This window comes from Sturnus vulgaris, chromosome Z (genome assembly GCF_052056855.1).
Source record: "Sturnus vulgaris isolate bStuVul1 chromosome Z, bStuVul1.hap1, whole genome shotgun sequence".
Taxonomy (NCBI): domain Eukaryota; kingdom Metazoa; phylum Chordata; class Aves; order Passeriformes; family Sturnidae; genus Sturnus; species Sturnus vulgaris.
Window position 1 is genome coordinate 18139326 of NC_142283.1, and position 277749 is coordinate 18417074.

Consider the following 277749-nt stretch of genomic DNA (forward strand, 5'->3'; position numbering starts at 1 on the left):
AGGACGCTTCAGTTTCTCTCAGCCAGTGACAGATTATGACACCACAAGAAAGTCACTTCAAATCTTCCCATTTTATGGATCAGATGACCCCTTCCTTCTCCTTCAAGGTGCTGCAGATTTAAAATTACAGATGAGATTTAAGCATGATTGTCATCATTACTAATGATAGCCCTTCTGCAGATGTCATGTCATCTGCACACCTAATTGATAGCTCAGTGGATTAGCACTAACCTTAGTCTTTTCAGTCCAGTATCTTTGCTGAATGTAAATCATCCTCCTTCAAATTTTCATTTGCAACCAACATCTGCTGAAGAGATTGTCCTGAAAATTCAAGTTCTCTCTCTGTATCCAGAAACTTTGAAGCTATGACAACGTCATCAAGCCCAGACCAGCACCAGTTCTGTTTGGACCCAAAGCCTGCCTGCATGGCAAAGGCCAGAAAAGGAGCCTGCTGGGCAGGGACAGGCTGCCACTGTGATACTGCTGGCCTGCACCACAGAGCAGGCCAAGAGCATAGTGAGGACCCTGGATCTCCTCTCAGTGCTCTTCTCTCCTTGATGACATTTTTACCATGCTTTATCCCAGCAGCCTCAGGAAATCATTCTCACGTTATGCAACAAGGTGGCAAAGAACAATCACAGCAGTCACCACTCCCAGCTCATCTATACCCTGCAAACAAATAAATCCAGGGCTTTCCTGGCTGCCTCTTAGTCATGCCTTCCTTTCCTATCCCATCCTAGCTGTGTCTTTAGTACAGTCCATTTATTTCACTTTGTTTTCAGTAGTTTGGTTTTAGTACTTCCTTCTCAGTTGGGAGTGGCATGATTTTTTCCAGCTAACTCTGAAGTCACCAGGATTCATTGGATATGAAGCCGGCAGCCTCACTGGCTGGAAGGGAGGCACAGTGTGAAGAGTGATGAAGCTCTGCAATTCCAGTGCAGACAGGCCTGGCAGCCTCTGCAACACACAGTGGCAGCCCTGCAGAGCTGAGCACTCCTTCAGCTGCTGCTGCCTCGCCTTGCCTTGCCATCCCTTCTTCTTGCAGTCCTTGGCCATGCTTTTCATTTTACAGATACAGGTTATGCTTGCACGTGCTGAGGGCAGATCTGCATTTTCCAGGCAAACACCAAAGACACAGAGCAAAGGCTCTGATTCAGATCAGCTTGCAATAGCTAGGGAGAAGATGCTGTTGCCTTCTCTCACTGCACTGCAGCAGTCTAGGGTCGCCCTTTTCCCTGATATCTGCTCCACTGTTGTGGCTCACAACTGATTTCTGCATCCAGCTTTGTGCAGCTCTGTCCAGGAAACTGCAGTGTCATAGGTGAGGTCATGAGCAAGGTCCTAGACTGGTGCAAAGGACACAATATGCAATCCAGCAATATGCAGAGACCCCATCTACTTCATGTGTACATACCTCATGAGATATCATCCCAAATATTGTTCAGTGCCAAGGTATTTATTAAGGGTATTACTGCTCTTGGCTGCTTCTGGAGGGTGCAAGATAAACCGACAGCCTCAAAGCCACACATAGCACCAAAACCAGGCTGCATGCTCATCCCTGGCTCAGCTGGGGAGACAGACAATTCCTCAAGGAAAAGGTAGGTTTACAACACCCTCTGCAAAAACCAAAAACCTTGGAGATGGACCTTGTCCTGGATCAGGTGCTGCCTGTTCACCCTGGAACAGGGTGGAGCCAGGCAGAAACACCAGGAAACAGACATGGGAGCCCAGGAAGGACCATAGTCCATCCCTGGCAAGTGGGATGTGGGCAGAAATGCCTGCAGTGGTTACTGGTGGTGCTGAACAAGGACTGTCTTACAGCTCTGCCCAGGGAGAACCTGGGCACAGCTACCCATCTCACCTAGCATGGCGCATTTGGGGAATTCCTACAGGTGAGGGGAGGTTTTTACACACTGGAAAAGAAGGGGTGGGTGGCAAACTGGGAGGCTGTGTGGTATGACAAGAACGGAAACCTCAAAAGAGCAGCAGTTTAGAAAGCACTTAAGTATATGGTCATGTCATACAACCATTAAGGGAATTTAATTGCACCTATGCAGTTAAAAATATGTTTAAGCATTCTTCTGGGCTGCAGCCTTAGTCATTACAAGATTATAACAAATATGAAAAACTGTGTCTGCCCTGCAGACACTGGTGAGATGGCTGCTAAGTGCCTGGCACTGAATATTTGCCATCAGCTGAATGCACAAAGTTGATAGAAGAGGTGGCTGCCCAGTCAGGTATTGCTGTGCCAGATATCTGGTTTGATGTTATTAAATAACTTGGTTAACAATGTAGGGTAAGGGATAAACAGTTCATTAATTAATCTTGTTTATTGCATGGAAGTGCTATAAGCGCCTGTAAGAATAAAATATGTTAAGGAAGAGTAATAATATTAAAGGGAAATTACATTAAATTAAAGTTAGAAATGACAAGCCAGTGCTTCCTGAGGGGAAAGAAATAATAAAAAAACAAAAAAACACCAACCAACCTAAAAAAAAATTGAAAAAGAATGCACGCCTAGGGAGGAACTGTGAAGGCAGACTGGTGACCTGACTATTCCCACCCCCACTTGCTTTGGGTTTTATGCTTGGGAACAAGCAACACCGGCAGAGTCCTAGGTGGATGAGGCTAGAGCAAAACCAAGACCAGCCCACAGCATTGGGGAGATGCAGCAACGGAGTATGAATTGTATGAATTTTGTTTCATCTTAGTTTCAATTACTTTTCTCTGGCCAGCACCAGTGAGAAAAAGTTGCTGCCATTCCTATATGTGCTGGCATATGAAGGTGGCAGCTGGTGTCACCATGGGAGAAGTAGGAGTGTCACAAAATCTTGAGTCAGGATGCTCTAAAGTGGCAGGTAAATAAGAAAGATAAAGAGGGGCAAGGGACAAGCAAGGCCTGCTCATGCTACCAAGGATCACACTGCCCAGCACCTGTTCAGGGTGATTTCGCAACCTAAATGTTCCAGAAGCATGGGGTTCTTCTGATTTTATCTCTGGTAAGATTACATAAACCAGATATGAGTGGCTGCCATGTGTAAATACCACGTTTGAGGACACTTCAGAGAGGAGTCCCTGATGGTAACTATGGGGTTCAATAAAACAAAGGATTGAATGTAGGTGGAGCAGATACCCCACTGCACCAAAAGGCATATGAGTTTTCTGGGTTACCTGTGGGTTGGGCTCCCTCTAAGGAAAGACTGGACATCATGAGTTGAGTTAGTGTAAAACAAGGCATGATCCAGCATAACAAGCACAATCTACATACAGAGAGCTCATTCCAGTGGGTTTCTTATGTTTCTGCTTTCAAGAAGCTACTGGGGATTTTTTGAGACTTTCAGGTAATTCATGAAATGATGGAAAAGTAGTATAGAATTCAGTCTGGCTGGGGATAAATGACTCAGTACACAGACACCAGCACTCCAAAAACCATCAAGCACTTAAGGACCAAGAATTAGAATAGGGAGGCCTGCCCATCCACTTACATTTCCCAAAAGATTTGTAGTTGAGCCTTCGGGCAATAGAGGTAAAAGCTGTGCAGCAGAAGTGAACCACAGAATCATAGAATTGTTAAGGTTGGAAAATAGCTTTAATAACATCGAGTTCAACTTCTAACTTCACACTACTTAAGACCACCACTAAACCAAGTGCCACATTTACATGTCTTTTAAATACCTCCAAGGAGGGTGACTTCTGGGCAGCCATTTTTAATGCTTGGTAACCCTTTCAGTGAAAAAAAATTACTAATATCCAATCTAAACCTCCCTAGTGCAACTTTAGGCTGTTTCCACTTATCCTGTCGCTTGTTATCTGGGGCCAGAGAATGACCCTTACCTGGCTACAACCTCCTTTCAGGTAGTTTCCTTTTGTCCAGGCTAAACATCCCACCTCCCTCAGTCACTCCTCATGAGACTTATGCTCCAGAACCTTCCCCAGCTCCATTGCCCTTTTCTGGACATGCTCCAGCACATCAATATCTTTCTTATGTCAGGTGTACAATGCCAGGTGTACAAATTTGGGCACAGCATTCAAGCTGGGGCCTCACCAGTGCCCAGTACAAGGGGGACAGTCACTGCACCATGGTCCTGGTCCAAAACTATTGCTGATACAGGCTAGGATTTCATTGTCCTTCTTGGCCACCTGAGCTCCCTGCTGGCTCATGTTCAGACAGATGTTGACCAGCAGCCCACAGTCCTTTTCTGCTGGGCAGCTTTCCAGACACTCCTCCCTTCATCCTGTGAAGTTATTGTGACCCAAGTTCAGCATCTGGCACTTCTCCTTGTTGAACCTCATACAATTGGCCTCAGCCCACCATTCCAGACTGTCCAGATCCCTCTGCAAAGCCTTCCAGCAGACCATCTCCCACCCAGCTTCGTGTCATTTGCAAACTAACTGCAGGTGCAGTCAGTCCCTTCATCCAGATCATCGATAAAGATTTTAAACAGAACTGACCCCAACACTGAACCCTGGGGTACACCAGGAGAGACCATTTCCCTTTGAATTACAGGGGCCTCATTCTCCTCCATATTCCTTCTTTTCAGCCCAATGACCCTGAGGGTAATCAATCTTAGTATTAAAGACAGAGACAAAGAATACTGAAGTAGGCTTGCATAAGGACTTGCCTTCACTGGTGCCAAGTTCCCTGTCAGACCAAAAAGGCTCAGGACCCTGTCACATTTGACATGGGGGCATGGTCTCTCTCAGTCTTGTCCTTATCACCAGTGGGTGCCTTGAACGCAAAAGTAGCTGCAGATATCCCCAGCAATCTGTATTTATAGTTGTGCAAAGGCTCGTCTGGGTAGTTTAATAAAATTCAAATCAAGTCAAGGATCAGGATCTATATGAGGCATCAGTGGGCTAACGCAGGAAATAACAGCCAGGGTGACTACCTGTAAAAGGACAACAGGACCACAACTGGATCTTCCACATAGTCCAACACACCAAAAAATTCCATTGGGAAATGAAGTGACACGACTTAATCCAATCTCTGCTATCAGGAAACATTTGTTGCCAATATTCCCCAACAGATGAGTCATTTCTATATCTCCCTCCTGCACACACACATGCACAGGGGAGCCACTGTCTGCCACTTGTGGGGAAGTAGTGCTAACTCTTGTGCCAGCTCCACATCTCCCTAGGCATGGATGGAGAGTGGGCTGCAAAGGACAAACCAGATCAGCTGCCCATGGTTAAAGTAATACGGTTAAAGTAATAATGTCCCTAATTTTAAAACGTCAAAAGCTTGTTGGTGGGAGATTTAGTTGTGCCCTGCCTATGCAGGCACAGTGAGGCAGGCAGGCAGGCATCTTCAGGACTACAAAGCAGTGAGCCAGATGCACAGCAGCCAGTGCCCTGCAGCCTGGCACAGTCAGACCCCTTTCAGGGCAGCACTGCTCCACACAGCAGCCACGTGGAGAAGCAGTGCCCAGCGTGTTGTCTCAGCTGCTTCGGAGGAACTGTATGCAGGCTGTAAACTGTATGTTTATCTCCACAGTGCTTGGGTGCAATCAGCCTGCAGCAGGATGTTTGAAGGCCACGAGTGAGTGCCACATCTCCTGCAGGAAGCAGGGGTGCTTTCACCCAGCAGGGAGCAGGACAAATGGGACCTGAGCAGACAGCCTCTGGGGGGTCTTGTGAGGGAAAATCAGTCTCCAGGGCAGCAAAGCTGTTGTCCCTCTGCAGGCTGACAGGAACCTGCACTGGCCCCTATATCTCAAACTAGAACACAGCTGTCATGTCAAAACCCAGGCTTGGCCTCCAAGGGGAATGTTAAGTTCTGTGTAACAGGGCTACAGAACTCCTTGGTCCCCTGCACTCAAAGGCAGAGATGGCTGCAAGGGCAGCAGCCCAGGCTTTTACATAAGGGTGCCAGAAGCTCAGGCTCCTCTGCCACCCCTGCCTAGGTATGGTGAGTTGGTGGGATGGATGCTGCTTCCACCCTCAGTTTCTGCCTGCGCCCATGTATTGCTGCAGCTGGGTTTGTTTGCCACTCTTCCTCTGACAAGATGAGGTGTGGATGTCACTTGGTGCGATGCCAGGCTGGTGTCCTGAGTGTCACAGGGCAGATCCTCTGCACATGGGTGTGAGCTTGGCCAGTTTACAGACCACAGCCACATGTAATTAATTTCCTTAGCAAGACTTGCAGGTATTGATGTCATCTACAAAGATGGGGAAACTAAAGCACAGGCATCAGGTAATCTGCCCAGCCGTGCACTGGAGATGGAGAGATACAGTCTGGGCTGGGAGACTTTCCAGTTCCTCCCCCGGGCTGTACTGCTCCCAGCCCGTGCCTCCAAAGCAGAGCCTGTAATCAGTGGCTGCTGGGGCTCTCGGAGATGTGGTGGGGTGTCTGAGGATGCAGGAGGAAAAGTGCCACGTGTCACCACTATCAGGGTACCTTCTGCCCCAAAGGCAGGAGTATTCAAGAAATCTTGGGAGAGCCACATGTCCAATCACATAGCAAATGATCAAGACCATAAAAGCTGCAAATAACTGGAAGCACTGAGAAATAAAAAATATCTGAGTGGGCAAAAAGCTGAGTCTTAAGATGCAATGGATTTGGGCATTCAGGCCTACCATTACCTTTTTGCAAGAGTGTGCAAAGCCTTGCCTGCTGTAGCTCTACAGGGCTCTGGGCTGCTTGATCCTCACAAAGTTTCTCTAGAAAGTGGCAGGATTTCAGTTTCCCTCTAGCTCTAGCCACTGCATCAGCAGCACTGCCCACCAGATCAGTTTGCAAGACTGATGCAACCAGCTGTGAAGTGCTGCACCTGCATATCCTCTGCTGAAGGTGCCTGTTAGAATAGAAGAACAAAAAAAGAGAGGAACTCCAAGAAAGCCAGGCATGTTGTTTCATGGTGTTCAGTCTTGTCTGGAAAGATCCAGGTCGGACCTGATGTATTCCTCCTTGCTGGGAGAAAGCACTGGGCAGCAGTCACTCCCACCCGCAGATGCCCACCCAGGACAGACAGAAACAGTGGAAGGCCTGAGAACAGCTTTTAGCCCTGCTGGTACTTCCCATAGTCACACAACCCCAAATCTGTCTACCTGGGGTCCCAGCAGCCTGTATTTTGCCTGCAGACAAAGCTCCTGACTCAGACCAGCCTGGCAAACCCACAAGAGAAGGTCCCCATGCTGGGATTTTTGTTGGGGGATTGGATCCTTCATCCCCACTGAGCAATGCACAGCTTTCACACCAATGTAGAAAAGAGGTCTACATTGCACCACAATGAGAAGCTCCTCTGCCTTCTCCCTGAAAATGTTGCTTGCACCCAGCTACCTGAAAATCTTTGCTACTATGGGTAAAAACAGTCCTTGAGGATCCTTTTCTGAAGGAATTTTGCTTCACTCTTGGTGAAAACCGATATTTAGCTGCTGTCTTTTTCCTAAAACAAGCTGTTTTCATTGGTCTTCCTCCAAAGCATCTTTAAGAGGAAGTACTGCTTTTGCCATATGAGCAAAGCAAGTACATACTGCTCCAGTTTGGCCGAAAAAAAAAAGGTCAGATGAAGATGACTGTTTCCCTGCCAACCTTGTGATGTTTCAGCCAGGATTTGATGCAGTCTGATTGATATGTCCAAATAAAATTCTCCTATGAGCTGGCCACATTCCTGAACTCTACTTTAAATCTCACAATAGGACAGTGATTCTCCTGGAAGTCCAAAACTGCTGCCTGTGCCCTGCCACTCTGTAGAAACCCTTTGGCCCCATACCTTCCCACACCTGTCTCTCCATGCCAGAGTTGAACTGGCAGCCACAGAGGGATTGCCCAAGACACAGTTTGGCTTTCTCTGTGGTGTGTGTAACTGCAGCTGTATCTTTCTCCCATCTCTGTAACAGCTCATACAGCTTTTTAGTCTTTTTTTTTTCCCTACCTTTATCCTGTTTGTGTTTATCTTTCCCATAGAGATGCAGCAACCATGCCCAGGCAGAGCCTTTTGCCTTTATACATGTGGTATCAGCAGTTCTGCATCCCCAGTAAGTGCTTCAGCAACCTCTGTTCAAGGCAGTGATGTATCCCAGTGAGCTGGACCAGGGCTCCTGCCAGCCCTGCTGTGGGCTCATGGTGTGCTCCTGAACAAACTACTCATCCTCCACCAGTTGCCTTGCAGACCTTGGACACCAGCTGCCTTTGCTGGACAGTCATAGACAAGTCCACATCCAAGTGCACATTTCACATGGACTTGCACTGAGGGAAAAGCCTTTTCCAGCCCCGGGTATAGGCTGAAGTCTAACTTACAGTCCCAATCTGCAGCTCCATCCATCCCATCACCCCAGCAAGTTGACTGCAGTGCTGGTGTGTCTCCACAGGTGCCATACCCAGAGCCCAGTAGCCCTGGTTTGGACATAGAGCCTGTTTTTAAAGGTGTCTCTAAGCATACTTTTCCACTTTCTACTGCTTTTGTTTAGGGATTTTCCTCTGCAGCACCCAAGAGGCTAGTACTTAAAAGCCTCAAGCTCCTGCAGAGCACAATGGGAAGTATTGTACGTGAGGGTATCCCTGGTCCCATATTCCCCTCCAGTACACTGGTCTCTGTGAAAAGGAGGATGGCAGAAAACCCATGCCTTCCAAAGTAATCCACATTTGCTACATCCTTTATCACATCTGTTCATGGTCCCCCAGGGTGTTTTGGTTCCTGTTTGTCCTAATTTTATTTGTACAGAAACAAGGTGCAAGAAAGGAGGAGGGAGAGGTAAGGAGACAGGGAGAACAGAATAATCTCTGCTCTTTCCCTCCACAGTGCTTGCCTCCAAGTCCAAGCATCTCCAAGGCTATCTCTCCAGAGAGAGACGGCCTCGGGGCCACCCAGCACCCAAAGGCTCAATATCCAAAGGTGTTCTTGTGTCTACCCTTTTCATGGATAAGGACTCCCAACAGGCACCTCAGCCACCTTCCCTGCCTCAGCCACCTCCCAGACATCTCTGGTCAGCACGCATGAGCAGTATGAGATAACATCTTTCATGTCTTGTTCTGATGATATAGGGGTTTATATTCCTCTTTTTCCATTTGTGTGTCCAGGAGCAGCTTGCCAGCTATCAGAAGGGGAAGAAGTTTCCCAGACATACTGCAGGGATGCTAACGAGTTGTTTGCACAAACAAGTTTTGCACCTGTCTTTTTTCAGAGTAATTCCTTTTATTAACCAAAGCTCCTTTCCAGTTCGCCAAAATCATTATCATTATTGCTGTGCTTCAGGGCAGTACATCTCATTTCATCATTATCTACAGATGTCAGAAGTCACAGTCACAGTCCAGCATTCAGGTCAACAATAAAAACACTTATTGAGACCAGACTGAGGAAAAAAATAATAATAATAAATCAAGAACTTCTGAAGTTTGCTTGAAATACCTCGTCAGTGTGGCCAGAAGTCATTGTCATCAGATGCAATCATCCAACAAAATCTGCACCCACCTTCTAGTAATCTCATTTAAGCTATGCTCCTGAAAGCCTCACAAGAGAAGGTATAAAAAGCCAAGAGATGTGCCAGGTGTCCTGTTCCTGCATGTCAGCATCACCTCTTACCTCCTTTCAGGAGGTACAATCTGCTGTGCAGGTTTCATGATGCACTTTTTGAGTCTTCTGTTACATTTCCTGCCTTCATCAAATTTTCGGTGGTAATTAGAAATAGTTCTGGGTCTGACTCAGCCAACTCTTGCATTGTTTGAAGATTAATTTTGTCAGGTCATGACAACCTGTCAATGTCTCACAGCTGTGGGTTCTTCTCCTCCCCTTGGCTGAAATCTCATTGGTTGCTATTACAGTTTAACAACTAGCACAAAATGCAGCCTGCACTTCAAAATTAAGACTGATACAAATACAGAATTAACCATTTTAGCCCTTCCAGTGCCAAACGTTGCTGCTTGGTTTTCCACTTTGAGTCTCACATGCAGCTACCACTATATGTATTTACTGGGACTAGCAGTATATATGTTTGTGCTGCCACATTGAAACCTTGCTTTGGGAAAAAGGCAAAAAATAAACAGAAATATCTTCCATTCTTTTCTTAAAAATTCACTTTCTCTACTAAAATATACTTGTAATGATCAACAACAAACTGGTTTTTTTCTTGGCATACCCACGAACCATAAGTAGCACTGAAAGCACAAATTTAAGTTTTGGATCTACTTGAAGCATCCCACAATGAAACAGCCTCAAAGAAGTGCAACCCACCTGATCATATTCTCTGCACATATACTTCACTTCCAAACTCTGCATGCATGAAGATGCAGGTTGTAAATGCCAGATACGTTTCAGCTGTCACTATCTCTCCATTTCCATTCATCTGGCTCCTGCTTGATTCAAACAGCCCACTGCAGCCCACTGTTCCTGAACTTTGCAGGAAGTTCAGCTGTGTGACTTTGCTTGTAAGAATGAGGGTGCTGGACCTCATGCCCTACACAGGCAATACAACAAGGACAGGGTGCTATGAAAAACCAATTTTGGTCTTTACCAAAAAGGTCTGTTTAGGAGGAGACATTCATTTACAATGCTCACCCAATGCATGAATGTCCTACTGGTATTTTTTCCTTCAGACAAGCTGCAAGCATGAGCTTCACTAATTAGCTTTCCCTCATTGGTGCTCACAAAGCTAGCAACACAATCAGGCCAAGAGCATAATCACTGCACTGCTGTCCTTCTGGCAGGGAAGGCACTGTGTGCAATGTGCATTTAATGGAGCAGGTCAGGATGTGAACACCAGGCTCAATGGATAGTTTTGGGATTTGCCAGACAGGCAGAAGCATTTCAAATGCATCATACCACCAAAGTACTCAAGTGGGATGGGCACCTTTTTTTGGCAGGTCATCACCACCATTATACTCAGCAGACTTCTCCTCAGACAGTGGACAGAAAGCCCCTCTGTCTTCTGGCCAGTTGTATTGGGTTTGCATGGCAAAACACTGGCAGCAAGGTGTGACTTCTGTGAGGAAATGCCAGAAGTTTCTCCTGTGTCTGATGGAGCCAATGCCAGACAGTTCCACAGGCCCAGCCTGAGCCCATTACCAAGGGTTAGTGCCTCTGGGATAACAAATTACAGAAGTGGGGGAAACTGCTGCACAACAGCAGCTGAAGAGAGGAGTGAGAATATGTGAGAAGGACAGTTTTGCAGACACCACAGTCAGCACAGAAGAGGAAGGAGATGCTCCAGAACCAGAGCAGAGATTCTCCTGCAGCCCATGGTAAAGACTGTGGTGAGGCAGGATTTTCCTGGCAGCCCATGGAGGTCCACAGTGGAGCACATATCCACCTGCAGCCTGGGGGGCTGGAGGACCCCATGCCAGAGCTTGTGGTTGCCCAAAGGAGGCTGTGACCCTGTGGAAATCTTTCCCTATGTTTTACTTTCCCTTACAAAGAGCAGCATAACATTAGCATGGAAAGATTGTGGGACCCTAAATGCCCATTATGCAAAAGCCTTTCAGAGGATGCTTTTTCTCCAGACTCCTCACCACCACAAGCAGCAAGGTCCATCCTCAAAGCTCAGTCTGCAGGGTTGGAATGCATCTTGATGAACCTGGCACCTTCCCATTTCAAGGTGCTTTGGTGCAATTCCTCTCATTTTTGAAGTTTGTCAGTGCTTCTTTGAAAAAGGATCAGTATGTTAAAGCAACAGAAAAGCTTTTGGCTTTAAAATAGCTCCGTGTTTTGTCTGAAAAATCTGTTCCTGAAGCTGTTAACTGATCTTCTGGACCTGTTGTTAGTAACAAAGCAGTAGAGGTGATGCATTTAAAACATTAATGCTGTGTCTCATCTACAAAGTTTTTATCCAATGAAACTGCATTCTTTTGAGCCACTCATCTTTCAAATGAAGTGGTTTTAAAACACAGAGTAAATTCACTTTCTGCACTGTCTGGGGCCCCACTCGAAGCCAGATGTTTGGGCTGACTGGGACCCTTGGGCACTGCTAAAGGCTACCTAAAACTGCTCCCTGCATTTGGAGAGATGCTGTACAATCAAGGCCATCCACCTGAGAAAGCAGCAGCTTTGTTTCTTTTAGAACATTCAGAGCACTGTCTCCAGACTATCCAGTCACTTTCCTCCTGCTGAAGTAGTGAGTGGCTTCTAAAAAGGCAGGACTCTCTCCCAACCCCCCAACCAGGGTGCACCTCATGTTCTTCTAGAAAATCAGCCAGAAATCACTTCCTACCATCCAGATCAACTATACAGTCTTGTTTAACTGCAGCAACGAGGATTTAACCGAAGATTTAACCTACACAATGCATGTGGATGTTGTCTTAACTGACCCTTTTCCTAAAAAGTTCTCCCTAGGACTTACAATTTTGTAAACAACTCTTAAAGCAAAATGGTTTGCTCAGGAGCATGCACAGCAGAAACATATGTCCAAAATCGTTTCATCTGTAAAATAATAGAGATTATCAGAACTTGGTTTTACTTATACAAGGCACTACTTTGTTACCTCACAACTGTACAAGTAGGATAAGAAGTTTTACAAGGAATTTGTCATTGAAGGATAAAGACGTGTTGTTACACTGGGCAGACATATTCAGACAACTACATGAAAATATAGGGATGGTGCAACCACGGGTGATGTTGGCAACCATCTTTTGCATCATTAGCATGAAGTGGGGCTTGTAAAAGAGAAGAGGAAAGGATTTGCCTTCCTTAAAAATTTTTGGTAACAAAAATAATACAAATATAGGTGAATATGGATCACAGAAGAGAGGTGAGAAATGTTAGCCACCTTGACTTTAACTTGGGGAGTTTCTACTGAGTAAAAGGGGATGAAGATGAAAAGCATCCCAAACAGTGAGTTTCACCTATTCTTTCAAGTTGCATACTTTGTTTATCCAATGTTCTGTTTTGTACACTGGACAGGTTTTGTGGTTCTATCATGAAAAACATTATTTTGATTGCCAGTTTTCATCAGCACCTTTCCTTCTCATTCAAGTGGGCTAGCCCTGCCCCCTTAAACATAAAATGCCAAGAAGGATATTTAATTTCTACCTAAAGCAAAGGTGCTGGCTACCTCCAGCCAGACCCCACCAACACACCCAACACTACAGGGAACTCCAGCATCTCTCCAGCACTCATCCTTGGTGGGCCACTGCTCCACCGACAAAAGTGGACGGGATCATCTGCAAGGACCAATCCTGGCACTATTCTCCTTCCCTGATGCATAAGGCCATTAGGACTCAGCAGCTGGCCTGAAGGCAACAAAAGCATTGTCTTTATTGGCATCATCTGCCTTTGGCAGGTGCAAAAATGTTCAGCATAGTTTAAAAAAAGAGAAAGAAGTTGGCTTCAGGTGTTATCAGCTGCTGAGATGCCACTCCCAGGTAAGGGGGTTCTCACACATCACAACATCTTGCACAAAAGTTCCTACAGAAGACAGAGCTCCTCTCCATGTGGCAGGGCAGCTATTTCTTTCCTGAAAAGAAGCCGTGATCTGAGCTGCACCTTTGGGTTGACTGATTTTGCCCTAACCCAGGCAGTGGGAGAACCAATGGGAAGACAGCTGTGTGCAGCCACCTTCAGCAGCACAAAGCTTAGGGCCTTTACTTTTGCAACCAAAGTCAGAGGGGCTCAGCTTCTCCACCAGTCAGACAGATTCCTTCTCTGTTGTTAATTTCTTTTGTTTTATTGAGGGGTTTTGTTTGTTTTGGTTTTTACCTCTCTGCTATAGGGTTTTCAGATCTCCACAGTGAATTTCAGCTGGGTGGTCAACAGCAGGTTTTCCTCCTGCAGACCCAGGCAGACCATCCTGTATCACACCCCACATCTGCTGGATCATGAGGGCTTGGAGTTATAAATTAGCTTTCATCTAAAACCTCTGGTGTTGCAGCTGTGTGGTGAGAGGAAAGCTGGACAGGTGAATGGCTGCTGCAGCAAACTCATCTCATGCTGCACTTGGAAGACTTAACTTAGACTGATTTTTCATCTGCATCTGCACCTCAGTGGCAGGGAGAGGTCCCTGGATGTGATCCATACTGCAGCTGGCTAAGCAGCACCAGGAATCCAGCCTTTTCCTGGGTGACAGCTGAAGCACCAATGGCTAAGCCAGGTAGTAATGAAAAAATTATTTCCACAGCTGCCTCCCCATTGCAACAGCAGCCCCAAGGTTCTACAGAAACCCACAGAAATATGTATAATTGCAAAGGTACACCTGCCCCCTACTCCTGGCTCCAGTACCAGAAGTCCCGCCCTGACCTGCTGAGGCATCATTGCATAGGCCCTGTCTGCAGCCATCCCTGGGCAACACTGGCAATATTAAGACTTTGAGGTAGCTGGACCTCTGGTCTGGCTCAGCATGGTCCTTCCTGTGCTCCTATCTCAGGTAAAGGATTGCTGCAGACTCCTATGGCTCCCTTTGAAACCTCCCCATTTTTCAGAACTCCTGGGGATGAAGAAGCCACACACAGTTTTCTAGTGAAAATAATATGCCTGTTCCCTGTTTGCATTTAGTATTCCCCTATTTAATACCCTTAGTGCATGGAAAATACCTGTTTCCTGCTGAAGAAGACAAGACTTAAGTAAAATAAAAAATATTAACTGATCACCTCCATCTTCTGAAGTTAGAGTTAGGAATTTTCCATCCTTGAGCTCTTTCCCACTCACATCATGTGATTCTGCATTTAAGGAGCCTTTCTCATTGTTATATGCTACTTGCCAGAGATTATGATCACACTTTCAAGAGCCTTAATCAAAGAGCAAGCCTGCCTAACTTGAGCTCTACACTGCTTCTAGCGAAACCAGCTTTTCATTTGACTTGTACTGGATTCAGTTTGTGAATGCCATTTTCCTTCTGTTTCTCAACCAACTTGGATTTCCAGGTGAGGAAGCCCTTCATGGCCTCTCTCCAGCCAGCACCATTCTTAGTTTTACATTTCCCTTCATATAAAGTTGGTTACACATATGCACCCACACACACTCTCATAGGCCTGATCAGATGAGGAGGTGGACAGATCCCCAGCTGAGGAGCCCCAGTTCTCCTAAGCCTGAAATTTGGCAGGAAGGCATCACAGACCTGGAGGCATCACAGCTCCATGTCCCAAGCCTGGTGGGGATTATCCAAAGAACCTGGTGGGGTTTATCCAAAGAACCTGGTGGGGTTTATCCAAAGAACCTGGTGGGGTTTATTGTGTGTACATCTTGCTGTGGTGCAAATGAGAGCACATGACCCAGAAAGAGTGGTACCAAAACCCCAGAGGCTGCCTGGGGATGTCCCTCTTGTGCTTCCAAGGACTCTAGGGATAAATGTCCATCCAACAGACCCAGAGTTTTGTCTACCAAACCCCAGGTGCACCCAGCTCCCAGCAGACGGAGCAGGTTGCTGCCCAGTCTGAGACCTGTCTCCAGAACCAGAGTGACTGAAGGATGCCCTGGTGGACACGTGTGTCAGCAATATGAACATTTTGCCCTAAAGCCCTCAGAAAAAGACTTCTTTAACACCTGAGCTAACTTCACAGGCTGTCATTCACAAAATATTTCAGTGGTGTTAGAGCAACCAAAATGAGAGTAAGGGGAAGAAAGACCAACCTTACTTCCCTTCAGGTCTGTGCTTTCCTGTGATTGATGCAAAATTCTCTGGTACCTCTTCATATTTTATTTCATTGATGATGACTTCCATGTCAGGTAGGGCACAATGTAAAAAGGATCTGAATAATTTATTACTGACCTGACAGGGGAAGAAGCAAATAATGAACAAATTGTTATCAAGGAGCTTTTAAAGGAAAAATAAATATTTCACTGCAGATTATAAATTCTTTCTGCTGATAAATGACAGCCAGCTGTGACCACTGAAAAAAGCTTCGTTCAGTCCAATATCCCAGCTCTGGGATTTTCCTACAGTGCTGGTACAGTGGTACTTGTGGCACACACCACCACACACACAGACAGGCACACATGGAGGTACATCTATGTACATGTGCTGCTGGGCCAATGAGGCTCCATGGCCAAAAACTCTGTGTCAGGTCTTGTCAAACTGGGACTCATTTTTGATGTCAACACCTGGCCGAAGTGCTTTGCCTGCAGCAGGAGCTTTCCTGACTATGACCATCAGGATGTGCAGAATGGAGTCCACATTAAAGAAAACATACCTAGGAAGTTTGCTAAATAAGAAAAAAAATGTTGAACTGGACCTGTTTGCTGAGTCAGGATGATGTAAAGGTGCTTGAGAAGAATAAACACTCCCACTTCTGAGTCATCTGATAAAATCACGTTCTTTGACTATCTCAGCTCTGCTGATATGAATGACTTATACGGAAAATACTCAGTAGTTTGAAGATTGCCAGGTTCAAGGAAACTCTTGGGAATACACAGACTGCTTGGTAGATGGGTGTGTGCTGCACACTGTTTCTGTGGATTTACACAAGCTGTCCTTCTGATCTCACTCATTGACAAAGGAGGAGTGCCATGGCGCTGAGAACAAAGCTGAGCTAGTGTAGAAATGGTGTATGAACAAAGCCAGACACCTCAGATTTTGGTCAACAGATTGCAGATTTTGCAAAATCCAGATAGCAAAAAAGATTTTCTACTGGGGCACCTTTTTCAGATTTGAGGCATTTCCCTAGGAATCTGCTACTTCTTGTAAGAGCAAACTCAGCCTACAAATACAGCAGGTTCCCTAAGAGCCAAGGTATATGCTAGCAAAACTCTTGGGTTGGTGGAGTGGGAGCAGGCAGAGGCTGGGGAGCCATCCTGCATGCTCTCAGCCAGTGCCCAGGAGGCTCCTTTTCCCCTCAAAGGTACACGGGTGACATTGTCACCTTGATAGCAATCACAGGCAAAGCACTGGCTGTGGCAACTGCACTGCTCTGGTAGGGGATGTGGATTTGTGTATTGTAGAAAGGGAGACAGATGAAGGACGATGTCTGTGCCACTAACTGTGTTCTATTCACTTTGTCCCAGACTAATCTTTTGTTCATCTAGTGTGAATTTGATAGCCATTTTTAGCTGAAAAGCTGCACTGGCTTTTAGCATCCTTTTTTGTTCCACAGGGAGTGCTCATTACCCAGCGAACAAAAAGGTTTCTGGGTCAGAATGACCTGCTGGCTTGTGCTTTAGGATCAGGCATCTTAATTGCAGTGGGGAGGCACCCAGCAGAGCACCTCCTTGGGCTCTGAGAGAGCAGAGACCCTTGACTCCTCATTCTCAGGGCATTAGCCAGACACTGCTCTTGCTGCTTAGGATGAAAGTGAATCAGAATCCCAGCTCTTGGGACTTTATAACCAATATAATAAAGACAGCTAATGCTACAAAATAGTAAAACAACCATCAGTTAGGCTGAGAATGTCACTAATGGATATTTTCCAGCCCTGCTTCCAAGCATAGCACTGGACTTTCAGCAGAGCAATTAGAACAATGCCTAGAGTGGAAATATCTCATATGAACCAAGTCCTTCTGGGTGGTTTGGCTGCAAATTTTGCTCATGCTTAAGGTTCAAAGAATGTGAAAAGGGTTCAAAAATTTGAGGAAGGGGGATGATGCACATTTTCAAAACATAACCTCTGGCTCCTCTTAAGAGGGACAACCCAGGAAACACAGTGCTATGACATACCAGAGAGGTCACCTTACCTAAAATTGGTTGTCCAGAGGAAACAGACTAAACTGCTTCATCTTTGTCTCTCAGTCCCTGAGTATTGCTGTGCTGTTATTGCTACATCCCCATGAAGAAGAAGGTTGCTCTTCAAGCACCCCAATAGCTAAGGGAAGTTTGAGGCCTGCTCACCTTGCTGGAGGTGGAGGGCACCAACTGGACAACCCAGACCCCTGGGAGCACATTGTGGTGCTGGGGTGCTGTGCTGCACTGTGTCCTGGTGCTACCTCAGATTCAGGCAGAGACCTGCTACTACACAGTAAACAACAGACAAAAGGTGGGACCAGGCGGAGGGAGTGACATTTTCTGTTCTGGAGGACAAAGAGAGAAAGCACTATTCTGCAATGTTAATCCCAGCAGCAGGGGGACCCTAAAATAGTGTCCTTGATTCTGGCAGAGGCAACCAGGGTTATTGCTCATGGTGCCAGCTGAGCAAGCCTCCCAGTGCAGGTCAGCCCTCAGCACCCTGTGGGTCCCACTCACAGGCAGCCACCCTGATCCTGAAACAAACCCCAAACCCTTGAGCACTCAGCTCAAGTCATGCCATCTCTGGAGCTACAAGATCAGATAAACAGAAGTGCAGGGTGAATGCAGCATCTGGATTTAGGAGCAAATTCTGAAGTTCCCCAAAGCTTGGGAAGATTTGGTACAAGATAGTTTGCTTGGCATTCTTCTCTTCTTCACCAGTAATCCTTCTCCCACCCAAAAGCAGGCCAAGCATTTGTATTGACTCAGGTGTAACATTCACAAAAAACTCCTTACGGGCAGTGCCATAGACCTGCAAGGATCCTCTGCCTTTAGCAAGTACAGTGGAAATCTAAAGAAGCTTCCTCACTTTGCCTCAGTATCTTGCTTTAGCAATAAACTGCTGCAATCATATCTCTTGTCCAGAGGAAATAAGGTTCATCTCTCTGCTTCGAGGAATTCAAGCAAATGCACTTCAAAGGAGTGGCTGGTTTGTAAGTGCTGTGGTATAATTGCAGAAGAGCAGCCTGTCCAAATGTATCCACATTCAAGGACATTCTGCAGCTCTTCTCTGCCCATGAGTCTATGTACTGAAGACAGCATAATCAGGTAAAATAGTAAAGTTTCTGTGCTGCAAACAGAGTGCTGAAAAATGCTGGGCTTGTTACTTGTCAAGATGGCAAGTTCATTTATTCTACCTACTCCAAAAGGAATAAGCAACACAATTTTTTCTAAGTTTGAAGTCAGTCTGGCAATGGTTAAGGGCTGTAAAACAAAGACTGAGTCACCTCTATTTATACAGTCCCATTGTCCACACTATGTCTTGAGCACAAAATCCAAACCAATAAGACCCCCTGCCAAGACTGCAAGAATTTAAAACACCACCAGCTCAACCAAGTAAAGCAGTCTCATTGACTGCAAGAGGCTGCCCTTTCAAGGGTCAGACGAGTACTTAAACTAATAGTTGCATGTAATATTTGGCAGCTTGGGTACAAAGAAGATGTAAGGCATGAAGAAATAGGCACTTCCTCTTCCTAAAGTTTCTTATCTGTACTCCAGCAACTAAGCTTTGCTATAAAATGAGAAAGGAATCAAACTGCTCCTGGATTTGATTCTTGCACAACCAAAGCCTCAGGTACATTGGAATATGAATCCATATTTGCCAATTAGCCAACTTAAAAATGCTTAAGTAACTTCAATGTATTAAGCTTAAATGCAATATGTCTGTCCAACACAACCCCAAAAACATCCAAAAATACCCACGGATTCAGGTTTGTTGGAAATATATACTGGGCATCTAATGCAGTTCTAGTTTCACATGATGGAAGGAAGTCACATCAGATTAGGTCCTACTCACTTGAGATCTTTTCCGGTAGAGATATGCATAAGAAAGAGAGTTCCTATGTATATTTCTAATATTTTTGCCAATCTTTGCCCATCTTTTGTTTAGTGCTAACAGAGTATAGAGAAATTAAAGAGGTGATATTAACATGCCAAATACAAAATATACCTTTTCCTTTGGTTTCTGGTAAGGATTCTTAGTTCCTGGAAAAAGTCCTCTTCAACTCAAGATACCAGATCCACGCCAGCTGATAAAGAGGGATGAGCAAATCCAAATCAAATACAGACAAATAAAACATCATGTTTTATTGCGAAAAATAGGAGAGGGTTTCTGGCCATCTGCCAGGAAAATAATGAAGGATTAGCTGGACATTTCTTATTTCAATACCCTGATCTTTTATTACTGTTCAAATTTCCACCTTGGTATACAATTTGAAGAGGTGGATGCTTCTCATCATGAGCAAATCTCTTAATTGTGACAAATACTTAGAAAAAAAATGAGAAAGAAGAAAGCAGGAAAAAGCATATCTCCTCCTGAGAAGGAGGAAGCGATTCTGTATGACAAAAAGCAAACACATCTTCAACTGCAGGAAGATGGTGTGTTTTCTCCAAAATATGCTTCAGAGCAACCTTTCATGGTCTCTGTATTTAGTGGCCACTTATTTCTATCTGTGTCAATAAATAACTGGAGCCTCAACTTCTTCAGGTTTAACCTGGCTCTCTTGGGAGAAAACTGCCGGCAACTCAAACATTGCTCTTTTGCTTCTATTTCAGTCCTGAGGGCCAAACATAGATAGGCCATGGGGACAAAGGGCATGTGCATTTTGAGTGAAATGGGAACTAGAAACTCAAAGTTTACACTGTCATGAGTGAATGGTTTAGGTCATTTAACAAATCACCATCAGCAAAAGCAGGTTTAATATAAATTTGTAAAAGCACAGCGAAGTTCAACAGCAGGTCCACTCTAGTACTCACTGCCTAGATAAAGCACACAAAGGAAAATTGTATTAGAATCACTTTAGAATTATTTATACAGAGGCTGGGGGCACAAAAGGGTAAAAGGGAGACCCTCTCGTTGAGTAACAAGGTTCAGAAGAAGAACCCCTCTCTTTCTAAACTCTTGATGAAGCCTAGGCGTGACTGTGCCCAAACTTAACCCAGAACAGTTTACAACTTAAGGATTTAACATCCCTTAATAATTTAATACTTTAAAAAATATTCAATAGGGTGTATTGTAACCATAGCAGTAGAACTGAGATGGAAACATTCAGGCTACACTTGCTATAAGCTGTAAGGTGTCTAAATCAATTCACATATGCACACACATAGAAGTATGTGCAAAGTTATAGGTTTCTGTTTAAAAATCCGCCTCAAGTTCAGTGAAATATGTCAAATGCCCTTGCATTTCTCAACGGGCAAAGGACTGATCCTCAAGGAGGCAGGGATATCAGCCCAGTCCCATGGGCAACTTTTAGCCACAGTTCCCAGAGTCTCACATGTGAGAGCTGGTAAGCTCCAAGAGGCATCCCACTCAGAGACTGTGGTGAGCTGACCTTGGCTGGACACCAGGTGCCCACCAAAGCCACTCCATCACTCCCCTCCTCAACTGAACAGGGGAGAAAGCTTCATCAGTCAAGAAAAGGACAGGAAGAGATTACTCATCAGTTACCACCACAGGCGAAACAGATTTGACTTAGGGAAATTATCTGAATATATTACTAATAAAAATCAGAGTAGGAGAATCAGAAGTAAAAAAAATCTTATAAACAGCTTGCCCACACCCCTCCCTCCTTCTCAGACTTAACTTTATTCCTGAGTCTCTACGTCCTTCCCCACATTGTTGTGGGGAGACAGGGAATGGTCAGTTGATCACTTACTGTTCTGCCACAGCTTCCTCCTCAGGGAGAGGAGCCCTTCCCCTGCTGCACAGTGGCATGCCTCCCATGTGAGACAGTGCTCCGTTAGTTTCTCTAGTGTAAGACCTTCCCATAGGCTGCAGATCTTCATGGACTGCTTCACCAGTGGCTCCCTCACGGATTTGCAAGTCCTGCCAGCAAACCTCCTCCACCATTGGCTCCTCTCTCCAAGGGTCTGCAGGTCCCTGCCAGGAACCTTCTTCAGTGTGGGCTTCCCACCACACGCCTGTGGTGTTTTTTCAGCATCCACCTTTTCCAGCATGGGGCTCTCCATGGGCTGCAAGGGAACATCCTGCCTCACCATGATCTGCGCCATAGGATGAAGGGGAACCTCAGTTCTGGTTCCTGGAGCACCTCCTGCCTCTCCTTCTCCACCTATCTTGGTGTCTGCAGAGTTGTTCCTCTTACATATTCTCACTCTACTCTTCTTTGGATACAATTGTTCCTATGCAATAACTTTTTTTTCTTTTTAAATATCATATTATAGAGGCACTACCATGTCACTGAAGGGCTTGGCCTTGGCCAGTGGCAGGTCCATCTTGGAGTCAGCTGACATTGCTTGTGTTGGACATGGGGGAAGCTTACATCAGATTGTCAGAGAAGTCAAGCCCATAGCCCTCCTGCCACCAGAACCTTGCCACACAAACCCAATGCAGATAGAGATGTTGCTTACAGCCCTCTGTGGTCCAGGAGACCTCAAAGTGCTTCACTCAAGAACCACTGTTCATACAGTTGTTAGATGATTTGCTTTAGTCATTCTGGTCACAATCAGGGAATTTTAACTCAGATTTTCCTCAGAAAAAGTCCAATAACAAAAATATTGATACACTGGGGCTGGTGTTTAGACATAAATAAGGTTTTAAGGCTATTCATTAGAAAATTGCAGTTCATTAGACAACAGAGGTACTTGGGAACAGAAGATTCATTTGATTAACTCAAGGGTAAATAAAGTGCCCATTAATCACAGCCAAGGCTAACAAGAATTCCTTGATCATAGAGTAGTCAAGGCAGGGATGTAAGTGGGGGATGTGCACTACCACATACACCCAGTTTCATGCACAGTCTTGGGATGTACTGCTCCAAGGCTGGTTAGTGTTTAATTTCAGGACCAAATAGACAAAGGCATCAGATTAGGCATTTTCTTAGGCACCTTTCAATGAGAGTGCATCCCAACAAATACCATTTGCCTACTGAAGGCTTGATCTATCGTCTTAAGGCATTACTAGTGTTTTAAGTTTAATCTATGTTACAAAGGGATTTAATCTGTGCTAAAAAATAATTTAAAAAAAATAATAAGGGCTGGGTTGTTTTTACAGGCTCCTGAATGGCTGTATAGTATATGGAGGCTGCAGAAATTAGAGCCTTGAGAAAGTGTTAGAGAGATGCCCAGTGCTTCTCAAGAGAGATGTCCAAGCTAATGTATATTAGCTATATGGGTGTGTTAGCTTGGCACAGCCTGGTTTTTGGTAGCAGATGGTGCCACAGAAGTGGCTTCTGTGAGAAGCTGCTGGAAGCTTCCACCATGTCTGACAGAGCCAATCTCTGATGGCTCTGAAGATGGACATGTGCTGGCCCATTTAGAGAGGATGGAAATGCCTCTGTGATGACATATTTAAGGAAATCAAAACAGCACAGGTGCAGTTTTTTTCCAGAGGTAGTGAAGCGCTGCCAGCAGGGGCCATGGCCAGCATGGCACGTGGTGATGTGCCACCATGGCCACCACCATCCCAGAGTGGCCCACACGAGCCTTTCCAGCTTGGCTGCCCCTGGCCAACCGTGCTGCAGGCGAAGAGGGCAGGGACAGGGGCAGTGGCTGCCCCTTCCCAACACCCCACATAAAGAGAGGCACTAAATTGGGCCAGCACCGCGGTGCCACCACTGCCCACGTGCCACGGGGCCACCTGGCCAGCAACAGAAACACAATGAGCAATTCCTCCATGTGGAACAGAGATGAAATCAACCTCTCAGCACCCTGGGATCCTGCAAGAATCTTGAATTAGTGGAACTTGTTGGCAATGGTACCTACAAACAGCAGTTTTTCTGCTAGTCAGAGAGGAGGAGGAAGGGAGGACATGTGAGGGAAAACAACATGGGGACACCAAGGTCAGTGGGAAAGGAAGAGGGGAGGAGGTGCTCCAAGCATTGGAGCCGAGATTCCTCTGCAGGCCTCTGTGGTGAGGACTATGACAAAATAAGCAGTCACCCTGTAATGCATGAAGTCCATGGGAGGTGCAGAGATCCACGGCATGCCGAGGGCAAAGTGCTCTCGCTGGAGCAGGTGGATGCCAGAGAAAGGTGTGGTCTAATGGGAGGGAGACCTGAATAGAGAAAGAGTGCCCCTGCTCCCTCCCAGAGACAGAGAGAGCCCTGGCTTCCAAACTAGAGCAGCCTGTCCTTAACACACTGCACCCTGTGGACCAGTGACCCACGCCACAACAGTTTTGGGAAGACTGTTTGACTGTGGGAGGGACCCCACAGCATAGCAGAGAAAAGGTTCCTGTCCCTGAGCAAACAGAAAATGATCTCGAGTGACAAACTGACCAAAACCCCTGTGCCCTGTCTTCCTGCACTGTTGCTGGGAAGGAGGGAGAGGCTGGGGGGAAACAAGGTCTTTTAAAGGCTTATATTTACTTCTCATTATCCTCCTCTGACTTTGTTAATAATAAATTTACTTTATACCCTTAAATTTGAGCCTGTTTTGCCCTTAGAGTGTTTTTTCTCCCAATCCTTATCTCAATTCATGAGCCCTTCGTTAATCTTTTTCCCTCTCCTCTGCCAAACTGCAGCAAGAGAGGGTGAGTGAATAACTCTCATGGGTACCTGGCATCTGGCCAGTGTCAAACCATGACAATGGGAGACAAAAGCAGTGTGAGCCAGCTACAATAAAGGAGATACACATAAAAAAGGCAGCCTACATGCAGTTCAGAAGCCTTTCCTTCTGTTCTGACCAAAACCACCCAAAAAGCCAGTGACCAGACAATGTAAATTAAGACAGAGGTCCACTTGGAAACACAATCTTTGTTTGGAGTCAAGAAACAATGGGTGATTGGTGTCAACCGCCATTGAGTGGGTGGGTGTGGTCCCAAGACAAAGGCTGGAGATAACTCCCAGGCATTGCAGCTGTCAGTCACTGCCCAGCCCTGAGTGCCCTCACTGTCTGGTCCTCTGCATTTCACCTGCCCTAACAAACTTCCTTTGACTTCCCTCAACCAGCCAGCCGCTGGCCTCGCTCTTAAGAGAAGCAAGCCTAGGCTGGGCCCAGACCAAAACCCAGCAGCCAAACTCTGGCTTTCTGTTTGCAGTGACTCAGCAGTTTCAAGTGTTTGCTGAATTGCAACCTAAAACCAGTGTACCAAAGCTCATGATGCAAGCTGGCTCCCAGAGAGCTACAAGGCTGTAGAATCCTGGTTCCTCTCTCTTGTATGACTTTATTTTCAGCAGATCAAGAGCAAAGCTTTCAAGTAACAGCACCCGGGAATGGGTCCAGGCTTCTCACTGGACCAGTTTCTTTTTGCATACAACCCTCCCCCAAAACCAAACCAGTATGTTGCAATGACAGCATGCTTTCTGTATGAGTCTGTTGACAAAATCTGGGCCTTTATTCCAATGCTGAAAGGAGAAATGAGTCAAGGGAGCCCTTAATCTTGTTAAGGGCTCAGAGGACTCTGAAACATTAATTGGCCTGTCTAGACCAGCTCTGCGTCTGGACACTGTTATTGTAGCTTCTATTGCAACTATTGAAATTAAAGCTTGGGACCACACACACGCTCAAAATTTAATTTATTTCTTTACACTGCATACGCTATTTCCTGCTTGCAGCCTCTTTTCTTTTAGTTCTTAACAAAAATGAACTCCATATTAATTGTTTTTTGTCTGTAAGTTGCTAAGTTTCCAATTGCTAAGCTTCTGTGCTTTGTAGCTGCCGGGAAAAAAAGCTAGGGCTGTGATTGCTTTAGAAGGAAAATACGTAAATATGATGCTAAAGAGTAAACTAAGAACTGAAAGGGCTTATCTGGCACAGACGTAGCTGTGCAACACAACCTCAAGGGAAGGGCCCTGCTGAGCTCCACATCATGGTTCAAGTTTACATCTCAAATTTGGGTAAAATCTCAAGAAAATCTCCAAATTTTAAAAAAACTTCTGATTGAGACAGGATTTTCCCCAGACCACAGTCAGGGGATTCCATCTGGAGGAGAGGATGCCTCATCTATCCCCACCCACTGGTGCTTGCCTGGTGCAGTGCTACAACACTGGTAGGAAAAGCCAGGGTTTATCAGAAAGCAGATGGCCAAGAAGAAGCCCACCAGCCCATGTGGACTATCCAGGTGCCCCCCTGCAGAAACCCCCACCTCTCCAACACCATGCACAGACCCCAAACAAGGGGTAGTCAGGGAAGAAATTGATGTCTATGTTGCAGCAGGGCACCTGCACCCAGGGACAGCACCCAGCCCACTTGTCTCTGGTGGCAGGCAGCAGTAGTGCACTATGCAGAAGCATCTCTCATGAGGCCAGGGGTGCCCAAAGGCTGTTAATGAGTATCACACTTCTCAGAAATGTCTCGTAACTCATTCTGGAGTTGCCATGAGAGGAAATTGCATGGCAATAAAGCAGAATTATTTGGTTCCTGTTAATTAACCAGAAAGGTGGTAAACATTAACTATCTTTGAAAATCATGTGATGCATACAGATGTGCAAGTTTGCCTCTCAGCTCTCCAAAACACTGTTTTGGTTTTTTTCCTTTGGAGGTTTCTGGAAGTGGGCTGTCTCAAGGATCCTGTAGAACATGACAGTGCTCTGAGGAGGAATTAAATGTCCAGCACAGGAAGGAAAAGCAGCAGCTATGCCATCCTGCATCATTAATCACTGTCATATCCTTTGCCCTGCAGCAGTTCAGGGAGTTGGTATGACAGCACTGGCTGCAGCAGCATTCACCTTTCCAGCAGAGCAGAAAATGAAAGGAAGATCCACACATTCCGCTGCCTCTCACTAGGCATATGACCACAGCTTCACTGGGAGGGCCATGGTCTGAGTGTGGCATAGCCAAGTAACTTGAAAACCTCTTCTGGTTGGAGGCTAAGGTTCAGCCTGGCTGTAGAGAGGGTGGAATGGGATCCATTGTTCCTCTGTAGCACACAGAAAAGCCAAGGCCAGGTCTTCTCCTCATGCCTGCTGTTGGGTGGAAAAGGTTCCCTTGTACTCCTCGGCTCCAATAGCCAACACTGGTGCTGACAGATGCCTGAAATGCATCACTGGCACTCGTGTGACCTGTAGCCAGTCTTATACTTGGGTACCATCTATCAGTGGTTATCCTGATCATATGGACAGACCCACAAACCACACATATATGTTGGCCAAACAGCTGTGAAATCCTTATGAAACAGGTGACACCTGCCACCAGCATGGATGTGGCATGCATTTACAGCATCTCTTCTGCCCGGATGTAACAGTGGCTTGAGATGTCTGATGAGTAAGTCTGAGACTAGAAGGGAGGCTTCTCTGTCCTCGGGCTCTGGCTGTGTGCTTCCTCAAGCCTTGCTGTCATTGCATGAATCACAGCTACCTCCAAGCTTGTGGAAGGGACAAGAGCACATGTCTCACGAGACAGCCAGGTAGTTTTGTGTCTTCCTGTCTGCTCTAGGTCATCTCAGCTCTGTTTTTCAAATGCTTTATTACAGATGTCTTCAAGGATCCTAAGCTTTTCCAGGATGTGGTGACCATCTTCCTACTCATCCTTGCTTATTGCACATCCAAAAATATAATTGCTTTGAAAAATGCCAGGTGGACAACTTCTGCAGTGCAAATATGGGCACTTCAGCATTATTTGTTTAGGCACAGAAACGCGATTGTATGTGCAATGGAAACTGAAAACTTGGGCACACCTCTCTAGTGAGCATCATGGCTCTGTTAAACAAGCATCTATGAAATCACAGATTACATGTTTTTTAAGCTTGACTCCATACCCACACAGAACCATCCCCTGGCCTGAGCCAGCAACAAGAGATGAAGCACTGTTGGTTTTGGGGAAGAAAATGAGATAGAGATGGTTCATGGATGCACTGCGTTTGCAAGACACAAGGGAAGGGGGTAGTCTACAGGGGTGGCTTCTACGAAAAGCTTCTAGAAGCTTCCCCCATGTCCAAGTCCAATGGAGACAATGCCATGCAGCTACAAAATAGAACCACCATTGGTCAAGGCCAAGCCCATCAGCAGTGGAGGTAGCTCCTCTGGAGTAACAGAAGGAGAAGAAGTTACTGTGTAGGAAAGGAGAGCCAGGGAGAGGAGTGACAATATGTGAGAATATATGAGAGAGGCTACTTTGCAGACACCAAAGCTGGTGACGAAGGATAAGGAAGAGATATTCCAGGGACCTGGGGTGAGACCATGGAGAAGGTATTCTCCTGTAGCCCACAAAAGTCCACAGCAAAGCAGAGATCTACTTGCAGCCCTTGGAGAAATCCAGTCCAGAGAAGGGGAAGAGTGTGAGGAGTCCTCCCCCTGGAGAGGAAGGAGCAACAGAGACAATGTGTGATGAACTGATTGCAGTCTTCTCCAACTCCCTGCATTTCTGGGAGATGAGACAGAGAAATTGGCCAGGAACAAGGGAGAGATGGGGTGGAAGGTGATTCTTTAGTATTTAGTTTTATTTCTTATTACCCTACCCTGATTTGGTTGGTAATAAATTCAATTGATTTCTCCTCCAAGCCAAGTTTTGCCCATGATGGTAATCAGTGAGTGATCTTTTCCTGTACTTATCTCAATCCACAAGAATTCCCTCCTCTGCCCAGCTGAAAAGCAGAATGACAGAGCAGCTTTGAGGAGCACCTGGTGTCCAGCCAGGGCCGACCCACCACAAGAGGCAGCCATACAGCTGTATTTTAAGAGACTTGTCAATCCCCCAACCTAGGGACAGCCATGGGTGCAAGGACAGAAAACACTGCTGAGGCAGTGCTCTAGTGTTCTGAGGTCCATCTTGTGGCAGGGATGTGATGCTGTCCCACGGATATGACATGAAGGCCTTGAGAGACCTTGGGATGCAGGCTCAAAGCTAGTTTGCCTTTCTCTTTCGGCCGTTCTTCCTTCATGCTGCTAACAGCTTCTTTATTGCACTGCTACAAGGTCTCCAGACATCAGATCACCTACTTCACATTTGCAAGTGGAGCATGAAAGTAAGAGCTGTGTGGAATCCTGAGAGGAGTAACACTTGTTCTTCTGAAGCCAGTGAAGATGACCCAATGCCCCACATCCACTCTAGTTTTTGGAGCAAAGAGGACCATAGAGGCACTAACTTTGGGACCCTGGTGCCAAATTTGTATCTACAGTGGTCCAGGGAGTGTACAAAACAGGACAGAGGGGGCATATGAGCCCCACACCTTCCCAATAAGGCCATGAACAATTCTCAGTGTAAAACCACATCATGGTTTTTAAATCAAACCTGACAAATGCATCTGTGCTGAAGGTCAAAGTCTGTGTGACTTACGCATCTGAGTCCCTCAGCCTGCAGGTAGTGCAGGAATGCGGAGTTTTGTGAGACAGATTCAGAACTACACAGAAATGTAGTATTTTGCCTCCAGAAGTAAAGATGCAGAGCATGGTGTGAAGAAAAAGAAACTAGGAGAGGTCAAGATTTAAGAAAAGAACAAGACAGGGAAGAGAGTAAAGCTTAAAGAGAAAGAGAAATAAAGCAGAAGTGCTTTGGGCAGCAGATAGTCAAAAAAATGTTTGTCATTGGCACTGGTTTGTAATTGGAATGTAATGCAAAGAAAAATGAAGAGCTGTACCTTATTCCCACACCCCTTCTCACACACTGCTTCTTGCAGGCAGCACAGTGTGGTCTGCCACAGCCAGCGCCAAAAGGCACTGGACTCCTACATATTCGATTGGGAGATCAGAGCCAGGCTTGATACAAGGACACGTGGATGGTGGCAGTCAGAATAAACACTTCAGGACCACAGGAGCCTACCTCAGGTGCCTAGGGACATTTGTCGGTCTGTGAACAAGATTTGAGAAGGTAGCTAAAGACAATTACAGCTCGCAACTTCTCTACATTACATAACAAAGCACCCTTGTGTGATGTCAATACTTTTAATGCAAATGTGAGTGTTAGTTCAGTGGTAACAGACCAACTCAGTGTATTTCATTCAGAAACTTGCATTTAAGATGAAGAAAACCAAGATCAGCTGGCAAATTGTGCTAGTGGAAACTGGCTGAGCCCTGCTGATTTCCTGGAAAACTCTGAAGAAAAGGGTCCTGCCCACACAACAATGAGCAGACTCATCTCTGGTGAAATATATACATTAGTCATTTCCAGGAACAATTGTATTTCAGATAAATTCTAAATGAAAAGTACTGGACCAAATCCTTGATGAATGGGAATTATGTGTGAAAGTTTTAGTAACCGCAGGCCTGCATGGGTGGCTTCTTTGAGAAACTGCTAGAGGCTGCCCCCCTGTCCAATGGAGCCAATGCCAACCACCTCCAAGGTAGACATACACTGGCCAAATTAGCAAAGGTGCTAGCATGTCTGGGGTAGGAGATTTAAGAAGACACTGAGGTCAGTGAAGGAGAAGGGAAAGGAGGTGATCCAGGCATCAGAGCAGAGATTCCTCTGCGGTCTTTGGTGAAGACCACAATGTGGCAGTCCTTGCTGCTGCAGCCCATGAGAGTTCACAGTAAAGCAGGACCTACGGGACCTGCGGTCTGTGGAGGATTTCATGCCCAGAGCAAGGGGATGTCCCACGGAGGCTGAGACCCCATGAGAAGCTTATTCTGGAACAGGCTTCTGGTAGAACCTGTGGACCCATGGAGAAAGCAGACTGTACTGGCACAGGTTTGCTGGCAGGACTTCTGATCCCCCAGGGGACCCTGGCTGGAGCAGTCTGTGCCTGGTGGATGGCACCCCAGGCAAGGGACCAACACTGGAGAAGTTCATGAAGAGTTGCTGCCCTTGGGAAGAACCCATAATGAAGAAACTCCTGGAGGACTGTCTCCATGGGAGGCATTCCACTGTGAGGAAGGAGTGCCAGAGATAATGTGTGAGGAACTGACTGCAGCCCCCATCCCCCATCCTTCAGTGCCACTAGGGGCTAGGAGGTAAAGAAAATCAGCAGTGAAGTTGTGCCAGAAAGGAGGGAGTGGTGGGGAAAGGTGTCTTAAGGTTTGTTCCTATTTCTCATTATCTTATTTGTGATTTTAACTGGCAATACACTTATTTTTCCAAGCTGAGGCTATTTTGCCTATGACAGTAACAGCAGTCTGTCCTTAAACCACAAGACTTTTGTTATAATTTCTCTCCCCTGTGCAGTTCAGAAGGGGGAGTGATAGAGTGGCTTTGGTGGCCAGCCAAGGTCAACCTGCCACACCTGGAAGCAAAACACACACTAACCATTTTGTCCTCTACATAGACACTACATACATGTTTACTCTGCATGACCTGCTTCCTCAAAGACACCTCCACATGTGCATCTCCACATATCCTGAAACACCAGTGTTTGCCTATGATCAGGCCTAATCAGCAGATACTGTCCCCCAAACAAAAAATTGTGAAAATGCACATGTCCCAAAAAAGCAAAAATATATCCTCTCCAGGAGTCTCTTGGTCTCCCATACCTTGGTCTCTCTGCAGATACCCAGCACAAGCATAGCAATCACAAAGTGCTAAATTTCAGCTTCATGCTTTGGTACAGCCTTGAAATTCTCTTTTCCTCTTTGTCCACTGTTGTCGTGAAGGTCAAGAGCCTTGTAATACTGTCCTGATCCCCAGAGTGTTGCTCCTGAGTAGCAGCAGGGGATGTTTTGCACAGACAGATGCAGCAGCATTCCCTAGGAAAACGAAGGTATCCCTAAAAAAAGATGCAGCTCTCTACAAAAAAATAGACACAACGTGTCTCATGGGAAAAATGCAGGTCTGCTTGCTCCAGCCTGCTCTGCTACCCCAGGAAGAGCAGAGGCGGTGATCATGGAGGAGGTGACTGAGTTTGAGAAACTTAAGGCAAATACACAACATGGGTTTGTCTTGACATGAGCTTGAAGCACCTCAATACCAGAGAGTACAGACGAGCATTCCCATGTTTGTTGACCTCATGTGAGTGTACCTTCCTTTCTGGACACCTTTATGGAACATGCCATAAACCCAGGTGAGCTCACAGAAGCTTTCTTTTAAAAAGAAAAACTGGTTCCTTCTAATTCAAGTCCCAAAAGCATCTTCATCTGCTTTGAAATTCTTTTCTCCAAAGAACTTACTAACACTAAAGCAAAAATTAGTGTGAGGGAAGTAAAATGGATGGTTTTTTGATTCCCACAAGTGTTTTGTTGACCAACATCCCTCCATGGTAAGGAAGCATGAACTCTGGCCAAGATCTTTATTCCCCTTTTTTTTCCCCCCACCTCATATTTTACTCTATTTCTCCCTTCATTTTTAACCAGACATGCTACATCAAGCATTCAAAAGACTCTGGGCAATTACATCTGTAGTACATCAGCCTGGGAGAGAGAAAGAAGCATGTTTCCTCTGTGACTTATGGTGGCACAACACCAAGCACACCTATCCAATTATTAAACATTTATTGCACCTTTAATAGGTCAGTTACAAAAGCAAAATCTTCCAGAAGGGCAGGCTGGAAGGAAAGGGAAAGTACAATTACAGGTTGCTGCTCTGTTGCAGTGTCAGGGCCAGGTGTTACACTCTTAATTTCCATTGTAAGACACCAGCAAATAACCTGTCTTCCTATGGTGAAATCTGATACTGCTATGGCTGGAGTTTCTGCCTCTAGAAGCTTCCTCATTTCTGCAATTGGATGCACCATTTCTTAATGTTGGACATGACTGACCATCTGTGCCATGGCTGTAGTAATGTTATCCTTGTAGCTGTGCCTTTCACTAAATGACACATTTGAGTGGTCAGGAGACCTAACAGTGGTTTTAGGAGAGAGAAGTTTGTCTTAGATATGCTCATGGGAGCTTGGAGAGCTTGAAAGAAGTTAGCACAAGCTGCTGGATCTGGTTTCCTGCTCCTTTTTTCCTTTTCCATTTCCTTTGTTCTTCCTCTTCTTTTTCCCCTCTTATTTTCATGTTTTCTCACTCTCCATGCATGCCTACGAGGAAACGGAACATGAGTGACTATTGTGTGTTGCAGCCCAAAGCCTGCCAAGAGCTTTTTTTTTTTTTTTTGGTTAATGCTGTGTAACACCACATTCAGGATGTCCAGCTGCAGACCTCCAGCCTACCTTGGGCGACTCCATGGCACTTCCTCCATCCACCAACATGCGCTATCACACAAAGAAGAAAAGACAAAGCAAGCCCTAGAAAGCAGATTCATGGCTCCAAAGCCTTTAAACTACAGACAGGTAAACAAATCTGGAAAGCCACATGGAGCTGGGGGGCATCACACCAGGACCATGTGTCACAGCTCTGGTTCATTCATTCAGATGGACACCATGATTCACAACCTGCCTCACTGTTCATTCTGTCAGGGATTACTGCTGCCCATCTTTCCTACCCTGCTTCCCACCTCTCCCAGCAGCTCAGAAAGAATTGAAACTGTAATTTGCTCAGTCTCCCATACTGCAGCTCTGACCCTGAGCACATCCTGAGTTCAACTCCAGCTCTGGGTGAAGCTCTTCCCTACTGCTGGCACATGTTGCTGTCACCTAACAGATGATGGAAATCAGCACAAATAAAGTCCAAAAAATAATAATAAAATAATGCCTTCCAAGCCAAACTGAATTCCCACCTGGATGTTTGTGAGGATCATGGCATAGCATGAACTCTCCAAAGATACAGTCCTTTTTACTGGCCTACACCTAAGTGGTACTGATTAATTCTCTTGAGGGCAACTAAATTTAGACCTGCTGACTTCCTCTCCCACTCTTTCCACACATCCAAGGAGTGTGGCCAATATATACTTACTTATAGTGCACGGGCGGCTCAGGCATTTGTCTGTGTCTCCAGACCTTTTGCAAAAGAAACTATCTAGGGACTGATTTTTGAAGCCTACATTGCCTTTCCACTCTGTCCTTCCTCAGGCCACATTTTCTGACTTTCAGAAGCAAGCAAACACATCTTTCTGAGTGTCTTTAAGTGCTTCCTGGTCCAGTGCCACTCCACATTTGCCAAGAGCCATCTCTTGCCCACCATCCTATCCAGTGGCTCCTAGGTATGACACATCATATAGCAGTCTGATGAAGCATGAAATTCACATGATTTTCAACTTCTCCACAGTCAACTTGAATATTTTTAACATCCACTCTCCGGCAGCCTGGGGGAGAGAAGTATGTTGCATTTGTGGTTGTGAAGAAGGTGGGTGGGAGTGAGGGCACCTGAGAAGCTGAGGCCTATGGTTGAATGACTGTGTGCATGGGACAGCTACAGAATTGTTAAGGTAAACAACGAGACATCCCACAGCTAAATTAAAAAAAAAAAAAGAAAGAAAAAGAAATAAAACAGGGTGTGTTTTCTGGGTGTGTAGATTTTCTTCCCCATTTAGAGGACACACATTCTTCTGTATCATTTTTATTATGTGCTGTCAAGATAGTAATTACTACAGCCTACAGAATCAAACACAGATCACATAAAATATATTGCAGTCCAGTTATTTTAGGCATCCATACAACAATCCTATAGCAATATTTTGGACTTCAAACTGCAGTATGCCTAAGCCCATACTTGACAGTAGGAGGCAAGTGGCCACATATGGCACCTGAGGAGGGACACACCTGTCCCTCCTTCTAGTTTAGCAGGGATTTTCCCACCCACACTTGCCTATAGGAAGCTGTTGGTTTCTAAGAATTTATTATCTGGGTGGGCAGCTTCCTGCCTTTGCTTGCACAGGCTTCTGCAAGAGTCACATTATGCTTGGCTGAGGTGGGGCATTCAGGAGTTGGACTCTGAAGGTCGTCTGGGATTCTTATTTTATCCTGCCAGGCAGCAGGCTGTAAAGCAAGGTGCCTTGGCTGATGAGGAATTCCCGCTTTCTCTTGAGCCAGTAGCAGCAGCTGCACCTCCCCAAAGCAGCACAGGGCAGACGTACCAGCTGTGTCTGTCAGGGCACACAGACACAAAGGCAGCAGGGACCAGCTGGAGGAAACTGGAAGAAAATATGAAAGCCAACAGAAACCACCAAGCCTTCACAGTGCTGCTTCTCACCCACAGGCATCCTGGCTCCTCTAGTGATGCTACCAAAGGAAAAAAAGGGGATGCTTATAGCATTTAACAGACAGGGGAAGAAGCAGGGAGAGTAGCATCCGAAGTGTTTCAAGCAGACAAAACCTATCAGGTCTGGAAAGAGCTAGACAGAAGGTGGCCTGCTGTGGTGCAACTAAAGTTGAGCAAAGGGGATGCAACCACAGGGCCAGAAGAGAGCTTACTCGTTCTGCTGCTGTAGTATGCCACACAATTAATAAACTTCCAAAATAAAAAATTACTTACTCAGTTTTCACCACAAGCAAAACAACATATGAGGGCACATCCTGTTGGGATGGGTTGGTACCTGTATCCAAGCCAAACTGTTTTTTGTTTTCTTTTTCTTTTTAAGGAAGAAGTGTATTTTTTATCCGGGACCTGCATTAAGTCTTCCCATCCTCTGCTCAGCTGTGTCCCAGAGCAAACCTTTCACATGCTGGTAACCCAGCTGCTAAAACCTGCAGAAAGAGCCCATTCGTGGTACACCTGGTACCAATATCCCAAAACCTAAACTTTCCTGTGTCCCATGCACTGGGAGCTGAAAGTCAGCAACCTTCAGAGCCCAACATTAAATCCCACCAGCCCGCAGGAGGAGAGGAGGGCTGTGGCAGACCTGTTTTGCACTGTGGGGTGGGCAGTGGTGCAGCATGTGGTGAAACAAAGGATGTCTCCAAAACACACAGAAATAAACAAGACAGATTGGAACTCAAGGTTCCACCACAGAGTCCCCTCGGACGGGAAGGCTGAGTTGTTCCCGTGAGGAGTCTTTCTGGCTGAGTCCCTCCATGAGGGGAGCTAGGTCAGTGTTCGGCCTGGGCAGGAACCGCTAGCGTCGCTGAGCCTTCTGGGCTGCAGAAAGGCCCGCATCCCACAGAGAAACGGCGCCACGCCGTGCTTTTGGTGTTGAGAAGGAAAACAACAAGGGAAAAAAAGGAAAAAAACATTCCCGTGATTTATTCCCGCCTTTCAGCTTTGCAGCAGCCTCGCATTACGGGCAACACCGGCTCCCTTTCTCGTAAGACGAGCAAACCGCCGCATCAGACAGAGCCGCTCCGCGGGGACACGCGGGGGGGGGAGGCCGAGCACTTCCTGCTCATCGTTACACAGCACTTTTCAAGCCTGCCTGGGCTTTCCTTTCTTCCGCGGCTGCTGCTGCCGGTTCCCCCGGCAGCCAGCAGGGACGCAGTCTCCCCTCCCGGCCGCGGCTGCGCGGCTCGGCGCTCGCCCCTCGCCGCCGCCCCTCAGCAATGCCCCCCGGCGCCCCCCGGGCCCGGCGGCGCCGTGGGCGGGGGCGCGGGGGGCAGGAGGCGGGGCGGGCCCTGCCCTGCGCATGCGCGGCGCGGCGCGGCGCTGGGGATAAAAGGGCAGCTGGGGCGGCGCGGGAGAGGCGCTGGGGCGGCGAGAGGCAAGGGAGGGGACGAAGTCCTTGGTTTCTTGTCTTTACGCCACCTACCCTCCTTTTCCGGCCGTCGCCACCATGGTGAAGACCGTGGGCAGCCTGGTGAGTTGCATGGGCGAGGCTGCCGTGTCCTTTCGCCGTGAGAGGAGCGAGCGGCCGCAGGAGCATCACTCCCCGGCGGGCGGGCTAACGGGGAGGGAGCGCTGCCGAGGGCGGCTTGGCCGGCGGGGGACCCTGCTCGGGCTGCCCTGGGCTCCCGAGAGGCCTTGGCCCGCCGGTGATGGCGGGTGAGAGCCCGTGTGCTGCCCGGGCAGGCGGAGCCTGCTTCAGCCATGCGGCGGGAACGGGGGAAGCCGCGCGGAGGGCTCGGTGAGACCAGAGGGAGGGAACAAATAACTGCGAGACCTGGGGGCTTCGGGGAGCCGGAATGAGATGCGGGGTGATGCAATTTCACGTTATGGCACGTTGTTGCTTATCGCAATTTAAAGTCTTAAGGAAAAGGTCGAAAAGGTTTCTCAAGCGGATAGCAGGGTGCTACAGCGACAGGAGGAGAGGACACAGTTTTAAGCTTCGTCAGGGGGGATTTAGGTGGGACATTAGGAGGAATTTCTTAGAAGACAGGGTAATTAGGCGTTGGAATGGGCTTCGCAGGGAGGTGGTTGAGTCACCGTCCCCTCAGATGTTTAAAGAGGAGCTGGACGTGGCACTGAGTGCCATGGTGTGGCTGACAGCGTGGTGTTGGGTCACAGGTTGGACTCGATGATCTCGCAGGTCTTTTCCAACCGAACTGATTTTGTGATACAGTACCATAATTTAGCAGTTCCGATTTGCCTTACGTACTGCTGATGTGTAGGGGACCAGGTGACTTTTTTAGAGTATGGTCTAAATTCTGTTGCATTTCTGGGCAGGACATAATGGAAAAGTTCAGCCATTCCTGACTTGAAAGGAACTGCTAGAGCCCGTTCCCCATACTTAATCATCAGGAGTTGCTGGTATCAGAAGTATTTCCCTTGTTATGGTGCTGTCTGACATATTCACAGCCCTAATACACCACATCACTGTGTGCATGAGTCTGTGAAGACGAACACATCTGTGGCTCTAAGATATAGAATAGTAATACAGCCTAGACCAACACATGGAGAATACCCTGCTGGTGATGAAATAGCATGTGGTCTTGTGCACAGTAGCTGATGTGGTTGATAGATAACAGAGTTTTTGTTAGCTGTAACTTAGGAGCTCAAGTCTCAAAAAATATTCTCCATGCAATCTTAGCAAGCTCGCCATTTCAGGAAAAATCCTGTTGGGCTAGTCTCACCTTTCGAACTTGAAATTTGGTGCAAATGTCAGTTTGATCTCCTTTTGGGGCATCTGCAAGTAATGCTGTGTGGGCATCCTGTAAGGCCCCAAAAAGTTGCTCAACAAGATCTTTAACAGGGTTTACAGCTGTTCTTTTGCTCTGAGTTAGACATAAGGGAGAAATGCCAACAAGATGTTCTCAAGAGGTCAAAACAACAAAAAAGACTACTGGCAACTTTAGAAAATCAGAGAACTTTAGCAAAAGGTTTAGTGCAACACTCAGTCAACATAAAACGCTTCTCAAAGCCTTAACTCAGCCTATTCAACTTAGCAAACTCTTAAGTCTGTTGGTATCAAGTTACTCCAAAATTCTGAGAAGAAGGAATTAGAAGAATTCCAAGAACAGACAGAAAATACATAAAAAAAGGGTACATATAGCTACTAACTGCTGGGTCCCAGCGGTATTCAGCTGATACAAATTCCAAGAGGAGGTAGGGTCAAGCCATATGCTAGCAGCCTGTTTGGCCTTAAATACCCCTTGCCTCCAGGGTGCCCAAGATTGGTGGACACTGTGTCTGGGATACAGGCTCCAGGGGTGGGCGGTGTGCAGAAGTGCGCTGCATCACCAGAGTAAGGCCTGACCTGCTCCTTGCGCCACATATTTACGCCCCAAAATGTTTCGAGACTTCAGTCTTTCCAGTCTCTCACACATCCAAGTTTGTTTTCCAGCCTGTGCACTTCTACAGTCAGTTCACTTTATAAATGAAAGGCAGGTCAGACGTCTCCCGCTGGACCGCAAAAGTGTTGACATCTGATACATAAATATACAAACTAACACTTGTGACCACAGGTCAAAAACCGGTGAATGCAGGAAGAAGAATGAAATGCTTTATCATTCTGGTCCTAGAGAGACAATGGTGTGTCAATGCAACCTGGAATTGTTATTCTGCTTTTTTACCCCTTCTCTGTTTATGGTGGCACAGGAGGGGCAAACTTTTGGTGTAAGGTTCGAGGTTTATTTTACGCACAGGAGCAGATTAAGCGCAGCAAGTCAAACCTGGCACTGGAGGAAGAGCCTGTTCTAAGTTAGCTAGGCTTCCACTATCCTCTTAGCTATGAGCATTCATTAATAGTCTGCTGTATTTAAATTGTAGTTAAAGCAAATTTTTGTTATTCATGGAGAGTGTGGACTCAACAGTCATGCTGACAACAGCATTTTAACGTCAGTGACATCCAGAGAATCAAGCACAGTGCAGCTGGGATTTCTGGATTAACTCTGGTTTTCAGTAAAGCAGGTTTGTATTCTTCTCTGATACAAAGGGAAAAACCCATTCTTGCCCTGTCTGCAAGAGCTTCTATGAGTAAGAGCTAGCTAGATGAGGCCCTTCTCCCATCACACCTCTTCAGAAACAGACTACCTTCTGAAGAATGGCTGCTTTCAGGGTTCTTGACTGATCTCTGTAGTACCTGCTATAGAACAGAAGGAGCAGTATTTTGGTCGTTTGTGGCCTCGAGATCAGTGACTAGTGTAACTTGTAAGGGGGTTTCACTATGAGACATACAGCCTTTTATAGCCAAAGCTAATGGGGTGTATAAACTAGTGCTGCCAAAGCTTTCCTCTTCCTTCTAGCTCTCTCTTGTTATCTGAGTTAAAGAAAATGCTGAAAAATTGCATCTTTTGCTAGAAGTGATAATTTTAGAGGGGGTGCGTGCTAGGGAGTTCAGGCAGTTGAACCTTCGGTCTGTTTATGCTAGCTTCTGTATTTAGAAAACCCCACTAAATTACATAGTAACAATTAGCAGTCAGCTAATGACCGGGCAAGTTCAAGGGTGACTTGATATGCGTTGAAAATAATGTTTACAACCAAGCTTTAATCAAATCTGCCAGACAGTGTGGACCTATATCATCTATTGCTGAGAGCAGCAGACTCCTTTCAGCACCATTTGTGGCCACCAGCCTCTGTTTTGAAACACTACCTGGTGCTGGGAACACTGTCAGTAGAGACTTTCATTGTTAGAGCTTCTTGCTTGGCTCTTGAGGACAGATGCCTGCGACCAATGTGTTTGTTGAAGGTAGCATGCCCTTTTCTCTTGGACAGCAATACAAGTAAAATGAGGTCTTATGTGTGTTCAGGGAGGTTGTAGTTAAATAGTTAAGAAAAGAAAAAAAAACAACAACAAAAAACCACCACCACAAAGAGCAAACCAATATTGACCATCATGCTAGCTGAAGTTTCCCCAGTGAGCTGCTACCTGGAGAAAATGCCGTTTAATCAAGCTGTAAGATCCTCTCAAAGCGTGATAGAATAGTCTTGTGATGAGAGGTTCCCCTTCTGGTAAGAGAGATTAAGTTTTTTATAAAAAAGCTTGTCACTTTACAGTTAACATGAAAGACAACTAGTGAAGTCAGACAGGTCAAGCAGCTTGTTTTTTTGTTTTGTTCCTGCTACTGTATTCTTCCAGGGAAATTAAGCTTACTAGAAAAACTTTCAGAACTTCTCACTAGTTCAGTATTTTTTTAACTTGCAGGGGTAACACCTTTGGACCCAGCATCTCTTTTCACTGCAGGAATTTTGGCTGATAGTGGAGATGATTTGCAGGATAACACTAGATTTATAGTCAGGACCAGGTCACCAGTTGTGAATGGTATATGTGACCAGCTGTAATTATGATGCAGTCCCACTTTCTCTTTGTTCTGTGCAATAGCAAACCTGAGGTGTGTGGCCATATGATGAACGAAATCCAGGGCTGGGCTTCCTTTTGCAGAATAACATAATTATGTAGCTGGAAAGGAAGCTTACACGGGTTAAAAGAGGATGGTCTAACTGGCAGCTGTGGGAAGTGGAATCAATAGAGTGGTGATGTTAGAGTGCAGAGGTCTGAGAAGCTATACCAAAAATCAGCAGTAGGATTTCAAGGCCGAAAGGAGTGAGGCTTGACTGAGGAATTTATGGTATAAGTACTGGGAGGGAGCAGCAAGCGTGGATTGCTGTGTACAGGGACATTCAGCATTGTTGGTGGGAACAGGTGCAGGAATGCATACTACGTTAGTACAGGAGTAGGCGAATGTAGAGAGATGGGAAAACTTAACTGTTCCTGTCTCTTTCAGAATGAGAGTAGGTGGTGTGGAGTGTTACTACTGGTCTTGTAGCAGAGTAGACTGTGACTGTCCATGATGCAAGGATGGAAAAACCAACGTGGATGCTGTGTCTCTGAAGAGAGCTATATGGGGAGGGAAAACATCTGTTAACAGGGAGATTTAATGCTGAATTTATTTGAAGTTACAGGAAGCTGAGAAGACTTTCACATAGGATTATATGTACATAAGAATGCTCATGCAGGATCTCTGCTTGTTTGTTAAATATATTCATGTCCAGTTTAACTTTTGGCTCCACACCTGCATGACATTTAGGTCACTAGAGTTTAATCGCAATTTACTGTGGCTGACTGCAGAAGCAGGTATGAATTAGTTCAGTCCTGTACTAAAAAAACTCATCCTGTGTACGTCTGGCAGTAACCATACTGTTTTCAGTCAGCTGCTGCTGACAGGACTCCAGTGCTTTGCTCCATTAAGCTATGGGGGACTAAAGCAGCTATCTTTTGAAGTTTATGCTAACAGCTCTCCTGAAGCTTGATTGCCAAGACAACAAAGTTCAAAATTATTGAAGTGGCTCATACTTCCTCTGACAAAGATATTGTCAGGAAGTTGGTGATCAGCACTTTCTCCTTCTGCCTGAGATACATATCTGCCTTTTGCTAGAATGCAAGTATTTTTTGCTTTTAATGTCTTTCAGTTCTATTAAAGCATTCACTTTTTGACAAGCAAAGATGAGTAATGGCATGTAAGGATGCTTAGTTCCAAGAAATATTGTCCAGTGATGATTCATGTGACTAAGTGCAACACACAGACTCGAAGACTTGAATAAGCATTGGGTGTTTAATTGTGTAGTCTGTATGTGTAGCATTGCTTTGGCTAATGATGTCAAATGTGGGTTCACTTGGCAAAATAACTATCCTATGAGGTTACTTTCAAAAACATGTGTGTCTACAGTAAAACACACAAAATCATTTTAATGTTAGCCATTGATTGGAAAAGTCTCCAGATTGGAGGCCCATACAAAGGTTTGTGTCTGTCTTTTTCAAATTCTGCAAAGGAAAGTCTGTCCCAGAGGAAAACAGAAGTCTTACTGCTAGGACAGAAATGAGAATGTGGATTATAAAAAACTCTAAGGATCATATTTTGAGGATAACACAGAGTGGTCAGAATTAAGCTAGAGACTTTCTAGCTTGTTTCCACAATTCAGTGTGTTTGACTGAGCACTGAGGTTGTTTTCTAATTGATGAGTCATAAGACACTGACAGCTGCTAGCACCAATGAAAACAATTCATACTGAAGCACTTACATGATGGTACAAATAACCCAGTTAAGTGTTAAAGACTTGCCATAATGATTAGAGTGTTAGGTCTGAGAGCAACCCAGCATTGGGATTTGTCTTATATAATTTAGAAAAAGAGGGGGAAAGTCATTAATGTATTCAATTTTTTTTTTTTGTAGGTTGAATTTGAGGCAGAACTGAAATCTGCTGGTGAGAAGCTTATAGTAGTTGATTTCTCTGCCACATGGTGTGGACCATGCAAAATGATCAAACCCTTTTTCCATGTAAGTAGTTTTTCTGGGTTTATTTCTGCATTAAATTGTATATAAATGTTTGTGTTGCTTCACAATAACATGGAGTAAAGTTCCTTTGGCCTTATGTGATTGCTGGCATTTTCTGGAAAAGTGAGAAGTTGCAGAAGTATCTATTTTTAAGACTACCAAGTGAAATAGACTGACCATTGATATAGCTGGGAACTAATATGGAGTTTAGCTTTTGCCCTGCATTTGTCATGTTACATGCATTTCAATTGCATTCTATCAAGTGGTGGTATACAGAGAGGAAACAATGCTTATCCTTCTGTAAACAGTTTACATTAACTCCTCCAGCTGTGTTTAGGTGGCTATGTTATCTCCTGATAAAGGATGAGAAGCTGTAGCACCTTTTGGTGATCAGCTGAAGGCTGCAAGAGAAGGCCTTCCACCTATGTCTTAGGATATTTGAGTCTTTCTCGGAAGAACACATTTCCACAGATTTCTCCAGAAACTATCGACAGCAGAACAGAAAATTTTTGCTCTGGTAGTAAAATAGCTGCTTTAAGATAACAGAGCATGTTTCACTAGCAATTTAAGCAGCACCAGCCTTTCAGTTTATATGAATGCATCTTTTCAGGCAGCTTTCTTGGAACACTGTAACTGCATAGTTCTTTTTATTTCTTTCTAGAGTTTGTGTGAGAAGTACGGTGATGTGGTGTTCATAGAAATTGATGTGGATGATGCCCAGGTAAGGTCTGGGGTGGTGCTGAGGGAGAACAGCTAAGGACTTCCACACAAGTGACAGACAAGAATTCAAAATGTCTTCACACATACTGAAGCAAAACAAGAGTTTACTTCAACTTAAAATTGAAACACAGGGATTTAGCTGGAAAGATTTTTTTTCTTTTTTTCAGGGAACACTTGACCATAACAAAATGCCTTGGTTATCAGCACACTCGAAGTCCTATGGCATGATATGGTCAGATAACTTGGAAACACTGACCCTTTACTTTAGGAGGGAGCATTAGTCTAAGGTCTTAAGCCACTTTGATGCAGTCTTCCTTAAACCTAATAGTTCATAACCTACTGATCTATCTGGTCCCTCCACTGGTCTTGGCATTGTTTCCTCTTTCATTAAAAATGAAATTAGGTCTTGAATTAAGTGCAATAAAATGTCTGCTGTGTTGCAGTTTCAGAGTTGTCAAATTGATACTTGAAAAATATCACATGGAAGCCAAGAGTTGCCATAGGGCTCTTCAGTCTTACAAGCATACATCTGTTTTGATGCAGAGGTCTGTTTGTTTTTTTCCAAACACAGAGTAAGGTTAAGATTTTTACTATTGCATTAATTAAATGTTGAAAAAGGGATCTTTAAGGCTTACTTCAGGGAGATGTTAACATGGCACTGGTTTTGCTAGAGATGGACTAGCAGAAGTGCTTTTGCTTTATCTTGAGCAATAATGGCTTTATCCTGTCACCTCAAAAGAAATCAGCTGGAGTGGATTCTAGATTTAACATCCTTAAGAATGTGCCCAGTTGAAGATGGTTTTTTGTTTCTTCCAGGATGTTGCTTCACACTGTGATGTGAAGTGCATGCCAACGTTCCAGTTCTACAAGAATGGAAAGAAGGTAGGCTCTGACTTTTTGGGACTGGAGCAGGCAAACTACAGACTTGAAAGTAGATTGAGAGTGTTGGACTATTTAGTCTGCTTTCTCTTGATTATGTCTCCATGGTACCACTAGCATTAGGGCACTCCTGAGAGCAAGCAAGTTCATCTTAGTACTGCAGCAAATGTAACCAGCAGTTAACTGGTGGTGCAAACTGTGTTGTTCACAGGTAGTGAACTGAGTTACAGGTCCATCTTACAAATAGTTTCATGAGAGATAGTGGAGTGAGATGTCTGTGTTAAGACTGCTGGTCTATCTGCCTGGCACCCTGCTTTTTACTTGGTCAGTGTTTGTTATCTGGATGCAGCTTGTGTTCAAGCAGAGACATGACTATAGGTGCCTATGGAATCCCACCCAAACGGAAGTCTCTAACCTGGCTGAGTTTTTGAACAACAAACAACTGTTTAGTTTCTTTCACAGAGAGGCTGTATAACCTTTGAAGTGAAGGTCCTGTCCTTGTTAGAGGACTGAACAAACCTCTTGTGTCTGCTCTGCCACGAGATGGATGTGATGGGATGCAGATTGTGCTCTGACAGCACAGTGGGCTGCCTATGCAGGGTAGTTTGAGCAGTTCTCTGCCTGAACTTGCTGAGCTGAATGTGTTGTCTTTAGGTTTTTGGCTTGATAAGCAAGCTGAAGGTAGGCTTTTCTAAAGGAAAACAATGCTTGGGTATAAATTTCATGGCTGAAGGAGATGGAATTGCATCGTGGATAGTTGAGTGTCACATCTAGGGTGACTTTGAGTTCACTATGGTGTCAGTATGAAACTTTGACAGGTATGTTAGGGTGAATTTCTGCAACTTCATGATGTTATTGGAAGAATTGTGATTACAGTGTGACAGTCAGTGTGTGGCTTTTTGTATCAAGCAAGCAGTCCCATGGCCTGCAGTGCAGTCTGCTCTGTACCTTGCACTTCTGTAGATACAAGAGGACAGAGCTGTTTTTGACACAGCATATGAGTGCTGCCTCTGTCTTTCTGCCCTGTAAGTTGCAAGAACAGTTCTCATGGGAGGCCAGGCACAGGGGTAGGTTATTTGGAACAGTCCTTCCAGAATGTGATTGGTAGGGTTCTGACCAACTCAAGATGACTTTGAGCTGCCTCTTGAGTCTCTTCAAGACTCTTTTTGAGTTTTACACAGTATTGATTCAGGATCAATGGTAGTCTGGAAGTGAATTTCGATAGTCTTTTGTCTCAACTTTTGCATGAGTTGAATTGAGTGGGGAAATAAATAATGAACATCTACAAAATACTCCCTGTTTTGAGGGTGGGAGAAGTTACAGATTTTTAGCAGAGTTGAACAGGTGTGTATGTGACTGGATGCTATGCAACTAATGTTAAGAAGCATTGAATGCAAAAGTTCTAAAAAATCAATCTCTCTTTACAGGTGCAGGAGTTCTCCGGGGCCAATAAAGAGAAGCTGGAAGAGACCATTAAAAGTCTAGTCTAATCTCCAGCCATGAAGACATTGAAGCATGAGTGCTTTGGCTAAATTACAGCCTGCAACTTTTCTACTTTAAAAAAAAAACTAAACAAGCTAGCTAGATTAAATGGTGCAAACTATCTTCTTGGTCCATGTATATGAGTACAATAAAGTATAAACTCTTCACTTTTGGATATGCTGTGTGTTTAACAAAAATATTAAGAATTTAATGATGTCAGGGGAGTGTCAGGTTTTTCTGTGTTAAAGGAGTACTGTCTATATACAGACAAAGGCAACCTCATCTACTGTTGGCTTGGGATCCATGATAGTTGCTTTAGGAGGAGTCTGCTGCCACCCTACTCAGATGGTAGTCACCAGGTTATAATCTGGTTTACAAATACAGAAAGAGTCTCTGAGAAATGAGGGTAGTCACTGGGTGGAATAGTTCTTTATTTTGTTACATCTTTTTAGTTAAAATACTTTAAAGGGTTTCAAGCTGCATTTTAGACTTCAAAGCTAAGACTTGTCCTTCCCGAGCATATCAGTCCTACCATGGAAGTGCAAGGTAGAACTTGACTTGCTGTCTTTTTGCCTTTTCAATTTGCCTTGCCATTGATATGTTTACTTTCTGGTTCTATTAGTAAAAAAGTGCTTAGTCACAGTTGGGCTGCTTTGTTCCTAGGCAATAATCTGGAACAAGTGACCGAGGAAGTAAAACTTGTAGTGTCTTAAAGGTCGAGAATTTTAGATTTATATACTCTTGTAATTTTCATTTGATTGCCCTGTTGCACTCTTAGAACACATTTGACATGGTGTTGGACAGTAAAGTGGACTCTGTGGGCCTCCAATCCTGAATCGAGCTGTCCTAGATGAATGCTGACCTGCCAGCCTTTTTATACCTGCTGTTCACCTACTCTTGGCCCTGTAGCTAAGGGGAATGGTGTTTTTTTTTTCCACTGTATCAGAATGGCTTCCTTGCTGGTTTGGATGTGGTCCTTTAGAAGAACTCACTAAAGAAGGGAGCAGGGCTGTAGGCTAGCAGTGGGTACAGCTTAGTGAGCTGTGCTGCTGGACTTCCTGCTGCATATGCAGACAATGTGGGATGAGTGAGCCTCTTGTCTTTGTGGTAGGGAACTCACCTGTGACTTACGCTCACTTCACAAGCATGCATTAATTTCTTGATGGCTCTAGAGGACTGGGGGCCTTGAACAGCTTAATGTATGCGTTCCCAATTTGAAACAAGATTTTTCTAGTCCAAGAAGTGGCCGCACCCTTTACTTGAGGATGAGCCATCAAGGCTCTTCTTGGATATAAGTTCTAAGTTGTGATTATACAATGAGAAGAACATGGGAAATATTTTCCATGTAGCTCTGGCTATTTCACTAAGAGAAGTGCAGCTGCATGTTTGAACTGTTTAAAGGTAAATGGGAAGCCACTAAACCAAGTAGTGGCATGGACAGACTGATGAGGAGAGAATAAAATGAAGCTGTAGCAAGTATGCACTATGGACACTACACCATCTGCAAACAAGCATTGCTTCTGAAAGCAGCTTCTGTGTGGCCTACTTCTTACTTTTGGGCAGGAACTGTGAGCAAGAAAGGTTTAAAAAAATTCCTGCTGAAAATTCCAGATATTCAGTAAGAGGTCCTAGCATCCCCCTTCATCTTTAAGAAATAATACTGAAGTGTGCTGCAACATACAATATTTCTGCTGAGGCAAGACTAGACCAGGTTGTTGCAGGGGAAAGGTGCAGTCAGTGGTGCATTGCTGCTGCTGTGCTGAATTTAACACTTCATTTACTTTTTTAGTAAGATGCTACTCTGTAGTAGCCTTGGACAATCCAGGTGACAGTGACTGGAAATTCAAGTAATGATTGGGAATACCAGAATATCTGGAATACCTCTTCTGCTGAAGCAAGGGGTGCAAAGCTGTTCTTAAAAGGGCAGCGAGTTCAGCTTCCTGTGCTGCAATCTTCCCCTCCCAAGAACTGGTATGTAGGCATACTGTGATGAAAATAACTTGCATGCCCTAATTTGAAAGATGTTAAGGCTTGACTCTTTGAGGAATATGCAACGAAATAATATCTCCATGTTAGGTAAACTTTCCCTTTAAAGGAAACAAAACATGGTCCTCAAGCGCAGTGTTATACCAGAATTTGACTGTAGTTGGTCCTTGTTGTTACAGGTGATGGAAAGCAAAGCCTATGCTTTGTTCTGGTTATATGTAAGGAGCCTCGGTTCCTAGAGCACAAGCGCCCCTACTGGGAGGAGAGAACCCTAGTTCAGGATGGGAACTGGCTTGAGTCTTTCAACAGGCAAGGACAGGTGTTTCAGTCTAACAACGTAGGTATAGCAAATAAACATTTTGTTCTAAATGGAGTGAGTATGAGTATCCTTGCTAAAGCCTTGGGCCATATGTCCTCCCACGTGAGTATTAAGTAACGATACTTCATAGAGAGCTCAGTGGGTGCATTTTTTTGCTTGTTTTTTGTGTGAAGGTGTGAGGCCAGTATAGCTATGTGCCAGGCAGTAGCACAGCATTCACTCTTTCATTAAGCTCTGTGGTCCGCTGCTGGCATGAATTGGCTGCTTTCATTCAATGATCTGCAAAGATGCCTGTAAGAGGGAAGTGGGTAGATGGCCAGCTGACTTGAATGTTTGGTAGACTTGATGTACATGGCAGACGAAAAACAACATAGAAAAGTTTCTTCTGGGAATAAGGGTTTCAGGAAGAAGTTCTCCCCTTAGGCAATGACTGCAGTCTGTGTCATTTGGCTATGAAATAGCTGGGATCTGTGCCTTGCTGTCAAACAAGAAAAACAAGATGTTTTTGTCTGCAGGCCTGTTACATAGCTTGCTTATAATGGGCTGGCCAACCGGAAGAGAAGTACTTCCTTGAGTACAGCAATTAAAACACGTAGCTGGAATAATTAGGCATAATGAGAGAGGACTAACTAACATGAAAGGAAGGGCCAAGGGATCACAGTGGGTGGACAAGTGAACTGTGCAGTGATCAAATTGCAGTGGAATAGTGACACTCCTTACCTCCATCCAGGGGTTCTGAAAGGGCTGTTGTGCACTTGGGGAAGTGCATGTTGCAGGTGAGATGCTTAACCACCCACGTGTCTCTTTGAGCCCTTTCAGTAGTCAACTGAACTTCTACTCCAGCCAGCCATCTGCTTTCCATTCTTTCCTTGACCTAAATGAAGTTAGACTTTGATTCTCCTCTGGAATGAGTTCAGTAGGAGTATTGGTAATAATTTTAATGTTTAATTTCTTAACTGTTTATACATCAAAACTAGCTGCATCTACCAAGCTAAAAAATTATTCCTATTTTTTCACCAGTGCCAACAAACTGGCATAGCAGCTTCTCTGTGTTGTGCTCTATTGACATGCAGGTCTCAGCCACCAAAGGAATTGGCTTGAGGAGCAGGCTGTTGAAATCCTTGCTGGATGAACTTTGTTGTGCTGGTTCCTGGCCCTGGCTGGGAGAGTCTGACTTGGTAAAGGCGACTTACATATGCTTTTTCTCATGTGCTCTTGTTCCTTTTTTCCTGCCGTTATAGTTTAGAGCTTTTATTTAAACTCAGATATCATAGAGGGCCTTGGCTTTGGCCATTGTCCCTTTTGGAGCTGGCTGTCAGGGGTTTTATCTGATGTGGTGGCAGCTTTTGGTCCTCACCAGAAGCCACCCCTGCGGCCTCCCTGGTAACAAAATCTTGATATGTTTGAGAAATTGGAAAAACCTGAGGAGATGGTGGAGAAAGACATCCACTTGAAATGCAGTTTTTCCTCCTATGGTCCAGGCTGGTAGACAGACAAGGTGAGGGAGGCATAGGAGCTGCATGAAGTTCTATTTCTACCTGCAGCTGACAAACACAAGCTTGTGACATGCAGGTCGCCACAAGGTTGCCACAGCTGTCTGTGGGTTTTATACACGTATATGTACACAGGCAGGCTCTGGGAATGCCTTGTGCTTGTACTTTTCTGACAGTGCTGGGGTGATGGTTGTACCTTGAGGTAATGGGTTAGAGGGGAATGCGTGGGGGAAGGTGGATTCCTACTATCCTGGTGGCACCATCTGCCTGGCTTACAGGAATTGGAGCATCTGTCATGTACGTGACAGATGTATAAATGGGACTCTAGGGGGTGGTGAAGCCCAGCATTAGGTCCAAAGGCATAGAAGGAAGAAGAGTTTTAGACCAGGCTTGGGTCATCTTCCCTCTACTTGAGTAAGTCCACAACATTTGCTCAGTGAGACACTGAACTCTGGTATTTCAATTTTCTTTGTTTCTAGTTCTTCTGAGAGGGGAACTTGGGGGAAGCACACACCATGAACAGTACTCCATCTGTGAAGCCTGCTGATAAGAGAAACACAATAGGCAGTTTTAGCACCACTTAGCAGGATTGCTCCAAAGTCTTTCAGCTTCCTGGGAAGCTGAGCCCACGCTGAGCAAGTGATGATGGGCTGAGGATGGGGACAGGAGGTATCTCCCTATGCTGTAGGTAAGGGCCAGCAGCAAGCTAACTTCTCTAGAGGCCATGGCATGAGATGAACAAATAAAGTAAGGGGTCATGGGAACAAGAGAAAATCAAAGAATTCGAGATGTGGCTTGCTTGCTTCAGTACAGGCAGAGGTGGTGGCAGGTTTACGGTTGGATTTGATCCAGCTGGGGAATAGATCTCACACAGGAATGGATGCTGTGGCTGGGCCATGGTGTCTCATGACCCCTCCCCTGTGGGCAATTACCCTGGGGGGACCATGAAAGAAGCTCATTAGGCAGCAATGCATTCCAGGGATAGTTCCCTCATTTCAACAACCCACAGTCCTTTGGAAAAATTTCCAGTGCTTCCTGAGGCCACCTTGGTGTGGCAGGCCATGGTGAATTCCTCAAGAAGGGTAATCACTATGTCCTGAGCTCAGACAAGCTATTGCTACCAGCCCCAGCTTCACATTGCTTAGGAACAAGACACAAAAGTTGGATATTTATTAGTCTGGAACCATTCTAGAGCCCACTTCATTCTGCACAGGCAAGCATAATGTGTTAAGCAGTTAAACCACTACTCTAGAAATAGAAATTTCATTTAGAAATAAATGAAGAGCTATTTTAGCCAACAAATGATGAAGCCTGCAGCTGTTTACTTTTAAGATTAAATAAACTCTTCCTCTTGCTCTCATATATTACATCCTTAATTAACTGGGATAATAAAGTTTCAAGAATACCACTGCCACCTTACTTGTAAAGTGCAACTTATGCAGTGGCACAAACATGATGGCCATGTGGACTAGAGAAGAGCTGCACAAAAAGACCAGCGATGAGTATCAGCCACAGCTGCCAGGTGATTAAGAATGACCACTGCACCGTGGGAAGAGCTGACACCCTTTCTGCCTTTGCAAACACACGCAATGGAGAACTGCTGAACTGACCTAGCCCGAGGCAAGCCCTTGCAACACCTTCTGACAGCCAGTGGGACCACTGGAGCTCACCTTTTCCTAGCAAGCCTTTGAGCTCAGTTCATGATAATGTTAGGGGAGGGGGTGCCTGGCAGAGTGTTTGCTGCTTACAGGCCCTGTGCAGCTGTCAGAGGACAGGCCGGACTGCCTGCATGGCACTACCCACGCTCTGCCCCCTAAAAGCACGTACAGCCATCTACTGGCAGAAAAGCCAATCCCAGCAACACATTGCTGCATCCGGCACCTTGTTAACTTCATCACCCTGGCTGTACTCTCAGAACTAGCTTGCTTCACTAGCCAGGGGAAACAGAGAAACCTTCTGCCTTGTGCCACTGCTACAAGGGGAAAAACCACAATTTTTAGTATTTCCTTTTTATTTTCAATATGTGGAAAAATCCAGGTATTGTTCCACAAACAGAATTTTGAGGACAACAAAGCTTACAGTAAGAAACTACTGCAAGATCTCCAGACAGTGCCAGACAATGAGATATAATTGTCATTATTAATGTGGTGGCAGTGTTCTTGATGTGTAACAGAAAACTTGAATTTTCAGGAAGATATAGCTATATTCCCCAGAGAAGTTCAGAGGTGTGTGGTGTTTTACATAGAAAAATTATACTTTCATGTTTAAACAGCCTTGCAAAATCAAGTGCTATTTATGAAGCATAAAATCTACACACAGCAAGGGGAATGTACAGGTAAGTATTTTAAGAGGAAACAGGCTGTGCCAGGATTATTCTAACTGACAAATCTTTCTACAACTCTGACCAAGAGACAGGAACTCCACGTGGCTATTCTTAATTCATTTCCCAATCGTCACTCTACTTGAAACAAGAGATCATTAATTCACTGGACTTCAAACAATTCAGGATTTTAGGACTTGCAAGCCCTCTGAAAATGCCTCAACAAGAAGCCACCACAAAACAGCTCAACTCTACTCAATGCATCTGAAGCCTACTGACAAGTTATCTTTTTTGGTTTACTGCTTTACATGATACGCAGTGGTATTAGTCCACAGATCTTCCTCAGTAGCCAATGTAAAGCCACAGCACTGGAGCTAACTCAAATTGTCAATTCACTCTCCTCAGAAAACACTATAAAGCTACCAGAACCTATTCCCTATTTGTGCCAAGATTCATTATTTCCCAGGGGCCAGTTGACCTGCATTTCAGGTCAGGTCAGGTGTTCTGTTAAGTCCACTCATCAAGTACTGTCAATCTACATCTTAAATAAGTGATCTCTTTTTGTTGACATACAGAGAGCCTAATCCTGACACTGCAAAGATATTAAGGCTGCTTGAGATCTCTCTTCATGGATCCAGAATGAAACCTTAAAACTAACCAAGAAGTCCTCCACAGTGACTGAAAATGTATCACCATCACCTTCAATGCCTGTCTGTATCCCATAGGTCCTTGTTCTTTTTCAGAACATCTAAAATTATTTACTGTTACTAACGTGTGTCTCCTTTGCTTGGCACACTGTGTGTGCTGGACACCAATTTAACACAGTTGGGCCATCATACTCATCTCACCTTCCCGGAGAGCCAGGGTGAACACTATGGCAAGGCCAGCTCCAAGCTTGGATACCCATGACAAGTTTTGCAAGGAAATTAGTAATCTCTCCATATCACCTGTACTGAGATCTGCTGGGATAAACAAGTCCTTGTAATATTTTAGCTCTTCTGTGTTAACCACAAGGAAATGAAAGAGACTGTTTTACAAATAGAACTGTAACACAAGCAAAGTATACATTAAGAGATTTATTTTCCCTTTCCATATTTTCAGAATAACTGAGCTAGTTATACTGTTTAATAAAAGAAAAATAAGAAGCCAGCTAGAGAGGAAGCTGGAATCTCTAAATGTTGTTAGTTTAGCTTGTTCTCTGCTCCTTGATATGGGTTTGAAAAAAATTCCCCTTGTAAAGTTCTGGGCCAAATCAGTAGGTAAAAATTAAATGTGCCCTCTGTTAGCACAGCTTTTCTAATTGATTTTCCTTTCTACATGCCTGCTCATAGAAAGGTTCAAGCTACTATCAAATCTATTACAGTTCTGATTTTCAGCAATTTTAAGGCACTTTGTTTTGTGTAGCTCTGGGAAGCAATTCTCAATTTCTTCAAGTGCAAAGCAATTGGAATATACTGAGACTTAGTAGCCAAATTATTAATAGAAGTTATGATTGCCGAACATTCAGCAAAATATACCGATCGTATGATTTGATGAGTGAATTAAAAGCATTTAACATTAACATTCCCATGTTCCAGTCTCCCAGGAAGACCTGATCTTCACACTTTTACAACAGCTTTTCCAAGATTTTCTCCCTTTAACATTCCTATAAAAGCCATTGGCATATTTTCAAATCCTTCGGTGACATGTTCATGGTACTTCACCTTTCCCTGTCAAAAGAAAGGAAATTGATGAATTTTCATGCACCAAAACTGAATAAATTGCCATAAAATTTTCTCCAGCATATATAATTAATTTGAAACATGCAAACTGGCATGCACCAGGATAACTGCAAAACCAGGCTGGCTCTTGTGAGGATCTGCTTTTTTTGTAAAACCTTCCACTTGGAGTCATAACAGGAAGCAAAAGTAAATTTTTATGCTGTAAAAACATATCAGGATAGATTTATTGCTACTTGGCCCGCAAATAGGGTAGGGGATCATTTCCCCAAAGCCAGGCCTGTTCATTCAGATGTACAGAATTACAAATTGAATTATCAAAACCTGACCTATCCCAAATCCTCATGTTTGTAAAAGCTAGAGCCTCTTAGCCTTTAGTGTTCACACTGACAAACTTCTCACAACCATGAACCAACTTGGTTACTAACTCAGCCACCACCTAGAAAAATAAAATATAAGAAATTCCCTAGTAAGTCCCTTTACTATAAAAGCATTCATTCCTTCCAGTAAATTCAGCACAATACTGCAATGGAAATCCTGGCCCATACTACAAATGACTGAATGAGAATACAGGAATTACTCTAAATATGAAAATCTTCATTACCAGATAAGTATTTTGAATTAATCTGGAAGCACGCTTCTTCAAAGCCTACATGTAGTCTGCATTATATTGGAGTCTACAAGCTCATATCAGAGGTCTCAACAAAACAGAAGGGATCAGACATATTTACTATGGTTTAAGTGTCCCCAAGAGTCTCAAGGATCAAGTCAGGGAGAAGGAAAGTGTCATGCTGGGACCTCACCTGAACAGCTATGACAAGAGACCTCTTGCAGAGATGGAATCTGCAGTGTGAGTACACCTTATAAACAACTGCTCTTTCCTTCCTTACCTCCACGACCCACTTTAGCAGGGCCTGCAGACCTTCCTTCCAGCGGTTGTTCCATCGGGTAACAATAAACCCTTCCATTTGAAGCTCTTTGAAAACCATGGGAATCTGCACATAAGGCCCTGCAAGAGAAAAGAAACAGCAAGCCACCTGCAATATCAGTTTCATTCAGAGTAAGTCCCAATGCACCAAGAGACCTTTTAGCCAGTAAAGAGCATTGAATCACTTTGTTTCAGCCAGAAGAAACAGATGGTTCTTCCAAAAAAAATTGCCAGCACAAAAGACCAAAGATTCATGGACAGACAGTCACCTAGGAGACAAAGGCCTGATCCATAAAGCTACAGAGCTAAACAATTCTGAAAGCAATTTCATTCAGAAATAAAGTGGCCTCAGTTTCACCTGAGGGACTTAAGCTGAATCTCAAAAATACTGTTTTAAGACCTTGTTCGAGCCTGACAGGCTCTCATGCTCTCTCTAACTCTCAAAATTTGTTATAAACTCTAGAAAAACAGTTTTCTCAATCAGAAAAATGTGTTATAGTTTCCTCACTACCAGAAACCTGTTTCATTTTTTTTAAGTGATCTGAGAGTCCAAAGTTGGTCAGCTACCAAAGAGAATCCTCCTATTTCTTTTAGAAGGCAAATCTGGGAAATTTAATGCTATTGAAAATGAATATTCATTCACTCACTCACATTTCTCAGCAGTTTTATTAGTAGCTGAAGTCTTATGGAAAACAAAAAAACAACAAAAACCTTAAGGACTTGAGGGAAAACCATGTGTGTACTACTGTATAAATGACATCATGACATCACACCTGCATTCTGCTGATCTGTATCTGCATAGGGCCGTGTGGAGTCCTGTTTTATGTATTCTAGCCAGTCCTTCATTTCTAAGCAGCTGATGGTCACCAGATAATGTGCACAAAGGAGGATGAGTGCACATACACAACACAAGGAACATGGTCCCAGTGTCCCACAGCAGCAGTTACCCAAATGTATACACATACATACACTCAAATGGCACAGGGAAGTAAACAGTAGACTTCTGTAATGTCTTTTTGCCATCACCAAAAAGAAAACCAATTTTGACACAATAAAGGCCCTCACCTTTCTGAGGCACAGAGTCATTGTACTGAGAGATGGCACCACAGACTGCAATCCTTCCATATTTCTTCATCTGGTTGATAGCAACAGTGGCAAATTCTCCACCCACCTACAAGAACCAGAGCATGTGCAGCATTAGAGACAACTCAGTGTTTAGCACTGACTGCCAAAATCTGCCAACACTGGATTGTTGCACCAACAGGTTGTCAGGGGAAGCAACTTCCACTACTCCAAAGACTTGGTGGCTGCAGAAACACTTGCATTTACACAGTGCTATGAGGACTCAATCTCACTCTTTTAAAAATTAGTTATGAATGCAGGGAATCAGTTTTAATTCCAAATCTGCTTCGTGAAGCTTGGTTTGGAAGCATCAGGCAGGACTAGCACATAGAAGCCTCTTCCTAAGGGCACTAAGAACAGCAACTCTGCTTTTCCCACACACCAGTCTGCAATTTTCCATCTTTACATCGTGGTGATGTAAACTTTTTACTACATGGTTCTCATCTCCACAACAGGTATATGCTGTGAAAAGAAGCTTTTAATAGTCAAAAGCTGTGAGAAAATATGCTGCTGTGGGGAGCTCAGCACAAAAGTCGGAAGTGAGAATGAAGGGAATGGACATGACCATAAAACGTATTTAAGACCTTAGCAGCACGGGACATGAAATTTGGAAGGCTAAAACAAAGTGGCAGAAGCTACTGCCACAGAGACAAGCATTTTGTCCTGACACCAAAGATTCTTTTCAATTGCCAGAGAAAGGCAAAACACCACGGCCTTAGTCCCTGGACTGGCAGAAGCACTGCTGCAGGAAAGACATGATAAAGAGGTGATGATGGCTTCTTTTAAATCGGGTACCTAGCCAGGAAGTTTAAGGCTGGTATATCAGCTAATACCCCTGTGGCCAGGTATTAAATTATTAGGTATAATGCATATGTTAGCTGTAGTAGGAAATCAGAAGAGACAGAGCTAGTTCTTTACTTTGAAAGTGAACTGACATTCAATAATTTCAGCTATATTTGGGACATGTCAGAAACTTTCTGAGGGCTGCTCCAGTAGTTTTGCAAGTGGGCCTTGCTACTGTTTTGTTTACAGGTATCAAAGCAGCCTCCATGACCACATGATGTGGAACCATCCACACTCACTCCCTTTTCAGCAATAGCAGAGAACTGCCTGTGGTTGAAGGTGGGACCAGGAATGGACTGGATCAGTTTCATGTTACTGTGACTGTAACGTCCCCAAAATGTGCCATGCTTTTCAGAGAGTGAAGTAAAATTTCTCTCTCTCCATTCACAAATACTGCCAATAATCCAGCTTTGCCTTTTGGATTTTGTTCTTTCTGTTACTGCTTAAGTCAGCTGCAGAAATAAGTGTGGGAAGGGAACAGAAAAGCAGTAAGTTCCTACAGAGACCACTGCTTGATTAAATGGATCTCCGTATTGAAATCATGGTGTAGATTTCAATTAAACGATTACAATATTGAGTTTCTGCTACACTTTAAAGAAAATGACAGCTGCTCAAGGCAAGGCCTTCTCTCTGAACTTACATTGTCAAAGAAACAGTCGTAGCCATCAGGAGAGGCTTTATGCAGTGCTTCATCCAGAGATTTAACAGTCTTGTAATTAAAGGCTTCATCAAAGCCTATTTTTTTCAGATAGGCAACCTTGTCATCTGAGCCAGCACAGCCAACCACTTTGCAACCCTGCAAGGAAAGGAGAAGAACATTTATAAACGTCCCCTGACAACACAGGCTGCACTCATAGTGTGCTGGGTGAAGGGCTAACCCTTAAAGTAAGGTTGTTGTCAGCATATGAGCTCCTGAAACATCCAACTACATTTGCTATGTCTTCAGGAGCTTTTCCCTAGTGTAAGCATGCCTTCAGGGATGCTTCTCCTACTGATCATTCATGCCCCTGTTGCCCTGTTTTACAGCTATGTCTTCCAGCAGCAAGTATGAGCGGTTCAAGGCACTCACCCCAATTTTAGCAAGCTGCCCCACCACAGAGCCCACAGCACCAGCTGCAGCATTAACCAGCACTGTCTCTCCTGGCTTCATCTTGCAGACCTCCAGCAGACCAAAATATGCAGTGAGGCTGCAAAGAAAAGGAAAGAATGTTCAGTGAGGAATAAAAGATGACAGATATAGAGGAATGACTTGACCACACTGAACCAAAATATCGTCACTACCAAAACAAGATTAAGTTTTCCTATATTGTGAAATACAAAACTTAATCCAGCTTTCTTAATTTGAATTTTTCACAGCCATCCCAGGAAAAAAAAACACAGATACACTGCTGGGAAAGAGAATATTGAGGCAAAAATTTCTCTAAGGTGAAAACAGTTTTCATTGTGCTCATTAGTCAAAAGGAGAAATACAGATTACTCTGTGACAACTCAGTTACATACTGGAAGAGACAGTAAATCCAAGTTAGACAGAGGTCAGTTGCCAGTTGGTATCTACTAGAGATTAATTTTGTCATCACAAATTAAAGCTGGCAGAAAAAGATAAAACGGATAAGAAAAATTTGTTGAACTGATGGGCTCGCTGCAAACTCATATGGCTACTGGGTGAAACACAGAATTGTTAAGGTTGGAAAAGACCTTCAAGATCACCAAGTCCAACCTTTGACCAATTACCACCTTGCCAACTAAACCTTAGTGCTAAGTGCCACATCGTGCTTTCTTGAGCACTTTCAGGGATAGTGAATACACCACTTCCCAGGATAGCCTGTTCCAATGCTTGACAACCTCTTCTGTGAAGAAATTCTTCCTGATGTCTAACCTGAACATCCCCTAACGCAGCTTGAAGCCATTTCCTGTTGTCCTATTACTTGTTACCTGACCCCATTTGGCTACAACGTCCTTCAGGTAGTTGTACAGAAAAATAATATCTCCTTGAGCCTGCTTTCATCCATACTAAACAAGTTCAGCTCCTTCAGCTGCTTCTCATCAGATCTGTGCTCCAGGTCCCTCATCAGCCCTGCTGCCCTTCTCTGGATATGCCCCAGCACCTCAAAGTCTTTCTTTTAGTGAGGGTCTCAAAACTGGAAACTGTACTTCAGGTCTCACCAGTGCACAAGTAATCTGTAGGAACCACTAAAGTAGCTCATCAACTGGCCAAGAATCCCACAAAACTCTTCTTCTCATTTCTAAAGTCAAGCTTAGAGCTTTCCACATAGTCTCAACTGAAAGAGCTAACTGAATCCCTCTATAAGACACCTAGAAAAATACACATGCATGTTGACTGATGGTAAAATGAAATCTGCGAAGTTCTCCACCACACACAATTTTACCATCATTTTGAAAGCCTTCCAGATCATTAGGACTGACTAAATCCCGATTTCCCATAAAAACTACAGAGAATGAGGTAAGAAATGCAAGTAGATTCCAATAGTAAATACGGATTCCAAAGCACAGCAGTTCTGTCTGCTGCAGTGCAATTTAAAGGACATCTATATTGCTGCATGATAATGCATCTGTCTTTTGCATTTTGGGGTTGATTCTAGAAATACAGTGATAGCAAAAGAGCCCAATCAGTAAAAGCAGACTAGTCCAGGTGCCAGTGAAGTTTGAGCCTTTTCACTGAGGTTAACACAGACTGAACTAGATTCTTTCCATCTCTTCCTGGATCCTCTTTCTGACTTATTACAGCTTCTCAAGGAGAGGCACAATAATCTCCAAGGCAAATCTCCTCTCATGTAGAGGATGGGCCAAACTTTATGCCCTATACAGGGCAAGGGCATCCAGAAGCACACCTTTTTCAACAGTGTGAATAGGCAATATGCTGAAAGAACAAGACAAAGGTCAAAATAGACAGCCAGAAACCTCCTGCACAGCAAAATCCAGGGGACAGTTGGCTTTTTATCTCAAAACTTACCCTGGCATGCCAACTGTTCCAAGAGCTAGAGATTTGGGGAGTGATTCCGGCCAATTGGAAGGAAGGAGTTGTAGGTCTTTCCCATCAGAGATAAAATGTGTTCTCCAGCCCTTGTCACCCACGACAAAGGTCCCCACTGTGAAAGCAGGATTTTTGCTTTCTACAATCCTGTTTAAAAAGTAAAAAAAAAAAAAAAAACAAACCAAAACCAAACAAAACCAAAAACACATCTTGTTAGAAACCAATCAATACTGGCTGTTCCATTCTTCCTGTGATTCAGAAAAGAAATATTTCACGTCATGATTTTTATCCGGTACCTGCTGATGCTGTAGGTGACAAGTGTCTTTCCTGAAATGTTCACAACCTCTTATCACAAGGGAGATAGCGGCAAGATGATTTTAGATTCAGCCCCGCCCACAAGAAGCCAAATTTTCCCATACAGTGCCAACTGTTTCTTTGACTAGTTTGGTTTGAGATCAGACCAGGCTTCTGTGAGTTAGAATGCAGGAAAGAGGATGCTGGGTTTAAAGTATGGAACAGCAAGGAGTTGCTGATAGGCTGTCTGTTCTCAGACAACCTGCACCTCATTCACAAGTTGAAAATCCTGAAGATGGAACCTCTTGGGGTAATGAAACTAGATAAAAATCAGTATCTAAAATCAGGGAGATATCCATATCAGCAGTCTCTATGCCAAATGAAAATTCGACTTTCTTAGCTTAACAAGAAAACTGTGTTGGAAAGGGGCAGATAAGCACCTTAGAATTATTAGAAACAGTTGACCTTCTGCTTCATCAGACTTGATTGTTAATTTATCCCAGCCCTCAATGTTTCTGCAGAGAAACACAGGAGTCAAAGGCCACAGATGTTCCTAGGCAGCAACTTACAGGCAGCACAGCAGGAACAAGCCGACAGAGGGAAACATCTGTGTAGCTACATTACCACAAGCTTGGGAAAAGGATGGATTTAAGGTTATGTAACCTTTTGGCTAGAGCTGTATCCTTGGTCATGTGGAGGTATTTTCAGCTGGAGTAGATAGCATGCATAGTTGCAGACATGCAGCTACCAGCACACCAGGTTTTAAAATGTGAAGTTCAAAATGGTTGGTCCTTTATACTTGTATTTGTCAAATACAATGGTTGGTCCTTTATACTTGTAAAAATTGCCTTTGAAGACATTATCACCAGAAACAACACACAGATTTTATCACAGGTTTAAATGCTCTCCAGAAAGCCAAAAGAGGCTCTTAGAGGAAAAACACAATGTCAGAATGTCATTGTGGAATGTCAGTAAGCAGACACAAGTCAAGCATGAGTAACATAGGCTGCAGATGTCTTGAGTGTCAGCACATTCCGGCTGAGATCTGCCATGCACACTGATAATAGGAACTGAAGGTCTTACCTGGCAACCTGCGTGCCTATCATTATGTCACCTTCCTTCATCTGCCGTTGACTGTAAGGTCTGCAACACAGGAAAAAAACACAGCTTACTGTATGCAACTTAAATAATGTTCCAGACACACTACAAAGTAGTAGAAACTGACCCAGGAACAGAGTATCAGCAGTGCTGTTGAATAGATCCCAAATAACTTGTCATTGTAACAGCATAACAGGATGTTTTCCAGAGTCAGTTACTTGGGCACCCTGGGCAGAAGTGTTGGAGGGATGATAGCAATAATCTTCCCAACATGGTCCACCACTACAAGGAGCCTGAGACTCAGAGAAATATCTCTGAATTTAGTGTCCACAATGCCCCTTCAAACTACCCAGTCTCTCTGTGCTTTAACTACCGCTGATTGGGAATATCAGCAATGTCCAACTTAGAATATGTGTCCTTAAGTACAAGTTCGGTAAGTTAAATTAAGCAGAAGCTACAAGGCTTCAGTCTCATCTGAGTACATTGCATTCCAGTTGAAGACATGACAAGGAACAACAGCTAATTCTAAGAAAAGTCTAAGGCAGAAAAAATGTTACCCCAATGTCTAGCTAAATCTGGTACAGCTCCATATTTTGAGACTTGTAGTTAACATATATATTTTTAAAAGCAGACAAAGGTATTGAGACTCTGGCAACAGTGTGTGCTGCCCACTGTTTTTTTGAGGTTTAAGTGGCAAATCAAATTAGGTGCTTTAGCCAGAAATTCAGAAAGGACAAAAAGGTATACCTCATGTAAGGATCAACACTGAGAAACACTGATTCAAGCAGCAACTCTGCAATGAAAGATAAAGTAAATTTCCGGATATTAACAGCCCAGTACCACATAGTTTCCACAAGTCAGTCTTTCAGCTAAATTGACAGGAACTCTTGATAGCTCAAAATCCCCATATCCCATCTTTGTTTAGGGAAAACCTACCAGAAACAACTACCACATTCATTAGTTTTGGGTTATTGGCAAGCTGTTGAAAAAGAAACTTTTCCCAGTGCAGCTTTAGGAAACTATCTTATTTTCAACCCTGCAATTTTGCATGTGTCTGCTCTCTCTACAGAGGGGTCAAGCAGCCAGAATTTCTAAACAAAACCCTAATTTAATTTTGAAGTATATAAAATGTCATCCCATTATTCAGCCAGAAGAGGGTGGCACAGGTCAAATATAAACTACTTGGCTGCCTTAAACAGAAGGCATTAGTTTATCTTTTCTAAGTAGCCTAATCCACTTCACTGTCTCTAATAACACTAGTTCTTGGGAAAGACATTGTTAAACATGTTTTAAACTTCTCATTTACATAGCACTTTTAGTGGTTCATCTCCACCTTCTAATATTCTTCATTGCCTGTGCTGCAGTGGTCTAGCTAGTACAAGCTAGAAATGTACTCAGATGTAAAGACCTTCCCATTACTCAAGAGTGAGCAGGAAAGCCATGTAACATAACAAGGAAGGCCATTGTCTTTAAAAGTGTCATTGTAGTGTGAACTTATGCCTCTTTTTGCTTTAGGAATTAAAATAGAAGTAAAAAAATACACCCTATTCTTTAATACCCACAGGCATGACATTTTTAAGTGTACCCATTTATGTAAGAAGAAACGAGTTTTCAAACATTTAAGTTATAAACATAATTGGTACTTTAATATCCTCCTGCACAATTCCTTCTGCACACCTTTCAGAGTGTGGCAAATTTTGCAAATGATAAGTGGTGGTACGAGGCTCCAGAAAATACGGTACAAATGTCCACGTGAAACCAAAAATCAAAGTTCATTCTTTTATCAACAAATCTTGCTGTTGATATGTTAATAAGTCATCATATTCCTACTCTTCTCAAAACAGAGAAACACAGGAAAAAAAACCTTTTTTTTCCTACTATTTATATTTCTCTATTTCTATTTTTTTTCTATTTATTTAACCTCTCTTCTTGTTGCAACAGATCAAATAAGATAAGGACTGGCAAAAAAAAAGGAGATTTTGAATGCAGGCAGAAATCTTGCCATCTTCTTGAAAACAAAAATCAACCTTCACTGACTCCAGCCCCGAGGTCTTTCAGCTGCAGGCTCATTCCCAGTGCAGTCACTCTGGCTCTCCTGCAGCACTATCCTCAATATTTTCCCTATCAGCATGAAAAACTCCACTGCAAACGTACTCCTATAGGGTATCATGTTCTCCATCTTTTTCCAAAGGATTTTGCAAATTAAAGTAGATCAAAACATTTTACTAGTAAAGCGTATTAGTCTTAATACAATTACTTCATTGGTTCTGTGTCACAGTCCACTTCTCTCTTTCTGCATTAAACAAATTCTGTTTTCCTTGTAGTTGTTGGTTCTGAGGCCCTATCTCTTCGGTAATTTTGTCCATTTGCAAACACGTTCCAATGCCTTTGTCACCTGGAATCAAGTGTGAATAGGCAGCATGAAACTGTGAAAGGTATGCCCCAATTGCTGTGTAATGGACTTAGAATTCAATCATCGTTTCTAAGGACATTATCAGAAGCCAAGGTCCACCAATCCCATAAGTATACTTCTTCAGCAATTGTCCTTCTCCTTTAAAGTGCACAAGCCAGCAATTTTTGAAATTCCAAAGAGAAACACAAAGTTTACAGATCTACCGCCATACACATCGGCAATCACATAACCTCCAGAAAAATCAGTAGTAACAGGTAGCACTCTGCTCACCTCCATCCTTTAGATTTGGTAGCTCTATCTTTTTCAGGTCAAAGTCACTGGTTTTGGGAAGACCATCAAAATGCTTCTTTAGAACCCATGCCTTGGCAATCACCATCCTGTGCAACAAATACAAACAAAGCACACCTGTCAAAGTGATGCCCAAAAGTGCTGGGCTGCTCATGGGGCTGGTTTAGATTTAATCAGGCAAAACACCTATAACACCGATAATGTGCGCTTGCTTCTGTAGTAATATCACCAGGTTAAGAAAACGTCAGAAAAGTCTCCTCATTGCTTTAGCAACACAGATCTTCCTGTGACCTGTCAGATCTCCCTGCCTGCTGGCAGCAAGTCCTCATGTGAGAAGTCATCCCAGCAAAATGTACCACTCCTACTCGAAAGATACTAAAGAAGGAAAATCTACTATTTTAGGAGGAAAAAAAATCCTTTAGAAAAAAATAATTAAACTTAAGTCTATTGCCCCCATTACCTGAGGTGTCTACTGAATTAAACTTTTACAAGCTTGAACCAAAGTGCAAGTGAGAAAAATAAAGGTAAGCAAGACGTCTCTCTGTGACTCTCATCATATTGAAAGAAAATATTTCTCCAGTTGCGAAGCTCAGAGCTTGGAACTGGGAGCACATTGCTCCCAATAATTTCCATACAAGATAGAAACAAATTACTTGCTTTGATTCTATTCTCATAGGTCCTTTTCCCTTCTAACACACAAGTGCATCAACAAGAACAAAGAAAGAGAAGCTTATACTTAGAGCAGGTAGGTGAAAACTGGGTCTTCTGCTGACAAGTGAATAACCTTCCGTGTCTGCTCAGTCGGTGGCTGGACTCCTTCAGTCACACTCACTTAAAAAGGGTGAAAATGTCTACTGCCAGCAAGTACCGCCCTCAGTAGATTTCCCTAGGAGTAAGTGTAAACCCTCAGCAAACATTGCATAAGGCACACCCATTGTGATTCACCTTCTTGCCAAAAAGATTTTAGATTAACCCTTCAAACCCCCCCAGTTCAGTGCCCAGCCAATTGCACAGGCACGGCTGTCAAGCACGCAATGCTCAATGCATAAAAGTCGTGGTTCTAGCACCCACAAAATATTGCAGTCGCGAGACCAAGACTATCCACCACAATAGTTTTTTTCAAATTGCATTTTACCCATCCAGCCTGAAACTCTTAAGAGTTCTACCTCTGAGCAGAAATATCTAATTAAAAATTAATGTCCATTTCATTGCCTAATTCATACTTTTACACAGCAAACGGCCCATACGTTCACCACTCATGGTGTGTGCCCTGACATGTTCGCTGTTCCTAAGGCAAGGAGAGCTCGTGTGGCTTAGCCTCTATCTATGAGCCACCTTAAAAAACAATAGCAAACTTTGGCATTTTGCCCCAACTATGTTGCAATGAGGCGTGTAGCAAGGGAGAAAACTTGGTACAGGGGACAATCTTCAGCTTTTGTTCTTTCTGTGAAAACAAGTACAATATGAAGGGTGAAAAGTGTAAAGAAACCAATATATAGCAACGTGTTCAACTACAAAACCCACGAACACAGAAGTGCTAATTAGTAGCAAGGACCTGGGGAAAAAAAGCAAAATGTTTAAGCAATATGTTAAAAGACGCACATGTAAGGATCAGGGAGAACAGGGCATGCTCTCCACTATTTAGATAAAAGAATAAGTCACCAAATCCAGAAACTAATCAGCACTAAACAACTTTATGTTACAAAAGAGATACTCCGTTTTCCTCAACGACAAAGGAACACAACAGAAGTGAAGGTTTCCTGCACCAGAAGTGTGTGCTGGGGAAATTGCCTCTCACAAAATGAAGAAAGTATCATCCAAATAAATGTCAAAGCATCCTACAGTAGGTAACTAGGCAGCCGAAGCCAGCATTTGTCTACATTGCAGCAGTGTCTGCTGCTTTACGTATTCGTTTTGGTATCAAAAGTGTTTAGCGTAACAAAAGATACCATGACACTACAACAAAGCAAAGCCAGAAAACATGTTTACAGGAGCAAAAGATGAGTTTAGAGTAACTCAAAACTGATCCTACTCACTAGCTTACACTCAAAGGCATTGAGAGAGATTTATCCCACCTGTGTGCTCTGCGTTCAGATAGGTACCCAAGTGCTACAACCAAGAATGACCAGGGACAAAGGGATGCGGGCTAGGCTGACAAGCCATTCACTGATGTGCCATTTGTATACCCGAGGAGCCAACGCTGATTGAGAAATGCTTTGTCTTCAATCCTGTCACACATTAGTGAGTCATCAGTACCGACTCCCTGCTTTTTGTCTCTTTTGTCTGTATGTCTCCGAGGCACCAGTCCTGTTCTTTACTTTCCCAGTATCCCACCTTAATAGCTCCAGTATTCACATGTTAGTACCGGAATTTGTTACTTGCTTAGGCTGTCCTTTGTTTTCCCTACATGGCCCTTTTGAACGTGCTGTAATCATGACGATCTGCAAATCTACGTGCCATCAGTACAGGACATTTCTGCCTCCCTTCTGTTGTTTCTTCACGTGCTTCCACTCACACGAATCCTCACCGTCCTATCAAAGATCTCTACTTTTTGGAATACACAGGTTTTTGCAGCAGAGCAGTGATTCTGCCTAGGAATAATATTGAAGAACTAATTTCACTAAACTCTTTTTTATTATATTTAGGCCTGATTTTGGAAACAGGACAAATTTTCTGCTTGCTATTTCTCTTTTTCAACTGAAATTGCATTATTATAGCCACTTCAAGGCTAGGAGACTTTCCTGTAGGTCATAAAACAAAAAGCCCCAAACCAAACAGAAAACAACACAGACACATGTAAGATTATTTTGTTTATTTAGGAAGTAGTAAGGATTACACTGCTTAAGTATATTAAATAACTCCAAAGGATAAACAGCAGTGATATGACATCTGCAGGCTCCAGTTAAATCTTACTGGACTAAGCAAGTCATAGGCACAGTCTCAGCTCCAAGAGCAATAATCTGCTCTTGTAAACTGTAATACTACTTTGTTTTCAATGTCAGTAGGTTTGAATAATATTTTGACAGTGAGTTGTATTTTAGTTAACTAAGAGTTCTGTGATTTAAAAAAAAAAGGTAATGAATTACATTTCGTTAGTTAAAAAAAAATGCCTGACTGTAATTTTACCTGGTTTTGATTTAGATCTGTGTTAGCTGAGTGTCAGTGGAAAGCCCTGCACCTGCAGAAAGGAATTTCATGGACCCATATTTCTTAAAGAACCTAATCAATAGTTGAAGAACAAAATTCAATAAAGAATTATTGAATGGTTATAAATTAACTAAAGATTGATTAGAAGTCATAGAACAAGAATGATATCTTGAGAAAGATAATGAGTCAAAGGCCTATACATCCCAGAATACTTGATTAATACATTGCAGGTGCAGTAAGGGAGCTATTTCATAGTTGAGTACATCCCAGAAAACTTAATCAATAGTAATTGTCTAACCAGGACAGTAAATTTAATGAAGCTGGATAAAACTTGGATTATCCATTAAACAAAGATAGACAAAATGTTCTGGAAGTAATTAAAAGAAACAAACCATATATACCGTGATGCATTAAATTAGGCAGATTTTTGAGTGTCTATAAAAAAATCTTGGATGTTATATAAATCTTGCATGTGTATATAAATGTCTGAAAATTGTTGTTTCTTTGAACATGTCCCTGACAAAATTCCCAATATGTTCCACTATTTTCAAAATTCCAGTATTTTGACTCAAAATCATTATTAGGAATATTAATCTAACAGCTTTTTGCTGGTAGATTTAAGCTCTTTGTTTCACTTCTGTGTGTTTTCTGTATAAAGTGTTTCAAAGACCATTATAATCGTTACAGTAAAGAGACTGCTATGACATTGAGAACGAACAGCCCAGACAGTGGTAAGAAGACTACTTTGAAAATAAGGTGATGTATTTCTGCTTGATTTTATTAAAAAAGAACCATCAAAGCCTTTGTTGAAACTGAAGTCCAAGACAACATTTATTCTGATGTCCTTCAAACCTTCCTTGCCCTGTGGTCTAGCCCATCAAGTTATCAAATAATAAAGAGTATCAAGGAAAGAAGTAAGGGATTGGGAAGTTTTGGCTTTTTGCACTAATTATGTACGTAACAATGCAAAGATCCCATCTGTGTTCAGACACTGCAGCTGCTGCAAACTGTAGCAGAGCTGAAAGCAAAGAACCCTCACACAGATAATCACAGCTCAGTCCCCAAAATCAGCATGGGTAAGGAGGTTCACAGTTCACGGGAAAATGGAAGAGAAGAAGGAAGAGGCAAAAACTGGAATACCATAAAACATATTAGCAACTAGAAAAGAAAGTCAAGAGTAAAAGAGACAGACAAGTCTGAGAAAACTGAAATAGTTTGACTGAAGGCTGAAGAGCTAATGCTGATACCTGAAATCTGGGAATTGTCATATTAAAGTAGAAAGGTAGTAAAGCTTTCTAGAGAGCATGAGTCAAAGCAAGAAAAGTTTACCTTTCTTAAGTAACCTCAGCTGTTACTCCTGACTGGCATGGTATGGTTTCTTAGCCTGGACTTGGCCAAAACTAACCTTAAGGACAAAATCCTCTTAGAAACCTGTCAGTCACATGAGTTAAATTCAAATTATGGGTTAGCTTAACACTTCATCTTCCTGACAGTCACAGTTTGCAGATAGGATTGTGGTACTTTTCCTTTTATCTCCATTCTGAAGCAGATACACTTAGGCTCACACCCACATTGGAAGAAAAGGGTATGATTAAAAGCTGACTAAAGTGTATCTCAGACATAATTCGTTTGTAGATTGACTCTGAGAAGAAATTAACCATAGCAGCAAAGTTTTTCTGCTAATCGTCAATATATCTATTTTCTTCCCCTAGATCTAATTTATTAGTCTTTTGCAGCATTTCAAAGCAAAGTGCCAGGAACCAGCGTAAGGGACAAATACCTTAAAAAACCAACCAAACAAACCACAACCCACAAAAAAAATCCCAAACTAAGATAAAAAGACTTCTTGGCAGTAGATACTGCCAAGGGAGTAATAATCCAGAGGCTACCTCAGGACTTCCCATAGAGATACAAGGATTATCAATTACCTGGGAGTGAATATGGCCTTAAATCCTATGTGCCTACAAGCTTTAGCAAGAATTACCTCTGGCTTAGTTCTAACAATGCTTTTTCAACTGTATTTTTTCCCTGTGGTAAGAACAAAGTAAAGGCAAACCACTCCCATGCTAATTTTGGCAGAGACCATACTGCAAATATCCACACAAGCATGACACTGCATTATGAAACAATAAAGCTGCAACTAGACTTACTTATGTATGCAATAATATCAAATCTTGGAAGAAGGTCAAAGATCAGAGGTGACCAGTTATCACTCTGCTAAATGACTGTATGACCCTGCACTTACAAAGCTGCAATTCCAACAGAAGTTCAAAGGAGCAAGCTCACAGGGGGAAGTGAAACGGGAAGTCAATGAATTTTTCCATCATGGAAATAGGTCAGTTGCATTCAGCTCTCAGAAACTGCACATAAAGACCTTATCACTCTCTACAGATATCTGATAGGAGGCTTTAGCCAGGCAGGGCCAGTCTCCAAGAAACAAGATGAGAGGAAATTAGCTTAAGCTGAGCCAAGGGAGATTCAGCAAAGGTGCTATGAAAATGCTCTTCACAGAAAAGGTTGTAAAGCACTGGAACTGGAACATACTGTCCAGGAAACTGGTGGAATTACCATACCTGGAAGTGTTCAAAAAACACAGATACAGCACCTGAGGACACGTCTACTACATGGAAAAACTACATTCATTTACTGGTGAAAATGGTGGTGTTAGGTTGGACTTGATGATCTTAAAGGTTTTATTCCAACCTTAGCAGCTGGCCAGTTCTATGTGGCACAGCAGTTGATGTGAGCTGACAAAAAAAGCTGAAGCGTTTTATACATACCTCTGATCTGATACCTGTTACCTGTTATCTTGTAATATTAAGTAGACTGGTAAATGAGAAATTAGAGGGACATGAGGAAAAAAAGAAGAGGGATGTCAAAAAGAGTCCAAGGAAACATAATAGTGGAAGCATAGATCAGATTGCACACATACATGTGAAGTTGCATTACTTTTAAAAGATAAAGATTTCACAACCTCTTCAGGCAACCTGCTCTAATATCTGCCCTTGACATGATTTGGCAGGAGGAAATCTCAGGACATAACATGTGCTATTGGAAAACACTGTTTAGCAAACAACATATATCATCTCTTACTGTGCATTCCCCTCAGATGAACTAGGTTCCATTCCCTTAATACTGTCTTGCTAAGCAGCTAAAGAAAGAAGCAGAAATAATAGCTTTTGTTTCTGGGTAATGAACAAAGCCATTTCTCTCTTGGTTTTCCTTCATCACCTTGGAGGCCCTACACTGAATTTGTTCATGTGTGTTCAGTGACGTTTTTTCTACTAGAACTGAGAACTCTGGATGCCCTTCATAAGGATATAAAAATTTACAGCTAGTAGTAGGCTACCTATTGAACTTTGTCCTGTGGTGGACAATCCTTCAATTCAGGGACACGTTTAACTCTCCAATTTGCCTCTGATGTAGGGCTAGGTGAATGCTCACATTCACAGACTGTAGGAAATATCTCTGTCAGAGCTCACACCATGACCAGTGTTGATCAGTGGCATGAGGCAAATCTGTCAGGTGCCATATGTCACTGCAGGATGGCTTCTTTGTCATGACACTGGGACCCCTAGGATGGCATTTTTCACAGATGCAACCCTGTCAATCGACCTTCACTTAAAGTGGGAAACACTTTGCCACTCCAGTGCCTACCTTGCTGTCCTTCCACTCGAAGGATGTGGAAAGAGCGGTGGTTTGCCATTGAAGACCAAGGCAAAAAAAGTTGTTCAGTACCTCAGCCTTCTCATACATTGCTACCTGTTTGCCATGCCTGCATTTCCTATGGTGGTATGTGTGTGCATGCTTTCCTTAACCTCTCCTGTCCGAGTAACCTACCTGTAGAAACTCTTCTGGTTATTCTTTGCACTCTTTGTCAAGTTCAGCTCCAGATGCCCCTGGCCTTCCTCAGCCCATCTCTACACACTCAGAGTCCCTACACTATTTCCAGATACCTGTCCTTGGTTCCACTGCCTCTGCATTTCCTTCCTGCCTTTTAGTTTGACTAGCAGTTCCCTACTCACCCATGCTGATTTCTTGCCTTCCTCACCCAATTTCTCATGACTGGGGATCACTAGCTCTTGTGCTCTATGGAAGGTGTCCTTAAAAATATGTCAGCTCTGTTCCACTCCTTGTTCAAAAGGGCAGTTTTCCAGAGGGTTCTACTGACTAGCTCTTTGAACAGCTGGAATTTTACTTCCCTGAAGTTCACTATAAAGTTACTATAACAATAACAAAACCACTCCTAGATAGCTGCTAAAAATGCATTTTTCTTCCTCAAAACATGTGTTATATTTGTTCCAACGTGCTGTGTGTTAAGTAGCCACAACTAGGTTTTATATTTCTTAAAATGAAGCACTCAAATTTAAGCCTTGTGATGTCAAAGCAATTACGGATCTACTTAAGAACTTATTTCTTAATACTTATGTTTTTCTTTCCCATGTCATATGTAAATAGGGAACAAGCCCTATCTTTATAGGATAAAGTTTCTCATCAGGACTGGTTCTACTTTATTTCCATTTCCTTATTTCAGGCAGTGGTTAGTCTGGAAGGAAAAGGATCAGCTAGAGCAGGTATAGTACTAGCTCCCCAGCCTCCAGCTCCACCAAGCACACACTGAGAATGAATTTGGCCATTTGAAAAACAACCAGCTGCCACTTCCAATGTAGTTCAAGCAGCCACCTCTAACAGGAACAAACCAGGAACCCTCCTGCAGGCAAGAGACGCTTTAACATGTTTGCCACAGAAGACAGATTAAAAAATAATTTGGAAACATTTTCAGTTTGCTACATAAAGAGCAGGCTGTATAGTTATACAATATCAATCTGATTCTTGTCCATACTGCAAAATAATTTTTCCCAGTATAGTTTTCAGATGTAAGCAAGTGAACAGCAGATAAGGGACATCAAGCGCTTCTGGCTGTAATAATTCCAGCAGCAGTGCTGTCACACTAATGCCTTAAACACCTGCATCCCATGTAATTCCTGAAGCAAGCAAATACACTATGTTGTTTCCCTAATGAAATCCAGACCTACAGTCTGGATTATTTCAAATTACTGAAGTAACATCAAACTCAGTAGTCCGGGACACGGTTTTACAGCAGACCTCAGAAGTAACATTGTCCGGCAAGGCCAGAGCCCGCCTGCAAAGTCCCGGTCTATTTACACAGCACAGCACAACAAAAGCGGGCTCAGGAATGAGTAAACGCATCCAGCCGGTTTTGCTTTCCTGCTCTGACCAGTGCAGTGCAGCACTGAACAGACAGCTACTCTTCTTCCAGTAACACGTACTCACATCTTTTGAGCAAGTTCCCCTAATTCTGTTTGAATGGAAGAATGCTTATGCAAATTACACCAATAGATTTGAACAGGCATAGATGGCACTTATCTGGTTTGTTTCCGGAGGGAGGCGGTAGAGTGAAGTGAAGGTGGCATAGTAGGAATGCTTGTAGAAAGTATAGAACAGCACTTCCTTCATTTTAATATAATTTCAGGAAGGTACAAAGACACTTCCCGCGCAGCCTGGAGTTTAGGCTCATGCTCCTCAGCCCCGCTACAGAACTCGCCACAAACGCCCAAGCGCCTTTCCGTCCACCCCATCCTCCCCGGGGACCGCAGGCCCCCGGCCGCCCTCCCTCACGGGGCCGGTACCCGCCAGTCCTGCCTGCTCGTGCCTCCGTCAGAGCAGAAGGAGCCCTTTCCTCGCCGTGCGCGGCTGCCCTGGGCCGCACACCACCCCTTCCAACCGCGCGGCGCTCCTCTCCCCGAGAAGGCGGGCCAGGCCCCGCACAGCCCCGCCCGGCCGGGGCGGGCAGGCCGGGTGACGCGGAGGGGCGGCCGCCATCAGACACCTCCCCTAACGGCCGCGACGCTCGGCGCCAAAATTTGATCTTGGCGGGCGCCGGGGAGCGGCTCTGGACGACACTGAGGGAGTGAGGCAGCAGCATTGGGCATCGTCTCTGTCCAGGAGTGAGTGAATGAGTGAGTGAGGTACGGGGAGGGAAGTGGGGCTGCCCGCGGTCGATTCGGCATCAGAGCCGGCACGGAGGGTTCTCTGGAGCCGGATCGCTGGCGGGGCCGCAGGGGCAGCGCGATGAAGGCGGCAGCGCCGGTGATGGGGCTCTGATGGATCCTCAGAGCCGAGGCTGCAGCTTCCCTGGGATTTACCCTCGCGGGCGGTGTGGCTGAGCAATTCTGCCAGCAGGAAAGGGGTGCTGTGCCATGTTCTGAAACACCCAGGCTTTTTCTTCCCCTTCGCTGTCTGTCAGCTTTGCAAAAAACCGTGGTTTTGCGGGGAGTCTATACCGAAATGTCGTGATAAACTTTGTGTAGAGGCAAGTCGCTTAGAAATGCTGAAGTACAGGTTATTGTTGGGATACTGCCTGGATCTGTGGTCTACTTGGCTTTTTTCGTTTATAAATGCATGACATTTTTGTTGTAAAAGCCATGCGTTCTTTTCTTTTCTCACAGGTCTAGTTGTTTGGCAGTATGATTTATTTGGTTATTCTTTTTTCTTTGCTCTGAAATACATAGGATTATAATCCAGATACCTTTCTTACTGCTTCTCAGAGGAATACTATACCTAGTCCCTTAGGAACATTGAGAAGATGCACATCAAATCCATTGTTCTTGAAGGTTTTAAATCCTATGCTCAGAGGACAGAAATTAATGACTTTGACCCGTTGTTCAATGCGATTACTGGCTTGAATGGTAGTGGCAAATCGAATATCTTGGACTCCATCTGTTTCGTGCTTGGAATCAGCAATCTCTCACAGGTAAAGAGACGGGACATTTAAGAAAGGTCTTTCTTCTGTCAGCAACTTTTCATGTCACCCCAGTGAGTAACTTCTCACGGAAGACCTGAAACGGTGCTTCTTTGAAAGAAATAGTTTCATTATTTGGCTTTTTTGTTACATAAATCTGGGTCTCTGTCATTGTCGCTCAGCTTTACATTAAGGTTCAGTTACAACTTCATCCACATACAACAGTTACACAAAGTATATGGCTTAGAACAGTAGACTAAAAATAACCCTTTTAAAGCTAACAACTTCAAGCCAAAGGTCTTTGGCATCTAAAGGTACTAATTTACTCGTAGTAAGTGTTTTCTGGATTGGGTCTTAAAATCTGGCTACCTGGTTCATCAGAAAAAAATTTAAAAGTGGTTTTCGTGCAATGCCTGCTATTTAAGATAATATATCTACTTTATTATCATAAAAAACTGTATGCTCTGACATCAGTTTTAATCTCTGCCTGAAGGTGATTTTTAAATTTCCATTCTTTCCCCGGTTGTAGACAAAGCCAGCAGACCTCCAAGGAACATTTTCTGAATCATTTCCCTGTGAACTGCATTGTGAAGAATAAATGCGTGTTACATAAATTTATTGTCAACTGGCTTTTTTTACAGATGTATTCAGTGTTTGTCAGGGGCCTTATGCAGAAAGTTAGCTGGATAAGTAAAACTAGACTGGCACACACTGGCTGTGGTTTTATTATGACAGCACCTTACAGCTCCCATGTCAGTTCGCATGAACTCATAAATATGCAGCTAGATCTTAATTTCTTTTCATTCATTTTTCCAATAACTACAGTAGTACAATGAAAATGTGAAATTAATTACTTTCAAAAAAGTATTTGTCTTTTCCCTGGACTTAGGTGCGAGCTTCCAACTTGCACGATCTAGTTTATAAGAGTGGGCAAGCTGGAATTACAAAGGCAACCGTGTCTATTAACTTTGATAATTCAGACAAGAGTCGAAGTCCGCTGGGATTTGAAGCTAATGATGAGATTACTGTGACTAGGCAGGTGAGTCTTTAATATCTGTAATTTTTCATAACCTGTATATATTTTTAACATGTTTCTGCAGTAGAGGCAAGGCTTCTATGTTGCCTCTCTAGTGTAGTTAGTCACACAAACTGTAGGAGTGGATCCAGTGTACTAGCTAGAAATGTTCATAAAGCAAGTTAAAATTTTCTATCTTGTGGCTTTTCTGTTTTCATATCTTTCTTTTTAATGTCTGAACTGTGTATTAAATTTGGTCTCCAAGAACAAAGGAACCTTTCTTTTTCTGATGGAGATGTTGGGGTTTTGGATTTTGATTATTTTTTAATTGTTTGGTGTTTTTAAAGAGGTTTTGGAAACTTTTTTGACAGTATTGTCCACAGTGACTAACCTTTTTATATTTTAGTTAAATATTTTAAATATCAAACAAGTTCTGGTTTGATGTTCTGTACAGGATGCACATACATGTGTATGCAAAGATATAATATATGTGATCCACTCCGATTTTTTATTATTTATTACAGTTTATGTTCTCAACACCAAGCAGTTCTTTTTGTCTTTGTTCTCTAGGTTGTTGTGGGAGGTAGAAGTAAGTATCTTATCAATGGTGTGAATGCTGCCAACAGTCGCGTGCAGGATCTCTTCTGTTCTGTTGGACTCAACGTCAATAACCCTCACTTCCTCATTATGCAGGTATAGTGTGCATCTTCATAAAATCTAGAAAGAATAGGACTTGCACTAAATTTAAGACGGGGGAGATAGTGGGAAAACATTAAATTTCCTAATTAGAGTGACATCAAGTAAAAATGAAGTCTGTTAAGTAGTTAAGATTTCCGGTACAGCATAGTTTGATCCTAAAATACATCTTGTAGCACAAGACCTTATGTGGTGGCCCACATGCTAGCAAACTTCTGAAATATGTTCCCGTTTTCTTTTATTTTTTTCTTCTTCTTAACAGATAGGTATTGTTTTTATAAATATTCTAAAATGGCAGATTTTATTTCCTATTCTTTGTGTTCCGTGTTAGACAGTATCTTGAATGAAGTTGAGATATGTACCTTCTTAAGTCACAATTATCAAAAGAAAGCTGACAAATTGAGAAGACTATAAGAGACTAGACAGATCCCTGTAATATTTGCAAGGAATAATAAAACACAGCAGGATTTATTGTTTCAAATGTAACTGTCCCAAGTGGATGGCAAAGGTAGGGACAGTTTTGTACAAACTTTCTCCCTGTTATATATGAGCTGCATCACCAAAAAATCTGATTTATGATTAGGAGCTTATTCAACATTAGCAACAGTAAGACTCTAGGAAAAAATACTTACATTACTCTTTAAGATGTAATCAGGACTGTGGAGGATGAGCCTGAGATATGATGTAAGGGCCATTTCAAATATATTGCCCGAAAGAGTAACTTATTTGAACTTCGAAGAGCAAAACAGTTGAGTAAACTAGATTGTTGACGTAGCAAAAAATTTTTTAAAAGCGCTTCAACTTGTAATGTATAAAAGTGAGTGGGGGCTTGGGGTTTTGGTTTTTGTTTTTCTTTTTACTACTGCATACTACACAAGCACTGTTACTGTTTTATCTTTCTCTCACCAGGGACAAATTACCAAAGTTCTAAATATGAAGCCACCAGAGGTAGGACAATTGCAGGAATTTTTTTTTGTCTATAGTTTTACTGAAATGGTTTGAATGATAAGAATCTATATGTTGGGAGGAGGACAACAAAAAGGTTGGAGGGAGATGTGTTCAGCTTAATTGAACCAATCTAACGTAAGAAGAAATATCAAGGTTTTTTGCATCACTTTATTTTAGATTTTAGCCATGATTGAAGAAGCAGCTGGTACTAGGATGTATGAGTGCAAGAAAATAGCTGTCCAGAAAACCATAGAGAAGAAGGAGTCCAAACTGAAAAGCATTCAAACGGTACTATGGGCTGTAAAATTTATTTTCATTCATGTTTGTTAAAGATAACTGAACAACTAGGTTAATGTTGACTTTGACTTGTAGAATATTTTATTTCTACACCTAGAACTAGATATCCGTATTTAGGCATGTTTAAAGTTCAGGCTTTGGTAAAATCAGAATGTAAATCTTCTGTTACGTGTTTCAGGTCTTAAATGAGGAGATCAGTCCCACTTTACAGAAACTGAAAGAGGTATGGAAAAATTAGAAGGGTGGTAAGGTAGGTCCTTCAAGTACTGAAAAAATACTTTGAACTACCCTGAGCCAGTATGTTTTGGCTAAAACAATAGCATGTTTTCAAGCTCTGTAGAGTCTTGTAAGAGAGAGAATTTTGTCATATTGCCAAATACATTTTGGATTTAGAACAAATTCTAGAGAGTCATGTAAGGAGAAGGAAGAAAACAATACAGCTAGATAAAAATAGATTTTAAAATGCCTTAATTCTTAAAAAACTAAATCAGGTGGTATTTCTGGTGTGCAATCAATTATATGAATATTGTTTTAACTGAGAATAACATCTTACAAATACTAATATTTAGAGTGCTTAAAAGATTTCTATAGTAGTCTTATGTAACATTGTTTTTCCATCAAATTTTAGAGATTTGTTTGTTTGTTTTGTTTTTTTGTTTTTTTGCTGTTCAGGAACGAGCAACCTATCTAGAATACCAAAAATTAGTGCGAGAGATAGAACATTTAAACCGCCTTTGTGTAGCTTATCAGTTTTTTCTGGCTGAAGAAACAAAGGTGTCCTCCACTGATATGTTAAACGAAATGCAGTCTAATGTAGAGAAGTTTCAGGAATCAAGGGCTGAAATTCAACAGAAGGTAAAACAGCTTAATGAAGACATCGCAGAGATGGAAAAGCAAAAGGATAAGGTAAATGAAAAAGAGTCGTGCTCATCTGAATACCTGAATATACAGAATTTTAAGACACTGGAATTATTTTTATAGATGGTATACCCATGAATTTTATCTTCTAATGTGTTGCTTAGATTATGCATTGTTCATTGTCAGTTCATTGTTAGTTTTGTCTAGAAGACATCCATTTAAAGAGTTTTTTTGTCTGAAATGCAAATGAAAAATAACTGAACTGTAAAAGCTGTTTGCCCTCTTGTTTCCACTCTGCATTCAAAGGTAAGTTTCACTATAGACCTTTTTCTCCGTTTTGTCCTGTCTCAAAGGAAAAGTAAGCAAGGTTTTGTTTGACAGTAATGAGTATTGACTTCAATTTTGGGGACAGTAAATTTGACTAGATACAGGATGGCCCATAGAGTCTTTGTATGTCTAAATCCACCTTCTATACAGGGATAATGTCCCATCTTATGGAGTGATGTGGGTCTTCAATAGTACCTTCAAGTTAGGTTGGATTTCAGAGGTAAGAGATGGTCTGACCTATTTGTATTGGAGACTACTGCCTGCTTGGTTGGATTTCCTTCTACATAAAGCTCTAAACAGAAGACAAAATATTACAAATATTGCATTGGTTTCAGAGGCTAAATTAAATTTCCTTTATTATTGATTGTAGGAAGTTGGTGGTAGACTCCGTGAACTGGAAGCTGCACTTTCAGAAGATCAAAGAGTTAATACAAAAGCACAAAGTGCTCTTGATCTCAAGAAGCAAAACTTAAAATCTGAAGAGGTTAAGTACAATGAATTGATAACACGTATGCAGAAGGTAAGATATTTGTATATCATTTTCTTTACATGCTGAATTTATTCAATTTCTGGGAACAGCTGGTTTTTCTTTCCTTTTATGGTATGAAGAACTGTGATTGGCAAGAATTACATCAAGAAAGCAGAGACAAATGTTAAGGGCATTGTTTAATTTATTTAATAGGTAGTAAGTTCCCGTTAGAAAAAGACATGAAGTAAATACAAATAAAGTGCAGCTCCTTATGGTTCCAGATTTTCTCTTAAGCTCAGCGGAAGTCCCTGTAGCTTCAAACAATTATGCTCTCTGGGCATATGTTCCTCTTAAATGAGAAATCTCTGCCTTGCATATTTTCTGCTATCAATGGTTTTTATGCAGGAGGATCATTTTGTAGATATTGGGAAGAGCGAGATAATTATCCAAGTTCTTGGGCAGTTGTTACCACTTCTTGTATTTCATCTCTCTGTAGGTATTCAGTACACTCATAGGGCAAATAACACATTTGAAAACATGCAAAGACATATTACAAGATCACAAAATCTGACAAAGGATCATAGAAAGTAGTTAATGAAACTACTTGTTGATCCTCACTTAAAGAACATGAATTTCAAGGTAATAGACTCAGGTTCTCTCTTAGTTTTTTAAAAGTTTTTATTCTTTGTTTTACTGAAGGATTCGAAAGCATTAGTGTCAAAGGAGAAAGAAGTAAAGAATCTAGAGGAAGAACTAAATGTTTTACTGGAAGAAAGTGAAAAAGATGCACATGCTTTAGCTGCAGCACAACAGCATTTTAATGCTGTGTCTGCTGGTCTCTCCAGCAATAAGGATGGTGAAGAAGCTACTCTTTCAGGACAGATGATGATCTGCAAAAATGAAATTAGCAAAGCAGTAACAGAGGCTAAACAGGTAAAAAACCCACAACCTTCTGCCTGTATCAGACCTGCCTTCATGCTTTTGAAAATTGTCTGAAAGATTCTTGAAAGATCAATGAAAAGAGGCGCAGAATGTCTATGCAAGTTATTTTACATTTTGGCACGTGCATTAAACTAACTTTTTGATAAAATATAAACGAAATATCCTTGCACAGGAAAATGCTGTAGCATTGCTGCGAGGAATTATTAGAAACTCACATATGAGATATAAAGTAGGATTCTCTGTACTCAAATGATCAATTGCATTGAATAGGAAAAAATTAGGACTGTTGTCCATGATATACAAGCAAAGATATTTCTACAATTTTTAATGGAATCAAAATAAAGATGCCTGTGACTGTGAAATGGAGAGTTTAGAAGAAACTATTTTCTCCTTAGTTAAATTGTATGCTCATCACATGACTGAAAGAGACAGCACTTGTTTTGTCTTAAGGTAGAAAACCTCTGCTGGGGAAGTTGTGATAGCAGAGTTTAAATTTCCAAAGTTCAACTTCCCTTGTCTCACTTAAGGAGAAATTCTTTCCGGTAGAGTAACAAGGATAGCTTGTTTTACTTTGTTTCTTCTCAGGCTCTGTTTATGTTCTAATATATTCCCATAGTTAAATAAAGGATCTATGTTTTTGTTTCCAAATAACCTGTGCCATTATTTTCAAAAGCTAAAGCTGTTTTTTTTCATATCTGCAACCAGTGGAAAATTGTATAAATTACATGGACAGCTTGAATAGTGCATGTGTTCTAAATTTGCACCTGAAAGATTGTCTTTGAAGATCCAGTTCCATATTTGCTTACTCCTTATAGGCTCAAATGAAATTGAATTATGCACAAAAAGAATTAAAGACAAAAGAAGCTGAAGTTAAAAAAATGGATGAAGGCTACAAGAAAGACCGAAAAGCACTTGAAGCTGTCGAACAAATTAAAACAACCCTAGAGAAACAAATAAAGGAGCTGAACTATTCAGGTCTGTACAGACTTCTGATGCGTAATTTTGGGGCAATCTATAGAGGAGTATAAAAGTGTTGTGAGTTGATCCTGACGCGATGCCAGGTGTTCACCAAAGCTGTTCTATCACACTCCTTCTCAACTAGACAGAGGGGACAATACACTGCAAAAGCTCATGGGTTGAGATAAGGACAGGGAGAGATCACTTGGCAATTGCTGTCATGAGCAAAATTGACTTGACTTGGGGAAATCAATGTAACTTAATTTCCCAGGCTCTATTTAGTTTCTGATTTTCTGTACTTCCTCTCCATGAGTAGTGCAGGGGGATAGGGAATGGGGGCTGCAGTCAGGTCCTCTCACGTTGTCTCTGCCACTACTTCCTCAGGGGCAGAACTCACACCCTTCCCTTGCTCTGCCATGCCGTTTTTCCCAAGGGAAGCAGTCCGCCCTGAACTTCTCCAGTGTGAATCCTTTTTATGGCCTGCAGTTCTTCACAAACTGCTCCAGCATGGGTTCCTCTCATGGGCTGCAGTTCCCTCAGGAACAGGCTACTCCATTGTGGGTCCCCTGGGGGGGGGTCACACATCATGCCAGCAAACCTTCTCCAACATGGGCTCATCTGTCCATGGATCTGCAGGTTCTGACAGGACCCTGCTCCAGTGTTATTTTCCACAGGCTGCAGGTGGATATCTGCTACACTGGGGACCTCCATGGTCCATGTTGCAGAGCACAGCTACCTCAGCATGGTTTGCACCACAAGCTGCAGGAGAATCTCAGTTCCAGTGCTTGGAGCACCTCCTTCCTGTCTTTCACTGGCCTTGGTGTCTATAGGGTTGTCACATACTGTCACTCTTCTTTCCAGCCACTGCAGATAGGTTTTTTTCCCCCCTTCTATAATATGTTATCCTAGAGACTTCACCACCATCAGTGATGGTCTTGGCCAGTGGCAGCTGTCTTGGAGCTGGCTGGAGGATGCAGAAATAAAGGAAAACAAAAGAATTTATGATCTGCTTCCCATCAGGAATTAGGAGGCAATGTTCAGCCACTTCCTGTGAAGTAGGACCTCAGTATGCTGTTTTGGAAGACTGTTTTGGAAGACAAAGGGCTTAATAATGGATGTTTCCTTCCCTCGTCCTTTCTCTTAGCTTTTACTGATGAGCACGACTTCATGATAGTATGGAATATCCCTTGGATGCCATATCCTGTCTATGTCCCCTCCCAACCTGTTGGCCACCCACAGCCTACTGGCTTTTGGAAGAGGGACTGCTGGGACAGCCTTGGTGCTGTGCCAGCATGCTTAGCAATAGCCAAAACTGTGTTACATCTATGCCTTTTTAATAGAAACACAAAGAGCAGCACTATGAGAGCTGCTGTGGGGGGTGTTAACTCCATCTCACCCAACCCCAATGCAGGAGGGAAATGAAAAATCAAGTACACTATTTTCATGCATAAAGAAATTTCTCTGATCTAAGCTCTGCAAACTCTTAAACTTCCACAGAAAGCAGCTTAAAATAATTTGATTTTATGAACTTTATGAAGCCGAATATTTTGAAGTTTGATGGCGCAATTAAATTACAGCTAAAATTTAGAGGGAAAAAGGGACCAACGCTACTGTTCCTTTCTGGTTTTCTGTACCTAAAACACTTCTTAGAGTTTGTTTCTTATACCAGGTAACATTTGTTTCAGACACTACTCAAAACTATTAGCTGATACTCCAGCTTAACCTTTAGAGAAGAACATTACACTTTGAATTTTTTCTTTGCATGTTTGGTGTCATGATAGTATTAATTTTTTTAGTCTGAAAATTTACAAAGAATTTTAGAAAGTCTTCTCTACATATATGTAGATAAACAGTGTAGGATACCAATTTTGAAGCTAATAGATTTCTCTGCTCTGGATATATGTCTACTGCTTGTGTTCAACTCTGAAGAAGAGAAAGGAGAAGCCCTCCTAGCAAAAAAGAAGGCATTGGTGTCTGATATCAGCCGGCTGAGAGAACTGAGTGAAAATTTAATGGCAAAATTTCCTCATCTGCAGTTTACATACAAGTAAGATCTCTATGTGATCCTGAAAGACACTTGAAAGGGCTTTTGGGGGCCTTTTACCAGATAATTCTACCAGTGTCTTCGCTCTTGCTTTCCTTTTAGTGCCAGTGAATAATGACTGTCTTACCCATGCTGCAAAGTGAAGGGGAATGTGAGGGGGAAAGTAATGAAATGTGGTAACTTTATCAAAGTCACTAGAATTTAAAAGTTTGGTATGATGGCATTTTCAAGTCGTAACTTCAGTAGCTAAAGCCATAGAATCCAAATGTCTAAACTGGGAAAATGTAATCATTGTTTCCTGCCTGTGGACACAAGTAGACTTGCTCTTCGGAGGTCTACTCCACTCCACAGGTTTAATTTTTTGTGTAATAGGCTGAACATACTGCTATAGCTGTGGTAATAACAGAACCAATTGGAAAAATCAATTGAAAAAATGTGTAAATAAATCAGGAATTGCATTCTTTTGATGACTGTGTAACTGACTCTATTGTCAAATCTTCCTGTGAGGTATTTGTTTAACCATTTTTTGCATGTGGTTCGTTTTCTGATAGAATTTAGAAAATAGAGAACAATAAGCATCATGGGTTTTAAATAAATTTTTTTAAGATGTGTGAGAGAAAAACAAACATGATTCATACTCATAATTTAAATTTATTTTAAGACATCCAGAAAAAAATTGGAATCTAAACCAGGTGAAAGGCCCTGTTGTGTCTCTTTTCACTGTGAAAGATCTATCCAATGCCAAAGCCCTGGAAGCAGTGGCCGGAGGAAAACTATATAACATTATTGTGGACACAGAAGTAAGTTTATTGCATTAGTTTAAAACTCTGAATTTTGAGATGTGGTCACATGATTTGGGGTTGGCAAGCACATGCTTCCTTACTGAATGCTTGAGTGGGGTTTGGACCCATGTATCTGTTTTAATTGGGTCAAAGTCTGCGTAGTTGGTGGCAACAATGTGTTCTTCTTCCAATGCCCTATTGTCTCACTTTACAAAATCACTTGTATGCTCAGGTATGCTTTGTAACTCTTTTTCATTTTAGGTTACTGGCAAAAAGCTTTTAGAAAAGGGTGAACTAAAACATCGATACACCATCATTCCATTAAACAAAATTTCAGCTAGGTGTGTTCAAGAAGACACAGTCAAGTTGGCCCAAAGCTTGGTATGTAAATAAATGCACTCTTTACACTATATTGCTTTCCATTTTCATTTTATTTCTATACTAAAAACTTGGGACTCTTAATGGTTATTGTAACACAAATTTCTGCAGGGTTTGAAGATATATTGATTTTGTTTTCCTTTGTATCCTTTCAATTTTGTGAGGTTTAAATGGGTGTTAGTTATTCCACTAGTAACTGAAATAGTCTTAAAATGTAATGATACTTTTGAAGGAGTCGTTATCAGCAAAAGACAGAAAACCAATCTGAAACTTCTTATAACTTAAGGCATACTGATTGCATTTCATTTGATTTCTAGGCTAGCCATGCTAACTTGCATTTGTGGGAGTTAGTAAGCCAGGGGTCTCTCAGAATTTTTCAGAGATGAGAATGTAGGGATTGAATTATAGTATTTAGTAAGTAAGTGAATAGATGTGTAAGAAGAGTAAGTGAATAGATGGATTGAAGTAAATTAAGCCTCTCGCACATGAGGCAGAGGTGAAGATTTAATTTGTAACATGAGCGAGTAAATAAGTAAGTAAATGGAATAAGTTTTAAGTCCTTTTAGTGAGTAAAAGGTCTTAGATGCTTGAGAAGTAGTACATGTTTTAGTGAAGGTTGAAAAACATACTAGTGTTTTCTTAGAGGCTCTAAGAACTTAGCTTTAAACATAACAGAGTTAAGAATATTGCTTACATTTTTCAGTTAGAGCAAGATAGGCCATGAACGTAGTTTATATGTAGCCTAGTGTGCTAAAAAACTAGAATTCTAAAGTTTCAAATTTGAAACTTCTTATAACTTAAGGCATACTAATTGCATTTCATTTGATTTCTAGGCTGACCATGGTAACTTGCATTTAGCCATTTCTCTAATTGTATATGAATCTGAACTGCAGAAAGCAATGGAATATGTCTTTGGAACAACATTGGTCTGTAATAACATGGATAATGCTAAGAAAGTGACTTTCGACAAAAGAATAATGACAAGAAGTGTTACTCTTGATGGAGATGTGTTTGATCCCCAAGGAACTCTTCATGGAGGCAATTACTGGTTCTATTAATATAATACTAATAATATTGCGTGTCTGTTGATATGTTTACAGCTCTTGTGATATTTTTTATAAAAATTAACAGTAATCTTTTTATTTAGACACACACTGGGAATGATCTGTTTGATCATTCATAAAGTTGTCTTGAGCTGAAATAATATTAAGTTTAAGAAAAAAATTACAAACTTCTCATAAAGTAATTTAGATTTTAAATACTTAAATCTTATTAGATTTTATAATCCTCTTGGAAGCAAAAGCGCTTGGAGTTCAAGCACTTTTTGAAGTAATTAATCATTAGTTTGCGATAATTTCATAAATTATGAAAAGTTAACTGTTTGCATAAGACATGCATGTGTAGTATTCAAAGCCTGCAGAACAGTGTTCTGTAACAGAGGAGGTAGAACTCTGTGAACTCTAACTTTAGCCTATCTGCCTTATCTGTTTCTCAACTAAATTAAACCATCAACCTGCCTCATTATTAATGTTTAGAATTTGCAATTATCGTTGGTGAGTGCATGGGTCTAATTCCAATCCATTTTTTAAATGTTTTTCATTGAACAGGTGCATCCTCACAGGCTCCACCAATATTGTCTAAGCTTCAAGAAGTGAAAGCTGTTGAAATAGAACTCAAGAAAAAGGAATCTGAACTTGCAGCTGTAGAGAATGAGTTGGCTAGCTTGAAGACAATTGCTGGAAAGTAAGGTTTGCACTATACAATGTGTGTAATCTCTTGTAATGTGACTGAGTAAATTTAATATAATGAGCTGTTTTGGGAGGCCATAGACCTTTCAAGAATGTAATATGCAGAAAATAATTCCCTTCCTCCGTCTCCTCCCAATATGATTAGTAACTTCAGCAATCAAAATTCAGTTTTTTAATAACACATGCAAAAGGCCCTTTGTTTTGGATAATACGGGAAGAAAACAGGGTACACATTGATGTCTAATTGAGATTGGTTGAGTTTTCATGAAGTCCACTGAAGAATGGATCTGTTACAGGCATATTTTTAATACCTGTACGGAATTCCAGTTTGTAGTCAGTCTTATTTTTCTTGCAAGATAATAAAAAGACGTTAAAAAGGACTATCTCAGTGATACTGCTGTAAGCATTTAAATTAAATAATTTTAAGAATATTTGATTTTCAGCCACTCAGTTACTGAATACCATATTGAAAAATGGAGTAGAAAAATGTACTTAGTCAGTTCTGCAAAAATACCATAAGGAGGTGGTGTGGCATAGCATACTATCTACCAGCTGGATTTATTTTTTCAAATTGTTTTGAGCTGCAGTAGACTTGAGGAGGAAAGAACTTTTGCTTTTAGATATCTTTTCTTTAATTCTTCAGTCTAACATCTGTCATGCTACCAGTTGGGAAAAAAGTGGTTTTTGTTGCCAAATTCTGTGAAGTTGCATTTGTTCCAATATGTCAGATCACGGCTAAATAGCAGAAGCTACATGTATAATAACTTACATGCCTACATACCTCACAATTATTATTAAAGCAATTATATTAGATTTTCATTCATTTAAGCTTATTTGCCCTACTGTCATCACTGTATCTCACATGAGAAATGGAATATATATACTCATCTACTTACTTCAGCTTTGAAAGTGAGATGCTGGGTGTCCTTCCATATAGCAGTGTGTCACTACTGTCTCCAAAGGTACCAGCAGCTGAAGCAGCAATGGGAGATGAAGTCTGAGGAAGCAGAGCTGTTGCAGAAGAAGCTTCAGCAAAGTGCTTATCACAAGCAAGAGGAAGAGCTGCTTGCCCTGAGGCAAACCATTGGTGACAAATGTGTTCTTACTCTATTGACTGAAAGATAGTTACTGAGAATGAGATAGATAGATATCAGGCTGTTTGAGTAACAGAATCTTTACTTAAGAAATAAGTACTTTTCACTTTAAAAATACTAGCTTTGTATTTTGGAACACATAACAAACACAGAATCACAACCTACTTGAATAGAGGTGATTCACTTAAAGGTGGTCGTTCTCTTATAGTAAAGGTTATACTCGCTGAGTTTTTTAATATACTTTGTAATAAGGGAAAATACATCATTGTAGGAAAGTTTAAAATTTGTTTTAATCCCATATTTGAGTAATCTTTGCTTTCTTCAAGCCATCTGGTTTCTGTAGATACTTGAGGTTAGTAATATAGTTCGCGTAGCAAGAAAGCATTGGAAAGAAATTGTGTTTCATACAGCTAAGGAAAGACAAATGCACAAAATGCAAGTAAAATGTCTAAAAATGGGCAGAAGTGATACACATCTAGACATAGTATTCTAAGAATGAGGTGATATATTGTTAGGTAGCCATCTGATTAATTAATTCTTGATTCTGATACTTGACATACTCATCCCTCTGTCAAAAAAAAGGTCATCTTTTCATAAGGGCTGTTTGGTCCCCAATAATTGGTAGCAATAGCACTCTGTCTTAGAGTAATCATTGACTTCAGCAACTAGTGAGTGTTCAACCACTTTTTTTCTGTTGGAGGCAAAGATTTTTTTCAGTTGGTATTTAGGATGTAAATTTAAAAATGAGAACAGTGCTCAATCTCAGTACTTTACTTCTTGATTCAGCGCATTGTGAAGAGACATTAACCAGTTCTGAAGAGAGCAAAAAGAAAGCAGAAGAACAATACAAGGAATTAGAGAATAAAATTAAAAATGCAGAAGCAGAGTCTCTAAAAGAACGAAAAAATGCAGAGCAGAAACTAGACAATGCCAAGAAAAAGGCAGACGCTTCAAGCAAAAAAATAAAAGACATGCAGCAGGTAAGACTTCATTTCTGTTGGCAGTTCTTTCAATGTTAAAAGTGGCCGCAAAAATCAGGAGGTTTGATTCTCCTGAGGTTTTAATGCTCTCAGTTTTGAGACTTAATATATTACTCTATAGTTACTTATATAGTCACAGACTGATGTTTTTTGTCTTTTTCTTTCTTTGCTATTGTGAGATTGCACCCTTTGCTCAAGAATGGGTGCTGTTAATCTTATACAGCATTTACTACATGAAACTGAATCTTAATTCTTTCCATTTAAGTATAAATAATAAATTGGAAAACATCTCTCTAGGAAGTCAAAGCTTTAGTTCTGGAACTTGAAGAGCTGAAACAAGAGCAGGCCTCATATAAACAACAGATAGCAGCTGCAGAGGAAGCAATCAAATCCTACCGGGATCAAATTGATGCTATGGTGGCTGAAGTGGCTAAGACACAGGTAAAAGTGAATAAATACTGTGTTTCATTGTCCATTTTGATGTTACTTTGTGTGACCCTCTGATCCTCACATTATAATATATATGTTTTTCTGCAGACTTGCTTAGCACGCTCAATCAGCCTAAGTAATTATTTTTTTTCTTCACTTTCACGTGTGAATTTTTTCTCCTTGCTGTGTCAGTTCTAATAAGGCTTTAATGCCACCTTAAAAAGAGGCCAGTAAATATCTGCTGATTTGCTTTTACAGGAATCTGTAGAGAGAGCACAGAAGGAGCTTGCCAAGCAAAAGGAAGTAATTGCATTACATGATAATGCAATCAAAGGAAAATCTGCGGAGATGATAAAATACAGGGAACAAAATAATGAATTACAGCTTAAGGTTAAAGAATTAGAACACAGCATCACCAAATGTCAACAAGAGGCTGCTGATGCTGCTGCTAAGGTATTTAAAAATTGTGTTTTTCTTCACATCTTGTGACCAAGAATGGTTATTGCCCTTGCCCCATGCAAAGGAAGTGGCCTTTTTTCTTTAAGTACTGTCATTTGCAGCTTTCAATGTGAAAAGTTTTATCTGAGGAAGAGGGAATGGAAATTGTACATTGTAAAAGAGCTTATCTGTAGGGAGTAACAGAGGATAGATCACAGTGATCAGTAAGAACATTCTGAATGTATGGACAAATTAGATAACTAATTAAAGAAGGTAATTGCATGGTGTAGTGACATTGGTATAGTTCAGATTAGAAAAAAAGTGCTTCAGGTAAGTAAGTAAGATATACATAAAAGCTGCCTTAAATTCTTGGTTTGTCCACAGTGCAGGAAATCACACAAGGCATTCTAAGATATGTACCTCTGCTGCATTGGGGTGCAAGAACTAATGTGGTAATTTCAGAATGTAGATGGGGTTTTTTTGTTTTGGTTTGGGTATTTTTACGTTTTTTTGTTTGTTTTAATTTTTAGTTCACATTTGAGAAGGGTGAGAAAAAAAGCATATCTTTTTGTTTACAGGTGGCCAAAATGCTGAAAGAATACAAGTGGATAGCTTCAGACAAGCCACTCTTTGGCCAGCCAAACACAGCCTATGATTTCAAAAGTAACAACCCTAAGGAAGCAAGTCAGAGGCTGCAGAAATTGCAGGAGCATATAGAGAAGTTGGGAAGGAATGTGAACACGAGAGCTATGAACATGCTTTCTGATGCAGAGGAAAGGGTAAACATTCTGTGCTTTATAAAGATTGGGCAGGCTGGTCATATGGTGTATAAACAATATATAGAGATATATATAATGTAGCTTTATGTTTTCATGAGAGAGCATGAAACGTTTTGCTGGTTCTTTTGTGCTAATCTTACATCTTTGAACTGTTCATTGGTGCACCAGGTTTTTAGGTTACTCATAATCTTGACTTTGGATAGTAAAGAATACTATTTTATTCCTTCCTATCCCCAGTTCATCCTGAGTTGAAGCATTAGCAAGCTTTGTGGCATCCATTAGAGTATCTGAGAACTATATACTGTGCTAAAAGTTGCAGACCAAAACAATACTCATCTTCAAGCATGATAGCTTGATGGTGTAGCAAGGTTGTCTTGAATCAATCTGTATCTTCAGGCTATTCCAGGTTTGTCTGAAAACTACCCACTGATTTTATCCTTCAACTTTTCTAGTGCTCTTTCCTCCTATCAGCCTCCATAATCCTTTCTTCTACAGAAAAGCAAAAGAAACATGATTAACTCGGAAGTGCAACTTTCAGAGCAATGTTGTCTTTCCCCTTTGCTGATTGTTCAAAATACTGATGCTTTAATTTGCAAATAATCCCAAAATTTACACCCCACATGCAGCTAAATGAATGCACTGGATTTTAATCTTGTGGTTAATGACTGTTTCATAGCTACACGATAGAGTGAAGCTGTAAGATTAGCACAAAATGCGTTTGAGCACAAAGTTCATTGAAATCAATCTTTTCTTCTCATTGCACTAGTACAATGACTTAATGAAGAAAAAAAGAATTGTAGAGAATGACAAGATAAAAATTCTTGCAGTTATTGAAGAGCTTGACCGGAAGAAAAAACAAGCTCTAGAAATTGCTTGGAAAAAGGTATGATGCTTGAAATTTATCTTCAGGCTTTAGTAGAGGATCAGATTTATCTTAGATTACTTATTTCCTTGGGTAAAAACGTCTGTTTTTAGAACTAATATCCCTCACCTATATTTAAAAATAACCACTTTATTTTTTCCTGTTTATTCCTACTTTTGAGAATAACACATGAATTCTCTGAGAATTGTAAAGGTCCAGTTAAACCTGCAAAACTACCTTCTTATTCCCTTTTAGTGCCCACAAAAATTTCATTAAGGTTAAGGCATATTGAAATACAGTCGGGTTTTATTTTTGGTATTTTTTCTTTTCTTAAACCAATATTTTACCAGAGTTAAAATTTGCTGGTTCTATGTTGCCCTCTACAGTGCAGGCTGTGGACCTGGGGTACTGCTTCTGCTACTGTCAGGAAACATAATACTGGGGTAGAGCAATGTCTGATTTATGTTTTGGTTACCTAGGCACTCTGCCTTTTTACCAGGTTTCTCATATAATGAATTATAACAGAAGTATAAAAGTATCCCTTTCTACATGGATATCTTTTGACACTTTCTTTTCTGCTGTACCAGCAAAACTTGTGCTTTTGGGCCTTTGAAAAAATTTATTTTTACCAGGATTAAATTGCATATAGGTGAAGTATCTGTTTAATTATTAATTATCCTGCCCACACTTTGGATATCATTGACAAAATGGTAACTTCTCATTGTAAAAATCTTGTTAGTGAGCTATAATGCAAAAGTATCATGCAATGGTGGAATGGTGGAATAAGTGTGTTTTCAGATAAATTCCTAAACCTAGGAAATTTTAATCTGCATTTACAAAGTTGAATCCCATCCCATACCTGGACACTGCTTAAGTTAACCTGGGAAGAAAAAGAGGGGGAGGATGCCAGCATGTATCTCTTACACGGTGCTTGTACTTTTAGTAGTACATTAATTGGAATAAATTGCAATTCGCCAGTTAATAAATCTGAGTTAGGGCATAACCATTTCCCTGGCTGATAGCATAAAGAAGCCTTCCAATATATCTTTCATTGGATCCTTCTAAAATGCTTAATATGAGGTGTCATATATCCTTTGGTGTTGCTTCTCTCTTCAGTGCAGAAAAAATAAAAGCTAGTGTTTTCTCACTGTTCTGTATGTGACACAGGAAGTCACCATGTTGAACTGGGAAAGATAGCTTGGGTGTCATGCTGCTCACCACTAAATCTTTCACTCTTTTGTGCTCTTGATCAAAAGCACATTCATACATCTTTTGTGGTCTGACTTCTAGGTGAATGAAGACTTTGGTTCCATTTTCTCAGCACTCCTACCTGGAGCCAGAGCTATGCTAGCAGTCACTAAAAATCACAGTGTGTTTGCTGGTATGGAGTTCAGAGTTGCCTTAGGAAAAACCTGGAAGGAAAACTTAACAGAACTTAGTGGAGGACAAAGGTTGGTGAATTCATTTATTTTCCATTGTCATTGTGTATAATTGATATGTCTAACTAATTAAAGTTTTGAGAAACAAAAAAATTAATCTTTCGCTTGTCAAGTCAGGGACTCTGCCGGACTCAATATTGGAAGCACTATTAATACATTATGACTTAGAACAATGCCTTACTTAGTATAAGATAACAAACAAGATTTTACTCCTGTCACACAGAAGTGGCAAAACCAAAAGAATTGAATGATGAGAAAACCACATTTAACTCTAGATAGTACTGACATAATGCTGAATTAAATGCTCCTCTCTTTGAATTGTAACCACAAAAATCTATATAGGCATGCATTTCCCTGGTATAAAAGTAGTGTCATGGCAAAAATTTTCTTCTCCAGTGAGTACAGCTGCTGTGTAGGGTATGTGCTTCTTTGCAACATCTAAGGGAAAAAAATCTTAAAGTGAAAAGCAGAAACAGAATTTGGGAAGAGGGGAGACAGAGATACAGGACTTTGTAAGGACAGAATACATGAAGAATGAGACGTGGAAAAACTCATTGCAAAACTCAAAACTGGCAATAGAACACACAACAGCAGAATTTTAAATATCATCACCCAACTAAAGTGATCTTTCAATAAGAAGAAGTAATATTTGCTGTTTCTGACAGAAGACTTCACATTTTGAAACTATCATTCCATCTCTTCAGAATCATAGCAGTAATATGCTTTTGAGGGAGCATTTTAGAATCATGGAATCATTTAGTCTGGAAAAACTCTTAAAATCATCAAGTTCACCATTAAACCATGGTAAGCCCCACATCCACACGTCTTCTAAATCTCTCCATGAGTGCTGGCTTAACCACTTCAGTGGGCAGCCCATTCCAATGCTTGATAACCATTCCAGTGAAGAAAGTTTTCCAATCCAAACCTACCCTGGTGTAACTTGAGACCATTTTCTCTTGGCCTGTCTCTTGTTACCTGGGAGAAGAGGACAACCCCCGCCTGGCTACACTCTCCTTTCTGGCAGCTGTAGAGAGCAATAAGGGCTCCCTTCTCTCCAGGCTAAACACCAGTACCTACTCCTCATCAGACTTGTGATCCAGACCCCTTACAACCATCATTGCCTTTCACCAATTGTTTTCAAAAGCCGAAGCCTTTCAGACGAGAGTAAAACATATTTTTCTTGTCTCCATACTAGATCACTGGTGGCCTTATCCTTGATATTAGCCATGCTCCTCTTCAGGCCTGCCCCAGTTTACATCTTGGATGAAGTGGATGCAGCCCTTGATCTTTCTCATACCCAGAATATTGGGCAGATGCTTCAAACTCATTTCAGACACTCACAGGTATGATCTTGAAATTATTGTGGTAATAGAATGGTTTGGGTTGAAAGGGGCCTTAAAGATCATCCAGGTCAATCCCCTGCCATGAGCAGGGACACCTTCCACCAGGTCAAATTGCTCAGAGTTCCATCCATTATTTCCAAAGGCAGTCTGGCACTGAGGACTTTGAGCTGTTTACCTCTTTTTATTCTAGGGATGTTTGTTCATTTCTGAGTTGTTTCAGCTGAAAGCTGGACTGACATGGCAATGGTGAAACTTGAATATTGTTGCTGTGGTGGTTAAAACGGAGCAAAGGGAGGAGTATCTGTGATACACACAATTTCAGGCATGACAACATCCTGAATTCTTTTTTCCTAGAGATCTTTAAGTTGAGGTTAAAGATATTTCATGTTGACCCTATTGAAGTAAGTCAGGCACTACTGGAAAGGATCTCTGTATCATTGTGACCTGTATATGAAAAAAAGGCAGCATCTATATCTCTTTGAAATAAAGACTTGACCATTCCATGTTATGAGAGTGAGGAGGAGAACATTTGTTACTACTATTGGAAAATAATTTGAGTAGTATCTTTCGACAAGGTTACATTCTTTCATAACTAGTGCAGTTTTTTCGGTGTTTTCTTCCATCATGACCAGGCATCCTGCATTGTGGACTGTATCCCAGGCTAGGTGCTGGGATATGGACAGAAGTGTCATTAGCTGCAGAAAAAGTGGGTGTATGTTGGCATGTGTAGCACATTCTGTTGGGCCTTGGTTAGTTTTAGAATCCTTTTTTAAGATTACTGAGGCATTAGCCAAATGAAAGAAAAGGAGTCCTCTCTTTGGAAGCCTTTTCGAACCTTTTCAGTTGTTTGGATAACAGCATTTATTTTAAGTGTTTCTGGTTTTTTTTAGTTTATTGTGGTGTCCTTGAAGGATGGAATGTTTAACAATGCAAATGTCCTCTACAAGACCAGGTTTGTGGATGGTGTATCCACTATTGCAAGATTCAGTCAAAATCAAAACAGAAAAAAAGATACCACCTTCAAGAAGCCTGAGAAAATATGTAAAATACTGGAGGAAGCAATGGGACCTATAGAAGTGGAATGCTGTGTTGCACGTTAAGTGTTCCCTGTTGCTTTTTAAATTCTTTGTAATGTGTTTTAATGTTTTTAGCTGTTATTTCATAGGACCTGAAATTCAAAGGAAATAGTCTACAACAGCCTGTTCTATTAACTAAGCTGTTAATTAACAATTTTAATCCTTATAGTGTGTAGTAATTCCTGTCATTTTTAATATTTACACATAAATGTATATAAGCAGTAGCTTTGTAAACTTAAACCTTTTAGATGAGGAAAAGCTGATTCAACCAGCTGATTTGAACCAGCGTTCAAAAGCATTCAGAAGACCTGTTGCAAAGTGTAGTAACAGTCTTCCTTGCCTGTGGTCAAATTCCAGAGAAAATTGTCATACCAATTTTTGTTGGTATGTAATTGTTTGTTAAGGAGCAAAGCAATCATCAACAACTAATTCCCAAGCTATTTTTACAATTTTTAACCTGTTTTTATTAAATGTAACTATACAACCTGTTTGTGTGTGTGCTTTCCTTCCTCAAAGCTTTTTCACTGAACAGTGCCTTCTCAGAATTGAACCGTTTCTCCATTTTTAACTTACCTGAATGCATCCTGCTGCTTTCACTGGCCAGGAATGACATGTCTGTGGGGCTCAAGCCCAAACCAGCTTTATCATAGCACTGCAGAGCAGGTCTCTCGTCACCACAGCACAGGACCCACACATGATCTGTATATGGTGGGTGTATGGTCTGACAGCATTTCCCTTGCCTGATGATGCTTCAGCCACTTGGTGGCTAGCAGCACTGAGGTTTGTATTTGCGTGCTGTCCTCTGCTTACCTCATTTGTATCCCTTCCTTCTTCTTCCTGTCTGAATACAGTTTAGAAAAGTACATATAATTGAGGTTGCACTGGAGGGGAAATGTGTGCATGTCTGGAATAATTTGGAAATACTGAAGTTCTTGAATATTATTTTAGTAAGTTTTCAATCTCATGGCCTCATCTACCATATATATGTAATATATACAAGACTGCATCTGTAATAAATGCAAAGGATGTGTCTGTAATACAGACACATGTCCCAACCCTGCCTGGTTGCAGGAGACCAAGCTATGGGTTCAAAAAGAGGCAGTTCCTTTTAGGACTGCAGAGCCACTGTGCCGTCTCCATGAGGCGAGGGCAGAGCCAGCAGGGAGCACAACAGCAGCACATCCTGAATCTGGAGCACAGGAACGCTAAAAAATACCCACCACAGGAGAAAAAACACTACCAATTACTCCAAGAAACAGGTCATGCAGCTTTTATTTAGTTTTTACCTTTTTGGTAAGCAGGAGGGTTTTTCTTTCAGTCAGACCATTCACATATTTGGACAGTACAGATTGCAGTAAATTTGATGGAGATCTTGCAACATTAGAAAACTTTTCTCAATATACATCCATTTAAGCAACAGCTTGTAAGTCAGAGCAAGAGTGCTAGAGTCGAGTCCACGCACTGCACTCCAGGTATACAAAGCATTGCAGCAGCACAAGAAATGCCCGTGCTGGGCAAAGTACAGTGTGTTTTACATAGTGCAATCACTTTTAGAGGAGAAACTCTAGGAAGGCCACATCTTTTTTTTTTTTTTTTTTTTTTTTAATCCTATCAAGTTTACAAATGCGAGGGGGATAGAAATCAAACCTCTGACTTAACTTTTATACAGGTAGGTTTTGTGTATAGGCACATGCTTTAGAGAGGAGCTCTGAATCTGCTCTGTAATCACAAGAAAGACATATTGCTTTGTGATTCAGAAAGTGTCATACCGTCTCTAACCTTCCTAACACTCTTGGCCAGAGCTGTTAATCCAGCTGTTTATTATAGAGTTCCTAGAATACGCTCTTCCCTCTAGTGTAAATCCCCAATAGAGAAATTCAGGTTGCTATTGACAATGATTACAGTTATTCTATGTACAGTCATTTGACCATACTAGGCATTGCCTCTGCATACTCCCGTCCACAGTGAAAGCTCAAATTACCAGAGACATGGAGGCTCTTACTTTTCTGTTACTGTCACTCACTAATATGAAAAAACCCAAGTTAGACAATGAACTACAGCAAAGCATCACCGGTAATATTCACCTAATACAAAAAAAAAAAAAAAAAGAGCAGTCATGACACTACATGTCACGGTAACCAAGTTTTTAAAGATACTGTAAAATGATTTTGCCCAGTAAAATTTTAAAATGTACACTGTGCTCAATAGTTCAAACTACACGTAAACAAAGAGCAGCTCCCTGCAACAAGGTGTAAATCAAAACATAGTAGCACCAGCTCCCAGCACCAAGGAGTTGCCCACTGACCAGTTCTAATGTACAATGCAATAGTGCTCGCTGAGGTTTCTGCTACACAAGAGCCACAGTGGGACAGCTCTGCCCATTTCTTCCTGACATTCTCTTACCAGGTGTGCACAAATTACATTCTTCCCTATGGAGAGCAAGTCAGACAACAAGATTGTTACAGTACCAGGAAACACTGACTGGGGAATGGCACCTGAGGGGAAAGTAGGTACTGCATACCTGAATCTGAATAAATGGGCATGGAGGAAACATGATGTCATTTGAGCAATCCTCTCCTTAACAGAGAAGATCTGAAAAGGAGCTGCAGACTGCAAGAAAAGAAACAAGCTTTCGGGTGCTGAAAGCCATGAACATGATATTGCCCACACTAATGATTTTATTTCACCATCAGCAAAGCATTTATCCCCAAAGAGTTGTACACATACTGGTCAGATTATGGAGCAGCGCTATCTTCACACTATTAAAATTTGCTGCTGTAGTGGTCAGATTTGTCTTTTGTCAGAAGAGGGGGGAAAAAAAAGGAGACAGGCAGCAGGGCCACATCACCATATAGCAATTTTACTCCCATGTTAATGTAGATATAATCTTAAGTGCTAATTGCTAGAAACCAGCATGACTTGGGCTCTGATAAATGACAGATGATTCAGTTTCTTACAAATACTGACAAGTCTAAATTGTTACAGGTTTCCAAAGCAAGAACAGATTTACGAACAGGAAGGGAATAAAACATTACCACTATTAAAAAAATGTGTCATTTCAAACTTCAAATGCTTTTCAAAAACATATCTAAAAAAGATTGTTTTCCATTTTTTTTTTAATTTCCTGGAGCTAGGGAGTGTCCATGCAAAACAATTTTGAGAAGAGCAGTGTTCCACCTGGGTGCCAACTAGGCTCAACTTTGTCCCACACAGCTCAGTAAAGTGCTCTCTTGTGCATCCTTTGGGGGAAAAAGTTCTCATTTAAAGTTTGGGAGGCCGAGGTTGCCAACTGGGGAAGGCATAGTCTCAGTCAATCCATGCTGAGGTCAGAGAAGGAGGAAAGAGCCAAGTTAACAGTACTCTGCCTTTCATAATGCACAGACAACAGGCTGCAAGGGAAGAGCAAGCAGAAGCAGAGGTGGGTATCAGATGAAACCCTGCTCCTGGGAAGTCACGGGAGTCAAACACAGGCCTCATCAAGGGAAGCATTTTGTTCTCTACAGATAACAAATACCAGCACTACTGCAGCAGACACCAGTTAACAGATCTCTACATACAAAAAAATGTAAGAAAACTAAATATGCTTTTACTTTCTGGTGCTGGTGGATTTTCAACAGTTTTTCTGAAGGACAAAGGGGGTCTGAGCAACATTCTTCCGCCGATTAAAAAAAAAAATAAAGCATCTTGCCCTTGCATTTTTTATGTTGCACACTTACAAACATTCTAGGGCAGATAGAGGTATTTGCTGATGAAACAACTAACAATCAGCTTAAGAGTGAAAATAATACTAATGGGGAAAAGAATTTAAGGCATTTTTTATTTTGGCCAGGAATGATGCATCCTACAGAGTAATCTTCAGTTCCCCACTTGGTTTTCAGACCACTGCACTTTTTTGTTTTTGTTTTACATGGCACTTTGAAATTTATGTTTCATAACTTAGTCAAGATTTTCAAGTGTTTTCTTCAACATCAACGCCCTGTCTTGTAGCTCAGGTCTGCTATCTGATGCCATCGTAGACAACGAATGAATGAGGAGCTCTCTGTTCTCTCGCGTCAGGCTTTCCCACTGCTGAGCTTCTGTGCGGATAAAGACAGACAGACATTGGACATGAACACCAGCAAACAAAACAAAAAAATTCCAAAAGGACATTGCTTTCCCCAAACAGGCTAAAAGTGACTGCTTCAGCCTTTCACTCATAGTCCATACGGTGTTTCTTAGGAGAACTGATTCACCTGGACGCTCAGGTGCATGTGCTGCCTCCTGCCAGGCAGCTGCACCTCTTTAGACCAGGTGTCTTTGTCTAAGTCCACAACGTGTGAACACAAGGGCCTGAAGAACCACATGTTTCCCGTGTTGTAACTGGCTCATGAAAGAGGCATGTAAGATTTTTGCCAGAATAAAGGAAACATGAAGTGCATACCAGAAACCCGAAGGAAAAAATTGCTACATAATAACTGCAGACACATATGAACCTGAGCCCTAAGAAAACCTCACCCTATGAAGTCAATTCTGCAAGGCTTCAAGACTAAATAATAATGAGAAACCAAACTTGACACTGAAAAGGTAAAAATCACTCCTCTGTACTAAGAGGAGCTCCCCATTCTGTGGAATTTGAACATAACACAGATAGATCTGACGAGACAGTTCTGCAAGCTCCATGTGGGATGCTCCTTGCTGAACGTTTTTCCTCAGTGCTTTAGAACTTGATATTAGCCTTAGCTACTTCACTGCCTTTGCTACTTCCAAGTCCCAGCTTCCCCAGAATTTCCCAGCCCTGCAAGCAAGAGGTAGGGCCACCTCTCCAGAGTTCCAGGCCATACGGCCAGGTGCCATCTTTACCAAGCAGTGGCTCTTCCAGGTGGCAAATAAAAAGTCTCACCTTGTAGTTTGGTGAGCAGCAGTTGTATCACAGACAAAGCTTCTGTTCTTATGGACGTGTAGCTTTTGTTTTCTAAGGGATTATAAGAAAACAGACAAGAAAACCAAAAACGACGTTTAGAACCAAAAGCGCTAACCTTACAATAAGCAGCCACCTCTGTGATTTCCAGACTACTTTTGTTAATACAGCTCACTGACCTCTTGTTTGTGCTGTCAGTCTGCAGTGCACTTGAGCACTAGGCACATTTTGAATGGCAAAAAGTCAACAACTGGAGGTTGACAAGTCAACTAAACCTTATGTATTGCTTCTGCCACTACCACAGAATTACTATTCCTTACATATTCCAATAGGGAACAAAATGCTGCCATAGCTGCAGGGTGATCCCAGACAACATCTGTCATTGTTTTGATTTGTACTGGCTGGAGACCATACAAATGTTAACAAGCAGCATTAAGTGGGCCTACATAAACCCCATGCCAGCCATCAACCACAACCTCGTCACAAAAAGTTACTTGGTCTCTAAGCTAAAATCTTATTAAGGCGAGGACCCCGGTTCTCATTCCATGAAGACTGATACCTAAAAGAGATTTTCTCCAAAGGGGTCTCTGAGTTGGTTGCTAGCACTAAAGTAGGTGCTGTCTTTAAGCACATCAGAAACAAGACCACATGCAGGTATGGGAGATGAGGCACTGTTACATTGACAGGACAAATGGGAACACTACCAAAGTAATGAAGAGGCCCATGACTGTCAATATGGCACAAACAGCACCTGTATATATGGGTGCCCTACTCTGGTAGAGTGCAAACTGCCTCTATAAGCCTTGGAGCTTTCACGCACTGGCTATCTTAGAAAATATAATCTTGGATGCATAATGCATATGTATCGAAGAAATCTGAAAGGTGGAGGGGAAAAGCTTGTGTTTCATTAAATCAGGAATAGTTTGTGTTCCCGAGAGGTTGCATGGTCTGCTGTCTGCCTCCCCCTCCCCTTGCAGAGCTCTCTTGCACAAGAGGAATTTACTTCTCTGTGAACTGCACCCTGCACAGTACTGTCCTGAACACTGCAACTTCACAATAATCACATTGCAGTGCAAGGAACAGTTAAACGTTACCTCTGACAACTTCTGCTTATTCTGCATTTCCTCTACCAGACAAACCCCCAGAGGACAACGGCATTAACAAGCAATTCATCATCCATCACAAACCAGGAGAAGTCCGTTTACCTAAAGAATGGGTGATAGAGGAACAGGTTTCCAACAGTATTTCTGTCAAAGCCACAGGATCAGAGTGCTCTTCATCAAACAGCATTAGCCTGTCAAATGCAAAAATAATCAGGCATCATGCATCACTGGGACAGAAGCCTGCTCAACTTCTCCAAGAATTCAGTGTCATCAAGTTCATTAAACAGTTTCAAGCAAGAAAGAGAAGACAAATCACTGAAGTGATTTGTGAAACGGATTGCAGAAAGAGGAATTACCCTTGAAAGTAGGCATTCATGGCTTGTAGCACTGCAAGCTGCACTTTCCATGTGCTGAGTTTCAGACGGTCACACATTAACTTGCAAAATTCTTGGCGATAGCAACCTACAGGATAATAAGGACATCACAGGGAAAGGCAAAAGGAAACATTGGTCTGTCTCCAAAGTGCTCAACGATCGGCATCAAGCCAATCACTCAATATGACTAAGTCAACATCCTGTAATGAGTGACCCAGAAAATCTTCACCACACCAACTCACTCATTACAAATGCTGGCAGGCGAAACAGCTGCATTACACACTCTGGGGCATGCTAATAAAAGCAGCCTTTTCCCATCCCTCTCCAGGTATTCCCAATTCTTCCACCTTGTAACAGCTTTGATGCAAACATAAACATGTGCAGCAGAGTTAGGCTTCTTTTCATTAGGCAAGCAGCTCACTCATCCTGCATATCTATAAACTCAGAACGTTTTTATGAAATGAATTCAAGACAACAGTACAGGTGTTTCCCAAGGATGGGTTATTTTGCAGGAAAGCTGTTGGGGCAGCTTTCTCACTGAAGACCCTTACAAGCTGCCTGCAATAAGATCCTGCATCTGTTCCTGCACTCTTCTCACTGTGCCTCCATGTCCTCCCCTTCTTCCACTTTTCATTTTAAGAGAAAAATAGTTTGCTTTGCATTTAATCAGCCGACTTACACTGTGTTTCCGGACTCCTCGGCCAGGCTTTGCCCAGGGTGTCGAAGGCACAGATCAGGGACTCCATCTGAACCTCTTTCTCCCTCATGTCCTCATCCTCTTCATCGTGCTTTGGAAAAGCCGCTCCCATGCTCTCCAGAGAGTTCTGCAGAGGCCATGGAGAAGGTGTGACTGACAGAAGGATGAGGGCAGGCTTGGCATACACTGCAGTGCAGCTCAGTCTTCCCCTGCAGTCTGCACACACTAGCCCTCATGCCCAGCTCTGGCGCTGCTGGCAGCCTGCAAAGGCGCACAGCAAGCTCTGTAGCCTGGCATCCAAACACCTGCCTGTGCTACCCCAGTCCCACTCACAGAGCTGCAAGGCTCTATTGATACCAAACACAAGCACTCTACACAGCTTCCCAGCAGCCTTTTGCTGCCTGTAGAGCAGCCAGGAATTCACTTTTCAGGTGGTAATGGGGCAGTGGTGGACATCATATGCAGGACTCTGTCTAGAGAACAATTGAGGTAATTCAGAATTTGGGCAGCACGGGTAGAACCATCACAGAGTTCACCAACTGTCTGGTATTCAGTCCCACCAAAGATCTGAGTGTGGGGAGTCCCTCATATCATCATTCCTCTGGGCACAAGCCTGCCATGCAGGCAGCATCACTGGGACTGTCACCACTTGAGTGTCCTGCTTTGAAAGAGAGAAAACTTAAGAAGTTGAATGGTCACCTTCTTTATCAAGGGAAAGATGATATCGGCAAGTTCCTTGAACCGGTCTTCCTTTGTTACCTGCAGCACCTCAGCTGCACAGCGCAGTGCCACCATCTTATACTTCAGGTTTTCTTTACGACATTCTTTCAGGAGAGCCTGGACAACATCTGTGATGGTGGGTTGACCAGGTACTGACTTCTGCAGCTCTGCGCTGAAATGAAAGGCACACAGATACTATCATGTTAATCTCTTCCCAAAATCCACTGCTCCCAGAGAAGAATTAACTCTTGTGTCCAGGCACCTAGTTGCCTACCAGTAATTGTAACAGAAGTTACAATGGGGTGCTCTTTCTCTTTGTCTGTTCTCCTTGTTATATTTTCTTCTTTTCTCATATGCTTCCAAAGCACTTGCTCCCTCTACTACTCTTCTACCTCTTCCTCCTTCTCCCGTTTAAGGTCTCCATCTTCCCCCTTAGCAATTGTAGCCTCTCAACATCTTCCTCTCTAAATCAACCATTTGCTTCTACAGGTCTCTCTGAAACATCACTTGCTCCTCACATGCTAATAGGAGATCAGGATGGTGATGACAAACTTTCTAGAATCTCCTTAGTACCCTATATGCAATAACACTGTAGAGCAACCTCCCTTTTGAGGTCTCAGATCCTGAGATCTGATCTGATCATCTCATTCAAGGCACTTACCTGCATGCAGAAACGACACTGGCAATGGCCTTTAACAGCTCCTCCTGCAATTATAGAAGAGACATCACTGAGAAGTGCCACACAGCCAAAATGCAGAGTCCTGCTGCACAGGGACCTTTGTGTTCTTCTGCAAGGGGCAGTGGGGAACATGCCTGTGATACCAGTTTGGAGAAGCAGTATCTGTCTATCCCCTATCACTCCTCCTGCAGAGGACATAGCTTTCAATCTGCATGGAACTGGCAGCAGAATGGGGCTTTGCAGCACCTCTGAGCACATGCTAGTATGCCTCCAGGCTAGAAACGGTGCAGTGGAATTAGTGTAAGTGGGAACTCCACTGCTAAAGCAGTCTGAATTTCACCAACCTATCTTCCCAGTCATTTCTCTATCAGCTAAATGAAGGACAAAAGGCAGACTCATTCCATCAGCATTCTTATCATGCTGCTCTGCAGCAAAGAACATAGCATTTCCTGGCTCAAAGGTTGCACACTTCAGGGTTCACAGCAAACCATGAGGTGACAATTCCCTCTTTACCTTCCCAGTCCAGGTTCTTCCTGGCAGGCCTTGCAGCAGTGCAGAGAGCACCATTCCCAGATGTGGTGGTACAAGGGAGCCTGTCTGTTTGGCAATTGATGCCATGGCAGCTGCTCCCTGAGCTTTCATCTTCCAGGACTGGGACTGCAGAGCCTTCTGTGTGATGGATATCAACTCCTGCAAATACAGTCTAATCCCACCCTGAGTACCTGCATGTCAAATGGAAGAAAACTGTAATTCTGCTACGAAACAAACAAACCTTTGATCTTCCTAAATAAAAAAAACATAACAACACAACAAAAAACACCACAAGAGAACAAGCCCTACACTGGAAAAAACCAAAAAACAACCAGTTATAGATCTCTTGAGGTTTTTGGCTATGAGACACATCAGAAAGGTGTACTTCAGGCAAAAGTGTGAAGAATTCTTCCCAGACTGACTGAAGGGGTTCCACATTAAGTCTTTGTTGTGTATTTAGACACAGAGTTCATTTCAGTCCATCCATATACCAGATACTAGATTGTGTTAGCCTGCTCCTAAGGAATATAATGTCTTTTTTTTTTCCAAAAAGAGATGACTAGAAAACCTTTTACAGCTCCTTTCTCAGACTCCAGAAAAATCATCTGGTGACTAAGGAACCAGATCTAAAATCTAAAAGTGTCAGCAAAACAATACTATAATGCATCTAGATCTTCCTCTATAGAAAGAACTGCACTTCTATAGCACAGATTCATTCATTGAAGCTAAAACCACAGGTATTACCGAAGAGATCTCCAACAACAGAGAAAGGTCAAAGCCCCTTAACTTTGAAGTGTGCAGCAGCCCCTAAAGGCTGGCATCAAAATTGCCAAAGATGTCTATTTATCTCTACCATCAGGGCCATATTACAGTGCCATTCATGGCATCACAGTTTAAAAATACTTCTACTATGCCTGTCCATCCTTGTGATCAATGCTCCTGTAATTATTTTAAATAGCCAGAGAAGGTAACCTTCATACAAGAAATCTAGTGTGTGGAAGAAAATGAGAACAAGCTTCCCAAATCTCTTACCATGAGAGCTCTGTATTTTCTTAATGGAATTCCATAAAGCATGCTATTTCTTGTCCCATGCTTCCCGGAAAGCTTTACTATTCTTAACACAACATACCAGGTACATTTTCCTGCCAAACTTCTGTCCACAGAGTAGAATTTTCTTTCTCTCCTTTCTCTTCTTCAGGAACTTCATGCATTCCAAGAAAAGCCAATGGCAGCACCTGCTTGGCATGGTTCTTCAGTACATCTGGGCTGTATCGTCCCATAGCATGCACAGTTAAAGCACAGCCTGCTCTGTAAACTGGCTCTGAAAGAGCAAAACAAGCACATTATGACTGGGAAGCAGGATTATCCTTTTAAGTGCTTGGTTTGCCTCTTGGAAAGCAGAGTAATGCACAGTATTGTATAACGTTGTATAGGAATTATTCAGCCAGTGAAACCAAGCATCACAATATAGAAATGTTTCTTTACTAGCTTTTGCTATCACCAGGAACTTTTTCTGCACTGTACTCTGTAAGTGAATACCCCAAAAGCAACATACCTTCCTTCTCCATGTACCAGCTGCTGAGTTTGTGTAACAGCTTCTCAGTGCTACTGTCCCGGGAAGTCTGTAACAAGGAAGAGACTCAAATTGTTCAAACACCTCAAAGAAGACACGAATAAAGACGCAAAATAAAACTTAAAGCACAACTCACCCTGACTAGATGCCCCATAGCAAAGGCAAAAGACTTCTGTACCACACTGTTGCGATCAGTCAGGCCACTAAGTAAAGCACTCATAAGTTTGCCTGTTGGAAGAGATTTTACTTTATCAAAAGCATCATGTTTCATTGCTGTGGCAAGAATTACAATAGCCTGAATTCACGCTTTTCCTCACTGCATGTATGCGGTGTTATAAGTCTGTAAGTCCTTATGTTTAAACTAGTGCTGGTGTTTTGCACACCTTAACTGATAATGTTCCTATATGCAAGCACTCCAGTTGATCATGCTTCCAGCTTCATTTCTATTTTGCAACAGAAAGGTGATGTTCTTTCTACTATCAGAAGACACCCAATGAAGCAAAGTCGCTATTCATGGTCCACCCATAGCTCAAAAATTGAAGGAAAAAGTGCGCATTGATAGTGCTGCACTAACACAGGCATTGTTACACTGCTCTAAGCAAGAAAACAAATATTTTTGTTTATTCCTGCTCTGTGCTAGTGAATTCTCTCAACTCCTTCCTGTACCTCTTCCAACTTGGTGAGGGTACTGAACCTATTCCAAGCATGCCAATCTCAAACACAAAAGATAATTTCAAACAGCTCTCTGATAAAAATATGCATGTAAAGATCATTTTTGTGCTAAACTCAAGGGGAGAAACACCACAGCAACGAAAAACACCTTTAAAACCTGACACTAAGAGACAAACCTTACCTGAATAAGGTGTTAAGTCTTGAGGGCATTGTGTGGTTAATGAAACAATTACACTGGCACAGCCCCCCTGGAAGATTGCAAGGGAAAACAAAGGTAAGATTAAACAATATTTGCCACTGGCTATTATTGTTAATACTTGCTGTGGTGCTACCTGCACTTTTAAGACATGATCTACACCCACTCATCTCTATTCCCATAATCCAAGAGCAGTAAAAGTAGAAGCAGTAGAAGTTTGCAAAACATGAATGACAAGAATCGAAATAGGAAGTGAAAAAGGACCCACACTCAAGATAGATGATCCTAGAAGATTTGCAGCAATCAAGGACAGCCTTCTGCACTCGTGTTACAGAGCACAGCTGCCATGTAGCCTAGAGGAGGCTAGGGCAGCACACATTCAGAAGAGTGATGTAGTGGAGTGGAACTCAGATGTCAAATCACTCCAGCATGTATGAGCCCAAGCTGTTGCTTTAAAAGACACAGTCAAAGGAACCATATTTACATTGACACTGCTCTATATTCCCTTCTTCATTTCCAAAAGAACTATTAAAACCACAGACATACCTTTGTGCCAAGGCCAACTCCACTCTTGATCAGTTCACACAGCCGAGGGACCAACTCACTGAGGACAGACACATCCAAATACTGCAAGCTCTAAAGAAAGGCAAGAGACAGGGAGAGAGAAAAAAGGAAAAAAAAAAGGTAATGATGGCAGACTTAAGTGTGTGTATTTCTAGTGGAAGCTGCCTCAGCACTGCTGGCTGGTCCTCAGCTGATTCACAAGAGTTTTCTGCATGATGAGAAAAAGCTAACATGAAGTGGATTCCACCACATACAGATTTTCCTGTCCCACTTCTTGGCTGAGATGACCTTGCTAAAACTATCACTTGCTGCAACTGATGTGCTCCTGCACTCCAACTCTTCAGGAACCTGAAACTAACACACTAGCGAGAATGAGATGCAAGGGCGTCTGTATCTTAACAAAACCCAGCATTTCCCCAACTCTCTGAAATCAGGAAGTAATAAGATATCCAAAGTGGACAATGACATTAAGCCAGTCAAGACAGTTTTTAAACGGGACAAGACAAAAGAGTCGCATAAATGACACAAAGGGACAAAAGGGATGTGATTAGTATAATTTTTATTCTGCTATGTCTAAAATGCCACTAGGCAAAACAGAAGACCTCATGTTACCAGCATTCTGTGTAACACACTGTCTGCAGAGGGGACATCCATTCTCTAGCAAATTCAAGGATCATATACTAAATGAAGGTAACTGAGCTTCTGAAGTCAAATCAACTATTACTTCCCCCTCCATCAGTGGTATGGTGAACCAAATTATCCATACAATCTCCCAGCCAGCCCCAGAATATAGAAGAGGTTGCTCATAAGACAGGATATCTTCACAAAGCTCCAGGGAAGCCGTTGCTATCTCTCCCCTACCCTATAAAATCCCAATCAACGATCAGGGCATGACAGGTGCTCTCCCAGGGTTGGCAGAGTAGGGCATGGCCTGGAGGAGGGACAGCAGCAGCTGCTGCAGCCTGCAGTGTTGCAGCAAGTACACTTTTACATGAAGCCTTTAATTCCAAACTGCTTTACACTCTATTTATAGAGACCACTTCACCTGACACCACAACTCAACTCCACACACTGTTATAGGAGGGCTTGCTGTTGCTGTTTCTGCGTAAGTTGAAGAAACAATAAATTACTCTGGTGGCTACAACTCCCCTAAAACTTGCTCAACCCTCACATTCTCCACCTGCCCACATGCTGTGTGCAATGACTGAGCAAAAAAGAGGAGCCATTTTTTGGGAAGGGACACGTTCCTACAGAGGACAGGAAGTTCTGCAGGACAGATCCTACAGCACAGCATCTGGGCATCAGCAACTCCTCCTTCAGCAGCAGGAAGCTCTGGTGCTTTCTGACAGTGCTTCCAGCATTTTCTTTAAATATCTCCACCAGGAAAGTATGGGCAAGGCACAGATAGGAATATCTAAGGCACCAGAAGGCAATGGCTGAACAGCATTTATGCCTTGCCAACAATGACTATCATCAATTGAAGGCCCAGGTAAGAAGTTAGTTTTGGAGTTGTGGGCCAGAGATGAAGAGAAATGCTAGCTAACCTAGAACTAGCTGAGCCCCCATCCAAAGAAAAGCACTTGAAGGATGTGCTTCATCAAAGCAGGCAGGTCTTCAGATAAAGAAGCAATCCATCTGACTCCAAATGGAGCCAAAGTTATTCACAACTGATCTGAGGAGCAAACATTGGTGGCATGATGAGCAGCCTGTACATGAAAAAAGTGGATAGACAGCCACGTGGAGCCGTGATAAGAAAATGAACCCTGAAGAGATATTCTGTAAAGCCTACATTTTAATTCCTATTCTTCTACAACATACCTTACTCTGAAACCCTTCTGAAATCAGTTAAGTACCATACTTACCATGTTAATGGTTTCCATCATGGGAGATGACTTGACAGCACTAAGTCTGGCACTATCCATTGCAGTCTAGAAAAAAAAAATCACAACAGGAAAAAGCACCAAACAAATCCAAGTGTAAACACAACATTGAAACAGTAGAAAGGGCAACAACTTCAGCTGTAACTTACAACCTTACACAAAAATCTATTTCACATGCATGAAGAAAGCAATTATGCCTACAGACTATGAATGTTTCCCTTTCAGAGGCAGACGGGATGTTCTAGAGGGAGAGGGAGGAAGGGAAAACAAAGAGATAAAATATCACACTAAACTGTTCACATTGTTCACTCCCTTTTCATTTGCAAAGGGATAATCTCTTCCCTCTCACAAGGAAATTAGCTAAATTTGTTTCTAATCAACGGGTTTCAATCACTTTCGCAAGAAGACTGTGATTGATTGATATGGTTCTTTGACAACAATTAAAGGACACAGTGCTTAAAACATCCACCTCCAGCGCTTGGCACACTTTACAATTTAAATTATATGAAGTTTTGAAGTTAATCCCTTGGGAAAAACAGCAGTAACATTTAAGAACAGATTATTAAAATTGCTCTTCGCTTTTGGAAACATACAGTGGTCTACGGAATAAAAATAATTCCAGTCGGCCAAAAAGCTCACACATTTGTCCAGCCATATTCTGAGACCAAACTTTTTAGTAATATATTAGCTATTTCTCTTTGCTTTTTGAACCTCTCTACCAAATCTGCTATTTTTCTATTCACCAAATGAAGATTAAATCTTCGTTATCTCTGCTCTGTTGCTACTTCCCCGTTATAGCTGCACTTACTTTCTCTTGATCTGTTGCAGAAAGACTCAAATAATTGAGGACTTGAGGCTCCAGCACACTCAAGGATTCCAACAGGGCTGGGATAAGTTTTGGCGCATGAGGTTTCAGCATAGACCCAGCACTTTTACTGATCTTCACAAGAGTGTTAATGCTGGAAAAAGATAAAAGGGAAGGTCACCAGCGATACACACAGACTGATCTGAAAAGCCTCTCTGATATACTGTAATCCAGATATACCAATATAAATCTTCCCCCAAACAAAACCATGTGCAATTTTTGCTTAAACAAAATTATTCCCTAGCCCTGAGCTTCCAACGGTTATTTTTGCCAGAGATTGTTTACTTTGGCCCTGGAATCATAAAGGGAACGAGCAAAGACGAAGTACTGCAGACAGATGTGGGAGGAAATAACACACTGCCATGTTTTAAACAAGCACGGGGCAAAGTCACCCTGAGACATCCATTGTCTCTGCCCATGAAAAAACAAGTTACAATAATCTATTCAAACCCCACTAGTCAGTTTCAGACTGATCACATCTCTCATGCTGCATTTTCACAAAGGTTTTGCATATCTTCAAAAGGAATGAAAAAAAATCAAGAAATATTATTTTGTTACAAGCCTTCTAGATGTCCTAATAATTATTTTTGTGAAGACCAGCTAGCTACCCTCCCTCTGAATTTTGTGGTTTTTCTGTACCTCAGTCAAAGGAATGAATAAACAAGGTTATATATTGACAAGCATATAAAGTCCCTATACATCAAGGGACATTGAACTGTTACAAGAAATAAAATGTATTTGAACAGCACTACCAAATGCAGTCACATCTGGGATGTGAACTGTCAATATTCACAAGCACTTGTGAAATCAGATGTGGCTGTTTGAACAACCATGGAACTTTTTGTTTTCAACCAGAACAGATATGCCAGTCCCAAAGGACAGCCTTAGCATGGCACATTGCTTCTGGATCAGCCTGGCATTTGTACAGGGAGAAAAGAACTTCCAGCTGGGAACTGAATTTGGGCATTTGCAGAGAGGCCATGTACTCCCAAAAGGCAGGCAGAGTTCTCAGGGCTGCTATTTAATCTCCGTGAAAAAAGAACTCAGCAGGAAAGCTCTTTTGGGGAGCAACTTGCCACTTCAAACACAAAGAACATTCTGCAATTCAGGTGAATAAGCTTGGTTTCTTGGGAACAAGTCATGACCCAACCCCCAGGGAACTTACAAGGTGCAAAACTAACCTGAGAGATCGGACTTCAGCAACTGTGCTTACTATTCCTTTGTCTAGGAGGCAAGGGAGCAACACAGCTATCGTCTTCTGACCTGCTGCTCCTTTAGAGGGATCACACATTTTCACACAGACCTGGGGACAGGTGAGAATCAGTGCTGCAAACATGTACAAACCTCTCTCTCAGATTATATTAAAGCAATTTTTCCTTCAGACAGAAGAAGCCAACAGCAACTAGACAAACTACTCGTAGCCAAGCTCAGCCTCTGTTACACCTTCATCTTCACCTTAACATGGTAGTTAAGCCCTAAGAGTCATCCCTAAAAGGGGTTTCAACTCCAATCCACTTCCAGAAAAGGCAAATTCAGAGCCTAGCAGGCCTTGACCTGAATCTGCATGAACAGACCAAATGGTCTCTCAGCTGAAGGACAGCCTATCCCAGCCACAGAGACTCAATCATTCTATACAGCAGAGCAGCAAGTCCCAGATAAGAATACATTCTGCAATCGCAACATTTCACAACAACATTTTGGGATGAGATCCTTCCTTGTAGCATTAAAATGTTATGCACTATGAAGACTGTGATTTCAAACACAGGACTTTAGATCCACTGCCACCAATATGACTTTTTTAGATGATTACCAAACAAAATATGAAGTTATATATGGGCACTACACCCAAAAAACCTTGTCAATAACAGACATCACAGAGATGTCCATACACAGTTACTCCATTTCATACCAGTAATGTACCACCAGACTCGGTCAATTAGATCAGTCAGTCTTAGCAAACTGTAGAAGATCCAGTAAGTTTACTTAAATTCTACCCCCAAGTAAGATAAAAAACATCGGAGGAAAAAATCCACAGTTTGTTTATTACATCCTTACTTTGCTTATATAGACCTTAATATCACATTACCCTCACGCAGCAGGACTTCACTAACATAAATGAATAGTCCAGGGGAGTATGTGGTGACGCTTATTATGATTGCTTTCTAGGGGGCTGTTCAGTCTTTCACAACTGGATCTACACCAGAGAGCCTCCGAAGACAACAGTCTATAGAAAATAAAGACTGTGAACTGTGGTCACTCCTGACATCAAAACCATACATGTCTACATGTGCATATGAAAAAATTGTAGTTTTACCTTGCTTAAAGTTTTTAGGGCTAGTTCTGCTGCCTTTCGCACAGTCTCCTAAAAAAATAGTCAACAATTATTTCTGTTATTTTTATTCTTCTAGAATGATTAATATTAATTGATAAGCATTAACACTAGAACAGACAAGGCTGTCTTCATGGCTAATACTTTATATTAAGTAGCAATATCTTTAGAAGAAAGTATTAGAATATTGTTAAAAGAAATTCTGGCTTTGGTCCATCTGAGTATCTGGTACAATCAATACACTGACAGAGCTGAAACCTGGAAGGACCCAAAGATTCTGACTTAATATATTCAAGTTCAGCACATCATATATTACCATATATCAGTTCAGTGCACACTAGCAGCTCAAAATAAATGTTTCTATATTCAAAAGTTAAGCAACTCAGGAATTATTTTATATCAAGGAAAAATCTCAAATCATCTAGAATAAGCACAGCAGGAATTATATCCAACACTTCAAACATAAAGAGAATTTCCAAGGTGGCATGGAAGTTTTACTTTCAAGGAGCATGAATTTCTAGTCTGCTTAATACTCAAAACTCTCACTGGCTTCAAGCTGACTTGTCAGAGAATCTCTCTTTAAACACCTCAGAGCTTGATCACTGTTGTTGAGCTGTTTGTTGAAGATTCCTATTCAGTTCTCAATTTCATTACCTTAATGTCATCTTGCACTCTGAACAAGACTTCCCAGATCTCTGGAAGCTTGTCTATGATGTCATCCAAAGGCCTTCCTCTCAGTAAGTCATTCAGTGCCAGACAACTGCAAACAGGGAATTTTATTGCCTTCACACAGTGTTCATACTTGATACAGGTGTATATATACATATATGCTTATAAATATAAATAAATAATTTAGAAAAATCAGAATTGTTTCACACGCCTTACTTTCCCCAAATGCTAAATCTACTCTGTCACAAGAACGTCTCCTTTAGCAGAGAAAAAAAAAAAGCTCAGTTGTTTAGGTAAAACCTGAAACCAGTGACAGGAGGTGAAAAAGGCTGCTGTGGTGAAAACTCCTACTGCGAACATTCCTGTGACAAAACTGCTTTAGTCTTCTTTTCTTTAAGCATATGGTAAGAAAGCACAATGGTATAAAGTATGGAATTTAAATTAAAATTGAGGTTTTCAATATAGCATAGCTACAACAAACCATTAAAACTAAAAGTAGTTTTATTAAAAATGGCATCCTGCTGCCAAGTAGCTAATTGTCAGATTGACAAGGTTTTTTAAGAGAAAGCATTATTTCAGATTCAAGGATCTTACTAGGCAAGAACTAGTAACCAGAAAACTGAATCTTCAGAAAATGTTGTTTAGTATGAGTGCAATAAAAAAATTTCAGGCAAATGGTTTCAAGATTGTGTCATACTTCGAAGAGCAGGCTACTTCCAAGGCTGGGCTCTAACCTGATGAAAGGATATGTCCTCTTTTGCCCCTCAACTTCTTCAGGTTAACAAGTTTATGGTGAATAAGAGAAAAGAAACAAGTTCAAATATAAATCTAATAATTTTCCTAGCAATACCTGGATTCTCTGATTCTCCAAAGACTGCTGGTTAGGTTACTGATCAAATCTTCAAGAATTTCCTTCATGTACTTATCAACCTGTAATTTAAAAAGAGAAAAATCATGAAACAAGCACAGCTATACATCCTTGTCCAGTACTCTGTAAAAAAAGAGTCCTTTTGAACAATACAACCTGCCTTCAACCACATAAGATGAATTAATGTTTGCTAGTGCTGTGCGAACTTTCTCTGACTGTGCTTTAGACATGCCCTTCTCTGCACTGCTCCAGTGGTTAACACACGGAAAGTCCCCTAAGGCCTTTATCAGCTGAACTGTTAAAATGCAGCACCAAACATGTATTTACTCAAGAAGCAGTTGTGCTTTGATGAGGGATGATCAGAGTGAATGACTTTGCATTAAGATCAGCTTTCCTAGAAGAAAAAAATGCAAACCCAAGTCCTGCAGAACCAGAGCAAGGGCATTTTAAGAAAACCACCTATTCCTGAAATACACCTGGGAGGAATTCTCCTCAAACTGATGGAATAACTTCCAACCATGGGCGTCCTCCCACTTAAAACTGAGGAACTATATTTAGATGCTCTTCCTTTAGGAAGACATCTTAGGCCATAAGGATTCCTGAAAAGCTTCTAATAAGCAGTACCAAAGCAATATCAAAGTGGAAAGACCCCATTTTAAGTAAATCATAAATTTTAATGCTGACTGCACAAACAAGGTTTGCAATATCCTTTCACATATGAGAGACAGTGAAAAACCTTTGTGCAAGCTCCAAGCTCATCCATGGGTTCAAACACCTCCTTTCCAGTGCAGTACCTCACCTCTTTCTGCACTGCCCCTCCTTTCACAAAATTCATCTATCCCATGAGGATCTCCAATACACTGCTGGCTGTCAGCAAAGCCCCTTGCTGCACTTTGCGGGTCACTCACCATCGACTTGTCAGTGACCAATGCGTTCCAAATGCTGGTCATTGCCTGTCGAATGCCCAGGTTGGGGTCAAACTGGTAACGATAGAGCCGGGGAAGAAGCTGGGGCAAAAATGGAGCCAGCTGCTCTCCAGCCTTGGCAGCTATCACATTGAAACCAAAAGCTGCTCCCTGAAATGACAGCAAAATAGCATTTGTTGAAGCATTGCTCACTCACTCTGTTATTGCTCATGGGCACACCACAGTCAAGGGCAAAGTTGGCTGACATGGTTTAGATTTAGACCAAATCAAAAGGTCTAGAATGGTACTAGAATTAGCCCATCCTCACTCGTACAATATCACAGCAATTTCAAGCATACAATCACACTCAGCAGACAATATAATATTTCAAAACTTTCTTCCAACCTTTATTGCAAGATACTGATTGATCTCATTTGCAGAAGTAGTACTGGTGAATTAAAAGATATTATGAGGATTTAAATACATTTAAATAATTCCAAAAGTGATTCTTTCTTGGCAAAACTGGTGAGGCTGGGCTGCTTCTTCCTTACAACTCTGCTGATTTAGAAGAATTAAAATAACTTAGGAACTGAAAAACTAAAAAGAAAAGAACTCCATCTTATTTCTGAAACCTGAATTTTCTGGGGATTATAATTTTGCATCTGTCCATATTTACTTTAAACTTAAGTATTCTTCTGTGACCTTCTCTTTCTCCAACACCGTCAGTTCCACTGTCGCTTGCCTGTGAAGTTGCATGGGATTTGGTAGGATAGCTCAAGAAGAAATTACTCAGTGAAGCCAGTGCAGTGACTGCCTCTAATGACTGCATGTTTTCTGACTTGCAGTGTCAAAAGCTGCCACTCAAAACCCCACAGCAGGAACTTCACAGGACAGGATATGTTGTTTTGGTTAAATAAAACAGCAATAAAGACACATTTTCAGTTAGGATCATTGCTGTGAAAAGCAAGAAGTTGCAGAAAGCATAAGGAAAAGCAAGGCATGGCCTCCAAGGCCCTGAACAGCATGCTCTGTTTAGTTCTTGTGGGGAGTTTAGAGCATAGATTTCCAGATGTCACCCTCAACTTAAAAGATTCTGCAAATTCTTCAAATGACGAAGTTCAACCCACACCTTCTGAGTGGATTTGCTTAACTCATCCTCATCTCTCCTAGCTGGAGAAATTCCACAACGGTCAGGAACCTAACTATGCTCCAGTGCTTTTGAAGTCACAGTGCTGAGGAAGGTCTTGAGAGATGTGTTGAATTGTCAAACTCTGGATGAGAGTTAAAGCTGAGACCTCTTTTTCTGTACTAAGTGGTGTTGTCAGACTCAAACAAGTTCTTCCAAGCTTCTGTGAAGCCAGTGAAGAGTCCCCACATCAAAGCTCTGAATAGTACACCTAAACCTTTAAACTTATGATGCTCCTTTTTTCACCTGGAAGTGGATCCAGTAGTATTTTGGCGTTTCTAAAGCTCCCGGGTGCTTTAAAATATCAAAACTTGAATTAAAAAGGGATACTTTTGACAACAGTGCTTTTTAGCAACTTGCTGAATACTTTTTGCTCTGCCGCCTTAGATAACAAAGGAGAGCCATAGGTAATTCCTTGGCATCCAAAAATTCTTCCCATTTTCAAAACACTATCACTGTTTAAACACACTAAGGATTGTCCTTCTAAGGACACTCCTAAAAATAAAAGGATGTCAGTTGATTCAGAGGGCAATATAGGATTTTATAAACACTCTGATACAAAAGTTTTATTTTAAGAATTTCAAGTAATCCTAATTTTTTTCTCAGCCTTCTAAATTTGCTTTGGACTGATACCAAAGCATCAACACCCTGCACATGTAGTTATTCATAAAACATATAACCAGGAATACAGAAATGGATTTTTGATTCCAGAGTTCACAGCGGGAATGGGAGTTGTATGAAAGCAGAGCATTACCTTCCGAGAATTCCACATGGCATGATGATTGGCCAGATTCATGAATTTGTACACCAGGTCAGGCTGATTGAGGTCACTAGCCAGTGAACAAAGCTCCTTGTAGGTAGAAAGACCTTGACTTTGAAAAACAGAAGGAAAATCAGTTTTGGGGTAGACAAAATACAACAACACCTAAAGCTATTTTCAATTCACATCCTAAAGCAGGCAGAGAAAGACGAGTAGCACATCTGTATTACACAGAAATAGTTACAGTAACTTAGAGAACAAGAAAGAACAAAAGGTCAGGAAGCAGATTGTTTTAGGGAATTCTGTTTCACGTTTGACTGTGTCTCTATCAGAGACTATCAGTAAACTTACCCATCTGGGGTTTTACTCAGGCCTCCCTGAAATACCACAGTTTCTCCAGTCATCTCATGTTTGGCTCTGATAGAAAAGAAGTATTAGTATCACCAAACTCTACAGTTTAATACACTGCATACTACAGTACAGTTAATTTTGCTTTATTAACTCAGGAACTTCACTTTTTTTCCAGCTTCAATCCCACAAAAAAAATACAGGTGGGCAAAGCTACACACACTGCAAGGAATGTCATTAACCTGTAACATGTGTAATGTTAAGGAGACATTGCAGCAAGTGAGAGTTTTGCTGTGCAAAAGTAGAAAGTCAAAATACTGAATGATGACTTTTTAGTTTGGTCCAGACATGAGCCATATAATGGACAGCAAATCTCTATCTCAAAATGAAAAAATACCATTTCCATTTATCTTATTTCTTCCTGATTACCACCATTGAATCCCTACACACCAAACTTAAGTTTTTAACGTTCAGTGGCCAAACCTATACCAGCTTAGAGAAGTCTATTAAAGACCATTTCCAATACTGACCAACTTGATCTCTAGCCACGAGTCTTGTAAAAACAGCATTTTTCATACTAAAGCTGACAAGCAACCATTAGCAACACTTCCTTAGCAAAAGGTGCTTTTCAGCACAAGCAAGTCACCACTTCTGCAACACGCACAATGTGCAGAGCTGCTGCAAGTGGTCATTGTTCTCTGCAATTACACAATGGAGCAAGTAGCAAATCTAACAAAATCCTAACTCTTTCGAACAGCTTCAATCAGGGCTGACATATTTTGAAGCTTTGTTGAATTAAACAAAACCAGAACAACTTCAGTCACAAAATACTCTTAGCTGATTTAAGAAATGTCTGTTTTACTCTCTGTGAACGGATATTGGCTTGCCCTTGGCCCCAAAACATCTCTTTCCACACAAAAAAGAGGAACATTTTTATTCCCACTAGATCATACTCCCACCACAATAACTCAGTACTCTCTCACTTCTGAGTTCACTGTACCTTTTCCCAGTCATAAGGGTATCAACAAGCGTAGTGACTAGCTCTTGCTGATCCTGTTCACTTCCTAGTTCATATATCAGCCCAAGACCTTTTGAAGCAACATCTTGACTAAGCTCTGCAAGAGATTTTACCAGTCAAAATTCAAGAAAAGCATGTAACTGAGCAGTACACAAATTTCAAAAGTTCAAACAAAATCAGGACGTAGCAAACACAGATCTGTGTTGCACTTCACAGCTCTCCATTTCAGTGAAGATCTAGTCTACCACCATGACACGAACTTTGCATTCTGAAGTAGCAATTTGTTCTGAAGCCATAAACTCCTTCAAATCAGGTGACATCTTCACATAAGTATTGTTACTGAAGTTTTGAAACAGCAGAAAGAGTTCCAAGAGCCACAGGTATTCTGACATGCTAGTGGCACCTGAAATCATTAGTGGTAATATTTTCTTCATCTTCAGTGAGCTTTGCATAGGCTGCTGGGAACCACTCTTTCCACTAGCTGGCATGCATAGAGCTGTAAGCCAAAATGTGCTAGCTTGAAGAAGTCTCAGAGTTTCTATCCACGCAGAAAACAACTCTGTGATATACATCTTGCTGCCCAAAACAGAGCAGAAGTAACACCACTTCTGTTACTATAGTCTGAAGGAAAAAATGCAGTATGCTTTTTAGCTAAACACAAAAAGCTGTGCATCTTATCTCTGCACACGATGCCTAGAAATCATTCCCATTAACATAAGAAATGGGAAGTTCCCACAGTCATCTTTTAATGCTGACTGACAAGTGTCAGTCGACTTTCTGCTGAATGCCCACAAAAAGACACAACTTTTTACGATGCAACAGTACTTACCATCACTATCTGACAGAATTGAAACAAATGCACTTTGAATATCCTTGAGATGAGACTGTAAGATGAGAAAAAAAGAAATTTTTCTGGATCCTTCGTTTGGTCTCCAGGCAAGCTTCTAACAGACAGACAGAGGCTACTGTATCAATGGACTTGCCCATTTGAGCTACTCTTATGATGGAACTGCTCTTCTTTGCAGACCCCCAAGTATCAGTCCGACTGGCATTCACAGAAGACCATAATTAATTGTCCAGCCCACCATGTATATATACCATGTCATTAGTAAACCACGTATTTTATTTTTCTTGTTTAATACAAGGCAGCAATACAACATAATTCTGGCTTGCAACCAGATGGGGCTTTCTTCATCCCCAAACTGATGAGTTTTGCCACCTCCGTACAAGGTACACTGTTTAGATGAGTGCAATTTGCAGCAATGTTTTATATATAAAAGCCTGCATTTGCAAAGCAACTTGTCCCAAAGCTCTTTATCAATACCTGGAGAGCACAAAATACTCTTGGTCCCATCACAGTCCATAGTACCTCTACGCAGATAGAGGACATTTTGGTTGGGAATGTTTTATTTAGGCCTTATGTAGGACTCTTCACATTCTCTCATTACAGACAAGCACATTAAATATAAGGTTCATAAAGCATTTCAAAAATACACAGTACATGAAGCCATTTTAACTGCTCCTAGGTACCAAAGATAAACACCATGAAACAAATAAGTTCTGCTCTCCTTCTTCCCTTCCTAGACCTCTCTTAAATATTTTCCCAGTATAAATCCAAAACACTATACAGATACCAAACTCTTCTTCCAAGGAAAGATGTAGTGCTTCTTCATCTTACAACAGCTGTTTACACTGAGCTTACTCTGACTTGGATGCAAGTCAGATGTTTACAAAGGTGACAAACACCTTTGTTAATCTGCCAGATAGTCTGTTCCTCTAGAAACAAAAGATATGCCATGTCTCAAAAAGACCTTACTAAGGACTGTATCAGCACAAGGAGAAAAGAGGCAATAGAAGTGACAGGGAAGGGAGGGATGGAAACAATGTGGGAAGCAAAAATAGGGACAAGGAGCCAGTGTTAGGAAAAGGCATATTTCTTACCTTAATTGCTTTGTGGGTGCTCAGCTTCTTCACCAATGATAGAAGCCAGATGCAAGCTGCCTGCCTAACATGTGGGTTGGGACTGATGATATGCTTGCTCAAAATAAGGTCTAGGACCCAGGGCACCACATCATTTGCTTTCAAATCTATAGGTAAAAAAAAAGGTAGAGGGGAGGAACTTTGATAACCATCCACACCCATTTTAATGAAAATAATGAAAAAACGAATGAACTCAAGAGTACTGAGGTGACACCTTAATCTCTGCTTATTTAGGAAGTCAGTGGAGTCACTGGAAAAGTAATAATAGTAGCATAAATAATAGAAATACAGAATCCTCCTAACCCTTCATGAACACTTTTCAGAGCCTGCAGTGAAGAAGAGGTACCATTGACACTGCCTAAGACTCAGGGCAAAACTTTTAAATTTTTTTTTGTTAGGACTCACAGTTTCTGGAGCAATGGCAAGGTTTAATTTCGACCACGTGCTCAGCTTTGTGTACACTACACGTCTAATACCACTCTCACAAAATTAAAACATATGTTGCAGGTCTGAGACTTATATTTACAGTTGCCTGATTTGAAGCTAGCCTTTTGTCACACTTTTATTTCAATGGGTACAAAATCTTAGTCTTAAATAGAATTTCTGCATTTATTGTACATAGATTTCATTTAATCGTACCACCTGAGATTATTGGAAAACAATTGCAATTTGTTTTATAACCCTATTTTCCTGTTCACGCTTCAAAATGGTATTTTAAAAGATATGTGTATTAAAAACCCAAAACTGACTCAACATGGTAAACAAGAAAGAAAAAACCTTAAACAAATACAGAGCCAAGTGGCAATGAATCACACAGGAAGCTATTTAAACAGCCCATGAATAAAGTCTACTGCTATCTGAGCAGATGGACATGAAGAGGTAAAATAACCTGTACATAACCACAAACACAGAATCTTTTTTGCGTGTTCTAAACCAAACACCACAGAATGAAGCTTGGAGCCAAGTCTTAGTCCAGACATTTCCCAACTCAGCCCCTGCACTGGGAAGGCCTACCTGAAGGAGGGATATATTCCTCCTCTGTGACAGTCCATGCATCCCGTGCAGCCACTGAGCTGGTTCCAACAGCAGCACTGGTAATAGCTTCACCAACAGTGAACTGCAGCTCTATCTGTTTGGCCTGAAAAACACATCACAGCATCGCTGACAGTACTATCTAAGCATACCCCAGAACTTCTGGCACTTAAAACACAAAACCATAGTCTCTTTCCCAGTCCCAATGTTCAGCACCAATTTACAGTAAGATCACTCTTCTGGTGAGCTTCTGAGACTATGTGGCACGTCAGACCCACTGAAGCTGATGGAAAATGAGGCAATGCCAAACTGTCTGAATTGAATGATAAAAGCTAAAAATTCCACATTTTTTAAAGTATACCTTTGAAAAAGTATTTACTAGTCTGTACAGAAGCTCATCTTGGCAGAAAAAAAAGAATTCAATAGAATAAAAATAAAACAAAGCTAAAATGATGCTGATAGTGATGAGTGAAAATGACTATGGCTTTACTGTAATAAGGAGGAGTATTGAAAGAGTCACCTGTAATTCCATCCAGAAACTGATCTCTTAAAAGATGCAGAAACCTATTTTTCACATTAAAAGAATTCAGATGGCACTTGCTTTGCTTCACTGTCCTCCTCACACTATTCTCTGAGCCTTCAGGAACAGGATATGCCACTTTCTTCTCAGTATTTATGATGAATTTTATGTTGTAAGAACGGGTTTCCATAACCGCTGAGTACCTTCTAGATAGCTTTCTTATGCTCTAAGAGCACAAAATGCTCAGGCTCTTGGAGAATTAAGCCCTTAGCTTCCTGCAATCTAAGATAAATAGGTTTTTTTCAAGTACTCTTTTTATAAATAAAGTTGTAATGTCCCCACGCAGTTACAGGAGAAAACCACAGCACTCAGAAACATCTTTTGATGTTTGGGTACAAAGTATTCTCAGTATTTTTAGTATTCTAAGTATAGTGATAGGACAAGTGGTTAATGGCTTCAAACTGAGAGCAGGCTTAGATGAGCTGTTAGGAAGAAATTCTTTATTGTAAAGGTGGTGAGCACTGGAAGAGGTCATCCATAGATACCCCAACCCTGGCAGTGTTCAAGGTCAGGTTGGATTGGGCTTTGAGCAACTTGGTCTAGTGTGAAGTGTCCCTGCCCACAGCACAGCTGTTGGAACTAGATCATCTGTAAGGTCCCTTCCAACCCAAATTCTTCTACAATTCTATGGTTTTTGCTTGTTTGATCACATCAGAATTGGGGGACTCAGCAAAGCATGCCTGTCTGATACTCAACAGTCACTTCTACAATACAGAATCCTATGTCAGTATCAGCAAGGAAGAAAGGTAAAAAAACTGTAAATGAAGGACACTGGAAAAGCTCCTTTAATTTAATTTTGTTATCTGGCATATTGCAATCTGTATAGAAACTCTGAAGTACTGTGAAAGAATGCAGTGCACTTCAAAGATGCATTTAGATGGACAAGAGATATATATATTCCTATAAACTTCTAATTCAAGTGACTTGCATTAATTGATGTAATTCAGAGGTATGTCTATTACCTACTTTCAGGTTATTTTTGAAGGCCAAAGTACAGGCCTAAGGCTTAATTAATATAAGCCCTGAAGATTTTTACATACAGTGTACCAAAAAAAATTCCATAAGCCTCCTGATGGGGAATGAGTACTTGTCTCAGACTGAGGTGGAGACCTGGACTAGCAAGTTTTTAAACTGTGGCATAAAACCTTTTACCAGCCCCAAGTCTACCTTTGCTCTCTATTTCAAGGCAGTTCTTAAAAACTCAGCGGCACTGCTACAAAAAGTCAACTCCCTTTGTAAATCTGACTCTAGAGTACATAAAAAGCATTCAAAGAGGAATACTCACTGTAGTATAAAGGATAATACATTGATAGTGTCTCACCTCCACAGAATCCATTAAACCCTGCAGCAGTAGCTTCTGGTGGGGAAAATCTTCATCTCCCACTGGGAAGTAACCTAGCGTCTGTATTGCTCGTTCCTTCATCTTAAATATAAACAAAAAAATAACAGCATCATATAACCTTCCTGTAATTCCAGAAGATGCACTTTAAACCCACTATTTCTCACCCTTGTTGAAGTTTCACTCAAGGTATCAGATATACATGCAAGCAGCTTATTAGATCAATCCCCTGCATCTGTTTTCCAAAGTAGATCAGAACAAATGTCCTGTTACCTTCGAGGATTATGTGCAGGTGAAAGAAGATACTCAATTTTTCTTGAATTAAAATTAAGACCATTTATATTTTCGTCTCTTAAGCCCCTAGTTATGACTATAGAAAGGACAAGTGATCAGTGCTAGACAATATTAGAAAGAACCTGACACTACCCAACTCAGTAAAGCTAACAAAAAAGCCAAATTCCTTTAAAAAACGAAGCTGAGTTGGCACGTCATACATATACCTAGTGTGCATTCAAGAAATGAACAGGAATCATAAGAACATCACAAAAATCTTGCCTTATTTGTTTCCTTGCTGGAAGGGATTCGGGCCAGTAAATTTTCAACAAGTTGCAGCTTTGTAAATCCTGTTCCTTCGTTGGGGATTGGCAAGGGGCCATTCCTGCCAATCTCCCCAAGAGCCATACAAGCACCTACCACAAGGAAGGGAGAGGTACTGTCCAGAAAAGAACCTATAGGGAAAAGCAAACCAGGATGATTCAGATTTTGTGCTTTGTATTATTATTATTTAGCAGTGGGCAGGCACTTGTATTTCACCCATGCAAGAAGCAAAGCATTAATCTCTATAGTTAGTAGGAAGCATTATGTTAGAAAAAAATGGAAGGGCATTTCAGAGGAATCTAGGCAATGACATCACTCCTGATTGTGCTGCGCTGGTCTGCAAGTTACAAAGTCCACCTTGGTTTTGTTGAAATGTCCATACATCTAACCAAACGACATTCTTAGGCTGCCAACTCTATCACAAAAATTTAACTCAATATTTCACTATTTATGGGCTGGGCATCTCAGAAAAATACTTAGCCTGGGGTGGATTAAAAAAAACCACAACTGTTACATGCAGCAATATCTTAAGCAGGAAGTTACCTATTGTCTCTGTTGTCAACTTTATAAGTTGTTCTTGTCCCGGCATGACTGAAGTGTTTGGTTGATCTATGTCATGTAGCTCCATTGTTCTGATTTTCCTTTTGGCCAAGTACCTTCCTACTGTAAATCCCAAAGCCAACAAGGATCCATGTTGGACCTCCGGGCTCTACAGACAACACCAACAGTGCAAAAAAAAATCTCATTTTCAAAGTAAGTAACACTTTGCACAAAGCACTGATTTAAAAACACAATGGACAAGCCAGATCAGAAGGCACCCTGAAGAATGCAGAGCTCTAACACACAATAAGACAACAGGGAGTTTGATATTGTTAGTGCTCTCTGATGAATAGAGTTCTTCAAGATTAATTAACAAAACTTAAAACAGATCTAGGAAGGCAGATTAGGAACCAGCACTCACATTCCTAAGGCTACCCCCGCTTTGGTAACTAGACTTAAAAAAATCCCAGACTACATTGTCTCTACTTAAAAACGAGACAGACTAAAGGGACAAAATGTACTCTTTGGTAAAAAGTAGTAGAAGGTAATTGCTCTACATTTGGATGGCTGAGAATGAGAATATACCTGACCTATGCTGAAAGCAATGCCTCTACAGTTTGGCAGGCCACAAATTGTGAAACCTAATTAATATAATTAAATGTCAAGAATACCAATTTTTCCAATGCTGTTTTGGTGCTGAAACTATTTAATGACCATGTTTACTCCTATAAGTGAATTCTAACAAAAGGATTTTGTGCAGAAACAAGGCTGTGAGATTCAAATGCTACCTAACTGAAAAAACAAACAAACAAACAAAAAACCAAACAGAAGGGTGCAGAGGCTTAAGCTTAGACTGGTTCATACCTCTTGTTTTTTATTTTAACACTACATATGTTGCACTGGCACTATTGTACTGCCAGAATGGGATCCTCAACCTAGCCTGGCCACCAGCTTGATGTGGTCTTGATGTGGTCTCACTGCAGCAAAGCCAACAGAAGATGGATCCTTCTCCCATCCCCACTTTAGTTATCCATTTACCATGCAGTCCTTACTGAGACACCAGGATCATCAACACCCCTAGCTGTACAAATTCAAGCGGTTTTGTACAGTAGCAGCAAGTCAAAGCTCTACCTGGCTCAGACCCACAAAGGCATGGGAACACCCTGCTTTTTCTTCTTTTAACAGTTCACAGGGGTGAGTGGGGCTGAAAGCAGCAGTGAGGGGTTGGGACCCATCTATACTGGCTTCATGACTGCAGGAGCTGTGCCCTACACAAAACTGAGCAATGACATGGCTTTGGCTCACAGGCAGATCCTTCAAAGATTCAAAATAAATCACGTTTGTTAACTACAATATAAAGCAATCAGTACTGCTTGTCAGCCTGTTACCTGCAATGTAAAATGGCGGCCCTTTAAGTCCTTTAGAGAGACTGATACAAAACCATTTTGGGGAAACAGAACATAGAAATGCTACTCCTTTCCCTCCTACACAGGATTCAGGACACACCAGTACAAAAATCAGACCAATTTGTTTTCAGGACTTCTTTTCCATGCTTGCAGTGGTAAATGGACAAATAAGGATAAGGAGAGGCAAAAAGAACTGCTGGAGAAGGGAAGGCAGGCAAACTCAGCATGTAAAGACACAATTGTGGAGGGCTGCTGAGCAGTCCATGTGGGGCAAGAGGAAAGGCGGCACAGCCCTAACACAGCACAAGATCCTGAGGTGGTGAGAACCCAGGAGGCAACCATGGCTCAGGAGGAATGAATTAAACATTTTAACAAGCTAAAAATTTTCTTGATTCTGTGGGTGCTCAGGAATAAGGAACTGATAAACAGTTTGAGGTAGGTAGTGTGATCCATTACCACTCAATGGGATGTGGCCATTTTGCTGGCTAAAAGCAGTTAAATATGTAACGGTGCTTTGTTTGGGACCGGCCTCTGTAAAATCCTTCCACTGACCTTAACAGCTTCGGGGATTAATTTATTTAAAGATCTGTTGCACTCACCTACAGAAAAAATCCCTCCTCAACATCCAACTGGAAGTCAGCTAGTTTATTTTACACCCAGATTAAGGTTAACACATCCTGGACACAGGGAAAGATTCAAATATCTTATCAGGTACACGACATGAGAAAAAACAAGAAGCAGACAAAGGAAGATAATTACATGGCTATCTTTTGTCATCTTGATCAGCTGCTCCAAGGATGCCCTAAGCTCATCTCCAGACATGGTAGACAGCACTACAGAATAGAACAAGGCTGCAAGCTCACGCATTTCCTCTTTGTTAGTGTTCATCAGGTTCTGTGGAAGTTAAAAAAAAAACAAAACCATGAAATATGGAAGCAGCTTCTTACCCAGTCTGTTCATAAAGAGCTTCAATATACAAAGATAACTGTCATGGAGATACATAAATAGTTATTAGTTCAGAAAGCACTCTTTAAATCAACAGCATTATCATTTAATAAGAAACAAAGCCCTCAATTCAACAAAGCATTCATTACACACTGAGCATTTTGGAGAAAGAAGACCACTAGCCACAAGACAGCCACCCACCAGTTCTGTGTTAAAACATGCAGATCAAATTCTTGGCCAAATTTTGTCTCCAGCTAAGAGCTTCCAGGTTTTGCATTCGTACTGTGCTTAAAAAGCCCTAAACCACTACTTTCCCTGAGCTGCTGGAGGCTTCCATACCGTTCCTATTAATTAAAGGGGGAAAACCCCCTCAAAAGAGTTAACCATTCAAATCCAACCATGACAAAAAAGAAATGTCCAGGAAACCATGGTTCTCAAAGCAAAATTACCCAATTTGTACCTGAGATTTTGTATTGTCTAAATAAGTTATTAAAATTTTAATTTTGGAAGCTTCAGGTAATTTGTTATGACAATCTTACCTCTACCAGCAATCTGATGCATAATGCAATACACTCCCATGAAATATTCATACCCAAATCTCTGAGTGCCTTGGGCCACCACAAAGAAACCAAAATGAGCCACGCAAACAAACAAGAAATAATCTTGCCAGGGTCATTAAATGTAATGTTAACTTCAGCCTAACAACAGATCACATATCTGACTTCTAATAAACCCCTCAACCTGTTCGTTTCACTTGGCAAGGCAAAAACACATGAAATATGATTTACAACATTATTTCTGAAAGTCGGAACTATCAACAACTACTAGAAGTTTAATTCTGCAAATGGCCACTAGGCCAAGGACAAGGAAGAGTTTTCTACAAATGATGAGGAATACTCATCAGATAAAAGGGACATGTTTTTAAGTATTCTCCTGTATGGTTCACATCTGCAAGTAAATGGATAGTGATAACCTGCATATAGTGCAATGCAGCTCAGATATCATCAGGAGAAACTATTAGAACACATTCTAATGTTTTTCAGCCTTGATTAAGTATTTGTTTCTGCCATATTGCCCCAGTGAAAGCAATGGCAACCTGTAAGACTGTCAAAAATCCTACATGTTTGAGACAAATCATGAAAAAACAGGGCTGCCTGGGAAAAGAATCTAGGGAAAGCAGAATTCTCCTTGGCTTACTCCCAAGCAGACTCCAGTGTACGGGGTTGTTTTTTTTGTCTGGGGCTAGTAAACAGAAAAAAAACATCTCCACAGAAAGGTCTCTAAAACAACTAGGGATGTAATTAATCACATCTTGTAAGAAGTCATTCACATCTTCCCACTGAAATATTCACACTGTCAAAAATGTGCAGAATTTTGTCTTTGGCTTTCTTCTGCAGAGGAAAAAATGGATGATTATACCAACAGGATAGATGACAGACTACCTAGAACATGTAAGTGAATGAACAAAAACAGTAATATGAAAGAACCAAAAAATAATTTTCTCCATCCTGGCACATACAGTATTTCATGAAGCGTTGATTGTGAATAGAAATACTAGATTTCAAATCAAGTGCATATTTGGAAATAATACTCTATTTCACCATGAGAAATGTGCCAGATTTTGGTAATGCCAAATTCCATCCACCTCCCCCGGAAAACACACACAAAAAAAAAGGTTATCACAATACCTTAATCCAATCCATTTTGTCTACAAATCTGGTGGCTAGTTTTTCTGGATACACTGAAACAACTTCTAGAAGACAATACATGACTGGCAAACCTAAACAATAATTAAAGAACCAGGTTATTAAACAACTCCAGTATTTACAATGTAACATTCAGTGCTAAAAGCAGGTAAAGAAGTATCAGGCATTTCAGGCATTTATTTGTAATTCACTAGGAATAACAAACAACACAGAATAATAGGGTGCAATATTTCTCAGACATATTAGGGAAACTAATAAAAGCAAACACTCTAGTAGCAATTCATTCAAAATGCATTCAAATGTTTCAGTCTACACTTGTGGCAGATGGGCTATTATCAGAGTGAGGAAGACAAAGTATTCACTGGTGAGGAAGCTGTTATATTCAATGGCTTCACAATTTTACACTATTATGTCAACTGATGCTGCAATTTTACAGCCATGCTTTCTCTCACCTATAAAATAGCACAGAAGAAAACAAGTTTAAACTAAATAGTACATAGTCTGTGCTTCAGCTCTGTGATTGCTGAAGGCAAGTTCAAAACACAAGACAGCTCATTTCTAGTAAGAGAAGATATTGGTTTCTTCAGGATACTGCTGCACAGCTTCTTACCTCCAACACCTGCTAAGAGCTGCTGAAGAAGGCCAATATATATATGCACAGGGTTGGTTTCTGCACTTTTTGAAGAGGAGAAGGAAGAAGAGAAAGATATGTGGTTGCCAGACATGAGGTTTCTTATGTAACGTCCAATGGCTGGAGCATGATCTTGCATATCAGCCAAGCTCTGTGAGGTTGGCACCACACCAGCACTGTGAGCAAGACACATCCGCAGATAGAGAACTATCTAAGAGAAGATAAAAACATAGGATCCTGAATGCATAAACTATGAAAAACTATGCAGGAGACAAAAGAGCAGAGAATATGCTGTATTAAATGTAACCAAAATGGAATAATCTTTTCTTTTCTCAAATATAGACAGAAGAGTTAGTATAATACACAGGAACAAATATAAAGTGTAACAAACCTTAGAAGCGCTTTCTGCAATAGGCCTGACAAACCTACATCACTCTAAAGATTAAATCATATGCAGACTTCTGGTTTATCATCAGCTGATGCTACTCCTTGCAGGGAGTTCAGCCTGTACCCTATACTGATTTGACATACAAATGCAACCCAACACATTGCGAATACAGAACTCACTTCCCATCTCAGTTGGTGTCTACAGATCTCCAAAGCCTGGGATTGTGTTAGGAAAAGAGCCCCGCGGAACATAATGGGACCTCTACACAGGACTGCTTGTCTGATACCTAAATGCCACTCCACTAGAGATACTGCAGAAAGCAGTGCAGCAATCCTCTCGTGAACATGCCTCCCAAACCCCTCAAGAAAATCTTGTTCAGACTGCAGTTTGAGGACAAAGGACGGAGAGTTAATCCCAACATCTGTTTCAAAGAATTTTAGAATATAGGGTGACTTATGGTACCTGTTAACTTCTTATCCTACTTGTCCTCTAGATAAATAGCGGTACACATCTGAGGAAGTAAAACTGGACAATTACCTCTCCAAATGTGGCAGGATTAAAAGGCAACGCTGCAGTTCCAGTCATGTATTTAGCTGGAGTTTTCATTCGGTGAGTGGCCTAAACAACAGAATATATTAAGAGTAGAACATTCAGACCCATAATAGCAGAGATGTTGGAAAGCTCAGTGAAATTTTGCTGATGTGACTGTGTTAATCCTTCACTTAGTAACTGAAAATGTGCAACAGCTCTGTAATAAAAAGGGCACAGTGCACTTGGTAATAGTCAGGTCCATCCACATTATATCAATTCAGAAAGAGGAAACTCTGAATGCATGAGAGGGAATAGCAGGGCAGGCTAAAGGAGTACATTCTTTCTTCCTTTCAGGAAACAAAGAAGCACTTTAGAATTTAAAAGTACCTCATAAACGTCCAAACTCTGAGCCACCCCCCTCACAGGCAGCCAGAAAGCTTTAAAATGATAGCTCTGCATAGAGAGGCTGCAAAGCAGCTAGGCTTTCCCAGTACTAGGAGGTGGGTGCCTGTGCTGTGCCAGACAAGTCCAGGGAGACTCTCAGACTGAGAGAGACTCAGAGGGAACCTCTCTACCTGTTACGTGGAAGGCTGCAGCAGCAAGTGAGCAACTTCTTTCCTAACATGTAAATGTTAGCTTTGACAAGCAGGAAAATGGCAGCCTAAAAACATCCAAACAGGAGGTTTTAAGTGACACCCACTGCAAATGTTGCAGAAAAGCAATATGTCTATATTAAACAGGCAACATGCACATCAGTGGTAGGGCTTGATTTAGTCAGGCAGCCTTGTACTTGAGTAAACACACAAGGCAACTGCAGAAGACAACAGATCTGCACTCCCCTTACCACACTGTGATCTTTTGTAGTGTTAATTTCAATGACAGAGATTTATTACAGAAAATCTGATCTAGTGAACAGACAGTGACTACCTTGAGGAATGGTTTCCCACCAATATCCAGCAGATTGGGTCCTACTCTTTCACATATATTTTTCTCACAGAAGGAGAAAAGGATCATGCTAAATCATGCAGTCCTTTTTCATCTCAGCCAACTGTGCCATGGCAATGCACACAGACTTTGCAAGCATCTCCAAAAGTCAGATTATTGACAGCATGTGAAAAATCCCACTTTGAGATAACTAAACAAATAATTATACCTCTAGGATTTTTAAATACACCTTCAGGACACAAAGATTGGAAAAGTGCTTGAAAAAAAATTTTAATTGCCCCATGATTGAGGGACTTTTGCTTTCGTCAGTAGTGATTAAACTACACTGATCCATAATTATTCAATTTTATATTACAAATATTACAAATATTAAAATGTTATATTACAAATATTACAAATGTTAAAAAAAATAAAACTAACTTCAAGGGGACAGAATTTAAGAGTGTTATCTAAAACTCAATCTTGGTTTCTTAATTTTTTAATATCTACTTAAATAGTCAGCATTCTGTTCAAAAAGCAAGTTTTCTCATAGAACTTCAAATACTTCAGAGTATTAGTAGAGTGCAACATCATCAGAAAACACACTTCAGAAGAAAACTCTCAGGTGTAAGAGTTCTGCTACCACAGACCTCTTGTAAAATCACATGTGCTTCAACAATACATACTTCTGACATTTTTTTCAAAAGTAGGCTATCACAGGAAGAAACATTGTCAGTGACTCTCCACATCTTCACTGCTTGTAAACCTAGTATAGCTACTATACATAGAAGTGTGTAATACAGATAGTATTTTAGCACTTCTCCAGATGAGCTCTCAGCGCAAACAGTTGTGAGTAAACTGACTGACACAATTTTCTGTGCATCATTCCACTAAACTAATGAAAGGCCATTTACATCGCCATTATTCCACAAATTGCAATAAAGATGAAAAATTAAGCATATAAGTTAACATATCAGGCTTCTTCACTTGTCTGGTATCTCCTTTCCTAGACTAGGATTTTTTTTTGTTTATGTACATTATTGTTCACTGGGCCAAATAAAAAGTAGTCTTCTTGCACCTTCAGGAACTGTGTTTGTGAAACATACTGGATTATAAGCATTGAAAAGTGGATTCCTCATTCCACATATCATCTGCACAAATTTCCAGAAAGCTAAACATACCCTTTTTAATAGATTCATCTTTTATTCATCTATTTAAAAGATATGCCTCACTACTTAACACTTGAATCTCTTGCAATTGCTGCCAGCAGAAAGTGATGACAAGTGGTAATCTTGGCAATGAAATACGATGTGTGGTCTTTACTTTGATTTTCACTAACTTTATTCCTTGGGAGAGCTCTAGGAAACAGACACAGGGAAGGCAAGACCACACTTATCCCATGCCTGAGCATCATGCATCTATTTGTCATTTACTGTGCCAGAAGCATTGTACCTTGTCTTGAATGTAATAGACCATTTCGGGGAAGGAAGGCATCTGCTTCCCAGAACTCTCCTTTTCATTTTTTCCAGAAAATGTTCTCAATACCCGCTGGGCTTCTCCATGTACTTCTTCCCGCCTTTCAGAAGAAAAGATGAGAAACAGACATTATTTTCACAGAACAGCCTTTAATGAGCAATAAGGTATGTTAGGAAGCTGGAGGAGAGAGAACAGTTTTTAAATGAAATGTGGAGGGGTTTTTTGAAAAAAAAAAGGGAGGAAAAAATCCTCCACTACCACTTTTAATATTCATTTATTTTAGAGATAGGAAAGAAAACGGGATAGTATTGAGTGCTCTTTGCCAAACTGTCTGGATTGAGCTCACTTCTGTTCCTCTCACATCCTTCTAGTGCTTATCATCAGTTCCTGGTTCCCACATTCTTGTTTTCCTATTTGCTACTTCTCCCTATCACTTCCTATAGTCAAAACTTCAGCTGCCACCTACCAGATTTATCATTATTTACTTAACAACATGTAACTACTCCTGAAACAGTGCAGATACTGCAAGGACAGAGTTGGTTGTTGCAACTGATCTGTTTAGCTTTCCTTAGTTACACAATAGCTACTCCCATCACAAATTTAGTAATTAAAGTAAGCTGGAAAAAAACTCCCGCCACTTACACTGCAGTAACAGAAAACCGCAAATGAAATGATTACTGTAATTTGATAAGTCACCTACTCCTCAGCAGAGAGTGGCAACTCTCAAAACTGCATGCTCAACTCTTTTCAAATACCTGCTAAAAATAGACTGATAGAATTTGCCAGGAAAACATAATTTCTAGACATTGTAAAAGTGATTTCAGTTAATGCATTTTTAATTTTCCAGCTGCAGTTGATCATTAATACGAAGTGCTTTAGTGACTGCAGCTCATCTGAAACAAGAAAAAACAATCTAAAGACTGTCACTGAGTATAGTAACAGTTCTCCATAGGAATGTCGAGAATGTGAAGTTTGATTTCCATACTACCATATTTAATCTTCTTTGAGTTATTTATTTGCGAACTTACACATACACAGATATGTGTATTATATTTAATCCCAATATATAGAATGCATATACGTGTGTGTGCATATGCTTATAGACATATATATACACACACATACATACATATATATGAGAAAATTATTTATGAAGGAAAGCAACTTACGGGTCTCCTGCAGCTAACAGGAGTAAGTATCTGGAAGGGATATGATCTGGAGGGAACACCGTGCTAGCAAATTTTACAGCCACTTGACGTACTTGAACTTCAGGCTTAAAGGAAAAAGACACAAACATATGGTTGAGTTTTAAATGACAGCAGTAATGACTTCCACCACTTGTACATCATCAGTCATTTGTTTTACCTCTGATACCAACATGATTCAAAAAGTTTAGATATTTTGAGATTACTTGTGCTTACACTTCATATGGCAGTAGACAGGGCAAAGAAAAGCAAACTTCTCACATATATGCAAGTGGGGAATTAAATGTTTAATTAAATATACAGACTTTGGGGAATCATACTAATTCTTGAAAAACTGAACTGCTCAACCCAGGCATTTTTGAAATGAAACTGACATATATCATCTTTCCACGGAAAACAGAGCTATGCTTAAGAGAAGCATAACCAGAGGTGGGAAAGAAACATCAGCTTAGGGTGGTCATTCTGTCTGTGAGGTACAGATAGTCTCAAAAAGGTACTGCCTGGAGACTTGGATCCCCTGAGTAAAGGAGTTATCAGCATGAAAATTATCTCTTATACCAGAAATACATACACCTCCACAGTCAGCCTGAGTACACATGCAAACACAGAGTATGTAACACTCATTCCTCCTGAAAATCCAGACTTCTGATGTATTCTGAACACAAACAAGGTGCTCAAAGTATGAGTAAGTCAAGTCTGGTTAAGTCTAGACTAGTGTCTCAAGGCTGAGCTCCTGGAAAGGTTCACAGATGCCTTATGTCAGATATCACACAGACTGCTGAAACCCCATTTAGCAGTGAATGATCCTTTCTACCAAACTCTCCATGTCCCAAAGCATTTCAGTCCTTGAAGCATTTACTTCTCAAAGTTTTGTAAGGAGAAAACTATGAGAAACATACAATGCAATAGCAATGGATTTGGTTTTTTGCTAAACAGAATTGCAGCATTACCTTCCTTGCTGTCACCAGGCCATATGAGAAGTATTTTATCTGAGCATACACACCCTGCCTTCTCACAGACAGGCAAATACATTCAGTAAGAAAAGGAAGATATGCTCCAGAAGTATCTAACAGGAAGTGTCAGAAAACAGGAAGACAATTAATTGCTCTTTTTTCAAGATATGTGATTTTTACTTCACTGAAAATACCTTTATTAAATAAGATGCTACAAGAGCTTCCATCAGGGTACGCTGGGCTCCTTCCAAGTTACTATATGCCCCAACCATCATAGACAATGCCTCTTGAATGGCAAGTCTAGTATCAGCATCTTCCTGTAGAAAAAAAAACAAGAGTTTTCACTTTACAGCGTGTAATGTCAAGAACTGAGCAGAATCAGAAGAAAACAATAATGATTTCCTAAAACCCCATCAGCACCTACCTTGCATAAGGCTTCAAAAAATTGCTGTACCAGTGCTATATCCTTGGTAAAGAGCTGAGGCATTCGGCTGAAACAAGATATTTTAATCCATCAAGCTTTTGTGGTTTTTTAAATTTAAATGCTTCACATTGCATTGGTCTTCCCCTCATTCGAAATTTTAAGTATAAAACAATTAGAGCTAGTATAGAAAGTCTGCTCTTAGCCATACCCACCATAAAGCAGCACATTCTCCCTCCTTTAACACAGTTTGGAAAGTGAGACATTTTATGGACAACCACTTAGATCCCCAGCAAATGACTGAACATACGACTTGCCTAGCTTCATGCACTCTGGTCTTTGCTGAACACTCCTTACTTTTGCATTTCTGGCAATCCAGAATGCAGAACCGTTTCTTAAGTTCTGTGCATAATTCATGAGCTGCCATTAATCACTGCTAGAGAAGCCATCAGCTAAAAACATATTTCTTTTTACATCTCTGGAGTTGTCACAAGAACGCTTTTCTCTGTGCCATGCACTCAACTGTAAAATTGGCAGGCAGCATAAAGCTTGCTGCTGATAAATTAACTAATTACTCTAGAAAAGTTATTCGATGTCCCATTGCTTAAATGATGCTTCAGTTACCTGGAGAGCTTTCCAACCGCTGAATATGCCATTGAAAGCAGTTTTGAATCCTTGAATAATAAAACAATATATAGAATTTAGCAAAACCGGAAATAACTACAGGTGTACCTGTTATAAATAAACATTTACTTTAAATTCTGTCTTCAAACTGCTCAAGCAGGCTTTCATGGAAAAAGAATTCTAAAATATAAACTATTTCTAGCCAAGAATAAAGACATTATATAGAAAAAAAAAAATATATATTATATAGAAAGGGAGCATACTTTTGTCTAAGAAACCGAAACTGCAAAATATAAATCTCTCTTCTTGTCTCAGTTAACCACATTTTAGTTCAAAAGAAACAAATAAGGAGATTCAGTGAGTATATGAAACAGTCACTAGCTCTGAACAGCAGCTGTAAACAAAGGAAGCTGTTTGCACAATGCATCCTGTGGATGACAAATACAGAACATTTATACACAGGGGCTTACTTCATCCTTTTTCATTCCCTTCCAATGGCAGGGTGTCCCATGCATTCAAGTGCCAGCTCAGGCCAGAAGGTCACATTTAAAGTTCAAATGAAGCAGCAAAAAGTTCAAAGCTGCAGAAGAGGTGATCTGCAGCATCTGCCCTTTCTAAGGTACATCTAGGAGTATCATGGGGTTTCACTTCTGAAATGGCACTAGAAACACCTCGTCAGGCCATATTGGCATTTGCAATTCTCTTTGACAACACCCTTCCCATAGTAATATCATCCCTGGATAGACAGGATGGAATATATAACAAGCAGGCCTATACAGATGCTTAACACAATGGGATAAACATTCAGAGTTGAGGTCCTTGTGTGCTCTAGAGTAAGAGATACTACTTTGACTTCTCTCTTCATCTTATTAGCACTATTGTTTCCTGAGATTTTGTAATTGGTGCCCAAGCAGGTATCTATAGGTGTTAAATAAACAGAAGAGTTTTCCTACGTAGCATTTTAAAATATTTGCTTCTCTTCCAACAAAAATTCTTACAAGGTATCCCATAGCAGCCTCTCAAGCAAACACAAAAAAAGATACATCCGTTTCTCATAAATTTATTTATATTTTGCTTTTATTCACATGAAGAATTATAATAAAGAATTTTTCATCTTACCTCTTTGTATTCATTGATCAGCTTTGTAAGTCCATTTAAAAGCATTGGACCTAAGGGCTTTATTTTACTCTCTGGACAACTGCAATTAAAGAGATCAACAAAATATTATCTTTTGAATCCCTGAGAAGGATATTCTCTAGTATCACTTCTCTTGACAGTGTTAAGATGAGAAATTACATCTTACTGTGTGTAAGCACAGACACACTGAGCTTTTGTTTTTCAAGTAAAAAAATGCTATTTTCTCCGAGTTTTAAAATTCATTAGTTCAGTTATATCTTTATTAAATAGAGTGGCTTCTAGACAAATAGCTAAAAAACACTATGCTTTCTGAACTACTTACATGATACAAATATGATGCACAAACTGCAAAGACAGACTTCTCAGTTTTGCATTTGTGTTTGCACCGAAGAGTCCATCATACACCACCTGACCAAAAGGAAGGAGCAGATTAGACAGTGTCTGGCTTAACTTTCGAAGATTTTCATTCTCCCTCTTCTTTAAACACTCATCAATAACAATGCTTCCTACCTCTAAGTATTGATTAGGAAGTGTACCTTTGGAAAATAAGCATCACCTGAATGTTAGCTGGGAACATTTCTGCAGCTTGCCGGGATCGTAGAAGATGAGGAACTATCTTTAATTTAACACGGGTGCTGACTGACTCTCGTTTCATTTCTGGTTTCAGAACAGATCCCTGTCAGAAATAGAGATGAAATAATGCATCTTTGGACACCAGTAAATTACTTTCTGCTGCAAATCACAACACATCAGCACAAAGAAAAACAATTACTCAAATAGCATAAATATTCCATGAAAGCAGATATCAAAGGAAATGACAGATATAAGAAATACTTTTTTTTTTTAATAAAATAAGACAACTAAGATTAGTTCTTCAGAAATTAAGAAGATAGACAACTCTAAAGGCAAATCTTACCTCCTTGGTTTTCAGTGGTATATCCCCAAGATATACTTTATACATTTTGTTGATGATAGCAGGATTGTTCCAGTCAATTAAACTGAAGGAAAAAAATACATTGAACACCAACATGTTATGATTCTTACCTTTGACTACTTCTTAAAATACAGCATTTTGCATCATATTCATATTATTCCCAAAATTTACACAGAACTCCTCAGTTTGACTTCCAACCACTTTTCCCACATCCCCATCATATATAATGATAAAGAACGTGAACTAATTACACTTCAACAATTTCTGACATGATATAAAGTAATTTGTTAGAAACCTACATGCTCCCTTCTCTCCCACTGAAATAAGACATACAGACCACAGTAATCTATCAATTGAATATTGAATGGTAATCTGTGAACTAGCATATATTTCTCATTAAAGACATTCAACATTACATATTGTCCACACAGTTACTTTTTTCTCTGGGCAAAGAATACCAACTCAAAAGGAAAGATGAGACAAACAGCAAAGGAGAGCCCAGCTTCCTTAATCAGGTTTCATCATTTAATAGAATCATCTCCCCTGTCATGATTGAGATACATGAACAGAAGGTAGCTCAGCTGCAGAAGGTTTCACATTACAAGTCTGACTGTGCTAAGTAGTCCTGCAGAACCCACCTACACATCTCAAAGATGGGCTTGTCTTGCTCCAACCTCCTACATGAGCCTGAAAAACTCTCACCGTCAATGTCTCAGCAAACACTATCAACAGCCATTACTGTGACCTCTTGATGAGTTAAAGACAGAAGCATTTCTTTAGATGATGAAGGATGAACAGCAGGTGAGCAGAAGTTTCAGTAATAATGACAGCAGGGCTTGTTAAACTTTCTAGACTATGATCCATTTCACAATTAGTCTCTTTACTGTCCAAATAAATTAAATGAAAGTATATTTTTCTGGGAATCATTTACTAAAGCTTTATTGACATTTGATAATCCACAGAGTGCAATGTGGAAATCACTGTTATTCTTTACAATTTGGTAAGAAAATGGCTCAAAAGTGATATCAAAAAATCACCAAACACACACAGCTAAAGATATCATCTCTGGAGCTAAGTGACATTTCCAGCTGCAAGACAACAAACCACACCATTCCAAGCCCAGTGGGAATACCTGACAGTTTCACAGGCATACAGGGACTTCAGTCTTCCTCCCCTCGAGCATGGCCTCTTTGGAGGCACTACATTCATTGCAGCTAGCTGTTTCAGCAATACACTATCTTTTCCAATCATCCAGTTCTTACCTTTGCTTGCTCTTTAGTTCAAGATCTGCTGCAGTGGCAACACTGTGTCTTGTATCGCTAGAGGCTACAACCAGGTGTATAACAGCTTCAAGTTCGGGCACTTGCTCAGCTTCAATGAACTTCACTATCCCCAGCTTACACTGTTCAATACCATGGAAAGACAGTGTTACTGACATGAAAGCAGATGTTACAGTAGCAGTAGGAGCTCAGCTGTCCGAAATCATGGCTTCAGCTTGCTTAAGGAGTTTACATGCTCTCCATCTCTTAGCTTGCCTCCTGCCAAAGTTATCTACAGCGAAGTACCAGTATTACCATAATGGGATACTCTGTTGCACCAGTGCTAAAAAGGGATGCTTCAGAAACAGAAGACACTGTTGCAACCTTTGGGAGCAAAACACAAGAGTAGGCTGCAGTCATGGCTGCTTCCTAATAATCTTCCTCTCCACCACTGCAAAAATTTCTTAAGGCATCATGCAAAATCCCTCAAATTCCCTCAGGGCAACTAAAGACCTGGTCAGAATCAGTTATATATGTTCCCTCCGGCTTTCCATTCCTCCCTCCACAACCATCACCATTACCACCCACAGCTCACCGAGGACCAGCCCCTAAATACCTGTTCCAACAGCTCTGGTGTCCATGGACTATCTCCAATTACCCTTTTGGCTGCATAAAAGCTCATCCCTGGAGGTGGCTGAGGGATTCCAGGACCTGCCACACTACTTGATGAAGACCCCTGGGCCGAGGGCACGTTTTGTCGGCTTTGAGATTCATTCAATACAAACCTAAGCAGGCAGGGAAAGACTTATTAGAGCCTTTTCCAACCCACCTTAATAGCTGAATTAGATTCTGGAATTGAGAAAGACACAAAACTTGTCCAACTTGATTATTTTTCTTTAATTAATCCCATGACTCGAACATAAAACAGAATTTGAGCCTCTGCTACCAATTATCCTAACATATTCTGCAACAGCTGTAACAATGTCATTGTAAATGAAAACAAACTTCAGTTAGAAAAGGGAAGGGTCCATTGGCATTTCCAGAAAGAGTTCTTAGCTTACAAACCAGAAAAAATTATCTCTTTTGTATTAGAAGTAAATACTCATGCAGTACTACATTCAAGAAACTCATGCCAAAAGCTCCAAAAATATTTGTATTTCTATTAAAAACACAAACCTAACAAGGGAAACAATGAAGCATATGCTACATAAGTGCCAGGAAACAAATCCTGATATAAAAAATAAATAAATGAGATACTGTCTTGGAAAATGGCAGGGAAGGAAAGCAAAAATTTTACAGAAACTGTTCTTTTCTAAGACATATCTGCCCTGTGCTCACCTCCATGCTTTCATAAAAGCCACCCCACTTCCCCATGTACCCTTGGAAGCTGGCCAGATGGTTTCAAAATTGCAGTGCAGAGATCAACAAGAATTATTTTGCCCCAGACAGCCTCTCATTTTGCATTCAGCACACAGGCAACAAAAAGAGGTAAACAATGTCAACAATAAGGATTCATTCCAAGTCTCATTAGTTAAAACTTTAAACACTTTATTACGAGCTTTAAGCCCTACAGTTAAGCTTTCTGGTTGCTTTACTGCAGCAAACTGGTAAAGCTAATTCACGACTGGGCAATCACAAACCAAGTTCTAGCAAGCATAAATTAGCCATAAACAACTGTGAACAGCCTCACCCCAGGGAGTAAGACTTTAAGAGAGACATTCAGAGTCACAGGCTAGCTCAAGACACTCTCTACACCTTCTGGAAAGAAAATTAAAACCTTAAGCTCCAACTTTCAGTGTCTCTCAGTTTGAGACTCTCAGTCTGAGTATTTTCTCAGAGGTCTCTTCCAAATCAAATGATTCTGTGATTTAAAAACTCATGCCTGGCCAGAATATTAAAGCATGAAAGAGAGTGAAGCCTCACTAGAAAGCCCAACGACTTCATCTATTGAAGCTACAGCCATGGATGAAGCTAAGAGCAATTAACCTGGACCAACTGAAGAGTGTGAATCATGAACACAAGAACAGGCATTTGAAACTATAAGCTGCAAGACTCTGTATATTCAAACCAAAGAGAAGTGGTCCCCTAATTGGGGAGCATGGCCTCCAACAAATCTACATGGAGAAAGACCATGTGTCCACTATTTAAAATTCATTCCTTTAGGTTAATCCATTCAGGTGAGCAAGAGTTATGAGCTCAAAAAAAAATCATACTGGCACCAATCCTATGAGACTTTTATTGCCAGAAAAAGCAGAAATGTGGTCTACCATCAAAATTATTTCTTTTTCCTTTCAAAGCAAAAGCTCCCCTAGCAATACAAAGACACTTAAAAAAAACAGTTAGTGGAAAAAACATTTTGAGAAAGTATTGATTTTAGACACTAGAAGGTTCTTAACAAGCAGTGATCAGTAAATTCAAGGTGTCTGTACATTCTTCTTGCTTTCAAAAACAGTGTTCACACTAAGAAAGCACCATTGCAGTTTGAACATTTTTCACCAGAAGACAGACAAAAGATAAATCTTGTTCAAAGGTTCAACTCTAGAAAGCATAAATTTTTAGAAATTATTCTTATTAATGACCTCAGAGGAATAAGCCTTAAAACTCAACAGCAGAAAGGTGAGCACACATTTTTGTCAGGCTTCTACTTGAAAGGATTGGCTATTTAATAGATAGCTCACATGTCTCAGTTTCACTTTGATCTCAAAAGAGGTAAGGACAGAATTGTGTAACACCTAATTAAGTAGAAAAGACATGTTTTGTAAAATAAAGAAGATGGTGATCCGGTTCTTAAAATTACCAGCTTCTTTTGTATCTTTCCACTGGTTTCATTCAAGCCAGGAAGTAACAGCATACTTTAAATGAGTTTTCAAGGGTGTAGCCTGTACTGTTTCAAATATCAATGCTAGAGAGAAGACTGGTATCAACTCACCCATAAGGCATAAGAAGAACATCCAACATAAAGTCCAAAAGCAGCTGTACAGTCTTTGGTTTTTCAGCAAGATTAAACGGAGAAGCTGCTGCTTTCAATGGTTCAGCAGGGTATTTCATGTGAAAAAGGGTTGGTATTAGAAGATGCATTAGGCTGAAAAACAATTACATTTACTGCAACCATTTAAAAAAACCACACCTGTTTGTTTATAACATACAATAGAGAAACCTTTTACAACAAACCTGGCCCTTAACAGCAAAAAAAGAAAATATTAACAAAAGTTAAAACATATTCACAATCCAGTGGCCTCTATTTACGAACTGATATACTTAAAAATGGAAAGCAGAAGAAAAATTAGGATTTGTCCTTAAAATGGAACATATATACGTCCATATGCATGCGGACATTTGGAGAGATAAAGTCACTGCCTTTCCAGAGTTTTGACAGTTTCATAATTATGCCACAGAATACAGTCTAGGTCTGTCTCATTCTTAAGAAACACTGGCAAATACACTGGTTGTATACAAGTACAGCCAGATTTTCCAAAGCTTTCTTCACTCATCTACCTGTCTTTCCAACAGAGAAAAATCACACTCTAAGTATTTTCACACTAATCTCATAAATGGAAGCAAGATTTTACTGCAAGACTTTTCAGTAATATCATTTAAAAATATTTTTACACCATCACAGTATGTGAAGTGAAGGAAAATATGATTTTAATGACATTTTCCAATGCCAGCACAGTGGAAACTCATGTCAGTACAGATAAGAACCAGGTCCATCAGTAACAGTTTACTAGAGGCTCCTCGTATACAGGAGTTCCCTACAGTCTTTTTTTCACATATTACAAGTTTGCTAAAATTCCCACTTACTTGAAACACTATCTCTCAATTTAGAGTGGCACTCTGAGACATCTAGCACTGCTCCTGCAGCTGGTCACAGCATATCTACCAAATGTCTGGCCTTAGGCTGGAAACCAGAATTCGATGAAGATGCATGGGGGATATGGACAGGCATTTCACTTCCATCATAACAGAGACCTCTTATCATATAGGGAGTCTGCTGCTGCAGATTCTGTATATTATTACAGCATTAGACTATCATTTTTTGTACCACCCAAACGACCGAATTACTGATCCAAATTGTACATGCCAAGAACATCCTAAGTAATGAAAACAGCACTAAGGAAAAAAATCCTTTACAAACTGATACAAATTATTTTACAAAAAACAACATCAACAAAATTTGCTTCAAGAGTAGATAGTTATACCTGTCTTGTTGTGGTTGAGGTTTCCCTTCCATTGCAGTGAGAAGGGTTGGAGCCAATTCACATTGTTTTTCCACAGGCAGACGGGGGTATCCCATCTTAACATAAATTATGGTAAAATTCTAAAGGGGTAGAAAAAGCACATAGTATTGCAGCAACTGAAAAGAAGTATGTGTTCCTTAGCCTTTTCTTTTATGTTCTTTACATAATTGGGTATTGGAAACTACATACCTTTTGTAAGATCAATTTCTTAAGTCTAAGACTTATCAGACTGTCAACCATTAAAGTGGAGACTCAGCAAGGACTACTCAGAGCAGGTCTTGCTGGGCCTCTGCTTTAAAAGGTGGGAAAAAACAATGAAAAAACCTCTCTCTGGTTTGTCTTTTTCACTGCAATTTCACCAAAAGCAGCTGCAACTAAGCAACACCTTAAAAGAAGACAAACATAATGATCTCTCTTAACCTATTTCTGAAATAAAATGAAAACAATATTGAATAAATACGAAATCAGCAGCATAGGCAAATTTCTCTTGAAAACATGTTTCTAAATCAGCTTATTTAAATGCTGCAAATGCAGTTAAGAGTCCAGTGACAAGACAGCACAGCAGAGCAATACTGAATACTGGATTATCTAACTGTTATGCTGTTCATCTAAATCCAGCCACGAACTGCAGAAGTAAGAGCTCTGTTCCATGACCTGGTTGAAAAAAGTACCAAAGAGGAGTGCTGTAGTGCACTACACTACTTTGTAGACTACACTTGAGTTAAAATGCTATGAAGCCTTGTGATGTAAAGCAATCTGCATTGCTGAGATACACAAATGAAAAGATGTTTTGGACAAGTCCAGCCATATGAACCGTTTGTCAAGTATGTCTTCAAACAAGATGGTTAATTTTGCTCTACAAAACGTATGCATTCCAGAAGTCTTGGTCATTTCTAAGACGTTTCCAGATAAAAGAATTCCAGATAATGCCACTTGCTTAAGACAACCTAAGATTTTTTTTAATGTATAGCACTGCTGTTTAAAGTCTAAATATTTCTCCATACATTTCTAGGATGTTATATTTTTAATTTATGCTACATACAGGACTGAATGGTAAAACAAGAAGTAAAAAGTTTCCCTATGATTCAATCACTTTTGTTTCATGATGATAATTTGCAACAGACCTATCAAAACTGAAAGGCAAACTGCTTCATAGTTTCATAAGTTTCAGCAAAACATTTTAAAACTGTTTTCACTTTTTCAATTAGATTGAACAAAATAATCTATGAAAGTTTCACCATTTATAACATTTTCTTCAACTTGCTCAGACAAGGTTCTACCCTAAAACCACATAAAAACACAGGTCCTTAAGAGAGGTGTTTTAAGTAAAACTCTGATCCTGCTGCTTCAGGATAAGGATTGATAGCTGCTTGCAAAATTGGCAGCTTAACAGTTAACAGATCCTTTACAATACAAGCAATGACAATTCATGCAATCATGAAATATCAAGAGTAACTGTCAATAATCTGAACAGCAAAATGCTTTAGGAAACTAAGTTTCACCCACACCAGAGTATAAAACTGACTATAAAAAAAACCCCTTAAAACAGCAACCTCATAACAATTACATACTTGCTAGGAAAATTGACAGAGCTAAATACAGAAGCTTTAAAGAATATTCTGCTTGCGAAAGTAAAGCAGCAAACAGTCTTGGAAAAACAGACACTTACAGTGACAAATGACACTGCAGAAGGATCTTGATATTGAACTAGCAATGTCTCTACTGGAAGCTGAATTTTTGGTCGACTTTTGATGCGCTTATTCAGATGAACCAGCAGCTCCATGACCTGACAAGAAGATTAAAAAAAACAAAAAAAACTTGAAAGAACCACCATTAATATTGCTACTTCGGGGTCCATTAGGCAGGCTTAGTATAAGCAAATTAGGCCTGATCTAACTGATTATTTAATCTGTAAGAAAACAGCAGCCATCATTTACAGTATTATCTTGAAACCACGTCACTGTTAAGACAAATACAGTAGTCCCAAACCACACCACAATCAGTAACATCCATCAACAGAAAGATATAAAAGAAAGGATTACTGAAGATGACCAGTTCTCTCCACAATTTGGTGACTATCTGTCAAAACTGGCTCTGGTTTGGAAATCTACAGAATAATTCCAATTCACAAAACAGAAAAAAAATATATCCCCACCCATAATAAAGTTACCAAATAAGTGTATTAGAACTGTTTGGAGCAGAACGCTACAGAACTGGAAGTCTTCAAACAAGAGGAGAAGTCAGCAGAAATGCTGTGAATGTCAGGCAGAAGCAATGTGCAATCCTGCCTGGGCAGGCAGAGCCTCAGCAGCAATGCCAATGGGAACAGGCAGGTGGTCAAGGGGAATGACCCTGGGCTCTGACAGACAGCAAGCAAAACTGGGGCCAGAGTGTGTTGAAACAAGAGAGGTGCATGATGAAGACTATCAAGCAGTGAAGTTGGGGCCCAGAGGGTTGGTACAGTCCTTATCCTCAGAGGTTTTTCAAGACCCATCTCAATAAAACCTTCACCTTCATCCTGAACTGAACTTGTAATGGACCGCTTTAAGTAGGAGATTGGTCTGGAGACCTCCTAAAGTCCCCTCCAAGCTGAATTATCACATGATTCTACAATCCCATTAGGCAGTTTCTTAGCCTCACCAAGGTGCCATTTGTAAATCTCCTGAAGGAGGTATCATAACTGAATGAAGGAAATGGAAAACTACAATTTCTACTCTGGAACGATTATCCATTCTGAGAAATCACATTGAACTTCTGCATCTTGCTTGCAAACTTCATCAGATTGTCAAAAAAGGTGGTGCAAAAAAACGGAAGTGACATTAGATGAACTCAGTTCAGTTCCAGCAAAACCAGTCAGAGCCACTCCTAGATTCATGTTGACTTCAAGCAATTCAAACCAAGAAGCCAAGGTGTCCTGTGTTTTCAAGGGATCATTACCTTGGTTATAGTACACTGAAAAAGCAGCTAAATTGCTGTCACTGAAGTCCATAATAGAAACTGCAAAACTTTAAGTACACTGAGCTGCATAAGAGCAGCCTCTTAGACACCATCTTTACATCTGCTCCATGACTAGATCTCAAAAAAAATAATATCCAGGTATAATCCAGAGAAACTGCACAGCTGACTGCAAGCATGTCATCAAAACCAGAGATAAACTAACAAATTAAGTAACACTGATAGCTACCAAGTTTTGCTGCTGTATATTGCAACAGTTACAATTTCATAGTATTTTAGAGAGAAAAAACCCATCTGCACAGATCTCTTTGAGAAAGGGTAGGAGGTACTAAGACAGAACTCAAGAAACATGTTAAAATTACCCATGGTGGCTGGTAAAAAAAAGACATGGCTGGAACTGGCGTTACGTGAGAGGGTTTAGCTCATGTCCTGTTTCTCTAATCATTAATGTCAAACAAGTGAGCTAAGGATCTCATCAGTAGTACTCTTCAGATCTGATTCAAGCAAATGTCTGCAACTTCTAACTTCTTTTGTTTTTGCTGTCCTCACATGGGATACATTTAAAGTGACAACGGTATCCAGTTTGGCACAAATGCTGCCAGTGCAAAACCACTTCTTGGACCTCATCTGAAGAAGCAGAGCAAATTTATCCCGGATTAGTTCTTTGTGTGACACCACTAGGATAATTGATTTCGTAGAAGGCATTCTAGAATAAAATTTAACTCATTTGTCAAACTGTGGTCTGAAAAGTGATTAGTTCTTCAGCCTAAATGGATTAAGAAGGTATAGGCATTACAAGCTTATCCCCAGAGTTAGACTATAACCTAGATCTGAAAATGTATGAGGGCAATGAGTTCAAATTAATCATTGCAACAGTGACCTATCAGTCATAAAATTAAGGGCTGCAATAAAACCAACGAAGGAATACATTAAGGCAACAGGAAGAAAAATGGAATTTCATTTCCCCTTTTTATTCTAGCAGTACAAGCTTGTGGACAATGTCAGTCTGGGGAGTCAAAGTAAAATTAGAACATTGCTAACCCTTCTGGTGTACTTGTGAACTAAACCATGCCTCTAAAGTTGGGTGAAAGAAGTCCTTGAACTGCAATGCTCTACACTTAACAGAATACTCACAACACACCAATGTTCTTATTTTCTCATATCTCTACTATCAAAAGCTACACTGCCAATTCAATTAAAATTATGTAAGTTTTTAAACCATGGTTATCTATATTGGCACACATTTTTATTGCTGTTAGTGGTGAGTTTATGGGTTTTTAACTACAACAATCACTGTAGGAGAGAGACATGACATGGGGTCAGTTTTGTCACTGGGAACAGGAGTCACTGGCATAATAAAGAGTTTGCCATTCTCTTTCTATTCTATTTCATTTATTAGCTTTATTAGATAAGCTTTCCAATCACCTGAGTGCTCATGTCAAAAAATACATGTTTTCATTTTGCTTACATTGCTTAACATGATTCAAGCTGGTGTTGAACAACCAGCACCAGGCATTGCTAATTTTGCCTAGTTATCCAGCAGGTAAAATTAGCAATGGAAAGTTAGGTATTTGAAAAGGCAGCAGAATTCTTAGCATGTTCTCCCACTACATTAAACAACATATAAGAGCAAAAAGATTGACAAGCCAAGTTCCAATGTAAGTAATGGAAAAGAGGAACATGCACATGGAAGAAATTTACTTGCAAGTTATACACTACGTAGTAAATGTTCACTGATATCAATTAGAATAAAACACTGGTAGTCTTCCCCTCACCTCTGTCTCACTGATAAATTATTTTGCTATGTGAAAAATATAAAATTTTTAAAATTCAACACATACAGAGCCTTCTTGCTACATTTTGAATTTATTATGAAAACAGAATACGGAAAAAGCCAAATGCCTTCATTGATACGGCAAGGGAAGAATTCAGGTTAATCTACATGACTGTAATGAATTTGACAAATATCAAGAACTACATGGAAGTGCTGTAATTGCTTGTATTATTATCTGGTGTGGATGAAAATCAATAGTTTAAACACCTAAAGGAAGAAGAAATACATTTTATTTCATTATTCACTCTAATGCAAAAACTATTAACTACACTACTACAATACATCTTTAAGTAGGCTGTGTGATTTCAAGAGGCCTCTTAAAATTTAATTTTCGAAAGACTAGTCCTCCCCCTCTCCTGAATCTTCCAACACTCCGAAATAACTGACAACACATTCCAGTTTAGAGAAAAAAATTATACAAAAATACTCTAAGAAATTTCACCAGCTGGTTAAATGCCTTTCTTCACAACTTCAAGCACACATGATAATCAGGTATTCAGAAGAACAACCCATCTGGGTCAGAGTATCCGTCCTTCAGCATAGTGGAATGGCATGACATCCACAAACCCACTTTCGTGTAATCACTCTTAGGGTCACGTTTTGAGCAGAACTTGAGAAAAATCTATGCTACAGTTACTTGCAGGTTCTGAAATCGAGTTGTAAATGCAGTGACAGTGCATTGAATGATCACTTCCCTGTTTCTACATGACAGGGAGTTATGAAAAGTTTCTTTTCCACCACTAACCCCTAACACTTCATCTGCACTCTGCTCCAAAATATTCCAGTGCGCTCTTATTACCAGACCTAAAACCTAATGCAGAAAACTGAATTCACCAGTTACATATTAAATTCCACCTCTAAAACTGCCTGGTCCTTGCTCCTTATGCCCGGTTACAGGCAAAAACCAAACAGTTTTGGTCATTCAGGTACATATTAAGGTACCTGAATAAATTCTATGATAAAGCTGCCTTCTGTACCAGGAACTGAATTTTTTCAGGTAGGTATCACAGTCCATCTTCAAAATTACTTGGTTCTTGCTCTTATTTCAGTTATCAGCCAAGTGAATGACATCAATAAGCATGGCTTCATGGTATTTTGCGCAGAGCAGCAAGCTGCCTTCACATGTGCCCTAAGTCAGGTGGAAGAACAACAGCCCTGGAAGCCTAGGCAACAGTCCCTACGGCAGCAAGCCTTGGTCCCAGGCTAACTCAGAGCTAGCTGGCCTCAAGTGGAAACAAATACAGCCTCCACACATCTGCAAAGCCCGTGCTGACACAGGCACTGAGTGCTTTGTTTAAGCTGTAACAGGTGTAATGAACCAATTCTCTATTACAGTAATGATAATTTTTCATCAGAGTAATTTTCTCAACAGAGAATATCCAAGCATAGCAAATCATGATACATCATGGGCATTTCCTTCTCCCTGATCAAGACAATGTACCTTTACAGTAAATTGAACCCTTACCTTTTTGCGAACTCCTTCCTGTGTGCTGGACAGCTTGAGGAGAACAGGGGGTAGGAATTTGGAAATAATGTTCTGTAACTGCTCATCTGTTTCTGCATGGCCAAGACGCAAGAACACACGCTCCAGCTGATCTGCAATTAATTAAAGAAAAGAAAAAAAAAAAAGAAAAAGAGAAACTGGTTGAAACTCAAAATTCCTGTAGCAAGAAAACTTTTCCTGAACATCCCTTAATGGACTTACAAGAAACACTGCAGTCATTATTTATATCTCAACAGTACTCATTACAGATATTTAACACTGAGAGAACTACTGATGGTAGAAACCAGCCTGATGGGTTCCAGTACTAGCCTTCACAAGTACATGGAGACCTCTCCTAGTAAAGACAAAAGCAATTAATGCTGCTGCACAGTACAGTCCGCACACCTGAAAGCACAAGAAACAAGCTAGAGTGAAAAATCAGGTTTTTTGAAGCTTGAGACAACTGTTCCAGGGCAAATTTGATACTAACAGGTTAGGGTTACAGGAGTATTCATATGACATCTTGACACTGGCTAACCTGTCCAGCACCTGTGCACTGGGGCACTTCGGTCTCCCAGAAAATCTGAACAAATGTTGGCTGAACCAGTTACTTGTGTGTTATAAGTAGCTGATCTGTTTTCAAAAAGACAGCACTATCATGAACAGGGGAAAAAGCACAAGCGTGAAATGTAGGACATGCTGTTGTGATCCTATTATCACTCTACAAAGCAGCTGGAGTGTTTTAATTCATCCTCATCTGGCCAGCTGATCTACACCCCAAACCCAGAAAGGAGCAAACAATAAATCATTTCACAAAAATAGATAACACCAAAATCTTCTGCCAATAGCTCAAGCACAAAGGCTGAGGACCATTTGTTTTTATAAAAACAAGGTTAAAAGTTCTTATTTTAGGTGCCAGCATACAGCTGCCCCAACAGTTACACCAGAAGCAAAACAAAGCCTCCCCAGCAACAGCACCATTTCCCAACAGCTGGATAGAGAAGAGTCTTTGTGTACAGGACCAGAAGTATCAGATTTCCATCCTGCAGCAATGAAGCCCAGACACACAGGTAGCAAGGAAACCCAATGCTTTTGAAGGGCTAAATGTCTTAAGATACCCTACAAGGAGGAAATAATTTCTCTGAAGACTAATATAAAGTGACCCATAGTAAGCTGAGATTAGAGGGAGACCAAGGAGAGACCTCCAGCAGAGGAGGATCATTGAGCTAACCGCAAAGCACTACAGTGGGGGAAGAAAAAAGTATTGGTAGAGGGCAGCAGTAAAGACTCAGGTGAATGGGTATCTTAGAATCAAAGTGAACAAAAGGGATGTTGAAATGCAAATACAGCTCTAACCAGCAAACCTATGATGATTTAGCTTCAGAAGCCTTTACCATTCTATTTTTAAAACCTGTGCTATCCCTGCATTCATAGCACTATTGCTCCTCTGCCAGATGCACATTGAACAAAAACATATCACTTCCAAGACTACATTTTCTACTGAGCAAATATCACAGGCAGCTGAACAGAGGACAGTGAAATTTTACTGTCAAGGAAACTACAAACCAAAACTCTGCAGTATCTATAATATAAACCGAAGATAAGAGTCAATCTCATTTCAGACAGATTTCACAGACCACTCAGGTTGTCAGCTAGTCAATGGCTTTACGACACTTATCTCATGTTTCAATTTAAAAAAAACAAAACATGACATTTGATTTCTTTTCACCTTCCTTTTTGTGTCATCCTTCCCCCACCCCTATCATCTCAGTGAGCCCCCATTCAAGGACCTCTTTGGTGTCTCACTACCTTACAGGCAGTAAGGGACTACTGAAGTCAAATCAAGGAGCTGAAATTACTGAAACAATAAAAACTATCAAATCTTTCCCCTTGGACCTAGAACACCAGAAGAACACTGCAGATCCATCACTCTCAAGCAAGTCAACTGAGGAACTTTCTCAACATGTTTTTTCACATAGCAACATATCAAAAACAGGTATAAGGCAACACAACTGAAGTTAGTTCTAAAGCCATTTGTTGCTAGTCACAGACCACACATACACCTTCTGAAAGGCAGAGAAACCACTTTGCATGAGCACTCAGGAAATGCAGCAAGGCATTGAATTGCAAACATCTGCCCCATTTCCAGCTTCCTCCATTATTTTCGTTTCAAGCAGCAATCAAAATGGTGGAAATAACACCAACAACAATAACAACAGAGATCGGGGGACAAAAAGCCACCCTCTTCTTTACACTGCCTGTGAGATAAGTTTATTACTTTTCTCATACCTCTGCTGCAAAGCCAGTTAAGCCCTAATACTGTCATCAGATATTATGCCCTTAACCATAATCATGACAAGACTCTTCAGCAAATTCAAGGACACTGGTCACCCGGATGTAGTTAAGAAACTGGTCAGGAGTTTATCAGGGCACTCTCCCTTGCTGCTAATGCAGGCTGTATCCATAGCAGTGGGACAGGAAAACAAAGAGCCATACAACCTCCCAAGTATTGTACATCAACTATTTCCTACACAGTTTTTATTCTACTAACAATTAAGACCATTTCTCAAGCTGACAGCATTCATTACGGGAAAGCATAAACACTGGAGATTTAAAGCACCACACACAATGGTCCAGGAAAGCAACTGTGGATGAAGTATCTGGGTCTCAGATGCTGTGTCCTGTCTTCATGTGTACTGCAGACCTCCTGGCTGAGGAGGCATGAGGAAAGTGTTCCTTCCCTCCTTTACGTCTCTTCACAGCCTCCACTCAGCCTCAGTTAGCAAGCAGACCACTATGCACCAGACATCAAACAAGACAGCTGGCTCACAACTGGTTCCCAATTCCCCATGTCATGCATTTCTGAAGTTTTAAAGTATAAAGTTAAAATCTTCTCCATCTGATTTTACAGCCCTTACTGCCAACCGAAAAACGGTGCTATCACATTTTTAGGAGCTTATCTAATAGTAGAAATAAATAAAACAAGATGCCTAACTTGCTTTACTACATAGCAAGGAGGGTGGGAGGGGTGGAAAGGACAAAAACTGTTTGGAAAAAGCCTTAGCAACTGGAAACCAATATTAGAAACATCATATGTGTGCCACAGCTATGACAGCTAGCATTTTACTATGGATTAAAAAACACAACAAAGAATAAGGTGCATGAGTTTAAAAAAATCGGCAAGTAGTTCTACTTCTAAAAAACGTAGAACTAAGTCCATGCAGAATTTGAAACAGTTATTCATCTGTTTTGACATAATCACTTCTTTTCATGCTGCTCTGTAGTACTTCCACAAAAAATGCCGGGTTTATGGCACTTTCTTGAGGCAAAAAAGGTGTTTACAAGAAGACAAAGATAAATACAGAGAACCGAAGAACCAAACAAAAGGCATTGCATATGAAGAAGACATTTCCTTTCATTATATGCAAACGAAACAAAGGGGCAGAAAACTAAGATATATCTTTGTATCCCTATTTCCAACACTACTATCCAATTTGTGTAAACTGACATGGTGTATTTGGAATCTGCAATTCCCAAGTTACCATGGCAATGAAGCTACCTATCTGTGAGAAAATGTATGGAAAGAACCAGAAGTGAAACAATCTCCATTTCAGACAACAAGAAGGAATACGGGTTTCAGCACTTAACAACCTTGCAAAGACAAAAAAGAATCACTTTTGAAACACAGAAAAAGGATACAAATTCTACCAAAAAGCTACATTGACAATGACACACTAATTTCCAAATACTGTAATACCATCCATAAAAAGGTCAGACTTATTTTGCTACCTCAGAACTGTCCTTTTGGTCACCCAAAGTAACAGTAAAACCCCAAAGCCTGCTCACAGACAAAATATGCCCTTTCCTTCCATTTGGTAAATACTGACAGAGAGCCTGTCAAAGAGAACTGAGAGAAAGACACAAAAAGGATAAAAAATATGGATAAACAGTGAAATAGCTACCTCAATACAGCCAAGAATTCAAAGAGTTTACCCTCATTATTTTAATTATAAAAAAAAGAGCCTGGCTTTACTGACACAGCTATGCCACTGTCTATGTGCATTTTTATCACAGAAATCTCTCAGTTCAGCCAAGCACAGTTCCATTTCAAATCAGCTCCCTCTGGCATTTATAGATATTATGTACAGCACACCAGTTATTCCACACAGACCCCTCAGCAATGCACATTTGTGTAGCAGAGTATCAAGTAAAACACACACCCTTCCTTTTATGACAACTGACTCAAGAAACTGCTGGGGCTAGGACATGTCAAACTAGCTGTACTTCGTAGTTTGTTAACCACAAAACATCTGAGGAACTAAAAAGAGTGTCTGAGTTCTCTGCAAAACAGACCAGATCTCTGCAGGAAGTCAGAATTTATCTTCACTTTCCTGAGAACTATCAGTTTGACAGATTGGTGGAACTGCTAAATAAATAATTTCTAACAGTTTCAGTAAATCAGACAAAAACCCCTGAAACCTCCTCTATTACCCGAATTCTGTAGAACCATTACATGCATAAGCATTCCCCCACATTTTCTCCAAAGGATCCCACACCAAGTAAAGAGTCCTGGGCATAAAAGCATTTCATCTTCACCTCCTGGATGGCAGGGGTAGTTTTAGGGGCAAATTCCTACTAAAGCAAAACCTCTAACACGACCTTCTGTCTCTCTAGAACTAAGCAATTGCTTCTGCATTATTTCACATGCAGAAGAAAGAATAAAGTTCTCATCTGCTGTGCAACTACTAAAATAGGAGTCAAATTCTTGTTCAAATGTTATTAGACTCTGGGAGAAAATATATCTAGTATGATTATAGCAGCAAACAGTGAGCCAGGATTTGCTGGTGCTATTCCTGTCTCTACCAGTAACCCACTGTGTGCCTACAACCAAAACACTTAAGGCGGCACTCGTAGAAACAGGCCAGCCACCAGGTTGATTTACAAGATTTCACTGGAAAAAGCTAGGAAGGCCTGTTGGAGAAGGGATATATTATGTTTTTTTCCCATACTATTCTTTCATTTTATAGAAAGGCTTATGTAAAAGCTTGAATTGTACACCAAAACCCAAATAATTTGCAATATGCCAGGCACAGATTCTCAATTTGAATGGATGACTTGTCTCTCCTGCATTTGAACTCTTACAGCTTTAGGGCCAACTTAATGATTTTGCATTAATTTTTAAACTGCCATATCTTATGCTGCCTTCAAACAATCTGTCCTCTAAAATGAGAGGCATCCCTTACACAGCATTTACACAGAGCTTCCATATTTGACTGGGGCTCTAGATGAAAGCTTCCTACAGCCATGTGAATATAAAGCAAGGAAACTTGGTTTTTCAAACTAAAACTAATGATAATTATTCTTGTTATTTCAGGACTAGTCATCATCCTATTAAAAAAAGGATTTATTTCCAAATATGCTGAAATTTAACTAACTGAATGTATCAAAAGACAGTAAGCCCACATGGAGGTTTAGTTTCCTCTCTTTCTCTACATGAAGTTACTCTTTCTTCCATTAACTTATTTTTTTTTAAGATTACAATACTTTCTATTCAAAAGAATAAAAAACCACAAAAAAAACAAATTAAACAAAAAAGATTTCCAAAAATACATTCTTCCCCTAACTCAAAGAAAAAAATATTTCTAAGCAATCCAATAAAACTGCCTCATTTTTGAAGGATGCAGCGGTTAAATGCATAAATGGCATAAAGTAATTATTAATGTAAATCTCAGTCTAGGGACATTTGTCTTTGTAGTCCAGCTTAAGAGAAAGGGCTGTGTAGCAACAGGCACATGGCTGACGAGTAATGTTTTGCAGGAGCAGATTTAGAGCCTTGAAAGCTAGATTACACACAGATAAAAGCCAAGGAGTTATAAGGAAGAAAGCTCACACTAACTGGTTTCAACAAGAGGAATCACATTAGCATTGTAAAACTAACAGAATCTCTTGGATGACAGCAGGAGTGAGAGCTTTCACTGTCCTTACATCAATTTATACCAGTTGTCAATGGAAAAAATAGCTTGGCATTTGGGTCCTCCAATTCTAGGAACAGTACAGGATCAAGATTCTTCTCTACTCCACCATGGGACCTTGGCTACATAAGGGACATCACCACCATTTTCATATCACTCAGCCTAGTTTCAGTAACATCTAACAAAGAGCAGAGAATTAGGATGTTGTCTACACAGAAGCCCACAATTAAAGAAAGAAAGAAACAAACAAACAAAAAAAACCCCACAAACGAAAAAACAGCACACAGAAATTCTTTAGTACTGAAAGCCAGTGGTGCTCAAATATGCTCAAAGCATTTCTTCTGCCCTTCCTCTCTGACGACTGCCAAGTACTATTTCAGGGCAACCAAAGGCCCTCTCATTTGGCTGAGTCATATGCTATCTTGCTATTAACTCTTCACAGATAAAAACCAGCTTTATGCCAGTCCAGGAAAAGCAGGGGAAGAAAAACCGCTTTTTTTTTTTTGGAAGTTCCATAGCCTTCTCCAGAGAGCAGCTAAGCGTGTGGCTTTTCCAGAGTCTCTGAGAAAGGGTCTTGGAGGTGACAAGAAGGCAGGGCCGAGCTCCGCCGTCTCGAATGCTCGGCGGCAGCAGCACCTCCGGTCATATGCCGAGCGCCGCAGGGGCGGCCGCGCTGCGCTCCCGTACCCACAGCCCGGCACAGCGCCTCAGGGGCTGCGGGAACCCGCCCCTGGACGCGCCAGCCGGCCTTGTGTCACACCGCTGCTGTAGCTCAAACACGGCGGTCGCACATCGCGGGACGAGAGCACTGACGGGCAGAGGCGCTGCTGCTTGTGCCCGTTCAGGAGCGGTGGGCGGAGGCCGCTCCCTATGCGCCAGGAATCCTAGGCTCCGTCCCGGCCAGAAGCCGCCGCCGCCGCCACCCCGCAAGGTCACGCAGCCGGCGTGTCCGCGGAGGAGCCAGGGATGCGATGCGGAAGGTGCCGCTGCTCCCGCTTTCCGCTTCCCGAGATGGCCTCCCAGGGCTGGTCCGGCCCCGCTGCCGTCACCGCCCGGCCGGGCCGGGGGCCGGGACCCCACCGCAGAGGAGACCCTCTGCGGGGAAACCCCGAGTCGCCCGCCCGCTCGCCCGCCCGCCAGTCCCCGCTGCGAGTCCTGCGCCGCGAGCACTTACTGAGCTCGTCCTGAGCGGCCGCGGCCATGATGCCGGCTGGGGAGGGAGGGGAGGCGGCGAGAGACGCTCCGCGCCTCCCACCCCTCTCCGGCACCGGCACCGGGCCGGCGGCCGCCTCTCTCCTCCTCCCCCTCCTCCCTCTCCACCTCTTCCACCCCCTCCTTCTTCTCCTCCTCCTCCTCCTGCTCCCTGCGGATCCCCTCGAAAGCGGCAGCGCCCGTTCTTCTGTCACCGCCAGTTTATATTTAGAGAGAGCCGCCATCCCCACCGCCCGCCCCCATCTTATACACGGCCCGGCCCCGCCGCCGCCGCCCCGCCCGGCGGGCCCCGAGGAGGAGGTTTGCGGGGGCAGCACTGACCGGAGTCCGCGCTGACCTCCATGGCGGCCGCGCCGGCTCCGCGCTGGGCACGGCGGCGCAGGGACGGAACGGGACCGGAGCGGCGTGGGGCGCCCCCGCGCGGCCGTGGGTGCGCTAGCAGGATGAGGGTGGAGAGACCCGCCCACAGCCGGGCGCGGCCCCGTCCACTGACCGGCTTGGCCACGCCTACCGAGCGGCACGGCCCCGCCCCCGCCAGCGCCGCCGAGCCGCAATTCCAAAGCCATTTCCCGAAGGAATAAAGGTGCGCCGTAGACCTCCTCCCCTGCCGCTCTGGGATTGCTCAGAGAGACCACCACACTGCGTCTTTTTCTCAGACTCTGCGATGACATATGTGATCGCTGTAAGGAGCATCTTAGCAAGATGCCCCAGGCGAGGCGTCCCTGGAGCACCTCTGGAAACAGCGTGGCGCCCGTTCCCCAGCTCCCTGCTGCTTCCTGCAGGTGGCACGGGGGCAGCTGGCCACGTCTCCCTAAAGCTCCAGGGCCAGTCCCAAGGCAGACGTGAGTTCAAGTGTCAGGTGTCAAGAGGACTAGCTTGTTTCTCTAATCAGGAAAAAAAAGGTGACAAAACCTTCTGTGCACCATTTTTGCTACAGTTGTGCAATGTGTCTGGCTGACCAGGAGCTCGTTTCCCATAACAGCCTCCACAGTGCTGCTGCACTTTGCACAGGTAGTGGGAAAGCTGCTGCTAACACACCAGTGTTTTGGCTATTGCTGAGCAGCACTGGCACAGCATCAGCACTGTCTCTCCAACATTCCTCCCTCCATCAGGAGGGCTGGGGCTGGGCAAGATCCTGGGAGGGGACACAACTAGGCCAGCTGAGCCAAACTGGCCAAAACAATATTCTATGGCATATGATGTCAACTCTGATACAAAAGCTGAGGGAAGAAGAAGGAACATGGGACATTAATTTTTTACAGTGTTTGCCTTCCAGAGCAATTTCTATGCATTCTGAAGCCTCACTCCTCAGGAAATGGCCAGATATGGCTTGCAGATGGGAAGTAAAGAATAAAATTATTTTCTTCCTCTTTGCTTGTGTGTGCATAAATTTTCACTTTTGCTTTAGTAAACTGCCTGATCTCAACCAACAAGTCATTTTCCACCTTATTTTCTCTCCTGTCCAGCTGAGAAGGGGAAGTGATAGGGAAGCTTGGTGGGCACCAGCCACCCAGCCCATGTCAACCCACCACAATTTTTTAAGGTCAGGGTCTGAAGAGTTGACTTCCAGCCTCCAATGCTGATAGGCTGGGCTCTAATGAGCTGCAAAGAGGTAGGCTTTTTGGTTTGTTTATTTGGGGTTTTTTTTGTTTGGTTGGTTTGGTTTTGTGGGGTTTTTTTTTGGTTGGTTGGTTGGTTGGTTTTGTTGTTGTTGTTGTGGGGTTTTTTTGTTGGTTTTTTTTTTTTTTGAGGAAGCAGATTTGGGACCCATCCACAACTGATGGAAATTACAAGCATTTATTAATGCAGAAAGGAGACAAGCAGAACAGACCAGCCATATGGGAGTCATACTCATTTCCAGCTTTAAGAACAAAACAAGAGCATTTTTGTGCTGAATATTTACAGCATCAAGCCCCTATCTGCTTTTCTAGGAAAGGTCAAGCACTGAGGTGATGTTCCTGCTGGTTACACCAGAGCAGAGATGTAATCTTCCTTTCCAAGAGAAGTCTTTGGGTACAGAACATCACAGGTGGCAGACTTGCTTTCGAAGCCACCATTTCAGGGAGCTGTGCAGAAAGAATCACTTAGAATCACAGAATGGGTCAGGCGCGAAGGATATCTGGTCCAATCTCCCTGCTCAAGCAGGGCGACCCTAGAGGACATGGCACAGAATTGCGTCCGGACAGTTCCTGAATCTCTCAGGTAGGGAGATAACGCCAGTTAATTGCGTTGGACCGCACATGGCAGGTGGTCAGACCCTAAGCTCCACCGGGAGCAAGCCTAAACCAGGTACAGGCTCATGAAGTACTTCAGAGGTTTCTTCCCTGGAAGAATCACAGAATTACTGGGGTTGGACGGGACTTCTGGAGATCATTTACTCCAACCCCCCTGCCAAGGCAGCGTCACCTAAAAGGTGACACAGGAACATGTCCAGGTGGGTTTTGAAAACCTCCAGACACCCTACGACTTCCCTGAGCAGCCTGTTCCAGTGCTCTGCCACCCTCAGTGTAAAGAAGTTCTTCCTCATGTTGAGGTGAAACTTCTCGTGTTTATGGCCTTTGCTCCCCCTACTATCGCTGGGCAGCACTGAAAAATCTGGCACCACCCTCTTGGTACCCACCTTTGAGATATTTATATGTATTAATGAGACCTCCTCTCAGCGGTCTCTTCTCCAGACTGAACAGGCCCAGTTCCTGCAGTCTCTCCTCGTGAGAGAGATGTTCCAGGCCCCAAATCACCTTTGTGGCCTCCTCTGCACCCCTTCCAGTACCTCCGTGTTTTTCTTGAGCTCTGGAGCTCAGAGTTGAATACAGCAGTTCAGACACGGCCCCACTAGGGCTGAGTGCAGGGGCAGGATCACCTCATCGACCTGCTGGCAGTGCTCTCCCGAATGCATCCCAGGATTCCGCTGGCGCGGGTGCAAGGCAAGGGCACACCGTGGCTGGACGTACGGGGCGGCAGCAGCCTGTGAGAAATCGGGGACAAAGGACCAGCGCTAGTGCCGGCCGCGTCGATCACGCCGAGCTCCCTCCCCGGCCCGCCGCCCCGAGCGCGGGCTCTGTCACGACCCGCCCCCTGTCGCGCCCCCGCCCTCTCGCGCCGGCCCCGCCGCCGGCCGCGCGCACGGCCCCGGCGGCGGCGGAGGAGGAGAAATGGCGGCGGCGGCGGCGGCGCGGTGTCCGGGAGGGTGGTGGGCGCTGTGCCTGTGCCTGTGCGCGGCGCTACTGCCGCGGCCGGCGCGGGGCCTCACCGACCGCCTCTACTGCGGCCGCCGAGTCTGCTACGAGGTGCTGGGCGTCAGCCGGCAGGCCAGCAAGGCGGAGATCGCCCGCGCCTACCGGCAGCTCGCCCGGCAGTACCACCCCGACCGCTACCGCGGGGAACCCGCGGGCGGCGAGGGCAACGGGGCACAGGCGGCACACGAGAAGTTCCTGCTCATCGCCGCCGCCTACGAGACCCTCAAGGTGAGAGAGCGGGACCGCCGCCGCGGCCGGAGCCGCTCCGGTAAGCAGTCAGGGAGGGGAGGAGAAACACCCCGAAAAATCCTCCTTCCGTAGCCAGCCCGAGAGTGCGGGAAGGAGGATGGAGTGCTCTTGAAAATCCTCCTGTGTCTAGAATGCGCTATTTTTAAAATTGTTTTATTTATTTATTTATGACGAACCGACTGGGCTTTATCTTGGAGGTGTATACCTTTAAAAGTAGCAGTGACTCGAGTAGCATATGGGATCTGTAAGGGAAGGCTTCTCAGGGCAAAGCATATGTGACTTGGCAAAGATGGAACCCAGGAATGGAAGAAGGAGACCTGTAAGTGTTTTGAGGCTACAGGGGATTAGAAAAGGGAACTACTTTTTTTTTTTTTTTTTTTTTTTTTTTTTTTCCTGGGTGGGGAAGGGGGGACGGAGTTTGAAAGGAATGCAGTTTGCAGTTGAGCCTGGCAAAATTAAATTTCCCATCCCACAATTATATGGAGAGAAATGAAGGAAAACTCAAGAGAACATGAGAACAATGAGGTTTTAAATTGGCTTTCCATTGGACAGATTCCATAGCCCTGTAAACCAATTCCTTTAAGTTTTGTCAAACAATCTCCTAATAGGTTCTTCATCTGAAGATCTTTTCCTGGGCAATACTTATTAACTCCAGTCCATCTGCGTTTCCCATTTTGAAGTTAAACAACTTACTTTGTGGATTTTAGTTGCTTGTCTGTTTTCTAGTTTTAAATGCCTTTGCATAGTGCCTGCTTATTCATTTTAAGGCTAAACATGTCATATGTGCATGGGCACATAAGTGTGAACAAATTAATTGAGAATATGAGAAGAGGACGAATTTCCTCTTACGTTTTGTACTCACTTGGGCTGTTGCAAGTTTACAGCAGCAAGGTCCTTAATGAGATGTAAAACACAGGTATAATAGAGCAAGTGAAAGCAGGAATTTAAACCTGAATGAGTTTTTCATCTCATCGTGCAGGATGAAGAAACACGTAAAGATTATGACTACATGCTGGATCATCCTGAAGAGTATTACAGGCATTATTACCACTACTACAGCAGGAGGCTGGCACCTAAAGTAGATGTCACAATAGTGATCCTAGTTACAGTGTGTGCCATCTCTGTGTTTCAGGTAAAATTTCACGTTTACATTGTACTGCTCTGTGAGTTTCTGAACAAGAAAAGAAGTAGTGGCCACTCTCATAATGTGCCATTTAATAAAAAGTGTCAGTGAGCAGCCCTGTTCCTGTATTCTGTGGTCCAGTTCTGTGTACTGTCCATAAAAATCCTGAAGTCAGGAGGTACTTAGCAGATTTTTGACTGCCCTTGGTACCTTGAACAAAAGTAAAGATTAGTTTCTTTTAATTTTGTTGAGACAATGTGCGTCTTTTCTGAAGAATTTACTCGGTTCTTCCTGGCAGGAGTAGCTGCCTGAGTAGCTCAGGCAGGACTAGTACCCCAAATAACATGTGTCAGTTTATCAAGATGCATAAGTAAGGTTTTTAAAAAAGCAGACTAGTAGCAAACAATTCAAGATTCAATTCAGATGATAGGACCGAATATCTGTAGTTTACTAATGTGTGAATCTTGCATTGCAGTGTATTTTAAACACTACATTGATGAAGTCAGGAGAGAAGCAAATTCAGTTCAGCACAGTTTACTCTGAAGGTGGTAGATCCAAGGCCCAGAAAACCCCCTGTGTTTTAAATGAAAAAACTTGTGCTGTTGCTGACAAGAGGACAAAAATGCATAACTTCTCTTTAAGATCTTTTAAATCACTCATTCAAAGCATCATTAAAAATACCCAAGAAGTTTAAGAAATCAAGGTATAGCTTACGCTGTGGTGCAGTTAGCTCAGTGTTTAGTGGGATATCAGAAGCTAGAATAAAAAGTATGTTGATCAGAATTCAAGAATAATAAATTTTAATGGCATATTCAACCTAATTTTTCTTCAGATTTAGTTCCAATGGTGAAGTTTCATTTCACATCTTATTTCTTATTTTGTCTGTAAGTGTAGACTTGGAGTCCAACTGCCAGATGGTTCTAAATTCAGTGTAAGCATCTGTGTAAATCAGTTTGCCCATCTTGCTTTCTGTTGTTTCTTAGGCTTTCCTAAGGTTGTGTAGTGGTTTATGTTTGCCCTTTGTCTTGGTGTGAGATGCGTCATTATTAAAAAAGTTGTGTCAGTGAGACATGATTGGATGTCCCAAGAATGAAAGCAAGCTGCTTTTTGCCTCTCTAGTTTCTTACTTCTGTTTTCCGTGCCTCATCTCAGGTCATTTATTGGACACTAGATGGGAGCAACATCAGCTCTCTGCTAGACCTTGTGCTTCTGTGTTCAGAAGGAAGCATTCTCAGGGTTGTGCTGTACAGGGCTAGGAGTTGGACTTGATGATCCTTGCGGGTCTCTTCCAGTTCAGGATATTTTATGATTCTGGGTTCATCCAGGCAGTATATTTCTGGTTTGTTGTTTGGGGTTTTTTTCCCCCACTCCCATGAAGCCCAGAGGACAGCTGGAGATCAGAGAGGTATTTTGAGTTTTGTAAAGTGGGCACTGCCTGACTAATGAGATTGTCACGTATTTAGTTTATGTTCAGTGAACTGCTTTAAAAGGGTACAATTTTATACTTAAATGTTTGTATACTAGCTGCTATATTTATAATATAAGAGGAGGGGCTTCTGAGAATGGCTGGCACAGACTGGTGTTAACTTTCAGGAGATTGCCATCTACTCAGGACCAAAATGGTTCAGAGCAGTGTCTGCTTGGCCTTCCTTGTCATCATAAATTGCTGTGAGATACACTTATATATCTGTTTCCCGGGTGCTTCACTGAGTCTAGAGAGATGATTATAGCTTCTGTGATACCACAGAAGTACTGTTAGCTTCACTTTTTGCCCTACGGTAATAGAACTGTGGTTAAAAGTGTGTGACAGCATTACTTTTTTCTTTTCCTGGCAAACCCCCAAATAGGAATGTGTCCGTATTAAAACATGGGTTTTACTTTTACTGTTTTTAAATTACAGTTCTTCAGCTGGTGGAGTAGTTACAATGAAGCTATCAACTACTTAGCATCTGTGCCAAAATACCGTATACAAGCCACTGAGATTGCCAGGCAACAAGGTTTACTCAACAAGACTAAAGAAAAAGGCAAGAACAGGAGGTCTAAAGAAGAAATTCGTGAAGAGGAGGAAGAAATTATCAAAGACATTATTAAAAATAAAATAGATATAAAGGGCGGTTATCAGAAGCCCAAAATATATGATATCCTTCTATTTCAGATCCTTCTTGCTCCCTTTTACTGGTGCAAATACATAGTTTGGTACTGTTGGTGGATTTATTGTTTCACTATTAAAGGGCAAGAGTATGGTGTGGAAGAGAAGTTGTATATCATAAGAAGGTACATGAAAATGTCTCAGTCTCAGTTTGACAGCCTGGAAGATCATCAAAAAGAGACCTTTCTTGAACGGCAGCTATGGATACGAGAAAACTATGAGGTGGGTAGCAATATTGAAATCAGCCAGGAAATAAACTTTCTAACGCAATTTGAAGTATTAGAAAGCAGGCATTCTTTATTACAGCACTGGACACACCTGAAGCATGTATCCTCTCATCAAATGTGTGCCATGAAACCTTACAGTGGGATATTTATTCCATCATGATCATACGTATTCATTACAATATACGTCCTAGATAATGCATAAACATCATTTTTCTAAGAGTTTATATGCATGCATCTGACTCCTGCTTGCCTGCCCCTCCTTTTATGGTTCCAGAGGGTTGTCTGAAGGGGTCTGTGGTATGGTATTGACTGCTTCAATATAACAGGTGACGGTTCCTTGAACTTTTTCTTCAGGCGTGTGCTGTTGCTTCTTGTTACATGCCAAAACCACCACCGTATTCCTTATTATTTCTTCATCCACTGGCTCCAGCTACTTTTACATACACTTATCTTTTTTTGTCGATTAGTCTTTAAGGTCTGTGTAGCAACTTCAGGGAAATTGAAAGTTTCTCTTCTGTTATTTATCAGTAGTCCTGGTGGAAAAACTAATGTTAGTTATCCAGCACTTTCAGAGCAATAATAACAGTGTGCTGTTATAGTAGGTTGAAGACTATAGTCTGCTCTCCAAACAGTAATTGTAATAAGAATTATCCAGATTGTCTGAAATTCCTATTCTATCAGTCTTCTAAGATGTTAATTCCTGACTCAGAGGCTTTTGATTGTTTGTTATTGTTTTGGTTTGGTTTTCCCAACTATCCTTTGATAGCTCTTTGCCCTGTGGTGAGTAGTGGAGACTGTTCTTAAAAACCACCATTGGGTACAACCTCTACTCTTGCCATGGATAGTCAATAAATCTATAGTCAATACTATATAGTCACTATATAATTTTTAAGAATTCTGTGAGAGCAGAGAAAGAGCATTAGTTATAGCATGGAATTGCAGTCCAGAATTACTTGGGATGTTGGGGCAGGTTGACAAAACTCTTCTGTTGTTCCACACATCTGTGTACAGGTACAGGTACATCTGTGGGCCATTTGGATGTGAGGTTTCTAAAGAAAAACATGAGAATATGAACTTGGTCTGCTTAAGGGGAAAAGGAGGTGGTGCTGCTGTTCTGCATATGCTGGGAAAGAGATGTGATGGTGGCAGGACACCAAAGATTAGAAAATGTTTATTCAAAAGCAGACAGGGGTGTATTACTCTATAAACTTGAAGAGGAAAATAGGAAAATAGGTGTTAATGTAAGGAAAGGATTAGCTGTCAAGTATGTGTATGTGTTCAGTTAGGATGGGTTTGCTAGAAAACAATCTGGAGGTCCAAAGGCTGAGTAATGTTGCTAAAGCAGCTATTAATATGGAAGAAGATTGGGTGGGTATCCTGTAGGAGAGAAAAAAATGCCCTGGTTTCTCATCCATAGAGTTTTTAACGAGTGATGTTTTGGTCACTGAATGTGAAAGAACTGTATTTGCCACAAGTGGAGTCTTTTTAGCTCACACTTGCTTCCTGTGGTGGCCAGCAGTTCATTTTCTCTGACGAATACACAACAGCTGCACCTGAATAATAATATTTATCCAACATGTTTTGCAGCTTTGTGACTTTCTGAAAAGGAAATTTTGTCTTTGTAGGTAATTGCTTTAATAAGTTTTTACCTATTCACTTGAATGCATTAAAGTTTTCAGTGTCTGCTGTGCCATCTGGTCATGAGTTCATCAATACTTGTAGAAGGTGGTGGAAGAGGATTTTCTTGAAGCCTGGACTCCTGCTCATTTCAGTATTACTGGAAATGGAGAATAATCATGGTTTATTCTGTTCTTGCGCTAGCTGTGCTTTTGTGTACCACTGCCATATCCTTATTTGAAACATATCCATGTATTTTCTAGGCTGAAAAATAATGCTGTAGTGTTTCTCCCCAAAAGCTTGTCTGTTCCTTCGTCACTGGAGATGTCTATCTACATATTGTTCAGTTTTCCAGTGTTGTTTTAGGATAGGAAAACCACGAATTCAAAACGCAGGTGCATGGTAGAGCTCCACAATATTTTTACTGTTTCCTAACGATTCTTCAAACCTTTATGATCACTGAGCATTGAGTTTGTGTATTCATGTAGCCATCTGTAAGACAATATTTTTAAAATCTTGTTTGTGCATAGCAGAACTCTAAATTGAATTGGCATTTGAGTCAGACTATGTCACATGTCACTGAGATGATAAAATCATTGATAGTATAGAGATTTATGCTGACTGGATCTACATAAACTGCCTTCCAGAATAAAAATGCAGATGTTCTTGCATTTTTTTGACCTTTTTGTTTAAAAGATTATTGACTTTGCTGATAAATGTAGATTCCATTGCAGTGACACCATTTCTTGACAGAATATAATTGCTTATCTTTTAGTACTGTAAATACTGGATGCAGAGATATTTGAGATATTCTCAACTTTGTTGACAACGTTACTTAGGAACAAAAAGTTCCATAGTGGTTTCTATTAGATGATGACTTTTTAAAGGGTGAACAGCTAAAAGGAGGAGCTGAACAACTGCATTGAACAGTATGTGTGCTGAAAGGAACTCACAAGGCTAGGTTTTTTGAACATTAGCCATTGCATAGTGTGTATTTTCTTATGTTGAATTAGTTGAACATCTACTTCTCTAGCAAAAAAAAATATTTTGGAGCTTACAGGAAGGTAGTTCTGCTCTCAGCGAAAGCACAAAGCATCTTGAGCAGCAGTAGGGTCTTGGGCTGCAAGTGCCCCAACACTTTGTGTTGGTCGGGGTCTGCTTCTGCACTGCAATCCAGTCTTTTGTAAGAACAAGAAGCTGGGAAATGATTGAAGTATGAACACTTGCACCCCACTTGAGGCTCAGTTAAGCTGTTTCTTCATCTTTATCAAAAACTTCTGTCTGTCTTACCAGGTGTATAAACGAGAACAAGAGGAGGAGTTAAAGAAAAAGATGGCCATGGATCCCAGATGGAAGAGATACCGGCGGTGGATGAAAAATGAAGGCCCTGGAAGATTGACCTTTACTGATGATTGAAAGTTGCTGAACAAAATGTGTGCTGTTGCTGAAAGTGATTTGCAAAACTTTTCATTATATCATTCAGAGTTTTGTCTCCTGTGGCTTAGCAGTGATCTAAAACTCAGGAACTATTACATCAGGCCGAAGCATAATACAGGTTTACCATTTTTATAAATCAGACCTATTAAACAGGCTCAGCCTAATGTATATATGCCATTTACTTGGGGATATGAGTATGGAATTCATTATTCCAAACAATGTATTTTTTGCTAGATACTTCATATTCATCATCAACGAAACCATAACTATGGTCTTTCTGAGAATATTTTTAGTTCAAACTTTGAGACGTCACAATTTTCCTCTTAAAACTAAAGGGTTCCTTCAAGTGGAAACTGAAAATGCCTATAAAGGATTCCGAAGCAAGAACCATTTCCTGTTTTCCTCTCTTTCCCCCTACTTTTCAATCTAATTTCTAAGATGCCAAATAGGTTTTTTTTCATGTAAACAAAATGGGGATTATACAAGACTACTGCTATTCCTGCTTCACTTGGAAATGGATTTTATTCTTTATGGGAATAAATGATGCATGATTGATCATCATTGTGATGCAAACAAGCCTTAATTCTTTGTTTTACAGAATAATTCATGAAACAGTATGCTTGGATATTTTGGGGTTTTACATCTTGTACATTGGGTTATACTTCTTGTTCAGAACAAGTGTACCAGTGGATCTTAGTCTATTAAAAGTGACATTTCTTTCACCAAAGTATTGGTTAAAGGAAAATGACCCTTTTGTTAAAAAGGGCAGTTTTGATGCCTTATGTAAATAAAAGTTTATATATGCAGATTTAATTAGTTTTAAATTCTAAATCTTAAGTATTCATTACATTTATCTCTTCTGATCAGACCTCTGAGTACTTAGAATAAATAATGCATAACAGTAGTCTGTGGTTTGTAACAGCCCAGTTCAGAGAGTTTCTGTGATCTGCTGGTAACAGGGATTCTGCTACCTTATTCCTCTTCAGTAATTTTACTGGGGAAGGAAAGGTGGGAGCATGGTCTTTCTCCTATCATCACACCTGTAAAAGTTAGTTCCTTAGAGGGAAACTGCTGAAAACAGTGCCTTGTTAGCTGCCTTCTTTGGAGATTGATTCTGGGTGTGGTTGTGAACTTGCTACTCCTGAACTTTTGCACATTTTTGACCTATGGTTTCAGTTTTCTGTTTAAAGTAACATATTCAAAAACATAGGTTGTAGTTTTATGCCCATCTGGAGATGAATCACCTCGTAGCTGCTTATTCAACTCTCCTCTCTTTTCAACTTTTTTCTCTTTTCCTGGTAGAATGGGGATGAGAGTCGAAGTAAAACTTGTATGTTGAGATAAGAAATAGTTGAAGAATTGAAAATAAAGTAAATACAATAATAATGGGAAATAATAATGATAATAAAAACAAAACAAACAGATGATCTACAATGCAATTGCTCACCACCTGCTGACTGATAACAGACTCCTCCTTCCCAAACCCAGAGTGGTTACTCTTCAGGTAACTCTCCCCACTTTATATACCAGGCATCATGATCTCTGGTGTGGAATATCCCTTTGGCCAGTTCAGGTCACTTATCCCAGCTATGCTCCCTCCCCGTTTGGGGTGTTTTTTGTGTATCTTCTTACTGGCAGAGCATGAGACGAGGAGGGAAAAAAGTCCTTGACTTCAGATAAGCACAATTTAGCAGAGAACAAAACATTGGTGTGTTATCAGCACCATTCTCATTCTGAATCCAAAACACAGCACTGTAACAGCTACTGAGAAGAAATTACCTAGCTGTAATCAGGACAATAACCACTGCTTATTCCATATCATCTGTGTCATGCCAAGTTTCACACTCCCCCATATCCCATCACCTTCCCTATTTATCTGTTTTGATAGATATACAAACATCATTCTCTTAGTCAATTGAACACTCTGTTAAGTGTTCATAGAACAGCCACAAAATAAAAAAAAAAGTTTGTTGAATTCATTTAGTCCATGACTTTGGTCTTCATCCTTGTTACTAGTCTTTCAAGCAGAAAAGATGGTACCAGGTGTTGGATTGTTGCATGCTGCACATTTGAGCCAGTTCTTTTCACTTGTTCAGTTTTATCCAAGTTCAGTCTTTGTGAGTGCTATGATCAGGCTGAGATGCCCAGAACAGTTGTGGTTCAGATCAATGCTGTGAGGTGCTCTGTGGGGTGATACACACAGCTATTATTATCACTTCTATACATAGAAGTGGTAATAGAGTGTTGCATAGTGACAAACATCATAGGGTTTAATTCACTGACTATTTTCAACTAAAATCAAATCTCCTTGAGGCACACACAGGATTTCCCCATCCTCTAACATGACCCACCAAGTGCACATAGGTCTTTGAGCAAAAGCAGTCCCACAGATGGGTTTGCCTTTGCCTGGGGCAGGAATAACCTAGACTCTTTTCCCCCAGCATGTTTTTAATATGCACTACAGGAAATTTATCCCCTTCTACACTACATAAAGACTTTGGGCAGGGCCAGCCTGGTTGGCAGATCCTCTGGTATCTAACAGGTGGCCTTTGCTAAATGTGGCCTTTCACAACATTTGAATGTCCCACCACCCATTGCTCTCAGTGTAGTCTTTAACAGTCCATTACATAATTTGTTCTTTCCAGAGGCTGGTGCATGGCAGAGAATGATACATCCACTCAATGCCATGTTCTTTGGCCCAAATGTCTATGAGGATGTTTAGGAAGGGAGTTCCACTGTCTGATGGAAGATCTGAATCTTTCTGGGGTACCATGTTTCCACAGGACTTGCTTTTCCAGTCCCAGGATGGTGTTCCAGGCAGTGCAGTGAGGCACAGGGCACATCCCCAGTCGTTCGGTGGCTGCTTCCACCACTGCAAGACATGGCACTTGCCATCACAGATTTGGGGAGATGTGATATGATCAATCTGCCAGGCCTCCCCATATTTTTATTTCAGCCATCATTCTCCGTACCAAAGAGGCTTCACCAGCTTGGCCTGCCTTATGTCAGCTCATATTTCATATTCATGGATAACCTGAGACATAGTGTTCTTGGTTAAGTCCACCTCTCAATCCCAAGGCCATCTATATGTTGTATCTCTTCCTTGGTGTCCCAAGGTGTCATGGGCCCACCAAGCTAGAAATAATTTACCCTTGAGTTGCCAGTCCAGGTCCACCTGAGACTCCTGAGTCCTGGAAGCCTGATCCACCTGCTAGCTGTTCTGATGTTCTTCAGTGGCCCAATGCTTGGGTACGTGATGTACCTTCACAACCTGGCTCTCCATCTGGGCAGCAATATTTTGCCATAATGCAGCAGCCCATATGGGTTTACCCCTACACTGCCAATTATTCTCTTCCATTACTGCAACCGCCCACACAGGGTGTTTCCCACCATCTGTGAATCAGTACAAAGCATTGGCCATGGCTTTCATTCAGCAATGTCCAAGGTCAACTGGATGGCTTTCAGCTCTGCAAAATGACTCAATTCACCTTCTCCTTCAGCAGTTTCTGCAACTTATTGTGGGGGTCTCAAACTGCTTTCCATCTCTGATGCTTTCCCACAAGACAGCAAGGACCCAAATAAAAAAGGCTCCTTCCTTTCTGGTAATTTATTACATAGTGGGGCCTCTCCAGCACATATTACCTCTCCTTCTGGTGACATTCCTTAATCTTTGCCTTCTGGTCAGTCCATGATCACTCCTAAGATTCCTGGATGATGAGGTTTCCTATCCAAGTTTGTTGTGCATCCAGTGCACCTCACTTACTCCATGTAGCATTGGTTGCATGATGTGTAGACGACATCCTCCCTTTGAACATCCAGCCCATCACGGACAACCCAGCGCACCAGGAGGAGCTGTGCTTCAGTACCCATCGCCTCCAAAGTGGCTTGGACACCATAAGCTGCCAAGTATCTTCTTTTTAGTTGGAGTACAATAGCCTCAGATCCTCTGTATGCCCAATTCAAAAACCTAGGGGTCGACCTCGGAGCCTCACCTGGAGCTTTCTGTCAGAGGCTCCAGGAAGAGCCATTCTCTTCAGCTGCAGTATAAGGCACATTTTTTACATCTTTCCCTCTTCAGACTGACACAAGGGATATACCATGAACTATCTCCTGTTTGATTTTTTCAAAGGCTTGTTGCTGCTCAGGGTCCCATTCAAAATCATTCTTCTGTGTCACTTGCTAGAAGGAGCTTACAATCAGATTAATTTGAAACGTTCATTCTCCAAAATCCCACAGCACCTAAAGAAGCTGGTGTTTATTTCTAATTAGTTGGTCAGCACATCACTGTTATCTTATTAATAATGTCCATTGGCATCTGGTGATGTCCATCTTGCCATTTGATTCCTAAAATTTGCATGTCCTATGCACATCCCTTTACCTTACCCCGTTTTATGGAAAAAAGGGGGCTTAGAAGGATTTGGATTATTTTCTTTCCTTTCTCAAAAACTTCTTCTGTAGTATTTCCCCAAAGAAAGATATCAATATATTCCAGGTGTTCTGGAGCTTCACCCTGCTCCAGTGCAATCTGGATCACTCCATGGCAGATGGTGGAGCTGCATTTCCACCCCTGGCACAGTTGGTTCCAGCTGTACTGGACATCCCTCCAAGTGAAAACAAACTGTGGCCTGCCCTCTGCTTCCCGAGGGATTGAGAAAAACACATCAGCAATGTCACTGGTGGCACCACTTGGCTGCCTTTGACTTGTGTTCATATTGAAGCTCCAGAATGTTGGGTGTGGCAGCACTCAGAGGTGGCATTCACTGGGCCATGATAATCTACTCTTAGTCTCCATCCCCATGAGACTTTCACACTTGCCATATGGGACTGTCAAGGGCTAAGCAGGTCCTGCTGATCAGCCCGTGGCTCTCCAGTCAGCAAACCCCCCTTTAGGCAGGAGTTACAGAGTCTCAGTTGGAGCCTTATTACCTGCCATGAACCATGGAGGTAGTGACTACACCTGCTGCTCTTCAGCCTTCAGCAAGCCCTCAACAGAAGAGTCCTCTGAGAGACCAGGCAAGGTAGACCACTGTTTAATTTCCTTTGTCTCCAGGGAAGTTATACCAAAATCCCTTCAATATCCTGTTGGATCTCTGAAATATCATCTCCCGGCACAGTCTATGCCAAGGACGTATGGAGCTTCTGATCCAGACCCACTAGGGTGCTTTTGCCTCTAATTCCCAGTCAGACTAATCTTAGCCTCCAACAGAGTTAGCTGTTTGGACTCCTCTGTCACTCCAGAAATACCAACAGATTCTGTCCTTATATAGCTTGATGGCATTAGGGTACACTGTGCACCAGTGTCTACCAAAGCCTTGTAATCCTGTGGGGCTTGCTGTGCCAGGCCATTGAATCCACACAGTCCAGTAAACCCAGTTATCCCTCTCCTCCACCTGGCTAGACACAGGGCCCCTCTGATACTGATCTCAAGGTTCCCCAATAACATCGTGTAGAAATGGACTAGAACTTTCTCTCCACAGGGTCAGTAGTACAACAAGACCTTCCATTCTGCCTGGAAAACTGCTGGAGACTGGAGCAGCAACCTCCCTGGAAAAAAATTGCACTGTGGTTGTTTTCTCCTGCACTTCCTGCACCTGTCCATCCAGGATCAAGGTGGATTGTTCATCCCACTTTCTCATATCCTTTCCGTGGTCCTGGTGGTAAAACCACAAGGTACCCTGTGGTGTGTACCTTCTATATACACTCTCTTGACCAAGAGCACACCTGCTGTCAGTTGTAAAAATAGGGGTCCCTACAGGTGAGGTGTAGGACATATTCCCTCTGAAATGCTGAAAATCCTGAGTGAGTTTATTTACCAGTTTATTTGATTGCTTTTCCACAGCTGCAGTGGTGAGGGAAGGAATACTGTCTTTGTATTCCTGGATGTGGAAAATCACCTGCTGTGGATTGAGCTTCATCTTTCCACACAACAGTTGACAAGGGGTTGGCATACACTCTGGTGCACTCTGTACAATTTTCCACCATGAATCGATGACATAAGACATCATCTGGACCTGGAGAGAGCTACGCATTGTCTAGGTCAAAAGATATAATTTCTCATATGGCTAATTCCCTTAGGTATTAAATACCTTTCTCTATTGCAGCCCATTTGCTTAAGTTACATGGAATACCTTCTTTACAGGGACACCTTGCCCTCACACTTGGTAAGGGTCAACTCCAGAGACAAAGAACTTGTGTCTTTCTCCCATTGCTTTGTCAATGCTAGTCTCTCAGCAAGTGATCCCTGCTCCCTGCCTTCTTTACTCTCTTAATGCCACACTGTTGGCTCTGTTGTCCCAGCACTGGAGCAGCCAGGTGATTATACACTCACCTGGACAATGACTGAAATCTTCCCATATCTCCTGCAGCTCACTCAGGGAAGGGATCAAGTTGTGGTTTTCTCTTCTGTCTCCTCTTCCAGTTCTTGTGATGGCCTTGATGATGTCTCTGTAATTCACCCTTGTGATAGTGCTGCTTCTTTGTCCTCTTTATTCTTCCTGTCCTCCTTGACTGCTTTTGCTAAAGGTTTTTTACAGGCTGACTTCAGTGTACATTTCTTCTGCTTCTGTACAGGGGTAACTGACACTGGCACCTGTAGATTCTGTTTCAGTGGTTTCAGTGGCAGTTCCTGTTGCTGGAGTAGGAGCAGCTGCAGTGTCTCACAGTGGCTGGAGTAGCTCTATGGCTTGTTTTCATCTCCTTGTCAGATTCAGAGACCTTCTTTTCCTCCTGAGACTACTGAGCTGTTGACCATGGCTCAATAAGCCTGGGCCAGGCCACAACATGTTGCAGTGATTTGGGTCCTCTCTGGGCTTCCAGGGTGACAGCACACTTTTAAAAACTAGTTTACTAGTTTTCTTACCCCCTTGCTCAGGGGTGAGGTGCAAACATCTTGAAGGTGTCCACTGCCTTACGTACTTGCTCATAAAATCCCACACACCCTGCCACTCCAAACTATTCAGTTGTTCTGGTAGCAGCTAGGGTAGAGTTAATTTCTTCTCAGTAGCTGTTACAGTGCTGTGTTTTGGATTCAGAATGAGAATGGTGTTGATAACACACCAATGTTTTGTTCTCTGCTAAATTGTGCTTATCTGAAGTCAAGGACTTTTTTCCCTCCTTGTCTCATGCTCTGCCAGTAAGAAGATACACAAAAAAACACCCCAAACGGGGAGGGAGCATAGCTGGAATAAGTGACCTGAACTGGCCAAAGGGATATTCCACACCAGAGAACATCATGTTTGGTATATAAAGTGGGGAGAGTTACCTGAAGAGTAACCACTCTGGGTTTGGGAAGGAGGAGTCTGATATCAGTCAGCAGGTGGTGAGCAATTGCATCGTAGATCACCTGTTTGTTTTGTTTTTATTATCATTATTATTTCCCATTATCATCGTATTTTACTTTATTTTCAATTATTCAACTATTTCTTATCTCAACATACAAATTTTAGCGTGATCTCCCCATTGCACTGGGTTGAAGGTGGAGAAGAGGGGGTGGAGACATTCATTAAAGTAGTTTAACAGCTGCTAGTTACAAAGTGGACTTATTTGCTCTTGTATTTGTGATATTTTGTCTGTATTGTACCAGTGATACTTTACTCGAAGTCCTTGTTCTCTGTGGTGTGCTTTGTAGGATGGGACCGTGACAGGACAGTGTCGATGGCCAGGACACCAATCAGGTGTATGTACTCAGCATTGCAGGCACCTCGGTGCTTTGGGAGTTCTTTACTCTGAATGATTAATAATCTTAGTATTTTTCTCCTCAGAGGAACAACCTATGGGGGGACACCTTCCTATTTTTTCTCCCTCTCCTTTTTTCCTTCCTTGCCCTTCAGCCTGATTATGGTAGTTAAGAATTTTTAAGATTTTGAATACCCTTTGACTACCTTTGAAACACAACTGGTCTTTTTACTAGGAGCCAGTATGTTGTTGCAAATGGTTTAAATCTTCTTTAAGATCAGATAAATAATTGAGAATATTACCCAGAGATCTACCTGAAAGCTGGACAGTTTGGAGTGGTGGGAAGGAAAGCTGAATTAAAATTTGTGTGTTGAGATAAAAACAATTTGATAATTGAAAATAAAGTTAAATAATGTAACAATGATAACAAAAAGGGAAAAAAGCCAGTGATGCACAATGCAGTTTCTCACCACCTGTTGACTGATGCCAGACTCCCCTTCTCAAACCCAGATTGATAACTCCCCCAGTTTAGTACTGGGCATGACATTCTATGATGTGGAATATCCCTTTGGTCAATTATGGTCACCTATCCCTCCTATCTCCCAGCTGGGGAGAGCACGAGAAAAGGAGGGAACAAAAAGTCCTAGACTTTGGATAATCAGGACTTAGCAAATATCAAAACATCAGTATGTTATCAACACCATTCTTATCCAAAACACAACACTGTAACAACTACTGAGAAGAAATTAACTCTACCCCAGCTGAAACCAGAACAGCATGACAGAAATATGCTGAATCTCTGTACACAGTAGTAAAATTGAAGAGGGATTGCTAGATTGTTCCTTCATCTCTGTTGGATATAGGAGTAGCAATGAACTTAATTAATTTTGAATCTAATTATCAATTTAAAAATTAATTGCAGAAAAAGCTGTGCTTGCTTTCATGAAGTAATCCTAGGCACACTGCAAAGATGCTTATGAAGTGAGAGACCACAGCTTCAGTGTATTGCTGCTTCATCCCCCAAAATACAGTCAGTCTCTTGTGAGAGTGCAAAAACGAAGAATAAGTTGCTGTGGTAGAAACATAAAATGAAGTTAAGCACAAATACAGTGGTGAGGATTATTAGAAAAGACAGTTATATCTGGAAATGAACAAGGCAATTGCATACAAGAAGATCTAAACCTGTGTGTGCATTTCGCAGGCTAATAGCTTTGCTGCTCTTGACCTTCTGCCTCATTTTGCACTGTCCTTTCCCAAGCTCAATATTTGGGTTATGCAAATATGAAGATGAAACACGGATCTGTTTTCCCTTGTCGTCTACCTTCCTTATAATCAAGACTAATTTAATGACCCCATAGTATAGTGGAAATCAATGCAATGGAGGTACAGTCCTGGCAGAGGACAGAGCTGTATCTTTCAGCGTGTTTTGGCAATGGTGTTATGTCTCTGTAACACTTCTGGCCTGATATCAAGTGGCTGGAGAAGTCAGATGTATCATACAACCTGCCATTTTGCTAGCTCATTCTGGAGTTCTCTCTTCTCTAGACATGTCACCCCTTTGAAAATAATCAGATGCAGACATAAATTCATAGAATGCAGCAAAAATTTGCTGGGCAGAAACACTGCAGTCACATTCCTGTGACAAAGGACAGAAAAAACTCAGATGTCTTTAGAAAGCTGTCAGCATTGCAGTGACACCTCATTAACAGGGGCTAGTAGACATTTCTAGACTGTCATGGTAGCTCTAAATTATGTCTGTCTTCTGAGCATAAATTTTCAAAGACTGCTGAGAGTTACAATAGTAGGCCTAGTATAGCCCGTGTAGGTTGAATTGACTTGAGAGAGAAATGTCTACATGAACAATAATTGCTGGTACTGGGTAGTGGTGAGCTCATTCTGGGAAAAAGGGTTACAAGGTATTAGGATCGGGAGAAGATTCAGTGTATCTTTTCCAAGACCATGCTGAGGCTCTGAGGTACAAGCAAGTGTGTGCATGCCTGGTTGTCCCTACAGAATAACAGAGTCATTAAAGTTAGAAAAGACCATTAAGACCATTGTTCTGCTGGACCTAAGTTGAACTTTGCTCAAAATTCTGTAGGGGATACCTCCCCAAATGGCCAAGAGCGACCACTGCAGACCCCCGAAGACTCATGCAGGCATGGTGACCTGTCATAAGGCTGCACAACTAAATGACTATGCATGAGGTAGGTGGTAATTAGGTATTCAATAGGCACGTTTATGTAAAACTCTGCGTACAAATTATCTTGGTTTTTGCTCCTTGATGTGCTGGATTTGTAGGAAAACTTCCACCTTGCACCCTCTGTACAATAAGCAATATCTCCTTTTGAAACCTAAATGTTTGTCTGTGTTCCTAAAATGTCTGAGTTCCGAAAATCTGGCAATACCAGCACGTCAATGTTTTTTTTGTTGTGAGGGGCCCAGAACTGGGCACATGACATGAGGTGTGGCCTCACCATTGACAAGTATAGAGGGACAGTCACTGCCCTGGTCCTGCTGCCACTATTGCTGATATAGACCAGGATGCCATTGGCCTTCTTGGCCACCTGGGCACATGCTGGGCCATGTTCAGCTGCTATTGACCAGCACTCCCAGGTCCTTTTTTGCCAGGCAGCTTTCCAGCCACTCTGTTCCAGCCTGTAGCACTGACTAGGGTGTTGTGACCCAAAGGCAGCACACAGCACTTGGTCTTGTGGAACCTCACACAATTGGCCTCAGTCCATTGATCCAGGCTGTCCTGATGTCTCTGCAGAGCCTTCCAGCCCTACAGATCAATACTCCCATCCAACTTGGTGTCATCTGTGAACTTGCTGGGTGTGGACTTTATCCTCTCATCTAGGTAGTGGATGAAGACGTTAAACAGGACTGGCCCAAATACTGACCCCTGGGGAGCACCGCCAGCTATCAGCTGGATTTAACTCCATTCACCTGAACCCTTTGGCCCCAGCCATCCAGCCAGTTCCTTACCCAGCAAAGAGTTCACTCATAAACATCATGAGCTGGCAGTTTCTCCAGAGGAATGCTGTGGGAGATGGTGTCAAAGGCTTTACTGAAGTCTAGGTAGACAACATCCACAGCCTTTCCATTGTTCTCTAGCTGTGTCACCTTTCTTTAGAAAGACATTGGTCAGGCTGGACCTGTCTTCCACAAACCCATTCTGTCAGGGCCTGGTTATCCTGTGTTATTCTCAGAACATCCTAAAATGGTTTTTTTTACAACAACTTTTAAACAAGCCAGCAAACTAATAGCTGGCAAACCCTTGCCAAAAAGTGAGAGGACTTACTTATGGTCACTGCTGAAATGGTGGTGAACAGCACTGGGTGGGCAGGAGCAGATGGCAGCACTTGCCGGGCAGTTGGAACCTAACAGCTGCCTGTGGGCAGAAGACATGTTTAGAACTCCATCTTTGCCAGTGCTCAAGACCAAGTTTGATGGGGATCTGAGCAACCTGATGTAGTGGGTGGCATCCTTGCCCAAAGTGGTGGGGTTAGAACTAGACCGTATTTAAAGTCTCTTCCGAGCTAAACTATTCTGTGACTCTGTGAATTCTCTTTCCCCTCTCTTCTTCTTCCCTTTTTTTCCCTTACTTCCTTTCTCCCTTTCCCCCTTTTTACCTTTTTGTCTCCTTTTCCCCGTTTTTCCTCTTCTTTTTTCCTTTTCTTCTTCCTCTCTTTTTTCCCTCCCATTACCCTCTCTTACTTCTCCCCCCCACTTCCCACTTTACTTTTTGCTTCCTTTTTCTCTCTTTTACTTTTTTCGGCCGCCCTGTGACCAGCAGGTTCCCGGCCCCCGAAGTCGCTGAAGGGCGCTGCAGGCGGCGGGGTCCGGCCGGGAGCCGGGGCGGTGCCGCGGGGGCTGCGGGGGTGCGGCCCCGGCCCTGGCCCCTCCCCGGGGCGGAGGGAGCCCAGCCCAGCCCAGCTCAGCCCAGCCTGCCGGTACCGCGCTGTCTGCCCGCTCCATCCCCTCCGTCCTCGCCGCGGCTTCGCTATGTCGTCGGGCGGCAGCCTGAGCACCATGCAGCGGCTGGTGGAGCAGCTGAAGCTGGAGGCGGCCGTGGAGAGGATCAAGGTGAGCGGGGCCCCTGGGACTGGGGGGAGGCGCGGGGTGCCGCGACCCCCGCGGCGGGGAGGGAAAGAGGAACTGCTCCTGCCTTTCCCTCCGCCCTGGGAAGGAAGGGGGCGAGGAGGGCGTGTGCCCGGCGGGCTACGAGCCCCTGCCGCACGAGAACGACGGAGGGAGTGCCGTTCGATGGGGGAAGGAGCCGTGATAAATTATACAGGCAGCTCCTCGTTAGTTCTGCACCAGCAAGCAGATAATCGGGAGTAGTACCTCGCAGCGGAGCCAGCCCGACTCCCCCCTGCTTCGGAGCGCTGGCAGGATCTGCAGGGGGAGGCGGTGCTGGGTGGTACCCGCTGGCACACTTGGGGACGGCAGGCGATTTGCTACGCATGCACGAATCTTCTCCTCTTGCACATTTCCAGACAAAGGCAGCACGATGAGGCAGTCCTGGCGTCTGCCAGCTCCTCAGGTTTGGTGACCTGACCGAGAGAGCTCTTAGCTTCCAACCGATGTGGGGGTTCCTCACCACGCACAAAATCCAGCATTGTCTGTGAAGTGGTAGAGGTCAAACTAATTTATATCCTGCACTTTCCTCGTTTCTCTACTTGCATTCGCCATTTTTCTCTGGCCAGTCACAAAAGACCAGCTTCCTCGGTCTGACGACAGTGCCAACATATTGAACTGCAGGAATTTAGCTAATTGATTTTAAAAGAATTCAAAATACTTGTTCCCACTACTGCTGTCCTGGGCTGGTGAAAATTTGAAGTGCTCGTTGCAAGGCGAAGCCACTCTGGCTTTTGGGTATAATCCTAATCAATTTGTTAACATTACTACATTTTATTAGCAAAACAGAATCAGCAGATGCCTGATTCACTAAAAATAAGTGTACTAATCACTGCAATAAGGTGTGGGAATATGTGAAAAACAGCATGTTTCCGAGTAGAAATGTAGGCTCTCGTGGCAAGAGAGTATTGTCAAACACTGAAACAGTTGCCCACCAGTTATTGTAGGTGGGGCTGGATCTCTGTTTCTGCTCACTTTGAGTCATAAACTCAAAATACTCATATATACTTATCCCCACTATTTTTTGTGGGTGGGGAGTGGCTATAAAATACATAGCTTGTAGTTTACAGGTGTTACTTAGTGGCAGTAACATATTCTGGAGCTGGACTTCTCAATGCTGCGTATTTTTTATGAGTTTGCTCTCGTAATCCAGGGAGGCTTGTCCTTGATGGACCTCAGACTCATGTTTCTTGCAGCACTGTGCACAGCAGTCTCTTTACAGGTCTGCTGTTCCATTTTAGCAAGCACTGAAATGGGAGAAAACATTGTTTCAGCTACTTTGAATAGACAATGTGTTTCCAGACGGAAGCTGGTTATGAAAGGATTTTTAAAAATACATTCCATATTGCCAAGTTCCAATGGTGATTTTGTTTACCCTGCTGGCTAAAAAAGCAGACAGGAACAATATTTTCAGAAAGAGGAAACTGAGTAGGAAACAAGAACCCATACACATCTTGCATGCAGGAGGTTGCTGAAGGGAGAGTGTTTGTCATGTGGTGAAATACTGCAGAAACTTTCTGTGTGAACAGGAGAAAAGAAGAATGCAATGGGGCATAGGCAGGACTAAGAGAAGGCAGTTCTGGTTTGTATCTTTTGAGGATGTACTAGGATATACATAGCACAGTGTATGTTGGAGGGTTTGGCAGCAAAATGTAAGGAGGTGCTGAAGGCACTGCTAACTCTCAAAAGCAAAAAGCTTTGTGGCCTTGGCCTGACCAGTGTTGGCTAGTGGCATCTGTGCCTGATAGCCACGTGGTGCACAGTCGGGCACCACAAGGGGCAGGCGCTGCGGTTGAGGCAAGGGTGCTCATGTTGCAGGGGATCCGAGGGACTGGGCAAGGCAGGAGATCTCTGCTGCCTCCCGAAAGGGCTTCTCCTCAGGTAAGGAAGGAGTGACAAAGCCTGCTGACTTAGCAGGAATCCTTGCTGCAGATGCTTCTCCCTGTACTCTGCTCAAGAGAACCTGGGAGGCTGAGGGAAAAAAGGCTTCTCATAACAACTCCCTGAAGTGCAAACAACTGCTGGGTAAATTCAGGCGGTTACTGGGATGAGTGTCCTGGAGGAGAGCCTGGAGGAGAGTTGGAAGACAATGAACAGGAGAGCAGTGAAATAGCAAATGAAAGTGTATGCTAGGCCAGATTTCCCATGTGTTTCTAGATGCTGTTGGATGGGATGGTCCAGGACCAAAATTTCACTGGGGCTCTGTGGTGGTTCCTTTAGACAGAAGGCTCGGAAGTGTGGATGGTCCTTCTGGTTATTGTTTTGGCAACACTGCAGCTTTGTGTAGGAAGAAAAGTCAGTATTTCAGGAGCCCTACAACAAAGGCAGAGATGAACTTATAGTTCAATCAATATATTTAGTATTTCCTTTTATAAAATATGTATGATGGATTTTGGCAGTTCCCTGCTGCTGTTCCTAATGGAAACTGGAAATACCTCTACAATCTCCTTCAAAAATGTAGGCATATGACTGACTTGCCATCCACAAGGAGAGCAAGGGAGTTAAGTGCTGAAGACATTTTACCTTTGGGATCCTGGGCTTGTTCTGCAGCTCTGGACTCTCCTTTTAGGGGGCCAGAGTGTGGATTTGAAGTTCTCACTTCACTGCTGGGGAAGATGACAACTTGAACTTCAAAAGGTTTTCATCCTCATCCTTTTGCTTTCACTCCTTGTTATACTCTGTGTTGTTTAGAAGTTCCGAATGAAAATCCTTTTAATAAATTATCAGAGGATATAAGAGTTCAAATATAAACCTCTAAACACCATAGTAGATTGCAAAATGGTCATGGCTCTGAGCATTTTAGTGGGAAGAAATTGCATCACACTGGCACCTCAGTCCTCTGCACTCCTCTGGCTTATCTCTGGCATAGCATTTCATGTGTGCTTTATCAGAGCTTTGTAAATTGTGCTTCTGTGCTGATTTACTTGGTGTTCTAGAATAAAATCTAAGAGGTGATTTGGCTGCACTCCAGCTCCATTTGATAATAGCTCTTCAAGAGGAAATGTTTAATAGATGCTTGTGAATGAATTAGTTTCCTCTCTGGATTTTTTTTTTTTTCCTTTTCAGGTCTCTCAGGCAGCTGCAGAACTCCAGCAGTACTGTATGCAAAATGCCTGCAAAGATGCCTTGCTTGTTGGGGTTCCTGCGGGGAGCAATCCCTTCCGCGAACCCAGATCCTGTGCTCTGCTCTGAAACCAGGTAATCAAGTCACAGATGCCACGACAACCACTCTAATTTGAAACTCAAGCCCTTGGAGGAAAAAAACACATGGTGATAGTTGTTTAAACGTGGAGTTCTTGCTTGAGTGTTCATAATTTCTCTGCTAGCTCTGTAAATGGTTTTCTGGGTTTTTTAGGTGTGGCAGTTGAAGCATGTCTTTTTTCTACAGCTCTTTCTAGAGGTGTTTCCTTCATTTGTTTTTTTGTTGGGATAGTTGTGTTTTTATGTTTGTGCAGCATTAAGGTATTAACAGCATCCAAGCTAATTAAAATTGTCTAAGACACAGAGCTGTGTTTGACATAGCCAACGTTAGACAGTCACATACCCAGCTTAGAGAAGTAAGACAAGGCTGTGGCAATCTTTTATGTTCTGATGACTAGCTCACAGCTTAAGCAAGAATCAAGTTAAAATACATTTAGGTCATTAATGTCATATTGCAGTTCATTTTGCCGTGTCTGTCCTTAGTCTCTTTCTGTTCTTACTGTTGGTACAGCACCAAAACCAGTGGAAGCAGAGAGGAGCTGAGAAAATATGTAATCACATCCTTCGTGACCTTTTTCAGCACAGATCTAAAGGATGAGCTACTCCCTGAACTCTGCCTTAGGGCTCTGCATTGCCAGTACCCCTGTAACACCTGCAGAGTAGGTGGGTGGGTGGCTGTCCAACATTTGCAGACCTTTGGGATCTAGTTCCATGATTCCCAGACTGGCCTCTCCCATTTGTCAGAACTGTTATCAGCGATTGCAGCTGGAGAAAGAAAGGCCATGCATGATAGTCTTGGGCAGAACCACACCATAATTTGGAAATTGACTTCTTTTGTTTGATACATGAATGTGGAAGAAGGGAATTCAGAAGGGGTTATTCCTCCTTAAAAGAAAAAATAAAAATAGTTTGTGCTGAAGAGCTGAAAAATCTACAGAGAGAGGAAGAAACACTGAAGTCTGTTCTTTTGATGAGAGTGCTATTAAAGAAAAAAATGAATGTTTTCTCTAAGGGCAGAATCTAAGCTAGAACATAAAGTACTTGTAAAATCTTTCCCTAGCTTCTGCCAACTGCTCTTCAGCTTGCACTTGAGCTTTTGCCTCATTAATAGCATGGCTTCAATTGCTGCTACGTAGGTTTAACAAAACAGGATTGAACATAAAGAAAGGGAAAAACTGATCATGAGATGCTCTTCTGTAAAAATTTGGAGATGGTGTAGCAAAAGCAGATTTTCTTAATTTGGGTGATACCTGTAATTCTTCATGCAAATAAGATAAAATTTTTAATGACCATTGCATATGTTCTTCTGTTATGGAAGCATTTCTACTTTCTGGGGTTTTTTTGAGGTCTGTGTGTGTGTCTATGTATTCTGAGGTGATCACATCATACAGATACATTATAAAATACTTTCTCAGAAGAACTTGATGATTAATTTACGATACTTTTAAAATGCATAGCTCAGCCCAGGATGTCATTTGGTATTTTTTAGCTGATAGATAAAATATTTAGTTTATTATTCTTGTGTTACCTTAGGATCATAAGAAATTCAGAGCAAAGTAAAAAAAACAGTTAAAAATTTAATGATATTGTGAGGATACCAACATCCAGCAAAGGAAAGTAATTGTTTTTTCTCAGTGCAAAGGAGTTGCACTTTCCTGTTGCAATTTGTAAGAGAAATTACATCTATCAGCTTAAGAGGATGGCATTTAATAAGCCTTTATTTTCTCTCTTCTTGTAGGGAAGGTCATTGGAGAATTGCCTTCAAGCATGACATGAATAACAACTGCCTTTCCTTCACAAGAAAAGTCTCTGTCTTTTATGTGGCTGAAACAGGATCCTAGATTTCTGTCTGTGTGTTCTGGTGAATCTGTATTCCACTATATTTTCTTACTGTTCTTAACCTTTTAAAATGTAACTCTTTTCGTAATCATCACTTTTACTACACTATGATAACTATACAATTATTACTTGAGAAGTTTACATTTTAGAAATGAAAAGCATGTGAATTTTTAACCAAATTACTGACTCTGATCTTGATAAACCGTAACACCGGAATAATAGCAAAAACTATTCATGGGGATTTTCTTTTTCCAAAATAAAACAACCCAAAAGTGAATAATTAAAGTATAAAGCTAAATGCTATTAGTGCTGAAGTAATGTCCTCAGGGGACGTTTTGCTTCCATTAGCAAGACATGGAACCAACTTTAATTTTTTTCAAGTGTATCTCAGTGCATAAATGACACATTTTAGTAACTGCTGAACACAATATGTAGCAGAGGCTTGATTTCCAAAGCATGTTTATTGTAATACTTCTAATCAGTAAGCCGACTTCTGTTTTGTTTTTGTAAAAGTACAGCTGCGGTGCAATTTTCTTCACATATTTAAAATGTTACCAAACAGATACTAAGAATCTGTGAACACCCAAAGATAATTGCATGCATTGTTGTCACAATTTGCAATACACAAAATTTACTAAAATGTGCTTGGTCATTTGCCTTCACTTTTTTGATAGAGTGCTTTTACAAGAACAACTTTTTTTAATAGTTTTTTAATTTTGTCTACTTTCTATTGTTTGTATTAATCTTTTAGAAGTTTGGAAATAAAATTCCTATCCCCCTTGGCTTTGAACTCATTGTGTAATTGTAACAAAGAGCAGCTACTGTAAGTAAGAGGATACTTGGATTTTGCTGCGGAAGGGAAGGCCTCAAGCTCTTTGCTTTTTCGGGAAGAGAAGGTAACTGTTGGATTTTTAGAAACTGTATCTTACTAGTAGAAAAATCTCATTATTATCTATTGACCACAGTGGTAAATACTAACAATGTTATGCAGCTCGCTTACACATTTTGAAGCTGTAAGGAAGAACTCTGCAGTCTAAGTACTTAATGTTCATGAATGTCAACTGAAACAGGGCAACAGTTTCCTCCAGGCAGTTCAGTCTTTGTCAAATATTTTTATGCTGCTGTCCTGCATAAAGACACCAACATAAGAGCTGTAATACTGCCAGTATGTATTGTGCCTTTAAATACAGAAAAGAATGTCCTTCCTTCAGAGCTTTTCTTCACTCTGACTTCCTTTCACTGAAGGCTATTTAAGTATTGCAGTTTTTCTGTTAGTACTGGACGCAGGTACAGAAGTCTAGAGAAAGCCAAGCCACTCTTGCACAGAGGCCAAAATGTCAAAGATACTGATGAGTGTATACACCAAAAGCCTTCGGACAGCAAGCATATGTCTGCTGCCTACTTCCTCCCAGGCACAGCCTTCATATTTCTTTTACCTCTTACGATTAAATCTCCCTTCTTCCCAACACCTGTTTCCCTCCCTGTTGCATACACTTTCAGGCTCAGCAATGTCAGTTGGAGCTTGGGTTTTGAAGTAGCTGCTGAGCTGGCAAAAGGAGTGGCCAAATCACAGTGGGCAGCAGAGAGCCACCACCACTAGACAGCCAGTCAAACACTGCTGTCTCTTGGCCACCCTGCCCAACTCCATCTGGTCTCTTGCAGCTGGAGCACCAGGTGAACACAGTTGGAGTAGCAATGTGAGCATACTGCAGGACCTGGCTGCATCAGTGTCTTGCACCAGCAAGTACTGTAAAGATCTGTGCAGCAGCTGTGAGATGGATTGGGAACACTCCACTCCAATGTCCCTCTGAGCATAGTGTTTATTTCTCAGACATGGATTCCAGCCTCTTCAAAGGAGTGTGGTTGCTGCACCTCTTTGCTTGCAGGACAGTGTGTACTGGAGCTGCTGGGTAGAAACAGGGAGAAGAATGAGAGCTACCTCTGCCCTCCCAGGCCATGTTCTGTGAGAGAAGTCGAGTGTCAGAGCAAGCTCCAAAACAATTGGTTGGCACTGAGGCTCTTTGGTTCCTCTTGGCAATCAGTTTGGTGAAGTGTGCCACTGCTGGCTATTTTGTGCTGGCTGGGTGAAGTGGCCACATCTCAGCGGCTCAGCATTGCAGGTCCCCTTTCCTTGGCATAACCAAGGAACCTGACAAATGAGCCTGGGCAGCTGAATGCTTCTGTAGGCAGGAGAACATGTTGTCCCTTACCTATCCAGGCTACAGGGCAATGTCTTTTCTACAGCTGCAGGTGTACCTGGGTTTGCACAACTGCTGAACTGAACTCGGCAATAGCTTAGACCAGAGCAAGCACCACCTTTTGCCACTTCTGCTCCAAGGTGTGATCTGCAGTGAGGTGGACAACTATGGGCAGCATCTCAGCTTCCTTTTCCAAAGACAATCCAAGAGAGCTAGCTGCAGTGCAGAGGCCTTCAATGCCATCTGATGGCAGCATGGCCTACAGGACACCCACAGTAAAGACTGAGTGAATGCACACATTTGTATGCCCAATGCCTCATATGAGCCACAAGCCCCTTTTTCTCACTGTCATCTCTCCCAGCTGATCAGCAAGGCCTCCATCTGCCTCCTGCCTGGTCACTAACACGTTTATAAACTTTTTCTAGTAATGGAGTGTCGCTACCTACTGATGTAAGACTGGAGATTAGATTTTGTACTGTGCCTTTTTGCCTAAGAATTAGTTGCTTCCTAATTCATAGTAATAGGTAATTGGGGGAGGGAGGGGTAAATGGGAGGGGGGATTGGGAAGGGGGCATCTCTGTAGTTCAGCAGTTTTACTCCATATTAAACAGACAAAAAAGGGGGAAAATGTCATATTTTATAAATTTGTCAATGTGTATCTGTGAGAGACTAAGATTTGTCATAAACAAATACAGTAAAAAACAATTGGTTACTGCAAGCCCTTTCCCTTATTTCCCCCTATATTACCAGTAATTTTATTGTACAGACATTTCTTTTACCTAATGGAAACTTAACACAGACAGCACTTGAATGTTTTTATTTAATGTAGACAACATGCTTTTTTCTTCAAAGTTATCTACAGATTATCTATGCTACACTTTCACAACTGTTCATGTGGCAATTCTGGTGTCAGCCTTTGCCTGTTGAAGAGGAGAACATAAATACTTAGCTTGGCACTGGCAGCTATAATTTTCTCAGACTGTGGTCATCTGTGACTGAGACTTTGTAGAGCTGTACTTAGGAAAAAAAATTCCTGGTTCTGGAAATTTGGGAGGTAGCTCTGAACAACATAACCCATGATGCAAAAGAAGTAAAATGGTCAGGTCCAGGTGACCACAAAAATGGGCAATGGATAGTAAGAAAATTGCAACTTTCATTTGTATCTTTCTCTTATTCTAGGAAAGAGTGGCTTGTTTGCAATTTTACTAGAAATCTTTTTACGTTATCACTTGTCAAAGATATTTTCTCAAATCTTGCAAACAACCAGTATACAAATAATTCAGGGATATTACTGTGAACTAAAATTGCAGTTAGTGCTGTCATAGCTTTTAAGAATTCAGTCAAAAAACAGCACTCTGTTTTCTCTGAGAGATCAAATCTTTCTTCCCTAAGTGCTGGTTTCATTTGCTCAAATAGTGAGTATGTGCTTAATGAAGGCTTCATGTCAAGTAAATATTTAAATGCAAGCATAAACCTTAAACTTGGTGGTTTTTCTTTTATTACTTCCCTGCCCCACCCCACCTTTCTGTTACTGCATCAAACTTAAAAATATTAGTGAGTTTGAAACCTGAAACATCTCAGCTGAAGGCCACTGAATGGAGAGAGACATTCTGGAGCTGGCTGGCATGCCTATGCAAACCGTTTATGCATTCCTGGAGCAGAATGGACTTACTGTCTGCCATTGCTCCCACACATATTTCCAGTTTTATTGCCAAATCTTTTGATGGAAAGTGAGGGTTTGGGTACTATTCTATCCTGTTCTTTAGATTACAACTGAAATATATATTTTATTTTTTAAATTCCATCTTTTGCTCCTTCTAGTTGTACCCTATAATATCTGGATCTGCCTCCCAGATGACTTTCATCCCCCTACTTGCCAATGCACTGCAGAAGACTGAGAAACATGGATGCCAACAAATGGCCTCCAGCAGGTTATACAAAGGGTGATAGTCACAGCTCAGTCCCCTGAATCAAATCTATGAGAATACTAAATTTCAACACAGTCTTCAGATGTCATCCATAAAACAAAGACCTTTTCCTAGACTGATGATGATTAAAACGAACTCAGGAACTTATCACATTGCTCCTGAAGGAGCTGTCAGAAGAAGAAAAGTGGAACACAGCCCAGGGGACAGCTACAAAAAGTCACAGCTGTAACTGCAAAAAATCTCTAAGACTTTGAGAAGCCTTGAGATTCTGGCAGATCTAGCCCATCTTTACACTGGAAAAACAGCAGGCTCAGGGAGTAAACACAGGTACCCAGAAAACTCAGAGTGAGCCTTGGCATCTGTTATTTTACATATTTTTTTTTCTTTTTTTTTAATAAAGAGTGATAAAGTAACTCTATATCACCCATGACAACAGAGAAGCAGTAATTATCCAGCTTCAAGAAACTAGTTTGTTTAGCAACATTTTAAAAATATACAGAGGAATCCTGAGCTAGTAAGAATTTCCAAATTCTAATTTATTTCTAAAAACTAACAACAATAATTTATTTATTTCCCTTTAAAGAGTTCAAGAATGAAAAACAAAAAAAGTATGTAATATGCAAATCCCCATTCTGTTCAAAAGAATTTGAGACGTGTTTGTCCATCTCTTCTTCCAGGGACTCTTTCATATGTCAGTCTCCTTTTTTTGAACTTCCGTACTTCTGGAAATCCTGACTCTGAATAAATAAGTGGGAAAAAGAAAAACCATTATAAACTCAAAATACAATATGAATGCAGACTTAAGACAAACTGTGTATGTTTCTCAGAAGCAGTGACAGACTGGTTTTAACTGGTGTGCTCCCTAAGAAAAGAATCAACTGCCATAAAATCTGTACAGATTAGTATTTGCTACTTCTTACTGCTACCTGACCCATTTTATAGATATTCTCCTGTTATAGGAATATGGGACCTTATACAAAAATAAATAAATCAACCTATACTTAACTGCAATATTTCAGAAAATATTTAATGCTTATTTCTATTTCATTAATACTTCACTCAGAACTATTTTAATTGTTGAAATCTTTTTAACCAGACATGGTCATGTTTCTAAGTTATTCTAAAAAGCTACTTACATTCTTTAAATTTACATAGGCTGAAAATTAAAAGAAGTTCACCATATCCAATTAACATTGTCTCTCTTTACCTCCATAATTACCCTAAGCAGTCCATGAAACAGTGATTTAAATTAGTTACTTATGTTTTCATGAATAAGTCTGATCTGATTAGTGAAAGCATTTTAATGCTGTGCTGACCTTGTACCATCAAGAGATTTAATGACAGCTAGCAACAGACAAATCATAAATTAAGACAACTGTACTATGTGTTAGGTACTTCTAAAAAACAAATTTAAACAAAAATAGTGACATCTCACCTACAGGGAAAAAGAAGAATTTAAAAAAATACTACAATAAATGATACAGCCATATATAGTCTCACAGGGACTTGGTTGCAAGACTCCTTGGATACATATTATGGCTTATTAAAAAAGGCTTCAGGCTTACTATATTTGATGGAATAAACCAGGAATAAGAAAACTGCAAAAAAAATAGAAGCAAAATATTTTGCATAAGGACTGTTCACACTTTTAAGGGTAAACAAAGCTTTGAAGTACATATTATAGTATTTTTTGAAAATATAAGCTTTGGAATTATTTCAAGTGGAGAGTTTACCCCTGGAGATACTAGCTAAAGAAATACTACAGGAATAAGGAATTATATGGAAAAAACTTTGAAAATTTTCATAGTGCCGTTTTTACTCCATTAGTGCCAACAGAAAAACATAGCTATTAGCAGAACCTGAATTTCACTCTCAAGATTTGCTGAAGCTCCTTTTTGTCCTAAAAACAAGATGTTCTTTTTTTCACCCTTGTTCAAATCTATGTTTACAAAACAATCTTCCCCGTAACTTTTAAACTACTTCTAGTATGTTCATTATCTGTATTTTAGGCACTGTGAAAGAGAAAAGAAGCTGAATCTTACACTGTTGAAGAACCATGCTTTTCGATATTTCCCAGTGAAAAATAATGGCAGTAACACAATTTTAGTTCATTGGGTTTGGCCTTTTTTTCTTTAAATACCCTAAGACATCTTTATGCTCAAAACAAAACCTCTAAGGAACCTTTTATCATAGAAGAAATATATATGTATGTAAGTTTTCACAAAGAGAGCATGCAATTGTTGGGTTGAATTTGATTTAACAAGTATTTACATAAAAGATAAAATACAAACCTACAGATACTCCCTGCAACTTTGCAGTGGAGTAACTAAAAGAATTTCAGCAAAATCTGCTTACTTGGGCCTACCTGTTTTAATTTTTTCTTTTGTCCATAAAAATGGAGGCCTTTGTTTTCTCTTTCCTTTAGATATTCTACCTATTTGGTTAAAATTTAGATTTTGAAGCTCATCTGCATCATCAAAGAAATCAGAGAGAAAACCATCATGAGCAAATGAATTATGTGGGCCTGGGGATGAAGAATCATTCCACAGGGGTTGGTCAATCTGAATTTCTGGGCTTTTAAATGCTGTGTCTCTCAATTCTTCTAGAAAACTTTTAGAGCTTTCCTGAGGTGCACAGTCACTGAAAGTTGCAAAGAAATCCTCTTTCTCAGAGTCTTTGGTAGAATGATCAGAGCTATCATGCATCCTGAAAGGCTGTCTTTGAACAGGGAGAGAATTTTTAGCTTCTGGATGAGAAAAATCTTCATAGTCCTTTGATACAGCAAAGAAATCCGGCTTCTTCCTTGTAATTACATCTGATGAGCATGCATTCTTTTGCATACAACTCGGAAGATCAGACTTAAAAAAACCCTTATGACGATTCAGTGGAGGAATTAAAGCTTCAGAATTCATATGAGATGTTCCTGGTAGAGAAAAATTTGAACCATTTTGTTTGGAGAATGAAAATTTAGCTTATTTTTTACATTTTACAGAAAATCAAAATGTCATTGAGCATTGTGATTGCAGTCTGTTTCATCAGAATAACTGACCTTACTGTAATTAGAAGATAAAGATTCCAATACATTCAGATTTTTCGCCTGGTTTCAAAGGAGACACATTTTCCTACTAATTCAAAATATTACCTGTGCTGGTTTGAGCCTTATCAAGCAGCTCTAAAATCTGAAAATTTTGTTTATTATCAAGATGCAATGTGCTGAAATTATTCTGGTTTTCTGTGTGTGATGCACCTTTCACTGGTTTTTTTAGAGCAGCAGTATTTAGGCTGTATGAAGATATCATGTCACTGAAATGCTGAAACAATAAGGAAAGTATTTGTCAGGAATGTTTATGGTACATGTCTATACTGCCAAGTACAAAAAGTTAAATCAGTTGCTAAGATTCTAAGACGCATAAATTTTTGTTTACTGGAACAAAAAAAAAAAAAAAAAAAAGACCTACCAAAGGAGCAGAGACGTGCAGTACACAATGTACCACCTGTCTTAAATCTATAAACAGATTAAGTAATAGTCTCTGTCTTGGAACACAGGAAAAGCAATATCTTAATGCAGTTTATTCTCTTTCCTTACTCCAAGACGTAGGAAGCAGTGTCTGTAATGAACTGGCACCTATCATGCATCACACAGGAATTTACCTGAGCTTTTTCTGTCAATAAAGATGGCTTTGCACATATACAGTTAAAACAATAGTATGCATAATTTCACATTCAGTGCCCAAATACCTGTTCACTTGCTCCTTTACCTTAATAGAATGCTTCACCCTAAATGAATGGTATCTTCCACCATTTTCCTGAATGATAAAATATGTACATTTTTTTATTGAAGTGGATGACTATATTCAGTCTATAATTTTCCCAGACTTGACCCATCTGGAACAGTAGGAGCACACAATTCTTCATCTCTAGGGCTCTGTCAAACACTTAGTACTATGAATGGCAAGTGGTGGGTTTACTATAGGAAGGGAAGGAGGCAGGCAGGCAGGAAGGAAGGAGGGAAGGAAGGCCTGGAAATACTTAATTGGGAAACATCTTTTACATTAGAAATACACAAAAGCTTGCATGCTGATACAATACTCAGTATTGTGAAGCTTGAGGAGGAAGTTTATCTAATGAGTATTTTTACAGTTAAGGAAATGGTCTCATTATCTTACCACAAACAAAACGGTGACTTGATAAAATCTGCTGAGAATCAGCAGACTCAATATTTTGGATATGAATGATATGCTAAAACTTGTAATTAATTTTTAAATGACAACAGCAAATGCACATGTAGCATCAGATTTAAAAAACCCCAACAAAACAACCACATATTATAACAGAGCAAGAAAATTTTTCTAATACATAAAATAATTTTGGCCAACCTTTAAAACTTTTTTTGGAACCTCTGGCAGAAGTTCTTGGAGTTGATCAAAGCTTGCAAGAAACAACCTGCTCAGTGAAAATCCCTTCTTTAACATAAACTGAGCAACCAAAGGATTGATACATGGAAAAGTAAGTAGACTTTTCTCTGTCTGGAAATGGAGATTATTTTGTTAGATTGAGAACTGACAAACTTTTAATCTTTTTTTTCCTGTTACTACGAAGTCTCTTACTGAATAAGTTCTAGAGTATACCACAGAAAGACATCTTTCAAACAGTGCACTTTTATAGTCCAATAAAAACTCATTTTTTTTTACTACAGATGCAACATAGTATCACTTCTGAAAAAGACTAAGTTCTGCATAACAATTTGACAAAAAGCAAATCTAAAGATGTTTCTTTTCAAAAGGTTAAAAGCAGTGAATAACTTAAACTTGATTTTAAAGTGCATGACCAGATTTACTATTAATTCTCCATTTCATAGTGAATTATCTAGATCAATATAAACTGACAAAACTGGTTCTGTTTTACAAAAGCTGTATTTGTTAAAGGCAATGAGACAGGTGGCAAAAGCAGGAATTGTCAGGGAGAGGAAGAATGTCACAAACAGGGCAGCAAGTTGAGAGTAGCTTGTTATCAGAGTCAGCTTCCTGTTCCTGACTTTCATAAAACACTGCCAGGATCAAATATCTTTAACAGAGACACAATGCAATGACTCCTCTCCATTTTTTACAGTATCCTTAATCTCTAAATTGGAAAACCTATAATCCAATACCCCTTCTTGAAAAGCCATGCCTATACCTGCTTTATAATGCTTCTGAAGTCTGCAAAAGCCAAAAACAATCTCAGCTTTACAAGAGTTCAAAGCTGTCGCATATAATGAACAAATCCATACATTTCATTTGAAAACCATACTATACAAATTAAAGAATATAATACATTTAATGGTGATGGATGAGTCTGTTCCAGCATTTACTGGAATGAATTAAACTAGTAACTGCATGAGTTAAACAAGTTTTTACCATCTCTTTCTAAAACAAGTTGGCAAGCAATGCCACCGACTTCAGTAATGGATCAGCACTGCTGAATTTGGCTTCCTGCCCAAGTGAGCCACTGTATGTTTATCTTTTACAATTTGGGTAGCTCTTTAAACCTAGTGCCTAAAACTGTAGGACTACACAAATTGGCAGGTAGATGTGGTGGATAAAATTCCCTACAGGTTAATTGTGGAAGCACAGGAGAAATTCAAGTTGCATCTAATTGTGCTGAAAAGGATGATAGAAATATATAAATATTATATATATATATATATATCTTTGCATATATACTAGAAATATGCTGCCATATATATCTGCCATATATATCTGCATATATATATACACACACACATATATAATAATGCTTATTTTAATAATAAATTTTAAGAGAACTACAACAAAAAAGCTTAAAATTTTATGAATCTTAGAAACAGGAAGAAAACTGTAAACTTATGGGAAGAGAAGCAAACCTCAGATGGCAGGACAGAAAGCCAGGATTTATCCAGCCACTCATCAGGACTGATACTAGATGCTATCAAAATGTTGTCAGCAATCTGACGAATTACCAATGCTGTCTCTTCAATCCCTGGTGTAAGAACTACCTAAAAGTGATACATAATATTATTGGCTAAAACTTACTCTAAGAAGTGTCTTAATTTGCTAAAGAAGTTGAGGTGAAAACTAAAGGTCACCCCGAACCAAAGAGTTGGTACTGCTGAGTAATTAAACCATGCTTATAATGCAGAAAAACTCCAACCTGTGACCACTAGCCTGGCTGCAAATTACCCTTCTTATTCATGCAAATCCTATGTAGGTGAAATTATTTGATTTATCCTATAGGTCTTTTATATGTGATCAAGTTTCTGTGTATGAGTTCCTAATAAAACAGGTAATTGTGAGATGCCCATTACAGTTTAAGAAGATGTGTAACATTTTGAAGCTGTAATTTCCAAAGAAACTACACTGCTGAGTACATGAAATGAAAAAAGCTTTGTCCTCTCTTTGTCCTTGTAACTTTCATTTAATCAGGTAAATTCTACACAAATCTTAATATACAAATAATGAGTTTCATAAAGATCTGCATTCAACGTTGGCAGCAAATAAGTGAGAAAAAGTGCCTGAAAAAATATCACTCCATTCAAAAATATAAGCTACCAACAATTTGGTAAGCTGAATTAAACTTCTGCCCCATTTTTTAATGTGGATTATTCTAGACACTAAAACAGATTTTCTAGATTCTAGACTTCCTGATTTTTAAAGAAAAAAGTTAATTTATCTTGTCACATTAAAAAAGCAAACTAGCTGACAATAAATTATTTTCTCTTCTGTCACATCAGCGACATAATATTGATCTGAAACTTCAAATTAAGACATAAGCAAGATTAATATAATAATTTATTAAATTATATTTATATTATAATATTATATTATCTATTATACTTATTAATTGATATAATAATTTATTAAAGGTACTATCTCAATTTCTGACTCCTAGTAATAAAAAGACTTCAATTGCTATTTGAATCTGATTCAACTTGTACTGCAGTCAACAGTGTTTTCACTGACTTCAGCAGCATTGAATTAAGATCCTCTCTTATTTCAGTAATTTTGAGCTATTGTATGTTTTTGATGTAGAAGGTACACTTGAGCTTTTTAGAAATATTATATAATGAAGATTAATATAGAAAAAAATTTACCTTCACTTCAAAGTCTTCTGACTTCTGTGTAAGTTCAATTAGAGTGGCATAAATTAAGACAAGGTTAAGCACAGTATTTCCCTTGAGACTGTACCTGTAAAACAGTTTCAGTGGATCATTAATATTTAATATGCACATGTAATAATCTCAAACAATTTGTTCCATGTCTTAATAAATATATGTTTTATTTCCTGGAATTCAGAATACTGATACAGTTTGAGCATTAATATCTGTGGAAAGAGCACTAGAATACATTAAGTGACAGACTGCTGAAGGATGTACTGTAAGGAAAGAAAACAGTCAGTCTACAGAAAAGCAAGTCTGGTCTGAAGCAAAAGGTCTGGATCAAGGTCAGTCACTGGAGACACTGGAGGAAAAACAGAGAGGAAATTACCACTTGCTTATAGAAAATAAAATCTGAAAAGAAGTAATAAAGTAATGTTTGTACACTATATCAACAAAAGTTGTGCTTCCATAGCTAAAGGAGAACTACTGATGCACAGGAAGAACACTTGAAGAATGATTCCCTGTTACAAATTATATACAGTAGTATTAACACAGTAATTCATTGCCATGCATTTGTAGGGGTTAATTTACTTCAAACAGATGTAAGAGTAGTTCCAGTATTTCATATCCTTAGAATTGTGAAATTTCTGGACCTGTTGATTTGAAATGCACCTCATGTTAGTATTGCCTTCATCAAACTCTGTTATTTTATAACAACCATTTCTTTACCATTTATGTAAGACTAAAAACAGCCTTGCAAATAAGAAACAACTTTTCTAACATTTTGGTTACAATTTCACTGAGTTTTTCAGTAGAAGCATGACAACATTGTAATTAATTGAAAAACTCAAAGCACACTAGAAATATGAGCTTACAATATTTGAATTGTTATAAGAGAAATATATTCCTACAGAGAAGTTCAAAGATAAAAAAGTATCAACTTAATAAGCAGCTTTCTTTAGTGACAAGTTTGTTTTAAAAATACTAGGATAACAAAGAGAATTTAATAACTTACTCTAAACTCAGTCTTTCTCTGGAATAGAAAATAATCCAACAGCACGTATATTGGAGTGATAATGCCATCAGTCTTGATATTACAGTGTCACAGGAGTCCTCACAATTTAGTTCTTCCATAGTCTACAACAGAATTTAAATAAAGAGTAAAAACTAAATAAATACATTACCAAGGCTGCCCCAAGCTTTTAGTGAGTATCAATATAATATGCAGAAACTAGATCAAACACAAATACAGCTAAATAATGTAAGCATTAAGAGTACACATGGGAATTGGGAGAACTAGCTTGTATTCTCAACTTTTATTTTCTCGGGACTTCAAAAAGCTGATTCATAGCTTTATGCCTCTTCTTCCTTCCTCTAAGAAGAAACACTCAATACCTTTTTAGGCTGTTCTTAAGATTTTTTGTGAACTTTAATAATACAAAATAATGTTATAAACTTCTGAAACTTCTATAAACTTCTTGGCCTATACAAATCATATACCTACACTACCTATATAAAGTACAACATCACTAACTGCTTGTAGGAATATGTATGTTGTACTCCTAATACTAAGTGATTATTTTATTATGTATCTACCTTTCAGAAGCAGTCCTTCTACCTGTATTCTCTTTTGCTGCATACCAGAATTTAAGTAGTATGCTATTGCTCAAACTAATTTTTTTTTATTAAAAGTCGCACAAATTATTCTATAGACTAATTCAGATAACAATCTGATATGGAAGGAATTAATATGCACACTGGTAAGACAACAGAGCCACAAATACATGATAATTTAATCGGTTGTTACAAAATTTATTTGTGCAACTTTATATTTATTACAATATATTTTCAAGTATGTATCCTTTAACTGCATTTCATATAATCAAATCATAAGTCAAATGTTACTTCAGTGAAGAAACTGAGAACATTTTAAACTAGTCAAACCGGCAAAGACATAATTTTAGGGTTAATGATTTGTGATGTGAAACAATGCATGAATTATATAAGATTATGGGGAAGAAAAGGTATGTCAGAAGTCTGAAGATATGGCCCAGAATTGACCAAACACATAACAGAACTTGGACATACTAGTTTCATTTTGTACCTGCAAAAAGACAGCAGTACATTCATCTATTGTCAACACAACATATCGATCTGTACTTCCAAAGAGCCTTAAGGAGTAACTACTACTTCTTTCAACAAAAGTAATGCTGTACCTGAAGAAGCAAAATTATTTCATTAAAACTCAGACAAGTAAAATAATACTATTTTCTTAAAGGAAATTGATAACATATCTCTTAATACAGTTTTTTAACTTACAAAGTCTTGCTCTTTCTCAAATGCTCAGTTCACTTTAAGGCACACTTGAACACTACATATCACTGTAGCAGTAATTTAGTGAAATTAAATTATATTGTTACAACTTAAAAAATTGGCCAATTCCATTCTGGTTGGTATGTGTGTGAATCTCTAATACTAATTTATCAGCTTCAACAGAAAAAACTATATTCTTGTCTCTTAAAATGCTAATAGTGTAATTGCAGAAATGTATCAGATAGCCAAGTTGATATCTAATACATGATAAAGTAGAAAAACATACATGTCCTGAAAATCTGAAAATAAATAGTTGACACGATTAAACAGTAATATAATAGATTAATATTTTCACTCACTTGGATTCAAAAAGCTGAAGAATATCTGGCATATTAAGAAGACCTTCAGTTGTCAGAAATACATATGGAATCTGTACTTCCAGAAGAAAGGAACCACCATGATTCCCTGAAACATTTTTTACATGTATGAGTTTAATAAACAAAAAACTAAGCATACATCAAATGGACATTTAAAAATGCAGCTTTTATTCACCTCCAGTAAAATTCTTCCACTCTATACTTTTTTCCCCAAAATGAAACTCCTTTGAGTCTCTTTGAAATTATGCTTTAATTTAGATTTTTTTAGAACTACAACATTCCCTTAGGATGAGAAAGGGTGGATACAGCTTGCAGAAGCTGTAAACAACTTATGAACTTGGCACAAGTCTTTTATAAACCCACATGTACTACTACATCCTGGCCAAAACTAAGCTTACACTAAAATAAAAACACCTTCTTTCTGCATAGATAACCCAGGTCTGTTTGTCGAGCTTTAGCCTTCATAATGTATTACTCATTCTCTTCCACAGGCATATGAATGTAGCATTTCATGAAACAGAAAATATTTTCTTTTCGTGTCAGTCTAATTGTTTATTACAATTCTGGAGAGCACTTACCCATTTTTGGGGTTGTTTTGGGGAGGTTGGTTTTAAAAGTCATGTAAGTAACATTCAGATTTTTGCACAGATTTTTCCAGGCAGAATTTTCAGAATAATCATATTCCATTACTAATGAGAAGTGTGTCCAAGGGAAGTCAGCTCCAATTTGCTGATTATGTACAATAACGCAGGAATATCTACTAAGACTTAAAAAAACCCAACAAAATCTGAATAAAAATAAGTGCAGGTAGAATTACTCTCAGAACAAAATAAACTCAGTTTTACTTTGAAGAATTCTAACTGCTTAAAGTCCGTTTACAAAAATATATTTACCTTTCTAAAGTTCCAACTCATTCAAAAATTAATTCAAAATCAAAAGTTGTACTCTTTCTCCTACAATTTTCTCTCTTTAAATATCATATTTTCTAGAAATGTCATAATTTGTCTTTTCTTCTTTTATCCCCTTTCACCACCTTTTTTTAAAACATGCAAAAATCATGTTTTTCTACATATTTATCTAAAAAAGTTTTTCTTAGCAGGCAAAACAACATAAAGAATGTGCAGTTGCTTGTTCCCTAAAGTTCCTCTAAGCCTCATTAAGCATTCTTCTAGAGTGGACAAAGTTCTCAAGTCTAAAAATGAAGCTGTAGGTTCATATTATGAAAACTTTACTCCAGAATGGAAAGCATCCATGGAAATGAGTTAAAGCAACTGAAGTTTCAATGACCTTAGTCCCGACTAAAGAATTTGTTCTCAGGAATCAAGAAATTAACTTACTTGCTTATGATCTCTTTACAACTTAAAGGGCTTCCTTTTTTCTCAGAATTCAAATCTACAGCTTTCAAACCTGCTTAAAAAAAATTAAACAGTTGATGAAATAAATGAGCCTCCATGACTATGAATCAATGCACAACAGTAAGCAGCAAATGTGGAGCAACACAGGCTATTAAAATTTCAAATATTACATATTCTGTCTTGCTGAAGTCCTACACAATTTCTATTATACTGCTGGATGCAATGATATAGAAACTTCCTTCTCAGAGCCCAAGGAAAATGTAAATAAATTTAATGTCTCCCAAATTCACAACCCTATTAGCTTAAAATGAAAATTAGATGGTAATACAAAAGGAAGCACATTTGCCCCTTCATAAGTTAAATTTCTTTACACTTTTTATACATTTAGAATTTTAACTGGAAGATGTATCTAAGAAGGAATATTGGTACTACACAAATGCCTCTTTTCAAAAATGTAGTTGGATTCAGCTGTATTTGCAACCAAGTCATGAGATCTTAAAACAAATAAAAGTCTTTTTATTAAATATTATTATTAGTAAAAAGCACTGTGAACATGCCTCCTCCCTTTCAAAACATTCTAAAAGACAGGCTTTCTGCTTGTAAGAGCACAGGAAATCCAACTTTATTTTTAAAGGCAAAAGAACAGTACAATACACGACACTTCATAAGGTTCAAGCAAGTAGGATTTATGAAAGTGGATTAAAAAAACAATATAAAAGGAATCAGTGACTTGTTCTAAACATAACTATAGGCTCAAATTATAATTTTCCTGAAACATGTTTGTTTTACCAGCTGAAATTGCAGTGTTCAACAAGCTTGTACTTGTGAAATTACAGGTAAAATGCTGAAAAGATGAAAGTGCTGCTTGTATCAGTGGGGAGGTGGGATATTGGAAACAGCGTATTTTTGCCTTGAGTTTTATAGATTGATACATCTTATGCTGACATATTTAACAAATTAGCAAACAATATCAGCAACATAAAGCTAAAGGCAAATATGATCTGTACCTGACTACTCATTCAAGGCTTTATGCTGGGGAGTTTAGTCAACACTTAAAATCTAACTGCTCTGAATACACTTGCTAAGAAGAATGCTTGTGACCAATGATCAGCTAAAAATAGTGAGACAATCTGATCAAGATAACAGATGCAAATATAATTAGGCAATGGGCTGTCCACAGCTCCTTCATGTTCTGTTAAAAGAATCTTTGACTCAACAGATAAATTATCACTCTTGCAATAGGAAACATTAAACCAGAACTCTTAAATGGGAGAAAATAAAATTAAAATATAAAAGGCTGATGGAAATTAAACAGTGAGAAGAGTACATAGAAAGGCTCCTAATGGGAAGGGAGAAGCACCTGCACAAACAGGAATGCAGCAGTCTACAGAATAACAGCCACTTTTTATTTCAAAAATACACACAAAACAATTATTTACCTTCTATCCTAGATAACGGGTGAATGAAGGCAGCTTTTTCTCTTTCAGAGTCCATCCTTGTAATGATTAGTATCTGTATGAAGACAAGTAAAATACACTCTAGAAACAGTAAAACTTTTTTCTTTCAGCCCACATACATCTTTCTTTCTCCTCTGCATAGAAAACACAAGATTGAATAAACAGATGGCCAAACCAGAAACTTTGGAGTTTTTCATGATGACAATCATAGGATATCTCAAGTTGGAAGGGACCCATAAGAACAGAGTCCAACTCTCTGCTTCTCACACGACTACCTAAAACTAAACCATATGACTATATCCAAGAACTTTGTGAACTTGGACAGTCTTGGAGCTTTAACCACTTAGGTAGGAGTCTGTTCCAGGAAGACCACCCTCTAAGTGAAGAATCTTTTGCCTAACACGCCTGAACTTCCTCTGACACTGCTTCATTCCAATTGCTTGTGTCCTACTACTAGTCACCAGAGAGAGGAGATTGGCACCTTCCCCTCTGCTGCTTTGCTTGAGGAAGTGTAGGCTGTGATGGGGTCACCCTTCAGCCTTCTCTTCCTCATGAGGGACAACAAAAGTGACTTCAGCTGCTCCTCCTCTTGCCCTTGAATCCTTCTACCATCTTGGTCCCCATCCTCTGGACAGACAAAACAGGCAAGTTTGGTATCCTCTTTACATTGTGGCACCCAGACCTGCCCCCAGCACTGGAGCTGAGGCTGCCCCAGCTCAGAGCAGAGCAGGACAATCCCTCCCTTGCCTGGCTGTGATGCTGTGCCTGATGCTCCCCAGGACAGGGTTGGCCCTCCTGGCTGCCAGGGCGCTGCTGACTCAACTTGCCATTGACCCAGATTTCTAATCTCTTTCCACTGGGTTGCAGTCTCTTCTTTCCCAATTTGTATGTATAACCATGATTGCCCCATCCCAAATGGAGAATCTGACACTTAGTATATTTTATAGAGCTAGTGAGTGAGTGCTCAGCTCTCTAGTTTAATTTTTCTGGAAGGCCTTTCTACCCTCAAGAGAGTCCACTGCTCCTCCTAATTTAATATCATCAGTAAAATCACTCAATGTACTTTTGATTCCTGTGTCCAGACAACTTATAAAAACATTTAAGAGCATTCTCTTTAAAACTGAGCCTTGGAGAACACCACTGCTCACTGGCTACTGCCTCATGTAATTCCATTCACTGTAATTCTGAGCTCAACCCATCAGTCAATTGCTCACCCAACCCACTGTTATCAACTTGTCTAGCTCTGTGATAAACAATTCACACAGGATAGTTATTTCTCTGTGAGAGTCAGTATTAAGAGCTTCGCTAAAATTAAAAATCTCACTCACTGGCTTCCCTTGGTCAACTTGTCATAATTGGGAAATGAAAGAAATTAATTGATTAAGTAGCACGTTTCTCTTGTGAACCTGTGCTGGTCATGGCTAATGACTGTATTGTCTCTCAAGCATTTTTCAGCAATTCCCAGAATAAACTTTTCTATAATTTTAACAGGCACTGAAGTAGTACAGACAAGTCTGTAAATATCAGAGGCTTCCTTCTTTCCCTTCTTGAAAATTGAAACAACATTAAACATCTTCCAATCAGCTGGGATCTCTCCAGATTCAAGACTGTTGAAAAATAATGGAAAGACTTCCCACAATAATAATATTTTTGATCTCCTTCAGTACCCTGGGACGAACTCCACTAAGCTCTATATGTCTATGTACATCCAGATGGAGCAGCAGGTCCCAAACAAGTTCAGGACTGGCTGGGAGTTTAACATTATCCTCAAGTCATAGTCTTCTAACACTGAGCTCTGGGGATTGAAGACAGGCAAAAGAAGGCACAGAATGCCTGTCTCTGCTTCGTCCACCTATTTGTGAGGTGATCAACCTTGCTGAGCAACAGATCAGTGTTGTTTCTGATTCCTATTCTGCTCTTGACAGAATATTTTAAAAGGCCTTCTTTGTCATCCTTCACAGGGTTGGCCAGTTTGAACTTCAAATGAGCTTTGGCCACATAAATTTTCTCCCTACAGGAGCGAACAGCCTCTCTAAAGACCCCTCATGTAACCTGTTCCTAAGTGACTTCCAAAGTCCATATACACTCCTATTCCACCTAAATCCTACAAGATCCCTGCTCAGGCAGGCCAGGGTTCTGCCCTGCTTGCTTCGCTTTTGACTTGCTTGGAACTGCCTGCTCTTTTACTAAAAAAGAATGCTACTTAAAGACACTATCTAAAGATATTATACCACAGTATTACTATTGTAATAGAGTAATGGACTAGACAGATCTGTCACATTAGAAACATTATTCTTATGGAGACAAAACTGAAGCTGAAGATATTTAGAATTCAGCCCGCAAGGTACTTGTGTATCAGAAGGATGCTACTGAACTATTTAGAAAGATTTTCCAATCTGTAGATGGAGTCACAAAAGTGTTTCTGCCAGACATCTGACATTCATTTAATATTGCTTAAGACAAATATGTTGAAAATTATTAGACTCTACCAAACAAGCACAGTATTAACAAGAATACCCACCAGAGACAGTGTTTACCTTGTCCATCATTTCAACTGATACAAACTAAACACATATTACACTAAATATATCAAGAAGGATATGCACCTACACAGTACCTCATATTTTCTGACAGGTTACTCTCTGAACTTTTATGCCATTGTATAGACACTTTTCATGGTGTATACAAGTTAAGATTTTTAAGAAGGCACATAGCAGATTCTTAAGATTTACAGACGTAAGATAATCATATGTGTAAATATTAAAAGCATGTTAGATCTTATCAGAAAATAACTTCTGGTCAGACAGATAATCATAAGGCAGATTTCTATTTCCATAAGTAGGTGCACAGAAGAGCCACTCAAAAATTCACTGGCATCTTTATAAGCCGTTTTGGACAATTGTGTTTAAAAATGTAGACCTGCTTTTCTGCCCACAATTCAGCAGTGGACTCATTATATGTTCATGTGAGCTAGATGAAACTTTTAGTCATCTTCTCTCTAATCATGAGTACAAAAGATAATGCAACAGAGCAAAATTCCTTTTTTTTTTTTTTTTTTTCCTAAAGCAGCAGTAACTTCTTCCTTACAAAGGAAATGTCTAATTACAATTTTGCATCAATAACAACTTTGGCTAATAAAAGGATAATGACACTATCATATTTAACATTATATTAGCCGATATTGATGTGATATGATAGAACAGTAAATAGTTTATTGAATACAACATTTGCTTCTTATTAAACTGGAATACTCCTTTTATCTAGTCTAGCTCATTAAAACCTGCCTCTAAATGTTAGGGAACAGTAAACAATTTGTGAATAAAATCATATCGAGCATTATATTGCATGCATAACTCTGCATGACTAAGTCAAGCAAGCAAGTTGAAACTCAGGAGTTATAGCTAAAAATTTTTAAAAATCATGGCTAGTGGAGTTCAGAAGAAAAGCCAAATTGTCACTGAGGTGACATCAAGATGACGTCAAGTTCTCATATGCCTCCTATTGCAACATAATCCTAGTCTCACAAAGCAAAATGTGTTGCTCTTAAAGAAGACAAAAAGGATGCAAAATCATCTTAGTGTGGCTGTTGAAGGACAGACAGCTAGACAATCACCACCATTTTATTTTTGTTGCTTCGTTTTAATTTTAAATTCTAGAAGGGTATATAAGTTGTAATATTGTTAGTCTCAGCAAAATTTAACCGAAAGACATTCAGAGTTCCCAGTGCAACTCTTAAACACAAGAACATTAAATGCCCAGGAAGCGAAGCATGGAAAGAAGCAAAAACAACCTTAAAGGTGTTTTTTGGCTGTGTTTAGGATCATAAATGTTATTCTAAACAGTTAGAACACTTTAAACATTATGCATTTAAATCTGTTTCCTAATGTGATCAGTATTCTGTAAATAACAAATATTCTGTGAAGGAAAGTGGTGTTTTGCGCTGTGTTGTATCACCCAAGATATTTACACATCCAGAAAACAGAATCTTTGGATAATTCGAATATCCTCCAAAACTCTCTTCCATGCCCAAGCTGTCATTCACAGATATTTGCTCCTTCTGTCATTCAAATGCCAGGCAGTTGGCCAGATGCACTGGCTAAAGCAGAGGTTATCTGTGATAACACCATCCACACACTCCTAGGCATATGTGTGCTCCAAGTCATGCCATATAAGCACACAATCATGACTTGTGCTATGATTGTCTCTGTGACAGATGACTGAGGCTTTCAAATAAAAGTTTATATTACACTTTTCAGTAATTTATGTAATACAATATACCTATCAGGAAAACAAAACCACCTGCAACAAGATAAAGCCCTGGTAATGCTAAAACTCTTCTGCATCTTATTTCACACGTGCAACAAGGGGAGCTTTGATCAAACAGAAACTTGTACTTCTGTGACAGAGTTCTTTGAATTTATGTTAGCCTTATCTAATAGCTGCCATGAGGCATCTATTTTTTTCTCATGAACGAACCCTTGTTAAAACATAGCTTTGCAACTATTCATGTAATCTGGAACAATTTTGTTTTTTAACATAACTTGGTTACATTGTTTGTTAACCTTAACACTGTGTTTCTCTCCGTAACTTTTCATCCAATTTAACATTTCACACTGAAGCGCTGTTATTTTGGGATGTGTTTCATGCTTTTTCTGGCTGCTGTACTGTATAATCTTCAACTGCCTCCAGATATTATTCAAACAGGATTCTAAAATGTTTTTATAGATATCCTTTGCCTTGGACAAATAACCTGTTAATAAAGCAACAAAAAAAGTAAATGAAGTGACAAAAGATAATTGTCAAGCATTGTGTTCAATCTGCATATCAATTTAAAATCTATGTGAAAGTATCTTGCACAAAAACAGATGAAATTTTAATGGCTCCCCAATATGGAAAGAGAATGTGACCACTAATTGGGTACATAAATGGTGTTTACAAAATTGCTGTACTTTATGTAATATCTGCTATACAACTCCAGATAGAATTATACATGATTGCATCCTAAAACTGCAGATGCTAGCAGCAACACTCATATTTAACTAATGTGTATTGTTTATACTAAGTAACAACAGTATTTCTATCTCTGTTGTCTAAAGCTTGTTTGTCCATTGTGTTTACCACTCGCCACCATATCACAACTATTCTCAACTTTGAATGATGCCTTCTATATATGAATGGTGAACAATGCTGGGGTTATCTGAAAATGCATAAAGAAAAAATACATTCAGTATAACTGCATGATGAATCATGCAGCACAACAACATAAGAGTGATGACTACAAGACCTACTTAGTATCTCACTCAATTTTCTAAATTTTTTTTCAGATCCTTTTTACTTGTACAATTTCCTGTGTGAGGTGTTGCTCAGGTTTGGAAACACAGGTACTTTTGTAATTCTGAAATATCATCTAGGAGTGCTTCTGCAGCAATAAACAGTAGAGGAAGAACAGCTCATTTTTCTTCCTTCCGTCTTTCTACATTGTTTATAGTAATGACAGAAGAGAATTGTACTTAGGATTCTACTAATATATTCATTCTGTATTCATTTTCCTACTCTTTTTTTGCTAGAAGCATTTAAGAAAATATAGAATTTTTCCCTCTACAGTTCAGTTTATGGCAGTTGTTTTACATTTTAAATCAATTATAAGGAAATACCATCCATTAAGGGATAGTTTAGACTGAAGGTAGATGCTCTGAAGCAACTTTATCTCCTGTAAAGACAGAGGGAGTGTAACTTTCCTAGGGCATTCATAAACACTGACTTCAACTTCTTACAGATCTATCCTGACAGAGGTATCTGAAAATTCAAAATACACAACAATGAAAATTCAAAATGCACAACAATTTGACAAGCTCAGGCATTATCATTTCAGGCATTAAACTGGGTTATAGTGGACTATTATATTCCAAATTTGACTAAGACTAGAAAAGCTAAAAAAAGAAGCTTCTACATTAGTTCAGTGTTGTCAGTCCAAACTTCTTTCCTCATGACACATTAGATAACATTTAAAATTTTGCTTAAAATGCTCTCAGATTTAAATAGCTTACTTTCATGGAACCTTACAATATTTTATATGGAAAGTGTTCCACGCTCACAAAAGATAGATGGTAAATAGAAAACGACATTTTTGCATGTTCTTCAGTTTCCACTCAGAGATTCAAATGAAAATTTGTCATTCTGAGATATAAGACATATTGCATATGTGGAAGTTCTTAACAAACCCATGGAATAACATAATCAGAGATCTATTAGTCACGAACCGTGCATATACCCCAATGGCAAAGAGTCACAGCTACAAATATAAGAGACGGTCTGCAGAACACACACAATGCTTTGGGTTTCTGGATATCATTATTCAGTACTGAAAACAAACCTAGAGCTGTATCCAAGCCACATGTTAGTAGCAGATCTCGAACTGTCACCAGCAGGTGTACCAGAGCAGCGTGTCTGAACAACATGATCTCCTTCTCATCTATTTTACCTTCACAAATAGAAGACAGAGGTGTGGTCTACATAAAATCTCACAACTCACATTATATACACACACGTATATGTAGTCAGCTTAAAAGATCCTGGTATCTAAGCATTTTCATTAAACACACTTAAATATGATGACCTACAAAGGTGAACCTTCAGATCTGGTGGTCTTGCCAATTAGCTTATGATATAGCATAACATTTCCCAGGTCATCTGACTCAGAGTAAGTGGCACACAGGACAGTGTTTTTGAAAGGTGTGTACAGATAGATGGTGCTTGCTGGAGGAGGTAATAGGTCCCCCAGCTATTTGATTAAAACCACATTGCTTACTGATTTTAATGCAGCAATATCTGCCTCTAATTAACATCTCATTATGAGAATCTTCATCTTCAAGAAGGCAAACTTGAATGACATTTGCTTCTTCTTAGCCCCAAACACATCAAACAAATTTATGGGCTTTTTATTCTGTATTGTGCATCCATTTTGAATATATATTATAGGACTTGATTTAACAGGAAGAAATTTTTGGGAATTGCACACAGGTAATGGTGCAGTTCATTATCATAAACCAGAAATTTTTGAAAACTCAACTACAGAGTAAGTGTGCTTAATAATAAAACACATACTTCAAGATGCTAAAAAAAGGTTGAGGAAGATAATTAAAGAATAAATTACTACAGCTGAAGGTGCATTTTAGGATGAAAATAGTAGCTAGTTCTGTGTACTGGGATTAACATAACTTCTAATTCAAAAAGACAAGCAAGGCATTTGGGAAGGAAAAATCGACTTAAGGAGACAGCATACAGGATTTAGCTGGAAACTGTATGAAAGGCAAAGATCTTGCAACTATTCTTCAATAAAAGACAGAAAGTTAATGTTCAGCTTTGTTAGTGAAGGACTACAATCCAGCTCTTTTCACCAATCACCATAAAAACTCAGTGAGGAATACAGGTCATTCAGAAACAAAGTAACACAGTAAGAAACCATTTTATGATGAAAGACTGGAGCACTTAGCGATATTTGATGCATAAAAGACCAGCATGGGAATAGTAATCTGCTAATAGATCACTGCCATCACAGTAAGTGATTGTTTGCTATGTTCACTCAGGGATCAAGGAGCAAATACATCAGTATACTCTGGAATAAAGTGGAATAAGCCTGGATATTGTGAAACTATTTAAACCAGGAAGAGAATAAAAGCAATATGTTACCAGTGAGATTTTTGTCAGAGATAGAGAAATATTCGTTAGGAATGACTTGGATATTTTCTCTCGTTTCTGTGGGCCTTCCAGCAAGAAAGTTCTTATGTCCTTCTGCTGCTTTATTTGGGGAGAAATGCAATTTCTATAGCATGTTAACTGCATCTGAGAAGATGTAAGTTTTCTTAAATTGATCTTGAATTGAAATGCAGACTCTTACATATTTTTTCCTTGCTTCAGAGAAGCAGTAGTGATTCTCTGTTTACTTTTCTCACTGAAGTTTTCCTTTCTGTGATTCACTGATACAGATACCATGTTTGTCCCTCGTGTTTGTGGAGATGGTGTTTGCTTTTTAGTAAGCTCCTTCACATTAAGAGAACACTGCAGCTGACAATTTTAATATGGTAATTCTATAGATCACAGGCTGTCATTCTGCAGGCCAACTACAGGGTTTTTTTTGTTTGCCTTCTTTCTCATTTGTGGTCTCATGGTCATTAATGTCTTATTTGAGAAAAATACATTCAGCAAAGAAAGTAATGAAATCAAGACATCAAGGGTTTATAGTATAATTTATGACATAATGTAGAAACTTGGCAGGTAGTAGACAGCCTACTATGTTATCCTTATAACTAGTTCTCAACAATGGGCTGTACAGTGAAAGAATAACACAAAATACAAATTTCCTGAATCTTTCTCTACAGTCAAAAATCTTTGTAAGGGGTCACTAACTTCGATGACTTTTCTTCTCATTTTTCTGGTTTTATAGGGCTTACACATACCACATAGGAGAGAAATGAAGTCAGAAAGAAACCAAATTACTATGGATTTTTTCCCTCCTCATTTCTAACATGGGGATAGTACTTGGCATCATGCAGGTATGACAAAATATAGCTACTGAAAGAAAAGTAACAACAAAACCACACAAACACATTTTAATTTTAAAATCTAGCATGAAAAAATTAAACATTGCTTGCTATAGAAACAACATTTCTGAAGCATATGTAAAATCTTTTAAATTGAAATCCAGTTAGAATATTTTTGTATTGCAATATCGAGGTTAATAAATGTAATGTTGAACAATGAGGAGACATTTTTGAAATAAAAGAGGAAATCAGTTGTTGTAACTCAATAAAATAAACTGTCAAAAGACTTATTATTTTTATTTATAAAACAGCTTGAACCTTGTGTCACCAATTAAATATGTATGAGTTACAAAGAAGAACAGATGTTTTTTAAAGGACATACCTTGTTTAAAATTGTCACATATCACTTTCTCTTGCTGTTTTAAAAAAAACCTTGTGTGATCAAATTTAACACTGTCAAAGCTCCAAGTAACAGAAGCAAGTACACCCAGATGTGTCAAATCTTTTAGTACAGGAACAGCTGCTTCTTCCAAGAAGCAGTATGCCTGGCACTGGCTTTCTGGATAACACAATGAACAAAACATAATAATAATGAAGTTTGGTTTCACATACCACTACTGGACACAAATATTCAAAAGACCTAGCAAAACAACTTTATCTTGTTCATGAAAGCTGCAACATTAATAGAAGAAAGTTACTTGTCACAGAGCCTCCTGAGGGGTAGCAATCATCTGATCCTCCCAGCAGGTAACCACATTGTTCCACGCGTTTCATAACATGATCAAATTCCATGATAAGAAGTTAGGATTTTCTATTCCTGTGACTCACACTAAGATTGTTCTACTATTCAATTGTTCTACAGCAGCCTGCTTCTACATCATAGTCATTTTCAAAATGCTAATTTTTGTTTTGACTGCAGAAATGCTTTAGTTTTTCTTCCCAATTGCATTAAAGGAATTATACTTCAAAATTTATTAGAAAAAAAAATTAAAAATAAGCTTAAAGCTATGATTCCCATCTCCAATGGGAACAGATGAAAAGACTACTCCACTCTTCCACTGGTTCTGTAAAAGAAAATGATATTAAGCATATGGCTGGAACGAATACATTTCCACAGGAAACCAGACTAATCTGTGCTGGGCCTAAAACTTCCTAGGGCTGGGTATTTTTAATTTGAGGCTGCATAATAGCTTGGATAAATATTTTCTAGGTTCTCCTCTACCATTTCTACTGCATGAGAAAATTATGTTCTTTGATACAATGCCTCGTACAAGAGGCAGAGTTCAAGAGGTAAGGCCCAGCCATGTATGAGACATATCCGTAGGTGATTTCTACTGTGTTAAAGACCTTTCCTATCAAAATGACTCCTGATTTCTTCCATCTCTATTTCTTATTTACTCAGACAAAAATGTGCAGAATAATAAATGGAAGGTAGTGATTGGCATTGATTTCATGTCTGCTAATTTTGATCAGACATAATTCAAAGTCTGAATTATTCTTTTCATCTTGCATGCAATTGGCTCTAGTCTTAAGATGGAGCTCCACAGCCTGCTCTCACCTCTGTGCCAAAATAAAGATCCTTCCACTTGCAATACTTTCAGCCACAAAGAGAAGAGACTAAGTCTTATAATTTCTATATTTGTCTGAGCAATACTATTTAATATAAAATTCTATTGCAAATCTATATAGAGTCATAGAATAACTAAGATCATTGAATTCAACTGTTAACCCAGCACCACCATGTTCACCACTAAACTATGTCCCCAAGTGCCATATGCTCAGTTTTTTTTAACACTTCCAGGGATGATGAGTTTACCACTACCTTGGGAAGCCAGTTCCAATGCCTGACCACCCTTCCAATTAAGAAGTTTTTCTCAATATCACATTGAAACCTCAGCTAGTGCAGCTTGATGCCTTTTCCTCTGGTCCTGTCACTTGTTACCTGGGAAAAGGTAAAGCAGTTCCAAGAATAGTGTATACCTGATGATTGAATATTGACAGTGATACTGCCTTCATTCTCTTGAGCTTTTTCCTCTGTTTTTACAGTCTCACAAAAAGAATCATCCTCTTTGTGAACACGCATATGCTGTTCTTCAGGATGTACCACTAAATAATGCAACGACAAGTAAATATTTAGATATAAATATCAAAAAACTCAATGAATAAGAAAACTGTTCTATAAATTATATGCAAAAATACTTCCAAATTAAGTTGCTTCTGTGACACATACATTTTCTCATCATGAATTCCTTGTTGTTTTCATGGGCTTATACACTACAAAAATCCACAAGACACAAAAACAGATTAGGCCCTGTCTGCCTTCACAGCCCAAGAAGTCAGGCATTACCAGATTGTTCTTCCTAAGGGCAGAAATAAAAAGCTGGGAAACTTAAGGAGCTGGTACTACAGTTCAATAATATAGATCCATAGGAAACCTCATATGCCTTTATATGGAGAAAAAACAGGCATGACAGAAAAGATGCTGCTGACCATAAGAAGCTCATACTATGAAAAATACATCAGTGAGTGTAAGTAGAAAAGGTTAGATACTTTAAGCCATGCAGAAAGAACATAGCAGTTACAAATGGAAAACGAATAAGAGAGAAAAAGAATTGCATATTGAAAATTGTTCTCCTGTCTTCTAATTAACTTTTGCAACTTGTTAATATTTCTAAGTGGCCTTTCCTTCTTCCTGATACATACTGATATATGAGATACAACTTCTGGCCACAAAGCTTCTTTTATATCTTTATTTCTGATTATTTTTCGGTGAGAGGGGTTCCTATTGAATAAGAATATTCTTCTAAATATTATTGATTTCTCTACTTAAGAATGCCACTTTCCTCAGAAAACAAAGTAATAATACAGAGACAGAAGGAAAAGAAAAACTGAATTTTTATTCTAGTTAACCTAGATAACTTGCCTTATTTTGAAAAGATATCTGGGGTTCAAAATTGGATCATTGAATTGTTTCTATTACTTCCCTCCTGTGTATTTTCTAAACACTACACATAATGAAATCTTTAAAAAAATAAGTCAAACAACGAAGAGACCTACAAGCACTGCTGGCCTTTCTAATTTTCAGTTAGAGTTAGAATGACTCTTGATAAAAACTTTTCTTTATTGAGAAAGGATTAATATCATTTCTACATCTATGTGCCTTATCACAGACCCCCTATTTTAATGGGTTCTCTATATATGACTCATAACTGATCTGCAACACTGGGGTCTACCTGTGCACATATCCCAATCTGCATTGAATCTTCTTAAACCTCCCCAAGTCTATTTGCGAATGCGACGGCGCGTCCTTCAATACACTAGAATTCCTTGCCAGGCGATGCAGTTCTGGTCAAGGTTCACTAGATGGCAGCAAAAACCCCCAGGTATCTCGAGCTCCTACTTCATAAATTTGGATTATTGCCTTCTGACGCCATGAAAAGTTGTATGCATCTCCGATAGTGTCAAAACCGCACGAATTTTATCAAGAAATAATTAATTCCACGAGATTACGTAAGATCGCAATTAAACAAATACCCCAACTCTACAGGAATTATTGGTGAAAGGGTTTTTTCTTTTTTTTTTTCCTTTGTTTTGATTTGTTTGCTTGTTTGTTTGTTTTTGTTTGTTTTTGTTTGTGTTTTTTTTTTTTTTTAATGCTGGGACATTTAACTAAAACACAGATAAATTTTTCCTCAAAATTCTGCCATAGAAGTCCAAAAATTTTTTTAATTTTTTTTTTTTTTACATATAATTGTATCCTGAAAAGTGAATTTGGAGGCATGCCACTGTCACCTGCTACTTTATGCCACAGATACTTCTTTTTAAAAACAAATAAGAAAATTCTTCTATTTTTTTTTCCTCTTTGCTATTTTGCAAACCTTCAATGTTGATCACATAGCCTGATATTCTTTCCCAAGTACTGCCATCAACAAGAACAAGCCTACCAACAATTTTCTACTTTTCCTAAAACTTGAATGTTTCCCTAATGGTGCATTGCTTGATGATTTGATGGGGTTTGCACCAAGGTAACTGGCTCAAATGAACAACTCTTGTTCATTTTCCAGGGTACAGAAGTGAGAGTACTGATGTTCTCTATTTGATAACTACAATGAATTTGAGGATTACTACTTCTCCAAAGTGGCCAGGAGATCCAATCCAAATCATACAGATGGAAGAGATCTCCTGAAGTAAATATCATTTAGAGTTACTTTGTCAGAATAGGAATAAACTCAAGTGCTTATTTTATGAAATACCACTTCCAACCCAAAAAAACCCCCATCCTGTCCCAAAAAACCAAAAAGCACTCCCCTCTCTCCATCCCAAGTAAACCAACCAACCAAAATCCTCTAATACATCTTAAGGAAAACAACAAATGGTAAGATACTTAGCTAAAAATTCAGCTACATTTAAGATCTTAAAAATTTTTCCAATTTACTTCAAGTCATTGAGTAGGATGAACTAGCATCTAACTATAACTGGTGAAATAGAGAAGAATTAAATCTGGAAAAATGGGAGAATAAACTGGTTCACATACCTTTTTCAGGTCTATCTATACAATATTTTTCCTCTCTTTGGATGACTGTATGTCTAGATCTCATCATGATAAAGTTGTTCAGATCAGAATCATCATTGGCACATTTAGAAGCAAGTGATGCAGGCTTTCCACTACAGGATGAGTTGTCTAGTTTAGAAGACACACGTTTACAGCTGTCTGATTCAGATGGTTTGGGCGTTTCCTTTTCTTGGTTTAAGAATTGAATTGCCTCTTCTGTCTTAATCTTTCTTAAGCTTCCTCCAGTAAGCTCTTCCACAGATGTGTTTGTACTGTGAATTTTGGCAGATGGCGCAGTACTCATGTCAAAGTACTGCCTTTGAATCTGCAGTGACAAGTTAGGATTAACTACTTTCTCTGACTGATGTCTTTCAGCAGAAAGCAGCTCTTGGTTTGTCACAGAATTCTTCTCTTCAAGCCATCCTGAAAAACACAATTTAATTTCTTTGCTGTGACACAGATTTTTCTCTTTTCTCTCTCCTCACTGGAGTTAAGGACTTCAGATGGTTTGTAGAGAAGGCATTCTTAAAAACTTCTTTCTGCCTTCTCAGATCACTAGGATCCCTTTTCAGAAAACTTGCACTGACTAGTCCTAAGTAAAAATGCACAACATTAAGACACAGAAGGTCATGCTATTGTTAGAAGTTTTCATTATCTACATGGGGTTTATTGATGTTAGATTTCTAGGAAGTGGAATGCAACATATTTCATTAGGAAGAAAAATTGACTTTTTTTGTTTTTCAGAAGGAAAAATGAAGAATTCAAACAGTTCCCTCTGAAGATATGCTTCACTAGAAGCAAAAACTACAACTTTTTTTGCATTGTGGCAGCACATCCATCTGAAACACAGCAGCTAAACAATTAAAGAAATGTAAAAAGCAGTCAATGGGAAATGTTCTTGCATTAGCAGTGTTTTATGTTTCACAATATATCATGTTACTGTCAATCTGGAGTTCTACAATCACAACTGGTGCCTTGCAGTCTGGCCATATTTATACAACAAAATCTGAATAACTTTTTGCATTTTTTGTTGAAGTTTGATTATAAGTATGCAAAAACATTCATGAGAGATTCTGAAGTGATGAGCTCCTCAAATTTTAATAGTCTGGATAAAAAAACCTCTCTACATCATGAAATAAGGAATTTTCACTGTAACATACTCCCCCTATTGACCTATGTGAATATCTGCTTTATTAAAATATTCTAAAGCAAAACTACCACTTCTTAAGAAATTCTTCTGCATGAAACTAATTTATTTTAAAATGACTAGTGGAGGCTATTGTTCATCTGCACAGTAATAGAAAAGATGAGTTTGTGTAGTTCAATACCTTTGTTCCTTCAATTTGTTCTAAGTTAGGGAAAGTACAACTCAATTGCAGTAGTGCCCTTCCTTCATTTTAATGTACAATATTTTTTCTTAAGAATAAGAAATAAACAATTTCCTTTGTTCTTTGATTTAGGTAACTCCCTGTGTGATTCTCTGTTAAAGTACCTATCTTTGCCTTTTTATCACTTTAAAAAAAAGGAAGGTACTTACTTTCTAATTGATATGATGTAAATTGTGTGAATGTTTCTACTTCTGCAGGAAGCAGACTGTTTGGATTACTTCCATCCACATTAAATTGTTCCAAAATTTCTGCTGGGTTTAAACCGCTATGAAGCCACCAGACCTCCTCTACTGAGCCGAGCATTGGTGCTTCGACCTCAACTGGCAGCTCTTTCTGCAGTTCTGTCAGTGAAATATGCTGATGTGCAAGGTTAGCAACTGGATGTTCTACAAAAGAACCAGAAAATAATTAATTAATACAATATCAATAACCTAGAAAGATGAAAACACAATGTTGTTTTGGAAATTAAAGCTCCCAAGAACTGCTGGCCTATTACAAACAATCTATTATTCATACTTCCATTTCTAACTCTATGTCCATCAATAGATTTAACAGCAAAGCAGTTAACATTATCAGAGCAAGTGTGCTTTTCTGTGAGTAAGAGAGGTGAGAGTTCCAATTTTTTTTCAGATCTAATAGCTGCATTACTAAAGTTACAAATTATCTTGTTAATCATCTGTGGGTTATTGTCATGGTTACAAAGACTTATCATAATCCTTACCTGAAAAAAAATTAACTGAAATAGTAATGAGCATACCATACATTATTTTCAACTATAAATCAATGTACAAACGGATTGGACAACAAAACAAGTCAATATACATAAATTAATCCAGAGACTTGTAAAATACAGGCAAACAAAGCGAAATGAAAGAATAGTGGTAATACATATTCTTTCATGAATAGCTTGTAGCTTGTTTTGGTTTGGGGTATTCTGCTTCTCTTCTGCTCTTGTGAAGTTACATTATTTTCCGTTAACGGCACTATTGTATTGATGGCTACACATTTTGAAACATTATTTAAAGGAAAATAGCATATAGGAAGGAGTTCAACAGATCACCAAATTTCAGTTGTTAGTTATTGTATATAATAGCAGTGAACACAGTCATAAAAAAGTAACACTCTTACTTAATTCAAATTACCTCCGTAGAAGGATATAAGGCATACCAACTTCTATGTTGCTGTACTGTAACTTTTTATATGTACTAAAATAATCGCATAGTTCAAGCTTCACAGGGTTACAGTAATTGGATAAACTTCAAGGACTCAATTATGTGTTCTCTAATATAACATTATCTTTTATACTATATTTCTCCACGTAAATGGAACTTGTAAATATCAGTTAGAAAGAGATCATCAATCAGAAATCCTTACCGACAAGCAAAAGAGAGCTCATATTATCCCGATACTTCTCTGATTGCCATACCAAAGATTCTAAGAATTCCCTAGCAGGCTCTGCAATTAAAATACTATGAAGAACATAAAAATTTGCTGGTATGAAGTTTAGCAGCATTATCTGTTGAATTTTGATTTATATAAAACAATCTTTTAAAGATAGACTTTGTCTTTAAATTTTCAATTCATTCATCCATTCATTCGTTCATTAAATTTCTTTTCCTATTCATACAGAGGACTATAGGAAAGAGTGAGAGCAGGAGTCATCAAGGCTGGGTCCTGAGGGAAAGCAGCACTGAATGAGAATTCTGTCTAGATCATGGCTCCCACCCCAAAGGGATACTGAAATTCTTCCTGCATAAGTTAGAAAGAGAGCAAGGTAAGAAATTCTAGTTTCAAATAAGATGAGAAAGATGGAGCAATCCTAATCCTATGTTGGCATGAAAAGGCCTAAAATCTATTGCTGGATGACATCCCCAAAACAGAAAGTACTTTCTTACTATATCTCTTCTGGACATTTTGCATGTGATCCTTGTGCAATATATGTGTTTGCCATAGGTATAAAAACACGCATATGCCCATACACATACTTGCTAAATTCTTTAAATATTTATTTTTGCCTACTGCAAAAAGGCGACTGGATTTTCAGTCTATGACATTCCCCAGAGAAAGAGGTCCAGGGAAGCGACTTCCTTTCCTTTCCAGGCTCCTCTAGAAAACCACACATGGACTGTGCATTCTGTCACTCTTTCACACAGAACTCAATATATATGCAGCTCAAAGAATGTAAGTACAAATTCATAAATACACTGAAGTTATTTTTTTCAATAATTTTGAGGATTTATGACAGAATTTGTCACTACTAAGGTTTCATTACCTGTTACCAGAGAGAGAAATAGGTTCTTCTTGAAGTCCTCTGCACAGAAAATTAACCCATGACATTTCTTGTCTGCATGGAGGAGTTAAAGGCACTTCCATTTCATCTTTCAAATATGGGATATATTCAGCTGGAAATTGCATAAAGCCCCAGCCAAAACAAAAATAAAAATCAAAATCACAAAGCTACTTGTGAATGAGATACACATACTTATGAATCTTACACTAGTGAAGATCTGGATTAAAATAGAAAATATTTTCATGGGACAATTTAATAAGCTATACAGCCTAAATACATCACATCTAATTTCCAGACAGTTCAGGAAAAAAATTATAGATCACATTCCTTTGATGTAGTTCTGGGTACATATGCTTCACATATAAGATTACTTTTAGAATTAAATCATCAGGCATCACGGTTGAGATTTTGATATTCATGCCTGTTGGCATTCTTAGATAGTTCCTTCATCAATGAAGTCACTTAAGTGGGAGAGAGACTACAGGCAATATTGTGGTGGCTGTAAGAATGGCCTCAGGAACTTCAAGAAGCATTGAAGTTTTTAATGAAAAAAATTACTCTTTCAAGCAGAATTAGTACTCATTGAAATTTCTAGGGATGATCACTGAAATTAATAACAACACCAGGTTTGTTTTTTTTTAAGTAGTATTCAAATAAACCTGGCATGTTAAAAGTCCTCTACAAGTCACTTTAAACATTCTCTTTTTTTTCCTCCCAATCATATTAAATGTGGACATATTAATGATTAGTGGGTTTTATTCAAGTCTCATTACAAATTTGCAATTTCATTGATTTTGGTGGTTCACATGTTTACCCTGGTATTAATCTCTCTGGCATTCTATTAACCAGAAAGTAGAAATCACAAAAACTACATTGTTCAATGCTCTGTGAAAATGAAAGCAGAAAAATTACGAATAAATCAGTGCCTCCACAAAGAAAAACACTTATAATGAATTCTCCATTCATTCACCAGGCAATAAGTAGATGCAATCATCATGCCCACACTGCCTGGCCAGTTGGCACAAAGCAGGCTATGAATCAGTCACCTGCCCAGCTGCTCACAGCTTCTCCTTGAAGGACCTAACAAGCCGATTGTTAGGCAGGAAGGGTAAGGGACACTGATAGAAAGCCAGAGGACACAAACATATCAGCAAAGCAGGGGAAAAAAAAGTTAAGAAATAATAGTGGGTACAAAACAAAGCAACATACTTCCCGTCAGTATAACGTCTTTCCTACTTACTTAGAACAAAATAGGTCCAATGAACTTATGCTGTGAACTTCAGCTCACAAACTGTGAACTTCAGCTCACAAACTGGTTTTTGTGAGGAGCAGCAATCTTAAGACTTTACTTTGAACAGCACAGAAGCTGATCTCAGGACAGCAAAAATACCTGCCATATCTAAAAATAACTATTCTTTCTCTCTGAGCAATACTATTCATATTTGTTCTTGTCTAGTTATTTTTGCCTTTGAGACTGGAATTTTTTATCGGCTACAGTAGTTAAACTCTGCCTACACTCAGAGTAACATTCCCCTTCTCAGAAAATTGCTGACTCAGAGAACTATCTTGTCTCTTAATGCCTTTTTTAAACAAACTCAGTGACCACAGAAAGACTGCTTAGCCTTATGACTGCTTCTTCTCTGAATTCAAGCAAACATATTTCACTTCTGGTAACTCATAAAGAGCAAAATTAATTAGAAGGAGAAGATTGTCAGGTATCTCAGCACAAACCTGACACCCAATACAGAAACTTCCGCTATCAAAAGGTGTTCTAGAAGTGCCTGCACACATTTGGAGGTCTCTATCCTACAGATGTAAGTCTATCCTGGAAAAAGAAAACAAACCAAAAATAGAGAGAGAGAGAGAAAGATGGAAACTGATTGTGCCTGATTCAACAGCAGAGCTAAGAGAGCAACTAGTAATAAAGATTAACACCACCACTTTCTTTAAAAGACAATTCAGGATGGCTTGACTGCTCATCTACTGCAGAGGAATGGACAATATCCTAGAGAATTTACTATTATTATTATTATTATTATTATTATTATTATTATTATTATTATTATTATTATTATTATTATTATTATTATTATTATTATTATTATTATTATTATTATTATATGCAGGGAAAGAGTCGGATCTACTGCATTTAAGGCCCTCCTGCTTGTAAGCTTTAGAAGTAAAGAGCAGTCGTAGAGCTGACTAGACACAGATTACAGTTCATCATGCTAGACAATAATCTCCAGATGTAAAGTAAGCATAACTTTATCTGGATGTGTTTAACTTGGTGTGTTTCCATTGAGCTTTTATATCACACACTTCAAAATCATATGATTGTTCCAACCAAAATTCCACTACAATACAGTATCTGAAGCATGATTCTATTAGTACCATTAGCCTGCAGGGGACAACTATCAGCTCAGTTTAAAACTTGTTGAAACTAAGACAACAAGAAAGATCTTGGTCTGGAGAAAAATCTACATTTCTCAAATATTTTAGTAACTTTTGGATGGAAAACATCAAGTGAACAAGCACTAACAGCTAATACTGCTACTGTCCAATGCAACAATGGATAGATCTTTTCATAAAGAGTATATACATTAGGATGAGACATATGTGTATAATCATGTACTGACACTGCTCAGATCACATTCATTTGTAAATGTTGCTCTTTGTGCAGGCTCTTCTGCATTAAATGAAAGGTGAAAAATGTCACCAGCACAGCCATTTTTCTGCCTTGCTAAGTCAGACAGAATTTAGCTGTGAATATAGTTGGGCTGGCAAAGACTGTACATTATCTTGAAAGGCTACAACTGGAACCCGAAAAACTTTAACAAAGGTTGGACGACTAGGTTGAGCAATGAGACACCAAAGCTGCTCAGCACTGGTCGATGGTGTGAACACCATGACTTGGGTTTTAAAGCTATTGAAGGCGGACACACAGAGTCCATTTCCTGATCCCAGTGTAGGAGAAGCAAGGATTCAATGCACATTAGCAGATATTCAACAGTTTGAGTTTATTTCTGTAGAAAACAGCTCTGGCTTAACTTCTCAATCACATGTAATTACTGAACCATTTGCAAAACAGAGTGTCTGCATGGGAGTTTTGAATCTCTAGAATTTACAAACACAGCACTTCTAACTGAATTGTTCTCCACCACCCTCTTTTGAAAGCATTTATATCAGACTTCAACAAATGTTAAACTGTGTTCTTTGACTCCACAATTTTAATCAATATACCTTAACTTTTATGTGCCCTTTCTTGGTTGATGAGTTGCTAGATAAAAAAAAAGATCTAAACATTTAATAAAGTGCTAAAGTTATAGACATCACTTACTGCCAAAAGCAACATGAAGGATTTGTAAAGTTGCTTGTGTTTAGACTATAAAGCTCTAGAATGGAGTATGGCACTTCTACCTCCTTATGGTGCAGGTACAAAATAATAGACTACATGAAGTGAATCTTCTTACCTATGTGGTACACGTTTTCCCACAAACAGAATATTTGAAAAACTACTTGAAGAATTTCTTTTAAATGTAACCACTTGATTTGTACAAATCTTCCTACCTGACTCAGAGAATTCCAACATACTTGTGCTAATACTGGAGCAAACCTCTTGTGGAATGGCACAGTACTTGGAAATTTCTATTTTGCATGTAATTTCTGCTTTGAGATCTGAAAACAGATGTCAAAAGGTGCCATAAATTTATTTATTTATTAATCTTCCTGTCAGAGCTTTTAATCTTTCTACTGAACCTCCATGATCTATTGTTATGAAATATTAGTCATGCTTAGTAATCCCAGATGCTTTAGCTGATTAGAGCAGTGCTCAGTCTTTCCTTTAAGTGAGAGAAAAAAAATCCCCCATGATATTGTAGTCACTATCTGAATTACTCCAAGCTCTTATGACTACAACGATTCCCAGAACAACTAAGTAGCCTAAATACAGTTTGCTAGGAGTATGTGTATGTAGATTATTTTGCTACTAAAAAAGGACTAAAACAGAACAAAAAGACGCCCAATAGGTTGACATTTATGTATGGAATCCTCAAATTTCTGTAATCTCAGCTTGAAACATGGCACATACTAAATATATCAGGGGAATACACACAAAACTGTTTTTGTCAAATATTCACTTTGAAAAGTTTTGTTTCTATCTTCAGTAAAAGACTGGATTATTTCAAACTGCCCTATCAGACACAGAATTCAGCACACATCCTTCATGTCCAGAAACATTAAGCTTCCTTCTTTGAGCTACTTCCTGTCCACTAAAAAAGTGGAAAATTATTTATTTTGACTTTAAAAAAAAACCAAAAACCAACCCTCAGGCAATGCCTTTTTCTTTTAACTAAACAAAATACTGTCATACAAATGAATCCATTAGCCAATAACGTCATTAAAGTTATATTTATTGGAAGTCTAAAAGCATTTAGTAATTTTTCTAAAATTCCTTTAAAGAAATTGTTACTGTCATTGAGAGCAATCCTGTTATCCATGGAAATATTTAAACATTTTTCACACAGAAATGTGCTTTTTTGTTTGCAATTACAATGCAACAAAAGCATTTTTTATTGTATGACTGTTCTGCATATAATCCTCTTAGGGATGTCTCTGAAAGTAAACTTAAAAACATGCTAGAGAACACAAGACCAAATTATTATAGCTATGTTGATTATATATCACAAATCATGGCTCATATTACATTTGTGTTCAAGATTACAACACAACCCTGGACTAAATCAAGTGGTAAGTAGTTTACTATCCCTTAAGGAGACATTTCTAATACCAGAAATTTGGGTGTAACACAGTTCCTAGTCCACCCCAAAAATTCTCATCTGATAAGCTGTGAAGTAATTTTTAGGTGAACTTAATATAGAAGAGCTTGGTTATGTTAAATGTGTTCAAATGAAAGGAAAATCAGGTCAAGCACTAAAGAAAACAAACCCTCACCTTCTCTGATCACTTGTTTGCAAAGGTCTTCATCATCTATAGTGACTGGAGCTAAATTTAACACCTCCTCTAGTTGCAAGTATGATGGAATCTTAACACAATCAGATCTGCCATTGTTGGATTTGCCAAATTCCAACTCAGTAGGCAACAGGAAATACTGAAAAAGTATTAATCACAACAGAATGGTCAGTAAATTTCCTTTGATATTACGTACAGTCAAAGCTTCTTCAAAATGTTGAAATAATTTAATTCTAAACCAATCTAAGAGCTCTTAAGAGAGAAATCACTTGACATTTACACAGTACACACAAAGCTTTGCTCAATACAGGGTAAAATGCAATGTTACACAACTTCAGACTGAATCAGTGGAAAAAAAAGTAATAGAAGTGTGTCTTAACTTGCAATTCCCAACCAAGTGCAATCCTCATTTATTTTACTGAAAGTTTATTTTTTAGAATTTTGAAAAATGGAGCAAAAAATAAATTTGACTTCTTTAAAAAAAAAGCCAAGCTGGCCCCCCAAATCCCAGAACATGTCTTGTAGCTTTCCCTTTCCCACGCTCATGTCACGGCTTCCTGTTCTGATAAATTTTTATTCTTAGTGTAACAAGTATCTACATAAAACTGCAAACACATCAGGTACCAGAAGAAACAGCTAGTCAGACTGGAGATTCCTAAAAACAGCATCCAAGAACAAAAACCCCACAAATAACACCAAATAATTTTCTAATCTTAGAAACATGAAAACTCAAAATACTTGTCAAATATGAAAAGAACTCAGTAAGATGACTTGCAAGTAACAAACACACACATATAACGTAGAATAACTACTAATATAATAAATAGTATGAAACAACAGGATGATACCTCTTCATCTTTTACAGATATAGTACAGAAATTTTCTTTAATTCCCTGCAATTCATTTTGACACTCTTCCATCTTCATTCCATTTTGGAAAGTCAAGCATTCTCTTTAAAAGATAATAAAAGAAAGTAAGTGACTTCTTTCTGTTACTTAATGTCTAAGACCGAAACTTTTAGCAATGGTTTTGATAGATTTTTGCCATATACATGGCAAAAGCTTTTCTAAATCCATCCCTTTCCTAAGAAGGCAATTCCAAGCAGTCCTGTAGTGATCTACATAATTAACCAAAACAAGAAATAATACATTACATGCAGAGTAGGACTGCTTAATACTGGGGCCTGACTTAAAGTTACAGAAAAAGCCTTCATGTTATAATTCTTCAACCTCCCAGCACATAAGTCCCCTCACATAAAAGTGCCTTCTGCAAAAGCTGCAGATCTAATTTCTTCCAATGTCAAATTTTTTCACTAGTCAGAAAATCTCTGTAATCTATTTCCTTTATTTCTCTTTTACCACCCTTCATTCCTATTTTCAGGAAAGATTCAGCATGAAAGAAGGCAGAGTGTCCTTATTTCTAGTTAAAGTAAAAACAAAACGTATGTTCCTGGTTTAGCTGAAAAACTTTAAAACACTTGGAAGTAAAACTCAGGAATGAAGTTACTACTTGCATTGTAAAGCAGGGACACAAGCAGCACAGGGATGAAGATTTGTCAGTTAGAAAGCAAACGTTTCATCAGGCTTGCCCTTGTGCCAATTACAGGGACTACATCTATAGTGACTTTTCAGCGGAGTAACTTCCTCATCAGTCCCCGACATCCCTATTTTCAGGAGGAATATTTTAGACTGCAGAGCACAAACTGTTCTGTGTCCAGCCTTGGGATGCTCATGAATTTTAACTGAAGTAGAAGTCTGTGTAATTGAGTCTCTTTCTCTGAATGTATCTCCCTGTGCTCTGCGCTAGGAGATCTGGACTCCCACCTTGGACAGGTCCATGGTTTTGCTAGTCAACCACGGGTCAGGAGGTCAGAGCTATTTCTGTAAAGCTTCACACTAGCATTTTTTTGTCCCATTACTAAAGTCATTATAGAATTTGGATCATGTTATCTTCACTGGGTATTTAAAGTATCTACACAGTGTTACATTCAAGAGTCACGGAGAGACTGGGGATCATGCTTGAAAAAACAGGCAAACAACCCCATTTCTCCTTGTTCTACTATACGGGTGCAGTTGGTTCAGTTAAAATCTGCTTTACCTTTTCCTGTCAGTCATGCAACTCTTCCAAGTGCAAAGGAAGTAGTCCAAGTAGTCCAGACATGAAGTAAATCAGCACAAGATTTAGCCAGGCTTTATGAATGTATATACACAATGAGCATATTAACAAAATACTAGGCCCATTTTTGATACAACATACCTGTTTTAATGTACTGGTTTGTTCAAGTCATGATATACATATCATACAATTAAATTCAACTGAGCAAAACCATAAGAATAATTAATATTTAAACTTGAAGAAACACAATTCAACAGGGTAAGAGCATGGATTTACTGGCAGCACATCTGAGAGGAGGAAAAATAGAACATGGAAGCATGTGTAATATCCTAGCCCTACTGAACTTAGTGACACTTTCATAGTAGGGAATCAGCCAGTTTGAGGGAGGACAAGGTCCCTTCAAGATGTACATTTTTTCAGTATTCCAAAACTAATAATCTGATTGCATTTCACACCTATAAAATGTAAAAATGACATCATTTAATTAATCCAGGCTTTTTTTAATATATATAAATTTCGCCCTCTCCATTCTTTCTTAAGATGAAAAGCGGAAGTCTTCACCTGTTGCAAATATAAAGTAGTTACAAAGGTAAAATACAACAAACTTTAAAATGTTAATGGCACCGACTATTTTAATATTGTACAGCAATTTATAGGTACCTGAAAATATTCTCTGCTGTTAAAATCTGTCCTTCAGAATCTAAAAGGGGATCTTTCACTAAAAAAAACTGTAGTCTGCTCAGAAGTATGGATAAAGTTGGCAGTTTTTTACGGAAATTTTCAAGATTATCAATAAAAATTAACTCCTCTTCCAAACATAAATCTGACAAAATAGAAAACACATTATAAAACAAGATAAAAATACTAAGAATTATCAGAATAAAGAGAATCATTGAGCAACTATGGCAAGGCTATAAATGTCAGCAAAACATTAACTGCTTTTTACTTTAAGCCTAAAAATCCTAAAACATTTGAAGTGCAATGAAGTCTGGACTTCCATGGTTCACATGATAACCTCTAGTTTTCTTTAGCTTTTTCTTTTGTCTTATATAATACCTGTTAAAAACAAAAGGTATTTTCTTTTTGTTTCCTTGTTTGCACTTTAAAGTGTGATAAAGGAACTTCTGAGGTAAGTTCTGGCCAAGAAACTTAGCTCTGTGCAATTTTAAATGTAGAAATGAAGCACTGTCTCCATACATGTTTAAACCTAAATGCAGATTCCCTAATTCTGAAGAAAAAAAGAATTACAAAAAAGGCTGTAAATTACTGTGGTTTCAAGAAAGATGGCATTAGCATATCAACACAGGCTGGGGGATGAACAAATCAAGAACAGACCTGCTGGAAGACTGTGGGGTGCTGGCTGACAAGAAGCTGGACATGACCCAGCCATGGGCACTCCCAGCCCAGAAAGCCAAACGTGTCCTGGGCTGCATCCAAAGCAGCGTGGGCAGCAGGGCAGGGAGGGGATTCTGCCCCTCTGCTCTGCTCTGGTGAGACCCCACCTGGAACCCTGCATCCAGCTCTGGGGTCCTTAGTAGAAAAAAGACATGGACCTGTTGGAGCAGGTTCATAGGAGGGATTACAAAAGCAGAGAAAGGAACACCTCTCCTGTGAGAAAAGGCTTGAGAGAATTGCTCAGACTGGAGAAGAGATGGCTTCAGGAAAACCTTGCTGTGGCTTCTCAGTACTTAAAGGAGGCCTATGAGAAAGGTCGGGCTAGACCCGTTCTAAGTCTTAGGTTTTAAACTTAGAGAGGAATAATTTAAATTAGATATAAGGAAGCAGTTTCTTACAACAAGGGAGATGGTCAACGCCCCATCCCCAAGAGATATTCAATACGAGGCTGGATGACGATCTGAACAACCTGAGCTGATTACAGGGGAGTCGGACTCCCATAAAAGCCATCACAATATTCTACTTTTGGGTTTAAACTACTGCTCTCCTCAGACAGAAGTGATGCAGTAACCATATTTGACACATTCCCTTATATTTGCAGTACAAAATACATATGTATCTACACACACATTTTACACATATATGATACACATAGAAGGGCAAAGGGAGTTCTTTGTTCTTCTTCCTTATTTTCTTCCAATACAGAAGTCTCCTCCACATCCACTTTCATTCCTTGGATGACTCCCTATCTGTAATAACTCTCTGTTCTCTCATAGTGCCTGGAAATGATAGATACTGATTATGTTCCCACCAAACTGTTTTATGATGCTACCTCAAACTGATCTCCATTGAAAAAAAAAAAAAAAGAAAATCTATCTTAAGCTTCTTTTGGCCTGCATCCCTCTTGGATTATTAACACAAGCCCTGTTTCTCCAGGGAATAAATCTGTCTTTAGTAGTTGAACCTTATGCAACTGCAAAGTTTTTGACCACCAAATTATTTCATCAATGTCTCTGGAACATGCACAAAAAATTACGGAAGTTAACAAGATTACTCTACCAAAACTTAGAAAACAGTGAATTGAATACTTTACCTTGCTGTGGTTCTTTAAATTCAGTGGCATAGTAAATCTTCAAATATTTGTCTTGGGTGGAGTCTTCCTTAACACCATTCTTCATAAGTAAAAAAGGTTCTTCAGTGTCAGTCTGAGAGCAAGGATTTGAACTTGGAATAACTTCTACTAAATCATTACTAGTCTGAAACTCTATAGAGGAAACAGGTTCCCTAAAAAGCAGAAAAAAATATCTGACACTTAGGCTATAGCAAAATCAATGTTGTAACTTCCCTGACTCCTCAGTGAATCAAAAGCACTTAGGTGCTAAAAACTTTGATAATCAACATATTCACCAAAGAAGATTGGAAATTACAGAGTACCCTCTATTCACTAGGTCCATGGTCAAACTACAGGTTCAATTCTTCCCCAAGAAAAAGCCCTTTAAGTTTACACCCATCATCGAATTGAACAACAACAACAAAAAAGCATCAAACCTATTGATGTGATAACACTTGTGACAAAAATTTGCTGCTGGCTTAAATGTACACTTCTGTCTCAAAAACCATGAAGAAATTGCAAGTAATAGCAACAAGAAAAAGACAGTGAAAGTGAAGAAACAAAACCAATTTCCTATAACTTTTTATACGAACCTCAGTACTACTATTGTTTATTTATTAAGGAAATCTCCCTATCATTTGCCAAATAAGTAGGAAAATCATTTGACTTCAGAAAGGGAAAAAAATAAAGTCATCATTTTCCCAAGCTAAGCATATATCTGGACAAAACCGTTACAATAGTTGATTAATATATGTGCTAATGATGTACTACCCATATAAATTGACTGCAACAATATAGTAAGTCCAGCGAGTGTTGACATTTCTGATGCACCCAAATCAGCTCATCTATAGTTACTGTACTTAATATTCTTATTTCAGCCAACTGATTTCTCAATTTTGCATCCTACTGATTTATTCATATATTTAATAATACTTAGCATTACACCATCTTGCTATTTGCTAGTCATCTAAAGAAAATTCTCTTAAAAGCAATGTGTGCAAGTCCACCTCTGAAATTCAATACAGGACTTCATGTGTAAACAGCAAAAGAGGGGAATCTCTGTTACACATCTTAAAAAAATCAATTATTTTACAACATTTTGATTATAGTTCAGAAGTTAATTTTGAAGGTACAAGAAGTAATGTTCACAAGTAATAACCACGTGGTACTGATAATAACTAATATCCAAAGTTTCACATGGCATAAACCTTTGAAAATCCATGAACCTTAAAACACTGCCCAAGTCACAACTTCACTGAAATCACTGGGTTTCACTATCACTGTTACAGATAAAACAAACCTAACTGAGTAGCTTATTTTGAGACTACATAGGCCACCTTTTCCAAAGTCAAAGCCCTAGTAAGGACTTTTCTAGAAAAGATTTTCTAGAAATGGCAAATATTTTAATGCAGACTATTCTAAGTATGGGAAAATATGCTCATGTCAAATAGCTAGGCTTGTACAGTTACATGGGATAATTGCCTTAGAAAGGGGAGGGGAAAAGCTTGTTTTCATGTTCATGCAATTTTCAGAGACTTTGTCCAATGTCATAAATAGATTACACAACCATTAAAATATTATATAAAGAATCAGTGAACTCCATAAAAACATAATACTTCTTTCAATGAAAAAAACCTCATCTCTAAGCTATCTGATAGAGTGTACAGCTCCAGCACACTTGCTACTGCCAGGAAACATCTTCATGTTCTGCTTTCATCATTACCTTGTAATTCACAAAGTACCTGAATGAAATCAAAGAAATCATAAATGTTTTTAACTTAAAGTTACTGACTTTTCCAGGAAATCCTCCACAGGTAAACCTTTCTTCCATTGATCCAATACTGAAATAGCAATCATGTTCTGTGTTGAATCAACTAAGATGAAAAGGAGAGGAAAAAAGTCACACAGAAAATATTAAAACTAATTTTGATATATGAAATCATTGCAGAGGTTAATCAAACTTTACACGACATATAGAAAAAACAACACCTTTAGTTTTCCATTACCAAAAGATAATACAAATGTGCAAGAAAGATGCAAACACTTTTATACATTTATTTGCCTCTGTCATTTGAAAATATCATTTTCCACCACATCTCATAATCTCAGCATCATCCTCCAAACCTCTCCCAGCTAATCAGATTTCGTATTTTACTTATCTCTGATCATTGCTTTTCTTCCATAAACACTTCTATGGAAAGAAGTGTTTCCAGAGATCTCTACAAACTAATCAAATATCATTCTCATTTATGGTGCCACTCAAATAAATATCCATTACCAATTTGTTTCAATTTGAGCAATGAAGATGTTCTACCTTCAAGCACTCTAAGAACTGCCATAGTGCTATGTCTGGAAATATTTTTTTACCAGATTAATCACATAATGGATTAACACAAGCTTTTCCTTTAATCTACAGTAAATCTAAACTAAACTTCAGGATTATATAACATACTTCTAGTCCATGGCTTCCTATACTTATCATCAGCAAAGAGTCCATTGAGATGGTACTTTTCATCTTGATGTAAACAGGGAGGAAAGCAAAGTGATAATTTCCAGATGGAAAACTTCTGCCTTGCCATGCTCTGAACAAAAAAAACATGTGATAAAATCATGAGAGTTCCATTTTTAGTGCACTGCCTCTTCAAACATTCCCACTGCTTTCAAGGGTTTTCTACTAGAACACGATATTTTATAATTAAACCTTATTTTTGTAATGCTAACACTGTCCAAACTAAGAGAAGATACTAACATTCACCTGATTTGCTATTTAACTGTTAATCTACATCTCTGAGTAAGCCAAATTGCATGTACACTTAGCTACACTTTAAGTAAATTTTGAATGTGCAGTCACAAGTGCTTATCTTAACACTTGGAATGATCTCCTGAATAGACACATGGATAAACCAAACAGAAACAATTTAGTATTATTCCTTCTGCAGTTTCAAGTGCTTTTCATAGTCTAAGGCCTCTTGTTATAATGTGCCATTGTGAGCTAATGAAAGCCCTTTTAAAGCCTTTCATTTTCACTAAAACTAGGGGTAGTAATCAATTAAATTCTGGAATTAAATAGTCTGTGTGGTAAGTTTCGTAACTTTTCACAGAATACCAAGTTCAATAAACTGTCTTACAGCTCTTCTGTCACAGAAGTCCATGCCCAGTATTGTAGAAAGAGCACAGAACCACAGAATTATCAGTGTGTTCAGGAAGCAAAGAAAAGTTATACTTACATCTTTGTCTTTAACAAATTTATCGAGAGGAGAAGAAGAAAGAAGTTGTTCTTTAAAAGTGTGTGGAGTAAAGGCATATTGGAAAAGAGAATTAGCTACAGTCATGTGGAAGAACATAACTAATGAGACCAGAAACTTTTCTCTAGTTGTAAACCCATTGCCTCACTTCAGCTGTGTTGCTTCAGGTCCCAAAATTCCCACCCATTTCAACATATGCTGTCAAGCCAAATACAGCTTGTACTGTTAGACATCTCAGGTGACAAACCAGAAATATTTGAAATATTTCACTGACTTGCACTGCAACCAGAATAACCATGCTATTGGTGTACTTTCCAAACTTTAATTTCTAAGAAAATAGAAAATTTAGGGGAGATGAAAAGAGAGAGAGGAAAAAAACCACAATTAAAAAAATCAACACAAACAAAGAAACAAACAAACAAATACATAGGAAGCAATGAAAACAAATACTGTCACTTCATCAATAGAATTTTTTTTCCATTCCAGTTTAATCCTTTGTGGGATAGTTACAGTTCTGTCAATACTAGTTAATTTTAATTAAAAAAAGCAAAAACAATTGCCATTGTAGCATCTTTTCATTAAAAGGCTCTTGTGAAAAAACAGATCTGATTAAATGCAGTACCTCTTGCCTAAAACAAAACATGGCATTTCCTAAGTGATCTCTTACACAAATTCTGAATAAAGTAGACAAAAATCAGACAACTACAGGCAGATGGACTTATGCCTTCTACAAGGTATTGACTTGTAGAATAAATTGTAGGTAATTGGTATTGAAGTTACTGCTGAAACAGCTGCATTTATCGTAAAACAAAAGGTAGCTAGTGAATTTCTTAATAGAGATAACAAGAACAGAAAATGCTAAGGATAACCCTTCTCATCATTAAAAGAAGCTCTCAGAATTGTCACATAAAAGTTGTCAAAGGACTCTTAGGTTAAACAATAATGCTACTGCTACTGTAGAAATAAAAGCAAATAAGTGCATGAAATAATAAAATAGAGATCAGAAAGAAATTTGAAACACTACTATGTAGCTTAACTGAGGCTAACTTTAGCTTAATAGCTAAAATTGTTTTCTGTTGCTAATATTTGTGAAGTGGAAGAAATACATCCTAGAGCTATAGGTAATAGCCTTAAACCAGGACACTTGTGCATTTAACAAAATATTTTAAATTAAATAGTTCTAAGTTTAAGATGAATTAGTTCACTTTATAAGGTCTGATAAGACACAATCTTTCCTGACATTCTCAATATAAAAAAGTGTTTCTCAAGGCCATTATTAATGGCTGCAGCATTCAATCATTGCATGTTTACCCCTGTTTATGAAGAAAATATAAAGGTCTCTGCGCATTTCTCTTCTAACTGAAAGATATTATGTGCATTTTCCCAGTTTCATTCAGTTTGCATGCATTGTCAGTTTATAACATGGGAAAACCTTGCACTACCATGATGACTTTGCAATCACACCTACAACACTCAGGAGCATGAAGTATGAAACTCTTACACCTAGGACGACTGAAAAGGCCCCTTTCTTCAAAGATACTTATTAAGGGAAGGTGGAAAAACCATACCTGGAATTGATGTAATTGCATAACAAGTATATTAGGAGTAGGATTCTGCATTCAGTTGAGTCATGTATGTGCAGGAAGCAGTTTGATATAAGGTCATCGAATTCCAGCATATCCTAAAAGCTGGAAACTTTAATCAAGTGCACCTGATACATGGAAAATCAACGTAACTTTCTCTAGAGGCTACCAACTAGGCACAAGAGCGGAATCAGAAGCTGCAGTTTGAGCACAGCATTTCCCTTGCACAGTTAGATCTGTAATACCTTTAAATGCATGACCACATCCATTAGCCCCTTCTGGAAGCACTACAGAGCAAGATTTACACTTTTGCAGAGCAGCCATTCAGCAGGTCACTCAGCATTTCTCTTCTAAAAGTTTTCAGTTGTCCTGATGTCAGCACCATCCTCCTCAAAACTCTGGCAAGAAAAGCCACGTAATTCTTTTCTTTGGCATATAGCCCACATCACGTTTTGCTAACACATCAATTTTTTATTTGTAGATAATATAGAAACAACTGGTGATCAAGCTGAATGGAACTACATTCAGAAGATTTCCACCTGCATGACAGACTGCATACTGTTGGAATTACAACAGAAAAAGAAGTTCTGGTCGCTACAATCCAGGAAAATAGTAGGTACATACACCAGCACTATGCGGAACAGGTGCTGTACTCTAAGGAATGGGATATGGGCAATGTTTCATAACACGGATTGCAAGAACTATTGCTGGACCACTTCCCAGGCTGCAGTTCTCCAGTTATGTGCTAGGAAAGCTCCTGTGTGTCCTTGTACTCTCCCTGAACTCGTGAAGACATCATGTCTCGCTACATTGCTCTGCTCACACACTACAAACGCCCCCCTCAGGCAAAGAACCCCTTTAACTCTCTACCAGAGAAGTTTTGTGTTTGGTCTGCTGCTTTTCTTTGAAAATTTAAGTAAAAACCCAATTATGACAAGGTGCTTCGAGGATAAGCGGTTGGAAACATCACAGAGGGAGACAGGAACGAAAACAAGACTTCACAAGGCTTCTAGATCTTATGTGATCAAAATCTGTAAAGCCAAAATATTTACTGTTGGTGCAGACAAAAAAAAAATCTCCTTTCCATGAATTTAATTTAAGACACTGCAAAAAGTTTTCCCTACAATTAGGGAAATTAAGGAATACAGCATTGTGTATCACTACTCTAATACACGCCAAAGTAGCTACAAAGTTGGATTAGTTCTGCAGAAATTGATTTAATTTAATTTAATGCATTAAAAGACACAGGGTATTCTCCAAAGAAAGCCCAAAACAGGAAACTTGTATGTGCATGATAAATAAATCATAAATGTAACAGACACTAAAAATAACTGACGCTTTTCAGTCAGTGCAAAATTGTACTTAAATTTTTTATTTAAAAAAACTGTAATCAATTCACTATGTTATTCCACAAAATGCAACATAAACACCTTTCTGAAAGAGAATTCTAAAGAAAGTAGCTCTTGCTATCTTTTTTAATATGGACTCAGCATTTTCATTACTAGCTGCTCTATTTTGTTCAGAGTATTAAGAGAAACAATAAAACCATACCTCATATAAATAGTCTGTTGAGTGATACTTCAAAGCTGTAAATATCTTGTTTTGTGACATTTTCAACATTTCAATTGTCTAGAAGACACACAGGATATGGATCAGTTAAAAACCTTTTATATCACCTCAAAATGTTGAAAGAGAAGGCTGAGTATCAGGTTCAATGTGAATTGCTTCATAATTTCTAGCACATACACCACGGACTGAATTTGCTGTAGCAGAAGGCTACACAAGGCATTCAGTATTCTTCCTCTGGAAGGATGTAACAGACAAACTACAGACCATGAACATTTGATTTTTATCTGAAAGAACTGGGATTTGTTGTGGTTTTTTTTGTTTTGGTTTGTTTTTGTTGTTGTTGCTGTTTGTTTGTTTGTTTTGAGGCACAGACCTCTTGATGTTTATTTCTCAGACAACCTTTAGAACCATTACGTGAATACAGGCAATACAACTTACCTCCCTTAAGCAATAACTCTTAAATTAAATGATTCAATGATTTTTTATGGATTATACATTAGTTTTTAAAGGCATAAATTCAACTGTCTATAGACTATTAACTTTTCACTGCTTCATGTATTTTTGAGGGGACTTTTCCCCCACTTTCAATTCTACAAGAGAAAAGGAGATATTGTATAGGCTAGCTGATAGCACAAGGCCCTGATGGAACACCAGGTCTCTAAGTTAGTTGATGCTTCTAAGGGGAGCCAGAAGAGAGGCATAAACTATACAAGGCCAGAGATACAGTGTGAATGCAAAACAGGATATATTGTAGCTGGGATCTGCACAAGGTTAGACATTACTTCTCTTAATTAAAAACAGGCAGAAGAGTCAAAGGAAGATAATTCTATCAAAAAGTGTATGAGGTATTTGAATTTCAAGCAAAATTAATTGCAGGGCCATAAAGGAAACCTGTGACAGAAGGCAATCTTCATGTACGTACCAGCAAGTACCATGACATGAGGCTAAAACTGCCCACCTAACAAATTTGGAAATAACAACTGCAGGTATGGATGTAATAGAATAGGAACCAGTGGAGGAAAAAGTAACTAGTGGGTAGTTGGTTACCTGAGAGGAGTCTGGGCAGAGAAAAGAAGTGCAGGAGAGGTTAAAAGATAGGTTCGGGCAAAGAAACGAAACAGAGAATAAGGTATACAAAATCATATAGAGAACAAAGTAGAGAGAAACCTTGTGATGGAAGGAATGTGGATAGGTTGAAACAGTGGACCAAAATCACAAGATGCTAGAGAAAACTCTTTGGACAGCCTGCTGGATCCTCCATCAGATCTACATCCAAGAGATTTGGTGTGGAGAGTGAAGCAAGTGGGGATAGGTTTGTAAGGAGAGATGGATCTGCACCTTAAGTGCTGGAGAGCAGTGGATAGAACTGCACCTTAGCAGAACTGATGGTATCACTGATTAAAACTTCTTTATAGCAATATAACCAAGCATTAATTGAAGTATTAGCTATAGAATTGCAACTACTACTCCCAGTGATAAAATTTGAATTAATACGCCTGGAAGTAGAGAAGTGATCAGTAGTGACTCCAGCTATCACTAGTTTCTTGAGGGTGTGTCAATCAGTAAGCAACAAAACCACTGCATCCGGGTACGTTCCAGCTTTCCAATTTAAAAGTGAAAAAGTGAGACCTAGAAATACTAGTCTGAGAGGCTGTAATGAAGTCTTCAAAGTTTTTTAATGAAAAACAACGAGTTTGTAATACGATGTGACCCTGTCTCATTCTCCAAAGACTCGAGGAAGCACCGCTTTCAGTAAACGAAATATGAAGGATGAGGTACTTTTGCCAGCATTAAATGTTTTTAAATCTACAGCGGTACGAACACAACCCAAACACCGACACTCACCGCAACCCCTCACGGCGCCACGACAGCCCTGCCCCCAGCCCGCGGCGCCTTCGCCCCGCCCGCTCGGGGCGGTGAACTCTCCCCGCTGATTGGCTGTCTCCCAGAGCCCTCACCTCTGATTGGCTCCCTCGCTGAGCTGTACCCTCTGATTGGTTGCCGTTGCTGCCGCCTCCCGCCCTTCCCTCAGGAGCGGCGTGTTCGTCGTCAGTGCCGGAGCAAAGGGAGTCCTCAGGAGTTATGCGATAGGAAAGATTACATGACTTTCAAAGCTGAAAATGTTTTTAAAGCAGTACATGCATAAGTAAAAGCAGTCAAGTAGCTTCCATTGTTCCCCCTGTAGCAGCTTGCAAGGGAGAAGAAGTTAAAAGGATGGGACCGGGTTTTTAAAGGAGTCGTATCTGAAGCGGCTGGCCTGCTGCCAGATATCTGGGGAAGAGAAATAGAACGAGGCTACAACTTAATGTTCAGAAATACTCTTCTGTGTTCGGAAAACCTGCGAAATATCAGTGACTACAAGAAGCAGTCAGCCTAGGAAAAAGAAAGGCTTTCTTTTACTTTTAATGGCTGCCTAAATTGCTCTCACTACCCTAAAAGCTGCTGCCTATTGAACAAATTGTTGTGTTTCTCAGAAGGCAGTTCAGTGTCAGATTTCTACAGTGCCCAGACTGACTAATCCCTGTAATGACAAAAGTCTTAGGAGTAGTTGTGTGAACACGCCATCTCCCCTCACACCATCGATCCCCATAACTAGGCCAGACAGTTCTGCTTGCTGAAATCTGAAATGACACCTTATTGTTGGCACCACAAAGCCATTTTATTATCTGTCCATGCCTTCTCCTTTTACTGTAGATGTGGATACCCACAGAGAACACTTCAGAAGTGCAAAAATCCTTGGCAATGCTGAAGCAGGTGCATACAGACAGTTGCTATAATAGTTCGGGGAGTTTGGAAAAATGCGTCTCCTCCAAGGACTCACTGCAGGTCCAGTTCCAGATGAGGGTTGGTTTCTCTGTGGAAAAAAAAATTTGCACTTTTCATTCTGGTTCCAGGAATTCCATCAGTATTTCTACATTCGAGTGAGTGAAAGAGTTAAATAAAAAGCATATTACAGATGCTTTCTTTACTGCTATGGAGTGATTGGGGTTTTAAATTATTTTAAATTATTTTAATTAACTCTGAGGGTGGGTTTAGCTTGGTCACAGGCATATTGTCAGTGTTTCATAGACAGTTATTCCTTTGAAAAATGCAAATGCCAATAATTTATAGTTTTCTTGGTATTTATATATTTATAGCATATTTCTATTCTGCTTTCTAAGAATTAGGAGATAAATTGTTCCGCCAAGGCACAGTACAGAACCCACTAACTTCCCATTAAAATACTTCAGAAGTGATCCTCTCCAGTTGGAATATAGAGAAATGCATGTTTTACCAATGCTTAGACAACTCCACTCCATCCCCAGGAAAAAGAGAAGCGGTTGGCACAAGTTAAGGCCCCTGGCACAGAGGCCCCAGGCTGAAGAAGAAAGGTGAGAGGGTATTTGCCTAGTACAGAAATTCTTTGTGCTGCCTCAGCTGCTACAGTGCCACTGCATGGCCTGCAGCCTTCCTGGTACTCAGACTCCATACTGCATGCATCCTGCAGGGCTTGCTCCCCTTCCTTGGATAAGCACTGCAAGGCAGTGGCTGGTGAAGCAGCAGACAAGGATTCTTGCTGGACTGTGGCAGGGCATGCTGGTTCATCCCCTTATTTCCCTTCAGGGTCAGGATTAGTATTCATGATTTCAGAAAGGGTGTGAAGCCCCATCTATGCTCATGGCCTCTGTACAGGTTTGAATTGCAGAGCAGATTTCAGTCATGCTCTGAGTGTTCTCCCCATACTGCTGGATGCCTTGTCCTGTTCACCTCCTTTCTGCTGCATCAGCTAATGCCGGGACTCCATCCATCTGATCCTTGTCCATCTCCAGCTATTCCTCCTTGACTCTCAGCTCACAGCCCCACAACTTCAAGTCTGCATGCTCCTAGGATGGACGTGGGGGAAAACAAATGCATTACCTGCACTGTCCTGTGTTACTTATGTCTTCCTGAGTCGTGAAGATCTGCTCCTGCTGAACTCATGTGGGCCAGTTTGGGATGGAGCAACACCACCAAGTACTTGAGCAGTGCCCTCATGCATCCACCTTTGGATGGGCGGCCAGGATAGCTCTTAAAAAGGCAGTTCTCCTGCAATGTCTGTGCCATATATTCCCCTCTGGGCAATCCCAGGCAGGAGCAGAACTGACTCTTGACATATTCTTAAGGCACAGGGAGGTTTTGCTTAGCCTACCTTGGTGGTTTCCCCTCACTAGAGTTAGAACAGAGGCATCTTTGCCTGCTCTTGCTGCCAAAATTCTTCACAGGCACGGGAGAGAGGTAGGTGACATCTAAGACATACTGGTGGAAGCTGTTCTTGGTTCGCACTGTCCCTAGTGATGTCTCTATCTTAAATACTTAATGGAAGTGCTGAAAGTCTCCCACATGCAGGATCTATCCCTGAGCCTGCCAGGCTGTGCTGGAGGCCATAGGAAAGGGCCCCACTGTGTTGGAGTCTCATCATGTTGGAGCCCATCTGCTGAGATTGTTCCATGTCATGCCACAGCCACTCCTTCAGCAGCCACTCTTGGGTGTGAAATTCAGCCCATGTGGCCACCAGCTTCTCTCACTCCTCCAAGAGCTTCTGCACCATCTATCTTCTCCTGCAGAGCACTCTGGAGAGCATTGCAGGGGAAGCAAAGAGGATGCCCCTTTTGTTGGCTTTTTCTCCTTTAACCCGTCATTCTCACTAAACCCCGCACAACATCAAGAGGGTGGTTCCAGCCCATGGTGCCTGACCAGCAACCCATGTGGAGAGCTCTGCTTCCTTGAGAAGCAGCATACATATGCACATACACAACAGCCTTTGTCTGTCATTTGTGTGCCAGATGATCTGTTGGATTGCAATTCCATGTGCAAGGGGACGAAGGAGGCTGCAGCCCAGCACTCAGCTTTTTCCTGCACCACACACCACTGCTCAGACTCACAGCACATACATAAAACGTCTTCCCCACCTCCCCTTTGCCCTCTCTAGCTCTTCTCATTTTCATGGAAAGCTGCTGCGTCATAAATGGTTGTTGCTCCTCCAACGAATGCTGCTGTGATTCTACTTTAGCTTGCTCTGCGATTGCCCTTCAGTGCCTCTGGGTTTGACACAGAGAACTGACAGATGCCATTCACAAGCTCCAGGCCATGGACCTCCAGTGGGCAAGACACGTGCCACGTACCCAAACAGGAGAGCTGACCCAGGCAGACAACACGGCATGGGCTCACCTGCTCCAACAGCTGAGTCTGCTTGCTCAGCCTCAGCTTTGCAATCAGCTCCTGGAATCAGCTCCATTTCTGCTCCATATCCCTCTGTTCTGGGAAGAGGCAGTAGCAAGATAGTGTCAGCATGAGGTGGGATAAGCCCTCTCTATCTAAACCACATTCATGCAAAAGTGCATGTGTTTGTGATCACCACCCTCTGCTCACTTTTGTCAAGGGGAGACAACTTTGCCAGCCTCAGCTGGACTGACTTTTTCCAATGAACTCATTGGCAGAGCTGAGTCTACGCTGTGATTGTACGTGTCTAAAGTCTCAGAGTAAACACCTCATTGTCACCTTCAGTCCCATTGGAATGAATCCCACTTTGATGAAATGTACCTTTAAACAGCAAGGCATCCTGCTCCTGGGATGTAGGATGCAGCAGTATTGGCTCAGCAGCAGAAACTGAGCTGCCAAGCTCCTGCTCCTTCTGCCCCCACAGCCTTACCTCCTGCTGCATGTCAGAGCCCTCCACCACCTTCATCTGACTGCTACCTCAGAGGTCACAGCAGGAAAAAAGTATTGCTTTCATGGCCATACCCAGCACTCCAGAGATATTCTGGCAGTGGGACTCGCCTCTCCTCTTCTATGAGACAGTACTGGTGAGAGTTGGACCCTGGCTTACCTGTGGGGCTCTTCTTTGTCTCCATCAGGACAACACTGGTGTGGCTCTGTGCTGAAGGATGGACTGGGGAAGCACCCCAGCACTTCCACCCCAGAAAAAATAAACAGAGGTATAGGTAACGATCTTACAGAGGAGAGGAACACAGGCCAAAGCATGCCACCTGTGAGTGTGCATGAAGAGATCCAGGTCCTCCTGGTGTCACTGCTGGCGAAGCTCTAGAAACTGCCTTTGCCTGGGTCCACTCCATCTCCACTGTCTGAGCCTGCCTAGCCCCCAAAATAAGGCACTTGTTCTGCTCCAGGATCAGAACTCCCATAGTAACACAAGACTGTAGACATCTCTGAACAGTAACACTTCTTCACTCTACCCTGTCACCCTGGTACTATTCAAAGCAGACATGACTCCTTCTCCCCCTGGTTCACCTGTGATGTCCAGGTGATGGACTCAGCAGATGATGGGGCTCACCTGGCTCTCCAGCCATGCTACATGAGCCTGGATATAAAACAGCCCTGCCCAAAAACCTGGTGCAGCCTAGAGATGTATTCTGTATGTGGCATCCTGTAGGGATACCCTCAGGGAGGTGAGGTACTGGAGAGACCACCTCCTCCTCGCCTTGTGTGAGCAATCCACCCACAGGCCTTCCTCTACTTGCCCAACTCCACCTCTGGCTTGGGTCATTTTTCCCAGGAGCAGCTCCTACTGCAGACACAAGCTTGCTGAGCTCTGTTCTTAGGGGACAGACTCAAGGAGAGACCATGAGTGTCTGAGAGACAATGTGTGTCCTACCACCAAAGCAGGGCAAGAAGACTCAGCTGGATGAGAAATGGAGGCTTCCAAGACCAGGCAAAAGTTGCACCTGCTGTCAAAGGTTCTAATTCCCCTTCAGTTTTCTAGAAACCATCTCAGAGCATGAGTAAGTATCTGCCAGTAAGTAATGCCATGATACTTAAAGTGAAAACAAAGAACAAATGGATTTTTTTTTAAACTTGTGAATTAGTGTAATGATAAAAGCAATACAACCTTATACTGACTTCCATTGCAGGAAAAAAGTAACTGGAAAATATAATTGGTAAGTCTAGAAATGGTGATGAGAGAAAAATAAAATACAGCACATAGCTAATTTCTAGCTAGAGCACATTAAAAATGAAGAAACGTGGCCATATTCGTTAATAATTTGTAGAAAAATGCACATCCATGTATGGCAAATCCATCAGTGGTTGTGGAAGAGGTTTTGTGAAAGGCAGGTGTAGACATATTTTAGCTCCACTAGGGGCTGTCATTGTCACGCATCTGGGTGAACAGTTTTCTCTTCAAAAAGCAAAGTGTAGGCAGAAAAATCCCACGGGGACTGAAAAAGAAGAACTTCAGATCTCCAGGTATCTCCTTTCAAGGGGTCTTTGTATTAGCCCAAAGTCTGTCGTAAGGGAAAAGTCTTATTAGAGGAATTCGCTTTAGTCATAGTCCCTGAAATAAAAGTGCAATGCTATAATGGAATTTTGATTTGGTATTTTGGTTTTTTCTTTGCTGTTTATTTGCTTGTTTTTGAGAGAAAATAAAAGTTTATGACAACTAAATGATTATGCTGGCACAGAAATTTTGTGAACTTATTTTTGTTTAACAGTTCCCAAACACTGCAAGTTATCATGCCATCTTCCTAGAAAAACCATGTATATATGGTATGTGGTTGTTGGTGTATAACACTAAATATTTGTGCATTGTTTTTGCATATCCTGTTTGTTGAGGAGGAAGTATCAGGTGATATTTTTACCTTTTTATTTCCTCTGGTTTTGGTATGAAGAGTACTTCTGTCACATGTATCTCACTAATCCCTGAAAGAAGTTCAAGTAAATTAATAATACCATTTTAATATCAAGAATACTTTTTGAAACACATTTACAAACCTTTTCTTATACTAACCAGAGCAGGCATCAGAGTGAGTGACACTAAAAGGTGACTCCAGTCCTGGGCCATTTGTGTGGTGGAGGAAACCCATTTAAAAGTTACCTTATGAAGATGTGCTAACCACAGACAAACCTGGAGACATGTAAAAACTTAAACATGAGTGAGGTGTTTTTATTCGTGATACCTTTAAGATTAGAGCTTTTTAATTGTTTGTTTTATGAATGATAAAGATATTCTTTATATTTAAGATATTCTGTGGTGGGATAATGTAGTATAATACTTTGCCACAGGTTTACTAGCTGTAGAAATGTGGTGAAAGCATAAAACACTACCTCAGGGAATATCTATCTTTTGGTTGAGACTTTGCATTTGAACATCATTTCACTGAAAATACAAGGCAAAATAAGTATATTTGTTTCAGTGTTTCTCAGTGAAGTCACTTACCTCTCTGAGACAACTGCAGCATTACTTGATGAGTCAAAAAATTCCTGTGCAGTTATTTATGGAGACTTGAGTCTAAATCTGAGGAGCAATAGCAAGTCCTTATTGTTCTGCACAGGTAGGAAGTCTATAAAATTCTGGACCTTTCAGTGGTCATGTGTATTTTTAATCACCGAGGAGGCAGATACATTTTTTAATTCAAGATGCTTAGTGTCAGGCTCCCTGCACTGCCTGGAGGAGTGCTGTGTATTTCATTGCTCAGGCTGGGGAGGGGTATTTCTCTTTCCCTTAGCTACCAAACCTATCTCTGAACTCAGATATATGCAGAGTGTCAAGTTGGAGAGATTACTGTCAGCAATTTTAGGAGCTGCATTTCTGGCCTAGAAACAGCATTCTACAGTGAGCATCTGCCATTATAAAGAGCTCAACATCCATGTCTTCCTACTGAGTTGAGTTGCTGTTGTCATGCTGCCATTCCTGTCTATGCTGTCTTCAAAGCAGCTGCTGAAGCTTTTTCGAGGTTATGGCAAAATATATATTGCCTAATGGAAATATATAATGCTTAAGGGCAACACCTCCAATAGAGACACAAATCTGAAATACTGCCCTCCATTAAATGCGGCAGCTCTCAGTCCTGATCAGTAGATTACCTGCCCTCAATGCTTAATAACACAAGCCTTCACTGTATCTGGATCACTGCTTGGAAACACTATATGTTTAACATTTCCTCTTCAAGCTCTATAGTAGCTTGCTCCACTGTGAGGTGTGAGTGGAGGATTCATGTTGCAAGACTTTGTGATACCTGCACCATAGAGTGACAGAATAGTTTGGGTTGGAAGAGACCTTAAAAGATCCTCTAGTCCAATCCCCCTGCCACAAGCATATCTGTCTTCCACTAGACTAGGTTGCTCAAAGCCCTATCCAGCCTGACCTTAAGCACTTCTGGGGATGGGACATCCACATCTTCTGAAAAACACCCAAGCTCACAGGAGAGGAAAGGTGAAAGGTTGAAAAGAGAAAGGAGGCAACATGCTGACAGCAGAATAGCTGAAGAGGTAGAGGGGACATCCCTCTGTGTGTTTTAGGCAGGTCTCACTACAACATACAGCTGAGGCAACAGGAGGAAAGCAGGGATTGTATTTTGAGGTTTTACGACATTTGTAAATTAAAGTAAGATTACAATGCTGTGAAATACAGAAGTCCAAGCTCAGGCAAGGCACATCTGCAATGCCCTTAGTGATATACCAAATCTAACAGGAATTGTCTGAAACTAGATATTGTGTATAGGTGGAGGAAGCCGAACAGAAAACTGCAGAAAGAACAAAGATGAGCACAACATCTGTATGTATTATTGGGTGGTAGTTAGTACAATCTGTGTTCTCTTTACTGCAGACAGTTTTTCAAGTCTCAGTGTGGTTATTACACCAATTAGGCCATTCATACATATTTTTCATGCATGTTTTCTGCACTTGCTAAGTACTTGTAGTGTTTGTTATGTTCTGTGAGCTCATTTGATGATAGATCTGAGGCATTTACATTTGTTTTTTTCTGTGTATCCAGATCTGCAAGCATTTAGGTATTAATGAAATTCTTAATATAAAAGACAACAGTCAGGCTATTCATAATACTGACATGAGGTTGCTGAGTAGCTGCAGTTTTTTATTCTCTTGACTTCAATAAGTATTTGTAAATAGCTTGAACATTTCTCTCTAGGATAGGTCTGGGGCTGAACAAAACTGCTCTAACATTTTGGGCAGTCATCTTGAGCAAAGTGTCTTGGGATTTGGGCATGGAGAAGCTAAGTGCTTCAGCACTCGTCACAGTATTTATTGCTGATAGGCTGGGTTTTTTAATGGATGGAAAATTAACAAATTTTTAATAATACTGTTTAAATTATAATTTGTTATGTCAAATAATTTGTGATGTGTCTGTAGATTGAGGTAGCTGATAAAATACTAAAGCAAATCTGTGAGACAGCTTATCAAGTGTTGCATTCTAATGTAAAAATCTATTTGCTTGAGTGACACGTGCTGTTTTACTTGTAAGGCTTACATATGGGTTAAAATATGGAAATCTTTTCTACTGAACAGTTTTGCACATAAAATGAAGAATAACTGTAGTAAATAAAAAGTTGTATGATTCGTGTCTCCAAATGGCTTGACTTAGGTTAATGTTTAGCAACTTTTTATAATAGCACTTCAGTTATGCCTGGCAAACTATATTAATCAGGATATAAAACTAGAACAGAAACAAAGAGATGCTGACAGTGGTAGGAAGTGTTACACCCCATGAGTTTTCATAATTCTCCTGAAGAGGGAGAATACATTGTTGTAGCTTGATCATAATGGCTTGAATGATGTTGATAAGTGCTAAATCATAGAGAAAACAATTTTTTTTTTTTCATGGAGGAATCACAGGAAAATATTTCTGGTGTTAGAGTGAAAAGAAGCACAGGTGTACCTAGAAACTGCCTGAAGCTTTTGGCTATTGTAACTATGATGGAGCAGTTTTCCTGGATAAATGGGATTTTCAGATTTTTGACAGTTCCTCTGGATGCTTTCTTATCACAGCCAGACTCAACATCTTCTGGTCTGAGCTGAAATGAAGCCAAGTTGTTGACATTCTGCATGCTAAGTTTGACAGGTAATAGTATCTTCCAGCTCTGACAGCCAGCCGATAATCCTCAGGTGAGCAGCTCTTAAATGTACCAGATTAATGGCAGGAATGTAGTTCAGATACCATCTCAGGAGTTTCTACTGTGCTTACAAATGGGACTTACAAATGGGAGAGCAGGGGAACATGTCTGAGCGTTGATTAATTCCATCTCTGCCACTGGAAGGATGGCCTGCTCTTTCTGTCTAGCACTTCAGGCAATAATGAGAAAAAAGAAGAAAATGAAGTTGATCTTTCCCTCTGACAAAGGAATCAGCAGCCCTCTGTGATTGTTAGAATGGAGGGCCTTGAATAAATACTCCTAGCTGGAGAGTCTAAAGAAGTGAGAATATGCAATTAAAAATTCTTTATATATGAGGTAACTGTCCCAGTCCGTACTACAGTGGACAGTGAGCAGGGACTGACGTGATCTCATGTGGACTAACAGCTGGTTGTGAATTCTTTTTATATAAGCTTAACTCTTCACTAAACGCTTCCAGAATGTTAAGATGTTGACAGCTTCTTGGACATTATAATCCAAAACAAATGCAGTTTTTTTGCAAGGCTGCAACATAATATATCAGATAACACACTAATGGGTATCTGGAATGCATATAGGAACTGTGATGTCTGGTATAAGGAAGGGCCTCTAAAAATAGGTTCTAAAAGATATGTTTTTTAAGATCTAGAATGAGTACAGCTCTGCAATTAAATATTCCAAGGCTTTGCATTGGCAGTGGTAGCTCCTAGGAGAGCTCACTTTTTCTAACTAGACAGAATCTTTGACAAATGAACAAGCTCAGAATTTATATGAATTTAGGAGATATCAAATGTCTGCCTTCAGACTATGCTGATAGTATTCCTGCTGCAATTTTTAAATTATTTCTCAAAAAGCTCGTGGTGGTGAAAGGCAGCATTATGGTCAGAAAGCCTCACATAGACCAATAATGACACACTTCACCTTTCACCATTCATTAGGTGTTGCCACTCCAACAGGTATTATTTATTTACTCCCTCAGCAGAAGCTATGAATTTTGGTATCTGTTGGAGTAGACATGAGACCATGCTGGATGTAAAGGGATTTATTGTAGGAAGCTACATTTAACATTTCAAAACATCTGTGAGTCGCTGGGCATTTTTACTTGGTTTCTCCGTAGTTTCATCACCTGATTGATTTCATTTTCCACACCTGATGGACCACAGAGGGAGGCTTGTTTTGAACTGACATTAAAATTCCATAAAAGATAAACTACTGAAAACTGTTGTCCACTGTTTACTGAAATGTTGTATTGCTGACATTGTAAGCATTGTTGAATAAAATATTTTCCTGTGGCCTTCAGTAAATATTTGTAAGCACCAGTGCATTCTCTTCATGATGATGTATAAAACCTAATTATAAGGGTTTTGTCTTGTTTGTTGGTTTTGTTATTGTTTTTGTGGGTTTTTTGAGGGGAAAAAAGAAATTATCACACAGAAAATAGATTCTATAGGTGCTTCATAGCAGGGATAGATTATTTTAAGGAAAAGGTACAGTTCTTCTAAAATGTATGTTAATGATGGTAGCCACAAGCTTTTATTTACACACAGTGTCTGATATAGTCAGGGAACTGGCAATTTTGAGGATATTAGTTGCCCAAGAAACAGAGATAAAACTAAGAGCATGCAATGTGCTTTGTTTTATCTGTTAAGTGCCTGTCTTCTCACTTCTGATGCTAATTCTTATTCTTATCCAAGCCTGACTTTGAGTAATGTACTGCAACATTAAATACTTTCAGGATCATGGATCAAAGTCTCATAATTATTGCAAAACGTTTTTAAGTCAGGTTTTGGTTTTTGAGTGTATTTAAACAAATTATTTGGTATAGTGAGATCTTCCCAGGGTAATTAATGTTCTGTGCTGGAGTTATTTCTTATCTTGGCTGCAGTACATAAGGTCAGATTTTTTTAAGCCTCAGAAATTAATTAAAGTGATGTTGCCTGGTTTCCTGCTGAACGATTACATTTAATGTTAACAGCTAGGCATGGAAAAGAGGAAAATGTAGTTGGTGCAAATTCTTAGGATTGTCAATGTAGTTGGAACAGTTTATATGCATAAACTATCCCAATAGGCAGTAATTACTCTGTTCTTAGGGAAAAGGTGGAAGAAACACAGCTTTGGAAGCTGTAGCTGTAGCAAAAAGTTCGTATGTGGCAATACCTATCTGAGAGTTTGTCATGTGTCCCTTAATACCACTGGACTCTGCTTACACTGACAAGCAGCAGTGACAAGCAGCATTTGCTTCTGTTTCACAAGAGTATTCAATCACTGCTATGAATGTCATCTGAGCTTTTGTGCTGGGAGTGCCCTCAATCTGAGATGAATTTGTTCACAGATGTTTTAAGTGCTTGTATCTTCTTATTTACTCTTCTTCAGTTCTGTGTCACTAGCAGTGTCTAAGCCTATTTCTTCTACTCACCTGGAGACACCTGTTATTTGAGTAGAGGGACCATTTCATTTTTGTGTTGACAGAAAGCCAGCAGGACAGAGCAACTTTAGCTAGTAGTCTTCATCTCTAATTTCTGCTAATATTCCTAACTCCTGTCCTAGGCCTACTTGGTCTACAATAACTCACACTATTGTGCCTTTTTTTTGCTCAGGAAGGTCTAAACATCCAAGTTCATAAAGGAAGGCACTTAAAAATCAACCAGTCTTTCCTTAAACTTGGGATTAGAAAAGCACCAAGGCTTGGACCATCACAGCATGCCAAGTAATCCCATTCTGACATCTACTTCCTGATGTCTATCCATTTAATTCATCATGTATAGTTTCCTTGCAATGCCACATTAAATTATAAAATTAGTAAGTTATTTGAATGAGAAAGCGTCTTGGACTGCATGGTTTGTAATGTACAGGTGTAAGAATGATAGTCACGTAAGAAGTGTTTCACATAACACAGGTGATGTCACACTTCCAGAGCCTAATTGCATGTTCCATCAGTACTGCAGGGAGGACAGGAGCATAGTTACAAGACTCATTGTCTTCTGCAATGTTGATATGTCATGTCACACTTCTGGTGCCTCACGCACTGTCAGAAGTTTGGAGACTGTCAGAATTTCCATGTAACTAACATGACATTGGTTACAGCTTTTGCACGACACTGGAAAATTACGGAATGTTTTCATAATGTGTGTTGTGCGGCCTAAGAGGAAGTCCAGCTGAAGTTTCAGTCGAGTCAGCTTTTTCTACCTGACCAGTGTGAAAAGAGCAGAGAATTACTATTGGAGAGAACTCTTGCAAAGCAAAAGTATAAAACTAATATTTGCGTACAGAGACGCAAACTTAACAATGCTTAATTTGTATTTTCATAAATTAAACAGAGAGAAGCAAGGTAAAAGACCATATAGAGATATTTCTGGTGTGTTTATTGCCCTTATGAATTAATGTAACATGAAATAAATAAAAAAGGATAGATCTTTGGTACTTCAAATGACTGAAAAAATTTCATGCTGTGTTCAGCAAGCTGCATCCTATGCCTGTGTCCTATATTGTATTGTAGTATGGTTTTCAGGAATGAGACTCTCAGCTCTAAAAGTTAGGATGCATGCCTTGATTACCCATTAACACCAGACTTGGCCGAGGAAATTTCCACGTTAGTATGTGCCATGAAATGAAATTAATGGGCAAACCACAGTTTCAAATAGTTTTGTTTAGTTTTTTGTTGTTGCTGGGTTTTGTTTTTTTTGTTTTTTTTGTTTTTTTTTTTTTTTAATTTGAACTTCATTTGCACTATAATAATCATTTATCTAACTTTTACTTGAAGGAAAACTTGAGCCAAAAGGGTCCTTCTGGGTTTTTTTGGGGTGGATTTTTACACACTCAAATTACGTGTAATGTAAAATGTCTTTTGGGACCTTCAACACTTTACTAAAAACTACAAGAGCAAGATTGAGCAATAAAGTAATCCCATTTATAATTTCTTTTGGCAGGCATCCTGAGGCAAAGAAGCAATTCATAGCTCACAGATTACACTGAACACAGGAACACAGGGGGAACATAGAGTCTTTGTTTCTGCTGGGAAAAAAAATCAAACCAGTAAAGACTTTATTCAGTTTTCATGGTCATTTTCTGAGAGTAGCTGTGTCCCTGCCTGCAGATGATGTTGGAGACACTGAAATATAAGAAAGCAAAGATAAAATTAATCCTTAAAAATCAGTCAGCTACTCCATTCCCTTATCTTCGTGTCACCCGTTATTGTGCTTTGTGAAGTCTAACATTGATAAAGCAATTTCTTTTTTTTTTTAATAAGATGAACATAGATGTGACCAATACATGGTCAGGTAGCTGGAAGATATGAGTGTAAATCAGGGCACTATTATGCTGCATTGGTAATGTAGACTTCAGGAGTGAGTGAGCTTTGGCTTCAAATGGGCTTATAAGTAAATCAGGTTTTGATTTAGACAGGATTAGTATTATATACTGAAATGTTTACTCAGTAGGATCTTTTTGGAAGAGATTTTTAACTTTATAAAACTCTTCGTGTTGATGACTCAGCTCCCAGTGATTCATATTCTACACTCACATTTCACTTAGTGTTCACATCCTGAGGTTCTGGGTCATGAGATGACACTTTTACGTGGCTGGAAGATTTATCACAATGCAGGACAAAGATAAGCCCATTTATTTTTTGTCTTGGCCTGCCAAAATCCACTCCCTTCTGCTCAGCACTTAGCTATGTGAAACTTGGTGATAAGAAGCTCCACCTCCCATTTGGTGACTAGTTCTGCATAATTCTTTTATTGTCACTTAAGTGAACAGATAAATGAAAGAATCCATCCCAAAGTGATCACAGTTTAGGTTGGATATGATGGAAAAAGATAACAAGCAAATAGAAACAGGAGGAATGATTACTAGTGAAAGGTAATAGGCATCTTGCCTACTACTATACATATATTAAGCTCATTGGTATCATTAATAGAACACTTTTTGCAGATGCACATTGTGTCTCACAAATTCATGCTGAATAGTGTTGCTATTCATGGGCAGTTCAACAGGAAACTGCTCAGGAGTTAGCAGGACTGGCTAATCTTGGAAATGTACCCAGCAACAAGATGTTTTGATTTTGAGAAGTCATTGTTTAGATCAGGAAAAGAAGGGAGTTTTAGAAAATGTGGCAGACAAAACAGAGTAATCAGTAAATCTATGAAATCCCCATCTATGAAATCTCCATCTATGATATAAAAACATGTATGATAGATGTTTGAAACACCTATTACCAAAAAGAAATGCCCACAAAGTCAGAATTCTGCAGAGTATATCACAGGAATCAGTATAAAGAACTCAGGCTGAGAGGGCTTTTTCTTACACTGTAGCAGAATTAAGCCTGTAGCATCTAATAATCCTGTGTTGAATAGCTCTTGAATGTAGCAATATGATAAAGCTAACTCTGTACCACGTCTCTTTCATAGAGAAATGTCATTATTTGACTCCACTCACGAAGGGTTCACTGCATGTTGACAGCAAGACTTTCCAGTACAATGTGTAAAAGCAGACCAAAGAGCAGTTCAGAGAGGGTGTTGGCATGGTGTGTTTCACAGTTGTGCAATCCGTGTGTGCCATCAGCGTGCCTGGAGTAGTCAGTTAATTTTTGTCATGAACTGTACATACATACGAAGTCATGACTTTGGCTTGCAGAGTGCTTACCCAGTCCCTATTCTCAAAAGGACTATAAAGAGTAGCTATAAAGATGGAAGACTACAGGAGCCACCAAGGGAAACAGATAACTGAATTTGGGCTTAACCCGTTCTTCACTGAATCATTTCTTTCACTGTTGTAAAAGGACAAAGGTGGAATGGAAGAGGGCAGGACTCAGCTTCCCTGCTAAGACTTCGCCTGTGAAGGGCATTTGTCTTGTGGCAGCACATCATTGCACAGCCTCAGACCTCTTTGGGGACAATGCTGCTGGCCAGCTATCAGTAAGGCTTGTCCTGTTGGTGAGTGTGATGAGGCTTTTGGTTAGTAGAATGTCCCACTGAGCCAAGACAGCTGGAGCTTAATGGACTGGAAAATTCAGAGCATGAAATTTGCTCACTGCCTTAATACTTTCAAGGATTGTCATCCCAGCTGCTGCTGCTAGTGAGCAACACACAAAAGGAGGCTCAGCATGGCTGGCTGTGAGAACACACATGCATGCAGCTGTATGGGGCAGCTGTTTTTTTCACGTGACTAAATAGTGGGAATATCTTAGAAACTTACTAAGCCTTGTAGCACAGAATTTTATTTAAAGATGGTGAAGGTTACTTCACTAATTCATACCTATTGGAAAGACTGGAAAGGTATTCCAAGATTATTCTTTCTAGGAATTTTTGGGGACATTGATTATTTCTTTATGATTATATTTAATGAAATTTTATTATGTGATGTTAGTTAGCATACATTTGCAGAGAGCTGCAGCACATACACTATGCAGCCTCAGACCTGGTAGGGAGTAATTTTGCTGTCCTGTAGGGGCTTGTCCTATGTGTGAGGGTCCTAAGGTTTTGGGATAGTATGGTCCCACTGAGCCAAGTCAGTGTCTGTTTAATATATATTACACTAACAGAAAAATAATTAGTGAAGTTTTGTGGACACCTAAACATATAACAAATGTACTTGACAGAATTTCCTTCTGGTTTTCCTATGGGGCTCTCTCACTGAATGTCACAAATGTCTTCTGCAGTTCTAAGGGTGAGAAGATAGGCTTTGTGCATGGAAGTTTAATGCTATGGAACAAAAGCTTCTCTCATAGGCTTGGAGGCATCCATAAGTATGCTCTTTTGCCTTCACAGTACACGAGATGGTAGTGGAGTAGCCTTTACCAGCAACCAGGGTGGCTTACATAGGTGCCAGTGCAAACCTGGACTCCATTTTTCCTGTGTTCTCAACATGCAGTGAAGCTACCCTCACCTTGTAAGCAAATTGCTTTGATGACATATGATCCAACAGAATATTGCCTTCCATTTGCAAAAAAAAAATTACACAAAATAATAAAAACAAAATATATAAAAGCTGGTTGTTCCAGTCAAACCTTAGAAAAATCACCCCAGATTACAAATCTGCTGATGAGGTTGATGTATCATTTGAGCATCCAAGAACAGACATCTTGGTATCACTACTACCCTGTGGTCGCAACCATCTGCTGTTTTCTGTCTAGCTGTGGCCACTGTCTAGCACTTCAGATAATGGCTAAACCCTACCCCACAGCTTCCTTCTCACTCCTGCATATAGATATGAAACTGAGTGTGTTGTTCTCAGAAAAACAAAATCATTCTAGGTTTTGGGGGATGTGACTGCATGAGCTTCACAGAGCAATAAATTCTATGGGTACACCTGAGGTGTCTTCCCTGGCAGCTCTCTCTAGGGACCTTAGGAAGAGGTGAAGAAGACATTATGAAGATTTATGGGGATGTACATCTTCTCAGCAATGTTTAAGACTGATAACAGTTTATAAAAGTGCTTTTTCTTGTGCTGTTTCCACAGCTGTACAGAATAGACAGCATTGTCAAGAGACTAAGAGTACAAGAAGAACCACTGGCTGGAAGTCAAAACTAGTTCAATTCAGGCCTGAAGTAAGGCGTGAATTTTTAACAATAAAGCAAATTAATAACTGGAAATCACACTTGCTCAGAGATTCTTCATTCTCCAGCATTGGAGATTTGTTGAAAAGCAGTGCAGAAGTGCTCAAGCAGGAGGTACGGACTTGATGCAGAAATTGCTGAGCATGTTTCTCTGAACTTACAGGAATTCAGTTTCTGTCCTGTCTGTCCTCAGAAGCTCTGTGCCAAGTCATTTAACAAAACACTTTCTCAGTATCACATAGCTGCTCTTAAAGTTATTATCGTCCAAACAAATACTAGCAAACCCAAACAAATTAAACCAAACTTGCTGATTCACACACATTCTGGCTAATGCTGATGCGTTCTGATATCTGAGATAGGGTACTACTGTCGTGTTTGGAGGGGTAAAAAAAGTGTGAAAGTGAAGGAGGGAAGTGGTGAGATGAGTCAGTTTAGGAAGCCAAACAAGAATAAAGTCACTTAGTTGATAGGGCTGGTTTTACGTCAGTTTAATTCTGTGGTCAAACAAGCATCAATAGTGTTGGAAGAGGAGCAGTAAGAACAGAAGAGTGTACAGAGAAGTAGGGCAGCTGTCTAATTTACTGTCTTCAGCAGTAGCTAAAATTATAGTTTATATAATTAGTTCATGTACTGTACCCTAACTGCAAGAGTTGATTTTAAATCCCAGTTGAATCCCCACTCTCTTTTCTTGTGGGAAAGATGAGTAAGAGCTGGTGTTATTTTGTTAGTATTTATTGTTTGTATTGTATTGGTGCCTCATGGGCCATCTTTTGTGACTATCCATTAACTGGGAATTATCCCCCACACCCCATATTTGATTTCCTTGTGATAGATGTCATGGTTGGTGAGTTCCATCCCTTAATTCTGACAAGATGGAACATATGTAAGTCTTGTCAAATGATATGACATTCAGACACTACAATGATGGGATGAAGTGTAAACACATAAACTGTTAGGGAGAACAGATATACTTCTGGAATTATCTGGGTCTCATATTGGAAAAAATGGTTGATCCGAAACCAGGATAACTTCATAAGCCCCCATACAGCTGCATGGCAGTGAGTAGGAATGTGGGAGGGCCCAAAAGTGACAAACAGCAGGCTAGGAAAAGCATGGTGGCAGGATCTTCTCAGGCAAACTTCATAACTGAAGTAAAGGCATCACTGAGACAGGCTGTTTGGTTCTCCATTTTTGGAGACTCAGTAAGATTCCAAATAATTTAGTCTCGTTTCTTTCTTTTGTTTTGAGAAAGGGTTGAACCAAAAGCCCGAGTACAGGCTTACAAATACAGAAAGTATTTTCACATTTGAATTATTCTGTGACCTCATTTTAGAACTGAACTAAGCACCATACAGGAGTAATAAGGTGGTTTACAGAGAGAGAGCAACTTTGCAATTACATATTAAAGGCCTCCCCGACACCTTTAATATCTATAGTTGATATTTGATCTCTAGCAGACAAACAATATTTTTTTGTTGTTATAATTGTCCTCAAATCATGAAAGTCTTGTGATAAATGTGATTCGTGCTAACTAAATTGTAACTATATTAGCAAAATTGTACTCAAATCAATAGAAAATAATTGTTACAAAGCAAAAAGGAGATGAGTGAGACAAAGCAGATGGAATCCTCCAGATGTTAGAAAGGAGTTGTAGAAGGACGTAGGTTTGATAAGCAGCATCTCTAAATAGAAAGTTTTGACCTTGAAATGGGACAAAATGGAATGATTCCAGGCATGTGACTTAATAAAAGTCTTATTATGGAAAATATCTGCTCAGTTACATAGTGTGCATGAGCTACCTGCAGGTCACACCTCAGTCATTGATGAAGACAACAAGCCTTCATCAGAAATAAGACCCTCAAAAGGATGAGAGACCCCTAACTACTAGTAGAGCATGCACAATACAACATAGTGACTTAGACTTTAGGAATAGAAACTAGGAGAAGTTTTCTAGAAAATTCTGTAGGAATATGTATTAGCATAGCGTATATAAGTGGGATTTTTGGCTTGATTGTTTGGTATGTGGGGAAGGGCGAGTCCCTCCTCGTACCCCTGGTCAGAGGGGGACCCATCCCCAGTCAGTTTTGCTTATGTTTTATATGAACCTCAATGATACTAAATTTCTTACTGCCAAATTTTGTATATACTTAAATATGTGTATTTAACACTTTGATTGTATTCATTTATATATAATTGTTGCTATTAAAAATTTGCTGCTAAATTTAATCTTTTTGTTTGATAAATTGGACAAATAGAACGTCATTCATAACAGTCTCAATCTCTAAAAAATAGGTGTAACTATCAGGTAAATCAGGAAGGCAATAATACATCCATAAAGACCTTTCACCATAAATGAAGGCAGAAAAAATTATAAATAATGCTTAGTCCCTATCTATGATTTCCCTATTTGATTTTTTTTTCTTTTATATTCTTGTGTTTTCAGGTAATGTGTCATTGTTCTCTATGACAGCAGATACAGATTGCCAAAGTGCATATCAAATAATTTCAGTCTGCATGAAAGTTTCTCTCTTAGCCTAAATCAGTTGCAATTATATATTTTTCTTTCTATACTTTGCATTAAAGAGCACCTGAAAGGTTATGGTAGAGATTAGATCCTAAGTATAAGCATATAATAAAAGATATTGTCATATCATTTAAACGAGCCTGAAATGGATTTTTTCTCTGAACTTATGTTCTTCAATAACCCTTAAAGTTCTGAATGGAGTACTGTGTTAACATCTAAAAAAATAATGTCTTACCTAAAGAAGAGCATATTTGGGATAGGTAAATAGTTGGATGAAAAATGCTATAGGGACACGTTCAGATGTGGTCCATTTTCTTAATATAGGTATCACTTTTGCTGATGCTACATCCCATTAGACACCCCTTTAAAATTCTTTTTCAAATGCTGCACTCTGAAAGCACAAATCAACTAAGTTAAAACAAACTGAGAGGCAAAGCCCTATTAATACCTTTCTCTCGAACTCTTACATGTTCCACCTTAGCCTTCTCAACAAGATGATTTGAAAGCACCCTGTCCCACTAATTACATTTATTTATTTTCTGTTTTCATAACATTTTCACTCCACAGGTTTTTAAAAAATTAACGGTTTTACATTTCCAAAATCTGTGAGGTTTCAGGGGGGATCTCCGGGCGCCTCTTGTGCACCCAAACTGTCGGGCCTATTCTTCTTCTCTGTGTGAAAAGCAAAGCAGCTAATAGTTGCTATGAAGTCATTTATTGCAGAAGCACATCAGTCTCAAAGCAAATACAAAGCAAGGCAAAGCAATGGCATAAAGCAATGGCAAAGCTGCAATGGCAAAGCTGCAGTGGCAAAATGCACATGGCATAAAGCCATGGCATAGAGCCCCTGCTCTCCCTGATGCATGTTCTTTTATAGAAACTTCCCAACTAGCTAAGACACAAACTCAGACCACTACTTCTTAACCTATTAGAATTCTGGTTTCTTAGCACGCCAGGCTACATATAGACTACATTCATGGCCTATCTTGTTCTAACTGAAAAATGTAAGCAATATTCTTAACTCTAACTCTATTATGTCTGAAGCTAGGTTCTTGGAGCCTCTAAGAAAACACGAGCATGTTTTTCAACCTTCACTAGAACATGTACTACTTCTTAGGCATCTAAGACCTTTTGCTTACTAAAAGCACTTAAAACTTATTCCATTTACTTACTTATTTTCTCTCACTTATGTTACAACTTAAATCTTCACTTCTGCCTTATAAGTGAGAGGCCTAATATACTTCAATATATCTAAGGGTTTCAACTCAATCCCTGCATTCTGATTTCTCTCTGAAGAAATCAGAGAGACTCCTGACTTACTGACTCCAACATCTCCCCCTCCTCTTTGAACCACAAAGATTTCTTAATATTCAATCAATCCAATCTATCAAACAAACCATCCAACTTCAGTTATTCTGTGACTCATCATCTGCAGGCTACTTGGCCTATTTTCTCCTCCTGGATGGCCCTCTGGTAGCAGAGAAGGCAATCAATCCTTCTCATCAAGGTCTGGCATGGCTTGTGTCCCCACCGCTCAACGCCTACTGGGTTGTATTCAGCAGCAGAGCTAAAAATCTTCTTGGTGGCAAACACAGAGGCCAATCCAGTCTCGCCTTTGGTGATTTTAGGAGGGTCTTGGCCAGCCCTACTTCTTTCGCTTGGTTCTCAAAGCAAAACTTCACTTATTCGGTAGCAAGTGGCTATCGTGGCAAAGCACACACAAATTTGCATTAGCAATATAACTAGCAATACAAATACAAAAAATACAAATAACAATATAAATCACAAATAACACTAACAATATAACTACAGAGATAGCTAAGCAAGTGAAAAACAGTTTTTTCTGGGGTTGTGTTGGACAGACATATGACATTTAAACTTAATACATTAATTAAAGTTACTTAAGCATTTTTAAGTTGGCTAATTGGCAAATCTGTGCTACTAATAGTGAACAAAGCAAAGCAGCAAAAGCATAGCATAAGAGCAAAACCCATATTTCCCTTAAACTATTACAAAATAAAATTCTACAATACTACTGATTGCCCCTAGGTTTTTTTTAAAAAAAAAAACACCCGAAGTTCACAATCTTCTAACACAAGACATCAGGTGCAAGTAGAAATCTTTGATAGTTCATGTCTGTGTGCCCGCTTATTCACTGTGGCGTGGTCAGCACTTTCTTGCACTCGATAAGGTTTCACATTCTTTGCTGGAATCCACTTGGGTCCTGTATGAATACAAGCAAATTCTGTACTCCAAATTATTAGAGGAAATGGACCTTCAACAATATATGTAGTAAAACTAGAAACTTATAGTCAGGGATAATTTAGATACAACAATCAACAATATTTTAAATTATAGACATTAATTTATAAAATTAGATAATCATAAATCCTTAAAACACTATGTCATCATCCCAGAGTCTGCAAACAGCTGACAAGCCTTGATTCAATGAGGAATTAGATGATCATCTCCGGATAATGAACACCGAATTCACCCCAAAATCAGCTTCAGCTGTCATATTGACAGGGACAAATTGCCAAGTCGAAATGACTGGAGTATTATTTTGATGCAGAAAACTTCTGGGTTTACACAGTTTCTCTTCCAGGTAGAATTAAGGCCTGGCCACTACCGAAATTCCAACTGGAAGAGAACTCCCTAACTTTTTTTTTTTTTTTTAAAGCAAGACTCTTAAGAACAAAGGTTACAATGAAACATTTCAGGATGAGAGAGAAACCAAATCCTTTCAGCAGCTCAGCTTGTTATCTCCCAAAGTTTTCCCTCAGGATAGAGATGCTTCGAACAGGACAGGCTGCTCGAATACTTTTCTAATAACACCTGGAGAAAAACCATAAGACTAGCAATTCAGAAGAGACTTTCAATGAGGCTCAGATAATTTTCTTGGAACTCTGAAAAAAGCTTAAAACTATGAGATAACACAGGGTCAGGTCATAGGAGACCTGCTGAAACAAGAGAGAGAATTAATAAAAATGAAAACAAAGGAAAACATAAAATGCATCTTTTTTACAACAGTGCAAAAGACAAACACCTTTAACTTAACATACAAAAACTGTGAGAATGGAGCTGAATCTGATGTCATGCTCGAGTCCCCTCGCTCCGTTTGCCCCCAGCAATGTGGTTGGAAGCAGTTCTCGCCGTCCCCCCACCCCGTCTCTCCCCCTTCTCTCTGCAGCACTGGATTCGTGCCTGGATGCCGGGGGTGGGGGCGGCGCGGGGGGCGATGGAGCCGCTGGGAGTGAGGCGGAGCGGCGGGGCCTGGGCGCGACCGACCCGCTGTGATCGGGGGCTGCCGCTGTCCCTCGGCCATGGGCACGGAGGAGGGCACGGAGGAGGGCGAGGGCCGGGCGGCCGGGACGAGGCGGCGCAGAGGGAGAGCGGAGCAGCGGCGCTCCCCCCTCCCCCGGCGCGGCCCGGGCTGGTGACATCGCGCTGCTGTGCCCGTGTCTGCTCCGGATCGGCTGGATCCACGCGGCCGCCCTGTAATTGCTTAAGAATTGTTAAAAGTTTTCCCAGTCGCGATCCCGCGGTGCAATCCGCAGTCTGGGGTGAGAAAACCAACCTGACTGCCCGTGACTGGGAGAAAGGCTCAGTAACTAAATCAAAATCATTTTCTTTAATTGCCCAGTCTACTGAAAAATACTGTAGTGTTTTTGACAGAGAATCTTTTGACTTTAAAAGAAAGGAACTTTCTCCCCATTTGAATCTGCCAGCTTTGATGTTGATATCTCAGATTTCCCCAAAACAGGACAATCATCTCCTCTAATATTTTCAACAGCCTGCTGCTCAGTTTCTTCCCTCCTGCCCTCAACTGCATCGTCCTGACCTCCCTCCCCCCAGTGTCCCCTCCTCTTTCCCAACGCGGTCTCATGCAGGGGTTGGGGGGTAGGAATTTCTCGAGCAGGCACAGAAACTGCGGCGAGGCTGCGGCGCGGAGCGGGGACCGGCGGGACTGTCCCTGAGGGCGGGCCGGAGACCCGATGAGGAGCGGGGACCGGCGGGTCTGTCCCTGCAGAGCAGGGGGCTGGTGACGGGGAAACTGGGACCCCTGTGCTCGCAAAACACGGCTCGAGCAGCATCAATGACGGTGCTGCCGGCGGTCCCCGGAGCCGTTCTCCCTACCTGCGGGGGATGGCGGTGGTGGGGTCCCCGTGGTTCGTGCTTGAAAAAAACCGCGACATCTGTAATTTGCAATAAATTGCGACATCAATTGAGGAGCCAGCGAAGAACTCCCTGTTTTTTCAGAATTAGTAAATGGCTCACTTAAAGATTCTGCGACCAACCTCCAGGAGCGTAATAATAAAGGGGCTTCTTCATCTTCCCGAATAGTATCATCTAAAAGCTTAAGTCCAATCTGATCCCATAGAAAAGAGCTTAAAGCAGAACCGGGATCTATATTTGGAAAATTCTTCTGAACATATATTAAAAGGCCTCTTAACTCATCATTAAAGTCATTTTTCCTCAATAAAGATTTTAAGTAATCAAAGATATATTTCTGCTCTTCATATACTTTTCTTCCCATCTCTACAGATTTCCCCAAAGCTTAAGTCATCTCAATATAAAATATATTCCTGCTCTTTTGGCATATTATTTCCCATTTCTAACTCTAACTGGCACTACTTTTCACCCCAAAACTCACCTCGATATAAGACAGGTGATGAGAAGGTCCAGACCCAGCCCCCTTCGTCCACCTCTTAGGGGTGCTTGCTCCTCTCAGCAACCGGTGGGGTGTCCAGCCTTCTTCTTGCCACACTCAAATGAGGGTTCCAGGGAGGCCCGACAGTAGCTGAAAAGCCTTGCAAAGCGAAGCGAAAGCACGGCACCAAACACGGGGCACCAAATGTGATGTTTCAGGGGTGACCTCCGGGTGCCTCTTGTGCACCCAAACTGTCGGGCCTATTCTTTTATGTAAAAGCAAAGCAGCTAATAGTTGCTGTAAAGTTATTTATTGCAGAAGCACATCAGTCTCAAAAGCAAATACAAAGCAAGGCAAAGCAATGGCTAAAAGCAATGGCAAAGCTGCAATGGCAAAGCTGCAGTGGCAAAATGCACATGGCTAAAGCCATGGCATAGAGCCCCAGCTCTCCCTGATGCATGTTCTTTTATAGAAACTTCCCAACTAGCTAAGACACAAACTCAGACCACTACTCCTTAACCTATTAGAATTCTGGTTTCTTAGCACGCCAGGCTACGTATAGACTACATTCATGGCCTATCTTGTTCTAACTGAAAAATGTAAGCAATATTCTTAACTCTAACTCTATTATGTCTGAAGCTAGGTTCTTGGAGCCTCTAAGAAAACACGAGCATGTTTTTCAACCTTCACTAGAACATGTACTACTTCTCAGGCGTCTAAGACCTTTTGCTTACTAAAAGCACTTAAAACTTATTCCATTTACTTACTTATTTTCTCTCACTTATGTTACAACCTAAATCTTCACCTCTGCCTTATAAGTGAGAGGCCTAATATACTTCAATATATCTAAGGGTTTCAACTCAATCCCTGCATTCTGATTTCTCTCTGAAGAAATCAGAGAGACTCCTGACTTACTGACTCCAACAAAAATCTTCACAGTTAGGTAGTGCTCATATTCCCAAAATATATATATTTATATAACAGTGGAGAAATTGAAGCAGACATGGTAATGGAGCTTGTCTTTAAAGCTCAGTGACAAAGCTAAAAGATCGCAGAATCATTAATGATGAAAAAGATCTCTAAGATAATAATCCAACTGTTAGCCCAGCACCACCAAGCTCAACTACTACACTACTACACTACCACATCTACATGTTTTTTAAAAACTTCCAGGATGGCGATTCCATTATTTCCACGGGCACTCTGTTTCAATGTTTGACAACACTTTTGGTGAAGATGTTTTTTCTAATATCCAACCTAATCCTCCCCTGGCACAGCCATTTCTTCTTGTCCTGTCACTGGTTGCCAGGGGGAAGAGACTGACTCCCACCTGGCTCCATCTTCCTTTCAGATAGCTGCTCTGAGTGTCGAGGCCTCCCCTGAGTCTCCTCCAGGCTAAGCACCCCCAGCTCCCTCAGCTTCTCCTCATATGACTTCTGTTCCAGATCCTTCGCCAGGTCCATTGCTCTTCCCTGGACTTGCTCAATGTCTTTCTTGGAGTGAAGAGCTCAGAAATGGAGACAGCACTCAATGCATGGCCTCACCAGTGCCCAGGATGGGAGGACAGTCACTGCCCTGCTCCTGCTGGCCACTCTATTGCTGATACAGGCCAGGATGCCCTTGGTCTTCTTGGCCACTGGGGCTGGCTCATGCTCAGGCAGTGTTGACCAGCATCCCCAGGTCCTTTCCTGGCAGGCAGCTTTCCAGCCACTCTTCCCCAGCCTGTAGCTCTGCGTGAAGTTGTGACCCAAGGGTGCTTCATCTTGTTGAACCCCCTTGAACCAACTTTGCTTCACCACTTCAGAATGTAAATTTGCACTGAGTATAAGACTACTTATCATGGGCTAAATGATACTTCAGATTCATATTGTCATTGCTCCAAGCAAGGGCTAACTCAGTGAGCTAACTCTACTTAAGACAGCCTGTTGAAGAGAATTCTCAACTAGTATCAAATGGCACCAACACTTAACAGAGATGCACAGAATGAATTTTTTTTTAACAAATTAATCTTTAATACCATGTTACCACTGTTTCTTTGTTGCTGCCCTTTCCCTCCATCCCACGTGGGAAGCAGAAGGCACAATTCCCTCCACTCGGACTGTACAGTTTATAGCACCTTTGAGAAGAAAATTTCTGCTCTTTCAAGCTTTGGATTTGCTCTTACAACTCAAAGTGGCTTTCTGTTACTCTGTATCTCAGTTTTTTTCAGTCCTGCCTGTAAATTTTAAATTAACACTGTACCAACTACCATTTCATGGAAGAACAAGAAGCAGCTAAGCCTATGTACAGTTTGGATTTCTAAATGTATTTGCATAATAATAAGATGTAAAGGTACTCCCATGCACAATTATCAAACCTTCCCTGATTTTGTTGTAAGATAGTTATTTGATCTACTGAGATATTTTAGGAAATCTCATTCTAAGGCTACCAAGCTTTGCCTGTCAATCTTTGCTGCATATGTTTGCTGAAATGTTTTGGTCCTTTACTTTGCACATAGCGGTAGAGAAGATGTGCCATAAATAAGTAGAAGAATGGGAATGAGGCCGTTTTGTGCACTTGTCTTTTACTCAAATTGACTTTTTTCTTTTCTTTTTTTTTTTTTTCTTTTCTTTTTTTTTTTTTTTGTGTCAAAGAACAGGAAAGGCACTGACTTTATTAAACTGTATATGTAGCTCTGAGCATAATGGCAGTTTTGCTGTTGGCCACAGCCCTGGCTTTGCACTAAAGGCCTTCTTTGAACTGGAGCCTGTACATTCAGATTTCAGCAGCAAAAATATTTTCTGGTGCAACTGGTTTGTAGTATTTTGATGATACAGAGGATAAAGCTGTATCCTAGCTATAAGATCCCCAGGCAGATTTAGTGTAACAAACACATTGCAAAGAACAATAATCATCAATGACAGGAATGAGTTGATTTCTTCCCACATTTTACAACACTTTAATGCAATATTCTTCCTCTTAGCATGTGATTTCTTCCTACATTTTGGACTGCTTTTCTGCACCATTCTTCCGCTTAACATGGTGCTTTTTTTTTTCAGAGATTTTTCCACTAATATGATATATTACAAACCAAAGAGAAGCTACATTGATATATGGTCAAAAGTTCAGTTTAAGGAGATTAAAAGCTCTGAATGCAAGTAGACACACATTTGTTTTACTATGAAAAAAAAATGCAGACTTCATAATTTTTAAACCAAACCATCATTTTAGTGTTGTGATTCATGAATTCAATGGTAAAATGGGTGAATATATATGTGTATATATATATATAAATGTATTTAACCACAAGTCTTCATCTTTAAAGCCCAAAAGATAGATAATTTGCAGAATGGTGTATTTGGGAAAATTGCAGCTTGGAAACTGTCCCAGTTATGGGCTTTCTGCATTTTGAGTTTTGTGATGGCTCATCTATACACACATTTGTGATTTTAATAGCAGCACATCTCACCTAATCATAAAGTTAGCTGGGGTCTAAAAAGACACAGATATTTTCAAACTGTTAAGTTTCATTCAATATGATTTCTGAAGACAGGTGAGGAACTTGAAATGCCTAGACTATTGATATGTCGATTTTTTTTTATTATTTGTTTAACTGAGCCTTTTTTTACTAAATTTTTATCCAGATTCTGCGATGTGGGTTCTGCTGATGTTTATACCTGGTCAGTTTGCCAACACTTTAGATGTGTATCTGGAGAAGAGCTCCTTTTGAAAACAGCTGTGAGTTTTATTCAGGAAAGGCTGGTCAGGAATTAGCAACATCCAAAGGAAAAAGAGGGCAAAGATTTGAATAATTTGTATGTATTCTCTCTTTAAGCCATAATTATGGGAGTGTTGTGAGTGCAGAAGGTGAGGTACAAAGAGACGATAGATACTGCACAGGTGTGCACCTGTGATTTGGGCATCACAGCAAACTGCAGAAAGTTGCAGCATTTCTTAGGCCTTTTATAAGATGGAAAATCTCCAAAAAAGCAGTAAATATATGATTGTAAGTTTGAAATACATGTAGTAATAAGAATATTTACTTAAATAAAACAAAGCAATGAAGGAATTTATAACATGATCTTTTAGCCCAAGTACTTATGACATAAAACCTTCATACACCTTAGAAGAAAATAATAAGGTGATAATTCATAAAAGAAGAAAAAATTGAGGCTTGCTGTCACAATTCCTCAGCCTAAGATCATAGATTTTTTTTATTATCTACAAAATAATACTGAAAGATCCATCACAGCACATTGTTTCCTAGGTGTGAAAGACCACAGATGAATATCACACAGTTCACTATTCTCAGAGAATCCATCCACGATTTATAGAACATTATAGTGAACTACTCCTCTGCTGAGGCATGCAACTAAAAATATTTCTTTCCAGTGAAAATACCCTTTTCTAATTTTGCACTGCGTAAAAAGCTGCTTCAGTAGAGCAGTGCACTTGGCATCTCTCTTTTACCAAAAATCAGTACAATAAAAATTAACACCAATGCAGCATTAAGAAATAGACATTTAGGCATTCTTTATTTGGCACCAGACACATGAGGGGATATTTCCTCTGAAATACCATGCATCCTGAGTACAGAACAGGTTCCTGTTTTAGATACTATAGATAGGTTTTTCAGAAGAAATATATATATATGATATCCACTCCCCACTTCATGTTTTTCCTCCCATTGGCACATGCGTTCTCTTGTCCCAGGTGACCCTCCAGTGGTCTCCAGTAGCTGATGATCCTGAAGTATACTTGACCTCCTTATGAACTTGGCACTACATCCTAAATTAGGAGGAAAGTTGACATAACTAGCCTACTTCATTAACTTGCAAGTCCTTAGATCGATGAAGTATAGTTTTTGATTCCTTTCCTTGGTTAATGTTTATTGTAGTTTTAATTGTATGGTTCCATAGGCTAATGATTTTGCAAAATGATCATTGTATTAACTCACCAGGTGCAAACCATTCCTCCATATCTCCCGTATTCTTTCCTGCGTTGTGGTGAGGAAGTTCTATAACAAAATAGTTTGAAATGTTGTCACTGTCCATGCAACTACTGTACAGTTTCTCTCCATAAAATATATATAGCAACATGTCTTGACATGAGAAATAACACAGGAAACTCTGTGAACATCGGTGGAACTTGAGCAAGTGGGACAATCTGCTGCCAGAATCAGAGATGTTTTATGTATCTGTATCTGCAGAATCATAGGTTTCTGTCCAGTACACGTGCATGCACAGTATTAGAAAATTATTCTGTGCTTCTTGCAGACACCAGTATAATGTAGTTTTCATTAACATCTTTTCTTGCAAAGCCATTGATATGAATTGATACTTGCACATTTGTGACCAACAGCTTTAAGAATTTTTATGTGGAAAATCCCAATCTGAACCAGAAACGAATCTGAACTGGTTTGTCCCATTTGAGGACTGCTCTGTTTACAGCTCCAAGAAACACCAATTTGTGACAAGCACCTGTTGACCACAGCTAGATGATTTGAGGACCAGTAGGACCACCTGACTACCAATCTTCGTGTAATGCAGGATCAGAAGACCTGAGAGAGTAAACAATAAACCCTTTTCTGTTTGAACCTTCAGTTCATTAGCAGAAGTTAACATGGGTGACAAGAATGTCAGTCCCCAAGCCCCTGACACCCAGACATTTGCATTGCTCCGAGTGGGAAGGGAATTACACAGTGCCGGCTGTCTCCTAAACCAAATGCCAGCCTGATGCTGACCTACCTGGTCTCCAACAACTGCAGATCATCTCTTACTCTCAGAGCATTTTTGTAAGCATATAGTGATTAAAACAGTAGAGAGAAAAGATAATTTCTCTTGATGTCTAATTTTAAAAGGCTGTACCCTGTTTCTATGTGCAGCTTTGGTCTACTACTTGAATAGCAATATATTTTAGAGCTGTATTTCACAGCAAATAGAGCTTTAGTAAACTTGCTGTGCTTCAGATTAAAATGAAATGCTATAGAATTTTTCCAGAAATAATATCGTTGAATTTTTGTGAAAAGAAAGACTTTAACTGGAGCAGATACAAGGAGAAATGACCCAAGAATACTAAAATTTTGTGTTAGTTCCCATTTACTTCTTAGGTTACATCAGCTACTCGAACTTTCTGCTGGATCAGAACGGAAGTTAAACACAGCACATTAAGTTAAAACCAGGATATCCGAGAAGACAGATGACTCTAGGTCATACTCCAGCATTAATTTCTGATGTGTCCTTGGATATGGCAAACAGAATGATTAATCCCAACCAGCTATTGTTGCAGAAATGTCTAATTAAAACTAATTGTATAAATTATTCCTGGAAAGGGGGATTATTCACATGTATTTGAGTTGTATGCTCCTCTGCAGACATGGCCCTCTCTCCATTTACTACAGAAGAAAATCATGGGCTCACTTAGATGTTTAGTTTGTGCCTTCTTCAGATATAGGTAACATGAATTTCTTTAAGTTCTAGTTTAGACTTTAAGTTTATTATCTCTAAACCCATATGTTTAAAACACATTAAAAGTTATTCTTTTTTTCATCTTGTCATCTACAGTTAAGTGTTTAGCTCTTTGAAGATGGGACCGTCCCTCAATAAATGCATACAGTACCACACAAAACAGAATTCCTGGGGGGTTAAAACGGTACTGTAATATAACCAGTATTAGCAACCCCTTCTCTGACTCTTGTAATGGGTGATATTTTCCTTGCAGTTTGTAGTCCGATAGTTACAGTACAGTCTAAGCTTTTGCTCCAATCAGAAGTGAGTTTATTTACTGGTCAAGGTGACTAAAAAGTAAAAAAATCAGAACGAAAGTCTCAAACTAAAAGGAATTTAGATCAGCTCTTTCTCATTTTTTATTTTATTTAATCCCTTGCATTGGAAATAACGCAGTACCTGCAGAGACTGTAGCTCTCAACTGGCTCCTGGTTCTGATGAGAGTTTCATCTCATGTTGACAGAATAGGTGGGTTTCAACACCTCTTCAGATCCAGGGTAGGAATCTGATTAGGAATGTGTTTTTCGAAAAAGTTTCTGTTTGCCAATCTCTTCCAGAAGAACTTACTGTTTTGAATGTCACAGAGAAGGGAGAATATCTTCCTGCTCTCTTGATCTGCTATCAACTCTGAGATCAGCAGGGCCTTAGTCACCTCTAGCTGTGAGGAAAAACCATGTAACTGCAATAAGCTGTTCATAGAAGGGATGTACATGTGCACAGATATTTACACCTGCTTTTGCAGGGGGGTCCACACAGAGAAAAGTGTGAGGTGAGCACATTTTTGTGTGCCCCAGCAGCAGATACATGCATCTGGCACTGCCAGTGCCCAGCTGTCCAGACAGCAAGGAGCTGCATCCCAAGTTTGATTTATTATTTTTGTCACTTCTTCCTCTGTAGAGTATGGAATAATAAACATTAGGATCTTCAGAGCAAGGGCTGCCTTTTCATGCTTTGTCAGTGTGATATCAATCACTGTGGCATCCCTATCCATGCTTGGACTTTCTATACATTACCCACAATGTAAATAGTAACTAAGAAAAGTGACACCTGTGTGCCAGCAGCTGAAATTTTAAGGGTGTTTATGTCTGTAGTTCATAAAGAACTGTGGAATCCTCCCTTTTTAAATAGCACTTTATAAATCACAAGTCATATGTTTTTCAAAATTTTACCCATTAAAAAAAAAAATTTTGCAGTTTCAGCTATGAATGATGGCAACTATTTTTATTCTGAGTTGATAAAAGTCTGAATACTATAGAGCTTGGGGTAAGCTCTGGGGTAAGGGTTAAGGATACCACGCATTGCCTGGTGTCCTGATGCCACTCTGACAGTGATGACCCTGCAGCAGTCCATGGCATGACCCCGATGTAAGCCATGGATAACCAGGGCACTCCAATCCTGCAGCTGTGTCCCAGGTTTGCTTCTGTGTTGGATGAAGTGGAAACCCAGCGTCCATGAACTCACAACGACAAGAGTCTGCATTAAGCCAGCCCCCCTTTGACTGTGAACCAGTGCTGGTGCAGAACAGGAAGACATAAATTTATTCGAGAAAGGAGAAAGAATTGAAGGATCCAAAGCTTAAATTTAATCAGAAGACATAGACCCGGCAGTGAGCTTACGACTTAGAGGTGGCATAGGTCCTGCCCCAGTCCTTGTAGCAGCTAAAAATGAAGATATCATTGCTCAGATTATTTATATGGAAAAGCAAAATTGGATATATTTTTTTAAATGTTCTGACAGAATAATGTAATGGCTGGAAGAAGGAGGTCACATTGCCTAGTCCCAGTAGTATTTATCACATGAAGAGCAGAGAAATATGGGCTACTTTTTCTTAACTGTTAGTTTCAAAAACAGCTTTTTGTGTAAAATCAACAGCAATAATGAATGAGCTGAAGAGTTCCATCTCATAATAGATGTTGCTATGGAAATTATGAAAAAATGCTTTTTTTTAGAATTACAGGAAGTCCCAGGAACTTTAAGGTCCCTTCCAACCCAAGTCATTCTATGATTCTGTGACACACAGGATAATAGCAAAAAACCCACACATTATAATCACTCTCCTTAAGTGGTTCCATGACAGTAGACAAAAATGTGTAAGCCTGTTTATAATTCTTATCCCCAAAGTCAGTCTTCTATCATTTACTTGTTCTCTAACACTTTACATGGTCACTTCAAGAAAAGATCATTGAATAATCAGGATACAAAGGCAAAGCTCCACTTACAGCTTGGGCTCAGGCAGTTCTTCAATAAGTTTTGCATTATTTACCCCATTGTTTCCATGGGAACCTCTAACTCTGCTGCTAGTAATTGAGAATGGAAAGATTCAGAAAGTTCAGCTAAGCCAGTTCAAAAGAGCGGGCGCAAGCTGGCCTAGATAAGACAGAACAAAAGGAGCTTTAGTAGGAGACAGGATGGCAGAAACTGTAGTATCTTAAAAATAAATCTGTATACCTCAAGAACCGAGTTATATATTTTTAGTGTATTGGTCCCATCAGTCCATAAAGGGCAAAATTCAGGTGAAAGTACATAGCACACTTATAATAGCTCCAGGCATTATTGAAACTGCCATATTAAGGACAAAATTGTCTTGACTGGATAAATTGCAAGCAACACACAAATCATACGTGAAAGTAAGCAGCAGCAGTGCTTCTTAACTTTGTCCAGAGAGTGAAGAAACTGGACCTAGCTGCACTCCTGCTTTTCCCTTGCAATATAATATATTTCTTGGGCTCCTAAGTGCCAGGGATGCCACCTATGTACATTACATTAGCTTCTGCTCCTTTATTGCCACACTAGGAGTGTATTTTTTGCCCAGTAGAAATGAAGGTTGGGGCAAAGCTTCCTGAGGCTCTGTTTGCTGGCAAGGCATTCAGTCCTACTAAAATTGTTACCTAATAAGGGAATGCTGCCTCTGAAGTACCAAAACCAATATATCATGACTTGTCAATAGACAAGGACAAATGTAACTTTATTAACAGAAATGCATATATAAGTGAAAAAAGAGATCCATGGACTGAATCCTTCGATTAAACTAAATAAAGGAAATTTACTTTTTCTCAAAAGCAACTTGTTAGATTTGTACAGTTTATTTATTAATTTGTACTGTACACAATTGAAACCTAGAATTTTATGAAGCATTAATTATAATATGAAAATTTTAAACCACTGTTCTTGATGCTGAGTTTGTTTGTAACATTTCTGGATTAATCCTACCAGGATTAAAGGAAACTGTGCTAATTTTTGAGCAAAATCATGACAATTTTCTAGCAGAAACTAGTTGCTAAGTTCTGGGGAATGATTTGATTTTTGTCTTCCTGGAAATTCTCAACTTTGACATGGTCAAAAAATATTCCATCTACTGTCTCTTTTAAAGCAGCACTTCAGTGAACTTCAGAAAGGAATATATTTGGCAAATGCAATTTGATACTTTTGCTAGCACATGGAGTGATGACTATTGCATTCTAGTTTTTTTGATGATGGTTTGGATGTTAGTGTTGTTTTGCCATGAAACTAAGGCAAGACATTGCAGTTCTACTCTACTCCATTGGTGATAAGATGGGAAGATGAAAACAGGAACGCAGAAGCTCAGAGGTTTGGGGATTTATTCCTATATTAGGTGGCTGGGTTGTGTTGCTACAAAGGGAGTAAAACATCTTGAGAAGAGTGAAATTTCTATCTTTAACTCCAAGCTGAATCACCGTGCAAGTGCTCCTACCACTCAGTGCCAGGTAGCTTTAAAAGTCCATCACAAGGGTAAAGGGAATCATAGAAGACAGATTTATATTGAATTAAATATTATCGATGGAAGACTTTGCACATATACTACAAACTTGCTTTCAAAGTGATTTACTGTAAAGCTTGTGCAGAATGCTGTTGTTGAGTGCAGCTGTCACAGAGAAGGATGATGGTATTGGTTCTGGAGGGAGATAGTTGGACTGTTTAACCAACTCCTGATTTCCCTGGCTGACATCAAGAAAAGTAATTTAGTCTGGAGTCAGTTAATCTCATTTACACCTGTGTGAAGTAGACTAGTGCTTTTGAGATTCCTTTCTCTGAATTATTAAAAAAACCTGTAAACAAAAAACCCCCTTTAATTGTATCACCTTAAGAAGTCCATTGAAGTTTGCATTTCAATTATACTTTCAGCAAAATGTGATCATTGTATCTACCTGCCTCCCTCAACAGTTGTGAGAATAAAGAATTGTTCCTAAATAGCTTGCAGCCTGAAAAGGGATGAAAAACAGAACAGTTAATGTTAACATTTAGGAAAAGCAGAACAGAAGGATGAAAACGTCACAGGTAAAATCCATGTGTGCTTTTTACTGTTTCCTTACCCAATATAGCAGTCACTTCAGAACAGAAGAGGCCAGGCACATGAAAACAATACTGAGACACTTCTGGCAGGATTTGCAGTGCAGGCCAGTACTGCAGCAATATCTGCTCATGGGACTTCAGAATCATCTCTCACCAATAGAAAATGCACACGAGAGTGGGGGTTGATGTACAAGTGAAGGAAGAGAAGGCTACTCATTTGTTTGCTGTTGCTCAATATGGGCTTGGGCAGTATCTTCCCAGGCCTTCTTAAACACACCCTGGTACCTGGGAACACTTTCATATGTAACATTTATGAAATACTGCGGCTGATGTAGTTCTGATAAGAAGCTGTAGCAATATTTATAAACTGCTGAGCTCTATAGATAGCAATACACTTGGTAACAGGAAATGGGACATGGTTACTTCACCTGTGCAATTAGTGAGGCAAGTTGCTGCATGTTCATACACTCTTAAGCAACATCAACTGAATAGAAAGACCCTATTGGCACTTGGGCACATAAAAATGCCATGGAGACAGTAAAGTATCAGAAGGCACTGGGCAAAATTAAAGAACTTAGAACACACTGCCTTCTTACAGTCAAAGTCTCTAGTACCTGTACTGCTGTGTAAATAATACAGCACTGAAAATGCTTTACTGTTGGTATGAATGGTATACATTATTCTCAAGTTGGGATTGCTTTTTGAATCCATACAGAAAGATTTTCATTTTCTATAATGCCTGTCAAACTAAGGAGCTCTACAAATGCTGGGCCTCTGCCTACAGTCAAAACCAAATAAAGCAAAATAAATGTAAACCATCTGAGAGAAATTAAAATCTTAGTCACAGCATCTTGTGTCAAAGTTCTGCTCATGTCCCTGAGCAAACAGATGTCATTTACTTTTTCTCAAGCACTGATTTAAGCTGCTTATAAATAGCATTTTCTTAGCTCCCTCTCTCCTCTGCCAGATCCAGGGAATTTAATCAGATTGGAATGAAAATACATGGTCTCACTGGTGATAAACTTCAGATCAATGTGCTCAGGCTTTGTTTAATCACTACCAAATTTCACATCATTTGAATTCATGTGGTCTGACAGTGATCCAAAATAGCTTTTGTCATAAGAGTTAAGATTTCAGAACATGATGCATAAATACAATCATCTTACTTTTAAGAAGTTTTGTCAGAAATCTACTGCGTATATAGAAGGGGAAGGCAATGGAGAGTTAGCACCAGAATATCACTGACCATCTGCTGTGGGGGGCTTAGCACACAGTGGAAGAGTGAGACTGGGCAAAAATTTGATAAGTTTCTAAAATCTTTAAAAATATGACTCTAAAGACACAGAGACCACATAATTCTAGGGCTCATGATTAATATTTGTAATGGGGAAAAGCTTCTGTGTGGTGACAGCAAGTGAGATCTTGGTGATGGAAAACCACTGCCCTGACAACATGAATAGAAACAAAACCCTTCTCCTCTCTGAACTGGCTGCAAATAAGTACAGCATTTTAGTCCTGTCTGTTGTGCAAAAAGGAAGTTTTTCTAGATCTCATATACCTAAAAATACAGAATTAAAAAACTAAAAAGTAATAAAAGTGGATATAAGTTGGAAGAAAACATTGGAAAAACATGTCAAACCTTGGAAAAGGAGGAAGAGGTTTCTTTTCTGCCCTGTGTATTGCTGATGGCATGGTTGGCACTGTATGAATTAGAATGTAATCACAGCCATTAGAGACACACAAGTGCTGCTGCAGACACACTCAGTAAAATTCTTAGCTAGTAATGACTTCTAGTGTTGCTCTTCGTTACATATCAGCAGAAATACATTATTCTGTGGATCAAACATTCCTGAACATTTCTGTGTCAGCTGGCCACTGATTCATTCCAGTGAGAAATCCAACTTGAAAAACACAATCAGGGTGTATCTCTTCGGTAAGCTGCACAAACAGCGCTTATTGCAAGTTAGGCACATGGGCTTTGACAGTGTGCCACAAAACCACACAGAACACAGGCATGTTTCCAAACACTCTCACTATCTCTTTCTATGTACTACATTTTTAAAACATATTCTGGTGACTGTCAAGGTTTATGAAGGCCTGCACATCTCTGACTTGATCCCCTTTTTCTGTTGCTGACCCAGGTAGAACAATTTTTTTTTTTTTTTTTTAATTTGGTTGGTTTGGGTCTTTTTTAATAATAACCTAGGCTGTATGTTTTGCTTTACCACAATATAATTTCATCCTCTTTTTTGTTATAGGGTCCGTCTTCTCAGATATGTGAGACCTTTTCTCATTTACAGCAGATTTAAATCAAAAGTGATAATGAAAGGGCAACTGCTGTATCTATATAGAAGAGAATTTTTTTTCCATGCAGGCACTTCACAAGACACATCTCTGAGCCACAGACCGCCTTAGAAACCCTGCCTTGCAGGAGATTAAGGCTGGGAGGGTGAAGAAACTGAAACAAGCTGCTTGTGCTGTGAAGGGTCTAAGCAGACCTGTAGCATATAGAAACATGCCAGAAGGCTTTCTGGACTTCAGCTAGTCCTCCAGGACTAAGTACCTGGAGAGTTTACAGCTACCTTGATCTTCTTTTTGCCTGGCCTACATCTATGGTAGACAATATTAAACCTTTAAGTATGACTTACCATATACTTAATTACTGTCATTTCTATCACTAAGGCTGGAGTGCCTTCGCTCTCTTTAGAAGTCAAGGGCCTGAAAAGGCATCTCAAATAACAAGTAAGAGAGATGAAATTGGATGGAAATGAAGAAATTACTTATAAAACAAAGCTTAGGCAGTGTAGGCTCCTGACTATTGAACACATAGACAGCACAAAGCAACTGGACTGCTGAAAATCTTAGCATCAAGCTATAGCGAGTAGTGAGAGGACAAGAGTCTATGTGCTGTGTCAGTAAATACACATGTAAGGTTCTGAAAGTGAGCATTGCAGCAAGGGAAGTGCTCGGACAGCAGGGTTGCTGAGAAGAGGTAGGTCTTGAGGTTCTCCAGCCTCTGAAGATTAAGACAGCTCTTTGAACACCTAGCTCCTTCATTCCTATATCACTGTTCCAGGCATTTACATCAAACACAGGAAAAAAATTATGCCAAGTCTCTTACAGACTTTTGGAGTACTCAGTCCTAAAGTAGGCATCACCTTCCCTCTTACTTCAAGCTCATTTCAGCCTGTTTCTCCAGGAATAGCTCTCCTTCAGCTGTATAATGGGAGTGATCTTTTGAAGGGAGAGAAAGAGGGGCAAATTCAGAGCAGAGTGTATGCTACAAATGTGGGGCAGCACAGCCAGAATGCAGGGTGGAGGAAGGCCTTTGAAGTCAGATAGGCACTCTCCTCTTACACCCACATGTGAAAGGATGAGGTTCATAAAAAAGAGAATTTCAGATTCACAGATTCAATTAGGAGAAGTGCATAGAACACAAAAATGAAGAAAGTATTCAGGGAGCATTTACTTTGCTCAGGGACATCCGGATATTAAGTGTAAACCAAAAGTTGAATCCAGAGACAGTAATCTATATATGGCACAGCAAAAAACATGTGGCATTTGTGATATCAATGTCACTTCTCATATTATTTCTCTGCTTTGGAAATGCTCTTATGGAGCCTTTTGCCATGGAGTATGAGCTCAGTTCTTGGGCGGAAAGGATTTTTACATACTGTTTCCCTTGTGGCTCCAAAGAGGATACAACGTGTCTCTGAATCTCTGGGCAATAGACAGGTCCGGTGCTTTACAGTGCTGGGAAAGCTGGCTGTTAGAACAGATTTCCATTCAGAAAAAAGTGGTAGATTAGAAAAATAAGAGAAGTGCAGCAAACTTTGGGACTAAAGGGAGAAAGTGTTTGAGATATGAATATCAGAAAATAACGGTAGTATTTATATACTAAACAAAGAGACAATATATTAGAATAAAATTATTCTTCATATTAGTGTCTTAAAAAATAAGCCTCAATTCATTGGAGCCGGCAGATAGGCACCACTCTAATATTACCAACTTTCTTAGAAAGTATAACAAAGAGATTCTCTTTCAATGAAAACATTTCGCAAAACATTTCAGTAACCTTCAGAATCAGAAAGAAGCTTAAGACTCTTGTAACAAATATTTAGTATTCCTCAGGTCCTGAAGCCATTTTTTGCTGTTTACAAATCTCTATAAAGTTGCCGAGGATCATTTCACTGTTCTACCAATCCACTGAAAATTTTAAGTTGATAACAAACAGAAGAACTCGGTAATGTGCCCAACGAAAAGGGACACAGAGGTTACTTTCTTAAGGAGAGCATGATTTAAAATTAAGCCCTAAGTTAGTGGCATCTTAGAAAGTGATTTGGTACCTTAAATGGAAAAATAATTTTGTAATTTTTGAATCATTTATATTTCTGGATACATGGTAGCTATTTGCATTGTAATTTGCCAAAATTATCTCAGCAAAATTAATTCAGCTACTGTGCCTAAATATGTGCTTTATTGTCTAGTATTTTATATTTGTTACATTGCTCTAGAATGACTATGAATTGGATTTCTATATGTGAACATCTCTGTACTCCACAGTATTAAAATAAAATGTTTTAGCAGTAACCTTAATTCCCCTCTTTTATTGTCCCATCTTTGTTTATTACCTTTGTAGTATCATGGCTAAAATCTGACAAGAAGCTGCATGAGAAACAGCCTGGTCTCTTTGTAGTGCCTCACAATATGTAACATATTTAGAGTAGAAGTGAAATGCAATTATAGTAAAAATCTAGAAGATTTTGCATGCAAGTAGGTATGATTTTATCATAGTAAACATTTAAAAATTGCATTAATTGGAAATTGTAGCATAGGGAATGATTTTCCTAGCTCTCAGAAATGTGAGTAAAAATTACAAACAGTATATAGAAGAATGTTGGTATCCACTGTGCCAAAGGAAATAATTGTTATCAAAAATTCAATTTCATAAGTACAGGTAAAGTAGAAAAACATAAATATAATTTAATTTGGCATGATCACATGTGAAACACCATATATTTCAGATACCAGGGTGTGATTCAGGAGAGAAAAAAATGGTTTTGTTATCTTTCAGTCTTTGCAAAAGGGGGTGGACTGAAGTTTTTCTAAAACGTCAGAACATTTCTAGGATAAATAGTGAAAATTTCAATAATTCCTTGGATGAGCAGCATGGAGTTACTTTAATATCTGGAAATGGGTCTTTAATGTTGGGCCAGGCTTTAGGCTGGTATAGGTGAATATAGTTCCACTGCAGTCAGGGTTAAATGTTAGGATACCCAAAAAAGCATCCTGGAGTGCCTTAGGAATAGCAGTGCCAGCAGGTCAATGAAGGTGGCCTTGTCCCTCTGCTCAGCCCTGGTGAGGCATCACCTGGAATCACCTATCCAGTTCTGGGCTCCTCAGTAAAAGAGAGACGTGGAGCTCTTGGAACAAGTCCAGTGGAGGACCACAAACATGATGAAGGGACTGGAACATCTCTCTTCTGAGGAAAGGCTGAGAAAGTTGGGTGTGTTCAGCCTCAAAAAGAAATGACTGAGAGGGGACCTCATCAAATATTTGAAGGGAGGGTGTCAAGAAGCTGGATCCAGGTCCTTCTTGGTGGTGCAAGCAATAGGACGAAGTGGGAATAAATAAGGAATATGAGGAAGGACATGGTGTGGGTGACCATGCACTGCAGCACATTGCCCAGAGAGATTGTGGAGTCTCTCCCACGAGACATATTCAAGAACCATCTGGACACAATTCTATGCCATGTGCTTCATATGACCTTGCTTGAGCAGGGAGCTTGGAACAAATGACCCACTGTGGTCCCTTACAACCTGACACATTCTGTGATTGTGGGAACTGTCAGTGCATTGCATCAGTATGGAGTCATCTTTGGGACACCAATTATGACAGCTGCTGACACATTGCTTATTCTTTTGCTTTAGCAATACTTTGTAATGGACTACATATTTAATGCATAATAGCACGTATGAACATGTATTACCAACCTATCCACCCCTTAACCCAAGCACTGATATCTGTCCTTTAAATAAGAGGGTATTTACAAATGTGGTAAAACATACTGAAGTAATTTATTTTGCATTTCCTAGAATAAGATAAATGCTGTGGAAGAATTCACAACATAATTTAACATTCCTTAATTAATTGGCTTTGTATGTCCCATCTTTTTTGCATTTCCTTGACATTTAACTGTCTCCATACAAGGTAGATTACCTGTAGGCAAAGGTACAGAAGAATATTTGGGAGTACTTTTGCTGGAGCCTTAATGCTAACACAATTACAACCTTTAAGTACCTAAGTGTAGACTAGTACCATTCTACCAACCTCTGTCTCTAGGACTCCGGTGGCCTGTGCTCTCACCCCTTTAAGTTTCCGTAAAGATTCCCAAAGAGGCTACATTCAGGCCCTGTGTGATATGCCTGCTCCCCATGAAAGTTCTGACACCTGCTCCATATTCTGTAGGGATGGAGGGAAGCCACTGTGGTCAAAACACCCCAATTTCTTCGGCCACACAGCCCCCCAACCAAAGACTAATTTGGTTAATTTGCTGCATAAATGTCTGAATCAGCCAGAGGAATTTTTCTTTCAGCCTTTGGAAAAGCTGATTACTTCATGCCAAGCATAGCTGTATTGCCAAATGAGAGTTTGTTTATCAGCCCTACTCTCACAAGTAGGTAGGTCTGTGAAAAGATTCAGTGGTGAATAAGTTCCTGCTGGAAATAGTCTGGAGTTTCTTTCAAAGCCACACCTGTTCATGTGATACAAGCCTCTTAGGTGAGCTGCCTGCTCTCTCATGACATTGAGAAACAGAATGTCACAGTCCAATGAAAAGCAAAGTAAGGCCATATTGAGCATACAAACACCTACGCAAGCAAGGAAATGGCTTTAGACTGCAAAGAAACATTGCCCATTAAACCATATCTAATGTTTGTACTCTGTCACACACACAAAGCGTTTGGTGCCTGAGTAGTATTTCTATTTGCTTGAGAGGGAAAAAGAATGAAAGGGCAAAGGAAAGGTTACTAGGAGGGGATGCATAAAATGTTTCTGATTCAACTGTGGTGAAGTCAGCTGAAGACAAAATGTCTACTGGTTTTTACAAGTACCCAGGAGTTTATGTTTGTGATACACAGAAACAGAATATAGCCTTTCCATATTCAAACTTACAACAATTATATGCTTGAAAAGAACTTTTAACTGTAATAAAAACCAGAACAAAACACTAAGAAATGGATGAAAATATATAATTTTGTCGTAGTCCCTTGGAGTCCTTGGAGGATGCAGTAATTTGTAGGCTCTTGCTTCCTATTTATCAAAATCAACTGTCACACCTTACACTGACACCATGGGTTTGGAATACATGATGCAATGCAACAATGGCTCATGATGACGGACATGCAGAATTAACCCGTCCCTGTATTACTGCTGATCCACCCAGTTATGACTCACTGGTAAAGGACTGAACTTTTTGTCCTTAGGCAAAAGGGCACAGCAGCTGTGTCTCCCAGACACAGTGCCAGTGTTTTCATGACACCTCCAAATACATTCAAGCTAAGACTGATCCAAGAGCAGGTTTTTTTCGTACCACAGGGATTTTTGGCACAGCAGAGAAGTAGAAGGCTTGCAGACAAGCAAGACAGATCAAAAACCCTGTGGCTTTCACTTTCGCACACTAGGCTGAGATCTCAAACTTAAGTGAACTTGGGGAAAATTACTCAATCATTTGTTTGTTCACTTTTGTCGGTATCTGATACAGGTTACGCTCCTGAATAAGGTGAAATCTTGATGGATCCTGCCTCTGTTTATATTGTTTCATCCTTGATGTCTAGATTGATATCACTAACTTTAGCACAACAACAACAAAGAGCTGCTTATACTTCTGCTCCTAGCAAGAGACTCTGTTCTTACAAATGTAAGCAGAGCTGAGAACAGACACTGGTGGTTGCTAAGGCCAGTTGATTCCAGAAGCAAGTGAGTTGATATTCCATTTCAGGGGCATCCTTTGGGAGAGCATCCTACCATTTATCCATAACAAATCACATTAATTCCTATCTGTACATCTTTATATAACAGTCACTCTCTGGGTCAACATGGAAACCAAACTGAAGAGAACTCCTGAGTAAAGCAGAAGTCACTACCTGAAAAGATCATGTTGTTAAAATATCTAGTGACCTCCATCTCTTCTACTGCTGAGCAGTCCCCAGCATGAAACCAGTTCACACAACACCTAACAACTTAGTATTTACAACAAACTAAAGCAGGTTCTGCTTAGAGAATGTACATAGAATTTGTTAATTCACTATTTGAAAAATAGAACTCTTTTTTCACACCTGACTCCATTGTGAAAAATCAAAGTTCAGCCTTCTGTCTCACCTGTTGTGCATCTAATTATAAGTATATTCTTTTGCGAAGAAATTTAGAAGAACGTTACATTGTAGTGCTTTTGTAAAGGGCTTAAATAGTATCTGAAACTTGATAATTTCCTCAGCAGTTTTCCTCATAATTTTAAGGAATTCTTTCAAGGACAATGTAATGACACAACTAAGGATGATCTTTCCTTTGCCAGGAATATGCTATGGAAGTACCGAATGTTTTCAGAAACAGAAACTCAGATCGCATGGTTTATATTGGTTAGCTAGAGAGAAACTAAAAACTCAGGTTTCAAACTGTGCCTGACTAGACTCAATGTATATTAGTCTTCTGAGCCACTTAACAACTGCTTCACTGTGGTCATTAAATAACCACAGCAGAAATACAGATGACTGACAGCAGGAAGCTTGGCAGATCAGACATCTCAGGTCAGCCACCATCATTGCTTTTAACTGGATGCACGTCCCTGTGCAAAGCCAGAGTCTTGAGCTGCTGCGGAAAATGGGCAGAGGTCAGAATAGATGATCCCTGTGAGCTGGGTCAGGAACATCCGAGGCACTCATCACAAACACTCTGCATGAGGGACCCCACTGTTTCAGCTAGTCTCGGCTCACCACATCCCCTGCACCTCCCAGACGTGCAGGAGTAGCTACTGAAGTCGTGACATATCAGCCCAGTTCAGCACACAAACGTGAAAATGGCTCTGCTACTGCAAGTCCTGAGCAAAACAGTTCTTTTGTTCTGGAAGAAAACCACATATCTCTGTTTGAAATAGCAGGTCTGGACTATGCTATAAACACATAACACAATTTGGAATAGCAGAGCTTCTCAGGTACAGGGGCCTGTTACTGGCAACTCCTTTAAAGACTTTTGTCGGATGTATATCTGTATCAGATGTAGTAAATAAAAAGTGTTCCTAAAAAAGAATTGGGAAAACTTGCTCAATGTGGTTGTGAAATATATTTGCGCAGCGGCTTTTATCACGTTCCTGTGACCTCTATTATTTAGCTTAGTTTCACAAAGTAAAAGAACTGGGATATCAGAAAGCATTGTGGTAAGATGGAGGAGCAGCAACAGCTAAATGAGCAACTCTGGAATCATTCATATCTGATTGAAATATTGCGTTAACAACTATTTAGAAACAACTGTTTCTAAACCACTTCAGGAATAGCTTTTAAAATAGCTTTTAAAAACAGTATTCTTAAAATGCCAGACAAATATTCCTCTTGAGAAATTTTAGCTCTGTATTTTTGTCTTTAGGTTATACTGTCCTCTGGTTCTTTCAGCAGCAGCCAGGCAGAAACTGAACAAGTCAAGATGTCCCTTTCTAACAGTGCTATGAATCTGTGACTCTTTGTGATGAGAACAAGTACATGGCTAGAACAAATGTCTCAGTGCATTCTGGCTATTTGCACATAACCTTTCTGTTCATCTTCAGCCTCTTTTTTCAGTTCCCCACTTCTGTTGTGGGAAATTGCATGCAAATACTCACAGATACCAGAAAGGAGATCCCAGCACTCCATAGAGGAGTGCAGACTGATTCCTGGATGCTTGACAATTCTGTAGTGGTTGGGAAAGATTCAAATACAACTCATATCTCCGCAACCATTTGGGAAAGGGGCATTCTTTAGGGATGCCTCTGACGAAGCTAATGGTGTATGGTGTAATTCTAGCCCTTGAGACATAAGTAGGAAACCCTGTGAGATATCTTGGACTATATTCAATCACAAGTTATCTTGTTGTCAGTGTGCTAACATGGACTTCAGAAACTGCCGGCCACTCAGCTTCAAGGCAGGGCAGAGCCTGATTCCTAAGACAGATATATTTCTACAGCACTTATTCCCTCCACCCTCTAAGCTTTGATAAGTAACGACCAAAACACCTTTACAATTTTTCTCACCTATCTGGCCAAGGTGGTTTTGCTTCCAGGCAATCATGGCTGTAGTAGTGAGAAAGGACTGTGAGACTTCCAGCTGCTCCTGGATCTGCTTTGACTGAGCTCAGGAACCACCTCCTACCCTAGCCACCATTTCTGTACCTTTGTACATGGCACTGTCAGGGCCCAGGAGTTTCTAAAGGACTAATCTCAGTGTCAGTATCCATAGAGTCATTTACATTTATTATTTGTGTCTACATGTATTCTTGGAGCATCAAACACTTGTTCCTGGAAGCAACAAACATTACCTTTAGATCTAGTATCCCATTCAGTCATGAAACATCACTATTTAGCTCACTTCTGTGGCTGGGTTCTGTTCCCTGGATTTCACCCTTTTTGGCTTTTACTCTTGGCTTAAACACACTCATGTTTTTGATTCCCCAAGGGGGCTCTCTGACTGCAATTTCTGTTCTGTTGCTCCCTGACCAAATTCTTTCCCCCATTTTAAGCCCTTGATGTGTCTTTGGTTCCTGAGTGCCCAAACAACCTGCCCTTCACTGAATCCACTAAGACTTGGGAATGTGTTCTTGGCTATCCTTGCTTGGGTTAACAAGAATCCAACAATTTGGCCGTAAAAAGGGTTGAGAGATGCAAAGAACCTTGAGTGTCTTCTTGGGCCTGGCAGGCAGAAAAGGAAACTTGATTACATGTTTCTTTAACTTGCACTCAACAGTTCTACTTTCCAAGAAGGTTTGCACTGATGAAAACTCAGCAATGCTCCTGTAGAATGAATGCTTACTTTCTGAAGATCATTAAATATGTAGCTATCTAATCAATTTGCAATTTTGCTTGATTTTTTCCTTATCTTTATAAAACTGAAATATTCATAGAAGATATTGGCCATTATGAGGCCATATATCCATGGCCAATTGAGTTCCATGAATAAAACAATAAATTATAGTCAGAGCAAAAAATCCATGCATGGTGTGTATCCAGTTGGACAATTAACAGTATTTTTTTAGATACTTGTGGAAAAAATCCAACTTTTTTCTCAAAACTAT

The 277749-nt window shown here is 40.3% G+C and overlaps 7 protein-coding genes and 3 long non-coding RNA genes across 17 annotated transcripts; 5 read left to right on the top strand and 5 right to left on the bottom strand.

Annotated features, from left to right (window-relative positions):
- Positions 1 to 31817: 31817 nt before the first annotated feature.
- On the bottom strand, positions 31818 to 35637 carry LOC148219716 (uncharacterized). Its single transcript, XR_015799653.1, has 2 exons — positions 34695 to 35637; positions 31818 to 32362 (listed from the first exon to the last, which is right to left on the bottom strand). It is a non-coding gene; the product is annotated as an uncharacterized LOC148219716 (long non-coding RNA).
- Positions 35638 to 35762: 125 nt separating this feature from the next.
- Positions 35763 to 45048, top strand: LOC106857810 (thioredoxin). Its single transcript, XM_014884101.2, has 5 exons — positions 35763 to 35949; positions 41699 to 41803; positions 42462 to 42521; positions 43337 to 43402; positions 44827 to 45048. The coding sequence occupies exons 1-5, from the start codon at positions 35926 to 35928 to the stop codon at positions 44887 to 44889; spliced, it is 318 nt and encodes a 105-aa protein (XP_014739587.1). The 5' UTR covers positions 35763 to 35925; the 3' UTR covers positions 44890 to 45048.
- Positions 45049 to 52060: 7012 nt separating this feature from the next.
- Positions 52061 to 71652, bottom strand: PTGR1 (prostaglandin reductase 1). Of its 5 annotated transcripts, none has more exons than XM_088156655.1 (10): positions 71517 to 71652; positions 62678 to 62784; positions 60742 to 60787; positions 59980 to 60039; positions 58582 to 58749; positions 56680 to 56797; positions 56251 to 56406; positions 54711 to 54816; positions 53608 to 53726; positions 52061 to 52708 (listed from the first exon to the last, which is right to left on the bottom strand). In XM_088156655.1, the coding sequence occupies exons 2-10, from the start codon at positions 62781 to 62783 to the stop codon at positions 52598 to 52600; spliced, it is 990 nt and encodes a 329-aa protein (XP_088012781.1). In that variant the 5' UTR covers position 62784; positions 71517 to 71652; the 3' UTR covers positions 52061 to 52597. The 5 variants fall into 5 exon arrangements, with proteins under 5 accessions (XP_088012781.1, XP_088012782.1, XP_088012780.1 ...); XM_088156656.1 differs by having other exon boundaries at positions 71507 to 71640; XM_088156654.1 differs by having other exon boundaries at positions 71494 to 71633.
- Positions 71653 to 71707: 55 nt separating this feature from the next.
- On the top strand, positions 71708 to 92994 carry SMC2 (structural maintenance of chromosomes 2). 2 transcript variants are annotated; one of them, XM_088156175.1, is made up of 25 exons: positions 71708 to 71811; positions 72376 to 72617; positions 73495 to 73644; positions 74191 to 74313; positions 75226 to 75264; positions 75442 to 75552; positions 75740 to 75784; positions 76234 to 76467; positions 77117 to 77266; positions 77915 to 78148; positions 78973 to 79132; positions 81044 to 81161; positions 81820 to 81958; positions 82202 to 82321; positions 83152 to 83356; positions 83926 to 84061; positions 85029 to 85153; positions 85947 to 86140; positions 86438 to 86581; positions 86828 to 87022; positions 87586 to 87786; positions 88553 to 88669; positions 89939 to 90099; positions 91283 to 91430; positions 92321 to 92994. In XM_088156175.1, exons 2-25 carry the CDS (start codon positions 72450 to 72452, stop codon positions 92528 to 92530), a joined length of 3627 nt encoding a protein of 1208 aa, XP_088012301.1. In that variant the 5' UTR covers positions 71708 to 71811; positions 72376 to 72449; the 3' UTR covers positions 92531 to 92994. The 2 variants fall into 2 exon arrangements, with proteins under 2 accessions (XP_088012301.1, XP_088012302.1); XM_088156176.1 differs by having other exon boundaries at positions 71735 to 71823.
- A 766-nt stretch (positions 92995 to 93760) lies between these two features.
- On the bottom strand, positions 93761 to 154040 carry ECPAS (Ecm29 proteasome adaptor and scaffold). 3 transcript variants are annotated; one of them, XM_014889233.2, is made up of 49 exons: positions 153964 to 154040; positions 146441 to 146571; positions 141856 to 141972; positions 140148 to 140266; positions 138878 to 139030; positions 136565 to 136733; positions 135952 to 136091; positions 134672 to 134753; positions 134312 to 134431; positions 134078 to 134163; positions 133738 to 133816; positions 132619 to 132668; positions 131998 to 132064; positions 131768 to 131890; positions 130585 to 130688; positions 129392 to 129515; positions 127022 to 127102; positions 126076 to 126307; positions 125448 to 125539; positions 123574 to 123708; positions 121412 to 121577; positions 120827 to 120999; positions 120254 to 120355; positions 118335 to 118458; positions 117282 to 117427; positions 116170 to 116224; positions 115323 to 115437; positions 114326 to 114391; positions 113969 to 114086; positions 112032 to 112199; positions 111106 to 111185; positions 110241 to 110346; positions 109572 to 109619; positions 108439 to 108560; positions 107201 to 107351; positions 106375 to 106440; positions 104495 to 104584; positions 103934 to 104000; positions 103217 to 103308; positions 103063 to 103129; positions 102637 to 102828; positions 101490 to 101698; positions 100959 to 101002; positions 100277 to 100469; positions 99560 to 99704; positions 98863 to 98968; positions 98609 to 98697; positions 97386 to 97457; positions 93761 to 96582 (listed from the first exon to the last, which is right to left on the bottom strand). In XM_014889233.2, exons 1-49 carry the CDS (start codon positions 153983 to 153985, stop codon positions 96443 to 96445), a joined length of 5538 nt encoding a protein of 1845 aa, XP_014744719.1. In that variant the 5' UTR covers positions 153986 to 154040; the 3' UTR covers positions 93761 to 96442. The 3 variants fall into 3 exon arrangements, with proteins under 3 accessions (XP_014744719.1, XP_014744718.1, XP_088012783.1); XM_014889232.2 differs by lacking the exon at positions 153964 to 154040 and adding an exon at positions 153605 to 153659; XM_088156657.1 differs by lacking the exons at positions 146441 to 146571; positions 153964 to 154040 and having other exon boundaries at positions 138878 to 138965; positions 141856 to 141974.
- A 2723-nt stretch (positions 154041 to 156763) lies between these two features.
- Positions 156764 to 164493, top strand: DNAJC25 (DnaJ heat shock protein family (Hsp40) member C25). Its single transcript, XM_014889208.2, has 4 exons — positions 156764 to 157106; positions 158107 to 158259; positions 160151 to 160621; positions 163537 to 164493. The coding sequence occupies exons 1-4, from the start codon at positions 156795 to 156797 to the stop codon at positions 163657 to 163659; spliced, it is 1059 nt and encodes a 352-aa protein (XP_014744694.1). The 5' UTR covers positions 156764 to 156794; the 3' UTR covers positions 163660 to 164493.
- Positions 164494 to 175278: 10785 nt separating this feature from the next.
- GNG10 (G protein subunit gamma 10) lies at positions 175279 to 181324 on the top strand. Its single transcript, XM_014889234.2, has 3 exons — positions 175279 to 175440; positions 178561 to 178692; positions 180434 to 181324. The coding sequence occupies exons 1-2, from the start codon at positions 175360 to 175362 to the stop codon at positions 178684 to 178686; spliced, it is 207 nt and encodes a 68-aa protein (XP_014744720.1). The 5' UTR covers positions 175279 to 175359; the 3' UTR covers positions 178687 to 178692; positions 180434 to 181324.
- A 3083-nt stretch (positions 181325 to 184407) lies between these two features.
- On the bottom strand, positions 184408 to 230083 carry SHOC1 (shortage in chiasmata 1). Its single transcript, XM_088156423.1, has 27 exons — positions 230015 to 230083; positions 226088 to 226217; positions 225428 to 225509; positions 223618 to 223808; positions 221790 to 221952; positions 219863 to 219965; positions 218997 to 219153; positions 217614 to 217721; positions 214029 to 214158; positions 213131 to 213225; positions 211906 to 212142; positions 210351 to 210791; positions 207797 to 207922; positions 206199 to 206375; positions 203650 to 203757; positions 201839 to 202026; positions 197259 to 197331; positions 195802 to 195871; positions 195043 to 195230; positions 194447 to 194552; positions 193879 to 193990; positions 192790 to 192911; positions 191769 to 191862; positions 189037 to 189186; positions 187803 to 187971; positions 187026 to 187583; positions 184408 to 185397 (listed from the first exon to the last, which is right to left on the bottom strand). Exons 1-27 carry the CDS (start codon positions 230081 to 230083, stop codon positions 185297 to 185299), a joined length of 4248 nt encoding a protein of 1415 aa, XP_088012549.1. The 3' UTR covers positions 184408 to 185296.
- On the top strand, positions 211777 to 230025 carry LOC148219717 (uncharacterized). The gene is made up of 3 exons (XR_015799444.1): positions 211777 to 212125; positions 213386 to 213530; positions 228945 to 230025. It is a non-coding gene; the product is annotated as an uncharacterized LOC148219717 (long non-coding RNA).
- A 21605-nt stretch (positions 230084 to 251688) lies between the features above and the next one.
- LOC148219718 (uncharacterized) lies at positions 251689 to 255826 on the bottom strand. Its single transcript, XR_015799395.1, has 3 exons — positions 255644 to 255826; positions 255127 to 255185; positions 251689 to 253213 (listed from the first exon to the last, which is right to left on the bottom strand). It is a non-coding gene; the product is annotated as an uncharacterized LOC148219718 (long non-coding RNA).
- Positions 255827 to 277749: the final 21923 nt, after the last annotated feature.

Excerpts from the sequence above, each read along its gene's own strand:
- SMC2 (XM_088156175.1), top strand. The coding sequence starts at position 72,450 with ATGCACATCAAATCCATTGTTCTTGAAGGTTTTAAATCCTATGCTCAG. Across the intron at positions 77,267-77,914 it reads TGATAACACGTATGCAGAAG|GATTCGAAAGCATTAGTGTC; the intron begins GTAAGATATTTG and ends GTTTTACTGAAG. Across the intron at positions 81,959-82,201 it reads ACATTATTGTGGACACAGAA|GTTACTGGCAAAAAGCTTTT; the intron begins GTAAGTTTATTG and ends TTTTCATTTTAG.
- PTGR1 (XM_088156655.1), bottom strand. The coding sequence starts at position 62,783 with ATGGTGATTGCCAAGGCATGGGTTCTAAAGAAGCATTTTGATGGTCTT. Across the intron at positions 58,750-59,979 it reads ATAGGCACGCAGGTTGCCAG|GATTGTAGAAAGCAAAAATC; the intron begins GTAAGACCTTCA and ends CTTTTTAAACAG. Across the intron at positions 56,407-56,679 it reads GGCAGCTTGCTAAAATTGGG|GGTTGCAAAGTGGTTGGCTG; the intron begins GTGAGTGCCTTG and ends CTTTCCTTGCAG.
- GNG10 (XM_014889234.2), top strand. The coding sequence starts at position 175,360 with ATGTCGTCGGGCGGCAGCCTGAGCACCATGCAGCGGCTGGTGGAGCAG. Across the intron at positions 175,441-178,560 it reads CGGCCGTGGAGAGGATCAAG|GTCTCTCAGGCAGCTGCAGA; the intron begins GTGAGCGGGGCC and ends TTTCCTTTTCAG.
- SHOC1 (XM_088156423.1), bottom strand. The coding sequence starts at position 230,083 with ATGTTGAAAATGTCACAAAACAAGATATTTACAGCTTTGAAGTATCAC. Across the intron at positions 210,792-211,905 it reads TACATCATATCAATTAGAAA|GATGGCTTGAAGAGAAGAAT; the intron begins GTAAGTACCTTC and ends TGTGTTTTTCAG. Across the intron at positions 192,912-193,878 it reads GTACTGCTGTCTTTTTGCAG|ACTATGGAAGAACTAAATTG; the intron begins GTACAAAATGAA and ends ATTCTGTTGTAG.
- LOC106857810 (XM_014884101.2), top strand. The coding sequence starts at position 35,926 with ATGGTGAAGACCGTGGGCAGCCTG. Across the intron at positions 35,950-41,698 it reads TGAAGACCGTGGGCAGCCTG|GTTGAATTTGAGGCAGAACT; the intron begins GTGAGTTGCATG and ends TTTTTTTTGTAG. Across the intron at positions 41,804-42,461 it reads TGATCAAACCCTTTTTCCAT|AGTTTGTGTGAGAAGTACGG; the intron begins GTAAGTAGTTTT and ends ATTTCTTTCTAG.
- ECPAS (XM_014889232.2), bottom strand. The coding sequence starts at position 153,632 with ATGGCCGCGGCCGCTCAGGACGAGCTCA. Across the intron at positions 146,572-153,604 it reads GGCCGCTCAGGACGAGCTCA|ATCAGCTGGAGCGTGTGTTC; the intron begins GTAAGTGCTCGC and ends AATTAATTGCAG. Across the intron at positions 117,428-118,334 it reads GGAATATATCCCTCCTTCAG|ATTTGAAAGCAAATGATGTG; the intron begins GTAGGCCTTCCC and ends TTTTACCTATAG.
- DNAJC25 (XM_014889208.2), top strand. The coding sequence starts at position 156,795 with ATGGCGGCGGCGGCGGCGGCGCGGTGTCCGGGAGGGTGGTGGGCGCTG. Across the intron at positions 157,107-158,106 it reads CCGCCTACGAGACCCTCAAG|GATGAAGAAACACGTAAAGA; the intron begins GTGAGAGAGCGG and ends CTCATCGTGCAG. Across the intron at positions 160,622-163,536 it reads GGATACGAGAAAACTATGAG|GTGTATAAACGAGAACAAGA; the intron begins GTGGGTAGCAAT and ends CTGTCTTACCAG.